Below are 215,434 nucleotides of genomic sequence, written 5' to 3'. Positions count from 1 at the left end.
TCCAATATAAGTTTTTCCACTTTATCAATATTTTCTTGTGAAGTATCTACTACAGGCCGGCCAGGTCTAGACCTGACCCTAGGGTCGTCTTCAACACTCTCCCTTCCACGTTTAAACTCGCTTGACCACTTTTGAATGGTAGATAAAGAAGGAGCAGACTCACGGTAAACACAATCCATTTCCTCTTTTATGGTTTTTTGATTTTTACCCTGTTTTGTCAAGAATTTTATCACGCATCGATGTTCTAATTTAGTTAACATTGTCAATTCCCACATGATGTTCATGTTTGTTCAGCAATTGCAGAAAAACAAAAGAACATCTCGGTTCGAATTATACTTTTTTTTAATGTCAATGAATAAACCTTAGCGGCCAGTAACGAAAGAAATTTTAGAAGAGGTTGTAAGATATCAATACCGAGAATATTTTGAACGCCCCTCGTATGTATAGCTAGGCTGGGTATAGTAGTTAGTTATCTTATCGTTATAGCAAGTTTTAAGAAATCTTATAACATAGGTAAGTAGTTTATATGTAGGTACCTACAAAGAGAATTAAATTACTACGTGGAACCTACATAATATAAGTACGTTACTTACATATTATATGTAGATTGGTTAGCTTAACATATTTGTAAGCGTGTATATTTCAATAGATTAACTTATTATGGTCTTATGGTACCTATATCTACGTAATACCAGGTAATACCTACTTTTATTTAATTAATATCACTTAAAAATTGTCTACTACGTGAACATGAAAAGGGTTCCATGTATAGTTTTACTTTTGTCATTCTACTCATATACCTAAGTATTTAATTAATGTAAGTTCGTCTTTTACCTGTCTAGGGACAAAGACCGGAGGGTAATTTCTCCCGTCGCGTCGTGGCGTTTTTAACAGACTTAAAAAAAGGAGGTTATCAATTCGAACGTATTTTTTTAAAATAACTATTATGTAGGTATGGATATCGACGGTGTAAATTTCAAATGTCGTAAGGGACATGTTGTCGTATGTCCCTTACGACATTTGAAATTTCCACCGTCGATATATGTAGTTCCGGGTAATTACAGCACAGCATAATATCTGTATCACTGTAGTCATTATACGTATTACAAATTAAAAATATCTTTTTCTACTCCAGCACTTAAATGTGTCAATTAAATGACTGACAGTGATATCTAAAGCAATGTCATTTGAATGATTTGTCTATAGGCTCATAAGATGACTGCTAGCAGTCATCTTATGAGTATAATACAACTGCTTTATTTTTTTTAAAGATACAAGTTCCGATCATCTTGATTGAAAGAGGTATGTTTTCATTTACAATAATAACTTTTTTTTTTTAAATAATAACTTTTTTTTTTTAAATAATAACTCAATTTTTTTTAAATAATAAATCTTTTTTTTTTAATAATAACTCTTTTTTTTTAATAATAATTTTTTTTTTTTTTTTTGCTGCAGCTGTCATAGAAAAAGTAATGTATGCAACAGCTCATAATTGGTTCTTAAAATTCTCGGGTCTTTTTTTACAAAACTCGACTACGTCTCGTTTTGTAACTTCGACCCTTGAATTTTAAGAACCCTTATTATATCACTGTTGCATAAACTACTATATTGATACGGTTTTAACACCCCCTGCACTGATTAAAATAACCGACTTGGTTTCACATTACATCACAAAACTTTTTTGTAGTAGAAGCGTTGCGAGACTTGCACCTTTTTACATGTAATGTTTTTGACGGGTAAACTATTCCTTAATTAACAAGTAATACCTGTCATTTACAATTTTGAGACTGATTGTCACGGCAGGTGTCCGCTAGTTTCTCCTATGTCCCATTATCCAGTCCATCCCATGACCTTAGTTCCAACAGTCTTTGCACCTGCGGGGACCATCTTCGGATGTATCACATTGTGCGTTCGGGGATGGTATCCGCCACGCGTATCCCTTGCTTTTAGATTAAAGTGACCTAAAGAGCCTCTGCGCTGTTGGCTTCGGCCCCACGCACACCTCCCAAAGGTCCGGGACCCCATGGTCCCGAGATATGGACAATACATACAAATAGATAATAAATAAATAACACTTCTAATTTCTAGATGGGGTCCAACTCGTTATTATTGTTGTCTTGCGACAATTTTGCCGCCAGCCAGGCACGGCCAACGGAGTTCAGAGATCGCGAGACGCATGCGCCATCTCAAAACGACCCGCAGTAAAACGACTGGTCACGTGACTCGTCGCAGCATTCGCTCGTCGCCCTTCGGCAGTCGTCGGCGGACCGGCCGGATGGATGAGTGTGTTCACGTCAGTCTCGTCGTTGCAATCACTTAAATGTCAAATTCAATGATTCCGAAAGTCAGTTTGACATGTGCACCGCGACATCGTAAACATTAATAATGTAGCGCGTTTAAAGTGTTTGTTAAATTAGATCGGCTAATATTTCGCGTTATCCAGTAAGAATTCCCGTATAAACAGACTCGTTTTCGTTTGTGATCGTGTTTTGCCAATCCGCACCTAATGTGCCGCGGTCCTGCGAACGTTTCAGCTTCGGTTCGATGGACTATGGCAGGATCTGATGGCGTGTTGTGGAGGGAGTACTTAAGATAGGATGTCAAAGTGATTCACGATGGACCGCGTGAGTGGAGTGTGTCGGTTCGGCGGAGTGGTGTCGGCGGTCAGCAGGAGGAGCGGGCGCAGCCGGCGGCGGCTGGCGAGCTCGGCCCCGGCGCCCGACTGCAGACCGGAGACCCCGCGCCGAGGGCTAGGCGCCGTACTCATCCTCACCTGCATCGTCGTCTACCACAACTGCCTCTACTGCGGTTTCGTGTTCGATGACATCAATGCTATAAAAGAAAATAGAGACTTGAGACCTCAGACACCAATTTCGAACATCTTCCTGAACGACTTTTGGGGAACACCAATACATAAGGTAAGCAGGTAGTTTGATATTTAATATTATTCGATTAATCTGTCATCAAATAATGCAAGGATTCCAAAAATCCCAAATAGATATCACATGATTAATAAAATAATAATAATTGTTATTAATCGCAATTACTACTCGTACCACCTGATGGATTGAATTTGGCATAGTTTAAATAGGTTATGTAGCATAATTTCGAAAATCAAAAATCCTAAGTACGAAATTCCTAAAGACAGAATATCGAAAAACAAATTGTCTAATGTAGGAAATTCCTAAAGATGCATGTCCTACGGTTAATCAACCTATAAGTCCCGTTGTACAATTTAATAATGTGTAAAAATCGTGAAAGTTTAAATCAGTGTTAATCAACCTATGTTTTAAATGTCTAAAGTACAATACTGCTAGTGCACGAAAATACTAACGACCTTTTTTCTTACGTCCAGTTGACCTGTTTAAAATGTACAAATTGCGAAATTTCTAACGACATGTCATGTGTCCTACGTTTAGCTGACCTAAGTTTAAAAAAAGTCACCCGTACGAAATTTTATTTAATACGACGACCTTTGGTCGTTCATGAAATGACAAAAATGACGTTTCTTCAAACAAAAACGTCACTTTTGACACTTGTATGGATGGGATATGTCAGTGTCAAACAAGTGACAAAAGTGACGTTTTTGTTTGAAGAAACGTCACTTTTGACACTTGTATGGGTGGGATGTCGGTTTCTAACAAGTAACAAAAGTGACGTTTTTGTTTGAATAAACGTCACTTTTGACACTTGTATGGATGGGATATGTCAGTGTCAAACATGTGACAAAAATGACGTTTCTAATTCAAAAATATTTATTTCTAGAAATACAGAAATTTCAATAAAAGACAGTGATCTCACACAGCAGAAGCAGCAGTGAGCAGTGCAGTGAGTGAGTGCGTTTCTTCAAACAAAAACGTCACTTTTGACAAGTGTCAAAAGTGACGTTTTTGTTACATACAAGTGTATGGATGGCATATGACAGTTATTAAATTATACAACGGGACTTAATCGCGTATCTAAGTTTTAAGATCATACATATCGCAGTCGGCATATGACAGTGTCAAACAAGTGACAAAAGTGACGTTTTTGTTTGAAGAAACGTCACTTTTGACACTTTAACTTTACATATCCGATCCATATCGTTTTTATATCTAATATTTGACGCATACGAAAATGTATACCAGTAGATAAATTGTATTTAAAAAAATAGGGTAAATAAATATTTGACGTATCTTAAAGTTCGAATAAGGCTGTAAATTAATAGGTTAGGTTCGTTAGGTAGCTTCAGATGCCCGAAGGGCAAAACGCCCAGAAAAAGCACCCCCGCATAGCGGGGCTCCGTTGACTCAGGGTAAGAAGAAAATGTTCTCGGAAATATTGATGTACTGTCATTAAGCTTTTTATACGTAGCTATTTTGAGCACTAGACATATTGACTTTCGAAGTATTGTCATTAGGCATCTTGTACAAAGGAATTTTGATTTTCGAAAATGGGATCGTTCGATTAAAAGTGTATTAGGAGTAGGAATTTCGGAGGAGAGGAGGAATTTCGTACATTAGACAATTTGATTTTCGATGTTCTGTCTTTAGGAATTTCTTACTTAGGATACAATTACGACGAACCTTTAAATACAATTACGTAGGCTGTCTTCAAAGTTCAGGTTCAGATCGGTAGACGAGCTTGGTTCCTAGTATTTTTTTTAGAAAATAACAATTTCGAGGGGACACTATGACCCATATAGGTACTTATGTACCTACCGACCTAACTAAAAAAAACACATTCACATTAATTATTCTAATACCTTTAAACGAGCAATTCTTGTTTATTTATATATTTATTTATTTTATATATATTTCGGGGATCTCGGAAACGGCTCTAACGATTTCGATGAAATTTGCTATATGGGGGTTTTCGGGGGCGAATAATCGATCTAGCTAGGTCTTATCTCTGGGAAAACGCGCATTTTCGAGTTATTATATGTTTTCCGAGCGAAGCTCGGTCACCCAGATATTCGAAATTGTGATTAAATTGATTATATTATCATATTTAACGTATGGCGTGCCTATATATGTTATTTGAATGTTGATGTATATTTTTTTACAATTAGCAAAAGCACATTAATATCTGGGAGACCGAGCTTTGCTCGGAAAACATAATATATAAAAACTCAAAAATGCGCGTGTTCCCAGAGATAAGACCTAGCTAGATCGATTTTTCGACCCCAAAAACCCCTATATAGTAAATTTCATCGAAATCGTTAGAGCCGTTTCCGAGATCCCCGAAATATACATATAAATAAATAAATATACAAGAATTGCTCGTTTAAAGGTATTAGATTAGATAGATAGATAGATACCATAGTCACGTCAAATTTCATGTTATTTCAGAATGTCGTTTTAAAACGAGAGCGTAACTTCGATAGTATGGCGATCGCTAGATTCGTGTGACTCTTAAGGCTTCGTCACACAGGCGCGTTTTCCAGGCGGGGCGTGAGCGGGGCGCGCCGCTTTTACATATATGTAAAACGCTCAAGCTCCGCCGTGAAAACGCGCCTGTGTGACGAAGCCTTCAACATGTGGCAATAAAACTTTGCTACTCCAGCACTTCTATCTAATATACATCATTTTAGGTGTTTGCAGTACGGCTACCATCAGTTTGGCACTGACATAAACGCCATCGAGAACGTAATTTACTTTCTATACATCTCTTTCGCTCTAATATGCGAGTACGAGCGAGATGTATAGAAAGTAAATTACGTTCTCGATGGCGTTTATGTCAGTGTCAAACTGATGATAGCCGTACTGTTGTTTTAGAAAAAGATCAACTCTACTTCGTCTGTAACTTCCTAACTTCGGCCCTTGAATTTTAAGAACTTTTATTATGTAGGTACCCGCTACATAAAATATTCGTATATGTGAAAGGTAATTGTATTAATTGTACGATACATGTTTCACAATATGACGTGATTCCCACGAGACAATTTGCTTAACTACCTTATAGGCACCTTGTAAGGTGAAATACCCATGTATTTCACCTTTTGTCGACTTAAAAATTTACTTACAGGAGGTGATTCTCAATTCGTCGTCGTTTTTATAAATATGTACCTAGGTTATGTTACAAGAAATCTTTTGTAGCTATAAAAATATCTAATACTTAGGTATACGTAGCTTGTAATTATACCTAAGTACGATATCGCCTTATAAATCGTTAATTCTAATAAAGACGAGGTGACAACTCAATGGATATTCGGTGGCTGACTCACTGTCGGATACTATAGCCTATTCCAGAGAGTTACCTGGATTAATTAGGAGTATGAATGGCAGGCGTTCGTGATGTCATCCTCGGGGCCGGGATTAAAGCGCATTCAGGACCCCCAAAGCACGTTGAATTGAGCCTCTACGGAGTCTACTGGCAAATTAACACTGCGGTCTTATCTACTTAGTGAATGGTATTAACTTAAGTGTTTAAACGCAACCTTTTTTTAAAATTTAATGGTAGAAAATGTGATTAGATGCTGGTATGTAATACGAGTATCAGAAAAATCAAGGGTATTTTTACTGTTCTAATTATTGCAACTTCATATATTTAGGTACGTAACGCACGAAAATAATATGCGTACGCTAACTCTATAGTCTCTTTTATACATTGCCTGTGAATTCTCATTTCAATGCCCATTTCAATATTAAATTAAACAACCACAGTATTAACGAATTTGATGTGACAACTACGTGTTAATAAAGAGTTACCAATAATCTTATTTGGTTTTAATCCATTTTACTATACATTGAATATAATGCCCCGAGACGCTTTTCGTGAAAATCACGTGTTTGTATACAAAATTGACTCTTCTTCCGACGCAAATAAAGGGGATGATTTATGTGCAGTCAGCATCAAAAGTAGCTATGCGGGCGAAATATTCAAAATGATCCGCCCACGCTCTTAACTTTTGTTTACATCGGAGATTATAAGCTAATAAATGCGTCATAATAATGCTAATATGCTAAAAACTTTCCAAAATTGATTTTCAATTACGACCTTGACTATGACTATTTTTTTTAAGCTTTGCACTTTTTTGTTAGTTTAAAACACGAACGCTTTGCCGGTTTACCTTCCGCTTATAAAATGGCCGTTGGCGCGTTTGCTCCTCGCATCCATCAATGTCATGGAACAAGTTTTTCACCACGTTCCAACTGAAGCTTCGGTATACAGTTTTTGTTGACTAACTTTTAGTACTTTCAGTACTGACAACGACCAGCGACAAGTTTTTTTATCGTGAAGCTAAGAGGCTGTTTTGTAGTGCAAGTTTCAAGCTCGATATAATATTATCAAGGAAGCAAGTTTGTTGGAAGTTTTTAAAGAACGGGTAATAATTGCATAAGTTGTAAGCAGTGTTGGCCGAAAGTTAATGCAAATTGAAAATGCTGGCCATTAACCATTATAAATTGAATCGTAAACTATAATCGTCCGATACGGTTTAAGGTTCAATTTATAATGGTTAATGGCCAACATTTTCAATTCGCATTAACTTTCGGCCAACACTGGTTGTAAGTTTCTATTTTGAACAAAAGACTAAATATAAATAAAATAACTGAAAGAGATTTATAATTTTGAATATTCTAAATGAAATAAATATTATTATCTAAATATTATGATATGATAGTCAAAGTTTAAGCTACGCTGTATACGTATACGAGTAAACCCATCGATGCATCATACTATTCATACTTAATAAATAATTCAGAAACAAAAACTAAACTTATTTTCCTACTCATTCCAGATGTTGAAACATAAATCCATTCCCAAAGTGGCTTCCCGCTGTCTGTCTGTCCCTAGGTATGCTTAGATCTTTAAAACTACGCAACGGATTTTGATGCGGTTTTTTTTTAAAGATAGAGTGATTCAAGATGAAGGTTTGCGAAGGCCGTGCGAAGCCGGGGCGGGTCGCTAGTTTGTTTATAATTACATGCCGCGTCTGAGTAGCACGCTCAATCAATGTTTGGTGTGAATGTCGAAGAATATATACCTACTTATTTCGACGGTTCTCCCATTTTCGCGTTCGTGTCAAACCACGTTAATTGCCGGATTCGCCTCTGACGTTTCCGGGACGACAGAGTTGAATAATTTGAACGTTGTAACCAAGACTGTTAATAATGGAACGAGTAAATAAGCACAAAGGGTTCGGGCGCTCGCGTGACCGGACTCTCACGTGAACTTCTAATTTCCACGACCTTTTCAAGAAATTCATTTGTACGCGAGTTATTTATGATCCTTCGTAGACGTTACACCCCTATAAAGCAGTTAAAATTGTTTATTAACGCAATGAAAATAACACATTCAACTACTAATTAAACTGACTTAAGGCTTCGTCACACAGGTGTAGGGTTTGTACGACGGATCTGAACTGTGAGCGGGGCGCGCCGCTTTTACATACAAAACGCTCACGCCCCGCTCGGAATACCCGCCTGTGTGACGGAACCTTAAAAGGTGGATGCGATAGCGATCGTCTTGTTTTGAATGTTGTTCAATTTTAGATAATTTTTACAGTGGCGGTGTCGTGTGCAAAACAGCAATTCACATAAGTATTTGAACTGATAAATATTATACCTAGTAGGTGAATTTGTTGTTTCTTTTAATCATTTGAAATTATTTACGACGTTTCGATTTGAACCAATGTACGAAACAGATTTGTAATTTGCCAATCGATTTTTGGTGAAGATTATCGTGAGGAAACCGGATACATACGGACCGTCACACAGGCGCGTTTTCCAGGCAGGGCGTGCGCGGGGCGCGCCGCTTTTACTTACGCCCCGCCCGGAAAACGCGCCTGTGTGACGGAACCTTAAAGTGAGGCGAGCGCACAACTTATTTTCAAAGAATCCCAGAAAAATCCATGGTAGGTATAATAATATACTCCGCCTGGCACTCTCTTGCGACCATGTGACTGACACAAGTCTACGTCATCATGCGACAGCGCTATATAAAGTATATAATAATATGCGATAGCACTATATAAAGTGGCAATGTTATTGTGACGTAGGCTTGTGTCACTCTGGGAAGAGAAGACCATGTTTTATTTTATTAGACTATGGTAAAATCGTTGCGCTCGTCATCGCTTTCAACTCGCTCCCAACCCCCAAATCGCTAGTGTGATAAGGCCTTAAGCCGCCCTACGTTTCTCAGAAGGAACTAGAACATTATAAAATATTCCTTAATAATCCTTGGGTAGCCGAAAAATCCTATAAAATCAGGGAACCCCATTTAAGTTGTATATCAAATCCATTTGTCGATTCGTCCGTCCCTTTCCACTTTTATTCCGAGGCCTTTACGATTTTCTTTATAAACAAATGCGGTGGAGCAGACTGCAACATCTGTTGGAAACCCATTGGTTTTACCACAGAGTTCGTAATAACAGAAGATTCACTTGTTTGTAAATGTATAATATTAGATCAAATAATATCGAATATCGAAGCCGCCGGGTTCGCTAGTTAAATATATATTGATTCTGCTGAATTAACCTTTTTTTTAATTAACAAAATATTTCAATGGCACTAAAGACATAATCCATACTAATATTATAAATGCGAAAGTGCGTCTGTCTGTCTGTCTGTCTGGTTGTCTATCTGTTACCTCTTCACGCTTAAACCGCTGAACCGATTTAGTTGGAATTTGGCATTGATATAGTTTGAGTCCCGGGGAAGGACATAGGATAGTTTTTATGTCGGAAATCATCCCTGAAGTGATGCACGCGTGATGCATGCGAGTGCAAAGGGCGGTGGTATTCAAAGAGTTAATGAATTGCCTAAAAATTTAATGATTGCTATTAGCATTATGCAGGCGCTATACTTGTACTTTAGCTGCTGTCACTAATTCCACGCAGACGAAGTCGCGAGCAGAAGCTAGTATTAAGATATTGGTAGGTAAGTTTGATGCGAAGAGTCTATTTGATGACCTGCCTGGCCTTTTAGTGATCTTGGTTCAAGCCCTGCCCTAGTAGCACGGTCGCATTTTTATCGTTTATCACCATGCCTGTCACGTTCTAACAAGTATGTAATTGCGAAAGTGACGGGTATAGTGATAGTCGATAAAAATGGAACCGTGCTGAGCCCGCTGGTATAAGGGCATTTCCTTGTGCCTTGAAAGCGGATATTTTTTCGTGAGTCATGGGAGTGTTATAAACTTTTATTTATTTATTATTTACAGTGTTCCCTCTGTGCCCATATGTCCGTGCCCCTATCGACCGCTCGCCGGAGTCTTGGGCCACCCTCGAGATCTCACGCCCGACGCCGATAGCGATCTGGGTCAAGGGAACCGAACTTCACCATAGGGCTCATAGATATATGGCGTTGCTGTAATTAATAAACGTCACGACCATACATAAAAGATAGGCAGAAATAGTTCGCTGAGATGCGCGACGCGACACACACATTCACAACTTGGCTCAAACCCGATAAGTAAGTATAGGTATGTGCGTGCGAAATCGGCGTGTCATGAAGTCACAGTTTCTTTCTCACGGCGTGGTCCTTATTACCAACTATATTTTACAACCGACTTCAAAAATTCCTAAAGGAAGACGTTCTCAGATTGTTTTATATGTTTGTTATTTCAAAACTTCGTGATTTTGTCAACCGATTTGGATTTTTTTTGGTTTAATACCAACTAGGTAGATTCTATAATTTTGCATGTAGATCTATTTCAGTGTTGACTTGGCAAGTCATTGTACATATTTATTAAAGAATAAAGATGTCAGCACAGTTGAGCAACTTTACGGTGCCTTTTTAGGGTTCCGTAGCCAAATGGCAAAAAACGGAACCCTTATGGATTCTTCATGTCTGTCTGTCTGTCTGTCTGTTCGTCTGTCCGTCTGTTCGTCTGTCCGTCTGTCTGTCCGTCCGTATGTCACAGCCACTTTATTCCGAAACTATAAGAACTATACTGTTGAAACTTGGTAAGTAGATGTATTCTGTGAACCGCATTAAGATTTTTACACAAAAATAGAAAAAAACGATACATTTTTGGGGTTCCCCATACTTAGAACTGAAACTCAAAAAATTTTTTTTCATCAAACCCATACGTGTGGGGTATCTATGGATAGGTCTTCAAAAATGATATTGAGGTTTCTAGTATCATTTTTTTCTAAACTGAATAGTTTGCGCGAGAGACACTTCCAAAGTGGTAAAATGTGTATCCCCCCCCCTGTAACTTCTAAAATAAGAGAATGATAAAACTTAAAAAAAAAAATGATGTACATTACCATGCAAACTTCCACCGAAAATTGGTTTGAACGAGATCTAGTAAGTAGTTTTTTTTAATACGTCATAAATCCCCTAAATACGGAACCCTTCATAGGCGAGTCCGACTCGCACTTGGCCGCTTTTTGCAAGTTAGCGCCATCGGGAATTTCATCGAGTAATTTGTAACCAACACTAGCTATCCTTATCTTTGATATCCCGGGATTCGGGATGAAGCAGGGCAGGACCAACAAACTGAGACATAAATCAACGTCAGCGCAAGTTTATCGCATTCGATACTGCCCCTGGACGCCGTGGATCCCGTGTGTCGTTAGTGTCGTTACAATTACTTGGATCGCCGGTACGACGAACGGTTAGCTCTAACCTGTAGCCGCCCATATGTCAAACCTTGCCAAGCAAAATGAAATTGTATTTTGTCAACACAAAGCTCAAATTAGAATGCAACAGGAGACCTTTTTATAGGTCTCTGGGCGGCTAGAGGTTATGGGACTGAATAACAGTCCGCCGGACGGTATCGGCCTATCAGTTAGAACAAAATGTTGACAGTTCCGAACAACTAACAGGCCGATACCGTCCGCGGACTGTTAATCATTGGGCCCCTTAAATAAGCTAATTTTATCTGTGCCATCAAGCGCAATGTAGGAACCCGTCAGTCAGTAATAAATACCCTTACCACGAGTCACTGACAGTGTCAACACTGACATATACGCTAACGTCTACGTAACGTACTTTCTATGAATCTCGCTTGTACTGACATATCAGTGGACATGGTTTATGTCGCGATTAGAGATGGATAGTGAGTAAACACTCAACAATTAGTAAAGTTTATATAGAACATCGATAGAATTTAAGTACCATTTATTTAAAGTAAATACCTTTTTATTTAAAACCAATTTCTTAACTATATATGCATTATCACAAGTTGCCTCTTACTGATAACTACCTTTTTTTCCAAAAATTAAGCGTCCTATATGAATTTTATTTTATAAATGTTGTTAATTTAATACACGTTAATAACACTCTTTAATAAAAAACAATTTCGTTCTTAAATCTCACTTATTAAATATTTTATAAGCAATTGTTTTACCCACCTAAATGAGTAAATACGGGTATTTATCGGATAAGTAAGTACTTTGAGTAAATATCGAGTAAATAATGAGTATTTACTCAATCTCACCCATCTCTAGTCGCGATCGACTGGTCTGGCCTACCCTGGCCTACTGGACGGCGTGGGTAGTGACCCTGCCTGTGAAGCCGCGGTCCTGGGTTCGAATCCCAGTAAGGGCATTTATTTGTGTGATGAGCACAGATATTTGTTCCTGAGTCTTGGGTGTTTTCTATGTATTTAAGTATTTGTATATTATATCTATCGTTGTCTGAGTACCCACAACACGAGCCTTCTTGAGCTTACCGTGGGGCATAGTCAATTTGTGTAAAGAATTGTCTATTAATATTTAATATTTATTATCTCTAGTCGCGATAACACTGAATCTGATGTAATTACATCAGATACAAAATGCTACTCGTCGTTACGGAAGGGAAGCACGCAAGTTCGCACGTGAAAGCTTGTTTCGTTCACAATGATTACTCTCGCATTGTTTAAACTCATGGCGCCATTGTGCCATGTTCAATCAAGTCGCAATGTTGGCTCTCGCAGTGCACACACGAAGGTACTTATTGTTTAAACCTCTCGGCAGTTTTATTGTTCGCGCTGTTTACTTAAACCCATCGATTATATACGGCTGCCCGGCAAATAAACACGGTACGTATAAACGTGTGGAATAAACTATTCATTGGGACAAATAGCTTTTGCAATATTGCGCTTTTGTGGGTTTTATTAAACTAGTGACGAGTTGCGAAATATTATAAATAAATATTAAGTATGTATATGTAGTTATTATCTGCAGTTTGCCTGTGGCTGATCCCACGAAGCTTACGTTGCGGATTATGTATGTAGACTTTTTGTATGTCAAAGGTATACAATATTTAACTTGTCACTTTTAAAGTCATAGATACCTACATACATAGTTGTTCGCGACTTCGTCTGCGTAGGTAAATCCTACACCCCTTTCAAGGATGAGTTCCTGAAAAACTATTTTGTCCCAAGACTCAAAAGATCTTCATATCACATTTAGTTAGCATTAAAGGTTCCGTCACACAGGCGCGTTTCCCAGGCGGAGCGTGAGCGGGGCGCGCCGCTTTTTCATATAAAACTCACGCCCCGCCTGGAAAACGCGCCTGGGTGACGGAACCTTAAGCAGACAGACAGACTTTGCTTTCGCATGTTTTTATGGCATTGGACATACTTATGATAAAACGCGTTAATTTTGAAATTAATAAGTTGTTTTAATTACCTATGAACATAGGTAAATAATGGAATCCGAAGGTGATCATTGTGAAACTACCTAAAATGCAACCCAAATGCTGTTTGGTTTAGTCGTCCCAAAAATGCCAATTTCAGAGAAAATATATTTAGTATGAAGCTTGGCTTCTAATTTGCAATTAAATAACGAATCAGAAAAAAATCTGAATATTATTTATTTCGGTCATCGCGTTTTACTAAAATGGGCATGTATAATAGCCTTATAATATGTAGGTATCTCCCGTTAATAACCGTAATTCGTGTATGACGAAAACTAATAATAAAAAAAATATATAATGATTACGATCCTATTCAGCGATTTACTCCTTACTTTTAAAATCCTTATTTCCTACTGGTGAAGATGTTATTATCATCGTTAAACCGGTTTCCTCTATAAACTTTATTTCTTGGGTTGAAATACTATTCCGCCGCGTTGCCAAGAGCTGTTCCATACCTGCGAAACTAGTATTATTTCTTAGCCTTATGGCAAGCTGTATCTCATGAACCGCGATAACTAAACAATTGAAATTTTCACAGATGTATTTCTGTTGCCGCTCTAACAACAAACACTAAAAACATAATAAAATAAATATTTAAGTGGGGCTCCTATACAACAAACGTAATTTTTTTTTAGTTTTTTGCGTAATGGTACTAACTCTTCGTGCGCGAGGCGCGAGTCCGACTCGCACTTGTTTAATTATTTTTCCAACAGTTTACACAGGTAGTCACATATTTTACCCTTTATAAATAACGGGACAAAGTTTAACGCCAATTAATTTTTCTTAAATCTTATGGTCCTTCAACAAGTAGATATAACAATGAATATTGGTAGGTACACTAGGGTACACAACACTAGATCTAAAAGTAATAAAAAGAAACATCTTACCGTAATTAATTACATATTTTGAAAAACAGAGTGAACGAAAGAGTTTTTAGCATTTTTCGCGAGCTGAATGAGTTTTCAGGTCGGAAACAAAAAAAAAGCTAATCATGAATGAACCGAAGCTAGAAATCAATTGGTGAGCGCTTAAGCTAATAGACCGCGAGCCACGAACCGGTTTCCATGACCAATCGCCTCCCAGGCGATAACTCCTATAGTGGTTAACGGCTACGTATGATGAATCCTCGTGGACGTCAGCTGCCGCTCCGCTGGTGGGTTGAGGAATGGCAGCAACCGAAACACGTAAAAAAAAAAAATATTTTCAGTCATCGCCTCCCGTTTGATACTTTGCCAGATGATAGTTTAGGTGCTATTGTTAATAAAAAAAATCGTCAGCCGGTTGTATCGCGGTGGAAACACCGTCAGCTGGTCACATGAACATGTAAAAAAAAAAATTTTTTTCAGTCATCGCCTCCCGCTTGATACTTTGTCAAATGATAGTTTAGGTGCTATTGTTAATAAAAAACATCGTCAGCCGGTTGTATCGCGGTGGAATCACCGTCAGCTGGTCACATGAACATGTAAAAAAAAATTTTTTTTTCAGTCATCGCCTCCCGCTTGATATTTTGTCAGATGATAGTTTAGGTGCTATTGTTAATAAAAAAAATCGTCAGCCGGTTGTATCGCGGTGGAATCACCGTCAGCTGGTCACATGAACATGTAAAAAAAATTTTTTTTTTTCAGTCATCGCCTCCCGCTTGATACTTTGTCAGATGATAGTTTAGGTGCTATTGTTAATAAAAATAATCGTCAGCCGGTTGTATCGCGGTGGAATCACCGTCAGCTGGTCACATGAACATGTAAAAAAAAATTTTTTTTTCAGTCATCGCCTCCCGCTTGATACTTTGTCAGATGATAGTTTAGGTGCTATTGTTAATAAAAAACATCGTCAGCCGGTTGTATCGCGGTGGAATCACCGTCAGCTGGTCATATGAACATATATTAGATTTTATTTATTTATTTGCTTGATATCTTCATGTGACCAGCTGACGGTGATTCCACCGCGATACAACCGGCTGACGATGTTTTTTATTAACAATAGCACCTAAACTATGATCTGACAAAGTATCAAGCGGGAGGCGATGACTGAAAAAATATTTTTTTTTTACATGTTCATGTGACCAGCTGACGGTGATTCCACCGCGATACAACCGGCTGACGATCTCTTTTATTAACAATAGCACCTAAACTATCATCCGACAAAGTATCAAGCGGGAGGCGATGACTGAAAAAATATATTTTTTTTACATGTTCATGTGACCAGCTGACGGTGATTCCACCGCGATACAACCGGCTGACGATTCTTTTTATTAATAATAGCACCTAAACTATCATCTGACAAAGTATCAAGCGGGAGGCGATGACTGAAAAAATATTTTTTTTTTACATGTTCATGTGACCAGCTGACGGTGATTCCACCGCGATACAACCGGCTGACGATTTGTTTTATTAACAATAGCACCTAAACTATCATCTGACAAAGTATCAAGCGGGAGGCGATGACTGAAAAAAAAATTTTTTTTTACATGTTCATGTGACCAGCTGACGGTGATTCCACCGCGATACAACCGGCTGACGATTCTTTTTATTAATAATAGCACCTAAACTATCATCTGGCAAAGTATCAAACGGGAGGCGATGACTGAAACCAATTAACTAAATTTTAGATTGTATTTATTTATTTGCTTTATAAATTCATGTGACCAGCTGACGGTGATTCCACCGCGATACAACCGGCTGACGATTTTTTTTATTAACAATATCACCTAAACTATCATCTGACAAAGTATCAAGCGGGAGGCGATGACTGAAAAAAAATTTTTTTTTTACATGTTCATGTGACCAGCTGACGGTGATTCCACCGCGATACAACCGGCTGACGATTTGTTTTATTAACAATAGCACCTAAACTATCATCTGACAAAATATCAAGCGGGAGGCGATGACTGAAAAAAAAATTTTTTTTTACATGTTCATGTGATCAGCTGACGGTGATTCCACCGCGATACAACCGGCTGACGAGTTTTTTTATTAACAATAGCACCTAAACTATCATCTGACAAAGTATCAAGCGGGAGGCGATGACTGAAAAAAAAAATTTTTTTTACATGTTCATGTGTACAGCTGACGGTGATTCCACCGCGATACAACCGGCTGACGATTGTTTTTATTAACAATAGCACCTAAACTTTCATCTGACTAAGTATCAAACGGGAGGCGATGACTGAAAAAAAATTTTTTTTTTACGTGTTTCGGTGGCTGCCATTCCTCAACCCACCAACGTAGCGGCAGCTGACGTCCACGAGGGTTCATCATATATGGCCGTTAACCAGTATACGAGTTTTCACCCGGGAGGCGATGACTGACGAAATTTGCGCCTGGCTCGTGGACCATAAATCGATGCAGCACTTAACCTGCACTTACAGGCTACTTAGTTAGTACAGAGAAGATGTGCTCGTTATTGTATAATATTGTTAGGTATAAGGGGAGAGAGCAGTGCCCGCGAGTTAGTGTAAGGCCTGAGTGGACGCTCGCAGCGGAGCGTTCGGCGGGGCGTGCAGCGTGGCGTCAGGCTCACAAGTAATTTGAGCAGCGTGTACTAAGGCCGCTCCTATACGCTTGCATTTGTTTAACATGCACGCAGCACGCCCGCTGCACTCCCAACTCGAGCGTCCACTCAGGCCTTACACCTAGGGAGATATGGCAAACACTGAATCGCCTGTTTGAACTATAATTGGGATAAATATATTAAATCCGTTCAGTCATAATAAACCTTGCTATCTACATGTTGTAGTTGACAGTCGAAAATTTCCTTGATAAAATGAGAGAGGCCGTCACCATTTTATAAAGGAAATTGACAGTAACAGCGTCCTCATTAGGGATTGCAGAACCGGTACTGTTTAAAAGAACCGGGATTTTCGGTACCGGGCAAAAATGGAACCGGGATTTCCCGGTATTTTCGGTACTTTCGGGACTGCCTTCAAAAATCAGTTTTCACATCAATTTTCAGTAAAAAAAAGCGTAAAACGACCACGAATCTTTCTTAAAACAATAAAAAAGTAGCACAGTGAAGGTACACACTTCTTTTGTACCATAATATGTGTCTTTAAGTCACACAATCATTAATATAATTTTTTTTTTTTTTACTAAACTATATTTTTACTATCTTTGTTGATTGGCAAAAACTGAATTGTGGCTCAGTAATATCATCATTTTTTTAAAATATGTAAGACGTTTTGTGAAAGAGTATAAAAAAATTGATAATTTTTGCATACGTTCAAAATGGGCTATGGACCTTCGAACATATAATAACAGAACTATCAATACGACAAATCAAGAAATTATTCAGCCAGAATTATTAATTCATTTAAAAACTTTAAAATATCATTATCATTATATGTGAGTTTCTTATACCGTGTTTGAATTTGAATTAAAAGTAGTATTTTATTAATTACAAAATTGTCTCTATTTTGCTTCTAGTTAGTATACAAATATGAAATAACTAATTCTTCGTATAAAATTATTTATCGTACAAACATTTACTTATGCCCTTAAAGTATCAAATTACGCAATTTTATATTGTCGGCATTGTCAAACCCATTGACTTTTTTTTAATTTATTTTAATGTAGTGATCGGCCGTAAAAGTATTACCATCAGCCTTAGATTGATAAAATATATTTATTTTCTTTATAAAACACGATATTTCATGCTAAGTAACAGAAAGCAGTCAAATATTGTACCGGAAATTTTAGTCCCGAAAATCCCGGGAGTACCGGGATTTTAATTTTGAAATCCCGGTTCTTTGTTTGGCTCTAAATCCCGGGAATTCCCGGTACTTTCGGTACCGGTATTTCCCGGGAGCAAACCCTAGTCCTCATGAAGGCCGCAGCAGTAATGGCGTTACACTAATGCAGCTCTAGTTGCCATCTGAACGTCACCTTTAAGGCTTCGTCAGGCGCGTTTTCCGGGCGGGGCGTGCCGCTTTTACGTATAAAACGCTCACGCTCCGCCCGGAAAACGCGCCTGTGTGACGGACCTTTATAGTGCTTATGTTTAATTACCTGCACATCCCCCTCGCTATTTTAACGTTATGCCATAAATCGGGGCATCCATGCGCTATTTGCCGCGAGTAGGATATTACAGGCATGCCAATATAGATGGGGTAAATCGTAGTTCTTGGCTCGGGCACAATAAAACAGGCAACCGAGCCAAGGCGCGGTGCCAAGCAAGTTCGCCCGAGCCCGGCGCCCATGTCTCGACTCGGAGTATTTAAACAGGCCCTGTTCGTGTATACCTATGCCTAGGCTCGAGCTTCGCTAGTTTTTGCTGGTCGTGTTGTTTTATCTTGCCAATATTATAACGCTTTATAGGTAGACAAAAGACGCGCCAGACGTGTTGGAAAAAGGAATCAGGCGTTACACCAGGTTGTGTATTTTTGATACATATAAGGTTGTGTGGAGTAAGAGAATGCAGCAAAATAAACACTTGTACGGTTTGGCCCCGACATTGCGCAACTGGCAATGGCGGCGGCGGCAACCATAGGTGGGAACGAAAGGTCCGTTCGCTGTCTCGCTCTTACCTATGGTTGCCGTCGCCGCCGTTGCCAGTCGCGCAATGTCGTGGCCGAGCCGGTAGGGATAATAAGATTAATAAACAGTTAGAGATACATATACACTTATTAAAACATTTATCACCGACTGTTCGTTTAGAGTCGTCGAACGAGCTCGAACGAGATGACTCAAAGTACTAAATAGACCTAGGTCAAAATTATCTTGCGAGATTTGAATAGGTACAAACGAAAAATACAGAAATTATTAAAATACACGATGCAAGATTACACATTAGTCATCTAGTCGCAAAATAGGACGTATGTTACCGTCGTGTGAATATTACAAGTGTCGCTTTGAACGAATTTACTTGAATTTCAAGAAGAAGATGCAGCTGTTTTAGATTTATTGCCGCAATACTATCACGTCTCGTGAGAAGAGACGATAAAACCTAATGCTATCTTAGTTCAGCGCTCCGTTTAAATGGAAAAACACGGGTGGCCCAACAAACGCTCTTACAATATTCTTAAATACCGAAAAAGTGACAATATCGAAAAGTGCTGACATACAATAAAATTAACTAAAATGTCATCATTAATGGAAGACTTTTTTCAATTGTGATATGTATGTTGTAGACCGGATTCATTTTTAACCTGAAGAGTAATCCTTTGTAAAGTCATGGACAAAAACACCTAATAGATATTAACTCAATACTTAAATATTGAATAAGGACTGTTAGCGCAGTCCCCATTGGCTGCGAAATCTACCTTCCATTCCAAGTCTAAGTTGGGCAGTTTCACGGTACCGCTCGTGATTACGGCGAACAATGCTGAAAGGGATTCAAAACTTCGAAGTGTTTATTTTACCTAATTTTGTTTTATTTATATTTTATAATCGATACGTTAAACAAAAGGCAGAAACAGGTACCGTGAACAAAATTTAAGCACTGTAACCAAAGTGGTATGAAGTTATTCTTGAGTTTATTTATCTATACTTATAATAGGCTCTTTAGTTAAACAAGCTGTTGTGCTAACAGCAGTACTTAGTAGTACATTACAAATAAAACCAATACTTTTTTACAAACATCCGTAGTATTAGATACTAAAGCAAATAATATTTAAAAATATCTTTTACAGTACATATGGTGCTACTTAAAGAATAAGTACTTTCCGTGCCTATGTCGAAAATTTAAAGGGCCATATGTACTGTAAAACGTTGTGCGACACACGTGCGAATAGGTAATTCGCAACTCGTGTCGATTTAAAACACTCCCTTCGGCCGTGATTTATTTTCGCCACTCGTTTCGAGTTTCCTCTTTTCCGCACTTGTATCGTAAATAACTATTTAACTTATTTTAAAATCAGCCTAATCTTATTCTTACTCTTCTTCGATCTCGATTTTGACTCTAGTACGCAACTCGGACGTCTACAATTTTTACATCCGTATACAAAGCAAATCAGCTTTTGCGCAACCACATGGTCAATCACAACCTTTTCTACAACTACAGTAGAGCCCGCTTAAGACGATTCTGAGGGGACCTAGCAAAAAAGCGTCTTAAACGGGAAATCGTATTAAACGTGAATAAAAAAACTATGACAACGGATGATAATGAGCGAATGAAATCGTTAAGTGGAGGCAGGTCTAAGTTAAATAATCTAGGAACACTAACGATAGGTTCAACTAGAAAGTCTTGGCTGGCTGGCTGCAAATTAAATCTGGGAGCGATAGCTTGCACTCCGTGCTCCATAACGGTCAAGCAGATGGCATCGCATTCTCAAGCCGATAAGGACCCGACAAAAGATATTATAGACAAAACAAAAAACCTAAGGTAGGTAATAAACACATTAAAAAATGTTGGCTAACGGCGTATTGCATAACAATACAACGGTTATGACAAAAACACAAACGTGCAGATGGTACGTAATGGGACGGATAAGTAATATATAATTTTAGATGGCGTATTAAGCGAGTCTCGAGTCGTATTAACCGTGAAAAAATTTATGTAAACAGGCCTAAAGTTGCAGGGACCGGCATAAAATGGCGTATTATGCGATAAATCGTATTAAGCGGGTTTTACTGTACACGTTATTTATTTTAATATAGTCTGGCGTCATATGGAGTGTCGATTAAACACTCTGATTCGTGGTTTTGTTGTGAGGCTTGTCTATAAATCACGTTGTTGGAAAGAGAGGCATCGAAGATTGAAATAAAATGAACCTTTTATTTGTTGTTTCAGGTAATTTTCACCCCGTCAACGCGAAGCGAAGCGGAGCTTTTTACAAAGATCAATTTAAAAAAAGGCGACGATTTCTCCCGTCCTGTTAGGGTCGGAGTGATTCTCTAGGCCCTGACGGAACGAAAAAATCACGTTATGTACCTTAATTCAGTTATCATCTACATTTCTACATAAAGTTACAAGGTATTCTTATCCCTGGTAATGGTATCAACGATTTGTTAGTTTACGTTGTTAAGTTCCAAATATTACTGACAGACTCCGTCAGACTTAAACTCGACTGCACCAAATTGTCGTTAAATGATCGTCAATCAGACATTTATTTATTTAATCGTTTGGCAAATCATGTCTTTCTAAGAAAAGGTAAACTCTTAAGAGTAAATCAAAATTTTCTAAAGGAGCATGGCACGAAGTCGTTTTCACTAAAACGATCCTCTGACTTGTAAAAACGTTCCTCTTCGCCAATTTTAATATGCTTTATAAAGCATTGCGAAACTACTATCAGCGCACTAGCTAACTCGAGAACAGCTAGACAAGTACTAATGACTAAACATTAATCTATGTTGCTAGTTTCTTTAAAGTAAACTGATACCGAGCCACACCTCCACAGAGACTCCCCGAAGGTTCAGAACAACATTTTCACTAACAAGAATTCCTATTTTGTCTAACTTTGTATCAAAATTCCTTTTGTGGCAAAGTTAAAGTGGGCGACATTGTGTCACTGTCTCAGAACTGAGTTACTACAATGAAAGGAACTTCAGTCCTTTTCAGTGGCACGTTCGAAAATTGCACATTTGGTGGCGACGGGCGTGGGTCGTCGGATCGAGCACTCGTCGCATCAGTCATTGTCAACAAAGTTTATCGCCTCGACTCACACCCGAACAGAATCGGCCAAATGTGTTTGTTGTGGTCTCAGAACGAACTAGCAACCCACGCTACATGTCGACTTTGAGAAATAGAAATGCGATTTCCGACTTATGCACTTCCTTCGGGCGCAGCCGTTACTATACATTTCCGAATGTTAGCGCGGGGCGCCGCGCCGAGTCTATTTGCAAGCCTATTTCCCTATTTCCTATGTTGAATTTTATTACCATATCAAAAAGTTGCTACATTCAGTAAGCTTTTTCGAAAAGAATATTAATTTCGCCAATAAGTCCAATAACCTTGCCCATGTCAACTTCAAGCGGATCCGTCATCTTTCGAGCCTCCATATAACGTTAACCTAAATATACCTACTAGAGACATTATGGCCTGTGTATACTAAATCTGGTATATTGTACAATAGGGTATCAGATATTAAGTGTCAATCAAAGCATACACAATATCAACTATTATTAAATGGATATTGAAGGACCATTATTAACAGATAGTGGGAAACCTGTTGTCAAAAAGAAACTCGCGTCTTAGGTGTAAGTATATTTTAGATGAGATGAAAGAGGTTGGAGATATTCTGAACAGTATCAAGACCCATGCGTGTGGTCATGATCAGATCTCTATTGACATGATTCGCCTTACACTGCCTTTCACGCTCTCAGTCCTTACAGCAATTATAAATAAATCCATCGAAACCAATACATTCCCGGCAGCGTGGAAACACGCACTGGTTAAACCAATACCAAAGAGCGGGAAAACTGAACAACTAAAGGACTTACGTCCTATAAGTCTTCTACCAGTTTTGTCCAAGGTGCTTGAGCGAGTCGTCGAAAAACAATTCAAAAGCTATCTAGAGCAAAACAACTTCCTTCCTACAACGCAGTCTGGCTTCCGCGCTGGACATGGGACTTCCACTGCGCTCTCACATGTCAGCGACGATATCATAACAGCATCCGATGAGGGGAAGAGTTCCGTATTGGTACTACTCGATTTTTCGAGAGCGTTCGATTGCCTTAACCCGGAGTTACTCCTTGCAAAGCTTTCTTATTATGGCGTATCAACTAATGCACAAAAATGGTTCAGCTCATTCCTCATAGGAAGAAGACAACAAGTGGTATCTGAAGATGAGAAAGGAAACCAAACGGCTTCGCAAATACTGAGTCTAAATAGAGGGGTCCCGCAGGGATCGATACTGAGCCCGCTTTTGTTCATTATATTTACGGCGGATATGATAAAAGTTTTAAAGTATACTAAAGTCCACCTATACGCAGATGATACTCAAGTCTATAAATCATTCCATGCCAAAAATGCTGTGCAGGCTTTAAGTGAAATCAACAATGATTTGAAAGCCGTGTCGGAATGGTCACAAAAAAATAATCTTGTTTTGAACTCAGCTAAAACAAAATACATGTTAATGGGCACCAAAAAACAGGTTGAATATGTTGCTAACCAAAGCTTGCACCTAAAAATAAATAATGACGTTATTGAGAGGGTAAACAAGGCTCGCAATTTAGGTTTGATCATGGACGAAGAACAGCGATACGTCGATCATATAAACATGAAGATAAAGAACGCGTTTTATAAACTAAAAATCCTGTACAATATAAGGAAATATTTGTCTTACAAAATAAGAATAATTCTCACTGAACTTTTGGTTTTATCCCAGTTTAACTACTGTGACACTGTATATGGACCAAGGTTGTACCAATACACCAAGAAAGCAATTCAAAGAGTTCAGAACGCATGTATTCGGTTCTGTGTTGACGTACCAAAAAGAGCTCATATCTCCCCAATATTGGCTGAAAGAAAAATCCTAAATATGGAATCTAGAAGGGAGCTTCACATGGCTTGCCTTACACATAAAGTAGCATACACTAAAATACCTATTTACCTTTTTCAAAAATTATCCTTTAATACTGAAACTCGTCGACCTAAAAGAAATACAATGAAGATGAAGTTAATAATCCCGAGATATAAATCTGCAGGATTTAAGGGAAGTTTCAGGTACGCCGCTTCAAAAATATGGAATAATTTACCACCTCCAATTAGGCAAAAAAGCTGCTTGCTCACCTTTAAAAAACAATGCAAAATATTACTATTTAACAAACAGGCTGAAGCGGCGAACCTAAGATAAATAAAATAAGTATCTGGCTAAATCACCTGGTTAAAGTACTATATTTTCCACTCTTTCGTTCACTTTAATTTAGTTTAAGACATGTTGATGTTAAAACGCGGTTTACATATAATTGATTTGTGGAGGTGCGAAGGGAATTTGGTTCTGGCTGAAAAACAGCGCTGAAGTGTCACTCATGTGGGTGGGCATTTTCAGCATCATGCTGACGCCAAAACCGTTTGCCACATCATTTAGAAATAATTATAACTTATACTTAATATTATTAGAATAGTTAGTTTAAGTTAGTTAGTTTATATTTTGTACTTTTTTTGTGGCAATAAAGCATTTTCATTTTCATTTTCATTCAGATGTTTTAACAGTTAGGTACTAAATACACTTGACAATAACAACTATTTATTCTTAATTAACATTAAGAATAAATAGTTGTTATTGTCAAGTGTATTAGTGTGTAGTTAGTGTGTGTGTATTCTTAATTAACATTAAGAATAAATAGTTGTTATTGTCAAGTGTATTTAGTACCTAACTGTTAAAACATCTAAAATATACTTACACCTAAGACGCGAGTTTCTTTTTGACAACAGGTTTCCCACTATCTGTTAATAATGGTCCTTCAATATCCATTTAATAATAGTTGATATTGTGTATGCTTTGATTGACACTTAATATCAGGGATGTTGCGAACATCCGCATCCGCATCCGCAACCGCGGAACATCCGCATTATTTTCAACATCCGCATCCGCATCCGCATCCGCATAAAATCGATGCGGAGCTTATGCGGATGCGGATGTCGAACAAGTCGGTACAGGAACGTCTTAGCGGCGGCGTAAGTGCTAGGTAATTTCGTCATTACCTCAGATCATAGAAGTAAGGAGATTTATAACGAAGCATAATTTCAACGAGACTCGGTGTCTCCAACTGTGCCCCACCACATCATTGAGGGCGTGGCCAGACAACCAACTCACGCGCTGTGATTGGCCGAACCGCGCGGGGTAAAGGACAAGAGCGGCGACGCTAGAGAGTAGGACAAGTCGATAAATTTACAACAGCTATCGATATTTTGTATTATGTTCTAAACATGACTTTATTGTTTTGGCATTAAACTATTTTTTCTACTCCAGCACTTAAATGTGTCAATTAAATGACTGACAGTGATATCTAAAGCAATGTCATTTGAATGCTTTGTCTATAGGCTCATAAGATGACTGCTAGCAGTCATCTTATGAGTATAATACAACTGCTTTATTTTTTTTAAAGATACAAGTTCCGATCATCTTGATTGAAAGAGGTATGTTTTCATTTACAATAATAACTCTTTTTTTTTTTTAATAATAACTCAATTTTTGTTAAATAATAACTCTTTTTTTTTAATAATAACTCTTTTTTTTTAAATAATAACTCAATTTTTTTTTAATAATTTTTTTTTTTTTTTTTTTTTTTTTTTTTTTTTTTTTTTTTTTTTTTTTTTTTTTGCTGCAGCTGTCATAGAAAAAGTAATGTATGCAACAGCTCATAATTGGTTCTTAAAATTCTCGGGTCTTTTTTTACAAAACTCGACTACGTCTCGTTTTGTAACTTCGACCCTTGAATTTTAAGAACCCTTATTATATCACTGTTGCATAAACTACTATTAAGTAATAATTGCCATTGACTTAATTTATACACCTTTAAACATTTGACCTTATTTGCGACCTAAGATTTTTAAGGTACGATTAAGGTAAGTACCTATAATATTATTCGGTCCATAAAGTTCTGTCACAAAGGTTTCTACTGATAGAATGTAATACAAAGCTTTTAATAAAAAAATTGCAATGATTCGAAAGCTTGTTATATGTTTATCAAAACGTACCTAACATAATTGGTATAAAATTTAGTAACGATTTTATTTACTGTTTGTTTATATTGTTTGGATTGTCGTTAGACGCGAACAGTCGCCTGGATTGTGAAAAATTAAACTCCACAAAAAGGAGTAAAAATCAGTGTTAAAGTAATAAAATAGTTACAATTGTATTTTTTAATGAACATAATTTATTATAGCATATTTCGTCACCCGAATCCGAATATTAGGTACATAGAGCTATGAAGAACTGAGAAAGAAAATATGTTAAATTATATTGTAAGTTAGGTATGCACCATTAAATAAGCTTTAAAATCATATACGAATAATAATAAACACTCTATACCTATATTTTTTATCGATAACGCTTAAACCTCAATTATGTACGAGCGCCACTCTAGTTCCTTGCGGAAAGAAGGGAACCGGTTAGCGGTCGTACCAAGAAACAATAATGCCGTTGTGGATATCGTTAGCGGCTTAATGCATTGTGCCGTTGCCTAGCACACTACAAATAGTTTTCCATGCTAAGCCGTCAATGTAGAATGCATATTCAAATTGCCACGCGTTTGTTTGGCAAAATGGTCCGACTCAGTAAAATCATATGTCACTGGATTTATTTGTTAAAATGTGTTGTTTTATTGACTAATACGTAAAAAAAATGTACTCACATGTGGTATGTAACTCCATGATCCCTAAGCACTCCTATTTCTACACGAAACAACGCTACAAACCGGCATTTTACGTAAATTGACGAGCACATTTTTCTACGACAGCTAAATTGCGACTGTCTTACGGCGGAAAGAAAAATGGTCAGCCTGACCATGTTGCGGCGACACGCGCCACGCCTCCGTCAGTTATCTAGTACCTTCTATGATCTGAGGTCATTACCTATAACGAAATCGTCTAGATCCAGAAAAGTCGGCGAAGTTACTGTTTATTAAATATAACGCACCTATATTCTTGCTCAAATACTAAACGTTTCGGTTTTTTTAATAAAAAATTACTAAAAATGTAATATTTGACGTTTTCTAAGTACCTAATCTTGACATCCGCATCCGCATCCGCATCCGCGGATGTGAGCCTTTAAATATCCGCATCCGCATCCGCATCCGCGGATGTCAAAAAATCTGCATCCGCAACATCCCTGCTTAATATCTGATACCCTATTGTACAATATACCAGATTTAGTATACACAGGCCATAATGTCTCTAGTAGGTATATTTAGGTTAACGTTATATGGAGGCTCGAAAGATGACGGATCCGCTTGAAGTTGACATGGGCAAGGTTATTGGACTTATTGGCGAAATTAATACTATAACTAGTATTGGTATAATGGTTTTGATCTATAGGTCTCTTTTGTTCGAACTTCCTTTGTCTTGATGAAACTCAACACTACTTAGTTATTTCCAATTACGCGCCGTAGAAATAATACCAATAGAAGCTGAAGCTCTGGCAATGGCCGTCCCAAAAAGTTTTGGGCACTTGAAATATTTACTGCCGGGCTTTAAACGACTCACTCAAACCGGTGCTAGCACTCAAGCGAGTTTAATTTATATCGATTTGACTTGTTCCAATATACAGGGTGACTTCAAATTGGTAATACAAAACACTTAACCTTAACATTAACCCCGTTGTTAAAATTAGCTGTATTTTACTATAGAAAATTTTCTAATAAATTAAATAATTAAGGTCCCGAAGTGTGGTTACCCGACATTAAATACCTAACTATCATACAATAGCATAATACTCGTTATTTTGACATACTTCGCGGATAAGAAACAATGCAAGCGAGTAGTTAGCTCAAGACGTGTGACTAAAACGCAATTAGAGATAGAGCTCTCGTTACAAAACCAAACGGTCTTGCCCCATCCTTAAATTAATGCGGGGGTTGCTAAGAGATTAAACGGAAGATAGTAATCTGCTCCTAAATGCGGCCACGAATCCGTGTCGTGCTCTAATCCCAGAGATGGAGTGCTTGGCTGCCAGCCTCCTGTGCACCTAGGAGTCTTTATTGATGGCGAATGACGTTAAAAGCCAGCCTAAACCAGAATTAGTGGAGAAATGGCAGGCAAATTTATCTGTTTGCAAAGCAATTTCGTCACGGGAACAAATGCAATAACAAATCGTGAGGCGATAACCATAACCCACACTAGCTATCACCACAAAATCAGAGCCATAGTGGATCGTAGTAGTACCAACACAAGGTTGATTTTTATTTACTTTTTTTGTATTTTTCTAGTTTTGGTTGTCATCTGAAGTAATTTAGATTCCATTCTGCCAATTTATCGATAGAAAAACTATCGAATTGTAATATAAGTCCAAAACCACATAATCCCGTATCAGTTGATGAATGCGATAGGATGGAATCCATATCCCTTCACAAGAGTATCAAATTACTGTGGTTCGAACAAAACCCGTGAAATTGCTCGCATTGGAACGTGTACATTAATCATATTCATTCCTGTGATCGTAGCTGGTTCGGCTTTTGGGTTTCCAATTCTTTCATAATTGCAATAGCAGCGACAAAGTAAAATTTATTGAAAATGAAAATGTTCATTACTTAATATGACGTATATTTTTGCAAGTATTCGTTTTTCCTCGTCCTAATAAAGGGGGACGCGCACCGCATTCGAACGACATTATTTGTCCCACTCCCTTCTATAACAAAATAGATTACGTGGAGGCCACTTACAAACTTGTTATTGGACCGGCTTTGCACCTTCAAATTTATGTTTGTTTGTTATTTAACACGTGATTTGGGATGCCATAAAATTGAGTGAGAATAGTCTTAAATTAATTAATTTTATCTCACTTAGTATTAACGGCTTTAAATCTGACATTTCTAGATTAAGAAATATACTTACTTACTTATAGTGAATTACAATGTCATAGTAATTACTGAAATCAAGTAAATTCGTTTCACGGGAAACGCCAATTAGCAAGGAGGCGGGTAAGTGGTAATTTCTTCAAACGCGAATTGCGTGAGGCCTAAGGACCATTTAGGTTAACGTCCAATGGAAACGTGTAATGGTGGTGGTTAATTTAACTGTCATAATTTAACATTCACACGTACGTACTAGATTTAACATTTATCAATAAAGCCTGTTGTTTTGTTACATATAAAAAAAAGCGAGAAATGTGTAGAATTCTTAACAATCAATATTTCAAAAAGGCCCTATACGAGTAGTTCGGAGGTCTGTTACGCACACTATTACAGTAGTGTTTAGATACCTATATAAATTTGGGCCTTTATTCGTATTCGTATTAGTAATTTGGACCATGATTGTATTTACTGTAAATATCAGACCCCGAAAACATTTCCATTCTAATGGAACAGATTAGAACCACTTACCTGGTAAATTGATACCAAAGCCCTTGTAAATTCCAGCTAAAAACGTTTTTGTGCAAGCAAACTTGATTACTGACACTGTATACGCAACATCGCAAGCGCACCGAACTCAATTACTCCGTAATAGCCGGGTAAGTTAATACCTCCGCAGCATGCAAATGGCATTAAATATCGGTAGGAACACCAATTAAAGTCGTAAACTTTAATTGATATTCATGGACTCGTAATGGGGGGGTGTAGATTGTAACGCTGGAAAACTTTGCGAGCGAACTCCGTGTCTAATTGTGCTTCAAACTAGTGGGTAAACTTCTTTTACGAACATAAAGTTCGCAGTTTGAGTTGGGTTTGGGTGAAAACAAGGGGTCAGCGCAACTTTTTCACCAAGTTTAGATTTTTTTTTGCCTAGCTCTCACATTTCAATAGCTATAAATTTTATATTAGTCGTCCATGCAGATGCAATGATGGCATATAGGCTCACCATCGGGCCGCCAGTTATCCAGTTAAGTACCTAGTGTACCTAGTGTGTAAAGTACCTACGCGAAAACTATCTGAAGATTTAGAAATGTAGTGGCCTGAGACGAACTACTGAAAGAGCGATATCCAATCACGCATAGTTCTTATCTTACTGACTTAGGGTTCACGCCTTCACGGTTACACTGGGCCATCCCAATTGGACGATCTGTTTCTGTTTTTTAAAGAACGAAGGGAGCTGGCAAAATTAATAAGCAAGACTCCATTAACTTGACTTTTTCCAAGACATTGAAATCTTCTGAATAGACTGAACCTTCCGCCGTACTGTTGTTGTTGAACGTTTGTAATTTTAGCTGTTTATCGGAACATAATGCTTAAAATAGACAGTGTGCAACTGAATGATGGACTTTTACGCAATGGAGAATTGTTCAGTCCGAGTAACTTTTTTATTTATTTACCATGTTTATAAGCGTTTGCGAGATATAGCGGTGAAGGAAGACATCGTGAGGAAATCGGACTAATCCCTATTGTTTTGATTTTTGTACATTAAAGTGTTTTACTAATACTTACTAAAATATTACTAATGTTCAATTCTAATAAAAGTACCTACCTAGATAAACTCTTTCCCTTTCGAATGCTAACGTTGCTAACACATGAACTTACAACAATAAAAAAAACGCCCACTTGCCTGACTGATGGCGAGAAAGTAATTAGCGATCGATTAATGACATAAATGTAGATCCCATGTAAACGAAAATGGTGATATACGGTTACGTGTAACCATTCAATAGTTGATCGCTGTTTTGTTTTTTATAAAAAATTGAAATGATTTTCGATGTGACTAGAATACATTTTATTAGTTGGTGGTGGACGAGTGGATCTGACGTCCTTTCAATCCGGAGGTTGCGGGTTCCAATCCTGGCTCGTTCGTGGGCGTTTTTTTTTTAAAGTTGTCCCCTAGACTTCTTTTTTCAAATTTGTGATTTTTATGTTATTTCTACTCAGAATCACGAGCTCTTTCTATCCTAATAGGAGAAAAAAAGTGTCCCAAAATTTCCATAAATTTTTCGGTCTTTCCATTCCGCGACCGCCATACAAAGTCTATGAAAAATGATGACGGAATGGAAATAAAAACCTTAGGACACTTTTTTTCTCTTATTAGGATAGAAAAAGCTCGTGATTCTGAGTAGAAATAACATAAAAAATCCCAAATTTGAAAAAAAGTGTAGGGGACAACTTAAAAAAAAACGCCCTCGTATTTAACTATAAACAGAATTCATCTATGTATATATGTATAAACGTGAAAGACCTAACTGACTGACTTAAATCAACGCACAGCTCAAACCGCTGGGACCAGAAAGTCCAAATTTGGCAAGTAGGTTCCTTATAAGGTCTAGAGGTCCACTAAGAAAGGATTTTTCAAAATTCATGAAAAACTAAAACTCTCCTGCGCGTGCGAAGCCGCGGGCAAAAGCTAGTTTTAGTATAAGGCGGCTAGTTATTGAAGGCTGGCCTTCTTGCATAAATATAACTTCCATGTAATTTTAAAAAATACGAAATGATACGTCCATCTGTAATTGTAGAGGGATATAATTCCGTACTTGGCCCAATTACGCCCTTGTGAATATTTTATACAAAGTAGTAACCCTGACCTGTATGTATTCTGTTTGTAACACTCTCCCACCTCTCTCCTCAACTAACCCTACTTTACCCTACCTAGCTAAACCTAGACTTGCCTAAAATACTAAAAATTCCAATAAGAAAATCTAAAATTCTAAAACCCTTTAAAATACCGCAATCCGTAAATACCTTTATTAATAAATATAAAAGTAATGTAAATGACCTAAAAAGCTAATTAAATAAGTTAATATCTTGAATTGGATCAGTAAATTGGCCAAATGATCGTCTAGTGTTTATGTAGAACCCTTCGTCGTAACCGCTAATAGTAACCGAAATCCTTTTCGCATATAAGGAAAGAGTTATGAGTCCTAAAAATGTCAAATAATTACTAAACCGTAAATTATGTCAGAATATATTATGTCCGAGTTGTAAGAAAGATTATTGCAAATTTAGTAATGTTAGACTTAGTTTAAGTCTGTAATATGATGTAACAAAAGTCAATAGTAAAATGTCATAATTAAGTATGTCCGAGAAATGTCATAATAAAATTGTCAGTAAAGTATGTCAAAGTAAGTAAAGTCTGTCAAATGTAATAGTCAGTTGGTCAATGTCAGAATGAATTCTAATAAATGTCACAATTACAAACATTTTTGTTTTTGGGGTATAGATGTCGCTCCGCCTCCGCGACACCCGTGATCATCATCCAGTTGCAGGTCAGAATCCCCGCCCCAGTTCGGAAGGAACTATTTTGTGGTCCAGAAGGGACATCTTTTATAATGACTGGCCTACTTCACCATTTGACCAAGTCATTATTTGTGACATTTTTCGTCAGCATTGAGAGGACATCAAAGGGACAATTTAACATAACAAAATACTGGTAGTAGAGCAGCTGTATTTGATCCACTCTAAATCCCCAGAATACTGTAATTTTGTAGTATAGGTATTTTAATATTCAATGAAATGATATTATCCAAACATTAGCTGTAGTCATTTTGAATCTCACTTTCGGACCAAAATAAACTACGGTCTTGCATCTGCCTCGACCTAGCCCGGACAAACCACTCACTGATATATTTCAATAATAATATGACCTTGTATTTTTAAGGCCAAGTGTGAAAATTACAGATCTGTAGAAAACAGAATGAAATCGTCATACAGACTGCCAAGGGACAGGCAAAATAAATATTTCTCTCATAGCAAATTGACTCTACAATACTACAGTATATTGTGGTTATTAACTTTAGTTTTTCCCACAATATATTTCTACCAGTAGCGTTGTAAAGGACCAAGATATATTTAAAGTCATAAGTAAATATGTCAAGTTTGTCAATAAGTCATAAATAAGTATATGTAATAAAATCCTAATAATCCCTAACCCCACACTACATCCTAGCTATAGCTATTTTGAAATTAACCCATAAACCCATAATTATAATCGTAATATACAATAAAAATAGCCATATCAAATGTATCTAATACCGAGTACCTAGCTATCTATTGTGAATATCTAATGGCTTTGTTAAATTAAAATTATAAACCTAGATTAATCCTACATTCCCTAAGCCAAACAAATATAAAACCTAGCCCTAACAGCTAAACTAACCAACTAATCTACCGATATATTTGCAAACTAGTATCCCGGGATACACATTTAATTTACTCGCGTAATTACTCGATGTGCAATGAGTAATCTCTAGTCTACAGCTAACTAAGACGAGTGAGGAAACTCGATTTAGTCTAGATCCTATTCCTCGTGTGCTGGCCAATATATCCACACAGGGGGTTGGGACAGCGGATATATAGCCGGAAAAGGGTAATATAAAAATGAATATATAAATATATAGATACGGGATATTTGGACTAGAACCTGGCTTTTTTAAGAAGTCTAGTTGACAACCCAAATCGTCCAGATTCCAGGGGTAAAACCTGTCTTAATAAACGCAGGAACTGCCAGGTCCCACCTGGTATTTATCAAAAATCCGCAATTAGTGAACTAGGGCTGTAGTTGACACCGTTTGGTTACCCGCCCTATTTCTCCAACCACCCAGCACTGTGCTGAATTGGAACTTGTTCTATCTACCCCATAATTTATATAAGAAAGCTATGAACTATATCACAAAACTACTTTAAATTAATATATAAAGTCCTCCAACCAAGATCATTTCAGTGTAAATATCACTAAAATAATCCTAGTCGAAACACTAAATAAATTAAACACAATTAAATCACAAATTAATAAATTGCACTGAAAACTAAACAAGACTTTAAAACCTTTAACACTATTGATTTGTAACCTAAACTTCACCAATATATTCACATACATTAGCGCTTGTCTGAGCACAAATCAATAAACAAATAAAATAATTTAAATTAACTATGAATGGCACTATGAACAACACAAACTTTATAATCTTATTAAGTCTATTGATCAATAGTTTAGACTTCACTTAGTACAAATTTAAAATACTAGCGCTTGTCTAATCCACAAACCAATAAACAATAAAACCCTCAAAAATTAACACAATTTAAATGAACTTCTCTAAAACTATCAAATAAAAACCCACAACAAGTTACGTTATATTATGCTCCAACCCAAACTCTACCAGCATCATAAGATTCTAGCAAAGTCCAGGCCAGGACACAACATAGGTAACCTAGATTAACCTAACCACCTACACTATTGAACCAGTTCCAACGGACTGCTGAAGGCCCAGAAGCTGCTTGTGCAATTCCTTATAAACATCCCTACCATGCCACGACGCTTCCCCGCTATTCCCAGTTCCTTTGCCCTCATTGGTATACCTCAAACCTATGCTGAACTTCATAATCGCATACAAATTTAACCCTATTTACTAATTAAAATAAGGTCCAACTTGACCTACTTAATGGGTGTGGTTTAAAATATTATTATGACGGCTGTGGGTTGACACCTCAGTTTGTTTTAGAGTTCCGTACTGAGTAAGGCAAAAACGGAAACCCCATAGGACCACCCGTGCGTCTGTCTATCCGTCTGTCACAATCTACCTTCTCCAAAACTACTGGATTATTTAAGTTCAAATTTGGCACACATATGTAAGTTTGTGACTCAAAGTCAAACATGTACTGTAAACAAATGAATTTTAAATATAGATGCCGTTTTTGGGGAGTAAATAAGAAAATTTCAAATTAAATATCTTCAAACTATATCGCATTGCATATCAAACAAAAGAGTTCATTGCAAGAATCTTAAATATATTTCTTTTTTTATAATTTTAGGATAAATAGCTTAGATATTTCACTCACGTTTAATATAAGAAATAGATTGCCAAAAACCGCGCAATGTACGGAACCCCGGAACGCAAGCCCGACCCGCATATGGCCGTTCTATTCTAATCGTCTTTGTTTTTCTATATGAGCCATTTATTGTAGAGCTCCGCCCTTTCTTAATTCTTTATAATATGGTTCAGTTTTGCATAGAATATTTTAACCAAAACAAACATATCTCATTCATTTTTATGATGACGTGCGAAGTGTTAGTCGAAATTTGAACCTAGTACTTGAGCTAAGAGAACCAATCTAAGTTTTGGGCAATGTTTTATAATGCAAAAGCTTTATGACATTGAAATAAAGTTCAAATTATTTTATAAACAAGTATCTTAATAAATTGGTTTACTATAAATCACCAGGCCCCTCAAAACTTTATCTAGAATTTCAGCCACTTCGGCTTATTTAGGATGTGAGACGTAAAATAGCTGTTCCAATTACCGTGAGAAACAAGAATTAAATTTAGCCGATTTAAAAATAGAATAATACTATGTTTACATATAATGATAACATGATAGATAGATTCTGGCATGTTACATGTTCAATAGTCAATAGCAAAAAAATTCGCTGTTGTTTACATTTTAGGTAATCAAGAACACCCGAGGCATAAACATATAAACAGAAAAGGAGGCCAATTCGAACTTACATTTTGGTATCGAAAATTTATCGAAGACAGCGGAGTCTTAGTAATAGGGTCCCGTTTTTATCCTTTGAGTACGGAACCCTAAAAATGACATCATTTTGACATCCAAAGGTAAGTTTAGAATTGGCTTCAATCACTTTCTATTAGGTTAAAGTTTAATTTCGCTTGGTAAGGAGGAAGGACAATTTTATTTGACGTATGCTGAAATTGCGCTAATTTAGTATGTAATAGGGAACTTTATCTATCCGCTAAAAATAACCTATCAAAACAAAATTTGATGATAACGTAATTAGACCAGAAAAATAAGGCACTATTGGTAAACAATGCGGGTTATTTTAATAACACTTTTAGCACAGGTACTAAGTACAGAAGACTCACTCTCTAACAAAACGCGTCTGTTACGATCAGCAGAGATATGGCCGCTAGGTGACGACAGCGCCACGCGCGGCTTGTGGCTTTCCCCTGAAATTGGGGCGGAACGGATGTACTTTTAGCTACCTGTAGCAAAGCGACGAAATCGCGGAGTGAGCCACGCCTGCTTTTAGGCCAATTTACATCTAAAAATACTGTTATTTGTGACTTTGTCGTTTAGCGTGCCGTCGGCGTTAAATATAAACCAAATGATAATATTATAGCTGGTCAACCAAATCTTGTCAGTAAAAAAAGGCGCGAAATTCAAATTTTCTATGGGACGATATCCCTTCGCGCCTACATTTTTCAAATTTGCCGCCTTTTTCTACTGTCAAGATCTGGCTGACCAAGTATAGCTAACGTGTGAACGAAGTAATTGGATACCAATTTAGAAATATTTTAGAACGGGAGCAGGTGGGCTGAAATGGAATCGCCATTAAAGATCGGCGATGGCACTCAGCCGCCTTATCGGAAATAGACTTAGCGGTGACTTTTCGAGCCTCAGACTACATGAATATTTATGGGCCGTCGTTCTTTTCCGCCTTGCAGACAAACTTGACTTACCCAAGTGATGGAGTTCTATTCGCCGCCTTTTTTATCCAATTAGCAGTTTTGAAGTAATAAATTACATCATTTGATACCTTTAGGGTGACTTGAGAAAGGCCTGATCATAAGTTGAGCAGCCCTGCGCAAGTTTTATATAATAATAAATTAGGCATAGGCAATTCAGTTTAATCAACACGCCATCGGACCTTAAAGCTGGTATTGTATATAGATACAGTGAATCTTGTTATTGAATAATTATTCTAAATACACAGTCAGCTGCAGAGACATCTTTTACCCAGTCCGTAACTAGTTTGTATTTACTACGACGACTAGTTATTTGGCCTGCAATAAATTTAGCGTGGCTACAAATTAAATACATGGGTACATTATTAGGTATCAGTGGCGGCGCGTCCATAAAAGCCGATTCCCACCGGCTTGCCTGTTTTTGGACGTCTGAGTTGTAAAGGAAATATGTAAGCCAAATTAGCCCCGGCTTGCCTATGGATATGTTTGACGCGCCGCCACTGTTAGGTATGTAGGTGTTTTTTACTTGCTTGAGGGAGTATTTATCTTGTCAAGGTTGCAGGCTTTCTATCAAGGTCACTTATTTATGTAAAATGTCATTAATTATTACGATCTCAGCGTCGATACAACTTTGCCGGTTATCACGAACAACTTTTAATTACCTCCTTATTCTTGTAACGCTTTATTGATAATTGACAACGTGGTAACTTTATTTTTTTAAGTTCAGTGTTCTGTTTTTGCTTCGCCTGTCTCAGAAATAAAGCTCACTCCAGCTATGAGTTAAGTATACGAAGCCTGAGCAAAGCCCTCTTCTCAACTGGCCTACTAACTAATACTTTCGCAAACGACTGTAGTACAATTTACACATAAAACTTGAACTCTATGACCAGTATCCAGTTTAACAAACGAAACTAAGGGCGTTATTCATAAACGTCTGCTAAGTTAATCAGCTGATGAACTACGTTCGTCCCTCTCTATGGCATAACGACGGATAGGGACAAACGACGATCATCAACTGATTAAGTTAGCAGCCGTTTATGAATAACGCCATAAGTATATAACAAAATGTAGTATGTGTTAGGTACCAGCGCGTAATTTAATTGCCCCCAAATAGATACTACGTGGGTAATTGGTTGCCCCGGAAAGCCACATTACTGTGACGTGTATGTCATACAAATTAGACAAGGAAAACGCAATAAAATATAGCATATTATGTATCTCATTATATGATAATCATCATTACCTATTTATTTTGCTCTTGTTTGGCGTAAATTCTTGACAAAGGCTATTGAGATCACTCGTGCGATTTGGCAGTGGCAAATTCCCATTAAGGTAATAAATTAATAATACTATTATTTTGGTATTAATTTTATTTTGTGCAATATGAAGTCTACTCGTTCCTATTGCATTAAGTTGTATAAGGTAACTTTGTCGAAGTTTATAATGAAGCGAAATATCATAGCCACTGTTCTCTGGCTGTAATGTGATACGAAGTAAAATACCATTTTGAGAGATTCCAAATGGAAAGAAGATATTATAACACTTACTTGTACAGAGTTATAAAATAGGTTCACCTTAGAACCTGCTAGGTATCTCGCGCATTGAAACTTGAGGAATACCTTTCGCTGCGAAAATTGTCCCAGACAGTTGGGAAAAGGAACTGCGGAGCGGACTTATGTGAACTATTTTGGGGAAAATTCGTTGCCTCTATTTCTGTCTTTTATTTCATATTTTCGGTACAAAACTTTTCTATTCTGTGTTTTTTGTAGTAAGATAATGTTAATGACACTACAGCACTTTTCTTACGCACTTAAATATTGTGGTAATTAAATTAGCTAAATTGACTCTCACTTATATCTTTTCTTAAATTAAGTGAAACTAATATCATCACCTCGTAAACCTTATTGCAAAGACATAAGGTCCACAGACGGTCAGTTAAACGTGTTTCATCTAGTGCCTAACTAATTTAGATCTCTAAGCTGGGATCAAAATAATTGAATTTCGCTTGGATATCCAGGAAGCTTCAAAAATGTCAAAATGTCACATTCCGCCGCAACACATATCATACCTTTTCCAGCCTACTGTTATTTCGGTCAATGTAAGCTTTATGACAACGGCCGTAGGAATATCTAAAAGTGGGAAGTGACACTCACATCTCACATCCGTGGCCATCAACTACTATACAGTATACAATCACGTGAAGGGCTGTCACCGGTGAGCTGGCTGGCTTAATATTAATCGGATGAGTCTGACTGATCACATATAGGTAGGTATATGCGAACTAACGCGGAAAAAAGGTTCGCAATAGTTATTATTGTTTAGTTTTTAATACGATTATCATCTCGTTCATTCTCAGCTTTTTAGGGTTCCGTACCCAAAGGGTAAAAACGGGACCCTATTACTAAGACTCCGCTGTCCGTCCGTCCGTCCGTCTGTCACCAGGCTGTATCTCACGAACCGTGATAGCAACAAATACTAAAAACAGAATAAAATAAAGATTTAAGTGGGGCTACCATACAACAAACGTGATTTTTGACCGAAGTTAAGCAACGTCGGGCGGGGTCAGTACTTGGATGGGTGACCGTTTTTTTGCTTGTTTTGCTCTATTTTTTGTTGGTGGTGCGGAACCCTCCGTGCGCGAGTCCGACTCGCACTTGGCCGGTTTCAATGTATATATTATGTCGTTTGGGGAAAAGTAAGAAAAAAAAAGAAAAAAAGAAATCTGTCAAGTCAATTCGGAAAAAACGTGCGGACAAGTTTTACGTTGTGGCAAACAGAAAATATCATTTTGAAGAATTGCGGAGTTCGTTGTTTAACTATTGTTGTCTTGAAGACGGATTGGGGGTTAGGGGTGAGGGTAGGGCTCATATTTATTTATTTTATATTTTTTGTTTTTACATCCCATCATAAGAAACGGATGTAAATTTGTTCGAGGCTGTTGAACCAGCGCAAAATTTAGGTAGGTCCAAATCCAAGCCGAAAGTGGCTGGAAGGCCTTTCTTTACGGGTATTGAGAAGATACAACTTGCCCGACTACGTATAGTTTGCTCCATCCAGAAAATCTTAATGTAAATGAAAAGATGGTTCTTAACATTTTAAGTCTACCTATAGTAATTTACCGCTTAGGCTAAGAAAAAGCATCGCTGTTTGGCGTAGGTTTACATTTCACCTTTAAGCTTTAAGCCGCATTTGTGTTTTTTATGGCCAAACCCATAGATCAGTATATTATATTGGAAAGCCAAGCCTTCGTATGCTCAATAGCGTTGTAAGTAAATTTCCATATAAAGTGATAATTGCTCTTGAGTATAATATACTTAACAGGATCTCAGGGTGCGCTCGTGTTTGCAGTGTCAATGTTTTGTCTGTCTTACCCTTAACCTCTTGGTAATAATTTAAATGTGTTTGAAGATGCTAATTTGATTCCGTATCTTTAGTTAACGTCTTTATAAGACTACGTGAAACGTTCCAGAAACTTCACTACCTAAGTATATCGTAACTATTTACACGACTGTTTGCCGCAAATTTGAAACTAATGTGTTAAATAGTTCGCTTCTGAGTATATGCTACTAGCTATGTATACAAGTAGGTATACCTCTTAATTACAGTCAAGAGCAAAGTTTTGCCAATGTAATCATTTCTACATTTCTAGGAATTATGTTATGTTACGCGGATATATCCCGTTATTTCCAGTGGGCAGATTCTGATTTCAACATTTGTTATGTGTTTGTTATTTGTTTGCGCATTTTACGCACGACTTTCATTGCATTTCGCGTGAATCAAACAGCGCGAGCGATTTTAAAATTCGTATTAAATCGTTACGATTGCTAAATCTGAATCGGCCTCCAGTACTTAGTATATTACAATATTTATTACGGGCCCTGTCACCCTGTCACTATCAGCACTATCTAAATGCATTACCAGAGCCCGTACCATAAGTTACTAACAGTGTCAAAACTGACATATACGCTATCGAAAACGTAATTTACTTTCTATACATCTCATCTCGTTCGCACTTCGCACTAATATGCGAGTACGAGCGAGATGCATAGAAAGTAAATTGTGTTTAAAGAACTTTATTTCTCAAAATAAATTATAAATGTCACTTCAATTACTAATTATTACTCTTTTGACAGTTTCGATGGATTGATTGTGCAACTGCAATTATATTCGTATTTATTTCTGGATAATTAACAATGTAGTACATCTCGCTCGCTTGCCAATGTACGCGAATTTAGAGCCGCCATAAAAGAAAAAATCACCAACTGTCACGATGACACTTCATATATATTTTGCGCGCGCCGTAACGCATCTGTCGCATAGTTATTAAAAATTAAGTTTTATCGAGTAATTACTAGTTTTTCCCATGCAGTTATACCTAAAAGGTCTATATACAGTGCAATGTGTACATGGAAAATGAAATTTGTAAATATCGCAACGTAAGTACCACGGACTGTGGTAAGTACATTGTACAGCCTTGTACATCTTTACGGACAGCATTTGTCAGCTAGTAAACAAAAGTAGTTTTCATTTTCTAAATTCTTGCAGCTAGAAGGTGCTAAGAGTGCTCCCGTGGGGAAACTTGGACTTCTGATACAAGTCATGTACTTAACCTCACTTTATTATAGAGTACCTATACAAAGTTTTTATACATTCTCGTGTGACGAGTTTGTCTATGTCCGTGGGACATTATTCGAGGTGTTGGCTTAAAGATATTTACATACTTAACCTCACTTTATTATAGAGTACCTATACAAAGTTTTTATACATTCTCGTGTGACGAGCTTGTCTAATTTCTTATAATGACATTAGCACTTGAAATTCAGTGCATGAATTTCGTCACACTCATGGATGTGATCCTGTATCATTTACAAGCATATTCTGATATAGATGATATTCTGTCATTAGCAAGCCCGCTAGCGGCATTAAACAAATTGTATGCTAATTAAGCATCTACTTACTGTTGTGTGTACAAATAATAACAATATTCTGGATGCTGTTGGAATAATGCCTCTGGATTAATGTATATGCTAAGCATTTATAATATATGCTGAACCCTTTTAAGGCTTAAGAATGGCCTACCATTTTTATTATTTCTTTGCTAATCAAAACTTCTGTAACCTGCACTAATACAATAAAATAAATAAGTGCCGTGGCAGTGTACAGCACACACATACTAGTGTACAAAAGAATGCTATTTAACAGCCTTTATAAGGACTAGATCCAAACCACTGCCTTATTGTGAAGGTCATATCCTGGGGTTAATGGCTTATACTTTTTTCACTCTTACAAGTTTACTATAGCTTGAGCGTGTTTCATAATAATATATCATATTGTGTGAATATGGATAACTTGTTCCCTTTTCAGGCAGTTTGGTAAATTGCCATACAAGTTTACTAAAAAATTCTAATATCATAACATCATAACATAACCCTTCAAGGGCTACTAATTTATTTTAGCCAAAATGTCACAATTATAGTGTGAACAAAATTATGAAATGTCCCCGGATAGCTCAGTCAGTTGAGCATGGGAATTTTAAGTTCTTGAAGCCCAATTGCCTTCGGTGAAAATGTTCAAAAGATATATAAAGATATTATATACTGAATTAAGTGAGTTTATTATTACTTTCAAATGTAAGATAATGAGAAGTATGTTGTATAAAATACAAGACTGTAGGTGAACAAGGATACAATACCGAAACTATACCTACATATGAAATCTTAATCAGTCAGCCATTGGATGGATATTTAATATCAATTAAATTATAGCCCAACGCTTCAAACTCATTTATTTATCAAACTTTCAGACCTTTATAAGCCAGTGGTAACATTTATTTATTTTTTGGAACCCTTTTACAAAATGATAGGGTTCAGTTTAGCACAAGTTCATGCCCATTAAATGGCAGACTTGAATACATTTGTGATAAGAAAGAGAAATGGTTAGGTTGGTATGTAATATAATATAAGTAGGTAGGTAGGTAGATAATTAGTTAGGTTTATAGGTAAGTATGTAATAGCTATATTACATTTCCCAACTTTTGAACAGTAGTGTAGTAACAAATCTCTATAGCAGAATCCTTGACTTTTTAAAACAGTAACGGGCTTAGCCAAATTAAGCCCAAAACATAAAATGAAGATAATATAATTACTTACGTATTTATTTATATTTGTGTTAGAATGTTTGATACCTCTTGGTACTGTAAATTTACTTTGAACGGTTGGGGGGGCTAATGATAATGGGTCAGGTCCATCGGAGACAATTATCAATAGTAGAGCTGAAATGAAAGAAGGATTGGATTCCGAAAGTAAAATTATGCTTTATGCCCATTTTATGCCATAATGAGCAATAGATATTTTTCTTTTATCTCTAATGATCTAATTAATCAATTATAAATGTATAAATAATCAGTAGTGAATTGAAACAATTTCAAAAGTATAATAAAATGTACAACAGATCATTTTGTTGCATTTATATGCTTTTCTTTATACTCTCTGTACGAATATGATCAGAAAGATCCAACAGAAAGTGGATAGATAGTTACACCTCTCAGCAGTCTTACTGTTCAAGCTGATCTATGAAGATATTTTTGGGCACTTAACAGAGCATTATAGACAAACTGTCGATCCATAATAACTCATGACTATGTTATATAAATAGTCATTTTCTGTTTTTCTTAGTACCTATTTAGAATTCTCGAGGTGTATGCATATGTACAACATACGAAGTACGAACATATGTCACTTACAAGTGATTTGCGGTTTTTATTATGGGATAATACACGAAACGTCACAGACCGATCCACATACATATGTGTGGTTTTATAATTCACACAGTCCCTAAATAAATGTTTTACATTATTTTACCTAATTACATGTTGTTTTGGTTTAAACTGCTTATTTTGTTAGATTCTGTAGTGGTGAGAAATACTAGAACAAATAATTGAAAGAATGTTACCCAACAGGATCATCTTTTTATATAAGTACCTCTAGATATTTATAATAAGTACTTAAATAAAATATTCCCTATGCCCATGTCCAGCAGTGGACGTCCTCTGGCTGATAGGATGATGATGATGAGGAAATAAATTATTAAAATATAATACAAAGTGAAACTTGTTGTAGCTAGGAAAGCAATTTATCGTATTTTAAGTGTAGGCTATATAATTGGTAATACCCCGTTTAGCATAATTAGCAAGTAAGCAAGTGAATACTTACTTAGCTTAGTTAAGTACTTAACAATATTTTAAATAAGGGTACTTAATCCCTTCTAACGTAAACTATCTGGTGTTAAGTCACCATGTAGTAACAAATTTACTATATTTAGTTTAAACAGCTCCAAACATGTCTCAAGATTCTCCAAACGGGGAAAGAAGAGTTTATTCGGATTAGAATATGGACATGCAATCAATTACGCTTAATTGCATGCATGAGAAGCAATGCGAGTATATTTAAGGGTGTATGACACGAATAATAAATCAACTTGAGAATTTGAAACTAAGATTACAGGGTTAGTTACTTCATGTTTCAACAAATAGCTAGTACATTTATTTTTATGTTTACTTAGAATAGCAAAACTCTTTAAAGACCTTAGCTAAGAAAAATTAATAGTGTCAAGATTTTACTTACTGGGTGATGCCCAGAACCTATGACTATTGACACAATTTTAATAAAATGAAATTATGTATTTATTGGAATAAACGAATACAATATAAGAGAAAAATATTGCATCATAATGTCTTAAAACCTTGTCTTACGTATCTTAGACAAGTAACAAGAAAGTACAAGGTATTTTAGTAGCCATTCACATGTCTTCTTTCTTTTATGGAGGCTTTATATTTATATATCATACATTACTTAGATGCTATTTAGTACTAAAAGAGGGGGTAATAATATTTCTATATTTTCTTTACATATGACAATTATCATGTCTCACATTGGATAAGGTAAAGATCATAAGGGCAGGTCTCACCAGTGAATTTAATGTTTTAATATAATGGAGGGATGCTTCAGATAACTAGTCTGCTACTTTTGTTAGATACTAATTTATTAGATATATTTACATGTTCAAAATTTTGTATACAGTAAATCTTTGATTCTCAAAGTATTTACCTATTAAAATAGCAGACTCTAATTTTATTGTTGATAATTCCCATGTCATAGGAAGGAGAATTTTTATTTTAACATTGATCTACTTTAAGATGTCTCATAGCAACTTATGTTTAGTTTACCTTTGATGATATATAGAGATAGGTATCCATTATAGATATATATGTATATTCTTACCAAAAAGACAAGTGCTTGTTTTTGGGTAGATTTTTGAGATATTTGGTTTTTACAAATTATTTAATTCTCTTCTCTAAACATCTACATTGTTAATTATCCAGAAATAAATACGAATATAATTATAGGATTAAACGAACTTACCTGAAGTGAAGTTCAATCCTGATTATATGAAGTATTTATTTCTGGATAAGGGATATCCCCACCCTCCTCGAGTAACCATGGATCCATGGTTACTTCCCAATTCGTGTATGAATACTCTAAACTATATGAAGTGTCATCGTGACAGTTGGTGATTTTTTCTTTTATGGCGGCTCTAAATTCGCGTACATTGGCAAGCGAGCGAGATGTACTACATTGTTAATTATCCAGAAATAAATACTTCATATAATCAGGATTGAACTTCACTTCAGGTAAGTTCGTTTAATCCTATAATAATGTTGTCCTCGTCAAAACTCGATGTGAGTCAATTACTGACAGCTGTAGTAATAATTGAAATAAAGCTGCCCATTGTGCCTTAAAAACACATAAGAACCTTAAAAGTCACATAATGTAAAGCGACTAATGAAAATTCCGCACCCAAATCCCTGTTTTTATATTCGTTCATCGGTAATTGTTTTAAATTTCCATTTGTACATTAAGAACTTATTAAGGTCCCGTTTTACGGCAAAAAGTGTTCAGCATCAGCATTTATTAAGGATGTAAATTTATTCGTACGAACAAAGAACTGCGGTCTAGGGGAACACAAAAACTCTATGAGGTTAATGGGAGAGAAACGTGTACTCGCTGGGTAATCAAGAATTTGTGAGACCCCGACTAATTTCCCAACATTTGTCAGAACCTTTTTGTACACTTAGGATAGTGTCGGTAGTTTTACAATCTCGGTGAGAATAGCGGGCTATTTGTAAACGAATCAGGAGGAACGGGAATCTAGTGCAATGTTTATGAACCCATTTATTACTTGTGTGAAACTCACAAATAATAGTAGAAGGAAATAATGTACCTAGTGATCGATATCTAAAAAACTTGATTAGCTACTAAGCAGGGGATCTTACAATAATTTCGCCTAAAAATTGCATGCAGGCACAATACAATACAAATCCTCTTTATTGCACAACCTCAGAACAAATGTACTATGGAAACACAAGTAATACATGAAGACAGAGGTAAACAACAGGCGGCCTTATCGCACCTGAGCACCTGAGTTTTTAATAAAATGACAGTTCGATTGCACACTCCGGTTTTTGAAAAAACATTGAAATAAAATGACCCGTCGAACTGAACAAATTGGGGCAAGTTAACTGTCATTTTAATGGGATATGAAAACAAGGATTACTACCCCCTGTACCGCCTAAATTAACAACACCAATAAAACAAATAAAAAAGAATTAAAAAATTAAAAATAAACAAAAATAAAACCAAAATAAAATAACTTAATATAATAATTTTTTTAAAAAAAGGGAACCGCCTTCAAAACACCAACCCACTGAAAAGTACAAAATAATTTTTATATGGCACCCCTTTACGTGTCCAGTCCCTATCCCGTCGTAAAGCAAATTTTTGCCAAAAAGTAATTAATATCTAATAATAAGAAAATTAATAATCATCCGGGTAATTACTTAGTTTTTGAAGTCGGTGCCAAACCAAAATTTTTGAGAACCGATATTTTAGACAACGAAAAATGCTGCACTTGCATTATAAAGACATACTTAGTTTACTCATCCAGCATCCTTGGTACAATGCCTCAAGGGCCTATTTTAGATTTAAGCTAGTTTTTAATTTCTTTTAGTAATACACTGTATATATCTTGTTTGTAAATAAATGATTATATATTAGTTTACTCATTAATTTAGTTTTTGTAGGTACTACGTACTCGTATTTTTTTTCTGATTGGTAGTAAAGAATGTTTTTGTTGGTTTGGCACCGCCTTCAAAAACTAAGTAATTACCCGGATGATTATCAATGTTCTTATTATTAGGTATTAATTACTTTTTGGCAAAAATTTGCTTTACGACGGGATATGGACTGGACACGTAAAGGGGTGCCATATAAAAATTATTTTGTACTTTTCAGTGGGTTGGTTTTTTGAAGGCGGTTCCCTTTTTTTAAAAAAGATATTATATTAAGTTATTTTATTTTGGTTTTATTTTTGTTTATTTTTAATTTTTTAATTCTTTTTTATTTATTTTATTTTATTTTTTACTTTTTAGTGATAGGTAGGTACTTCATTTATTTTAGGTTTTGGGCTAAAATACTAGTTTGTTAGGCTCTCCATTTAATATTGGGCTAGCCCAATATTATTAGGTAGTTACTAGTAACTACCTACTAATGTTGGTGATGGCCTAACTCGACGATAATCGCGACACAACATAATATGACGTTTTGGTGCTAAACGATTTGTATGTATATTCCTCCCACTCCCATTCCCAGTCCCAGTCCGAGTCCGCCTCCCACTCCCACTATTTTATCTAAATCGGTTTCAGCAACTTAAATTTGTTGGTAGGTATACGGATAGCATGGCCACCTACGGGGTCCAATTGGTTTTTCAAACCATCCATGTACTGTACACTAAAACCTTCTGCAGAATGTAACACTTTTCTGAAAACCGCATCAAAATCGGTTTAGCCAAACGCAAGATAATCACGAACAAACATACATACATACATACATACGGGTCAAACTGAGAACGTCCTTTTTTTAAAGGCAGTTAGAAAAAAGTTTATCGACCCACCTAGTGGAACTCTGCACTCTAAGTCGGTTAACCAAAACAAAGTGCCTATGATGCACCAAACCTGAGTTCCACTAGGTACAGCAAGGGTTCAGCGTCAGCTTTATCTTGGGTACTGCTCTCCCAAGTGCTCATCAAGATGTGACGGATGACCAAAATAGCGTGGGCCTATGTTGCACCAAACCTGAGTTCCACTAGGTACAGCAAGGGTTTAGCATCAGCTCTATCTTGGGTACTGCTCTCCCAAGTGCTCATCAAGATGTGACGGATGACCAAAATAGCGTGGGCCTATGTTGCACCAAACCTGAGTTCCACTAGGTACAGCCAGGGTTCAGCATCAGCTCTATTTCGGGTACTGCTCTCCCAAGTGCTCATCAAGATGTGACGGATGACCTAAATAGCGTGGGCCTATGTTGCACCAAACCTGAGTTCCACTGGGTACAGCCAGGGTTCAGCATCAGCTCTATCTTGGGTACTGCTCTCCCAAGTGCTCATCAAGATATGACGGATGACCAAAATCGCGTGGGCCTATGTTGCACCAAACCTGAGTTCCACTAGGTACAGCCAGGGTTCAGCATCAGCTCTATTTCGTGTACTGCTCTTCCAAGTGCTCATCAAGATGTGACGGATGACCTAAATAGCGTGGGCCTATGTTGCACCAAACCTGAGTTCCACTGGGTACAGCCAGGGTTCAGCAACAGCTCTATCTTGGGTACTGCTCTCCCAAGTGCTGATCAAGATGTGACGCAGGACCAAAATAGCGTGGGCCTATGTCCACCAAACCTGAGTTCCACTAGGTACAGCCAGGGTTCAGCATCAGCTCTATTTCGTGTACTGCTCTCCCAAGTGCTCATCAAGATGTGACGGATGACCAAAATAGCGTGGGCCTATGGTGCACCAAACCTGAGTTCCACTGGGTACAGCAAGGGTTCAGCATCAGCTCTGTCTTGGATACTGCTCTCCCAAATGCTCATCAAGATGTGACGGATGACCAAAATCGCGTGGACCTATGTTGCACCAAACCTGAGTTCCACTAGGTACAGCCAGGGTTCAGCATCAGCTCTATCTTGGGTACTGCTCTCCCAAGTGCTCATCAAGATGTGACGTATGACCAAAATCGCGTGGGCCTATGTTGCACCAAACCTGAGTTCCACTAGGTACAGCCAGGGTTCAGCATCAGCTCTATCTTGGGTACTGCTCTCCCAAGTGCTCATCAAGGCGTGTCGGATGACCAAAACAGCGTGAGCCTATGTTGCATCAAACCTGAGTTCCACTGGGTACAGCCAGGGTTCAGCATCAGCTCAGATCTATGTATACTAAAACCTTCTCCAGAATGTAAGAAACACTTTTCTGAAAACCGCATCAAAATCGGTTCAGCCAAACGCGAGATAATCGCGAACAAATATACATACATACATACATACATACATACATACGGGTCAAACTGAGAACCTCCTTTTTTTTTGAAGGCGGTTAAAAATGATTCAAACTGATAATTTGTTTGACAAAGGTTCATTAAGTATACCATTTAACACAACTGTTTGGGTGTGGTAACATTTTTAATTGAAGTAATTTTTTTTTAAAGGTGCTGGTTAGCGATGCCAAGCTAGTTTTTTCTGCAGCAATGAAAGATCTCATCAGCTCATCACCGTCGCTCATAAACATTATATTGCATTGTGTTTGTAAAGGTATCAATTGTTCCTCTCTTTGTCAAAAGTTTTCTTTTACATGCATAGATAATGATCCCCATTATGTCTTATGTCTAACAATGAAAGTCATGCAGCATAGAATCCGCGCCAACATCTTCATTACGTTTCATAAACAAAGCATAAGCATGCATAAGCGGAGGTATCTCGCTTCGCAAAGGAGCCCCTATGTCATGTTGGTGTTTCCATTCGTAATGTTTTGTCTTTTGTTTCTTGCGAGCAACATCCGCTGTCTAAAGCCCAGCGTTTGCGGCACATGCAAATATTTACCTAGCCGAGGTTTCGCTTTGACGTTCCCACATAATTTCCTGACTTCGCGACCCACGTTGTAAGTGTAAGTCAACGGATTTCGGCCACATCGAAATACTTAAAAATAAGTACGTGGTAGACATTTTTACGGAGTTTGATTTCATAACGTCTGTGCTTTTTATCTCCTCAGGAATAATGTACTCCTCTAGGAAGTTCCTCCACAAAATTTCTCATCAATATTCGACGTCCCCTCGCAGTAAATAGACGAGCATACTAAAACAAATGCCGAATATACCGAACCTCTCACAGAGATGAATTTCTGGGTCAGGCCCTTGCCCCAGTAAAGTGATCAAATATCTCGGAGCTAATACTTATACGCAGAACGTAGGCAAACTCCATATACATACAATACGGCGAAATATGATGGATAATATTTTGCATGATAAACTGCCCCATATGGAATAAGAATGAGGGATAAAATTAAAAATAATGCGGGACTTATTTTAGGATAAGGACCTCGTGTTAAATTACATAACAAATGAAAGGGCTCATTGTGAGAAACTCAATTATATATTACATAATATAATTTTAACTAAATCTCGAACACTCTAGTTAGACAAACTATAAAGATTTGATTTTTGTTTAAAAATGTCCTGGAATTCGACTCGATTCTGATTTCAATTTTTTCCTGAAACTGTTATGGATTTGATATGTCAGCTCAGCTGTCAACAATGTCACTTTTTAATTCAGATCAAAATCAGAATCGCGCTCCTGGATTCTCAATTTATTTCACAGCATGTAGCTTCCGCTCCGGTGCAAGAGACGAATGTATCTGCCCCTTGCAGCTGGTAGTGCACTCACGGCGGTGTGAAAAATCTATTTTCTAAACTAAATAAATACAGCGGCGAATCAGTAGCTACGGTTTTATAAATATTTTTGTTTTGATTCTTACATCGGTGTGTTAACAACCCTAAATTTGTCTCATTCAGTTTTTATTTGAAAAATGCATAGTTCGAATCGTTTTAAGTATGGAGCTCACAAGAACTCCGGCTTGCCAAAACTTTCTAGTTATTATGTTATCAGATGTCAAAGTTGACCCGGGTGTAGGTGAAGAAAATAGAAAAATAATTCAAAAAAAAAACAAAATGAGACAAAATGAGGGTTTTTACCACACTGTGCTACAGCCAAAGAATATGGCGTGTATTTCCAAGTTGACTAGTTACTCTAGTTGTCTGAAGATTTTTCTCAGCTCTTTTGAGAGAAATGACGAAGTCTGCGCGTGCCCTATCGACACCCAGTATTCCTTTTTGTCTCCCAATGATTGATGGGTATTGTCGCCGTCGTCGCCTGCTGTCGCCTCTCAGATGACAGTGTTGACGTGACGCGAGATTCTTTTCTTATCCACAGCTCTGTCTCTGTCGGGGCCTATAGATAATGCATTGGTTATTTTGTGATCAATTTTTCGTTGACATCCGCCGAATGGAAGATATTAAATATCGGGAAGAAAACCTAACACAAAATGGCTACAGCTTGTGTTATAGGTAACATTAATAAGGTTTTTTCGTGACAAGATTTTATAAAAAAGGAAATTTCTGTACACTAGTGAGTTCCTATACTTCCTATCCACACTTATGTTAAATGAACAGACATTTTTGGTATTTTTTTAAGAGATTACCACCTTAGGTTATAAATATTGTATTTGAATTAATTACAATAACCATTTACATAGCTCAACAATGGCATTTCATTTAACTTGATTTATTTGCTGCTGTCTGTTTAATTTATCTGATTCTGGAGGTTACTGCAGCCCTATTAGCTGTCGTATGCATCGATGTCTACCTACTCAACTTGTGATAATTGTATTGGAATCCTGGAATACCCCAGTATTCTAGAATGGAGCTGAGCCTCTATTCTGGAACGCTGGCTTATTGATTGGCTGTATGATGTTGTTTCGTGCATTTAATTTCCGTTTACTGGTATGAATTGTGTCAGAGCGTAGTATTAATATAAGATAGATATTAAAAGCAGGGGTCCTATATAACCACGATGAAGTACATATTTTGCGTCTTGAATACGCCAATATGTCTTTAATAATAAATAAATAATCAATCATTTATTCAGGCGAAATAAACCCTATTTGCACAGTTTCTTCTTCTGCCAAACTGCAGGACAGTTTGTTGGCAGACGGAACGACGAAATGAGGGTGATTGCGATTATTTACGAGTCTTTGTGTAGAAATACGTCAATTCACGTGCAAAACCAAGAGACCGTAACTTAAAATTGTTTTTGACGAATGAAAACTGTTTTACTTTTCTGTAACAATGGAGGTTTGGTGTGATGTTGTAGCTGGGCCGCGTCAAACGATGCTTTGTGTGGCGTGAAATGGCTGGCACGTTCCGAACGCGAGCCCGCACCACAATCACGCCAGCCTCGCTATTATTGAGTTAGATCCGTTCAAAGGAACAAACGTACTAACGTAATGATATTAAAGTAAGTATGTAAGTATTCAAAGTTTCCAAATTCAACATCTACATGGTCACCTTATGCCACGTTGGGAGATTATTCGTCGACCGCCATTTTGGTAACGTCGCCTCGTGATTCATTTCTTTATTTTTGCTTATTAATATCGTTTAAAGTATAATATTGATAGCGTATTATGCAATAAACTAATGTGGAAGTGTGCAGATAATGAAAAAATAATCATGAAACGCGTTTAACCACCATTCTGGCGTCAACGCCGGGTAGCCCACGCGGGTTCTTGTAAAGTCTAGCTATCGCCTTACAAGAACTGAGAACCCAACTACCGAACAACGTCGTGCTCTAGAGCATGTATTTTGGTATTTCTACCTCTAACCGTGGCTGGCTGTACCATAACAGAATTCATCCTTCTTTTTATAATTTGTTGTTATAGCTGCAATATTTTCCAGATTATAGAAAATGCTTGTGAATTGAAATTGAATTACTCTTCTAAAAAACATCAACATAATACATAGTTACATCATTATACCCAATCTGTTTATAGAACGTCATCAGCCGACTGCACCGAATGTCACTCTACTGCGGTTTGTATCAGAATGAATGGTATCACTAGTCGTGCCAAACACAATTAGCCGCATTCCGAAATTTCAACCCTAAAACGAGGACTCAAGAGTATAAATGCAATTGCCCAATTTGATAGCCGACCTTTCGAATCGTGTGATATTCATATTGAGTAACAGTTATAGCAAAGCATCACAGTTCAGCTCCCAACGAAAGCATTAATAGTGCAAACTCAGTACTGCTCATTTGAATAACTGTATCGTCGACAGGAAATATCTCTCTAAGCTTTTAAACCAAAGGAAAACAGACTCAGCTGGGTCTGCGATTCTCAATTCTATTTTATTTGCAACGCGGATTACGAGTAGAGTCAACAAATAGATCTATGTAAATGGCGTAGTAAAAATATGTGATAAATACTTCCATAGAAATGATGTAGACCTGGGGCTGTTGTCTAATGCCTGATTTTAATGTTTTTTTTACTCGAGACGGTCGGTGGCATGAACTGAAAACTGCTTACGGGCATATAAGTTTTTTTTAATAATGCTTTATCGCTAAATAAAAGCACCACTCGCTAAAGTACACCGTATGGCTAATGTTAGCGACTAATCATTCGCTAGGACCCAACTTGCAATGAATCCTGAAATGCGGTGCAACGAGCGAACTATGCGTTTTGGCTTACCTTCACCACCTATAACTACCACATTTCTACCAATTCTTTCATAATCATAATCATTTATTTGCACATACAAAAAGGGTTCTACATAGAGGTATTATAAAGTTACATGTCCCCAAGCCTTTTTAGCTGTTTTTGACAACAATAGGAACAATGGATGACAGAAATATAATGTTGTGGTACCATAATTCTGGAGACTGTGGAGACCGAAAATATTAGGAATTCTGTAGTAAACTATGCAAGAAAAGGTGTTAATGAATAATAGAGGCCTATTTAATAAAAGTATAGTCGGCGATAAAAGCTTCTGCAGTTAAACTAACTATTCTCGCAACATCTCCCTTACTGAGTAGGTTAGGTTCTAATAAAAAGTTCTTTTCAAATTACCTGTTCACCTGAGTTTAAACGACTCTGCGCTCGTGAGAGTAGATAATGTTACTCGATTGAAATTATAGACATAAATTGCTACTTGAAACTGCCGAACATTTGATAGTTCGCGTGATAAGCATTAATATGAAAATAATGTAATCATTATGCTGCTAGAGGTTGCAAGTCTTTAATAGGAAAACTTTTTGCGCAGTGGAGAATTTGTGCCTCCGCCCATCAAAGGAATCCGCCCTAGTTCGGTGCCTTGTAAAATAATATTAATATAACAAATGCATGCCTAGAAAACTACACAAAAATCTATAGGTACAGCCAATAAGAACCAACAGTAGGTATGTGGATTTCTTTGTTGTGGAAGGTCGTAAGTATTTTTCGAATTACATTACAGTTTTACGGCTTCGTCTGCATGGGTTAATGATGGTGACATAGGTGACGAATGTGAATTGATAAAAACTATCCTGTCCTTTCTCGTGCCTCAAACTATCTCCGTACCTTCATCTAAATCGGTTCAGCGGTAAGTATAAGCGTGAAGAGCTTACAGACAGAATTACTTATAGCCAATAACTACTAGCTACTAGCTAATAGTCTAGCCATAAATTAGGGCGTAAATAGGCTGGTAGGTACTTAATTTTGTTTATTTTAAGATTTTTAAGTGATTATGTGTGCGTCACGCAGTCAGTCCCACGCAGCCAAGCCTTCAATAGTGCTATAAATGCTTATTTATTACCAACCGCTTCAGTACCATTACAACAGTAGGTATACGGTACCACTTGTGGCCTTATAATTTCCCCCAAGATCCAAAAGGGACATTCAAAACATTTTAGGTGCGATCTAAAAAAAAATCTAATATCTAAATTAAATTCTTTACATAATATAAATTAAAGGGTTATGGAATTCCTATACTCCTAATGTAAAAATATTCAGGCCTATTTATTTAGCTTAACCTTTTCGAAAATTTCACCGCAAAATATTATAAATATCTTCAGTTTCCTTTCACAAAATATTACCCACAGAATCTGTCTCTGACTCGCTCGTAGCTTGTAAGGAATAAATTCTTGGTGAAAACATTTGCCTTTCATAATAAAAGATGCGACAAGGTCGAACTCGTTTGTCAAGTGGAAAAGTTTTATTTATTAACAGGTACAAAACATTCCTACCCTAGTCGTTATAAACTATAAATAGCTTAAAAGTGTTGAGAAATAAGTTAATTCATTAGGTATCAATTCATTGATTGTGTTTACAGGAAAAATACCAAAACTTAAAAATACACAGAATAAAGGAGGAATACGACCAATGTACATTTATACCTATTTATTGTGTAATTGTATTTATTTATTAAATTAATAAACAGAGATATGTGACGGGGCTACACAATTACTATATGCAGGGCCGGATTAACCCTAAGTCAGAGTAGGCAACTGCCTATGGGCCCCGCTTCGGCTAGGGGGCCCCGCCTCGGATAGGGGGCCCCGGCGGCCCCGCGCGTGCCAAAAACAATATTTGTTTCATATTGCCAAAATTCATAAATATTGTTATTATTGTACCTAAAAATTTATACCTACTTAAGGTCCAATATCAGTTTCTCAGATACACGATCATTATGTTATTATGTTATTTATAGATTTAAAGTCTGTAATATCGAGCTCGATTTTCAGGCTCCCGAGGGCCTAATACCTCGGATCATCTCCGAGTAACTCTTGCTTAAGACATATTATTGTCGAGTAACATTTGACGATTGGTTCGTGTCAGAGCGCTGTTTTCTTACAGTTAGACCTTCGGCGTCGCTTTTTAACAAATATAAACATTGATTTCAGAAGCTTGGCCTTTTGCCTCGCATGAAAGCTCACCTCGCTGGTTATAAGTACGCTTCGGGCTTGTTATGTAATGTGGAGATTGCTGAGCTCGACCTTCAGCCTCACACCTCCATTTTTGGTTTGTCTTCCAAATCTCCTCTTCTTCAGCTTAGCCTTTGGCCTCGCTGCGCCAAGCTCGGCCTGCGGTCTCGCTTTTTAATACAATGGACATTGGTTGGCGTCTGTGCTCTAGCTGAGCTTATCCTGAAGCACGGCTTCGACCTCGCATGAAAGCTCGGCTCACGGGGGAACTTCGGATTTTTAGGCCCGGCCCGGCCTTTTTAACACGCTTTCACAATTTTTTTACAAAAAAATTCGCGCTCGCTGCGCTCGCGTTTTTTTGCTGCTTTTCTGGTTGACCCTGTACCTACATGCTAACTTGACTAATAAATGAATAGGAATTTAAACCTATGGAATATCTTTATTATTACGTTAATTTTAATCATGTGGCTCGGCGTATGGTATTATGGTCGGACAATCGCTGTTTAGCCTCGCACAATATTTAACATTGAGAAAAAAAGGGCTCTCCCCACACTTGACGCAAAAAGGAATCGGCAAAAACTGATAGAAAAAAGTTTTATGTCCACGCATTAAGATCGAAAAAGCCATCGCTCGGCATGTTCGGATCGGCTCAACCGACACCTGAAGGTTGAAATTAAAACCACAAACTTACTTCCCTGAACTGAAAAATGAACATTATGTATGCAGAATTGACTGTAGGGCCTAAGGGGGCCCCGAGCATTGCACTGCCTAGGGGCCCCGACATGCTTAATCCAGCCCTGACTATATGTACTTCGAAATTTAACTTTCGTGAGACATATTTTAAAATATTATAAACCCCAATAGCCATGCAGTATCGACAAATAATTCACGTGAGTGTAGCCGTTGTTATTTAAACATCCCATAATTCGATCGTCGCAAAAGATTACTTAACATTAAAATACCTAAGTAAATATGTAGAAAATGTGACTGACTGCTTAAAACTTCAAATCTTGTAATTATATTTTCACATTGAAAACAAAAGCAACCGAAATGGTGTAATCAATTAATAATAAATAGATTGATTTGAACGTAATAAAAAAACAATGCGCTGAAACAGGGGCTAATCATCGACATTATGAAGAATCATGTGCAAAGATTCTTCCAACTAATGTCGTGTGTTAAGAATAGTGAATGAGCCTATGAGCACACTAACCCTAATGAAGGTAAAGGCTCTCTCGAAGGATTCCCTAATGGCGACGATGATGGTGGTATAAAATCTAATGGGGCCTAAAATACTTGCGCAGTTATTCATACTAATGTTTAGTCCGGAAACAGCAGCTTTCATAACCAAATGTTGAGATGTCACGATATTAATGCTGGTAATTTACATTAGGCTTGGCATAGCCTTAAGATTAAATTTAAAGTACTTAGCGCCACTTGCATCATTCTACTAACCCGGGGTTAACTCGTTAAAACGTTAACCCAGTGTCAAATTGTACTGGTAAGCATGGTAACTCCAGGTTTAACCGGTTAACCCCGGGTTAGTGAATGGTGCAAGTGGCCCTTAATAAATAAAAAAATTAAAAGACCAAGGCAGTTTAGTTTTATTTAGACATGAAATCGCAGGTTTACTTACGAGTAGATCAGGACTGACAAGTTACCTACATGGGGCCGATTGCCATCGGGCCCATGATGGACAAAATTAAACATTCTGCAAATACCTCAAAAAGCATCGATAACGACTGTTCACCATACAATTTAACTCAAAAGTTGTTTAATATTTGCGATGTTCCGGGAATTCATACACGGCCCGGGGATCATGGAAGCTCGTTCGTTTTAATTAATGTGACAACAGAAATGTATGTGATTTAGAAATTACAGTGAATAACAATTAACACAATTATAAACGTCGAATTATCTACATATATGCTTACCTACTTAATAATAAACTTTCCATCTACCTAGGTACACACTGTACCGTGAAACTAATCAAAACCGAAAATAAATGTGGCGCGTGCACCGCTAGTAAAAACGGCCCGCACAGAAAAGCGGGGTCTTCAAAAAAACTTTTTTTGGTAAAGTAAATATTTTATGAAATAATCGCATCGACAGAAAAAAAATGTGTCTTCCCTCTTAACTTTTGAACACCGGTCCAAAAAATCAAATAAAAATCATGAAAGTAGAGCTTTAAACACATTCAATAAAAACTAGAACAAACGTAATCAGTTAGGCCTTTTTTCAGTTATCGCAAAAGTCTTCCCTACTTATTTCATTTAAAAGCCTGGCAAGCCTTATTTAAGACCGATTTTTCCCAGGCAACCCTATACTATTGTATTCGCAATAAAATTGCCATTATTAGACACGGCCGCCATATAATAGTGACCAGCAGAAAAATTTAGGCAAACTAACTGATTCATATTGTGTAAGTATGTTGTAATTTAGTATTGCATCCTTTGGAACTTAGTAGTTCGAGTTGTCAAGTCAGAGAAATTTGAAGAATACCTAGCTATCACTCGTAGTGACACTCAGGTCTAACGCGCGCAACACATTTCCGTGGATATTAAATACATTTATAAGGTCAATGTGACTAATTCCGTCATAGAGGGTACACAATCTACTAGCGTTTTTCTCTAACGAATAATTGATAATTTCATTGCCAAAGCAGCGATTGTTTTTAGTTTCAGCAATCAAAAGTAGATGGTTCTTTTTCCTACGATTGAAAATCAAAGAAATATACGCTCGTAGACGGAATAGTCCCTATGACGCAATTAGCCACATTGACCTTACATTTCTGCTAAGTATTTAACCTTTTTTGTCAGCATGTTGGCACGGTTGGCATAAAGAAACGGGAGCGGTATGCTGTTTAAGCTTACGCTTTGATTACTCAGGGCTGCTGTAAATACCATGCAACCTTTCAGTGTCCCCTGTTAAGAAAATAGTGCTACATTTCCAGTCGGTAACTGTTTAAAAGAGTTTAATGAGAGACCAACGTTGTCTCCGGTGCACAAGCGCTTATCTAATTATCTAGCATAGCAGCTGGCTCTTTTCTAGCAGTTTGCAGAAAATTTAAACTTGAAATATAAGAAGCTTGCCCGCATGTTTATTTACCTTATTTATAACCTTTGTGTATAGTAACTGCCTGTGTTTCTGTGTTTTTATTAGATTTATAAACTTAAATTTTCAGTTCAGTCACTACATTAATTTACCATGTTTTGGTTAATTAATGTAGTGACTGAATTTAATTTTAATGGCACACGCTGCATTGGCTCGCATGGTAGAACTAATTGACTTAGTGCGGATTACGTTACAGCGTATCACTTTATAGCAAAATTGGCCCGTTTAGTCAATTATCGGATCGGGGTCCAATCTAACCTATATTACACGTATTTACGCCGTATATTTAATAAAATACTACATTAATCCAGTTTCGTGCTAGAAAACTGCAGTCATAAATCTTATTGCCTTAGAAAATCCACATGCTTAATATCCTTTGCCTCCAGGTGACGTGTGTAACCCAATAGAGAAGGTAGGTTTATCCAATAAAGGTGACATTCGAACGTCAACTACAGCTGCATTATTTTTGATGTCGCCGCGTATCTGTCAATTTCCTCGATAAAATGAGTGACGTTCGCCGCCGCATTACTGTCACGATAAGAACGCCCAATACTTCAATAATTTTATCAAGGAACAGTATAGCACAACGTCGTAAAAGCAATGGAGCTGCAATTGCCATCCGAACGTCACCTTTATTGGATAAAACGTGAGAAACCGCAATACAAGTGAGCACTGAGCATGGGACAAAACACTTTAATAGGTAACCCAACGATACGAAAATAGCCCATGCCTACAAACAAGTCAAAACGTGTAAACATTATTACGTCCTTTCCCTAATAACGTAATAACCTGGCAGCCACCAGGAAATCACTTCATCCTGGAAGTGGAGTCGACAAACAAACTCAGCCTCGCCGGATTCTCGACAAATGTCAATATCCCCCTTTTAAAACCAACCTCTTCGCCACGGAAATTGCACTTACAAATAAATACCACTGGCAACTTAAAAAGATGAACCAAGCCAAGCGTAGTTTGAATTTAATTCCATTAGCCATTGGCGATACCGCTTCTCAAACTACCTCTTTCATTTAACTTTACGATATAAAAACTGGCAAGAAATGCGACTTTACAAATTGTCCGAACTTTTCGTAATAATATTAAACCGTGGGGACTCTGTGAGCAATACGCCGACTAAAGTAAAGCTGCAGTAGATAGTTGCTAATGAACTTTTTCGTTAAAAGAAGAGCACAATGAAGTGGCACAGTCCGCAACTTACTTAAACTCGCACTTACAAGTTTTTTTGGCTCTACTAAAAGCGATCAAATGCAATTTTCAAGATATTATTTTATAAATGCTAAAACGTTGATAAACAAATCTAATCGTATGCCTACTAATTGTGATAATACCGCATGTCTTGCACTATTCTTGATCAACTAGCTAAACCATCTCCAACTCGCAAACAGATCGATAAAATCCTCGACGTCTGTAATTGAAGCGTGCATTGGTTAATTGACCCCCGGAGTAAGGGTAGACTGTTTGCACTGGCGCGCCTGCTAGGTTTGCCCACCTAATGGTAGCAAAGTTATTCAAGCTAAAAACATACTAGTTAATCAGTTAAGTATTAATATGTCTCCAGTTCCCGATTGGGAAGTTGGGATTTACATTGTTTAGTGAAATTATATCGCTGTTTTAATTATTGATTTTATTTTAGGAAAAATATGTTGTCTAATTTTCCCCTCACGAAAAACACAGTAATTATAAAAATAGTGTGAATATAGAATACAAAAGACATGATACACCGCAATGGAGCTCGGAATAAGTTCTCAGCTTACGCCTAAATTGCTGAAAGGCTTCGATTCAGAGGATGTAGGTAAGAAGATATTTTTTCCTCGCTGCGCTACATTAAGCGTTTTCTACCACTTTGAGATGTCACGCTTAATACACAAGTTATTTGTACATATATACATAATTATGTTATTGGTGACTATCGTTATTAATTAAATCAGCACTTTCCGTCTTAAATATAACATATTTATCACATTATCTGAGCCTACTTACACATTTACCAAATGTACATTTTTATATCGTAGCTTCGCAATATGTTTTACGTAAGCAATTTCATTAGACATCCAGACGCGTTAATATCGTCGCCATCCGACTTAATGTACACTCAGAGACGTGCCGTATATTCTCAAAGTGTTTCCGACTCCAGAACTATGTCACAATTTCGACAGGTGGGCGCAAAATTGCCGCAAACACATTAAAGTGACGGTACTCCCAACGGCGTTAATGTAGATAAAACATTAATATGTATGAGGCTAGCTTGTTTGCGGCGGAGCTTAGATTTCGCCCTCTCGATGAATACTTAAAGAACGTCGGGTCAGTGGTAGTTAAGCATTGCGTGACTCTAAGTGCGATGGTATCGACTACCTGCGCTTATCAGCCGAGTGGCTTTAAGACAGGAAATAAACCATTCTGGACGGTAGTAATTGTCGAAGACAGGGTGAACGAGCCGTGCGATTGTTGCCGGGCCACTGGATTTAATATTGAAGCCATGGCCTCGCTCTAAGATTTATATTTCAATGTTGTCTTTGACTATGCTCGCTACAACCTTCAGTATTAAAATACCTATAAATAAGGTATGCGGTTTTCTAATACTCTTTTATTATAAATATCATAATGGGGCTCTTTGGTTAATAAAATAAAATCATAACTAAGGTGTATTGAATTAAATTTGGGAAATGTTTTTCCTTCATGACTCATAAATATACAATACAATACAAATACTCTTTTTCTACTCCAGCACTTAAATGTGTCAATTAAATGACTGACAGTGATATCTAAAGCAATGTCATTTGAATGATTTGTCTATAGGCTCATAAGATGACTGCTAGCAGTCATCTTATGAGTATAATACAACTGCTTTATTTTTTTTAAAGATACAAGTTCCGATCATCTTGATTGAAAGAGGTATGTTTTCATTTACAATAATAACTCTTTTTTTTTTTAATAATAACTCAATTTTTTTTAAATAATAACTCTTTTTTAGGGTTCCGTAGCCAAATGGCAAAAAACGGAACCCTTATAGATTCGTCATGTCTGTCTGTCTGTCCGTCTGTCCGTCTGTCCGTCTGTCCGTCCGTATGTCACAGCCACTTTTCTCCGAAACTATAAGAACTATACTGTTGAAACTTGGTAAGTAGATGTATTCTGTGAACCGCATTAAGATTTTCACACAAAAATAGAAAAAAAACAATAAATTTTTGGGGTTCCCCATACTTCGAACTGAAACTCAAAAATTTTTTTTTCATCAAACCCATACGTGTGGGGTATCTATGGATAGGTCTTCAAAAATGATATTGAGGTTTCTAATATCATTTTTTTCTAAACTGAATAGTTTGCGCGAGAGACACTTCCAAAGTGGTAAAATGTGTGTCCCCCCCCCCTGTAACTTCTAAAATAAGAGAATGATAAAACTAAAAAAAATATATGATGTACATTACCATGTAAACTTCCACCGAAAATTGGTTTGAACGAGATCTATGTAGTAAGTAGTTTTTTTTTTATACGTCATAAATCGCCTAAATACGGAACCCTTCATGGGCGAGTCCGACTCGCACTTGGCCGCTTTTTTTTAATAATAACTCTTTTTTTTTAATAATAACAATTTTTTTTTTTTTTTTTTGCTGCAGCTGTCATAGAAAAAGTAATGTATGCAACAGCTCATAATTGGTTCTTAAAATTCTCGGGTCTTTTTTTACAAAACTCGACTACGTCTCGTTTTGTAACTTCGACCCTTGAATTTTAAGAACCCTTATTATATCACTGTTGCATAAACTACTATTATTGCACACCTCATTACAGAAAACAATACAACCATACCATTATTTTTAATAATTATTAAGTTTTAGATAGTAGGTACAAAATGTACTTAGGTACTCATGCACTCATTATTACAGTACGTACAACATGATTTTTAAAAGCACTCGAAGACTTTTTGTTACCAACGCAGCGTTCATGAATGTTAACCAAGGAGTCATAAAACGACTAATATCACACAATAGCAGCCTACATTATGCTTAATGAAACCATTAGTACATTAAGTACTATGTATTTGACGATTAAACCAATACAGTCGGTATAAGATTGAACGAAAATGTGCAGAAGCCTGGCAGACTGCATACTTTGCATAATTTTTCTACTTTCAATTGTTTACTCGCATCAGTCAGTGCCTTATCTCGCACTGCATTCTTCAGAAACGAACTCGTAGACCCGTTGGCATCTGCAATACCCGTAATACGAAATGAGCTTCACCTTCACCGTCCATCTTAACGCCAAATTGAATTCGAATGCTGAAGAGTCTCGTTTAAAACCCCGGTAAATAGCAACAACGTAAATTGGTTGGGGACGTGGAAAACATTTAGGAAGCTCAATCCACCCTTTTGCTTTTCTGCAAATTAAATGAGAATATACTTAGTTCCCGACACGGGCCGCATTTTAGTTTATCCTTTTGCGCTCAAAGTGTCTGGAAACAGCAATATCGCTGGCAGCCCTAATTAAAACCTGGAAAAAGTTAAAACTTGAAATTTATTCATGTGCAAGTTGCACACTTGAGCTAGGGTACCGTGTCAAGCACGTTTTATTGTATAACTGTGTAACGCCAATATATATTTTTTTCTACTCCAGCACTTAAATGTGTCAATTAAAAGACTGACAGTGATATCTAAAGCAATGTCATTTGAATGCTTTGTCTATAGGCTCATAAGATGACTGCTAGCAGTCATCTTATGAGTATAATACACCTGCTTTATTTTTTTAAAGATACAAGTTCCGATCATCTTGATTGAAAGAGGTATGTTTTCATTTACAATAATAACTCTTTTTTTTTTAAATAACTCAATTTTTTTTAAATAATAACTCCTTTTTTTTTAATAATAACTCTTTTTTTTTTTTTTTTTTTTTGCTGCAGCTGTCATAGAAAAAGTAATGTATGCAACAGCTCATAATTGGTTCTTAAAATTCTCGGGTCTTTTTTTACAAAACTCGACTACGTCTCGTTTTGTAACTTCGACCCTTGAATTTTAAGAACCCTTATTATATCACTGTTGCATAAACTACTATTACTTAACAGTTACTATACCTTAATGGCGTTATTCATAATCGTTTGCTAAGTTAATCAGCTGATGATCGTCGTTTGTCCCCTCTATGGCATATCGACAGATAGGGACAAACGATGATCATCAACTGATTAAGTTAGCAGCCGTTTATGAATAACACCGTTAGTCTCTGGTAATAAAAGTCAGGATAAGATAAGATATCTTTTTTGTATATATTTATCGTGTGTTTCTGTGTATTTGTGGCGGTGTAGTGCCCATTCGAACAAATAAATCCTACTAATATTATAAAGTTATACTTATATTATAAATGCGAAAGTAACTGCCTGTCTATCTGCATGTTAATACCGATTCGCGCTGAAGAGGAAAGGGGACAACCGCTTCTCCATACAAACGAAGCCCCCGTTTTCCTCTCTGGATATTGATATTATTTTTATGTATATACATATATATGTACTAACCATAGCTACGCCCCGTGACTCTCTCCTTTTTTTTATAAGAATTAGGAGCTAAAACCAAAATCCCTATACAAAGTTTCAAATGCTCCTAACTCTTATAATTAAGAAAAAAATCGAACAAAGTTTTTCCCCAGCAGATCTATGTAAATAATAGAATTTCAGTGCTATATCGTTAGCACAGTTGTAAATGCGCATATTGCGCGTAGAAGTAGAACAGATTAAATTGCCTTTATTTTATTAGGACACTTGACAAATGGGATCGCTATGGAAACGTTCGCTAAGTAAGTATAATTATGACTAATTAAACAAATTTTACTGATCTGATAAACACGAGAATACATTAATATTGATTACTCTGTAGGTACCTATGACAAAGGAAAGTATATTTGTTGCTAGGGAAGCGAAATATCTTTTAGGGTTTTAGGGTGATTACGTAAATAACACGCAAGTGTTTGTTGTGATGAGAGCATTTTATAGTAACAAGACCGTTATATTGATCGTAATCCGTTATGCCAAGCTAAGAAAGCCTATAAAAAATCACTTTAAATGCGCCCTCTATTTAATAAAAGACTAAAATAGAATATTAGATATGAAATGTATACAAGGTGAATCCTAAGTCGTGAACAGAAATATGTATTTCCCACTGTTTAACTTTAGCTTAAACATGTGGACGTGACAACATGCAAAAATATGTAAACGTCGTTTGTTCATTCGTTAATTTTTTTTTTTAATTTACTGAGTCTGATGGTCACCCTAATTGCTACGTTAAACTGTCATAGACCCATAGCATGTCACTAAGATTAATCATTTAACCTTAGTTTTGTATTTGCTGGTAAGAACGTTGAATAAAGATTAAATTGACAATGACACAATCAAAAGTCATAATAAGTCATAACATTACGCTTCGAATTTAAACTGAAAAAATAATAATTAATATCAATTCGCGTTTAAAATGTCGGCTGCATATCTAGGTTACACTTTTATTGAACGTTTCGATATGGTAAGACCACTCTCGAACGAATGTACAGAGCAAACACGAGAAGGATTTCGAGAACGTTACCCCCCGAATCACCATCACGAAACTCCAGCTCATTTTCAACGTGACGTCCGTAATTACTTGGATTATGAATACCCTGAACGCTGGATAGGGCGAAATGGACCCATACACCACCGCGTAGTCTTGACTTAACTTTTGACTTTTGTAAAGGCGACAAATTCGAACTAAGCAGAGTATAGGGTGACCATAAGGTTGGTGTTTTTGCTATTAAAAATTATTATCAATGAAGTGTAATTGTTTGCTTCTGGAGTTAATGCATTGAATTTGCCTTAAAATACTGTGATAGAATTTACTAAAATATCCCAGTTAAAACCAGTTTTCACCGAGGCCTTACGGAAAACTAGTTTTTACTAGTGAAAACCCGTTTTCACTGAAGCGATAAGGACAAAATTTTAACTAGGAATAACGCGCTTACACTAAAAACGGGGTTTTACGGTAACATATAGACTGCTAAAAATATAACACTTTTACGTTCGAGCCTACTTTTGCTTATGCAAATTTGAATGCGCAAAATCCTGCGTCTACGTGAAATTCAATGCATCCGCAAGACTTCAGCCGTCGGAAAACGGCGTTTCTGATTGAATAAACAGAATTGTTTCCGTACCAAATGATGCAGAGCTAACGTGTCTAACAATCGCAACGCCTAGATATTTTGTTTTGCTCAGCACTCGCAGACGTATCTCTGGGAGTGAGCAAACACTCTCAACTCCCGCTTGGCAACACATCCCAAGTTTTGGCGTAGACACTGGTTTTTACGAAAGCGTCTGACCTTCCAACCCAGTGGGGAAAATAGGCCTTACTGGGTTTAGTCCGGTTTCCTTACGATGTTTTTCCTATCGTACATAAGTTCCGAAAATCGCAGACGTGATTTGAACCCGCGGCCTCCGGATTGAATGACGTACGCTCTTACCGCTAGGCTCCCAACGCTTCAATAACAAATATTTGTGATAAACACACAAATAAATGCCCTTATCAGGATTCGAACCCAGGACCTATGGTTTTGTAGGCAGGGTTAATACCTACAAGACTATTTGTCGTCAAAGTTATTTATATTCACATACATATTTTAATGTACTATTAAAAAAAATACTACTCCATCTAGCGAATAAAAATCTATTTATAAATCATAATATAGACACCCTTTCGTACTACGTGTATTTAACCCCTCATTTTGCGTCGGAGGTTAAAAATAGCATCTTATATTACTGAATCGCGATTAGAAAGGGATTGAGATAGCTGTCAATCCATATTGATTTTGACGTAAGTGTATGGAAATCTGTTATTTCTAATCCCTTTCTGATCGCGGCATGATAATACACAGTCTGTAAGAATACAGTAACAAATTAAAGGGGTGCTTACAAAAATTTGAAGATGAAGTGGTATTAGAACCACCCCAATACATGGCTGTTCAGAATCCTTGGTACTTCATACCCTTTATCATAACCTTTAAGCTAACTCAACATGTCATGACTGTCATGAGCATGTCAATGTCATTTGTCTGTTCCTGCATTATAAATTATAACCTTAGTTTTATTTGTAGAGGCAATGTACTGTCGTTTTTGAAAAAATAAACTTCTACTAATACAGATTTCCTATCGTATTGTCAACAGCTTTGTAGAATGGAGCAATAAAACTATTGTATTTGCCAACTTACGATAATGGCCTACATTTTACTCGGAACAGCAACAGAAAAATACAAGTTACACAATATGGCACAATCCACCTCTACAATTTCGTTTTATATCTTGTAGCGAGCCGACATCGTTCAGAAACACTGCAGATGTGCTAGTCATTTCGTACAAATGCTGCACAATATCGTGTCTCCATTGACTGCAATTCAACTTCAAGCACATAAAGGGCATCGACGACAAAGCGCTCGTATTCCAACCCGGACCGAGTTCAAAATCATAAAAATTAAATTCTGTATCTTGGAGGAAGTTTCCCGTTTCGGAGATGACGCCACCCGCTTTGTGCCAACAGACAATACCCGCCAAATAGCGACTTCGCTCATATTTCATTCGAATAACAATGAACGGTCTTTCGCTTTATCCAATATTCAATACTTGTCCGGCGAAGCAAAATACATATTTTCAAAGCCGATATTAACAAAGTGAAAACCGAAAGTGATATGAATGGGCGATTACAATATACAGTGTACGTCCCGTCTGCTCTGTCAAATACATATTGTTGTAAACACAAACGAATATTTCTGTGAACACTCATTAATAACTTCTAATCTACAATATTTAAATAAAGAACTGCGTAAGGTAGAAACCCGGCTGCGGTGGCCGTACGTCGTTATTCGTTCGTCACTGGACAAGGGTCTGCTCGTCAGATTGCAAATTAAATTAGGACGTCCCAGCGATCCTGTTTACGCTCCCCTTTTAAATGTGCAAGTTTTAAAGGGATGCTTAATTCATGAACCTATTCTAAGTTAGACCATTCAATTTACATTTTCAAACTCATGCATGGCTCAAGAGCGATTTGCATTTCCTGTCTGCGTGTTGCATCGTCGCAAACTGCGAGGATGAACCTTTGTGCTGAATACAAACCAACGATTGTTGGGATTGAGATAAAAATATGGAGGTATTTATCAAGCTGAGCTCGATCCATTGCTGTTTACCAGCGGCGTCCATTGCCCCTCGTAAATCGTTTAAAGGTTGGGCGTTCTCCATCCTCAAGATGAATGCCCTTGTCGGGCTGATATATTTACTGTCCGCCACATGGTCTCCACTCCCACTCTCCTGAACATGTATCGCTAGGCCACGAATAGAAATAGACGCCATGAATAATAAACGCTAGACTGGTATCTTAATTTGCCGAACGAACGAACATTTTCTGATGATAGTAATATTTCAGAGGGCGCATGTTGATGTAATCTCTGATCGTGAATCGTGATGCATTTTTTTAGATTAACTAACTTTTAGGCACACGCTGGACACAAAAGATAACCAGACGTTAACAAGTAACTGTTTACAAACTTACCCAGCCTAGCGGGTAACATACGTAAAGTGCGGTATGGCATATTACCCATTTTTCATCTAAATCGTGTGACTTTTGCCCGTTCGCGCGCGTAATGTAGCGCACTTTATCGTCAGTAATCCTGCCGTAACGGCTCTTCTCCTCAGCTTTTGCAGAGACTGGAAGATGAATCAAGCAGCAGTTTTGTTAGCATGTTAAACGCAATAAAACCTCACGCATTCGCCATCAAGCGAGCTTTTTAAACCGAAATAATTTCATTCACACGAAGTATATTATTAGGAAGAAAAGGGACTTAGGTATACCTATATAGGTGTATTAGTTGTGAACATAATGTGCTTAGTTCACTATGTAAGTATGTAACATTTTTATGCTTAATCGTGTGTATGTTTCTTTACTCGATAAGCGAGCATAGTGAACGGTTCATTTGAAGAATCTCTTTGAAGTGTCAGCTCGGCTGCTGTAGACGTGACGGAGGCATAACGACAGAACCGAGCGGACGCCGCGCTCAATCCAAGAAGCCTTTATCGTTTTCATACAATACTCTTTAACTCGACGTACTTATTTAATTAAAAACTTGTGTTAGGTATTTACTTATCCTCACATTTAGATCCTACGTGCCTACGTTTCTAAACTTAATTACCTTACTTTAATAATGAATGAGAACTTGATTACCTGCAATGCAAATGAAAAAAGTTTGCTCAAATAAACTAAAGCAGCTTAAGACGAATCATTTACGTTTACTAAGGTAAACGTACTAGTGCTCGACATGCTAATTCCCAATAGATGGCACGCTAATTCCCAATAGATGGCACCCTGCTGTCACCTCTATTGACAATGACTTAAGTTTCAAGATGACGTGTACTGGGACCGCGTCGAGCACCAGTACGTTTACCTTACAGTTAAATAAATGTTTAAATGAAGCCGATAGATAAGTACCTAGAGCCTTTGACGCATTGCCAGCTAGAGGCCCGATTCGGATTTTGAACTAGACATCTATTAGACATCACCAAGATACGATAACGATAATTTTAAGATCTAGCCTGTCAAATTTGACATTTCCGCGATTCTGAAGATACTCTTGAACGATTTCCACAAGATATTATTACGATATTTTAACGTAAAAGTGTCATTTTTGCCCGAATTGAGCTGCAAAAGAGAACTAGTTGAAATGTAAACTACAACGTATCTAGTACATATCGTATCGTTCTCTAGTCTAGAACGGATCTTGTTTTCCGAATACCGCGGTAGGTCTCATTGAATAGATGCATAAATCAAGCCTTAGGTTGTATTTCAAGCTGTAATTTATTTGGTCGCGATTCTGACCTCATTAATGGTATTTTGGGAATATGCCAAATGAATCTACAGCATTATTTCATGCACATTACGTAGCTTTTGGACTGAAAATTATCATTATTTTAGCTGTTAATTTATTGTTTGATATCTTGTTTCATGTTAAGTTACCTCTTAACCGTTGATTTTACAAGTGATTCCACTGTTGTACCTAAGTGTAAATAGAGAAGTTAAGTATTTATCCGTAAACAATCAGTGTTTACATAACTTGAAGTTTTTTGAATTCAAGATGAGACAATCAATGGCTTTTGCATATTGTTAGAGTTTTTTTTTTTCAAGAAAATGCGATCAAATTCTTTGCAGGAATTCATATTTTGTTTAAAAAGTCTAAATAATAAATAAAATTGTCCGCCCCAACCTTCACTTGATCATGTTTTGTTCGTACACGGCAATTTCTTTTAATTAATATGTCAGTCGCAAAGACCGCTAGTCCTGGTCTTCCCACAATTTCCTTTGACCGGGCCTCTTGTGAGCGAAGCGTGCTCCTTTTGTTTAAAAAAAAGTATACGTTACTGCTACACTTAATGTTCTAAAAAGTCGTATGAGTATGTCGTATGGGTAAACCTCAATTTTATTATATACCTAAACCTTCCTCAAGAATCGCTCTAATGATAGGTGAAAACCGCATGGAAATCCGTTTAGTAGTTTTCAAGTTTAACGCGAACATACAAACAGACAGACGCGGCGGGGGACTTTGTTGTATGTACCTATAGATTTTTAGTGAAAATAATGAACATCGAATAAACAGGAAACCAATAATGAAGAAGTATATATTTCTATAGTACGATTTTCATTGCTATTGAGTGTATTTCCAATATTAGGGACAAATTTCACCCACGAATCTCACAGTTCATTTTTATTTTTCGGCCAAACCGTGACACCGACGTGTTCAAAATAGTAGCAGCTGCATATTGTTGCATTGGCAACGAAAAACATCCTAAACACACCGAACTCTGATTTTACTAAAAAAACTCAAACTTTTCGTATTTGCTTCTAAAACAGCATTGTCATTGCGTATTTTAAAGCGCAGGAACAACACAGCTTGTTCTGAGTAAAAACAAATGAAAACAACTTAGTTCGGAACTGCAGCGCGCTGACCTCTCCGGTTTTTATTTCAACTTTGCTATTTGTAGTTTGCTTTTCACCACGCAAGAAACAACATGCAGCACGCGACACATTTTCTAATTTATTGAGAGAAATACATATTAAGAAGTTGTTCTTACTTTACGTTAAATACCTACGAGCCATTTGGTGAATAACTAGTTGGCATTGTTAGAAATATTTTAGTGTAACAGCTCGTATTTATACTCACTAAATGTATACCCATATACACATACATTACACACATACACACACGCACGCACGCATGTGTATACATTACTTAACATTTATATCCTCATTTAATGTATAAAGTACTTGTAGCTTCTATTATTATAATCCTCTTACAACAACTTTCAAATCGGGTGAACTGGAGTTCTATCTAGTTATAGAAATCTTGAACAAACTACAAGGCTTAAATGTAAATTTGATATAAATAATTAACATATTACTAAGGTAGGTACTCTTATAATCTTTTTAAAACAATACCGGATTTATACAGCTTAAAACTTGACGTGTTTTGATTTTATTAATCATTTTTGATTAAGGTTACAGCTCGGACAAAGCCTTAGGTACAAAGCACAACCCTTGTCAGCCGTGCAGTGTCTCACACGTCAAATTTAATTATATCCCACTGCGATGTATGTAGGAATTTCAGGTTCAAGATTTTAAGACTAATACTAGATAAAATAAGAGACTTAGAGGCCAATTTAAACTCACATTATGATATCAAAATTTTGTAATTTCTCTTGGACTTGTTAGTAAGGAAAGTGCATAATAATATATTGCCGCGAGTAGTGACGAATAATAACATAATGACATCAAAATGTAACTTCGAATTGGCTTCTTAAGGATGACGTTACACCGGGCCGATCGGGCCGTGTCCGGGCCGGAGTTTCCGGCGCTTACTTTTCTATGACGTGATGCTTTCCATAGAAAACGAAGCGCCGGAAGCTCCGGTCCGGACACGGGCCGGTCTAACGTGAGTCATCCTTTACTCGGTCTATCCGAAATTGAACATTCATTCTTAACTTTAAATTAAATTATTAATCTGTAGGTATATATTTCATTTCATTACCGATCACAAATTTTGCCTAGTAGATACATACGAGACAACTACTCGTATATAGTACAGCAACTAGATCAAATGTGACGTTATCGCTTACGCCATTATTAACGATTTAAATACAATGCCGCGCGACGCTGTGCGGCATAAGCGCCATCGACAATAAGTTCCCTTTTCATAGATAATGCCCCAAATAAAGAATTACCTAGTTACGCACATCAAAGATCCAAGCTGACATAACGAAAGGCTTGGTATTGTTCCTCTCTTTCATTTTACGTTGTAAGTTTCTTTGCAAAAAAAACTTACATACGAAATGCTATGAATGACAAGCTAATGTAACAAAAATCGTATGAATAAGCTTCGCAATTTGGTACCATAGTTTCTGGATGAATGGTTTGCTTGTTTAGGATAAATTAGCCCACAGAGTCTGCTATTTATTTAGCGAGCACCGACGCAGGAAAATAAATAGTATCTACTTTGTAAATCAAGCCCCTTTTAACTTTTCTTGTATTATACAGGGTGAAACCTAAGTCGTAAACAGAAATGTTTGTTTCTATCACAATATTTTAAGGCAAATTCAATGCATTCACTCTAGAAGCAAACAATTAAACTTTATTGTTAATCATGTTCAAGTTCCCCCCTGTATATCTATAACCAGACATTTACTTTCTTCTGTTTTGGGACCGATTAATATGTCCGAGAATATTCACGTAGGTGGGTAATCGATATTTTTGAATCTTACATTCGTATTATCTATATTCAGTAGGTAACTGTTTCTTTACGGGCTTAATATTCTGTGTTTTTTATACTTAGATACGTAGAGCAACATCTGCGAACCGTCATTTCCTCTAGCTATCAACATTGAGGGAAGGAATTTAGTCGAATGACGTTATAATAAATTTCCTCTCTCATATGATCCATAAAGCTAAGGAATGACCCAGCCCGGACCTTCGAGATATACTCGTACCGTAATAAGGGTCTCCGCAAGCCGCAAATTAACTAACCTACTTTTTTACAAACTGACGGACGTACAGCTATATTTATGTAGTAATAATCTAATTATATTGCAGCCTAATGAACTGCTTCCTCTCCACCACACAATTGGGAAATATATTGTTGGGATATTTCTACAATATGTTTTGTTATTATACAAAAGTCTTAAAATCTTAAAGTTAAATTAAATAGGAACTGGCCAAAAAATGCATCAAATTAAGATTAATTAAATTAATTAATTAATTAATTAATAAATAGAATACCTCCGTTAAACGTATGTATGGTGTTATCGGGCGTCGGTAACATAGTGAGGTGAGTTTTCACTTTTATCGGCACTCCCGGAGTGCAACCGTTGTTGCTTGTTTATTATATTTAATTACATACATATACCTAAGTAACGAAGCACTAAATGACAGCAATTAATTCGATTTTGGGAGTTCACCTTTTGTAAACGGTTAGTTATTGCATTCAAATTAAACTTTTAGTTACATTATTAAACATGAAATTAAACCGTTATGAAACATTTTACCTACATAATAGTTCTCTTGGCAAACTTATGCGAGCAATAAAAGGAAGAGTTCCATATAATTGCAAGCGCCGACACTCCATCGCCGTAATCGTAACAATGAAACAGCGCTTTAATAGTTTTGCTCTTTTGTATCCCTTTCTTACCCTTTTCTAGCCTTTTCACTCGTTTCATCAAAATAACATTAAGACAGTTCATACACACTGCTTGAGAACATAATTAGGACAAACATTTGCCAAAATGTACCTGAATGTTCTACTTTCTAATGACAATGTGTATTAAATAAATTGCTTAGGGCATAATTAGCATAAAAATCCTTAAGTTCATTTAAGAAACAGGACGAATAAAATTTCTTCCGTTTTTTGCTTCAACTGCAGGAGAAATGAAAAATGCATAACTCCGTTGAATATTTTTCACTTTAATAGCCAAAACCAAAGCTTTTAAAACCAGCGCAAATGAAACGACAACTAAATAAACATTTGTTCGTTCGAATACATTTAAAAACAGTCCTGTTTGATGCAACTGTCCGCAGAAACGGTGATTGAATTAGATAGATATGTACGTGTACAGTCGTACAAACAAACTCGAGCGAGAAATAATACCGCGAAACGATACGCTGATGCACGTCGCACAACTCGCACAATGTTCGCTTTTAACCAAATTGGATTAGGTCGTCCAATAACTTTTTGGGTGTTTTCTAGTTTTGCAGTGATAACTGCAGCTGCATTACTGTTGCGACATTACTGTTGACGCGGACGATGTTACTGTCAATTACCCTGATAAAATGAGTGAAGGATTGGACGTTATAATTGCGGCAGTACGGGGGTCATACTGAAAGTTTCTGGATTCTGATATATGAGAAAACTTATTTTTTCTAAGTGGCCAGTCCAGGAATTTTCAGTATGACCTAAGTAATGCGGCTACGAATGTCACCTTTAAGGTGACGTTTATTTACTGTATTTACCTACACATTTTATTAAGTTGTAAAATGGATATAAGCTTCAAAAGTTGGAATCGTAACTTTGACACCGGTTGTATGAAAATTAATGTCCACCTTTTTTTTCCTATTTAATTAATTAGTTCGACGTGACTCTCAGTCAAACCCATGGAAAGCCAGCCAACTGAGCCAACTGATTACTAAATACAAATCTCTGAGGTACTTATAAAAATGAGAGGTAAATATCGTTATTATTTACTCGCCTCTGGTTATATATTATCCCAACACATACACTCTATTGACTACTACCATGCTTATAAAATAAAATAAAGAGTGCCAATATAACGCTAAAAATAATGTTACTTTGCAATTAAATTGAAAAGTATCAATATTATTCTTGCCTGCGTTGAAACGCGCTTAACTTTGCCAGCGCTCGCGTACCGAGCGCCAACGCCATCTATCGAGTGTTATTTCGCGAAATCGGTGAACGCTCTAAGGAATAAGGCCTCTTAAATTCCTAACCGCCGCCCGGCGTAGCGTAGATAGGATGGCATTTCGAGGAATGCCCGAGAGGGCGTTTGAGTATGCCTAGGTAGGTACCTACTTATTCTACTTATACTAAGCGCTAAAGACTCGTTGATCGATTTCATGATCTGGCTAGTGACCACCAGCCATATCGTGCAAACCTCAATGGGTGATATTCCTAGGCAGATCATGAAACGCCGGCATTTAATGAACTGACGACCGACCACCAGCCATATCGTGCAAACCTCAAAGGGTGATATTCCTAGGCATATCATGAAACGCCGGCATTTCATGATCTGCCTAACGCGACCATCAGCCATATCGTGCAAACCTCAATGGGTGATATTCCTAGGCAGATCATGAAACGCCGGCATTTCATGATCTGACTAGCGACCACCAGCCATATCGTGCAAACCTCAAAGGGTGATATTCCTAGGCAGATCATGAAATGCATGAGTGATATTCCTAGGCAGATCATGAAATGCCGGTATTTCATGTTCTGCCTAGCGACTACCAGCCATATCGTGCAAACCTCAAGGTGTAATTTTAGTAAGTACGCATGCTGCTCAAAAGGAACGTATACTTGTATTAAAATGTACGATCTGGCAACACTGGCGGACGCAGCGCCACATAGAATGCAGCGCCACCTGTGGCAAAAAAATGCAATTATTTTACGATGCGATCGATATGTAACTAGGAATTCGACGAATACATTGCTCCTATCGATCTGCCGCCTCTTTTATAAGACATATCGTGATATGCCTGAGTTAATTTTAGTTAGATCATGGAATGGCGGCGTTTCATGATATGCCTAGGAATATCTCATCAATTATTTTACGATGCGCCCGGTATGAAGCTAGGAATATCAACGAATACATTGGTCTGACCGATCTGCCGCCTCTTTTATAAGGCAGATCGTGATATACCTGGGTTAATCTTAGTCAGATCATGAAATGGCGGCGTTTCATGATATGCCTAGGAATATCTCGATACCTGCCAAATAAGCATAAGCAGGGATAAGCAGCTGATTTTGCTAGGTCCCTTGTAATTATTTTAATTTTAATAATATTTCATGTAATATTAAGCATTATAAGTGTGAATTAAATAGTTTTAACATTAAGTTATATGTATAAATAATAAGTGAAGTGCTTTAGTGACGTTTACAAGTGTCTTGTAATATCTCAGATTTGTAGCCGTTAGAGGTTATAAATTTGAAACCTGTGTTCGCCTTGGAATCCTTTCTGGTTTTTTTATCACTAGTATTTACCAAGTGTGTTTATAATAATCATTGTACAGGGTTAGAACACAGTGTAGACACAGTCAATCGTCACTATTTCATGTAAGTACGTACCTAAATATCGCTTGGCGTGAGTAAGCGATTCCTTGTTTATTTTGGGTTTAATACAAATTGCGAAACCATCTACAATGCTAACCCGCAGAGCAGCCGCAGCGGCTCGCCAGCAGGAGACTGATAAACTCCAACTTACCTTGCTGGAGTTGAAAATATCCAAGGAATCTTGTGCTCAATTGCTCAGTGAAAGGGAAGACAGTGAGAAGGAACTATTATTAGTAATTAATAGCAATGATAAGCTGAAAAAGGAACTATGTTCGTTAGAAACTGATTACAATAATGTAAATTCAGAGCGGGCCCGGCTTCAGGAGACGGTTGACAGGTTCACTGAGTGTAGTGCTGCGTATGAGCAGGCCCTGAAGGACATCAACTCATTGGAGAGAGCACTGCACGACGCCCACGAACAAATCTATGAGCTACAGGAGGCCCAAAACAATGCAGCAGCGGCACACACTCAGACCTTGTTCGAAGAACTGGTCCGGCCCGACTCTCAGTTGGTTGCCGCACCAATTGAAAACCCTGTGGCCACTACAGTTTTAGCCAATGATACTACCACACCAAGGTTAGTAAATTGCAGCGGAAACAAACTAAAGAAATATATTAAATTAAATAGACTCATGAAAAAAAAACAAAAGTTGTCAAAAATAAACAAATTGTGTTTAAAAAAACTGAGATTCTGTAAAATTAATGTTAATTTAGTGGATAAGTTAGATTTGTATTCTGCTCAGTTAGAAAATAGTCAATTACAATATGAAACCGACACACAGACTTTAAAATTAAAAATTCAGAGTTTGGAGGATTCAATACAATCCCTAGAAACAATAAATGACAGTTCGAAAAAGGTGATTAATGAATATTCTTTGGCCATGGATGACTTAATATCCCAGATTAAGCTTAATTCAGAGCGGTTTGAGTCACTGACCAATGCCCAGTCATGTGCTTGTAGACAAGTGACTGAACATTTGTCGACCAGTGTACTTGACCCAAGCCTGTGTGACGGTTTACCACACCAGCAATTAAATGATAATAGCTCCTTCCACACTACACAACAAAGCACACCTAAACCTAATGTTATTATGTATTGTGATGAAATTGGAAGCAATATGGGCTCATTTTTAAACTTTTACCTAAAGGGACTTAGTACAATCAGCAACTGTCTGCCTCATAGTAGTTTTGAAAATATCTTAAGACAAATTTTAAATGACAGTAATATTAATTCTAAGACAACACTGCTTATTCTTATGGGGAATAGGGGTAATGTGAACAAAAATAATTTAATTAAATACTTTGAACAGTTAAACTCACTGGCAGTGCATGAAATTATTTTTTTCACATTCCCCTATTGTGAGCAAATGTCAGAGGCAGAAAATACCACTAGACATAAGTTAAATATATCTCTATATAATCTTTGTACATATAGTAGTAAGTTTAGGATAATTGACACTAACAATTTTGTTAGTAAATACCATATGCCTATGGTGTTTTTGACTAAAGGCAAGTATTGCCTTTCAAATTATTACAAAAGACAAATAGCTTTATCGCTATCCTATTTACTTGACATTTCTGCCAAGAATTTGGCAGTCAATTCTGCTCCTATTGAGCAGCCCAGTATGAACATGGAATTGGTTCCAGTCATAACCAATGATTTAAACTAGCTGTTAAGACAAAAGATTCTGTCTCTGGCAATTTAGTTTTAAATAAATATAATGAAAAATACTGCAAACATGGAAAGTATATCCACCTGGTGCATCAAAATATTCAATGTATTAGAGGTAAAGATTTACAGATTGAACTTTTTTTGAATGATTTTAATATTGATATTTTATGTATTACTGAACATTGGTTAAATAATAATGAATTAATGCCTCAATTTAATAATCACCAGGCGGGAAGTTCGTTCACCAGACTTAGTTCCATACATGGTGGGTCATTAATTATATTAAATAGTCAGTTAAAATTTAAGGAACGTAAGGACATTGTATCCATGTCTGTTGAACGGACTATAGAACTAAGTGCAGTAGAATTGGAGCAATTTATTGTTGTCTGTGTGTATAGGCCGCCATTAAGTAATTTTGAACTATTTGAAAGCATAATGGAATCTGCCCTACTTAAAATATCATCTTCTAGTAAGAAATTGCTTATATGCGGCGACTTTAATGTAAATATTTTGGAAAATTCAACAATGTCTTGTAGATTATTGAATCTTTTCAAATCTTGTAATCTCAACCACATGTTTATGGAGCCCACTAGAGTGACTGCCTCTAGTGCAACCTGTATTGATAATATTTTCACTGATATTTTTCCTATTACTAAAAAAGTTATCAGCAATTTAGAATCAGACCACTTAGGTCAATTAATGGTATTTGAGGCATTAAGGAAAAATACTATGAGAAAACAAATAACTTTTGTACCAGTAACCTCGGACCGCGTGGAAAGAATGAAGCAAAGTTTAGTTCAGGCGCTACCCTTTTTGTCTTCCGATATGAGTCCTAATAGTATGTATAATTCATTCTTTCACACTTTTATGGAACATTATAATGCGATATTCACCTCAAAATCGGTCGTAGTTAATGGTGCATCAGTTTTTAGTGAGTGGGCTACTGCGGACTTACATCAACGAAGACGTGAACTGTATGCCTTGTATGAGGAACGGCGGTTTAATCAGAGTGATGAATTTAAAGAACATGTCAAGGAATATTCGAAGAAGTTTAAAGTAGATTGTCATATAGCTAAGCGAAATTATCTAAGTCAGAAAATAAAAAGTAGTTCCGACATTATTAAAGCAACCTGGAAAGTAATAAATGTGGAGACTGGTCGCTCGAAACACACAATTAAAGAACTTAAACTAAATATTGATAACAAAATTATAGATTCCAATTTAGAAGTAGCTACAGAATTTGAAAAATTTTTCACCGAGGTACCAGTATCCACAACTAAGGATTTAAATTCATCACCCTCATCTGCTGTTACATTATTAAAACATAACGCTCCAGAGTGTTGTGGAGACCTTCATTTTGAACATGTTTCTACCTCAGATGTAATAAAGGCGTTTAAATCAATTAATGTCAAAAAAACTAGTGACCTCTGGGGAGTCTCTGTCCATGCTGTCAAATCCTTAGTAGAAATTGTAGCGCCTGACTTGGTAGTTATATTTAACAACAGTGTTGATTGCGGCGAGTTTCCTGATTTAATGAAACATAGTAAAGTAACTCCTTTATTTAAATCTGGTAGCAGCTCTGACCCCACTAACTTTAGACCGATATCTGTGCTACCAACATTTAGCAAGATTTTTGAAAAATTAGTTCTTTCTCAATTAGTACGACATTTTAACGTTAATAATTTAATGCATAATAAGCAGTTTGGTTTTACGCGGGGTCGCTCAACAACCGATGCTGGTGTTGAGCTAATTAAGCATATTTTCGATGCCTGGGAGGAGTCACGAGATGCTTTAGGTATCTTCTGTGATTTGTCTAAGGCCTTCGACTGCGTTTGTCATGAAACATTAATCAGGAAACTTCATTATTATGGAGTTAGAGGATCGGCACTGAATTTACTTAAGTCCTACTTAAATGGTAGAATACAAAGGGTCGATGTGAGTGGACAGCGATCACCGGGGTCATTGGTCTCTATGGGTGTACCGCAGGGGTCAATATTGGGGCCTTTCCTGTTCCTTATCTACATAAATGACTTGCCATTCCTTGTAAAGACCCACCATGATATAGTGTTGTTTGCAGACGACACCTCACTTATTTTCAAAGTCAAACGACAGCAACAAGCTTACAATGATGTAAACGATGCTATTTCAAAAGTAGTAAATTGGTTCAATGTTAATAATTTATCGTTAAATGAGAAAAAGACTAAATGTATTAAGTTTGTCACTAGTAGTAACGTTAGGCATGTGCAAACAAGTGTCATTGTGAAGGATGAGGAATTGGAATTAGTTGATAGTACAGTTTTTCTTGGTATAACTTTAGATTCTAAACTCCAGTGGGGTCCCCATATTGCTACTCTTTCGAATAGACTGAGTTCTGCAGCTTTTGCAGTGAGCAAAATCCGTCAGTTAACTGATGTGAAAACAGCTCGATTAGTATATTTTAGTTACTTCCATAGCATTATGGCATATGGTATTTTACTATGGGGTGGTGCTTCAGAGATAAATACCATTTTTGTTCTGCAGAAGAGGGCTATTCGAGCAATATACAAAATGAACCATAGAGACTCACTTAGAGATAAATTTAAGGAAATTGACATAATGACAGTGCACTGTCAATACATTTATGAGAATATTCTGTATGTACATAAAAATATTGTAAATTTTAGAAAAAATTGTGAAATTCATAATATTAATACTAGAAATAAACATAAGCTCGCAGTGCCCTTCACTCGGCTCCATAAAATTAAAAAATCATTCATGGGTAATTGTGTGAGATTTTATAATAAACTTCCAAACCATATTACTGAATTATCTATTAATAAATTTAAGAATTATGTAAAGCGTAAACTTATATCTAAAAGCGTATTATACCACACAAGACTACATGAATGATAAAACAACGTGGGATTAATTGTTATTCGAAATGATTATTTATATATTAGGTATATTTGATTAATGATGAGGAAATTGATATTCCGAATATTCCGATGTTTGTACTTCTTTTGTGTTTTTTATTTATTTATTTATTTGACATTTAGATTTTATTCTAGAAACATTCTAGACTAGTATTTTTTATACAATTTTTTTTTCATGTTTGACGATCCTTTTGTGAAATTCTTAAATTTGTGTTAAATTTGATTTGTATAATAATCCAATATTATTATGGAATAATAACATCAATAAATTGCTCTGATAATTAGCTTAAGATAATTTATAAGTATGTTACGATTCATAAGTGCTTGTTGCTAGGCCTACATGAATAAAGATATTTTTTTGACTTTTGATATGCCCGATGTTACGATCTGCCGCCAACATAAATACGACTAAAATCTGCTTTCTCGTTAATTTTATTCCGTATTTTTCGTAATAAAAAATATCCAAAAGCAAAATTTGGTAGATATTTTAAGCTAGACAATTTAACACTTTCCCCTTTAGCCATAACAAATTGTGGCGGCGATTTCTTGCGGCCGGCAAGGGGTTCGGTCGCCAATTTATTTTTCGCTCTCGTTCCAATTATTTTCGGCACGTTCTAAAGCATAAATCTGCGCGATAGCCGAAATCTGCACGCGTCTGGACACAGATAACTTTATAATACCTACTACCTATAGCTTCCTAAGGCCCAAGGTCCTACCCATAGTACTTATTAACTTTCTTATTCAGACCCAGCTCCTACAACAATTGTGTAGTCATTGCGTACCACGGTCCTACCAGTAGGACTATTAAGTTCTAACCGGCATTTTGTTTTCAAATTTTGCGCTTATCGAAATGGGCGTGTACGAACTTCTAAAGGACTGTTTTGTTTTGTCTGTGAGCCCTTTAACAAGTTCGTAAAAAAAATCAAAGTGCTGTACAAGGTGCTGTATAAGTGCAATAACATTAAAAAAAGTCTTTTAAGTACTTGGGTCTGAATGAGTATAAAACAATAGTACTACTGGTAGTACTACGGGCCGTACTGACTACATACTCAATTTTTCGTTGGGCCTTAGGAGGATAGAAGACACGCCACTTTGAAAAAATAAATAAAATTCATTAGGGTATCGCCTTTTACGCGTATCGCGCGCAGCTTATCAGTAAAAACATGATTGGAAATTATATCGTTGGCAGTTTTGTTCTTTTTAAATGGCACAATGAGGCATGGCAAATGACCCTACCTAGTTCTTGTTCGACTTCTGATATTCAATATTATTGATCGATTCGATTAAGTGGTTCACAAAAATGTCCCACTACCACAAGTCACAACACGAAACAAGTAACACTAGACAAGTTTCAATAATATTATAAGTAGTATATTTTTTGATGAACCATATTAAACAACAATGCTAATGAGGTTTTGTTAATAGAGTTAAATGTTCGGTAGAAGTTTGTTAGAGTCTGTGCCTAATACATTCCACGACTCCTCTCTTTCCGAACAGACTATTATGCATAGGTAGTTTGTAATTCTAATAGTATTTTTTATGGACTTTGAAATATATATTTTTTATAGTTTGGACTTCAGTGCCTGACTAATGCGATTCTCTGCGAGATTTATGAGGGATTTATGTTTCTCCACAAAAAATTGACAGAAGCCAACCCAACAAATGGAGGTTCTCGAGACTCGCTTAGGGAAAGAGGCGGCGCCGGCGGTAGTGTGAGCCCATAATCCCTACTAAAATATGTAAATATTTCATTATTATTTTTTCTGAACTTTGATCTGATGTAGACACATTTGATGTAGAAGGATTTCAAAGAGAAAACACGGGCGGAATGTTTCGAATGCTAATACGATGATAGTTAACTAAGAAAGTATCCGTTATTCTTAGTTCTTAAGGGAAATTAACATAAAAATAGTAATAATATTATAATCACTACAAAAACAAGTCTTCTAAAACGAAAATGAAATAAACGCTAACATTTATGTAAAAATAATTTTTTTTTTAAATCGCAACGATCCCACAAGATCCCATGATCCAATTTTAGTGGTTACACTTTTATTATTAACCTGTCATTACCATAAAGTGGTGCTAACAAAAATTATCTCATCGCTTGTGTGTTCCAGATTCTAGCCGCCTGCTTACATTAACGTTAAAAGCCTACAAAGTCGTCCCAGATTCTAGGCTTGAAAGCACCACGAGCATTCCAAAGAGTTTCTTAAATTATCTCGACATACTTTCCGCGATGCCGAGGCAAATCTGCGGGGATATTTTTTAATAATCAAACAAAACCAAGCTAATTCGACACTGCGTTACTTGAACCCCATTCAGTCATCACAAACATCATCATATGAGTCATGACAGTAAAATAACGTATTGACATAAATAACTGTGCGTTTTTAATAATGAATTGTAAGTACATGACTTATTTTTGTTACAGGTAATGACGACGTACATTTGTAAGAAGATGGATGCTGCCACTGAGTATGTTTTGATAAGTCGATAAGTACTACAAGGAAAAACTTTTCGTTTACAGAACGACTTAAGGCCCAGTAGGTTCACTGAGCGTAAGCGTGAGCGAGATGAGGATGTGACTTTTCAAAAACTCCGCTCTCTGAACCTACGGCAATATTTTCTTGATCCAAGAATTCCTTTTTATCACGGCGAAATATCCTCAATATAATATATAACTAGTACAAAAAACAAAGTTTTCTCTCTCTTTAATATTGCAGTTATTTGTTATGCGAGTGCAGAATCTGTAACGAATTCCAAACAAGTGTAGAGATGGTAAAACGTGAGCAAACACAAGTTGGGGAATATATCTTTGAAACTTAGCTCTTTCACACCACTCATCTCCTATTCATAATTTCATCCTTGCTTAGTTTAAAATTTCCTTTAGCATTGAAAGGGCCAGTCAGTAAATAGTCAACCTCGATGAAAATGTCTGAGACTTAAATTATTTACACTGACTTTCGGGGAAATTCTATTCGTTAAACTTAACTACGGACTAATGGACTTTATGGAGCCCATTATTAATCTTACGACTTGGGTAGCTGCTAAAGGCAACCCTCCGCCATAGACTAGGAATCCTCTAGACGGAGTTTAGAGCAATTACTTCATGAAACCGATGCTGCCAAAAATACTGGGGGACGAGGTGAGCGAATCCCGTGCTGTGATTGGTCCGTTCAAAGGCACGGACCAATCACGGCACGGGATTCTGACACTTTGACTCGAAGATGGAGTAAAACTACCGTATATTTGTGGCAGAGGGGGTAGCGTTACTATGCTCAGTCTAGACGATGTCTTGTCTGTGCCCTCCACTGGCGTCTTTCTATCCTACTTCTCTACTACTTTCTTTCCGGCTTTGACTTATAACAGGTTTGGCCCTCCACGGAACCAAAGAGGTTAAGTGCAGAGGTGCCGTACGGGAATCGTAAGTATTAACTATCATTGTCGTAAAACATATTAGCGGGAGGCGGCGAAAAATCAAGAAATTAGGACAATCAAAAGATACGGCGCGCCGCGCGTAAGTTTGCGAATGTTGCGACGGAAGATTTGGCAATTTTTGGCAATTGCATGGTTTTTAATGTTTTACAATAACTCTGAAAGTATACTTCAGATTAAAATTTTGCTAGTCCCTTGGCTATATCACTAGCTATTTTATATTAAAATTATACTGCTATAATAGTATGCAGGGTAACGATATACAATTCAAAATAAAGAAAAATTAAAAATGTTTTCATGTCTTTTTTCTATAGAGCCAACTTTAACCTTTTACGGTTTTGCTTTGAGTCTGCCTTGCAAATATAGTCTACTTTCTGAGTGTTTTTTTTTCCTTTCATTTGACCTTAAATTATTGGTTAAAACGTTAAAAAAAATCAATAAAAAAACTGCAATTTTGCTCCACAGAGCAAGAAACTATTAGCAGGTTAATTGTTAAAATTCTAGTTTTTTTTTTAAACTCTTGAAACTTAATTAAACTTTTAACGTTATTGCGCCTATAATCAATTGTGTGCGACCCAAGATACTTTATGGTAAGATTACCTCACGCAATCCAGGCGAATTAGTCTATACTCCAACAATTTTGATTAACCAAAGCTTCTGGCAGTCCTATCGCATGTTTCCTCAAAAAACGTCTATAAAGTTAATTAGAATGTAATGACCCCATTCGGTATAAATCTTCTTTAGCAAACGCTTGGGCGAACAACGCCGACCATAGCTTCCAGGCTCTCGCCGTCCATGCCGTTAATACCCTTCACAGTTTTATTACGCAACTAATTACCTATTTATCCACGTTCCTGTGGAAATAAAGAGTTAATTTGAGGTTTGAGGATGTGATATATCTCTACATAAACCCACATATACAAACAAAAAACACAAAGCAAGGGGTCGAACTATTCGAAGGAAATAAGTATTTCCTTCTTCATTATTCTTCAAACATTTTAGTTCTTATAGTTACTTTCCATGAAGTTAAATCATCATTAGTCATATTTATCTTTAATTCTGGTGGCTACAGCCAACCTTCAAAATATATAACACTGATGCACATTATAGAAAAGGTTTGCGTTCCGTCAGTTCTTTCTTTTCTTTTCTACTTCAGTACGTCATCTCTGTCTCTCAGTGTCTTGTTTTCATATCAGTCGTTGGCTAACATGTTTTACGTCCACATACAAATTGCTTATTCGATAATAGCACTATGGAACCAATGATTTGTTAGCTGGACGTCCAATACGCAGTTCGTCCAAATCGCATTTTGTCCATTCGTCTACTACGCAGTTTGTCCATAAGTGATGCGTCCATTTCGTGATTCGTCAATACGCAGTTCCTCCATTTCGCGATTTGTCACTCTGCATTTCGTCCATTTCGCGATTCATCATTACGGAGTTCGTCCATTTCGTGATTCGTCTATTAAGAGGATATGGGAAATGAGAAAATGTCAATAATATCAGCTACGCCGATGATATGGTGCTACTGGGACCCGCTGGTGTTACTGTTGTTAGGGCCCGGCCACCGTGTAACGGCACGGTGCCGCTACACCGGCGGACGGCGCACCGCTCTGTAGTTATTGTTTTTGCTGTTGCATAGTTCTCACGTGCTAATTAATGCACAAAAATGGCTGACAATTTAGATGTCGACTTTTTAATTTCACTAGTGGAAGCTCGTCCCGTTCTCTGGGACAAGACTAAGGAAGACTACAGACTACACAACACACATTGAGCATGTGAAATTCCTCATTGACGTTCGTTACTTAATGTTGATTAACAAATATGCGACAGTTCCATCCTGAGGGTCTACCGCGAACACCGAAATTCGCAAATTGCGGGCATTTTTCTCTGTCACTTTAATTACGTCCAATTGGAGTTAAACAGAAAAATGCCCGCAATTTGCGGACTTCAGTGTTCGCGGTAGACTCTTTGGTTTGCGAGCGAGCTGACAACTTTGCGCAGGGAATGCATGGAAATGTCGCGTTCATGTAAAGTTGTGTGAACGAGGCATATATCTGTGACAGTGACAGGGAGAAGGTACCATTTGAGTAAAATTACCGTTTACCTAATTTCATTTGAATTAGAACAAATATACTATATTTAGTTATAGCGTAACAAACTATCCGCGGTATGTGTGGCGCCGACGCCGACCGCCGCTGCTGGCGGAGGCGCGCGCGCGCACCGGCCTGCTGCGCGAGGCGCCGTGGACGAGGGCCCTGCGCACGCTCAATCGTGTTGCTACCCGGATTGCTGTATTCCATTGTTCGGAGAATGACTTCAGTAAAATCACTTTGTTTGTATTATGTTATAATTCTTAGAAATAATTGTTGTGTTGTGTTGTTTTGTCCTATGTAAATATTTGCTACACTATCGCATTGGGCAACTGTCATGATAGCTGTACTGTTATTATAAATAAGTAACAAAAAAAAAATCCTCGGATAGTTCAGTCAAGAAATATCGAAATGCCGGCACGTGCCTCTCTCTACCCAGCCGTGTGTTCCAGTTGATTGGTAGAACTTCGCTAATCGCTTCGCTCGCTCGTTCGCCAATCAATGAATCTTTGTTTCCATTCCATTAACCCCTTGACCGCCAAATACGTCAACTGACGCGTGCGGCTACAGCCCAAAGCCCAATGTCCACCTTCGTGTCTTCCTACAAGGTTCACGAAAACGCGCCGCTCACGCACAGCTGTGTCGTACAACTCGTACAAAGGTGTACGTAACTCAGACAAACGGTTCGAATTTTCATAAATGACCCGTGGCTGCAGTAATGAGAGACGCATAATTATATTTTTCTTGACAAGACTTCTACATATACGAGTTGGACGGAATGCCTACTGGACAAAATGTGTGTTGGACTAAATCCATGTTGGACTGCATGCGGTTGGACGAAATACGTGTTGACGTAATACGCGTTGGACGAAACGCTGTTGGACGAAATGCATGTTGGACCAAATACGTGTTGGACGAAATGCGAATTGAAATATCATTTGGACGAACTGCGTATTGGACGTACAGCTAACAAACCGAACCAAGATTTATATCAAATCCACCTATCGTTAGTGTAGTCGAAACCTTCCAATTTCTGCCACCATTCCGATTTCGACATCTACGATTTCGGGATTCTGTCTAACATGCGAGATGAGTCGAGCATCAATATCGCCGCATCCTGTCATCCGTCACGCTAACAAGCGTGCTCACCCGGCTTGCCATTTATGATGCCCAAATGTGGCAACGAAGATGAGCAACAATTCCCAAAATGTCCTGTGACAGTGCCGAGCTCACGTGAACGACTGAACGTCGGTACAAGTTTTATGAGCCGGCCCGCTGCCCTGTCCCTACCTTGTTTCTATTTTTTTTTACAGCGCTCAGTGGAATGCGACGAAATCCCATTTTTGGCCAGCCATTTTCCGTTTGGATCCAGGCCGGGTTAGAGATATAAAGATTTTAAACGCGCGTTTCGCAGAATGCTGAAATTAAATTATTCAAATCATTGTAGGGATGCCAATTTGGGAGGGATGAATTAAACGTTAAAAATATCACATTATCAACTATATACAGTTCTTAAGGGGACGGTATATGACGTTTTCGATTTAGAGCTCACTTTGTGCAATCAATTTGTTCAAGAAATGTTTAATATCTGCATTAAATTATACGTAAATTTGTTCACGAAGAAGCCGTGTACCGGCTCTTCACGGCATAATATTTTTTATTTGCTGTAATTCTCTACAAATCGACACTAAAAGTATCCAAAAATCAAAATATGGAGTTCCGTTTGAGCAACACGCATTACAGTTTTGCCTTTAACAGTAATTGAGTTGTTGTGTGATTTTGAAAGCTAGATAACTAAACTAGCAAATTATTATCTACTTATATTTTTACTCACAAATACAACACAGAAATTCAATCCCAAATGTAAACTTTCGTACAATTTCCATACATTGACGACATCACTCAAAATTCTTCTTCGAGTCAGATGGCCGCTGGCCTTGGATCGAAGTAGACGTGTACGTCGTCGTAGCTCGTTTTTGACATTATTTAGACATTTCATCATATACGCATACGAAAATGTATACCAGTAGATAAATTGTATTTCAAAAAATAGGGTAAATAAATTTATTTAAAATTTGATTTGTTGTTATTTACAGGTCGTAACGATCGAAAACAGCAGTAAACTATCCTAAAACAATACGATTACAATTGAATTTAAGTAACTTGTTCCTTCAAAACCCGCTTAAAATGAAAAAAGTTTAAAGACTCGTTTTACTGATTGGGATTGATTTTCATTATGCTGGTATCAATTTTGCGTCATTAAAAAAAAGTATATGACTTCTGTACGTCAATGACATTTGATGTCAATTGTAATCTTGTATTTACGTTAGAGAATATTATATATTCATTTAAATATTACTTACCTATTAATACGAAGCGTAATTCGTTTAATACCTGAAAGTCTTAGTGTCTACATCTACTTTGTTGCCGTTCGTTCCGTCTATATGTGTGCGATTACGTGCTGTTCTCAATAATCAAGAAACAAGCCATAATCTTCAAGAATAAAATAACAGCAAGACCAGCATTTAGTACTAACTAGTTTTTGCGGATTTGGAGACAAGAGATGAAGCTTACAGGCTAATACCGCTGCGGTCTGGTTATTGTTATGTGTATATATCGAGTATTATATAAATTTACTATAAAATAACAATGTTTTATTTCAATGACATTATGTGCGTAGGTATGTATGTTTCGGTGATTATAAGAATTTTGTCCACACAATAATTGTGCAAAGCAGAGACTGCATCATGCTTTCTTTACGGTATAAGCGGTATGGTACCGTTATTATTTATCAATACCGGTTCGTTTTGAAGGTAAAACTATACCGGTTGAAATACAAAGTACGGTACCGGTATAAAATTACAGCAGGGACAACCATTTTTATAGGTGTACAGTCAGCTGCAGAGAAAAGGTACGACCAGATAGATAATTGTATGCAGGGGTGGTACCTTTTCTCTGCAGCTAGCTGTACCTAAACCATCATTGACCGAGCGTTGGCGAAGGTCTCCGTTTCAACTTGGGCAAAAATGCTTTCGTATGTCCGAATTCTTCTCCTTTGCATATCACATTTCTCAACTGATTCTCGTGAAAATTCGGTAGTCCGATATAATTATTCGGTTTCTTTTTTTTTTGAACAATTTAAAATAGGCAGAAATTGTCATAAAGGACTTACGCGCCAGTAGGGTCTGTGACACTTAAGACCACTGCGATTATTAGGTACTTACTGGCCCCTATTTCACCACGACCACGGTGACAGGTGCGACAGTTGTCGACATCACTGTTGCTGACGTCACAGGCCTCCATAGGCTACGGTAACCGCTTACCATCGGACGGGCGATGTGCTTGTTTGCCACCAACATTTTAATAAATAAATAAACTCCATTATATTGCCACTAAAAAATTCTTATTTTGCGAAGCTAATGACAATTGTCACAAGAAACACGGCAACTGTATCGAAATTGCGACACAGAACTCATTTCCTGTCAAGACTTACCGAAAATTCTTTGAAAAATCTTGTGACAATTGTCACAAGATTTTTTCGCGAGAGAAATGTCTGTTTTATCCGATATAATAAAGTTTTTTTTTAATAATAGGTACAATGACGGTGGCAAACACGAATACGGCCCGCCCGATGGTAAGCGGTAACTGTATTATTAAATTGTACAACGGGACTTAATCGCGTATCTAAGTTTTAAGATTTACCTCCGACGTTTCGAGGACGGCGTTGTCCCCGTGGTCTCGGAGAAGACTGGCTTAAGTTGACATCATCTTCTAACCGCGCGAGTTTTTCGAACTACCCGCACTTGGTCTTGTTTATCCGCTTGAACGTTTTGCGGTTCCGTTGTACAATTTAATAATGTGTAAAAATCGTGAAAGTTTAAATCAGTGTTAGCGGTAACTGTAGTCCATGGATGCCTATGGCGTCAATAACAGTGATGTTTTTGTCGTACCTGTCACCGTGGTGAAATAGGGGCCAGATTACGCCGCGCCGCGTGGAACGTGAGGTGCATTGGGGTAAATGCATACCATTCACTCAAGGAAAATAATCTCCCTTATAAGATCACTCGTGTGTCTGCCATTTTGTTAAAGCCAATTTTTACCGTAACTACTGGACTAGTTCAATTGAAATTTAGTACACATATGTCAAGTAAGGAAGTAGTAAGTCGGTGATCCGAAGATGAGTAACGTAAATAAATGAACTTTTAACTTTGCGGCGATTTTTGGTATCATGTGACATATCAGATATAATACATAATTATAAGTAGGTGAGCAAAAATGTACCATAACCTAACTCAGAATTGTATTACATAAATACATATACAAAAAATAGTTCAACGCCAAAAGATTAATGGAAGACCTATGTCCTATAATAGGTGAGTTGGTCTTAAACAAAAAATATGCAATAAAAATGTGTAACTGTAGAACCCATAGTGAATCCTACTCGTACATGATCGGTTTTTATATTATGTACCTATAAGATATTTTCTACTTTATACTTTATAAGTGTACCTACATAATATTTACTTATAAGCAGTTGTCACGTAAAATATTTGTAGATTTTTTTGGAAGTATGTGTCACATCATCATCATCTTCCTCGCGTTGTCCCGGCATTTTGACACGGCTCATGGGAGCCTGGGGTCCGCTTGGTAATTAATCCCATAAATTGGCGTGGGCACTAATTTTTATGAAAGCGACTGCCATCTGACCTTCCAACCCATAGGGGGTAAACTAGGCTCTTATTGGGATTAGTCCGGTTTTCTCACGATGTTTTCCTTCACCGAAAAGCGACTGGTAAATATCAAATGATATTTCGTACGTAAGTTCCGAAAAACTCATTGGTACGAGCCGGAATTGCAATTCGCACGCTATTACCGCTAGGCCTCCAGCGATTTTTTTGAAGTATGTATAGCACAAAAAAAAATTTAGAAATGTAACATTTAAGGTAGGTAATTAAAATACGGTATAAACATTATTGGAGAAGACTTGGAGGAAGTGTCATAGGGATCTACATTCAATGCGTGGAAAACAAGTTCTTTTGTCTAATTATAATCCATCGGCAATCACGCGAGCGCATAAAACGAAAATCATTTTTTTTTCACTCCCTAAAACTCCCTTAACCTAATAACAGTAAAACAAAAAATAAAATATAGAGGGTTACCAACCAGCTAAAGAATTATAAGTAGATATATGCACTTATCCCACCGCACCTCACGTTCTACTCTGCACGGGGTTCATTGCCGCTCCTACCGCCGTAAGTAACTATCAACACCTACATTATCAAGGCTACGATCGAAGATAATCGCTTCAGCACTGAAATAATACCGGTGGAATACCGGTATAATATTTTTTATTTTAATTGTATTAATTTAATAGTGAAACAAAAGGCGAATATACCACATAAAAGTAAATCGGTAAAGATATTAGGGGTACATTAGCCAACACTGTTTCCATATATTTTCAAATTTTATTTTGTCCGCCTTAATTAAATTTTGCACCCTGCCGGAACTTTATTTATTAAAATTCTCATTTAATTGATTTTGAGCCTTATGAAAAGTCGTATAGAGTAGTAAATAAAATTTTACATCTGACTTAATGACATCTGGTTTTATTCGGTTTAACTTTAGAAAACGCGTATCTCGACAAAGCCATAATGTAGAAAATTGTCAACAACCAAATGAATTATTAGAATTTAAATACGTTACGTGTGACATGAACAGACAAGGAAAGCAAGATTAAATGTATTGTTTCTCTTTCTTCTTTCAATGGAACGCTTTTCCTAAAAGGAGGCCACTAAACTCAAAACGCTATCTTAAAAAAAAACTTGATGGGTCAGTGACCTGTCCCAGTAAAGTGAGGTAGTGTGCGTGAAGTGCGCTTGTGTGTGAAATGGGGTAAATTGACAGAATCTGAAAATTTACCCACCTCTACCGTCACCTTAATATAAGACTTCACTTATTACACAATACGTGTTCCTTCAAGGGGGTACCTAATTTATAAATGTACAGTACGAATATTACATAAGTACATGTAGGTAATATTCCTAGGTACTTATGTATGTAATATTCGTTATTACATTAACTGCTTGAAGGAATACGTTGAACTAAAAGTCAGGCTGTATATGTATCTGGATTCCTGTTTTAAATAAGTAGGTAAGGTACCTAACCTATCTAAAAAAATTCAATAACCAGAAATATTTTTGGTTACGGGAAAATTTTACTTTTTGGCATCCGACGAAAAAACATATACGGAAGTGTATAGTAAAGTTCACGTACTTACTCGTACTTATTATGCATTCCACGATTGCCCGTCCCCTGATGTTTACCCACTCTGCTGTTGTCAGTTTCCTCAGAATTCAGATCAAAATGTTTACGAGCCGTGCACATAGGTACACGAGATAAGATTTCGGAGACCCCGAAGTGATTCACAGCGAGTTCTTCTATATTATTTTGTTTTTGTTCTTTGATGTCTCAAAGGTGCAAATTATAAACAATAAAACCCAACCTGATATGATATATGATATCAGGACGTGGAATAAATTCGATAAATAACGCGCAACAAAACGCACGTGTAAGAAAACACGTAGGACGAAATTAATTTATAGCCTTTCCAAGTTAATTTCACTGAAGCCGACCTCTTACCACCAGGGGTAAATTTGTTCAAAGTTTCATGCGATAATTTGATTTACTGCTAATAAAATGACCAAAATAATTTTATAGAAGTAATCGAAATTCTTAGCTTTGACCACGTTTTGGCCCAAATGGATAAAATGGGGTGAGTAGGGATTACGAGGGCAGTTGGGTTAATGGGACGAGAAGGGATGACAGAGGGTGAGTTGGTTTTTACAGGCTACTGTAATAAATTATATATTCTAATAACAAATCAAGCTATTATAAATATTATAATGTTCATAATCCCAAAGTGTTGATCCAACAATTTTCAAAACTCACCTTAGTAGTAAATCCCTCCTCGTCCCCAACCAACTACGGGGTGAGCTGGGGTTTCCTACTATTTCGTGTTTATCTTTAAAGTTATGAAATGGAACTACACAAAATCATAAAAAAAAAAAAAATACATACGACCGGAACATTTATTATGTAAGTATATAAATCAGTTTGACACATGTAAAAATAAAGTTTTATCTAGGTTTGAATGTCAGTTTTGTCCCTACTCACCCCATTTTAAGGTATGTGCATAGATGAAAACATTATTTTGGGAAACCTACATTAATTATTTTGTTTATCTCCGTCGCGTCGAACTACCTACGTCTAAAGAATTGTTCCACGGATTTTAACGGAATACAGAGGCTCATAAAAGCATGCGATGAGTATTAAAATCACTCAAATTTATAACTTTGCAGCATATTCTTCCATCATAAATGCTTAGTCCCCACCTGTTCCAATTTAACGCACAATAAGAGTGTTGGAATCCTCTGTTTTCAGATGAAAGATGCATGTGGAATGGCATTGTGCATTGAAAAGCATACCTCCCATTGTGACCGCAGTCATTGCCGGTCCTGCCGGCTAGCAGACTATTCCCGTTGCCTACTGAGTGGAAATGAGTCGAGCATTCGAGCGAACTGGTGCACAATCAGTGTAACAACGAGATCTGTAATGACTACGCATTACTCTTAGAGTGCACTCTATACTGGGTCGGTCGATCTATCGTTTCGTCTACTCTCTAAAATCTATTGCAATAACACCCCCACCGCTTTCATTGCGACCACAATGGGAAATCTTATCTACATCTGGCTTTATTCCACTAAGTTGATTTAATCAGACTGAAAAAAAAACAATAGAACTTTTGTCCAAGTTCACATAACCGGAATGTCATTGAGTTGATCCACTTTAGGTTTAATTTCAATATTTCAACTTGAATGCAGCTGTTATTAAAAGCTCATCTTGTATAAAGTGTACGATTTTTCTCCGTAGTGTAAAAATGCATTCAATATAAAATGAATTCATTAATGAAGGGCTTAACGCATACAGTACTTACTTTTTTTTGGTTTGTTGTTCATGTAACTCATCTTTAGGTTGGACAATTATGTTGCAGAAATAAACTAAGAATATTCAATTGCCGAGGCCTAATTCTGAAAATCGAGTTCCAAACCTAATTATGTAATTGAAAGCTTGTAACAAGCTTATGGTACCAAAACAAAATAAGACTTGACTGTAGAATATACATGGAGAACGACACGATTTACTGATTTATAAGGGTTGTCAGTGGAAATTTTATATTTTATAAATTGGCCATTTTTATTACTTTAAAATTTTCAAAGGACGATGATGTTCCAGGGTTTTTCGAAATTGGTTCAATAAACTGATTTGGGTTTTTTGCATTATGGTTTTTTTTTTCACTTCTTCAAATATTTTAGGTGCACATATGCTATCTATAGTAATTTTGGTATTTTTAAAAATAGCATTCTCGAAAAACACCATTTACTTCGCCGATGAAGACCATGATTATTTTACAAGGGGGCAGCGTAAGAAAGTCCCAAAGTCTTATCGCTCAGTGCTTAGCGAGCTGCGACCTGAACTCACGGCGCCTTAAGCTTCGAAAAAATATTATAATAAATATGTAGATTCAACCCACATTTTACTAATCCAATTAAAGGCGATGATACCGTTTTGAATTAATTTAGCTGTTATAGGAATATTTTTGTAAGAAAATCGGCAGGCTGTAAAAAATTAAGAGTAAAAACGAAGCAATTACCGATTGGTGGGCGAGAGTAAACTTTGTTTTACTGACACGGAATTAATATTCATTAAAAATCTTTCTCGGCATCATTCTGTTGAAACTTTGTAATCAGCCCATGTCAGAGGGCCGGGGAGCGCGGGGAGATTTGAGTCTGCAAATTTAAGAGTTTAATGACTTAGCAAATGGATTTAGCCTGCTGCTGTAATTTGAACAACCTGCAGGCCTGCCGCCGACTGCATAGCTCGCCATTTCTTGCGGATTATTTTTAGCCGTCGGCGCCGCTTTTGGGTATTTAAACTTTTTATGCTAAGTTTTATCAACGAGTAATTTTCGTAAACAGTACATGTACTTTCTAGCAGTATATTAAAGTACCTACGTGTTCATATCGGAATTCTTCGCTGAGCTTACATAATATATGCAATTACAATTAACAAATAGACAGTGCAAGGTATTGGCCCAACCAACAATTGACTCTATTCTTCGAGTTAGTATTTTAGGCCAAAGTTTGAACTCTATTGAATGTGCTATTTTGTGTAACAAATTAATAAAAAATAATAATTTTTCCTTAGCGAAAGGGAAATATACCTACAAGCATGACAAATATGTAAAAAGGTATCAAAGTAGTCCGAGTACCTACGTTGTACTACGTTAGGTACCTACTCTATTCAATGCATTGCGATTTAGTAGCAGTGCAGAAATTGGCACTATTTTATGCAAATTTTTTCTGCCAACGAAGATACCCATTTTTTAAATTTAATTAAGGTTTACCAACAATTATTTACACCAATGCTTAAGCAAATATAAAATTACATATACATGTATCCTTATTGAGTAGTGTAATAATCACTTAATGGACCCAATATAAGGCGTGTGCTATTATTTATCTACATTATTAGTCTTTAAATAAATCTACACTCAAACCATGGTAGTTTTAAGCAAAACAAAATATCAATATCAATCGGACATAAATAAACAAAGCTGGGTAAAAGAAAAAAAACGGCAAACAAAAAGGGAATCCAGAAATCGTTGCGAACGGAAGCACACGATCAAAGATAGTTATTATAATAGACAATCGCCCATAAGCCGCATCCCTACGGCCGTCGCCGACTGCCAGCTGAATAATCTTTTATATTGCAACCAGGTACTTGAAAATACTACATAGAAGGGTTGAAACATCAACGGTCGGAATCGCAAACAGTATATAAAGATCCGGCAATCTCACGGTTTTTGTGAATTAAGCTGTGGGTCGGACCCTTCGCGACGAATTTACCTACTTCCCCGTGGAGCGGACTGAGCCCATGCCCGTGACGGCCGTGACGATATTAAGTGATTTCAGCAAAACAAATTCACGGCTTTACTGAGATTTTAAGCGGCCCTGTGTCATTTTATGTTTCAATTTTAATTCGTTCTGTCAAGATTAGAAGTCGATACAACGAAGATAAATACGAAAGCAAAATAATTAACATCATAAAAAAAATCCTGACTGAAGCCTAATCTAGGTGCCGAATCTGCAAGTTAAAGTTTGCTGAGCAGGGGCCCTAGCCAAGATGGCAATCGTTGATAGAAAACGCTGTTGGCGTTGGCTATTAAAGGTTTTCATTGTTCTTGGGTACCTGCGTCAACCTGCTTAATATTGTTTACCATGCATGCGAAACTCCTTGTCTTTAAAAACAGTGCTTCTCCAACAACAGATTTCTATAGGTATCGAAATCCTCATAATGGAAGAAAGGCAACCATTAAGAGAATCATTATCAAGCCAAGCATAGTTTTTCATGCCGATAATGTTGAGAAAATTTACGGTGTATTAAAATCCAGAACAGTTAAATCACCGGTCAATTTTCCCTGGAACTGCTAATCTTAAAGCAAGCCAAATAGAAAAACGACAAGCTAACTTACAATTGAATAACTAATATACAAGGCTACGCATTGTCCGTCTGGAAGCAAGCCAACTATGCCAGCGTCCTGCAAAGAACTTCTGCGCGTCTCGTAATGAAAATTGCCGACTCTGGAATTAATTCCCCTCCCAAGTTTCGAGATGCAGCTATTTGTCGTGCTCTGAGGGACATCCTTTGGTTATAGAGATCGTTGCATGCACATATCTCTAGACAACTTCCTCGAAGTAGATAGTACTTATGGTTGATAATTCACGTGGGCAGATATAAGTATCTGGCTTTCCATCAGATCCTTTTGCACATGAAGCATAAGAACTCTTCTCTGATGGAAAGGCACATATAATGATCTTAATAATCTCATAATCTCGTATTATTTATAGTAATCTCAATATTTTAAGTTGAAAATGTATGATAAGTGACCTTTGGTGTCCAACATGTATACATATAATATAAAGAATCGGGGCCCACTTGTGCTCCCCCTGGCTCGTGTCGAACGATTTAGGTACCCGACAAGAACCCGCGTAATGTTGCGCCTGGGGCGAAACTGACAACTTCCTTCTCCCTCCGACGTCTCTTATCAGGTTGTCTCCTCAACTGCGCGCAGGAATAAATTGTTCCGAGAAATACATATCTTTAATGGATCCATTACACATTTGATTTGGGTAAGTTTTAGTTTGTACAATGTACCTATGTTCCAATTCCAAATAGTTATATAGGCGCGAGCGAGAATAGACTTGAAAAGTATTGTAACGGGCGAAAAAAAATCAAAACATTGCGGTCCATAATCAGACCGAAAGAAACTATGGAATAAGTTTTGGCAATACTCTTAAAGATACCAACAGTAAGGTCACATTGTCACTTACTCGTAACTTTTCTACGTGGGTGGGTAGGTAATCTACCTATAGACTTCGAAAGTGCCTTATGGCTTAGTTTTTTATGTTCCGTAAAGGTTCTCTTTATTCTTCAAAAGCTGATGAAAAAGTTGCATTTTGTTAAATTATGTAACAAAGTGAGTAGGAAATTTGATGGAAATTTATCTACAGTTGTTTCCTCATGTTGGCTGGTGGAATTAATTGATTTTTAATTGATGATTTTGAATGACAAATATTTACCTAATAACGTTCATTTGAATTTGAACAACAAATATTTTTTCTCGCGTTGGTGTGTGATCATTTTTGTTTTTCACTCGGTAGCAAAGTTTGTTTAACCCTCGTGCTTTGAATTGAAACCCTCGCAACGCTCAAGATTCCACTTTTCGAGCACGAGAAGTAAAACTACCTACACCTTTGGTCCGTTGTAAAACAAACTACAATTTCTTTCTTGATGTTTATATTAATGTAATTTGCCACAGGCCAGTACCAATACCAAAAGTAGAATATATTATTCTAAATAAAAACGAGTACGAACGTGAAAGTTTCCCATATCGGGGTAATTTCACGACGAGTGCTTAGCTCCAGTAATGTCCTGCCGGAGGCGACGCCTGACAACTTTATCGGAACACGAGTTTGTCTCTTGTACGATGCCCTGTTTAAACGTTCGAATAGCTGACTACATTTTTTTGCCTGTGATTTATTTGTTGAATAACAGTAAAAAGGAAACAATTATAAATTGTTTAGACGACAACGGTGTCACTCACTTGAATTTTTAGTCGCTATTGGCGACATGTTTCGGGCCCTTCGAAAGGGGGGTCCTTCTTCAGGCTCGAGTGCTCGCGGCGACTGCAACTCGTGCAGACTCGTGAAGTGAGTGAAACCGTTTGTCGTCTAAACAGTTTAAAATATGTCTCACGAAAGTTTAATATCGACAATTATAAATTGTTAAAAGTCGAACTAAATGAAACTGTACAGCGCCTTCTTTAGCCTGATCATAGGAGCGATCATTGTTAATAATTAAAAAGCGGCCAAGTGCGAGTCGGACTCGCCCATGAAGGGTTCCGTATTTAGGCGATTTATGACGTATAAAAAAAACTACTTACTAGATCTCGTTCAAACCAATTTTCGGTGGAAGTTTACATGGTAATGTACATCATATATTTTTTTTAGTTTTATCATTCTCTTATTTTAGAAGTTACAGGGGGGGGACACACATTTTACCACTTTGGAAGTGTCTCTCGCGCAAACTATTCAGTTTAGAAATAATGATATTAGGAACCTCAATATCATTTTTGAAGACCTATCCATAGATACCCCACACGTATGGGTTTGATGAAAAAAAAATTTTTGAGTTTCAGTTCGAAGTATGGGGAACCCCAAAATTTTTTTGTTTTTTTTCTATTTTTGTGTGAAAATCTTAATGCGGTTCACAGAATACATCTACTTACCAAGTTTCAACAGTATAGTTCTTATAGTTTCGGAGAAAAGTGGCTGTGACATACGGACGGACAGACAGACGGACAGACGGACAGACAGACAGACAGACAGACAGACAGACAGACAGACATGACGAATCTATAAGGGTTCCGTTTTTTGCCATTTGGCTACGGAACCCTAAAAAAAGTAGTTGGGAGTTTGTGGTTACTTTTTATAAAGTATTATTATTCAGAGCCTACTGTATCCCACATTTTATAAAAGTGCAAAAAAGTTTTTCATTATGTTGAATAAAAATCACATTATTCGTTACTACTCAAAAATCTTTCTAATTTAAGATTAGTAGTTAAGTTTACTAATTATTTATATATGTATTTATTTATGTGACATATATTTATGTAAGGTTATGAAAAAGCCGGTAATGAGATAGCCAGTTTTTTCATAGCCCCTTTACTCGGCTGTTTCTTAATCTCGTTTATTACTTAGTTTTAGATACTAAGGAGTTCAGTTATTAATGCCCGCAGGCCTGTTTTACCTCTTTTTACACGACTGCCCCAAAAAAAGAGTGTATTGTTTTCAGGGTTCATGTTTGTATGTGGGTATGTAAGTTTCTTTATTACACCGTAACAGCTAAGTGCCTGAACCGATTTAGGTGTTTGAGATGTCATTGGAATCCTTACGTCATCCCGAGTAACATAGGCTATGTGACGTCATCACAAAACCAATATGGCGGATTATGCACTGCAAATTGTGCAACCGAAACAAAAATAAAACTTATAAACCTATCGAGTTGGGTATTAAAATAAAGGATTTTGAAAGACGATTCTAAAACTGTACACAAAATATGGTTTAAACTATTCATTTGGTAGGACTAGATTTTACAAAATGTAAGTATAACGCAAAGATAAATGAATTGTCTAAATCTATTGAATGGGATATTAGAAGAAAGGATTTTTTAAGGCGATCATACGAATATATATAAGTTATATGTTTAATTGTATCGTTGGAGAGAAAATACGAAATGTTCTACATCGCGCTAATGACATTTCTCTTTGCAGCTATATACGACAACGTCATACGTGGCGCTTACGTTATTTTCAATTGCGAAAGTGTCAAATACGAAAGCAACGGTTTGAACACAGACATACAATTCGCGCTCGCGCTTGACAGACAGCTTAAGTGTGCGAAAGGGAAGCCATCACGTATATGAACATCCCATGAGTGCGAATAAGTCAGACTACCAATGAGAAAACGTAACCACTTTTGAGTTTGACGACGGCCGCGGACGGCCAAGAGCGTATCACGGTAATTTTCAAATTGAAAAATATACACGGATTAGGACGAAAAGTATTAAATAAAGTAATTCAGTGAAGATGGTGTCTTGTAGTGTGCCGGATTTCAGTGTAACAGTGCCAAATAATCCAAGCAAATACTCATTTCAGAGGATTTATGATATTCCGAGCGAAATTTTCATAACGATATTTTGTCAAATTAACAGCGTAAAAAGTGTAAGAAAACGGTTTATAAAGTTCATTATAAGTTTTTCTTCCTTTGTGTGCTAATATTTTATCATATTAGTCTATAATTTAAAATATTTTGTGTAAAAACATAACCTGTTACTTTACGCTAGGGCTTAACAAAATGTTCATATGACAGTATCGATAACTTGTCGGTATATTAATAGCTATATATAATTATTTCTTCACAAGACATCATTAAGATATTAGCTTTTATAACCGACTTCAAACAATAACGATTGTTATACCTTTTTGAAGGTGCTCATGTTTAGCGGTAAATTTAAACTTCACTTTCCAACACAGTAAGAGTTACATTAAGATAAGTCTGCAACGATTTTGATAGCACACGCAGTGCAAGTGTTATTTATACGTCATAATGTCGTAGCATTTTAACGTTTAAAATAACACATTTGAAGAAGTAGTCGATAAAGCAATCAAACATCGACAGATTATTAATATGTTGTAACATGACATCACTATTTTTGATCTCACATAGACAATTTACGCACACACTTGCATTTCATTTTTGGTCGCACTTTTGAAGATTGACAGTTGTTCTAGTCATATTAATTCTATGGGTTTGAACGATTGACTAGGTGAGCATTTCTCAAAAAAATTGTACATTTCGATCACATCTTAGATTTCTATAAAAATTGGTATGCTGGTATGGTAAAGTACATGAAGCTGAACAATTTCCACCATATTTCCCAAAATGTCCAAGAAAGTTTGTATGAAACATCCTTTTTTGTTACCAGATTTCCTTACACATTTGGTAACAAAAAGGAATGTTTCATACAAACTTTCTTGGACATTTTGGGAAATATGGTGGAAATTGTTCAGCTTCATGTACTTTACCAGCATACCAATTTTTATAGAATTAGAAGAATTAATCTAAGATGTGATCGAAATGTACAAATTATTTGAGAAAGGTGCACGCTTTCTGCAGCTTTTCCAAGTTTCTTAATTGCGAAGGCCGAAGGCCGACCTTCGCGTAGGGCCGAAGGCCCAGAGCGTAAGAAAGGTGCACGCTTTCTGTAGCTTCCCCAAGAATCTCAATTGCGAAGGCCGAAGGCCGAGCTTCGCGTAGGGCCGAAGGCCCGGAGCTTAAGAAAGGTGCACGCTTTCTGCAGCTCGAAGTATCTTAATTGCGAAGGCCGAAGGCCGAGCTTCGTGCAGAGCCGAAAGCCCGGAGCGTAAGGAAGGTGCACGCTTTCTGCAGCTTTTCCAAGTTTCTTAATTGCGAAGGCCGAAGGCCGACCTTCGCGTAGGGCCGAAGGCCCAGAGCGTAAGAAAGGTGCGCGCTTTCTGTAGCTTCCCCAAGATTCTTAATTGCAAAGGCCGAAGGCCGAGCTTCGCGTAGGGCCGAAGGCCCGGAACGTAAGATAGGTGCATGCTTTCTGCAGCTTCCCTAAGTATCTTAATTGCGAAGGCTGAAAGCCAACTAATGGGAAATAATTATGTAGTTGCAGAGATATTAAGCCATAGCACTTTTCAATACGTCTGGTTTTTGGGTCCGGCCTATTTAGGTTTTTAAGCACGTTTTATGCTAACATATCAAATATCAACATGATGAAAGCTCCTTGAAGCAACTTAAGTGCCTTAAATCATATAAAAAATGTGATTGGTTTGTATGGTCACTAAAATGTATAAAATAAAATAAATTAATTAAAAATTAAAAAACACGACTGCAGTTTAAAAGCGAACTGAAAAGCTAAAAATAATTTTTAGTTATGTTAGTTACTCAACTTAATGAATGTAAAATATAATATATAAGTGTTCTGTCAGGGTCGTAAACAGCAAACGGAAAAAGCTGAGGCTCATTTAGGATTGTGACTGTACCTGTATATTTTATTTCGATGCAGTCGGGGACCTGTGAATGGGAAAAATTCAATATATCAAGGTCCCCGACTGCATCGAAATAAAATATACAGGTACAGTCACGATCCTAAATGAGCCTAAGCTTTTCCGTTTGCTGTTTACGACCCTGACAGAACACTTATATATTATATTTTACATTCATTAAGTTGAGTAACTAACATAACTAAAAATTATTTTTAGCTTTTCAGTTCGCTTTTAAACTGCAGTCGTGTTTTTTAATTTTTAATTAATTTATTTTATTCTATCATTTAGTAAAATAGAATACTGCCTTCATGGACTAAATAATCTCAACGTAAGATTTAACAAACCCCGACGACGGTAGTTATTATCAGGGGTTAGGTGGGGTGATCCGTGTTCCGTGTATAATATTTTTAGTGCCCCGGGCAAGGATGGATTTAAACTTGTACCAATTTTAGAATATATATGTTAATAGATGTTTGCTTAGTACGTTGTATTTTTTGATTTCGTAAATTAAATAACATATTGGCAGAATTATAATAATTTGTAGAACCTTTTAATATATTTAAATATAAAGAGCTATTTACCTACCGATTATATTTGTTAATGTCATATGTTTTGTTATAAAAAACCTTAGTCATTACAGTCAGATAAATAATAAATTAAGATGGATAGCAAAGGCTTACGGCCTGATTTGAACTTTAGGATACGTCAAAAATTTGTGCCAAATGTGACGTTTTTGTTTGAATAAATGTTACTTTTAACACTGATATATCCGATACATGTCGTATCTTTAGCAAGTTATTGACGTAACTTAAAGTTCGAATCAGGACGTTAGTTTTCGGTTACGGAAATACTAGTATGGTTAACAAGGTTCGTACTTTCTAAAAATAATGTTACTTATATTAAAATATGCTTTACATATTTAATTACGTCTCAGAATCTGATTCATCTTACCAATAATAGAACAAAATTGGGTCAGCTATTTGTTACAAAAATCAATTCGAGACACGAAATGCGAATGAAGGAGCTATTGCGTAACTTAACAGGCCAATTTATTTGTACTGGCTCTCTGAGCCCTCCCTTCCCTTATTAAATACGAGCGTAAAAATAATAAACAAGGAAACCCAGCTAAGGTAACTGTGATAAAATAACACTGAAGCTATAAATATAAAAAGCTTAACGAAAGTTATAGTTGGTCAAACCAATTTGTCAGTAAATAAGAACAAAAAAATCTATACTCATCCTTTTCTTTTGGGTGCTAGTACTAGTGTAAGACAAAGATAGTATGATTCTCTCTGTCTATGTTTGAAATGAGACAGTCCTTTGACAAACTATATTTATATTAGTTTTCTAATTTTTGGTCCCGACTACGTCTGCATAGATTCCGGAGACGTATTCCCGTAGCAATTTGCAACCTATTTTTCATCCCCTTAGGAAATTATTTAAGCAACAAAGATCCTAAATGCTAATCTAAATTATAAACTGTGTGGCAAATTTAACAAAAATCCTGTGATGCGCTTTTGGGCCCGATTCGGATTTTGTAATACACATCTATTAGACATCGCCAAGTTACGATAACGATATCTTTAAGATCTAACCTGTCAAATTTGACATTACCGCGATTCTGCAGATACTCTTAAGAACGATTTCCACAAGATATTACTTAGAGCAGTGTTTTTCAAAGTGTGGGTCGCGACCCCCAGGGTCTAAACTATAACGTATATAGAATGGATCTAGTACGTGTCGTCTCTTGTGAATATCTTGAAGTTTAAATACGGCAGTTTGACTGTAGATATCGGTGTTATTAAAAACGTATAATTAAACTAGTAAGCCGCAATAACCCGGTTCGTACCTCCGTGCGCCGTGCATCCACAATTATTAACTTGCTATCTCCAGTATAAAACTGTAAGCCAGGGGTAAGCCTGCATTGTAATCCGCACAATAAATACGACAGAGCCCCGCCGCCGCCGGCAATACGGCAATAACTCAGAATGATCAGATATCATCTTCAGTCTGCAAATCCCCACAACTTAGTCACATATCTTCCACATGTGTTTATTAGTTTCGACTATACATTGTGTACATCCAATATAATTTATCCGTGTAATGATGAATTAAGAAGTTTTTTAAAGTACGAGTGCACTTTATTATGACCCCGTAACCATTTTTTGAAAATTTACCAAGCAGTAATGTACTGCAAACATTACGAGACTTAACATGACATGAGACATGACATTACGAGATTTTTTAATTTAATTTAATTTAATTGTAAAACCTCATTGCGGGCCGAACTATATTGTATAGGTAGTTAATATTTTCATTGTATTTCTAAGCAAAATTTATCTCAACACCTCAGCATTTCTCAAATAATTTGTACATTTCGATCACATCTTAGATTTCTATAAAAATTGGTATGCTGGTAAAGTACATGAAGCTGAACAATTTCCACCATATTTCCCAAAATGTCCAAGAAAGTTTCTATGAAACCTTCCTTTTTTGTTACCAAATGTGTAAGGAAATCTGGTAACAAAAAAGGATGTTTCATACAAACTTTCTTTTTGGGAAATATGGTGGAAATTGTTCAGCTTCATGTACTTTACCAGCATACCAATTTTTATAGAAATCTAAGATGTGATCGAAATGTACAATTTTTTTGAGAAATGCTCACCTATACTTGTTAGGTCCTATGCTTACCACCGTTTAAATATTCGATATTGAATTTACACACTGTATATGGAGCCTGCATTTTGTCAATATTTAATTTTACTCGGTTTGTAATCGCTACCCGGTACTAAATGCACAATAACGTTAATCACACGTTATGCATATCAATTATGTACGACATGTACGTATTTTATTTATCATTGTACTCATCAACAATATTTGTTGTAAATTTAGTTACTCCTTAATTTTATGTTAATTTGATGATATTTGTTAGTTTAATAAAGCCTCCTTTTTGAATGAATATGTATCTCTATCTTAGTACTGTTCTGAGAGAAGTATATGCAAAAAATTGCGGAGTGGTATACAATAACGATATCGTAACTAATTATAGTAATTTACAACAAAAATAGTATCTAAAGCGTTTTTGCATCCTTCCCATTCCATGTGATGGTTAATTAAAAAAGTTTGAAGTACTTTTCAAAACTTGTGTTTGCTAGGAAACAACAGTTGCCCACTTTTATACTGGACTGGAGCCTGTTGCATTCGTTTCAAGTCTTCGACTGACAAATAAAATTCCACTCTTTTATTTATTTACACCTCTTTGATGCAGCTCTCCTGTAGACGGGTTCATTTTTGTTATACGGAATTCAAGTGATTTTTGTGTACGGAAAAGTGCGGAAATGGTTTACGAATTTCATTGATATAGTATAAAGAACTGGATACCCAATCAGCCGCCAAAAATGGCCCCACAAAAGTAATGTCAAAACAGATCACGCATCACTTTTTCGTTTAGTCTTGTTTGAAACGCTCAAATGTGAAGTTGTCATCAATTACGAAATGTGCCGTTAAAATATGTAAAAATAACAATGATAAAACAAGGAAAAAGGATGGAATGTATTTCTTTCGGTTAGTTCTTCTCTACATAATTTATGTAATCTGGTGGTAATTTTATGGTTTTGAATAAATTAATTTGTTAGTACCAAAGAAGGGATGTCAAGGAACAAAAATCTAATGAGTCGATGTGAGGTCAATATTTTTTTTATATTTTTATATGGAATTCATAAGGAATAATATTATGTTTAAATTCAAGATTTCCAAGAAAACCTATGCGACGTGCAAAGTGGACTGCTATTTAATTATAGCAATAGATAGGGGTGATGCAGTTTTAAACAAGGCAAAACGGCACTGTTTCCGACATATACACCACCAATAAGGGCTTATATCGACTAACTGTAAATGCTAAACCTGTCTGAACACAGTGACAACCACAGGATTTTTTTTATAAAGTATAGGTAGACTTTATTAAAAAAATCCAGTCAGTACCTAAATGTCCCCGTGCACCCGTGCTATGAGTAAATGTAGATCTTAAATACACAGTTATTTAATAAGTAGAATTTATTTCAAGGAAATTAGTATTTAAAGACGTATACGTATTAAAAATTCAATTTGTTTGAATTTGAACCACGAATTAATTTTATTTGAGCTCTCGATTAAATTAAATTTGTTTTATTTATTACTTCAATTGGTTTTCCTGTACAGTAATACATATTAAAGTGTACCAAAGTGACTCCATTCGTTCATTATTCTCGTTTGACGTAAATACGTTACGTTTAGTGCCATCGGACTAAATTTTTTAACAGTGTTGGTACTTATGTTTGCAAATTTGACACTTAATGCTTAAGACATTAAGCTCTTTTCTGTACGAAACATTTATCTTGACTCAAAATTTACGTAAGCGTTTTTATCATCAATGCAAATGGTACGAAACGTCATTGGGATCCACATTTGTTGACGTTTTTGTTCTGCTTTGTGTGTCTATTTCTTTTATATTAAGTCACTGACGAATTTGCATCAAATACACCTATATTAACTAAACTTGTACTTGTATTAACATTGCTGCAGAAATATACAAATTGCTCCGCTTGTATAATGGATTTTGCTGAAAATTGTTTGGTGTGATGCTGGCTGCTAATCACTTCCTTGGCACCGCTCGCCATCGGCGTTCATCTCCAAACTCTGGAACCTAAATAGCCACGCGGGTTTTGTTTTACTGTTACCTGCCCAAATTTATATTTTAAAGCGCATACGTTCACATCTAAAGAAGGATCGCACAACCCGAAAGTCGGTACTTTTGCCGTGTTTGTGTGTGTTGTACCTGCAAGATTACTCGTACTTTAGGTGCTAAATATTAGGAGGGAAGTTCAGTATTAAAATGCTTTATCTCTATGTTGTAGTCAATCAATCTGTTATATTTAGCAATTTATCTCAACGTCAACATTTAACCCAGAAACTGTAGTCGATTATTTATTGCCTAAGTGTAAATCTTATGATTATAGGATTTAAAGCGTACCTTTAACATACAGTGACCACTGTAATACCTACTAAGCTCAAGTTTAGTTTCAAATGCAAATATAGAGATCACCATGAAATCGTGCCTCAGCTCAAATTATTATAATTGTTAGGCAACTCCTTGGGGAGGAGCGATACGATCAGCGATTGGCAACCCGTTTATTCGGCGAGCGTATACGGCACTATCTCCTTCGTTAATGGGCTATCTGGGGCCATTCTTACTTACTCTATCGTTTAGTTCTCGAACCGCAGCCATCAAACGTCGTATTCAAATTTACGGCTAAAGTAAAGGACAGGAATGTTAAGATTCTTTCTCTGCTTATGCGACTGAGGCTTTCAGTATTTGTGCATAGGTAGACAACAGTTAGCACATCTACGAAATATGTGTCAGCTCAGCACTTATAAATTGATAAATAAAAACCAGCTTAATATTTCATAGCTTCTACGTGTGAAGCACATATTATGTGTTGCCTGCCGTGACTTACGTTATTTAAAGTCGCGCTAGACGAATTAAGGCTATTCTTGTTAAATTTATGAATGTCAACGGCCGACTGTGTTGACTGGATCTGAAAGCATGGTGTCATAAAATTTTATTTTTTTCCATATTTCGTGATATACGTACGGACAAGGCGGAAAATTTGAACCTGACGGGTTCTCTAAAGTCAGCGTACAGTTGATAGTATTATATCGGTTTAATTTTTGTAATATTTTTTAAAACTACTTGAAAACACTTACGTTACACTTAAGTTAGTAAATTCTGTGCAACCACGCAGTATAGATTCTCAGCGTTATCTCAAAAAGTTAATCGGAATCTCGGACCTCGTATAGCGTCAGAATGGCCGGCCTTTTCATTTATATGCTAATATAGTAAGAAAGGCGCTCTTAACACTGCAAGCGCTGAAATTAAACGGTTCAACTTCAACTAGTCGAAGTTGCCTCAAAAGATTACCAACTTTCGACTCGCCGTACACTGGGAGAAAATTTCACGGTAAATATTCAACTCTTGCTTCACTTATTCAAACAGTTTCATGCTGCGAATGACTTGCAAATTGTTAAAAGACTATCGGACATCGCGTATAAACTTCCTATTGTTTAAGAGGAAGTTTGAATATTATAAGAGTTAGGAAGAACACTTAACTGCGGATAGATGAAAATAGTCTGCATACTACTATAATACACAAATGATTTTTTACACTACGACCTTTCAATGTGTACCTAGTTTCCTGGACATTTTCGGCGACCTATATTTTGATATTTGAGGATTTTGATGTAAAGGAATGAGGTTGAGGGCGCCGTTTTTCCTTTGGGTGGTATGCTGGTGTGAACCAAATATTTTAGAGGCTTTTCATTTTATCCAGTGGGCCTCTGATGGGTGAAAATCTTGAAATATTACCTACTCTTATCTTGAAATAGTTTGAATTATTTAGTTAATCCAATGTCTTAGAAAAATTATAGTATAATTATTACCGCTGATGTCGTCTTACTGACATACATCTGATGACGTGTCTAATCCTCTCTGTAAGCCTTTGAGTCGTCGTCTTATGCCTCGGACATGTCTGCCTAGATCCCCAACAGTGAGTTATGTACAAGTAATATTTGTTATTTACTTTGAATTCTCGTAAATAGTTTGGTTCAACTTATTATTAAGTAGTACTTATGTCAAATCTCAGTCTCACTTAATAACACTTTCCAGTTATACAAATTCTACACGTGTTATTTCCACTTGGCTTAATATCTCATATACTTAAATATAACTGTTTCTCCATGTTCTGCCGTTACCATGCCATATTACTCGATATTAAAGGCTTCAATTGGGATAACTTTAATATCTATAATTTAAGTATCTAATGTGTCTAAGTGTGTGTGTGTGTATTATGTTATGCTGTCAAATTATTTTTGCTGCAATCTATATTCTAGTTTAGTTCACTAATTGTAATAACTATATAATTAAATAGGTTGCCTGTGCATTTCAATGCCCTGTAATAATATTTCGTTTACTTATCATCGTTATGTTTTTATTTAAATCAAATAAATCTCATGTTTGTATTATAATTTGGTAGAAAATTAAGTAAGACGCCGCCGGCGCTCCCCTTTATTACGGATATAGATTATGTTTTAAGAGCCTGATGCTCGTGCTTGCGGCCAAGTTATTTAATGCTCCTAACATTAACACACATCGTGTTAAAGTAAGCGTTTTAATTGTTTTCCTTATTGCCGAAGCGAGTTTCATGCTTGTAATGAAAATTTTGAGATAATATAATACTTATTATATTATGTTCAATGAGTTCCGGTACATCCGGTTGGTGGTATTATCGTTCTTCTAATAAATCACCTAATGGAATTTGTATGCAACATTGCAGTCCCGAAATCCAGACTGCAATGTTTTTAACTTTTTAATTTTTTGACTGGCCATAAACTACGCACTTCGCGACCTACCTATTTTTTAACCGGCAACGTCGACTTTGCCGTCCATTTTTGAGAAAACACACTTACTGTTTGAGATTATTTTACATACCCACCATTACCCACCGTATAGGTTAAAAATTGTTAACTCGTTTTTTAATTTGTATAATCTAATAGTAAATATTTTAAATGATGTAACTGAAGCGTGATGAAATGTCGCCCGTGTAGAGTTCACGCACGTAGCTCACTGCTCGTTTTGTAGTTACCTATTGATCGTGTTTTAAACGGCGAATGCCGCTATTATTAAATGTCATTCAATCATCCATTCACGGCCCCCAGATAGGGTTTAACCAAAAATCATTTTATATTAATCAATTCGGATAATTGTGTGTCAAAGACGAAAGATGAAGGTCAAAAATATACAACGTTTTAATTATAATTAATAGTCTTGAGGCACATTATATACAAAAGTATAAGTTATACACTCAGCTTTCAATATCACATTTTTATGGTTCAAACGTGACACATGTTGCACTGAATCTACCTTATCAAATATTTATTTTAACCAATCATGTTCAGTTGAGTTCATAAATATATATATATTTCTTCTCTTTAATCCATTGCAATAAGTAGAAAAAATGTCTTCTATTTTTTTTAAAGGCGAAGCAAATCTTTTCTATGGTTTTACTTTTTTCTGTGAAAATTAGAACGTTGATTCTGTAACATATTTCTAATTCTTGCACCATTTTTGAGAAAAGCACTTTATATGACTCGGCTGGAAGGCTACTTGCTGGCTTCGGATTCAATTAAACGGACTCCCAAGGTCGTCCGTTTAAAACGAATCCTCAGCCAGCAAGTAGCTACTTCCGAGCCTCGACAATAATGTACTATTTTCAAAGTGTTCTTAATCTCATATTCAGTCTACGAGTATAACAATGTTTATGAGATGAACTCTCAAATATTGTTAATTCGTAACTATAATTGTTTATTGGGTATGTTATTTTCTAAAGAAAAACCTACTTGTATTCTACACATTTTGTGCGCAGGATGAGAAATCTTCATTCATATAAATATGTATACAACAGCAACACATTTTGTTGCTTGATTTTCTCATCTACCCAAATTTAAGCCATTTTTCGAATCATACTTATTTTTTTTTAACGCAGTTGTTCAAAAAGTGCTACTTTACGTAGCTGTTTAGCGTTTGCAAAGTTGTTATTATATAAATAAATATATCATTTCATTATTTCACTAAAAAACTTATTTATTTGGTTGAATGAAAAACTGTCATTGCCACGTTGGCTGTCGTTAACAGAAAAAATGAAAAAGTAAAGCCGGCGCCATACCGGCGCCCGCTGTTTTCACTTAAAATTTAGTTGTATCAAAATAATTAACTTAAACTGTAAAGGTGTTTTTGTATGAAATGAGTTAATATGATAAATTTTTGCAATGTAAATCAACGCTGAACGTAGTTTTTAGTGCTGTAGGTATACAATATCATTCCGTTCAAGCGAAAATTCTTAACTCTTCGACGGATCCAAGAAAACGAAATTTTAATTTGTACATAGATACCTTTTGACAATTCTGAAGAATATTCACCAATAAATTACCTCATACCTAATTCAATTATTTTCCAGCAACACGATTGACGATAACGATTGTCGTTATTTACCTATAAAACACCCACTCCACGCGTTCACTCGCTAGGTAGCACGCGTACATACTTCAAAGATATTCTCCTGGATGTCAATAAGGGAATAAAATTTCCGTAGCCAGTTACGGCGGCACGACTGACACATCATTACGTGACTGAACCTTTTCACCCTCTGAGATCACAATATATCGGGGCCACATAGGGGAGGTTGGCCTAAAGCGGGTAAGCTAACGGAGAACGCCTAAACTTTAGTTTTTCTTTGATTATACAACTGATTTTTATTTAAATCAACCGAAGAGTGATCGAACTTCATTTTGTACTTAATTATTATTTATAAAAGACTCCCTTCCATTTATTAAAAAATAAGCCAATAACCGTGTAGTACTGAATCAGGTTAGGGTTAATCCTCTGATTCCAAGATTTTCTAGTTTCTGTAGTAGTATGGGAACCGATATTTACTGTGTCGAATGTCTTGTACAGGTCTACCCTTGTCCAAGTATGTACTGACTAAGTATAGTTTGGTATAAAGGGGGGCCGCTTCCTCTCTAGTTTTTCTTTGTCGGAATCCAAACTGCCTTTCGACAACAAGCCTTCTGAATTTAGGGAGTTAATTTGTCTGTTAACTAGCTGGTACCACACCAGCTGGTAAAGGCTCTCTTGATTGTTCAAAAACTGACGAGAAAGTTGTATTTTATCCACATGTGGGGCAAAGTAATCAGATGCAAATTTTGAGTTCTTTGTGACATTTAATGACGTTCATTTGATATGGTTTGATTTTGTTTACAGTTAATATTTTCTTTGGATTGGTGTGGTGAAAAATGTTGTGTTTCACTCGGGGGCAAAATTTGTTTAACCCTCGTGCTTTGAAACCCTCGCAACGTTAAAGATTTCATTCTCGCTAAGCTCGTGGTTAAATTTTGGAATCATTCGGTTGCTCGAGTATTGCAATTATTCGACATTGAAAAATGCAATAACTAACTAATTATTACCAAACTAACAACTATACTAACATGTCATGATATTTTAATCTTGACATATTATTTCAATTGTATTTTTAATTTAATGAACGTATTGATTATTGTAATTTTAATTCTAGACATACATTTTTTATTATTCTCAATTATGTGATGATAATATTTTATTTTCTAATGTTGACATGTAATATTTTAAGAATATTATGAATAAATGAGTATGAGTATGAGTATCAATATTAGCACGAGCGGTGAAACAACAACTTTGCCCCCTTGTAAAACAAATAACTATTTCTACCTTTGATTAGCTCGACAAAAGTGATAATGGCCTTTAGTCATATATAGCATTATCATTGGCGCCAGATTTTTAAATTGGTACTAGTGGTACTACAGCTGCCGTTATAAATACTTATACTTTGACATTCGCACTTAATTTCGCAATAAAACAGCGCCTACCCGCTTTAGGCGGGGTTCCCGCATTAGGCTCCTCTCCCCTACGATTTGAAATTGTAAAACGTACTCGTATCTTTGACAAAGTATTCTTTGAAATGAGGCATACGAAAATACGTACCCAATGTGTTCATTCGAAAGTGTTCTGTTTGCATAGTATTGGCAGTCGTTTTCATTCTGTTGCCAAAATGACAAAATTATTACCTAGAACCTGTGCGGAAAGAGTAGAGTCGTGGAATGTATTGAGCCTCATACATTCCACGACTCTTCTCTTTCCGCACAGACTCTGCCGTGAAATGAATCGGCAAACATTTGTTTTTATTTTTCTCATATAAACAACGTGGTTTCATTAGAATACAAGCATAAAACTCCATTTCACCCCCTGGAGGGGAGAGGGGGGGAACTCACGGAATAAAATGTATCCTATGTTCCGTTCCAGGACAAAAACTTCATAAACATAAAGTAAACGTATACAAATCCTTTAAGAAAGTGTAGGACAGAAAAATATTCATACATGCTTATTTACCTACATCAGGTAAGTAGTAGTAAAATAAACTGAAAACAATAGTTCTTACATCTAGAGCTTTCTTACACTGATAGTACCTAATATCAAATCGGGGGATAATTCTAGAATCTCAATTTCGCTCTTACACATATTTTTACGGTGGCAACTGCAGCTGCATTACTGTTGCAGCCTGCTGCAGCGTTGATGTCGCCGTTGTATCTGTCAATTTCCTCGATAGGATGGGTGACCATTTTAACAGATACAGCTAGCACCCGCGTCAAGGACGCAGCAGTAACGCAACTACAGTTGCCATCCGAATGTCACCATAAGTGTCACGAAGATATTCCCCTTTACCGGTTATGTCCCGAGTAGGGCTTGCAAATATTCGAAACTTTCAGATATTCGAATATTCGACTTTTTCTGACTACGTATTCGAATATTCGAATAATTATTCGAATATTATAAAAAATAAGAAAAGGAACGAGAATTCGGTTTATTATCGTTTTATTCAAAAGCTTTTTTCACATATTGCTAGAACTAAGGATATTTGGCAGAAATCCACTTAATTGACTAGATTTTATCATCCCACTATTTATAAGATACCCACGTTTATAAAAACAAGTAAAACGCCAAAATTAGACGTATTTAATATTTCTAGATAAAACTTATTATCATACCCCGCAACGGAGCTAGCAAATCTGTAGCAGTTGTACGTCAGGGTTATCACTACTACGCATAAACTAAAGTACAAAAAAAATCTTTGTTTTTAAACAAACCAATATTTTCAAGCAATGAAAATTCCATGTTAATACTTGAAAGAAATGCGAAAAAAAACGTGATTTTATAATCAAAATAACGGATACATTGAAACGCATCTAATATTGACATTGACCTGTTAATTTATATTATTTGACAGTAAATTAAACCGGGTTATATCGGAAGAGGGTCAACAAGGTTCTCGATCAATTTTATTAATCTTACATACAATAAAGTTAAAGCAAAATGGTTCATCATAATCGCCAACCCTGGCACAAAACTGTCATATGCTACGGTTTTGCTAGCTCCGTTGCGGGGTATGCTTATTATAAATGCGTCGTTGCGTGAAATAATATAACTTTAACCATCCAAACACCTAGGTATTTAAGATATTTTTTTTAGTAGGTAATTATTTTCCGATTTAAATTAACTTGTAACCACTCAGAGGCCTGTAAATTTCATTGTATTTTGAATATTTATTGACTTTATTTGTTTTGGCAAGTTATTATTCCTAATGGTCGGCTAATTATATAATATTGGAATATTTAAGGGAAAAAGTTAGTTGAGTACTGGGTGGATTATTCGTCAGCTAAATAAAGGTGCATGGTTAGATTACCAAGTTGGGCAGGTTTGGTATGATAAAATTTGAGAATTGCGATAAGTGGCAAGGTTTAGACTTCAAAAATTCGCTTAACGTACGCTTGTACTGAATAAACAGAATGACCCTTTAACTTTTCGTTTTCTTTTAAATTGAGTTAGGTTTCACTGTATTTACGAAGTCTATCGAGAGGAATAATTACTTACTGCTGTGGCGCAACGACCCGAAGTGGATCTTGGCCTCCGACACCGAGATCGAGAGGAATACAGTAAAAATATTATTTCTTTCGTATTTGGGTACCTACCGTTCCTCATTCACTGTAAATACCCGGAAAACACACAGAAACTGTAACTACAGCGGATGACATAGATTTTTTATAGTAATAAAAAATATTCGAATATTCGAAACCTGAGCGGCCGAATATTCGAATATCAAAACAGGTCGAATATTCGACAAATTCGAATATTCGAATATTCGAATTGCAAGCCCTACCCGAACATGTCCCTTATTTTATATCATACCTAACTGAATCTAATTATAATTGTTACGAAATATTGACTTATGAATTACTTGAAAGGAAACTTGAGCTTTTAGGCAACCCATTTATCTGCGTGTGGGTCGTACACTTATATTCGCATTTACCTACAATGCAAAATACCAAACAAAAGGAATATTTTGAGTAATTTTTGTAGACTGGGGTATACGAGGGGCGTTCAAAATATTCTCGGTATTGATATCTTACGACCTCTTCTAAAATTTCTTTCGTTACTGGCCGCTAAGGTTTATTCATTGACATTAAAAAAAAGTATAATTCGAACCGAGATAGTCTTTTGTTTTTCTGCAATTGCTGAACAAACATGAACATCATGTGCGAATTGACAATGTTAACTAAATTAGAACATCGATGCGTGATAAAATTCTTGACAAAACACGGTAAAAATCAAAAAACCATAAAAGAGGAAATGGATTGTGTTTACCGTGAGTCTGCTCCTTCTTTATCTACCATTCAAAAGTGGTCAAGCGAGTTTAAACGCGGAAGGGAGAGTATTGAAGATGACCCTAGACCTGGCCGGCCTGTAGTAGCTACTTCACAAGAAAATATTGATAAAGTGGAAAAACTTATATTGGAAGATGGTCGAGTGAAGGTAAAATCTATAGCACAAGTAACCAATCTCTCTATTGGTACCGTACATGATATTATACATGACCATCTTAATATGTCAAAAGTAAGTGCAAGATGGGTTCCGCGAATGCTGACTCGGCTTAAAAAAGACATGCGTGTAGCTTGTTGTTCCGATTTTATTGACCTGTGCGGTGAAAATCCTGATGAGGTGCTGCAAAGAATAGTTACTGGAGATGAAACCTGGGTTCATCATTATGACCCAGAGAGTAAACAAGAGTCCATGCAGTGGCACATTAAGGGTTCAGCTCATCCCAAGAAGTTCAAGGTCATCCCTTCAGCTGGCAAGGTCATGGCTACGATATTTTGGGATTGTGAAGGAGTATTACTAATCGATTATAAAGAAAAAGGTGTAAATATCACAGGACAGTACTACGCTAACATTCTACGTCAATTAAAGGATGTAATTAAAGAAAAGAGGCGAGGAAAGTTAACCAAAGGTATTCTGCTTCTGCATGACAACGCCTCCGTCCATACTGCTCATATTGCCAAGGCAGCTATTGTTGAATGTGGGTTTAAAACTGTTACTCACCCACCGTATAGTCCGGACTTAGCCCCCAGCGACTTCTTTTTGCTCCCCAATCTTAAAAAGGATCTGCGTGGAAATAAATTTTCTGACGATGAAGCATTGAAGGGCAGTGGAGGAGCATTTTTACACGAAAGATAAAAAATATTTTTACGAGGGATTAAAAAAAATAATTGATCGATTTTTTAAGTGTATGAACATAGGGGGGGAGTATATTGAAAAATAAAAATATCAAACTTTTCGTACTTGTTTGTTTTCATTCTCATACCGAGAATATTTTGAACACCCCTCGTAGTATACCTACTAAATAGAATAGCATTATCAGAATGGCTAATAGATTAACCTGTGGGTTGATTTTATTTTTAAGAAATTCCGGAAAGGATGATGCTCTCAGGAAACGGAAACCTAGTTAGGGATTACAATTAGTTTGGCCCGAGGAATAGCTGCATAGAGACTAACTGGATATTTACTCTTGTGTGGTTAAATTAACTACCAGCTTAACTCAAAACGTACTTACAATTTGCATAAACAATTGAAAACCTAAAGTACAAAAGTCTTAGTGATTCCACTCTGGTTTCCGCCGCCAGTTCTCGTGAATTCCGTTTTATTAATCCCACCGTGCGTATAAGGAAATCATTTGTTTTTATTTTACCCAATTAAAGGGAGGGGGATCAAGCCAACGTGGGCGGCAAACAAATCCGAACGACGTCTCTATTACTTAACGCTTTCTCTCCTGCTTCAGCCACCCCAGTTATTGCTCGGCTACCTGAAAGTACCTTATATGTTACGTATAAGAGTTCACTTTACAACGAATACGGCTGCTGCGTCGAAGCAACTTGATATTATTAATCTCCGGAGTAAATACAAATAACAACAGTTTGTTGGTGTCATTTCGTACAGACAAATCCGGCGAATAAAATTGATCTTAATAAGGACAGCAGCCCCACAATACTAACGGGACGTTCTAATCGGATTGTGGTGCAATATTACGTCGTCGGCGGGCGGGTATTCCCAGTTTATATGTACGTATATTTTTAGAGGTCGTATTGTTGAATGCACGTTCGGAAAAGTTGGCTTCAGTCTTATCCGGAAGAAATCCTCTCAGTAAAATTAATTAAAGAGTTCTTGTAGCTCTGGATCATTGTACCCATATCTAATATAAAATCTACATATTATGTTTTTGGTATTTGGTTATTTGTTTTAATATTTCGATAAATTTTGACATATTCGTTTAAACATACATTTTACCACCGTGTGCTAATTATACCCGCTGTTTAACCAATAACCATTCTTCAGGTTCCATCGATTGTAGGCGATTATTTATTTTTTACTTTGTGAACTTGTTACCTACACTCAATTATGAATAACTGTCCATACGTATGAATCTCAACTGGTCTGACTAAGCGTTCTGTTCATTGTCCAAATATAATAATTGTACCTATATTATTTATTCTTTTAATTAAGAATATGATTCCAATAAGACGTTTAACTCAATAAATCGCTCACTGGTTTAAACAAATTAAGTAATTGGGAATGAAGTGGTCCGGAAATCATACTAAAGACGCGTTACTTACGCTTCCCGCGTTATGTTTGCTGGGCAAACTCCCCACATAGGTACCTAATCAAAAGCTTTTCTTTGATCCTTACCGATACTCTAACCGAGCCATAATAGAAGCAAAATTATTTTAACAAGCGTAATAGTAAATATACCTACTAAGAATAAATAACACGTATATTTACGAAGTAGTACAGTCACCTGCAATAATATGTTACTCTTCGAAGGCCGCAAAAATATGTGACACGCTATTATGCCTCTGTAAATATAAGATCGTGTCAAATATTTTTGCGGCCTTTGTTGTGTCATATATTGACGCAGGTGACTGTACAACAAGTACCAAGACATTCATCTTCCTCGCGTTGTCCCGGCATTTTGCCACGGCTCATGGCAGCCTGGGGTCCGCTTGGCAACTAATCCCAGTAATTGGCGTGGGCACTAGTTTTTACGAAAGCGACTGCCATCTGACCTTCCAACCCAGAGGGTAAACTAGACCCGTATTGGGTACCCGTCCGGTTTCCTCACGATGTTTTCCTTCACCGAAAAGCGACTGGTAAATATCAAATGATATTTCGTACATAAGTTCCGAAAAACTCATTGGTACGAGCCGGGGTTCGAACCCGCGACCTCCGGATTGCAAGTCGCACGCTCTTACCGCTAGGCCACCAGCGCTTCTACAACAAGTACGAAGACGTTTGAAAAATATTAATTTACGTGGAATTTTAAATTGCGTCTTTAATTCTACCAAATTATCTTGTCATACCTATTATCACCTTAAATACAAGAACTTTTTTGAAGTGAAAACTTCTTTAGCGGCGCTGTGCACTTTTGTGAGGTGGAGAAAAAATGTTAAACTCGCGACAGATCGCGTCACGTGACCGTCTTACGGTCACGTGACCTGATCGAAAAAAAAATTACAATGTCATTGAGTTTTTCTTTATTGATTTAAATGCCATCTAGTGAGTTTCCCTCTAACTATCAACGTTGTTTTTTTTTATTAACAACCTAACACTAAGCAGTTTTGATTAACGTATCTATCTAATCTAATACCTTTAAACGAGAAATTCTTGCATATTTATTTATTTATTTATTTATATGTATATATATTTCGGCGATCTCGGAAACGGCTCTAACGATTTCGATGAAATTTGGTATATGGGGGTTTTCGGGGGCAAGAAATCGATCTAGCTAGGTCTTATCTCTGGGAAAACGCTAATTTTTGAGTTTCTATATGTTTACCGAGCAAAGCTCGGTCTCCCAGATATTATAAATTAATACAGAAACTGTCGTTCCTTCCGCCAGCTGTCGTGGCCACTACAGGCCCGGCGGGCGGAGACGCCGCGCGCATAAACGGTCTTGTAATGATTTCCGCAGTGACGGCAGGATGCCTACACGACCTGCACGACTGCGATGATTTATTTACTCCCTGACGATGCGAGGATATTGAATTAAGTAACATGTCCGTCCTTTAATTTTGACATAATGATTTTCGTCACTCCTATCCTATCCTATTTCGCTGTTCACTGGTCAGTTCTCAGAATGTCTTCGGGCATAAAGTAAGTCTATATTGGTTTAAAGTGTTCATAGACGATACAATGGGTGATACAAGACTTTTTTTGGGTTGCTTGACAAGTTATTAGGTGTGCAACTCTTACTGGTTTTCCGTTTGGGTCTGTTAAATGAAAGATAATTATTATTTCCTAAAATACTAGATTCAAATTTATTATTGAATTAGATATTATAAAATATTTAATTAAATAGATAGCCTGGCGAAGGGTGCATCTCTAAGGTGAAAAATAAACTGAAAAATTATAAAGATCCTTCAATTATTACAATGAAGGATTCTCTTTAAAGAACTATCTTAAATTCATTTTTTAATGCATTTGTTACTTATAACTTAGGAATATCAGATTACTTATTAGTAAAATGGTAAATTGGTGTCACACAGCAAAATGTTCCGTATATTGTTGTTTCACTATCATCTAAATTTCCGCGCATGAATCAACAAAAATCATGCATTTCGCAACTGTAACTCACTAGACTGTGCCGAACAGAACATAAATACTTCAATTTGTTCACTCCAACTGATGTATGTGGCGATACTACAACTCCAAGCGGCTTAAACGGATCACAAAGTTATAACAATATTTATCACTCCTATATTGTAGTCAGTGATAAATGTTCGCCATTATGGGCCAGCTACCTGTCTGACATGGAATTTCATTTAAAGAAGCCCTATATTGCCGTTCCGCATGCTAATTTTGTATGTCTATGAATCATGTTTATGAGATAGGGACATTTTTGAGCGGGTGCAAGCATTGTTGGAAACTGTTAGAAAACTCGTTTTAGAAGCATTTTCCAGGTTAAGTACCGAGTGTGTAGAGTAGAAAATATCACGTAAAAGGTTTGAGAAAAGTTTTATGCTATCGATAAGTATGGCGTTGCTCATCGAACTACACAGAGATCTACCTATGCTCGGAGTTTCTCTTAGGGATCAAATCCCATACGAGGTTATTTAACAGAGAACCAAGGTTACCGACAGCGACATAGGCAATAAGGCAGACCACATATACTGCAGGACCAATTACCGATGATGGCATTGTCTCCGTGGTCTCGGAGAAGATTTGCTAAAGTTGACATCAACCTCTTAAAACTTAATAAAATTATAATAATTATACGCGATTAAATCCCGTTTTCCTAAATAATACTTAATGTGTTATAATCGTTGATGTATGTATAAAGTTTAATCAAGCTGCATAACAAGATATAAAACATATACATGATTTACGTATATTTACTACATATGTAAAACAGTCGTAATAGTGCCAGGACGGTGCTTACCCTGGCACTTTAGTTGAGTACTGATATGAATATTCGACAAACATTATATCGTTGATCGTCAAAGTCAATGTTGTCATAGCTCTGCATGTTAATGCTAGTTTATGATGTTTACCCGAGGAGATATATCCAAAACCCGAAGTCCATAAAAGTCGGTTACATTTATGAAATGAAGTCTATGTCATGACTGAATTTTCATTTATTTAATACTACTACTTCACAGAAAAGGTTTAAAAATCCCTGATCTTGTCGTATTTAGTTATCTGGAATGGAGTAGGTATAAATCATTGAACATCCCATGCTTTAGAACGGCCTTGGCCCGTCAAACTACACAATTGAATAAGTTTTCTCATGAAACTTAAAAGGTCGAGCGCTTTAGTGGCAATAGGAATAAAGTACTTATATGATAGAAAAAAACTGAGTAAAAAAAGCTAAGATTTTCTCACTCCACTTTCGATTCTAACCGTTTTTTTATTGTTTCAGGAGCAGTCACATAAATCATACCGTCCTCTGACGGTCCTGACGTTCCGATGGAACTACGCCGTGCACGGGCTGCACCCGGCGGGGTACCACCTCGTGAACCTGCTGCTCCATGCCCTGGTGTCACTCTTGTACTACAAGTAAGCTAAACTGAGACATTGGCTACAATTAAACTGCTTAGAAATCACCTTTACTCGAAGACAATGCATACATACTACTCGTAGTAAAAGTGTATAAAAGAAATCATGTCTCGAAACGCTCTTTTATCCAAGAGACAACGGATTAATATTGAATGTTTCATTTTTCAAAGGAATATCAGAAAGCTGGCTGTGCGATAGAGATTTCTCGTTTAAATGGTGATAGCGTTAAATCGTTCTAGGACTGACTCATTGTCAGCACCCACTGTGCACTGGCAAAGTAATGACAATGACATGTTTTTAAAACGCGTACCTAAGTATAATCGCCGTAATCGATTCTTCACTTAATCGCCTCATGTGAATCTTAAATTGAACGAACTACATATTTTGTTATTCAAGTTTTATTTATCGAAGCTGGGTGACCGAGCTTCGCTCGGAAAACATATAAAAACTCGAAAATGCGCGTTTTCTCAGAGATAAAACCTAGCTAGATCGATTTTTCGCCCCCGAAAACCCCCATATAGCAAATTTCATCGAAATCGTTAGAGCCGTTTCCGAGATCCCCGAAATATATATATATATATATATATATATATATATATATAAATAAATAAACAAGAATTGCTCGTTTAAAGGTATTAGTAATATTGGTACCTGGCTCAAAAAGAAGGTTTCCCTGTGTCTCAAAAGCCAGTTCCTTTCCTTCCCGATTACAAGCATAAGGTTACAATGTTAGACATTTTATAGTACTTACAATTTAAACACTATTTAAATTAAATTATAGAAAGAAAAAAAACATTTTATAATAAAGAGAATTGACGGTGCCATGCCGTGGTGGGAAAATGCCGCCCGCTTTTTTGGCACGTTTGTGCCGGATGCATATCGTCCCGAGTAGGGTTTGCAATCCGGATCCGGAATGTATGAAATTATCCGGATCCGCGGATCTTCCCATACATTTCGGATCCGTCGTGCAAACCCGTAGTCCCGAGGTTTAGTTGCGAGATACTTTTGGTTAGATACCTAATTACTTTGGTACGAGGGGTGTTCAAAATATTCTCGGTATGAGAATGAAAACAAACAAGTACGAAAAGTTTGATATTTTTATTTTTTAATATACTCCCCCCCTATGTTCATACACTTAAAAGATCGATCAATTATTTTTTTTAATCCCTCGTAAAAATATTTTTTATCTTTCGTGTAAAAATGCTCCTCCACTGCCGCCTTCAATGCTTCATCGTCAGAAAATTTATTTCCACGCAGATCCTTTTTAAGATTGGGGAGCAAAAAGAAGTCGCTGAGGGCTAAGTCCGGACTATACGGTGGGTGAGTAACAGTTTTAAACCCACATTCAACAATAGCTGCCTTGGCAATATGAGCAGTATGGACGGGGGCGTTGTCATGCAGAAGCAGAATACCTTTGGTTAACTTTCCTCGCCTCTTTTCTTTAATTACATCCTTTAATTGACGTAGAATGTTAGCGTAGTACTGTCCTGTGATATTTACACCTTTTTCTTTATAATCGATTAGTAATACTCCTTCACAATCCCAAAATATCGTGGCCATGACCTTGCCAGCTGAAGGGATGACCTTGAACTTCTTGGGATGAGCTGAACCCTTAATGTGCCACTGCATGGACTCTTGTTTACTCTCTGGGTCATAATGATGAACCCAGGTTTCATCTCCAGTAACTATTCTTTGCAGCACCTCATCAGGATTTTCACCGCACAGGTCAATAAAATCGGAACAACAAGCTACACGCATGTCTTTTTGAAGCCGAGTCAGCATTCGCGGAACCCATCTTGCACTTACTTTTGACATATTAAGATGGTCATGTATAATATCATGTACGGTACCAATAGAGAGATTGGTTACTTGTGCTATAAATTTTACCTTCACTCGACCATCTTCCAATATAAGTTTTTCCACTTTATCAATATTTTCTTGTGAAGTAGCTACTACAGGCCGGCCAGGTCTAGGGTCATCTTCAATACTCTCCCTTCCGCGTTTAAACTCGCTTGACCACTTTTGAATGGTAGATAAAGAAGGAGCAGACTCACGGTAAACACAATCCATTTCCTCTTTTATGGTTTTTTGATTTTTACCCTGTTTTGTCAAGAATTTTATCACGCATCGATGTTCTAATTTAGTTAACATTGTCAATTCGCACATGATGTTCATGTTTGTTCAGCAATTGCAGAAAAACAAAAGACCATCTCGGTTCGAATTATACTTTTTTTTAATGTCAATGAATAAACCTTAGCGGCCAGTAACGAAAGAAATTTTAGAAGAGGTCGTAAGATATCAATACCGAGAATATTTTGAACGCCCCTCGTACAGCTCGTGGCGTATTGTTACCTTATAGATATATTTTTGACGATGCCTGTATTACCTGAATAAGTAGGTATTTGTGAAATATTGGATGAAGTTTGTTACGGATGCTCGTTGTACACTGAATGAAGAAGTGAATATTAGATATTTTTACTATCAACGTTTAAAAAAAAAATTGATTTATGGAACAAATAAGAATGTATGTAATATTACTTAGTGAGTGGCCATGCCAATATGATGATATGGTTAAGCCAATAAATAAGCTTAACTATTTCAAATATAAGCGTGTGCACTGTAACATTGGCTGATGTTGCATTCATTTTCATCTACTGAGTAATGTGTCCGTTACCCCAAATGGCGCAAACCACTTACACCCCCGTAAATATCTAACTGCAGCGACTTAATATTCCTACATCTGACATAAAAGCTCGAGGGGGAGAAAAATAAGATAGGTTTAAAAACTGTTGAGTCGTTAAAGGGGACGTATACGTTTCTATCCCATTAAAACTGCAATGGTATACGGATCTCTTTGTGTCGTGCGGATGTCGACTAGGGGGTTCTTATCATTCGAATAAACAAGCCGAGACGCCCACGGCACTCCTAGTCATTAACTGGGACATTACATCGTCTATGACAAGATTACTACTAAGATGATACACCGTAATGAAAAGCGAAACGGCCCGGCCTAAGCCTCAGACCTGACAACGCTAAAAGGTAGCAGCAGGCAAATAAGATTAGGGGACAAGGGGAATCGTAATTGGATGAGAAAATTACATAACAATAGTCTCTAGAGACTCGTTTTAGTTTCACGAAGCACGGGAAACGTAATAACTAAATGAAAACGCTGAATTGTTTAAAACTCGTTTAATAACGGAATAATGGGATATCAGAGGTAGACAGTTTCGCAAAAAGGAGATGCTTTATATTTCCGAAGCCAAATTAAAGTCGCATCAAAAGCAGCACCATTAATTGGCAGGAATCGATAATCCTGTTGGGCCATTTCAATACGAGGACGCCATGACGCCGTTTGTGTCGCGTATTAATTTATTATTACTTATTTAGTTAACGGTTATTCTTGGGTAGAGCGCCTTACTAAAAAATGGCATTAATTATGGGAAGCCCAACCATAATACGGGAACTCATATTGATCTCCCGTAATCTTTGTAGTGGGATGCCTCATTCCAGGTCCGCCCTCACACAGTCGAGGGTATTATACTGGGCACTTTATATAAAATTTTCCATTATTAGGGCTACATCGGGTACAGTCAGCATACAGATTACATTATGAAACAACGCGCCAAAAGTTTCTGCCATCCTCGAATACTTTTCCAAATATAGATATTCAGATATATCTCGACAGTTCGCGATCAAAAGTACTTATATGCAAGAGTTTAATTTATATCTATTAACCAACTTTACATTGACAGTTCCACTAAACCCCTTCGGCCGCGTACGATACCGGAGATTCGTAACCAATTGCGATAGAAGAAAGAATCTACTTTTTACGATACTAGTTACTAAGCAATAAGTTTTTTTCCTTACACGTTACTAGTATCGAAGTAGGAATTTCTATGGAAATAATGAATTACGTAAGCGTACTTTACATTCTTAATACGGAACTAAAATAAACTTTCAAAATGATATCAGAACCTCTTTAAATATTGATAGCATTAAACCCTCTCTAGATTGTTGGCCGGTTATACTGTCAATGTCTTGTTTATTTCTTTATGCAAGTTATGGGTTAAAAACATATGTACTTAAACTAATTATAAGCTTATCACTAAAATTAATTACATAATATGAATAGTTGTGGGCGTAGATATTGACTATAGATAGCGGGCTGCTGTGGATAGAAATTTCGGTTCTGTTTGTGAAAATACGTCAAGTCAAGAGTGGGATTATGTAAAGGGGCCTACTGATTAACAGTTCGCCGGACGGTTATCGGCCTGTCAGTTAGAACAAAAAGTTAACAGTTCCGAACAACTGACAGGCCGATACCGTCCGGCGGACTGTTAATCAGTGGGCCCCTTTAAATAATGTTATTAATATAGTTAAGTGCGACATATAGAGGACTAGTGACTAGTGTCATTGTGTTAGTCTGGCTTAATTGATCTATGTCTCTTTTATCTCTTATAGTCAAGTTTTCAGAGGAGGGTAGATAATTTTGACGCTGACTGTACTTGTATACTATGCCCACACAACAACAACCACAACATTGTAGCTACATACAATGTCCCAAGGATTACTAAATAATATCCAAGGAAAATAAATGGCAAGAAAGGAGATAAAAATAGTATTGTACAACAAAAATGTCTAGATCTATTTTGCTATCCCTAAATCTTCAGCATACCAGTCCCTACTTTATCCTACTAAATACTACTAATATTATAAATACGAAAATAACTCTGCCAGTCAGTCTGTTACCTTTTGACGATTAAACCGCTGTAAACCGGTTTCGATGAAATTTGGTATGGAGATTTTTTGAGGCCCGGGGAAGGACATCATTATAGGATAGTTTTTATCAATCATCACTATCATACCACATTGAAGTATATTATAAATGCGGTTACTTCATGTTACCTCTTCAACCAATTAAGATAGTTTGAGACCCGGGAAAGGAAATAGGGGTAGTTTTTAGGGTTCCGTACCCAAAGGGTAACAACAAATACTAAAAACAGAATAAAATAAAGATTTAAGTGGGGTTCCCATACAACAAACGTGATTTTTGACCGAAGTTAAGCAACGTCGGGCGGGGTCAGTACTTGGATGGGTGACCGTTTTTTTGCTTGTTTTGCTCTATTTTTTGTTGATAGTGCGGAACCCTCCGTGCGCGAGTCCGACTCGCACTTGGCCGGTTTTTATACAGATTTATCAGTATAAAAAGACAAAGCCGATTAGATTTTTAATGTGCGCATAGCCCTTCGGTTACGAACTACGAAGTAGCGCTAAGCTTACATAAGCCATTAAATCCATACAACCTTACTTTGTATACCTATTAGTACTAAAACAATAACTACTGCCCAGTTACGAGTTTAAGTCCGGCTAGCGGCCGGCAAAGCCAGTTTTAATCAGGCCGCCGGCCGATCCCCTTAGTTACTGTTACTGCTAATTACCGCTAGTTGCTGTGTCTACCGCGACCTTAGCCCGGCTTATGCTCAATATCCAATTTGTCAGCATAATCCTATTAACGATTTTACCTCTCATTATCATCCGGGTCCGGCAATACTGCCCTTAGAGTTTGTCTGACCGCTTCGTTAGTGCAAAATAGTACCTACAACAATTGAAATGCGGATTTAGATGTAACCCATTTTAATTCAAATGTAAACGGGCATATTGCGTCGGTACGCCTATAACTAGGTGACTAGTTAGGTATGTATATGTATAATATTGTTTGCCATTTAATCGTTTTTATAAAACCGGGCAGCATTAGTGTAAGGCCTGAGTGGACGCTCATGTTGGGCGTGCAGCGGGGCGGGGCGTGCGGCGTGCATGTTAAACATATGCAAGCGTATAGGAGCGGCCTTAGTGCACGCTGCTCAAATCACTTGTGAGCACGACGCCACGCTGCACGCCCCGCCAAACGCCCAACTCGAGCGTCCAATCAGGCCTTACACTTACACTTAGACAGCCGCTTAAAGATAATTTAACACATTCAATGCTAGCGCTTGCTAGGCGCTACGAGCGTAGCCGATAACATGGGAAAAACCGTATGTAGCGAAAAGCGACTACGGATAGTGCACCCGCCTGGCGGGTTGCTGGCAGTGAATGCGTTAAATATCGTGTCAGTTGACGTTCGGGTGACAACTATAGCTGCATTACTGTTGCGACATTGCTGCTGCCTTGACGTGGGCGCTGTCACTGACAACTTCCTTCATGCAATGACGTTCGCCGCCACATTCCTGTCACGATAAACTAAATAAGTATCTCGCTTTGTTAAACTAAATATCTGGTCCATTTTTGTTTTCTGTCTGTTAAAGTCGCGGTAAAACCAAAATAAACCAAAAGGCCAGTTGCAACCGGCTTGTTAAACTTCGTCTGCATATTTTTTTGCATCTCTTTTCAGACATTTACCAGTTTTAAATGCCAGTATTTCACTTTTTTTACTGATAAACAACTTTAGGTGATTAGGTATATCAATTTAGTCTAATTTTTTCACACGTACTTAAATAATTTATCAATAACTAAACAGCTATGATTTTCCCACAGGGCTGTACGAGTATTAGAATTTATTTTTTAAGACACAAGATTCATCTTGTGGCATTTGTCTACAGTAGATTTGTGGAAATCAAGGTTAAATTCAACTCATCCCGGACCCGTTATAATTTTATTGTAAGTAACATTCCTATCCAGCATGACAATAAAAAAATTTAACAGCCTAATCAGAACTAGCCACAGCTATCCATATTGGTAAACATACTTCAACTAGTACCTGAGTGTAAACACACGCTTAGAATACATATGGTCCCGCGAGAGTACCAGGACTTTGCATTAGGGAAGGGTTATTCACATCCATTTAGCTCGCTTATGGATGATTCCTCTGACATAACACGTGGAGTCACAAAAGCTCTAAAAATATGAACATAAGCCATAAAAATTACATGGAATTCCAAAAAAAAACTATTTATATAAGTATGAGTAGTACAAAGCTTTGGGCCTATTGCTTCTGTTGATTTTCGCAATGTTTTCTTATGCTAAACACTATTTTTTTTGTAAGTAAATACTAATGAGAGCATTTCCGTCATAGTTTTTTATAAGTTCACTTTGGCTGGTCATAACTACGATGATATTTAATTTTTAATAAACCTGATGACTGTAATAGATTAAGCATTTATTTAACTATATAAAGGTACTCATATTAAATTGCTAGTACTGCTGGTTATTTAAATATGTTTTTTTTTATAAAGACATGTCAGCTGACGGATTTTACCAAGGATTTGGGGCATTTCCGTCAACCAACAATTTTTCTTGTATCCTGACGTATTACAAACATATACGTCAAGTGAACAAATACCACTATACTCTTAATCGAAACTAAACCTTAGCGAACTCAATTTAAGTTTCATTTTAGATTTTATTGCCAAATATATTTTTTGGGACAATTCCGTCCTATTTTTAAATTCAGGGGTAATGAACATTTTTAAAACCTTTAAATATAATATCTACTTTTTAATTTTAAATAATACAGCACAGATATAGGTTGATCTACGAAAGCTACCAAGAATTTATATGATAAATTTTACAATTCAGTAAGAATATCGCATCACCTCTCATGAGTATGAGTTACAATTAAGTGAGTCAAACTAAAAAAGGTTGGCAGTATATAAAATAGGGAAATTCCGGCACATGACGATTTTTCCCTTTTCGTAATTGACGGATTTGTCCACTCGCTAATTTTGTAAACACAATTTTTAACCACGCATAGTTTCTCACCAATAGATTAATTATAACGTAAAATGGATAAAGAGACCGATAAAATATGCATATCGAACAATATAATAAACATACTCATTAAGACCTAACTTACATCGTCTCATCCCAACTTCACAAAACAGAGCAGCATACTCTCTCGATATCGAGTTCGGAGCGCACCTGAACTTATAATAGCGTTTTTTTTTTTTTCACTTACTGGCGACTAAGCGCTATCTGTTTTTGACTACTGGTATTAAATATGCTCTCTGCTTTATCGATCGAGTCAGCAAGTGCATACTGTTGTTAGAATAGCCACAAATGTAGTTGGACGGATTTGCCCCGCTGACGGATTTGGCCACCCTGACCATATAAACAAGTACAATCAGCATCAAATACGAGTAGATAGTGACGGCTAAAGTGGCCAAATATATCGGAACACATCCACACATATGATATATTTGGTACATAAATCCCTATCTATTTAGCGTTAATAAATGTGTAAGCGAATTTAACACATTTTTTTATTTCAAGACAAAAAATATTGTACACAATTTGTAATGTGTGCCTTGAATTAAAAAGTTTTGCAGGTCAAACGGAAGGAAATTGGTTTACCTCCAACCGTTTGATTCAAATTCGATTTGCGCTTGTACACGTTTGGCCTCGCATCACTCCAAACTTACCTTGCCCTTGGCAAACTTATCCCATTATAAGTCAAATTCATTGCCTTGCAAGTACCAGATAGTTCGTTGCAAAACGCGTGCTACGAGTATCATTAAGTTTCCACCTCCCACATTATTTGGAAGTTGTGAGCAGGAAACTTCAAACTTATAATGGAATTACTTTTAAATTCATACCCACGAGAGCACGGGAGCTGCTCGCACGTCGCAAATAGCCTTATAAAATACTGTCAGTTTGAAACTAGCACAGTATTAATTAATATTTAGCAGGATGTACCTGCAATTTCATGAGCAAGTCCGAAATAACATTGAAAATCACGATTACATAATCACCAGAGATTAAAGGTATTTCCCATCGCATGTTATTTACATATATTTGTGTGTCTGTTGATTGTGTAAATTAACAACGTTGTATATCGCTATACAATATGTACGTCGCTTGAAAGACGAAATAATATAGTTATTTATGACTTTGGTAGTGACCCACAAATATGATAACTCTGTAACAATATATGAAAACTGGATACGAGTATTATGACACGCATTTCATTCACCCTTTACTGCTAAAATCGGTAAATCGTATAACGATACGAAGCGACTTTTAATTAACGAATGGCTTAATTATTTCGCATCGACAATGCCGCCATTATGAGTAAATTAATTACGAAACGTAATTAATTACTCGCATACGAAGATAAGACAAAGGGCCGTGGCAATTTGGGCGGTTTTATGACGTCGGTGAAAAACTGAGGCTCGCACATCTAACCCGTAAACCAGGGGTTTTAGACGTAGAGCTGCCTTAGAAGTTTCTATATAATTACTTTAGGTAACGTAAATAATATCTGCATTTGAAAATTAACTACTTGAGGTACGTAGGTTAGATTAGGATCGGTTAAGTTGCTCGTACCTATAGGTATAGTATATGCAACAATTGTATAAGAGAAGTCAAAAAAGGCTAGTGGCGTGCGTTTTAGCTTTAGTCGAGGGCGATTTTGATGCCTGAGAGTATTTATCAGTAAGTCAGTCTCGTATAATCGACGTGTTGTGCACCACACCTTCATAATCACTTACTTAAACTTCGCTATTGTCATCGCTTTTGGCCAAGACTACCAATAAAATAATAGCATGTCAAAACACCATTAGTTTCACATTAACATCGACACAGTATCGACACTTAGGTTTTTGTTATGCTCATTTAGGTACTCTCACAAAAATATAAATAATTTACTTCTAGACATTTATAAATCTGTTTTATTTAAGTATAATCGGCTTATTGTTTAGGTACGTTCATAAAATGTAATTATTCTAAACCACCACACGTTCAGTATAATTCTATTTCATAGCGGAAACCCGACCGAATGGCTGGAGCCGCGCCAAAGCTGTACTCGTCCTGAAAATGGACTAATGCAACCCAGATGATGTCAGATTTATACGCTTTGTTCCGCTGCTAAACAAAGCTGGCGAACACTGATTATTAATCCGACTTTTGCACTATTTAGGGTTCCGTAAACTCTGAAAGGGAAAGGAAACCTTGTGGGTGCAGCGCCTAACCCAGTGCTGCCAACTTGGCATAAAATATGCCAGATCTGGCATATTTTCACTCGCTTTGGCACCGCCATTTTCCATTTATCATCTGGCATATTTTTTAGCATATTTGGTCTAAGCCAAGTTTCACCAACTTGGCAGCCAAATATGCGCCATCGCCTTATGTGGTTCATATTTTCATATTAATTTTGACTTGTGGTGGTGAATGGGTGGATGGACGTCGACGGACTATAAAAAAAAATCAAATTTTCTATGATACAATTGCTCTTTGCGCCTACATTTTTTAAATTTACTCTATTAAACCTTAAATGTCAATGTGAAATGTTAGCTTAAAGTTTTCACTACTAATGCTTTGTAATTCTACGTAAAGTCTGAGCGGAAAGAGAAGAGTCATAGAATGTATTGGTCCCCTTACATTCCACGAATCTTCTCTTTCTGCACACTCTACGTTGTTTTACGATGAAACACTTTTAGGCTATGGGCCCGATTCGGATTTTGAACTAGATATCTAATATTTGACGTATCTTAAAGTTCGAATATGGGCCCGATTCGGATTTTGAACTAGACATCTATTAGATATCTATTAGACATCACCAATATACGACAACGATATTTTTAAGATCTAGCCTGTCAAATTTGACATTTCCGCGATTCTGGAACGAACGAAAAACGTCTCGTTATGTATTTTGAGGCCTCAACACGATTTTGAAACGATCTTAATACGATAATTTAACGTAAAAGTGACATTGGTTGCCCGAATTGAGCTGCCAAAGATATCTTGTTGAAATCTAAACTACCAGGTATCTTAGTACATATCGTATCGTTCTGTTCTCTAGAACGGATCTTGTTTTCCGAATACCGCGGTATTTGTAGCGAATTTAATGTGTTAAGGCGAGCCGTGCGCTCTGGGCGTGGCGACTTTCATTTGTCTTCTTTGACGCGTCTTCCTTTGTTATCTTATCATCGTAACAGTACATTATTTTCTTGGAATGTTCACGCGTTATTTCTTTGTAAAACTAGAAATGTCTAAAGTAGTTATTCTAGCACGACATTAGGTATATATATCAAAGCGGACGAGATGCTCTCGAACACAGTCACTGCCAGCGACTGGCGGTTTTCGCTACAAGGAGGAAAGAATATTGCTACGCTCGTAGCGCGTAGCTCGCGCTGGCAGTGTGTTAATATCTGAACTGAACACAACGTTGCCTATGGTAAAAGTATTAGGTAGAGAGCATGTCAATGATGTTACATAACTATTAGTTAGTTAACTACTAGTTATAATATATTTAAATTACTTGAGGACGCTACGACTTTTACCGATTTTTAAAGAAAAACTTAACACCACTCTCAGAGGTGTATTCTGATTGCAATGACAGGTTACAAATTTGATAGATAGAATACTCTTTATTGGCACACCTCGGTAAAAAGAAAAAAAAGAAAAGAACAATTGATTAAATGTAGAGGCAGACATCAGGCGGTCTTATCGCTAAAGAGCGATCTCTTCCAGACAACCTTTTGAACTGGGTTTTTTATGGATAATGATCTGTCAGTGTCAATACGCCTCTCGGCCTCCTGAATAGCGGTCTGTCCGGAAAGCGCGTGCTACGCGCTTTAATGCTACGACACGTAGCGCGTCGCCTGCTTTGTTTGTTGGGTCATTCGGCCCAATTCGAACAAAACTTTTATGAGATATCTTCAACCAATAACGTCACTTTTGATACTGACAGATCGGTATCGTACCGCAGTGATTTCTTAGAAGCATCGTTCGAATAATGCCTCTTGATCGTGAGCTCCAATCAGCGTTAGCGGCTCACGCTGTTTGTTGGTCACGAAATGCATTCAGGATTCGTCTCGATAGGCATAACGCTCAGATTATGACACGACTTATCAAAACCATATCAATAGTACATTACGATACAAGTGCGAAAAGTAAGAAATTTACATATACGAGGGGCGTTCAAAATATTCTCGGTATTGATATCTTACGACCTCTTCTAAAATTTCTTTCGTTACTGGCCGCTAAGGTTTATTCATTGACATTAAAAAAAAGTATAATTCGAACCGAGATGGTCTTTTGTTTTTCTGCAATTGCTGAACAAACATGAACATCATGTGCGAATTGACAATGTTAACTAAATTAGAACATCGATGCGTGATAAAATTCTTGACAAAACAGGGTAAAAATCAAAAAACCATAAAAGAGGAAATGGATTGTGTTTACCGTGAGTCTGCTCCTTCTTTATCTACCATTCAAAAGTGGTCAAGCGAGTTTAAACGCGGAAGGGAGAGTATTGAAGATGACCCTAGACCTGGCCGGCCTGTAGTAGCTACTTCACAAGAAAATATTGATAAAGTGGAAAAACTTATATTGGAAGATGGTCGAGTGAAGGTAAAATCTATAGCACAAGTAACCAATCTCTCTATTGGTACCGTACATGATATTATACATGACCATCTTAATATGTCAAAAGTAAGTGCAAGATGGGTTCCGCGAATGCTGACTCGGCTTCAAAAAGACATGCGTGTAGCTTGTTGTTCCGATTTTATTGACCTGTGCGGTGAAAATCCTGATGAGGTGCTGCAAAGAATAGTTACTGGAGATGAAACCTGGGTTCATCATTATGACCCAGAGAGTAAACAAGAGTCCATGCAGTGGCACATTAAGGGTTCAGCTCATCCCAAGAAGTTCAAGGTCATCCCTTCAGCTGGCAAGGTCATGGCCACGATATTTTGGGATTGTGAAGGAGTATTACTAATCGATTATAAAGAAAAAGGTGTAAATATCACAGGACAGTACTACGCTAACATTCTACGTCAATTAAAGGATGTAATTAAAGAAAAGAGGCGAGGAAAGTTAACCAAAGGTATTCTGCTTCTGCATGACAACGCCCCCGTCCATACTGCTCATATTGCCAAGGCAGCTATTGTTGAATGTGGGTTTAAAACTGTTACTCACCCACCGTATAGTCCGGACTTAGCCCTCAGCGACTTCTTTTTGCTCCCCAATCTTAAAAAGGATCTGCGTGGAAATAAATTTTCTGACGATGAAGCATTGAAGGCGGCAGTGGAGGAGCATTTTTACACATGTATGAACATAGGGGGGGAGTATATTGAAAAATAAAAATATCAAACTTTTCGTACTTGTTTGTTTTCATTCTCATACCGAGAATATTTTGAACACCCCTCGTACGCATGTGTATCGTACAACGTCTTACAGTACATGTGGCCCTTTAAATTTTCGACATATAAGCACGTATTCGTAACGTGCTAATTATACCGCAGTTACGCAAGTGCGGTAAAGTACCTAGCACCATATGTACTGTAAAAACAGTTTCTGTTTCTCTCCTCTAGGTAATTAACGCTCTTTTGCTTACGATTACGGCACCTGTTTACGAGCACAACACCCTTGTTATCAAAATCAAATCAAACTCAAATTGAATTTAATTAGTGATGACGAATTAATGGAATATTTATAGGTACGTGCCCTTTTTAATTATTATTAGAACAACAATGTATTGCGTAAACAAGCTCAACGACGACAAATAGGTACCATGCTGTTTTTGTCGAGAAATATTTACGTAAATAGTACATTTTCTATTCATTGCCTTCTTCTGCGTTCTCATCACCTTTGAGTTAAGAATGGGGCAAACAAATGACACAACAAAAACAATATTTGAATGGAAATTTTAATTAAAACCGGCTAAGGGCGAGTATCAAGAAAATTATTTGTAATTTAAAAGTAGAATCCAAAGCTATATAAGGGCTGATTTAGACGGCGCGCGAACTCGCATGCGATTTTAGTTACACTGACTTTTAGGACTGTTCGTTATGTCCAATTCAACCGACCGATCAAAACCCGCAATGTAATGAAACTCGCTTGCGAGTTCTCGCATCGTCTAAATGGGCCCTAATTTTACTGGACAAATAATTTGTTACTCTTAAATATAGATATACTACAAGTTATAGTAATTTGCAATAAACGCTTTGTAATGTTACGAACTGTCAAAAACAATGCAGATATTCGGTCCCGTTATTTATTGGTGTAGTCATAAAGGCTCTTCTTTAGAGCGGTAGAGTATTTGGAACGTCTCCTCTCTACTTGAGTATTGCCGGCCTCTCGGCTATAAGAAAACTTAAAGATTACACTGCATTGATCCGGTGTAATGGCGATATTAGGTCGTATATTTTTATAATATGTTACGGACTACGCATTAAATTAACTACGCATAAATGCGTCCCTAACACATTTAGTTCCGCGCAAGCGAGAACCAATATAATTATTATTGCCACAGAACAAGTAGAATGGCGATGCGAGCAGGGTACGTGTCGCCGCCGGTTATGAGCAAACGCTCGCATGCTAGTACTCGCCCGCGCTGACCGAAAAACGTAAACATGCCTTTTGCGCCACAATAACGTTCAGATTAAGAAGCCAGACATCAAATCTGTCTAAAGGAGGCGTATCCATTCACCAGGCACACAAGTTTTTACTACCGTTACGCGAGAAATGTGGAAATGTGGAGAGGAACGAGCGGCGACACCGGTTCCGATAATAACTGCGCGCGATAGGCGTTCTAACCTCTTTAATATGTTCTGTGATTATTGCCTATTCATTTTCAATATGATTAATAGCGGTGTGAGCTTTATCAACGTCAACTAGCGAATAGTAATGACGGCTTGGCGTCTTAACCCATTTTCACAAGAGTTAATTAGTGCGTAAACACAAATTACTAATCACATTTGCTACAGGATTGTCATACAACTACGAAGACATAGCTTAGTAGTAAATGGGTTTAATATTAAAATAGTGTTGCTAAACTCTAACACACGTTTCACCCTTTCTTGTCCCATAGGACGTAAGTGTTAACAATAATATTTACCTACATGCTTATTAGTACTACCAACCCTTCAGAGCTAATGATACCTATTGTTAGTCTCGAATTACCTCAGGACCCCTTGTGTGTACAGCTACAGCCCCACGCGCTACCTCGCATTACTCGAAGCAGCGAAGTATGAAGCTTTCATACTAAGGGCTCATTTAGACGATGCGAGAACTCGCATGCGAGTTTCATTACATTGCGGGTTTTGATCGGTCGGTTGAATTGGACGTAACCAACAGTCCGCAATGTAACTAAAATCGTATACGAGTTCGCGCGCCGTCTAAATCAGCCCTAATAAACAAATATACATAAGTCGTCATATGAAGGCGGCCCGGCGTAATGCTCGTTACACCCGCGAACTCGAAAACAAACTACCTATAAATGTTTTTTCGCGAACTTCTCAAGAGATTTCGCTAGTCTCGCAAAAAGTCGCTAACGAGTGCCTTAATTCCGGTCGAAGTCGACCGTCGGAGCACCTTGCGGAGTTAGTCTCAATTACCCGCGGCACGAGTGACTAACGCCGGGCGCCCGGACCCTGGATCCCTACGTTTTTTCTTTTTTACACTTCCTCAAGTGGCTAAAATGATATTAATATTTCTTTCCGCATTTTATCCACAAGAGTGGCAAAGTAATTTGTTCCAAATGTTGAGTGGTTTTCTCATATTGTTAGGTAGAATTGACTTTAAGGTGATAACGTGATGATTTTGAATGATAAATATTTAATAGCGTTCATTTCGGTTTGATGTATAATGTTTCACAGTTAGTATTTTCCTCGAATTGGTGTAGTGAATTTTTAGTGTTTCACGCGGTAGTTTATTTATTTACCCTCGTGCCTTGAAACAGTTGAAACCCTCGCAACACTCAAGTTTCTACTTTTCGAAACACTCGTTATGCTCGTGCTTCAATTTTGGAATTTTTCGCTTGCTCGGGTATCAATTATTAGCACGAAAGGTTAAACAATAACTCTGCCCCTTGTAAAACAAATAACTTTTAAAGACATACCGTGATATAGCGCGCACCGCGCTACTGTTGTGAACGGAACTGTCACTGGAAAGAATTATTCATACAAAGCCTTCAACGCTCATCACTATCACTACATAGTATAAAACAAAGTCGCTTCCCTGTCTGTCTGTCTGTATGCTTAGATCTTTAAAACTACGCAACGGATATTAATGCGGTTATTTTTAAAGTTTTTTTTTAATAGATAGAATGATTCAAGAGGAAGGTTTATGTATAATTTGTTAACCCGTGCGAAGCCGGGGCGGGTCGCTAGTAATACCTATATCCCAGGTTCACTAACAGTTTTCTACGGTAGTAAATAAAATAATAATACATGGCATTTATTTACATGGCACAATACATGGCATGGCCTAGATTTAAATACACCCTGTATCCTAAGTCCTACAACAAAATTCCGCGATCGCTCGCAACTTGAATCGTGTTATTTCCAGTTAGTTGATGTTATTTAAACAGAATACAGCAGCTTAGGTTAGATATTTATCGCAGAGTTTGGAATGGGGTCATCCCGCGCTCGCTAGCGCCTTGAGTCCCGATGCTGCTCTCAATTAGTTAGTGTTTCAGTTCGACCAGCCACGCCTCGCCGTGTCGCCACTCCGCAAACTTGCCCAATTATTGTTACGACGTCCGTAAACGCCCTCACATACTACGATCTCTCCTATAATTTTCGAACGTGAAACTTTTAATTGTTACTAACAAATGTGCGACTATAGAGTTCATGGTATATTATGTGTATTGTCTGTGTGTTTACGAATAAAAAACTTCTATTCTATGCTATTCTATATTATAACAAATATTTACACGTGTACCTATACACACACACACACCGGTGTACACGGTGTTTTTTTTGACTCCGTTAACTTCCTAGTAAGGCGCAGTGTTCTTAGGATCCTAACCTAACAGTAACAACAGTGTTCTTAGGAATACTCATACAATATTCGTTATGCAAGTTTTTTTTATTCTGAGTTTTGGGCAAAGATCTCCAAACAATTATTTTATTTATAATGTTATTATGTATTTGCTGCAAGTTATCCAATGTTCGGGTTCGGCCGAATTATTCGGTTAAAATACCGTCCCGTTACACGGTAAAAAGTAAAGCCCTCCAGAAGTTTTAAAGTACTGTCTTATGAGATTATTTTAAATAGATCCCATACAAAAGATAACTTTCACTTAACATGATTAGACAACATTTCAGTGAAAATGGAATTATGCAACAAAACTCAAAGTAGATTCCTAAAACAAATACATGTTGAAGTAATTATAACTTTGCTAAATATACAACGAAATTTGTTTAAGTACGAAGGAAGACGTATTCTTAGCGTTACAAACTTTGCCATTAAGATTTTATAAGTTGTGTACTGTACGGATATGATGGTCGTTCTTGTCTACGATGATAAAACGGTGTCCGTCACTTTCTGTCCCGCGGTGTTAAAAAGTGACAGTTATTTTATCACGTGGATAAAACCATCCATAATACACCGGCTGATCGAGCATCCTAAGTCGCTTAAGTTATTATTCAAAGAAACCGCCGGTTTTAGCCGCTATCGGTGCATCCATCTATATTGAAGCTGGACTTAGTTCAAAGTGCAGTTTAATCCTGCAGAGTGAGTTGGGTAACTACGCATATTAAACAAAAGATTTTATCTACGTAAATGTTGAATAGAAAAGTACGAGTTAAATAGTGCAATTTAGAAACTACCATGCTAACTCCGCGCGACATAAATTCATATATTAAAAACTATTCATTCGCAAAACAGTGTACACGGGCAACGTGAGTAAATGAAGTCGCGAACTTTCCACATTAGCGTCGACCTCGCCGCATCCTACCCACTTCAATGGCACACTTTTTACAATAGAAATGGTATGTGTAGTTGTACATATACATACAGAGATGTAATCTGTGCTGGCACAACCAGGAGTCTCTATACCGGCTGGTTGTATGTGTCGGAAGTTCGTGGGTTTGCTAAGTAATAAAAACGGTTGATATAAGTATAACATAACAATGCCATATGATATGAGACAGTGAACGAAAGTAACGGCTGAACATTCAGGATCATTAATTTTATCATTAGTTTCACTTAACGGCGCGTTTCACTTAATAAACTAGGGTATATTATATGCGCCTAATTTATAAAGTATCGGACATCATTTATAAAGTAGGCTAACTCAACTATTTACTACCATGCTTAGCAATTCATACTTACCTAATTGTATTTTTACGTGGTAATGATTAATATTGTGGTTAAAAATATTTCTGAAGGGCACATTCCAATTGTACTTCAATCAATGTAATCACGAGAAACTGATCTTTTAATATTCAAGTCTTCAAGCTTTTGAACTCTTAAATACACCTCGAGCTTTGAAAGCTTATTATTCGACATCTCGGATCCCGCTCCCTTTGTAGCCTTAAAATTAAATTTTAATTTTAAAACTTGAAGGTTTAGTTGACCGATAATAAAGCCGATGGAATCAGCAAACTTCGCAGCAAAACCTTCAAATGTTGCCTCCTCGAAACAGTACGCCAGCTCGATCATTTTGACTTTAAGCCAAACTGCTTAGTGTCGTTATTCAGCCAGTGACCCAGTTGTGTTGTTGCAGGGTGTGCGCAATGTTCCTGCCGGAGTTTGCAAGTTTCGTGGCAGCCATGCTGTTTGCCGTGCACCCGATACACACCGAGGCGGTAAGTACAGACACTAGACAGGGTTTGCAACTACTTAGTAAAAACTAACAGAATTTATGGAGCGTCGTTGCCAAATTTGCGAAGCGATGACGGCAGTGAATTGTTTTTGTGAAATAGGCTTTTTAGGGTTGCGTAGTGCGTACCCAAAGTGCTGCATCTCCTTCGTATATACCTATAGTATATACTTCAATATACGAGTATATTGATGAAGCGGAATGTAGGTCTCCCTAAAGTGGCTACTATACTACGGCAGACAGATAAACAAACAGACGCACGAGTGATCCTATAAAGTATAAGGGTTCCATTTTTCCTACTGAGGTAATAACCCTGAAAATGGAGAATTAAAAAGCACTAGTTCACGAAAAACTAATTTTGCGCACGCTAAACGCTACTTCATCATCTTCATCTTCCTCGCGTTTGTCCCGGCATTTTTTGCCACGGCTCATGAGAACCTGGGGTCCGCTTGGCAACTAATCCCAGGAATTGGCGTAGGCACTAGTTTTTACGAAAGCGACTGCCATCTGACCTTCCAACCCAGAGGGTAAACTAGGCCTTATTGGGATTAGTCCGGTTTCCTCGCGATGTTTTCCTTCACCGAAAAGCGACTGGTAAATATTAAATGATATTTCATACATAAGTTCCGAAAAACTCATTGGTACAAGCCGACGTTTGAACCCGCGACCTCCGGATTGCAAGTCGCACACTCTTACCGCTAGGCCACCAGCGTTAAAATTCTACTTAAAGCAACTTTTTCAACTTTAAACTGTATTAAAAAATACGGGGTTTAGTCGGCTGTAAATCGATTTTGCATAACTCGGTCTACTGCGTTTTGGAATGTTCAATACAGAGCGTAAAACAGCAGAACCAACATAACGTTCGTGTTGTAAACGTATTTCGCAGTTCGCTGTTTGCATTCAGCGACAATCGTCGAAAAATGACCTACTGGTCCAGGAATTTGATTTCTGTACCATTTTGTTAATTTGCACCTTGTCACAGTGTGTGGAAACATTGCTAACTAAAATTTCAAATTCCAGCACTAAGGGTTAGGTAGTTTTTGTTAGTGTTCCGTACCCAAAGCGTAAAAACGGAACCCTATTACTTAGAATGCACTATCCGTCTGTCTGTCACCAGGCTCTATCTCATGAACCGTGATAGGTAGGCAGTTGAAATGTACACAGATGATGTATTTCTGTTGCCGCTCTATATAACAACAAATACTAAAAACAGAATGTAAAAAATGTTTAAGTTGGGGCTCCTATACAACAAACGTGATTTTTTTGCCGTTTTTTGCGTAATGGTACGGAATCCTTCGTGCGCGAGTCCGACTCGCATTTGGACTGTTTTTGGGTAATAATTATTGAACGCGGTCTCTCTTCGCATCAAAGTACTTACTAGAGTTACTAGTAATCAATTATAAAGGTTACATACTCTGAAGTAAGTATTTTCCGACCATATATAGCCAGCTCCGAAACAATTAATTATAAATCGTAAATACTGTGTTGATGGTTATCATACTTTTATATTAATAGCAACATGTAATTTTATGCTTTGTATAAGGGCTAGGAACACGATATATCGCATGTACGGCGTAAGGGTAACATTCATTAAATAACAAATGTATGATTCCATATTGTGAGTAATCTGACACAGTAAAATTCTCCTTTATAATTCATAATGCTTTATAATTCAAGCAACCTTTATAATTTATAATCCTTTATAATTCAAGCATCAGCTTAATAGTTTAGTTGGAGCTGCAAGAATAATAAAAGTTGTTATAGATTAATACTTGTATTAATAAACCCGAAACTATAGCTTCCTACATAGGTATGAAAGTCGTGTTCCGTTTTCATAACTATCAAGCTTGTCAAGCGTGAAAAGGTCAGATATCGCCGTCCGGATAGTTTCACTCACCGGTGTCTGTTTTTACCTTAATTTGCTATTTTATAATTATTTACTTTAATACATTAAATCCTTATTTATTAATAATATTTGACTGGCAACTCGATATTGATGTAAATTTGTTTCACGCTTGCCCTGTCAGACCTGTTTTTTAGGGTAACAAATGGAACTCTATTACTAATCCTCCACTGGCCGTCTGTATATATCACAGGGCCCGATTCGGATTTTGTAATAGATATCTATTAGACATCGCCAAGATACGATAACGATATGATGGATCTAGTACGTGTCGTCTCTTGTGAATATCTTGAAGTTCGAATACGGCAGACAGTCACAGGGAAATATCTCAAGAACCGTAATAAATAGGACAGCTGAAATGTATATAGGTACAATATATGTGTTAAATAATAATAAAAAATAACAAATATTGCATAACAAATAATGAAAAGTAAGGGAATCTTTACTTTTCCATACAAGAATAGTTATTTTCGATACAAGTGCGAAAAAGAGGAAATTCGAAACGAGTGGCGATAAATTAAAACACGACCGAAGGGGGTGTTTTAAATCGACACTAGTTGCGAATTACCTATTCGCACGTGTATCGAACAACGTTTTTGTAGTACATATGGCACTTTAAAGTTTCGACATACGCACGAAAAGTGCTATTTTACGCACGAGTGCGGAAAAGTAGCCCCATATGTACTGTAAACGTATTTTGTTGTGTTATTTATAACTATATTTCACCTACAAATTCGGTATGATAATAAAGAAAAATATATTGCATGAAAGAAAACAAATCATAAAACTCTGGCCATGCGTGAGTTGGACTTTAAAAAAATGTGTGCTAGTACGGAACCCTTGGACCGCGAGTCGGACTCGCTATTGGTCGGTTTATTTTAATCATGAGTAAATCAAAAGAGCTTGCAATGATTTCGCGTCGAATCTGCCATTCGGTTAATACTGGTAGCGAAATTAAACGGTTTGTATCGGAAACATCGGCTGTTCGCCAATTCCCTCGTTACATTTTTAATCTCGGACGATTTTTTTCATACCACCGTTAACATCCTGACGGGCAATATTTCACATTTCATTACCTGCCCGACTATTATCCGACATTATTTTGGAATGATTCCAGTTTTTGCTCTGTCGATATATTTGAAATATCATTGCGCGTTTTTCTTGGATAATGGTTAACAATTTGTTGATTTATTAGCTGACTGTACGTTGACCTAGAGATAAATGCAGAGAACAACGAATTTACAAATTGTCAGTTAACAATGTGATGTGGACGATTGATGGATCCATGTCCCTGTCACGCGTTCAATCTGTTTTTTTACCATGCGATATCAGTCTAAGGCACCTTATTGTTCTGTGACAAAATGGCTTCCATTTTTATGATGACTTCACCAATGTCAAAAGTGTGCTCGTATAGTATGACGTTGTTCGGTAGTTGCTTTTAGATTTAGTAAAGTGATAAGTAGCTGGACTTCACAAATAGCCACGATGGATTGGAGGGTGCTGACTAAAGAAAGGACTGGTTAAACGCGTTTCAAAACAAACGTTCCATTACAAACTTAAATAAGTCGATATAGGTACCTATTGTGTCATCTTGACTACGGCCCCAGGTCGGACAATCTCAAACGCAAATAGTTGCAAGATATCAGACCTGCCATGTTGTAGCTAACCTGTCTAACCACTGCTCAGCGGCATTCGTGCAGCGCTTTCGGCTGACCGCTTTATTGATCAATTTCCGACGCTGTAAACCGTAACAAGTCAATTTGACCAATACTAGCTTGCTAACTATCCATTCCTATCCTATCCATATATTCCTATCCTACCAATTTATTGCGTCCAATCTCTTAAAGCTTATTGAAGAAGTCCCCATAAAAGTTTGCACCGTTTAATTGGCAAATTTCTTAGGTTCAGCTAACTCCATTTCTCACAGCATAATAACCGAGGGCGCTCAACGCGGCTTTTATTTTATATCGCGGCAGCAACTCAATGCACTTTATGACACGTGCTGGAGCTCCCGGCGTTGCATTTTTATGTCCACTCTACTATAAACTTGATGATCTTTCCACTTTACTGTTGTTTTTCCAATTAGAAACACTCTTGTTTATGGGCTGTATATTTTTTAAAGGACATTTTGTTTACATTGTAAAGCAGAGTTTTGTGAAGCCATGAAAAGCCTTTTATAACACGAAGTTTATTCAATTATGAATAAATACAACTTCGGTTTATGTTTGTGTTTTGTGGCTAACGAGCATAATTGCAATGCGACATTAAAGTTAGGTTTAAATATGTGACTTCCTTTGAAGTGATTTATTTAAACGTATTATAATTTTTATTACTTTCCTTCTGTATAACGTTTTTAAATTAAATTGATGGCATACCAAAATATTACAAATGATATTGGTACACGTTATTATGTATCGGTTTTTAGTTTTATAGAAATTGAGTACATTTACTGTACGAGAAACCTATTACGGACTGATTAAAGTGACAAGTACTTAAGTATAAATACAAGATATACAAATGTATCAAGCGGGATATTAAGAAGACATACGATAAACGAAATAATACATACCTACCTACCAATAGAACGTTACGATAAATTTTATTGTAGCCTAACAAAACTTTAAATTAGCAAACGCTCTATGAAATGAGGTAGGCAAACGCGAAAAGTGCCATAAACTCCACTGGCGGTCAAAACAACACCGTCAGCCGAAGTTACGCCGCTGCACAGCTTTCGAGCTCCCTAAGCCCTGATTAGGCTAACTTTACCGGAAATTCAACATGCATTTTACGATAACTTGCGAGCAATTAAGCTAGCCAACAAGTTTCCAACCATTAGGGCAAAATAGCGATGTTTTCGTATGCTGTAAATCACAGATTTAGTAGATACCAATATAAACCTTTCTCATCGTGCGAAACTTGCTAACAAAATAAATAGTTTATAGATTTTCTCTTCGCTTAAATGCTGGAACGCTCACTTTGTTATAGCGCAAGTAATTGATACTGTTCGATACCTCTGTTCCCACTATCTCAAATAGGATTATTTGAATGTAACGTAGCGTAGCGGAGAGAGCGGTCGTGTCGGTCTCAAGGGAACACTAATATCTGTATTTCTATTTTCCAATTTACTTCCCACAGAATGTTATCAAGCCATTTAGTTGTATTCAAATACGTAACTAAACCAAAAATTGCTTATTAGGTCAAAGGAAACTGTTGTAAATATGTTGTACTTGTATCGAATGCGTTTGGCGTTCAGCCATTTTATTGCAAATCTCGGAACAAATCTTTAGCAGACTGCAAAATGTCAACATTCCAAAGAGATAGAGATTTATTGGAAACGTTTTCAGAATGTATTCCATGAAGTTTATGAAAAGGAATGGAACTATATTTAATATCATTTCAGAACTTCAGTCCGGATAAATAGTCGGTAGCTTTAAATCTTGACAGTCAAGTCAGTTTAAAACATGGAGTACCATCTCTTATACCAAAGTAATAAAAAAACACATGTTACTGTAATAAAGTATCTACCATATTAATAAGTTTTGGACTTTGCCAATATAATCAATTTAAACGGACGGTATCTAGATAATATTCAGGCAATTCGTTTTTCTTAGGACACAAGTGGGTCGAACGTTCACGTCTTTTTTCCTAAATACATATAAAACGAAATCCCTTATCTTTAATATTCTCGAAGGCAGCCACAGAGGACGTTCAAACGCATAACATTAAGAGCTTTATAAGATGGATTCTCCTAATATTTGCTAGCTATTATAAAAACATTTTCTAATAAAGTCACAGTGGAAACTGTGGACTTTATCGAGCCCTGGCTTTCCTGCCACTAACTATGTTTGCTCTTTTTATAGACGCAGCGGTCACCCTTTCTTAGTTACTTTATGTGGCTGCCAATACCGAACGGTAACTTCATTGAAATTTTCTCGTAACCCCGTTCCGTTTCAACGTGAGTTTGCTTTTTATTACATTTTTTTTATTCGTAGTCCTGTTTTGTTTATATTTGAAAAGAATATTTCGCAATCGCAATTGAATTTTGTTTTAACTTAAACAATAAACTACATGAACCGGACCGTGAAGATATATCTTCAATAAAAACTGCTTGAAGTAAATAGGTAAATATCGGATAACGGACTCGAGTAAAACAAGCGGTTCAATGGAATAGCTTTTTGTAGAGCCAAAGGTTGAAATGAACGAATGTTTTCGTGGAACCGCACAAAAAAATTGAAGTGGGTATCACGGAACTGTATTTTAGTAGTACATTCTGCAAGCATTTTTACGAGATTTAACAGAAATCCGATGCTCGAAGCGATGAAGCTCGAAATACAGATCCTTGATTGATCCCGTTTGATTTTAAATGATTTTGTGTTCATCACGCAAATAAATGCCCTTATCGGGATTCGAACCCCGTCGGCTTTACAGGCAGGGGCACTACCCACTAGGCCAGACCGGTCGTCAATAAGTACATTTGTTATAACACTTTGTGTCTTTAACCGCCATGCCTATCGTATGCGACGTGTCATCGTGACCCTCGACGGCGCGTCAGTAGACGTCTTTGGCGGCCAAAGATTTAAACTAAGGATGTACCTAGGAAAGCCGACTATCCGGCCTCATTTGTAGTCGGTAACTAATCGGCAAAAATGGCCGATTAGTCGGCACTTTATAAGTGACAGAAAAACAGAGCAAAAAGAAATAAACAGCAAATATTTACCTACCATAAGCTTTTCACCTATTTTACCCAAATTCTTATTTAGGGTGCTTACGAAAACTTTTGTTCGAATTATTGACCGTGTGGTCGCTTTCTTATGTTCGATTGTCCAGTTGTCGTATGAAATATAGCCTTAGGGTTTATTTTTTTATTTTTAGCGTTTATATAAGAATAGCGCGACGAAAGGGGTATACGATTGTTTTTAAGTGCATCTGAACCGAACTTAGACGTAATTGACGTAACTAATGATCTGGGCGACTAGCCGACTATCCTAGGTATAGTTCGTAGATTTCAAACAGGCCCCGAACAGCTAATCCTTTGTCTATTGACTATTGTGTTAAGTAAAACCGCACGTGCTACCGCCGCTACCTGCGAAAAAAAGGGTCGTGCCAGTCTAATTCGCACCTGAGCGCGGGCTAATCCAACGCTCAACAAACCAGATCGATGCGATCTCCGATAACGCGCATTTGTTACGCATCTCGGTGACACATTTTAGACTGGTTCTGTAGCGTTTGACTCGCCGGCACTCACATGCTGACATGTTTATAGGTGACGGGCGTGGTGGGTCGAGCGGAGATGCTGTCCTCCGTGTTCTTCCTCGGAGCTCTGCTGTGCTACGCTCGGGCTGCAAGCAGGAGGAGATGTACAGGTAAGTTATCACCTTAAGGCACTATTGCCACAGACAAGACTATTGTCTGTAGGTAAAGTCCTAAATCCTACAGATTTTGAAGAAAAAATAGACGTGAAGTATAGTTATTGGTACAACGTTGCTGTGTAACCCCTCGTACTAATATCGACCCGAGCAAATGAATCTAAATTGATGCTATTAAATAATTATCATTCGAAATCATCACTTGAAAGTCCATCCTATTAGCTGTAAACGTGAGGAAACACCTCAAAATGTGCATAGTATTACTTTGAAATGTAAAGGATAAAATAGAACACTGCTATTTGTTTTAAAGAATAATGAAAGCCTTTCCGAGCCGGTGTGGTGAAAATAGATATTATTGCAACTACAATAATAACCACATATATAATAACTAAGTGCAGTCGACGTCAAAGATATGTTTACATTTTTCGCCTAAAAAAATAAGGCCTAAGCCTAAGCTTATAGGCTTTTTCGACTAAGGAATAAGTTGTAAAAGTGTAAACATATATTTGACGTCGACTGTACAAGCACCTATAATTCCAACCGCGTCAAGGCTACCCGCATTATACTAGTATATTTACCTTTTAACTAAACAAATACGAATCGGGTGACAAATGACCGTTGCCATGACAACTAATTCACCAGGGCCCTGTGTTTGCGCCATTACTCTGTTTGCCTTAGGCTAACTCGCTTACGAATCAATAAACATAACACAACATTGTCGAAAAAAAACGAATAGACACCGTTAGTACAGTCAAAGAATTTATGTACCTAAGCATTAGAAATAAGGTAAACAATCTTGACGGGTCTTTTTATTGAAAAACACGTTTTAAAAATAAATAATGGCAAATATGTAACAATTATGAATCTAATACGATCATTTCTATTATTCTGCTTTCATAAGTAATAGTTACTGATTTTTAAAAAGCGTTTTTCAATTAAAAGACATGTCTAGATCGCTTACCTTCTTTCTAATGCTAAAAAAACGAACTATAGAAATGAATAGAGTGCAACAATGTTATCCTTTTAGACTGGCGCTACGTGGCCGCGTGCGCAGTGTGCGTGGGCGTGGCCATGCTGTGCAAGGAGCAGGGCATCACCGCCACCGGCGTGTGCGTCGTGTACGAGCTCTTCGTGGCGCAGAAGGTGAGCCTATACCTACTTGTGGTACACTGGTACATTATTGATGTATTGTGCTCAACTCATTTAAAGTTGTACAACGATATGTGAGTTTTGGTAACAATGCAGCGGTGTGGACTTCATTTATCCCACCCTGTTATTATTTTATTTACAACACCACAATAATATTTATTTATTTACATAAGGAGATCCAACAGCTAACTAAATGACAATGGAATCTTAAATAGATATATAGAGCCAATTACAGGAACTCACAAATAGATATGTAATAAAAACATATACTTAAGTAACACGCATCACACACACACACACACACACACACACACACACACACACACATTGCAAACATGAAAGAGATAAGACTCAATCCAAAACTAAACAGAACTAACAACATTCACTTACATAAACCAAACCAAACCCACCAAACCAAACCAAATATTTAGTGATGTTATCTATAATATCCGCGTTTTCTTCCAGCGCCGTGGAACCAGCGGTGGCAATCGTTGGTCGTGGCTGGAGGCGTGGGGTAAAGGGTCGGGTTGGGGCTACGCGTGCGGCGAGGCCGCTCGGCGCGTCGTCACCCTGTGCTGCGCCAGCCTCGCCCTGCTGGCGGCCAGGCTGCACGTGATGGGCGCTCAGCTGCCAGTGTTCACGAGATTTGATAATCCAGCCGGAGCCACTATTGGGCCTGCTAAGTGAGTTGTTAGAGCAAGCGTACGGCCAGGCTTCACACAAGTCTGCGCCTGCTGAGTTGGTATCAATTTCAAAGGTCCTGGTGGAAGCGTGAGGCTAAGCAACGCGGTGCATCATCACCGTATATCGCGTCAGCCATAGCATGCTAGTTTGCTGTCATCCACATTCAACCCTGTTGGCAAGGTGAACAGGTACTCCATGTAAAAATGAACTGTCATAGGGACTGTCATTCGACGCGAGAGGTGTAGTCTGGAGAGATGGATATATTTTGCGCCATATCGACCAACAATTTTGCCAATGCGATATTTTTTTCCAGGCATTTGACTTTCGCTTACCTGCCCGCGCTGAACGCGTGGCTCCTCGCGCTGCCCGAGGCCCTGTGCTGCGACTGGACGATGGGCACAGTGGCGCTGCTGGAATCGTGGCAAGACCCCAGGAATCTGGCCACCGCGGCGCTGTTCATTGGCTTGTTGGTCGCCGCGATCCACGCGCTGCGTACACGGTGTACTGCTTTGTCTATGGTTAGTATCTATAGTAACATCAGACACGCGTTAAGAGAATTGATAGCTTTGTTCAAAAATGGAAAACCGTGTAGACAATGAAAAAGCTAAATAATTTTAATTTCAGGGCCTAGCGCTCCTGGTTCTGCCCTTCTTGCCAGCGTCCAATCTCTTCTTCCCGGTGGGATTTGTGGTGGCCGAGCGCATCCTCTACATGCCCTCGATGGGCTGGTGCATGCTGGTCGCCCACGGGTGGCGTCTGGCCGCCAAGAAACACGCCAAGACGGCCGTGGCTGCACTCATATTTATACTCTTCGCCTTTAGTATCAAGACTTACGTCAGGAACTGGGATTGGAAGACTGAATATTCTATTTTCGCTTCGGGTTTAAGGGTAAGTGTGAAGTGAACTAAAATAAAATACTAGTACATATTATCTAACAGGAACAGCGCAATTGCATCCGGTGCCATCGGATCGTAAGATGGCGGGTGAAATTAACCGAAATGTTTAATTTATATCTCGCTCGCAAGAGAATGTTATCGTGTTATTTTGCTTTTTTTTTCTTCTGCATTCTTCCTCTTCATTCCTGTACCATATAATATTAGTATAATATAATAAAATAACATGTAAGATCATATAAATACCGATCACTCAACACATAAGTTGGAACCGTAGAATTACAACGCATTTCCGTTTCCTATTTTATTTAGTTTCTTAATCTTATATTAATATAACTTTAAGTTTACACATGTGGTGTGTGCCTATAATTAGCTGTGCAATAAACTTAAGACACCTATCGAATGTATCTATACCTAACAATGTATCATTGTAACCGCTGTTGGCAGACCTATTAAATAAAATAAAAAATAAAATAAAGAGAAGAAGTGCAAACTTCCTGAAACTTTTATCAGGGCGACGGCTAAAACGTAACATACATCTGTATATACGTTAGAACCTGACTGACAACAAGATTAGGATGATGATTTTTGAATACTAAAGTAAGTACAAACATTCCAGGTGAATCGCAACAACGCCAAGCTGTATAACAACGTTGGGCACGCTTTAGAAGCGGACGCGCGATACACGGAGGCCCTGGAGTTCTTCAACACGGCCGTCAGCGTCCAGCCTGATGACGTCGGCGCCCACATCAACGTCGGCCGCACCTACAACCATCTCGGCAAATACCAAGAAGCCGAAGAAGCATATATGAAAGCCAAGTCTTTACTGCCTAAAGCTAAACCCGGCGAGTCGTACCAGGCCAGAATAGCCCCCAACCATCTGAGCGTGTTCCTGAACCTTGCCAGCTTGATATCCAGGAATGCCACGAGACTGGAGGAGGCAGATATGCTGTACAGACAGGCGATCAGCATGAGGGCGGACTACACTAGGGCGTATATCAATAGGGGCGACATTCTAATAAAATTGAATAGGACGAAAGAGGCGCAGGAGGTGTATGAAAAAGCGCTTCTGTATGACAGCGGCAATCCGGACATTTATTACAATGTAAGTTCGTCTGTTATGAAATTGTAAGGACATTTTATGGTAGGTAGTTATCAAAGGATGATGGGCAGATTTGTATTAACACTAGCCCTGGAACCAATTAGAATAAGCGACATACCTACCATCGGAAAGGTTATTTTTATAAACTGATTTTTTTGTCAAATTTCGGTTTAAAAAAATTGTATGACTCAAAAAAATCAAAAAAACTAAAATTACGTGACACAAAATCATGGACAATAGCAAAACCTTCATGATATGCGACACAGGAACTTAGTAGGTATCGAAGAAAACCTAAATATATTATAGTCACTTTTCAAGTCGCACTATGCGGTGATTACTTTTTTCACACAAAGATTTGGGACTACCTGCCATAGTAAAAGTTTTACAACTTAAAGTGTCATTCAATAGAACTTGCTAACTATGTAAACAAACCGCCATACTAAAATTGACACTGAATGTCAATTTACTAGTGACTTTTGTTTACATAGTTTGCAAGTTCTATTGCATGACATTTTAGAAAAACATATTTATCCGGTGACATATCGCTTGCCCTTATTGGCCAGAAGACCTAATTAGCCCACCCTCCTTCGCTTCACAAATAGTAGGGTAAAGGCACCAGTGATCATTTTAAAACCATTAGCCATAGCCATTAAACAGTCTTTTGTGTATATATTGGAATAAAATATCTTTTAAATTGCTTTATTGTTTGAAACTCAACGCATGTTTTTTAGACGGGGTTCACTTATTAACTCACATTTATAGATGGATCTAACGGGGCGTTAGACCCGTCTATAAATATGCGAGTTAATATATGTTCAAAACGCGAAGGTTTTAATAGTACATTACTGCAGACGCCGGGAAAGAAGGGCTTGCCGAGTGAGTAGGTATAGACGGCCGACCGTAGGGAGGCCGGATAGTGATACGAAGTCGGCAAGACCTTTTCACGGCTAGGCATGTATAGTGCTTTTCTCAAACATATGCAATGAAATAAAAAAAGTCACCACTCAAAAAAACAAATTATAAATATCAACCACCAATAGCTACACGACAAAAGTTTTTTAATTTTCCTTCCAATCCTGCCATGACTTTTTTTTTTACGGAAGGCAACCGGATTTCGCGTGTGTAGTGTTCGAATAGACCCTATTAGGGCCATTATATACAACCTGATAATAAGAATCTCAATTTCAATAAATAAAATAAATGCAGAGGATTTTAAATATTTTCTATGGTCTCTGGTGACTTACGTATAGACAAGATTTTAAATTTATTCATCAACACATTGAATCATACAGATTCATATTCTTAATATCAGTACGTTCGTGTATAACAGGCGTTAAAACGGATATTTTGGTCCGATAACCATTCATCCACTAAAAATATAAAAAAAAAATATAATTCGGCTGTTTAGCCTGTTCATGGACACAGACCTCATGTTTACATTAGAATTAAAAAAAAAAATTACTTCCCGGCCTAGGCCTTTAATTTCGTATGAAATTCCTTTACAGTTCTCTGGAGTTGCTCCGCCCTAAACGTCATACTTCGAAGCCTGATATAACGCCCGGAGCGACGACATTTCATTGCATGTTTGAGAAAATATTATATTGCAAACCGCTACGGGGTTCGCTTAGGTTGAGTTCAGGTTCCCCGCTAACAATAGGTAGTTTCAGTAGTTATCTGACCAACTTGACTTGATGAATAGGTACACAATACAATACAAAACCTCTTTACTGCACAACCTGAAAACAAATATACCTACAAAAGACTAATACATACATAATGTCAGAAACAAAAGGAGCATAAAGTGCTTCTTCCAGACAACCTTTAATAATGCTTTTGTTTTTGCGCCCGCTTTTTCACCGCTGTTTCTAGTTTAACACATTGATTGCCGTAGTCTAGCTCTGTTCGTAGTCGCTTTCCTCCACAAAGCGGGAAAACGCTAGAATCGGCTACATGTGTCATAGCACTACGAAAACGTTGGCAGTGAATGCGTTGACCTCTCGAGCACAGATTAATAAATAGTTACTACGTCCCAGTGTCTCGATTCCCAGTTCTCATCCATAGACAATGTCTAAGGGCCAGTTGCACCATCCACACTTGACAGACTGATCAACGTCAGCCGGCGCGCTGCGGCGATTTACTATGAATCTTTTCATACAATAAAATTTAGCGAGCTCTTTAACGATGGCAACAGTTTGATGCAACCGACCCTTAGTCCCGGGGGATTTTGACTTTTCATAAATCTTGTATGAACGTGTGCCATATCGCGTCAGTGGGACTTAGAGGTAACCTTTCTGGCTACGTGGTAACGCGTCCTCGGGACAGTGGCGTAGTGTGAACTAAGGGCCTACCGCGAACCACGTTCGACGTGTTGCCTCCCTGTCACACTTACGTACGAATTGACAAGTGCGACAGAGAGGCAACACGTCGAACGTGGTTCGCGGTAGGTCCTCAGATCTAGCCGTGGGGAAATCGCATCTGCGAGGCCCTTTTCTTTCACTGTGTTAGAAGGGGCTTCGCACGAGGCCCCTCTTGGGGCGCGAGGCCGTGGACGACGGCCCACTTCGCCCACGCCTACGTCGACTCCAGTCGAGATTTTTTTTTTTTTTTTACTTTATTAGGTACACTAAACAGACATCGTACAATATCATGGGTAATACAATTGTACATTACGGCTTAAATCTAGCACGAGATCCAAAACAAGTGTACACAGCATGTTTTACAATTTAGCGGAAATATTACAAACTAATTAACACCATATTATAGCTACAGTGAAAAATATCAGAGAAGAAAAAACTAAAAACTAACTAACTAAAAAAACTACTATTTATGTAAACCTGTAATGTTCCAGCTGGGCGTGGTGCTGCTAGAGCAAGGCAAGGCATCGCAAGCGCTGGCGTACCTGGACAAGGCGCTGGAGCTGGAGCCCGAGCACGAGCAGGCGCTGCTCAACTCCGCGATCCTGCTGCAGGAGCTCGGCGCCGCCGACCTGCGCCAGGTGGCGCGCCAGCGCCTGCTCAAACTGCTCGACAAGGATTGTGAGATACGATTTTTTTAATGGGCGCACTGAGGGCTGCTACTAGGTGCGGTGCTGCTACGCGAAAGTGGTCGTAGGCCTTCCCTACTTTGGAAAGTACTTACAGCATAGAGAAAAAAATACATAGATTGCTCACTACATACATCAGTTTTAGTACCAAAAAGACTTAGCATCTAGCATCGAGTAGCGGAACTATCAGTACTGCTACATCTATTGTCAAGTAGCAGTACTGATAGTTCCGCTACTCGATGCTATGGCTCCTCTACACGATGGGCCAGCGCCGGCCACTCCAAGGGACGCAGCCATGCGGCAGAATGAGATAGCAATATCACTTGCTCCCTCTAACGCATAAATGCGTCCCTTGAAGTGGCCGGCGCTGGCCCATCGTGTAGAGGAGCCACTAGATGTAGACACTGAAATTAATAGTCTAACATGGAGTGAGCACTCTTGTCTTACTATATTTCTCTATGTTTACAGTTAGCGACAGGACAGTGGACGTTTCTTGTTGCCACATATTTACAATGTACAGTCGCCATCAGATATATCGGAGCGGCTAAGGCGCTCACAAATATCTGAACACGCCTTTTGTTAGAGTTAGAGTGCGTGTTCAGATATTGTGAACACCTTGGCCGCCCCGATATATCTGATGGCGACTGTACATGATTGCCTAGAGTCAGACCAAGAAAAGTCTGCAGCGGATTTGATAGCCCACGCAGTGCAAGTGTTATTTACACGTCATGATTTCATAGAAGTTTGACGTTTATAATAACACTGGCACTGCGAGGGCTGTCAAATCCGCTGCAGACTTTTCTTGGTCTGACTCTATCAAATATCAAAAGTGCGACGAAAATCAGAAATAATATGTGATTGCGTAACAGTGTATTCAAAATACAACATCCACTGTATCTCCTAAATCCTAAATACAGATTTTCTTATTTTGTAGTCCGCAAAGACCGATCCAGGTTAAGGCACTAGAAAAGCCACAAATGAATTTTCTTTAGCTAGTCTATGTCACTTTTTCTTTCTTGTAAGTATAATATCGTTGACATATAGTTTGTCAAGCAGGATATGTCAGTAGCAATGTAAAGCAAACTAAAGTATGGTATCCCTAGGAAACGAGCCAAAAGCAGCAATGTACATCGAACAACGATGAAATATAAACAAAACCGTTCCACAGATATAGACTTAAATCACACGCGATTTTCAAACAATTCAAACGTAGTGTTGCTAACCCGTGATTTTTCTTGCCGCCTTTTTATACTGACTAGATTTGTTTGACCTAGTATACTTACTTATAATTTTGACTAGAATTTTGACTGGACACTGCAAGTTGAACAAACACATGTTCCGAATAGGGAAAAAACAAGATGCGACATGCAGGTTCTGTCAGGAGTCAGAGGAGACTGCTATGCACATTCTCTGTTCCTGCGGACCACTAATGTCCAAAAGAAGTACCTACCTAGGGCGACACATACTGGAACCCTATGAGGTACAGAGCATTACGGCCCAAAGAATCTGGAGCTTCCTGGATTCAACGGGCATCAGTAGTGAACTTTAAAGGGCTGTCACAATAGATCATAGCTTGGTCGAAGCGACACTCAAAGGCCCACAAAACCCCAATAATAATACTTATAATTTACTCCCACTTGTCCGCAGCAACGAACGAGCGCGTGCACTTCAACCTGGGCATGGTGTGCATGGACGAGGGCGACGCGGAGTGCGCGGAGCGGTGGTTCCGCGCGGCCGTGCACCTCAAGCCGGACTTCCGCTCCGCGCTATTCAACCTGGCGCTGCTGCTGGCCGATCGCCGCCGCCCGCTAGAGGCCGCGCCCTTCCTCAAGCAGCTAGTGCGCCACCACCCCGACCACGTCAAGGCGCTGGTGCTGCTCGGCGACATCTACATCAACTCCGTCAAGGATCTGGACGCCGCTGAGAGCGTACGTTTCACTTTTTAGGGCTCATTTAGACGGTGCGAGAACTCTCATTAGTGGCGTAGCGTGGGTCTCGGCCGCTCGGGGCGGATGAAAATTTTGCCGCCCCCTAGCTTACGTATTTCAATATAATAAGTGCGACTGAAATACTTATAATATTTATATGATATTATTGGTATTTATTCTGAAATTTTGCCGCCCCCTTAAAGTGCCGCCCGGGGCGGACCGCCCCCGCCCCCACTACGCTACGCTACTGACTCTCATGCGAGTTTCGTTACATTGCGTCATTTGATCGGTCGGCTGAATTGATGTAACCTCAATGGTCCGCAATGTAACTAAAATATACGAGTTCGCGCGCCGTCTAAATGAGCCCTCTGTCGGGCGGCGCTCGCTCGAGCCGTTTATGAAAGGGCTCGTACGACACCATCCATAGCACGGTCGCATTTTTATCGGTTGTCACCATGCCTGTCACGTTCTAACAAGTATGTAAGTGCGAAAGTGACGGGCATAGTGATAGTCGATAAAAATGGAACCATGCTGAGCCCGCTGGACGAGATGACAATTATTTGTCGACAAACGCCAATTTCAAAGTAAAAATGTATATACAATAAAGGGCACGTGGTTATTTTTCGTACTCGTCAATTTCAGAGAGCTTACCACGAATCACGTTCGACGTGTTGCCTCTGTCGCACTTGTAAATCTATCTAATCTAATACCTTTAAACGAGCTATTCTTGTATATTTATGTATATATATATATATATATTTCGGGGACCTCGGAAACGGCTGTAACGATTTCGATGAAATTTGGTATATGGGGGTTTTAGGGGACGAAAAATCGATCTAGCTAGGTCTCTGGGAAAACGCTAATTTTTGAGATTTTATATGTTTTCCGAGCAAAGCTCGGTCTCCCAGATATTTCGTACTTAAGTGTGACAGGGAGGCGACACGTCGAACGTGGTTCGCGGGAGGCCCTCGGATTCGGCAAACGGCTTAATAAATTGATAATAGGCTACATTCCTACTAGTCAAATCAGCTTCTTATTTAGAACTGTCAAAACGATTTTCTAATATGGAATTTATATGTAAACGAATGTAGTGACGTCACGGTAAACTCACCTACTTTTTACATTTCAATCCGATTTATTAAATACAAATTGTGTTTAAAAATAGCTGCTGTCTATGTTTTTCTAATAATTATCTGGTGCTTTATTTCGTGCACGGTTTGAAATAATCAATTTTAAGTACAGGAAACATCCCAATTGTCTCGCACAGTGCTACCGGCGCATCCTGGAGCTGGAGGCGGACAACGTGCAGGCGCTGCACAACCTGTGCGTGGTGGCGGTGGAGCGCGGCGCGCTGGCGGCGGCCGAGGAGTGCCTGGCGCGCGCGCTGTCGCTGGCGCCGCGCGAGCACTACATCCGGCGGCACCTCGCCGTCGTGCGCGCGCGCCGCGACCAGGCCGCGCACGCGCACCGCGCCCCCGCCGCCGCCGAGGTGCGCGCGCGCTGGAACTACATCCCGCAGCAGCCGCCCGACCCGCACGAGGCGGACCCCGAGTAGAGCCCCGCGCGGAGGCGTTCCGTTGACGATCAGGGTATTGAAAATTAAAAGTCGCTCCGCTCTTTCCGATCTGAATTTGAAATTTGCTAATGACATAGAGAAAAAAATACATAGAGTGCTCACTCCATACATCAGTTTTAGTACCAAAAAGACTATTAGCATCTAGCATCGAGTAGCGGAACTATCAGTACTGCTACTTGACCATGGTATAATAATATACTCCGCCTGGTACTCTCTTCCGAGATTCGCGAATGACCTAACTGTCACTTGCCTACGTCATCATGCTGTTTATAGGTTCTCAAACTTTAAAATGTGGGAGAATTTTAACCAACGGTGAAAATTATTTTCGGCATTAATTTTAAGTTATTCATGTAGAAACATAGTAAAATAAAACAAATATATACTGCCCTTTCCACTCCTACTCTTACAGTTCCGAATAGAACAGCCAACCATTTTCGTAACAAAACATTAATTACCAAGCTTATGACGTGAAAAGTTTGGAAAACACTGCGACTGCTGACACTGAGCGAGAAGGAAATAACAATTAACACGCGTTCGACAAGGATGACGGTCATGGATAAAATGGCGGATTGTCAAATGTGACAGCGCTATCCTGTGTTGCAAGTAGTGTAAACAGAATTACCCGAACGTCTGAAATTTCTTTCGTGAATCGGAAGATATTGCTAACGAATAATTAAAAATGACGTGTTATTGTAAAATTTAAGATAAAATACATATAAATGAAAATTATAAAATTATAAAGAAATATTTTAATTTATTAACCATAGATATAATGTACCCATGTAACATGTTATGTTGAAATAAAGTGGCAATGTTATTGTGACGTAGGCAAGTGACACTCTGGAAAGAGAAGACCATGTTTTATTAGACCATGTACTTGACAATAGATGTCGCCACCGACCGGAAAGTCTTATGCTGTTGAGATAAGACTTTCCGGTCAGTGCTACATCTATTGTCAAGTAGCAGTACTGATAGTTCCGCTACTCGATGCTAGATGTAGATACTGAAATTAATAGTCTGAACTGATGTATGGAGTGAGCACTCTATGTATTTTTTTCTCTATGCTAATGACGAGCCTTCGTCGCTCCCGATTCGTACCTGTAAAAATCTGTATTTCTCGGTATCGCTCTGTGAGGGGACGAGTCGATTAATAAACCGCTAATGTCCGCCCCTACGCCGGGGAGGATTCTCTGTGACTATATTGGGATTATTCCCACTAGTTACCACCAAGTTGTTACCAGTGGTAACTACTGGGAATTTTTTTCCCACCTGAAAAATTATTCCCAGTAGTTACCACTAACTCGTTAACACTGTTTTTATTAGTATTTAAGTCTAACAAAATGTTGGTGGTAACTACTGGGAATTATTTTTCCCAGTAGTTACCAGTGGTAAAAGGTGGGAAAAAAATTCCCAGTAGTTACCACTGGTAAGAACTTGGTGGTAACTAGTGGGAATAACCCCTATATTGTCGCAATGAATGCGAGATCGGTACCCAAAAAATTACAAGACAAGACTGACACTTCACTAAATAAATGTCTTCTAAATAAACGCCCCGTTTCAGAAACGAACATCTCTATGTGCAGACAAGCGGTCGTAATTTCTCTCGTCTCTGTTATACAGCTTCACTATTTGGAATGCTTTAAATTATTAAAATTATTATAATCATTAGGTACAGTATTTTGGCTGTATTTCGGTAATTCGTGATTTGTTGATCTCATAAAATATTAATTTGCATACGACGCCTTTATAATATTGTTAATAAGTACTTAAAGTTGGACAAGCTTCGTCATTAGCCCGGTATACGGTATCTGTGCGTAGATATGATTTATAATAACTGTTTATAGGGATAATAGATGGGATTTGTATCATTCCAATTATAATCTATTTAACTTTGTCTAGTCAAGATGCAATCGCATTTGATATAATTTTGGACTTATTTTTAATGCATTTACGAATAAGAAGTGATTTAAATCGATTCATTGTTGTAATATGTTGAACAACCTATGCTTGGAATAGACGTTGGGAGTAGCATTTAGATGAATGTGCCCCGCATAAAGCCACCCCATTTCAATAAGGCTATACAATAAACCTAGATATAAACAAGTTTCTGTCTCAATTCTTGTGAACATGTTTAATAATAACTGCATAATAAAACGGCAAAATGATCAGTGATAGGACTTCTTTTACACAGATGGAAGCAGCGAAAAGCGTTCAATGTATCAATTAAAAAGTATTTGCAATTTGATTCACTAATAGGTACGCGAAGGTTTCAACCAGAGACAGTGATGTTAAATAGCTATTTAATTTATAATTAGACATTGGTCTAATTTTTGGGCTTATAACCGGCGTGTGGGTAGCTTAGCCAGAGCTTACTTTGCGGCAGCTACGAGAAGATACGGAATTCAAGTCTCTAAGGTCTGGTCAAACATAGTGAGCACAAGGGTCGAATAGTTAACGATCGGTTTGGCGGCCAGAATAAGGTGCGGTACACGAGGTGGTAGAAATGGCAAGAAGAGTCCTAGTTAAGGTTAATTATTTTCGTAAAGGCAAATGTTACTGTGTAATGAGTAAATGAAGTGATCGACCGTTGTTAGATTTAGATGTGGAAAATGTAATGTTGTTCATGTTTTAAGATAAAAGTAACTTTTGTAAAAACTGAATTTTTTACAATGTCTTGAAACATTTCTGGTGGGAACTCTATAGGGTGTCAATGATTTGTAAGGACCCCAATATTATAAACTATTTGTCGTCAAAACGTTTATTTTTATAAAATAAAATGATGTTTCGAACAATTCTACAGCGTGTTTTATTTTCTATTTTATGTTGTTAATCCTAATATTAGTAGGTACAGTGGGTACCTACAAGGTACAATCGAGGACAGTTGAGCCACTTGCGACTATCCGTAACTTATCCGTCAAATACTAAACAACGGTTATAATCGTAAGAAGAAATTAGATAAGAGAGGAAGAAATTATATAGGATCATACTGCCTAATAAAGAACATTGGCAAGTAACTTAACAGTACACATTTGAGAAACGAAATGAAAGAACGTGTCGTGTAAAAGTTAAACTATATTGTTTTGTACATTGCACGATATTCAAAACAATATCGCCCACGGGTTTACACACAGGACTCTTACAAATAGTTATAGTCTCTGGAATTGCTTAAATAGTAAGGGAAGTAAGTGCAGTGAGTGCGCACTTTTGTCTCGGGCGCTGCCACTTGCCACGAATGTTCCTTGGATCGTACCAAACTGATCTAATGCCCTACCACGAGATTAAGGGTTCATTTAGACGGCGCGCGAACTCGTATACGATTTTATCTACATTGCGGACCATTGAGGTTACATCAATTAAGTCGACAGATCAAATGACGCAATGTAATTTCTGAATTAATGAATCCCTATGAGCCAAGGCACAATCGTGCTAAGCGGCGTCGCCTGAAACCATTGACGTATCTCAGGACTGGCCTTACGGGCAATAAAAATGGGGCCAGTACAGCGGTGTGACACCGCTACAACGCGATTGGTCGCAACTAGTTGCGTTAGACTGCACGATTGGCTCGAATTCGTGAGTGACACCACTGAACTAGTACCATTTTTAGTGCCCGTAAGATCCGTCCGATCCGTCGTATACGTCAATGCCTGAAACAAAATACTGTTCCATACATTTCTGCACTTCCCACTGTTACTCTCTCTGGAGTCCAATTCCATGTTCCATTTAGAAGTTAACTATTGGAGATTTCAAATTTATACGTAGGTAGTGAGATTGATACCTCACAATAGGAACATCTCAACGGAATCAGAAATATTCGAACAAGGTAGATTTTTAAAACAATACATGTTCATATTGGACCTTCGATCAACACGGGCTTCCGACAGGTCGGAAGGGATAGGCCCAAGCGATATCTTGACATTCAAATCATTCTGCCATTTTTCGCGGGGGGGAACGTGCACACAGTCGCACTTCTCACACACTTGCATACAAAATCCAATCTGTAATGACGACACAAATACAACCTACGAAGACAAATCTTGCACACCTCGATCTGTTTTTGTGTACGGACGAGTCAGAAGTGTCACAACACGCACACTAACACATTTTCGTCAAGAGATGAGAAGTCGGATTTGTTGCTCGACCGATCCGCAATTTGTACTGGGCGAGAAAAATCGATAAATCCAGCAATTACATGAGACTAAAATATAATAATTGTGTTTAAATATAATTAAACGTATGACATGTAAAAAAAATATTACGTGTGAAATGTAACACCTTCTTTTTGTGAATTTGATGTCCCCGACCTCTTTTTACAACAAAAAACCGAGCAATTAGGCATTTTCTCTGCTGCTGTGTTCACTCGCGCGTCTGGACTCGGTCTAGTTAAAAATCCGAGCGCAACTAGTTTTATTACCCGCGCTAGATCAGTTGGTCTTGTACCTAGGCAGAGGGGAAATAGTGCGAATGCCGCATCCCTTCCGTGTTGATCGAAGTATTGGACTTATCTGGCATACAAGCGAAAACAGGACGATCTAGCGTTACTCGAGACTTCAACAATATAAATTAAGTACTATCACGGTACACAGTCTCTATTTTCACAATTTTAATACTTGGAACATATTTGTGAACATAAAATAGTTTTCCGTTTCACTCTCCAGAATGTCAGGTTCTAGTAGAAATAATATATCTAAGGGTATAATAAAGGAATATAATTTAATTATTTACATTTTATTCTCACACATGTGCGCAGTCACCCGCGTCCCGATACTATAACGACTATCAACTTACAAAGGTAATTAATTCTTTTTTAATTAATTCAAACATTTGTTCCTGGCACTATACAATAAAGTACTGCCTCGACGCTCGCAAATATAAGGCCACACCTTCCATTTTGACCTTAAATTTAACGTTAACATAAAATCAACAATCAACTCTGAACTCATGAAAAACAATGGGAAGGGTTTACATCAAACTCCAAATAACTTATTGACACGAAAGGTTCTAATAACAACGCACTGGTATCGGTACTTAAAAAAAATAGTCTTCAATGCAATATGAAGGATTCAACGGCCGTGATTGGGTTTCATTCTTAAAATCAATCGGTATATTTACTTTTATAATCCCAAAATCTAACAAGAATAGAATCAAAACACCGAAATTAGGGTAACAAAGCAAACCCATGTTGCGGTAACATAAGCGACAGGACAAGTTATTCAGAATAAACTAGAGTAAACCAACGTTTGTTATCGTATCTATACATATATTTCCGCGTTACGCATGCTAAATCGTCGCTATACTTACTCAACCTCATATCTGCAACAATCATTTGATGGAAATGTCGCTTTTCTTTCATTCGAAATACGGGTGTGTTTGTCATCAAATGAGTGTTGCAGATACGAGGTTGAGTAAGTATAGCGGCGAAATCTAATACTGTGTATGAACTTAAAAGAACTTCCATTTTCGTTGTTATGTACTACTTCTATATAATTTACAAAAAATGCTTTTAGTTTACTATAGAAAACTCTAAATACGAAATAATCAAATACAGTATCTAATGGCACTAGGTGATAAATTAACTAAATACAAAATACCAACAACAAGGCAATTATTAAAAGTAATGACGACGAAAAACGATATGTCAACGATGAAATATATGTGGATACGCAGAACGATTAATATTATCATGGAGGCTAATTCAATTCAAACTTATTTGTACATAATCGCGTGCATTTCGCTCGCTTGAACAAGTTCGCGCGAAAAAAAAACTAAAGTCAATTTAGATATCAAAATGTTCGTTCGAATTGTCCTCCTGGCCTTTGGGAAACTGGTAGATTTGGACGCAGAGCATTTTGCTTCATTAAGACAATAAGGTTCTTTGTAATAACTGCTCTTAATATTAGATGACGCTGATAAAACCGTAGGTAATTTTTTTATTCACCCATATCCCATATGAGTAAACCAAACCTATTAGGACATGTTTTATAAGAGACAGTAATATCACGTAAACACAACGTATTATAACCATTTAATCACTATAAAAAAACGATTGAGATTTATGTAGATTTTTCCAACAGATCAAACAATTTCTTACGTGGGACTATTTTCCAAATAACCTTTAAAATTTACTTAATTGGTTTGTATTCTCTACACCACAATGAATTTCTCTAAAATGTGGTCATGATCATTAATAACGTTAGCATAAGTATCTTAAGTAATCTATTAATAGTATTATTGAAACAAAGGGTCAAAAATATGTGAACACGAAATTGAAGTGCGTATGGCAGTTAATAGTACATTACATACCTAGGGAGGTGAATTATGCGATCTGGGGCGGGTTATTCCCACTAGTTACCACCAAGTTGTTACCAGTGGTAACTACTGGGATTTTTTTTCCCACCTTTTACCACTGGTAACTACTGGGAAAAATAATTCCCAGTAGTTACCACCAACTTGGTTTAGTGGTAACTACTGGGAATTTTTATTCCCAGTAGTTACCACCAAAATTTTGTTAGAGTTAAATACTAATAAAAAAACAGTATAAATAGTATAGTATATATATATATATATATATATATATATATATATAACAAAAATTGTCAGTAGTTACCACCAAACAGAGTTGGTGGTAACTACTGGGAATTATTTTTCCCAGTAGTTACCAGTGGTAAAAGGTGGGAAAAAATTCCCAGTAGTTACCACTGGTAACAACTTGGTGGTAACTAGTGGGAATAACCCACTGGGGCTTTACGAATTACCGCCCGTGGTTTGTCTAAAGTTTTACGTCTTGCCTTGGCCAGGAAGTGATATTTTGTCCTCGCGTAGGTGACGTAAAATAATTTTGCCCCGTGGCAAGGTACCTACAAAGTGTAGACCTTGACTCTACCGGAATGTGAGAATTAAATATAAAATAAATCATTATAAGAAACTTAGAAATCAATGTTGATTTATGACCATGACCACGGTGACATGTGATTGTATAAAAATATTCGAGTAATGTATAAAAGTTTGAAGGCAAACGGGGTCAACCTTTGCAGTATAAAACCATAGATTCATATTAACTATACATCCAGGTAAGTAATAGGCTCATATGTCATCCACCGTCTCAATTCCGTGGACATATTTACTATACGTTAATTGGCTGTAGAGATTTTAATGGCAGTTTCGGTTATCTAGCCAAATACCAGACTAGGCAACCACATAACTGAGGTACAGAGTTGGTAATTGGTAAAATAATTATGGAGTGCTTTTCTGGTTGGCAGCTTAGTTTTGAGGCTAAATCTAGTTAAAGTAATGAATTTACTTAACATAATACAAACCAGCCGCACTCAGGCAAGTCTTCAACCAGTCATAGTTAAGCATAATAACTTCTTAGCAACCAACTTAGGTAAGTGGCTTATTTTTACATTTATAGACTATCCATGAAATTGATTCGAAAAAAAGCTAGAATAATTAACCTAAGAAAATTTCCAAGTAATATATAACACAATATGCTGCCATATCACATAGATTAATTTACCGTACTTCAAAATTCACACTGCATCAGACATCTTACAACAAGTCTCTTCTAATCGGGACAAAAATTGCGTACGTTAAGTTCTAAAGTAGGTACATTGCGTGGCCAAAGCTGGGCACAATCTCTTCTAATTCTTATTTGGCTGTGATCCGAAATCGATGTAAAATTTAAGAATCTAACCCCAGCACCTTAAGGAATATGAGTACCTATTTATATTTTATATCCAGGAGATTACGTAAGGCGCTAGACAGACTTGTAGGTTCAGTATCGATACGGCACACTGTATTTATTACTTTTATTAGTTTCGATTCCTTACTGCTAAGTCAGGAAAAGGCCTAACGTGGTGAAAGAAAAAGTTTTGAGTAGGTACAAGCACTACGTTTTGACATCTCACATTTTGCCAAACTTTACACCACAATGGCTATATCAATTTTTGCTCCGATGTCAATAAACATAACCAACCTGGATGCATAGTCATATAGTATTAGCCTAACGGTGAATTAATACTGGCACCCTGTAACCAGTACAGTACCACACAAGTATTCTGACAAAATCAAACAATAAGGCCCAGAGCGTTCACTCTAGTTGCCGCAACACAGAACTTTCACAACGACTTTCATTTGCCAGATGGGTAAAATTAGGGGTAAAGATGACATGTATCCAGCATTCAAACTATTAGACATGAGTACAGTAACAAAAGCAGATTAATTAGAAAACTAAGTACCTTAAAACTTCCTAAAAATAATACAGAATAACAACTATGGTCCAATTAGACAAATATTATGACTAAAACCTGTTTTATTCAGGTCATAAAAGTCACACCTAGTTGTTTATAGTAGAGTATATGATAACGATTACCCTAGCCATCAACGAAAGTAGTACTTCCATGTAACTGAAAGAAAATTTAGGACCAGAGTAAAAAAAAATATAGTAAACAATATAGATGAATAGACATGACATCTCGTGGAAATGATATGACTTGTAAAGTTCTGCGCAGCGAGCGCGCCGGGCCGACAGTACCATACGCAAAGGAACAGTTCTGTACGATACAACTAGACATGGGTAACTCCGGAGTGATAGATGAAAAAGATATATATCTTTCTCGTTTCATGAATCGCTCTTCTTGTCTTTACGAATCCGAATGTATCAGTATATCCGTACGTCTCACTCCCTCGGCGACGATTTATGAAAGCGATAAGCGAAGTCTCGGTCGCGCATCGACCGAAGTAACACGAACGAGCGACAGCGGTCGTTCGGACGGATTCGGACGCGTCATTATAATTAACTACTCTCTCATGACTCAAAGTCAGCAAGTGCCGATGTTGCGAGCGGGACGACTGTTACACACGGATATAAAGATATAAAAGAGTGATACATATTCCAATGATAAAAAGATATATATCAATCTTTTCCCTCTACTGACACATTTCGCCCATGTCTAGATACAACTAGTCACTACCACTTCACTTGTACTCCTCGTCGGCCTCGAAGTCGCCGACATCCTCGACCTCCTGCGGGGCCGCTTGGACTAGGCCTAGCGGCCCCTTTTTGTACGCCGTCATCTCCTGCGGACAATGAAAATAATCAAATGAAAACGTATATTCTATGCCTACCTCATTTTTAATGTATAATTTCTGGATCTATCTGGATCTATAAATTCTGCATCTCTCGATCTTACAAAACATGTAATTCTAGTGATACTGCATGATAAGAAATAGTATTAGTACTTAGAAATAGAATTATAATAATTATTGTTTTCAATTATCGTATTATAATAATGCATGTTTGTCGAAGCAAACATTAAATATTGTAAAATTTAAAATCTTTATCTACGCAATTTATAAATAATATAAAATTTTATGTACCTATGTAGTGAAATGTAAATTTCTTTTTGAGAAAATAAAAAAATCTTTAACCCGATATAGAATTGTCGACGCGCCTAATAGAGGCCTCGGACGACCAGAGGACTGGCCACTATTTCGCACAGCAAATTAGTATCGCTATACAGCGAGGAAACGCAGCCAGCCTTCTAGGCACCCTGCCCGTTGACGGCGATTTAGGGCAAATTTTTTACTTGTAGCATAGTAGTAGGTTTAGTAAGTGTTATTACTTATGTTGTTTTTTTTTTGTTTTGTGTGTTAATAAAAAAAATGAAAACAGTAGAAAGAGAAACCCGTATACGTTTTTTTTTAACAAACAGCCTCTCACCCTAAATGTACAACTACGGGGTGAAGGTACGTAAAAAAATACGAATGGTTAAGAACCACTGTTATATTGCAGCAAAAACAGCAAAAAACAAAAGGGTTCCGACTCAGCTACACGCTTCACTCTATTGAGCAAAGCACTGATATTCTGCCGGAACCCAGATCACGTTACAGTTGGGTAAATATTATGGTAAAAAGTACGGTACTGTAAAAAGTGTGTAGTTTAGTGGTGTTAAAATGTTCCGGAATAAAATACATAAATAAAACGAAAATAAGAAATACAAAGTGGCTCAAAATCTCCTATTATCTCGTGTCTATTTGCACGATAGGGCACCAATACTTTAGTGTTAAAATTTTATATTGGTACGGTATTTTTCTGTTTTTCCTTTACAGTGAGTGGATCACCTTACCCTGTCATATCTCGCCTTGTCCTGCTCGGAGAGCGCCTCGTACTTGGACTTGGCCTCGTACTTGGACTTGGCCTCCGGCTCGGCGGCGGCCCAGCGCCGGCCGAGCTCCTTGGCGATGTCGCCCATCGAGTACTCGGGGTTGTTCCTTTACAGTGAGTGGATCACCTTACCCTGTCATATCTCGCCTTGTCCTGCTCGGAGAGCGCCTCGTACTTGGACTTGGCCTCCGGCTCGGCGGCGGCCCAGCGCCGGCCGAGCTCCTTGGCGATGTCGCCCATCGAGTACTCGGGGTTGTTGGCCTTCACCTTCGAGCGCTCGTCGTTGCAGAACCAGAAGAACGCAGACCTGTTGGACGGACAACTTCAGTGATACCACAATAGGCTACATGACTAATTTTCATTTATGGTATCAATCTATCGGGTTTGTTTTTAGGATCAAATGTCTATATGGGACCCATTGCATTAAAGTAACACAAAAGTCAGAAATTGTAGTCAAAGGCCGACAGTCGCACTTCACTCGCGAAACGCCCTATACAAAACGAGAAGGGAACGTGACGTCAAGGTCTCTGGGAGCCCATCTTGTAGTATGGACAAAACAAGAAAATTGCGTTTTTGTCGGTGAAATATTGCGTTTATGTATATAGTTGCTATACAATATTTTTTTGGATGAAATGTAAGGAATCGAATGGTACCCTTACTTTTATCGTTTTTGGAAGTTAAAAAAAAACTTAAATTTTGAAACTTTCGGGTCCTCTATTTTTGTAATTTTTCAATATTTTATTTTAATATCCACATTATTGTGATAAATTGCTCGTTTGCTAGATTTTGTTATAAAATTCAACATGTGTCATGATCCCTATAACACTTTCATTTCGAATCTTAGTTTAGTAACTTTATTTTTGAGTTTAATTGCAGTGAGACGCCTCATTCGGTTCTCGTATGTTTCTTTTCTCTTAATGAATGTGTTAATTATAAAGGATTCTGACTCTTGGAGACCCTATACATCTCTAAGGATAATTTGATAAACTGTTATATTATAGTTCTGACACTTAGAGACATTTACACCTCTAAATAACTTTAGATTTTATTTTTTTCCATGTATCTGTTTTATTTATTTTTAATTTTATTATTACAGTTTTTTATGTAATTCGACATTAGGAGACCTTATACATCTCTAAGTAATTGTAATATGTTAGTTTGATTTGGTAGTTGCAGTTGTATTTTATAATTGTTGATGTATTTTTTTTTTGCTTGTATGTAAATTCAATGTTGACGTGTAAAAGTGTTCTTGTGGCTTATTTGCTGAATAAATGTTGAAGTTTGAAGGTATTTTAAAATATGAATATAAAAGTATAGTATTTACAAAGCAATACCATAAACGCATTATAAAAAACCTAACCTAGTCAACCGGCGGTCAGGGCCACAGAGATTAACCGACGTACTATAGCGCCGTGTCTAAGATTACCGATACCGCCTTCTGCATCTATTTGTTTATTTTTATAATTACTTGCAGTTATTTATTGTAAAGCGGCACGGTAGACCTCGTTGGAGACGGTGGGACAAGCTTAATGCCTTTCATAAAGACCGGTGGCACAGGGCGGACACGCCATACATCAAAAAAACGGCCAAGTGCGAGTCGGACTCGCCCATGAAGGGTTCCGTATTTAGGCGATTTATGACGTATTAAAAAAAAACTACTTGCTAGATCTCGTTCAAACCAATTTTCGGTGGAAGTTTACATGGTAATGTACATCATATATTTTTTTTAGTTTTATCATTCTCTTATTTTAGAAGTTAAGGGGGGGGGGGGGGGGGACACACATTTTACCACTTTGGAAGTGTCTCTCGCGCAAACTATTCAGTTTAGAAAAAAATGATATTAGGAACCTTAATATCATTTTTGAAGACCTATCCATAGATACCCCACACGTATGGGTTTGATGAAAAAAAAAATTTTGAGTTTCAGTTCGAAGTATGGGGAACCCCAAAAATTAATTGTTTTTTTTCTATTTTTGTGTGAAAATCTTAATGCGGTTCACAGAATACATCTACTTACCAAGTTTCAACAGTATAGTTCTTATAGTTTCGGAGAAAAGTGGCTGTGACATACGGACGGACAGACAGACGGACAGACAGACAGACATGACGAATCTATAAGGGTTCCGTTTTTTGCCATTTGGCTACGGAACCCTAAAAATGATTTGCGTTTATATGTGTGCGCGGCACGTCTGTACACGCGTCATTGAGTTTCTGACGGAATCCTGACGGAATCTCAGTAGAGCGACTTACGCACACATTCATGTCGCGGCCTGTCGCGGGCGAGGTAATCCGAGTCGGGGCGGGGCGGTGCGTGTCCGTTCTGTATGATAATACTATTACTTATTCTGTGCCGGTGGGAGACTTCACGGCATAGGGATACGTGGAAGAAAAAGGAACTTTGTCCAACAGTGTGTCTCGCAAAATAAATAAAATAATTTGTTGTTACAGCGGCAGCATTAAAATTCTTTCAGAAAATTATAACTTATACATACATTGTATATTTGTCAACAAGTTTTTGTCATCTGTGTTTGTCATAAATAAATGTATTTTCTTTCTTTCTTTCTTTCTAAAATGGTTCTTGAGATAGAGCTTGCTGACAGACCGACGGAGGGACAAATTAATCTGTCAGCTCCCACGGCTCATATATGAGCCAGAACGCTTATGGTGACGTCATATCGTGGGATTCGACAGGTTAAGCTTAGTAATAGGGTTCCTTTGGATACTGAACCCTAAAAATTTATGTTCCTCTAAAACAATTCTATTATCTCTAAATAAAACAACTCTTTTTACGTTTTGTTCATTTAAATACATCCCGACGTTTTGAACCCTTTACAGCATTCATGGTCAACAGGAGTCAGCAAAGATCTATTAAATATTACAATACCGATACTCATAAAATAGTTCTATATCATCAGCGAGTATGTAACTGACATATCTCAAACTAACTGTATACCTAAATACCTACGGCAAAATTTCCAGCCTCGTCAACAGTAATATTGTCTTATATAGTTTACAGTAAGGGCCACCCCACATCTAGCGTCTTTCGAGCGTCGGCGTCTCGTCGGCGTCTACAACTCTATGGCCCTGCTCGACGCAACGTCGACGCAACTGCGCAGCGACGTCAATTTCCATAGCGCTGACCGACGCCGACGCTCGAAAGACGCTAGATGTGGGGTGGCCCTAAAAAGTGACTGTCTATACTATAACAAGTGACGTGACCATAAACTCACAGCGATCGCTTCGGCGCGTTGGGGTCCTTGTACTGCTGGCGGCGACGGCCGCGGCCGATCTTCACGTCCTTTGGCGGCACGTAGCTCTGCATCTCTAGGTCGTACCGCCTCTTGTCCCCCTCTGCCATCTCGTGGAACCTCTGCTTCTCCTTTTCTGACATCGTCTGCCAAGGAAATTTTGTTTGTCTCTCTAAGTAAGTATACAGAGTTCCCGCAATGAGCCGTGTGGGGCACAGAACATACGCAATGCGACGAAATTAAAAACACGTACTAACATTCCTGAAGATATATCAAAAACAACTTACGTAATTTATTAGGGTTAATTGTTGCCCACCAAGCCTTGGTGGAGAACAACAATACGTCTACGGATTTGACGTGGCACTTGAGACTTTTTAGAAGTATGCAGAAATGAAAATTGAAGGGACAAAAAATAATAGCACTGTCTCTGCTACTCCCACTGAAAGTTCCAAAACACCATCTCGTTCGCTCATCTCTCCTCTCCCCTTGTCAGGCCCAATTACAGTATTGTTTACATATCTACCTGATATTACTGCGCTCATCAGGGTCTTGTGTCATTTGTGTACCTAACTATACTCTTAAGTACTTGGAAAACCTAATAAATAAATACAATACAATACAATACAGCTAAAATACTTACATTCCACCGCTCCGCACACTTCTTCGAGAAGGCAGCGAACACAACATTCTCATCGGGGTGTTTCTTCTTATGCTCCTCGCGACAGGTTTGCACGAAGAAGGCGTACGCGGTCATGCGACCGCGCGGCTTGTTGTATGCGCGTGCGCGCGGCATTTTCGCGACGGTCTTGTTCGCCGACTGCGCTATTAACGCCTGCTGTTGCTGCTGGGCTTGCTGCTGCAACTCCTGGCGAATAATACATTTATTTAAGTATAGAATAATGCGACTCCACAGTCAAACAAATGTAGTTTTGTGGAGCTTTGTCCTTAACAAAAAAGTTGTAACTTTTGTGTAATAAATAACTAAAATAAAATAATAAAAATTATAAAAAAGTATTTGTCAGAAAAATCATGTAGCTTCCAAGGGGCACTAATATTGACGCTTGTTGGTCTCATATCGTCTTTGATCAATTATATGTATATGTGATCAAAATAGTAATATGATTTTTCAAACCTCTATGTGAAAAAGAACAGCGCAAAAAAATTGCACTTACTTGTAATGTTGAAGATTGTTGTTGCAATGCAGCCTGTATTTGTTGTTGCTGTACAGCCTGCAAGTGGTCCTGCAGTGTTTGCTGCTGTTGCTGCAATGACTGGGCAACTTGTTGTTGCAATACAGCTTGCGCTTGTACAAGGGCCTGCGCTTGAGCTTGGCTCAATGTCTGCTGTAAAGTCTGTTGCAGCTGTTGCTGCTGCTGTTGTTGCTGCTGCTGCTGCTGTTGTTGTTGTTGCTGCTGCTGCTGTTGTTGTTGTTGCAGCATCTGCTGCAATGATTGTTGTTGATTTTGCTGCTGTTGCTGTTGCAAGGTTTGCTGCAAAGTCTGTGCTTGCTGCAACTCCTTCCTCAAGTTCAGTTGGATGAGCTGCTGTATCTGGCCCTGCTGTTGTTGTATGGCCTGATTCTGCTCCTGCGACTGCAAGGACTGATGGCTCTGAATACCATTTGCCTGCTGTGCGCCCTGCTCCGGATCTGGACTTGACTGGTTCTGGGACTGTAACAATGAAAAAAAACACATAATTCAATGTATTTTTTTTATTTGGAGAATTTAAAGAGGTTAATTGTGATAATACCTTTCGGGTAATACACTATATATACTTAAACAATCAATATACCTAAAGTCTATTTTTTTATTCCGTAGACTGAAATGACAGTTAATTGTATGAACATGAAATGTCATTTCATACTATTAACTGTCATTTCAGTCTACCGAATAAAAAAATAGACTTTAGAGGTCATTTTATTGTCTTAAAATACATTAAGAATATAGCAAAAATAATCCATAATTCCATTTGAAACTTTGAAGATTATTGTCAGTAAAAATAATTCAATCACATTATAATGTGAAACATAAATATTGTGATAGTCTGATGTATGTGTTTAATTTAAATGCTTATTTTAGGTAACTACTCGTACATCAAAACATTCAAAAGAGAGAGTGGACTGAGAAATTGAACTAACTTTGAATATAGAGGGTTTTTAAACTTTTTATTACTTCATGAGCATAGGTAATATAGTGCGTGGGCCCTGTACCATGAGCAAATGCTTAAAAGTCTTAAAACATATATTGTAGTCCTCAAATAATAAAACTTTTATCTAACATCTTTTAAAAATTACAAGTCTTTAGATTTCCTATTTTTCATTACTATTATAGCCTCTTTATTCCCATAACTTTTCAAATTATTTAGTTAGCAATTTTAATTTTAGATTTGGTTAAAAAATATATTTTTATGCTATTGTTGTTTTAGTTGAATTTCTCATTTCTTGGGGTTTAGGTAAAGGCCTCCTCCCATTTCTTCCATAAATATCTGTGTTTGGCGTTGTACATCCAGTTTTTTCCTGCAACCTCTACTATGTCATTGGTCCAACGCTTGACAGGTTTACCAGCTTTCCTCTTGGCTGGTAATGGTCCTTTCCATCTTGTTGTTAATGTTGTCCATCTGTTATCTGTATACCTTGAGATGTGTCCTGCCCATTGCCATTTGAGCTTTAAGGCTTGTGTGAGCACATTTTTTACGTTAGTGTTACTTCTTATAGTTTCTTTTTTTCATACAAATTAAATATTATTTTCAATGTATGCTAACTTCACTGTAAGTAATTGACATTGCTTGTCACTTTACAAAATTCGCAATACAAGTAGCAATACATTAAAAGTATATTGGATCTTGGATTAACTTTAAAGTGTACTAAAAACAAAATAAAATGTTGGTCAGTTTGAGGAGTACAATCTACAGTTTAATTTACTGCTCCTGTTACTGGGCCCACCCAGTATGATAAATGAAAACATTTTTACAAGCTTTTTATTAACTTGCAATGTATGTTTAACTTGTAACTATATTTGTATGGGTCAAATCTTGCAAGTTAAATTTGACCAACTACCCAACTTCCAAAGAAGCTGAAAGTTTGCATACATATGTAAGTCGGGTGACAATGCAATATATCATCTATCCACCATTGCCCTGTGAATAGATGAACTCTGTAATTAAACAACGAAACCTAATTGTGTTTGGGGATTTTAGAATTGTCTCGATGAGTATTCATTGTCTGTGGGAAGAAAAGTACAGTTAGCGGCAAAAGCTTGTACCCAGAAAGAATTTTTTTCAAAAAACAAATTAAAGCTGGCCACACACACTAGGTTTTGCGTGTCGGTTTTGCTTGTGCAAGCAAAACCAACAGGCACGACCGAGTTTCATAGGGCACACACACGTAACGACAAACCTGCACAAACTCTCAGTTCAAACCATCATGGCACCGGTAGCGGTCGTTGACGTCGACGCAATATCGCTATTAGGTTTATATTTCGTCAGCCATACACGCATACAAACCATGAATCCACTCCACACTTAAAAAATAATAAAACTGGCCAAGTGCGAGTGGGACTCACGCACGAAGGGTACCGTACCATTATCTATAAAAACGGAAAAAAAATCATGGGAGCCCCACTCCGACTCGCACTTGGCCGGTTTTTTAGTGTTTGTTGTACTAGAGGCAACAGAAATAGATCATCTGTGAACATTTCAACAGTCTAACTAGCATAGTTCATGAGATACAGCCTAGTGACAGACGGACGGATGGACAGTGGAGTCTTAGTAATAGGGTCCCGTTTTACCCTTTGGTTACGGAACCCTAAAAATCTACTAAAAATCCTCTACAATTGCATTTCGTTTGCGAGACGACTTTGTTGCACGGTGACTTGCGACCTATCCCCTCGGCAATCACTGGATAACTGAAGCCTATCAAGCCTGCCAGCCACACACGTTCAGTTATACCTGCGCAAGCGAAGTGCGCAAGCACAACCGACAGGCAAAAAATATAAATTTTGATATTTTCAATTTTGCTTGCGCAGGCAAGGAGTTTGCTTGCGCAGGCAAGGAGTCATGTCATACACACGTTCAGTTATGCCTGCACAAGTAAACTGTGCAGGCATAACCATCGGTTATAACCTAGTGTGTGTGGCCGGCTTAACACTGCGTTTGTTTATCATCCGTTCATTTGTTTAAGTATTTTAATACAGGTATTCTTTTGTTTCTACTTAGTGGCACAATTTATGACAAACATTTGTTAATTTTAACAATTCAGAGGCTAAAAAGCATTATTGATTGATAAATAATATTGGACCATCTTAAACAAATTGACACGGTATACATACAGTGGGACTACTGTAAGCTCAATAAGGCTTGTGTTGTGGGTACTAGACGTATAAATATGTTATGGCAAGTTATAAGACACCTGCTTTTTATTTCACATTATATGTAGGTGGAGCCCAACTCTACAATGAAGTTTTTTTTTCCATTTGCGATTTTCAAATCGCACGTAGCATCGAAAATCTATTGGTACATAGGTACGTCGGTTCTAACCTATCCAATGAAAATACCTACCTAATGTCCTACCGCCTAAGATGCCGAAAGTCCTATAATCCTCGCCTTTCGATACTTCTATAAATAGGTAATTACTACAAAGATATGATTACACATACAAAACACATTATTCACGATGTTATAGTAGAATTCTATTAGGTAAATTATGATAAGAACTAAAAATGTAGGCAACTGAAACTACTCAACTGTTCTTGGAGGATACCAACTAAAATTAGACAACTGTTAGATACATACCATTGTACTAATTATCAAATAAAGACACGTAGTGGATGAACTATATTCCATTTCGCACACCACCTTATACACCTTTGCCGTTACTTGGATCCTATCCTATTAAGAATGGAAGAATTGGAAGAGTTAAATAAAGTTGCGGGTACTTACTCAATTATTTTTCAAGTCCACGGTTCTGTTTTGGGTTTTGGAGGCCATATAAATCATATACAGGATAGGATACTAGGTTTTTTTTTGTAATGGCATTTATACTGGGTCAACCTAATCTTGTCAGTAAATAGGAACAAAAATCTATACTCATCCTTTTCTTTCGGGTGCTAGTAGTAGTGTAAGACAAAGATAGTATGATTATCTCTGTCTATGTTTGAAATGGAACAGTCCTTTGACACACTATACTAAAGTAGCCAGTGTCATGTCCATGTATTAAACCGAAATTTTAGAATTTAGAATGAGAGAATAATAGTTGCTGATTCCATAATTTGTATATATCAAAGTTTCAATTTATTAAGTTCACAGAAAGAAACTACTGCTAAAAATAGATAGAACTACTAGGTTTGATTGGCAAGCTGTCACGAGTGTCAGTCACATATACTATAGAAAAAAAATACATTATCAGTCGACATTTAAAATGAAAATTACCGTAAGTGCAAAATGTGTTTTGTGAGTGAATGGAATTAAATGAATGATGCAATAAATGAATATCCAGTGAATGAATGGTAAATAACACCTGTAAAACTGTAGCTTTATAAAAAATAGTGACTTAATGTACCTAATTAGAGTTTTTTTACAAAAATATTCATTTTAGATTAGGTACCTAGTAAATTCTTATTCAAATTGAAGCGAAGGAAGGTACGTGCGGCTTATGCGGTTTATTTCATCAAATTCTAAATTTCTCTACCGCATACCTACCTAATATGTATTTTTAATATAATAATCTTATTGAAAATAAAATAAAATTTACATCTGCGTCCGTTCGTAATGTTAAAAAGGGCAATGCCTTAATATAATGCACTTCCGTTAAACCAGTCCCTACGTGTGTGCCCAATGCCACTTGCAACAATAATCACAACAAAATACGGGTTTCAAGTGCCTTCGGGACCTTCCTGTTTTGCAATAGAAAAATATTGTAAATAATGAATTACATTACGAATACTACTTTAATTTTTTCTGAGACATGTATGCTTTAGTATGCTTTTTCGTCAAACGCTTTCGTTGTTTTGGTATTTGATGCAGAGACAAAAAATACTTATTTTATTTATATAAATATGTACATTCGATTATATTTACACACACTTACATAATATTAAATTGGTTTGTAGATTTTAGAAAATCAGTCAACACAACACAAACAATTCAACAAAATAAATGAAGATGATTTACCGCCGGAGAAGACGCCTGTTGGTGAGAATCAACTGATCCTGATGCATACCACCAAGACTGTTGTGGAGATTCTTCTCTGTTATTAGAGCCAGATACAAGGCGGTAATCGTAACTAGATGTAGAGTTATCAGCGCCATTATTTGAAAACCCTCCAGTCATTTTATACGTGTATAACTGATGCGTTGCAGCAGCTGTGCTTCGTGCAATTTCCTCATTTATTTGTTGTTGTTGCTGTTGCTGCTGCTGCTGTAGATCCCCTGCGCTTCCAGGCCACCACGAGGCCTCATCGCGCGCACCCCAAGCGCCCCCCGTCGCGCCCCGATCCCCCATTTTACAATTGCCGCTTTAGGCTGACCAGTTTCTTTATCCTTCCTTGCGGCTACAAAATGATTATTGTGTTCTTGAAATTGTACCAACCATGTCCCTTTCTTAATATATAAATCCTTGTACGTATACTTCACACAAATTCGTTACCAAAAGGGTCTTATGTTTTTAGTGAATTCACTCTCACTTTTAACAGAAAACCTTGATTAGCACAAAAACTCAATATTGCCATGAGTATCACATAAAATATAAGTCCATTTACAATGTTTAGCAGTTATATATAGCAAATTCTTGCGTGATCTTTAATCAAAAAGCTGCCGGCTTTAAGTTCTACATACAATCCACGCGCGTACGTTTTGTCTTCGTTCCTTCGTACTTTAAGTCAATACAGTTGGCAACGTCGCATAACGAGACGCTAAACAAGTGCACACTGGCGCCCCCAACGCGCAGCGGCTACACGGAAAACATTCGAATATACACGAAGAGAGACCGACTGCGCACGAAGTGGCAACGAAGCTCGTCCAGTAACCGGTCAATAAGACGATTAGCGCAGCTACGGCGATCCGCGTCGGTACTGAAGTCCTTTTGTTTTTATTTACGTCATTATAATTATATATTATTTTCGTAACTCCAGTCCAGTATAAGCTAAGACTTCATAAATTATACGAATGAAATGCATATTCAGGCTTGTAACTAGATTTTACGTATTCTGTGAACTTAAATAAAGGATATTATTATGAGTCACAAATGGAAAGGCTAATGTTGGATATAGTATCAACATTACATATGATATACATAACCAGTTAGGATAAGAATCCAATTAATGTTTTTAGTATTTATTTCTATAGTGTATTCATTCTTTCATTATGTCGTAATATTTTATCATTTCAAAAACTTGTTTATTATATCTGTATTTATATTGAAAAAACACACTCTATTATATTATAAGTAAGTAAGTCAAAGTCAAAAAAAGATTCTTTAACATAGCAATATGGCTTGAACTTTTGGAAGAGCTAAATCGAGGATGACTTCAACAATAGTTTGCGCTGCTGTCACATATTACTGTACTATTAAAAAAATATGAAGCTAAACTATACCAACTAAGGTGAGGCCCGTGGCAAATTCATCAAATGGGGACAACAGAGTCTTGTACTCACTCATTTGGTCAAATTGGAGCTCCTCTGGGGCCAGGGGCCTGTGGCATTTGAGTCAATAGACCCTTAGCCCTATCAATTAAGTTTTGCATATCTGTTCTTTTAAGTTGATTTCATATGGTCAATATTCTCTTTTATAATAGTTTTTTTTCTTTATATGTCATGACTCCGTTTCTCTTTGTTCATGTTCCTTTGAACCATTTGTTGAAATGAAATGCTGTTGACTGGTATACATATATACTTACTCGTATCTTGTTTAGATATCTAGTACTGATAAACTACATGGGTCTTGTATCTTCGGCTTTTTTCGATTACAAAGCCTTTCAGATTTTTATTGTTTCTACGAACAATGCGACTGCCAACAGATTAGACAAGAAGAGTATTTCGAACTAGTATTTTATAGTGGTAGCATTTCAAGAGATTTGTTGTGAAACTGCTCTAAAGCACTACTGTAAATCATCGTTTTTTTTTTGGTTTTTTATGTCTTACCACAATTCCATTTCTCATGCTCTGAAAGAGAATCATTGTTGTTCTAAAAAGTGCGCAGAAAATGATACGTTTCTGCACTAGTGCATTTTACTTTCCACGTACTATTTATTTCATTTTTTATACAATTCCCATCCTGATATGTCACTCCCCATTCCATAAATAACGATACTTTTACCTAAATGGTAAATTGAAAGTGCCCTCAAGAAATACTATACTTAGTCATGTTTAAAAAATGTATTTTGCTTTTCTCGTATTCGAAATGAAAAGTACAGTGTTTAACTCGGGTGAAAGGCATCATTTCATCCCTTGGTTAACAATCTACTATTTTTCAACATTATCTAAATACGTATCTTATTTTAAAAGTAACTATTTTGAAAATAGTTGCAAAACATGATAAACGTAGCAAGCAATGTTTGCTTTTTATTATTCCAAATACCAACGTCTAGTCAGTCTGTAATGAGCGTAATGTGGTGAGGTGGCTATGTAAGGTCGGTTTTGGATATCGAGATATTTTGTCATTTTTGACTTTAGAAATAAAATATAACTACGGTGAAAAAAAAAAAAAAACATACATTTTTTAAATTCTTTTTCACCGTTCAGGTACATACCTGCTTCAAGTATTTACAGTAAATAGATTAAAACCAATGCATTTTATCCAAACATAAAACAAATATTATTGTGCCATTCATTTGACGGCCTCCGTAGCCTAGTCGGTAGTGACCCTGCCTACGAAGCTGGAGGTCCCGGGTTCGAATCCCGGTAAGGGCATTTATTTGTGTGTTCATCACAAATATTTGTTCCTTAGTTATGGATGTTTTCTATGTATTTAAGTACTTATATGTATCTATATATTATATATATCGTCGTCTAGTACCCACAACACAAGCCTTATGAGCTTACCGTGGGACTAGGTCGATTTGTGTAAGATTGTCCCATAATATTTATTTATTTATTTTATTTATTTATTTATTTATTCATTTATTAACTACGATGATTTAGGCGGGGAGGGTCCTATTTTTTCTTACAAGGTGGTGTGACGGAGTCTTGATAGTTCTTAGGTATTTAGATCACATAAGTACCCAAAGTTAAGATTTTACTTTGGAAAAGCGCGAACTGATCACAATCTTAATATGTACGTACCTAATGATGAGTTATAATGAAAAACTTTAAAATAAAATCAAAGTTCACTATTACCAAAAATATATTAATTACTAGTACGAGTACCTACATATCATCGATTTTTTGAAACATAAAATAGAAATAAACCACGCGTGTATTCACTTTTCCGTTTAGATTCTTACGTAATAAATATTAAACAGGGGGGACGGACCAACTTATTCTAATTTTTTCTTACATAGGGGTGGGCGGTGGGAGGAAGTCAAAAACTGGCCAATATATAAAGGTATGTGAGCCTATGTCCAAATTCCTTAGCTTAACTAAAACTCAACTTTTTTACCATTACTAATTAATCATTTAAACGTTAATCATTTATGTAATTACAATTAGGTACCTATATGAAAAAAGATTTAATATCCAAAAGTTACCACTGGAAATAACTGGAACGAAATATTTTCAATTTATCGTGCACCGGTGACAACTGATAATGAAAAATGGCAATTAAAACATATGTATTCGTGAAAAACATACATATTCATGTGATTGGTACCACGCACATATAGTAGAAGAAAAACAAATAGGATGTATTTGAGTACAAATAGGTTTTTTTTAGTAGAACCCAGTGGCAAGTGTGGTTTTTTATACTATTGTTTGTATATCTATGCAATATATTACTTGCCCACACTATCACACACACACCTGACACACCACACCATCGTAATAAAAAGAGATGTCTAATTTAGATGCATTAATGTCGTCAAAGAGGTCATCACATGAAGCTCAAAAGTCTCACAACGACCTTTGCTGAAACTTACTGAGCAACCGGGTGGTGACGACGCAAAAATAAATTAGACAAGCACTAGAAAATCTCTACTATTTAGCAATAACATTATTTGAATGGCCACGTGATATGAGGCAACATCAGTTGCCATAACTGCATGCTTGCTTATCAAATAATAATCATATTTTAAATCAAAATGTGTACTTATATAGTAAAACAAACAACAATGCTAAAAACCATTATACGAGTGTTGGTGATTCAAGGTCATTGTGTATTTTGTTTATATCAGGCAATATCGTGCTGAGCTGAGCACTTGACTTCTTGTCTCTATGGTTAAAATAATGTAATAGTGTGTCTTTTTGTGATATGATATAAATGCTATAACACCGAAACCGAATTATAAATAGTAAAATATTTGCATACGTATTAGAATTTAATAAGATATTTGTAAACAAATATTTTGATTAATATATAATCGCCTGGGTCGCCACATAAACCCTTGCATGCACAATAATAGGTCATAATATATGTCAACACAACACATTGACGGATAACTACTTACCTACAGAGCTGTCATAGATATAGTGTCACTTTACTTCGGCAGCCATTTGCTTACAAAATTAGAATGTAGAACTATAAATATCGCTTATAATCCGACATTATTACATCGTGGACGTTACATACTACCACCGTGACCACCACTTTTTAAGGTTTGATGAAAATAACGATATTAAAATTAAAAAATAGAAAAACTCACCAAGTATGTGTATATTACGAACGAGCACACGATTTCAGCGCTTATTACGTAGGGAACTTCGCGTTTGTCGTAAGTGAATACATGAGCAGACAATGTCAGCGGCAATTCAGTCCAATTGGTCAAAATTAAATATCCCGCCACGCTGCAGCCAATCACGTAGGCGGCGTTGGCTTTATTTTTTGTTTATAGTTACATAAATATAGCTACGTCGACTGACATTGCATCTATGCACACATTCACGCACAATACGAACGATCTGTTTTCCAGCAAGCGCTCATTTCGTAAGCCGGGCAAGACAGAAAGAGTAATTTCATTTACGGCCTTGTTGTCCGTGTGCGCTACGTTGTTCATTGTGTTGACAGTTGAAAAACGATTGACGCGAACGAATGGCTAAAAGCTAAAGCGATCGGTGCGAAAGTCAGTGTAGTCGCAGTATAGTCGTAGTCGGTGGCAGATTTTCACTTTTCTTTAAATATTTAAAAACACTATTATATAAAAAAAAATACGGACATCATTTTATCAATTCGCATTGAGAGAGCCAAATAAAACTTGTGAGTCTTGTGATCATTTTGAAATATCCTCTGTATTTGTTGTGTACGGCAGTGATGGACCTTTCGATGATGTTGAGGAATTTCTGCCTCCGGATGGTGATTCTGGTGTAAAACCGTTTCTGCGGCGGTTCATTGTGATGAATCTGCTGTTATACATCGAAGAAATGATTTGTGTTGTTGCAAATCATAACCTCAATTGCGCGTCTTTGTGAATACGTCGATTCGTCGTCAATCCCCTGCGCGACGTCTATAACTGAAGGAAAGTTTATTCTTTATATATGATTCAACGCGAGTATCAAATGAACAACGGGTTTAGTACAGGAGAAGAAGATTCTCGAGGAAACTCCGACCAAATATGTTGCCTTGTGGATGATAGCGATCGGTGCAGGCGATCCGCTGGCAACGCGGCGTACAGCAAACGCATCCAGAAGACTGTCACCCAGCGGAGGCTCAAGCTGAACATTGACCCTCAGGTGACTACAGACACACTTTCATACATGAATATGCCATACTTAATAAATAAAATAAAAAAAGCCTTTTATTTCTGGGTAACATGCAAATGCATAATCTTTAACTTAATTTATCTATTATTACTCCAGAACCATCCTAAGAGGTATAGGCCTCTTCCAGATTCTTCAATTTTTTTTGGTCTTGGGCCTCCCAGATCCAGTTGGCCCCCGCTTTTTTTATTATATCATCAGACCAGCGTGCCAATGGCCTTCTTTTCTTCCTTTTTCCGTCTGGACCTTTCCAAGCTGTCACGTGAGGTTCATCTCTCATCCTGGAGTCTAGCCACATGGCCATACTTATGCTTACCTATTTATCATGACTTTTTTTGAAGCAGCATCTAATTTATTTTGTATTGAATCTCCACATCGTTTAAGTGAGCTGACAGCAAAGTTTTATTATCATGAGGATAACAGTTTATTAATACTAAATGTTATAAAAAAAATGATGTTGCTTCTCTATATAAAGTGAAAAAATAAAAGTCTTGTGTTTCAGGCAAGACATACATACATTTGTGACTATCACAAAAATATGATTCAATGTGCACGGACGAAGCAGAGGAGGCCTAAGGACTCCGAGGATGACAGTAACGAGGCAGAGATGGATTCACCAGAGGTCGACTGGTTCTCACTGCAAGTGAATACCCTAAGGCGTTACAAAAGGCATTACAAGGTGCCTACACGGCCCGGCTTCAACAAGGCTCAATTAGCAGATGTAAGTTTATCTTTCGCCCATAATTAGGCAGGCCAGCTATCTGGGAGTCTATACGTCAAGACTGCACTGCATGAAACTCTAATTATATTTTATGTGCCTCTTCTCCTTTGCTATATCATTTATCCTTGTATATCCAAAACATTTTATTGAATAACTTGTAAGGTTTAATTCAATGTAAAAATCAACCTTCCATATACCACTGTCAAATTTAGTATTTTATTAATGATCATGTTTACATTGATGTTAAGTACACAAACACAAGTGAACTGACCAAAATGAACCAATTATAAGCATACCAAAGTTTGAATAAAATGTGAAATTATAAAAAGTGTTTTTACATATATTTTACTACTGTTTTATAAAATGAAGTTCCAGTTTATTCCCTTAGATAGAATACTTAATTGTTGACTTGTGGGATACAATTAATTAAATCTCAAATTTAATTGACTCTTTCAACAAAAGCCAGCTATCTACCAAGGAACAAGTTTTATTTGATATACTGATACTGAAATGATTTCCATTTGTTCCAGGCTATACAGAAACACTTCAAGTCATTGCCAGTAAATGAGAAGGAGATTATGACATATTTTATTTATATGGTAAAGACAAACGGCAACAAGCTGGACCAGAAAAACGGAATCAACTCTGATTCTGTATAGACTGTGGTGTAACTTATTTTAGAAGACATAGACTTAATTAGATTATTATTTTAGGTACCTATTCTTTTCTTACTCTATTTCTCTTCTTAAATTATCAGTCGCAGATGGTTACTTGGAAGCTGTAATTAAATATGATAATTCCTCTATTATTGCAGGACAATTTGTATTAGAGTTTAACAATTTAACTCATATGCTGCACTACAATACTTGTCGTTTTAGATTGACTCATGGTTTTAACATGTCCAGCAGTAGACACAAATTAATATTGATAGGTTTAATTTTAAAATATTCTTCTCAAAGTTTCGTCTACCATTGGTAGACGACTTTAATATTATTATTATAATAACCTCCTAAGTCCCTGCATACAAATTTTTGTACATATTCCAAAAAATATTTTGAAGTTTCATTGAGTAACTAAGGGTTCCAAATTCAAAAACAAAACAAATGCTTCTGGGTCTCAGGAAAAATGTATTAAAACCATCAGTCAGTCATAAACTGTAAGTTTGTGTAGATTGTATAGGTTTAGCTGTTAGGCATTTTGATACAAGATCGTCTTTTGTAATATAGTCTTGGTAATTGGATATTATATTTGATTGCAGTGTTAACCTGTTTTCTTGTATCAAGACAGAATGTATTGGGAAATATTAAGAATGAAAATCAATGTGTGATGTTTACTAATCCTTCATTATATTATTGCGTGACATTTTAAATAATTTTATGAAATTATTTTCCATAAATGAACTCATATTACAGAATGTTTTAACCATCTTATGATGAACTTAACATCATTAAGTAATATTTATTTCCATATAGTATAATTAGCCAATATTTTTGTATTATACTATCCTTGCAGTGTCAAAGTGTTATGTATGATTGTTAATTTATGAGGGAAACGCAATGCTAATAATATAGTACTGTTAAGAGATAATAACAGTAAATTGTAAAATGGATTTTTATTACATTTTACGTAACATACATGACTATTACTCTACTACAGTACAATCTTCTTCTGATTCTGACGAGACCTCCACCCATCCTGAAGCACTCTTCTGAGACACAACTTCCGCAGTTTGAGGCACTGAAGAAACGACTGAAAAAATGTTGAAATAACAGTTATTGATAGTAGAACAAGTGTAAATTATAGTGCCCCTGAGTTTGACAGCCGAACTAGATGGCGCTATATGTGTTGTGGTAACTGATTTGTCAATGTTCAACCATTTGACAACCAAACACCTCCAAACCAAACCTCTGGAGTTGCAGGCGTCCATAGGCTACGGTGACTGCTTACCATCAGGCGGCCCGTATGCTTGTTTGCCACCGATATGGTATAAAAAAAACCAACCGCTTAAGACTGAGCAACCGTCCAGTGGCACCCTCATTAGGGGAATTGTGTTTTCTATACCAAAAGTTGGGGAATCAGTAGGACAACAATTTTAATATACTGATTTATACAGAAATTAATTGGTTTATTAGAAAAACAATTCCCCTAATGGTGGCGCCTCGACTTAGTCATAATATAGGATACAGTGAAATCGGCTTCAGCTGTTCAATTTGAAGTACGAATTTCTCTTACACTACACCTAGCTGTAAAGTTAAATATTACACCTGTAACTCTTGTCTATAGAATACAAGCCTATACGACTGAACTACTCATTATAAAATGTTCCTGTGCATTTTTGTGGGTATTTATACCAACATTTTCAAAATAGGGAAAATTACGCAAAACTCTGCGTAGGGGGTGCCACTACTACAATTACTCACAATCGGAGGGTCTACCGGAAACGAGAGAGTCGAAATTTAGATATCTAACCTCTCTACCACTCTTGCATATTCGAGCGATTAAGATAGCTGAATTTCGATTTTCTTTGTAAACAAACCGCCTTGATGTATCAGTGTCATTTTTTATTGTATGAAAATTTCTCAAAAAACACAAGGCACAGTATGTATAAATTACTCTATGGTTTACGATGGGTGCTAGTGCTGCACTCTGGCGGCAGAATATTGCAGTAATACGTATTGGTAATCTACTGAGTAAGTTAGTAGAATGTGTACAGTGATAATTTTGGCCACAGAACATATTAAGAGGTTAGAATGGCTATCGCACGCAGTTAATATCGGAACCGGTGTCGCCGCTCGTTCCTCTCCACATTTACTAACACTCGCGCAACGGTAGTAAAAACTTGTGTGCGTGGTGAATGGATACGCCTCCTTTAGACAGATTTGATGTCTGGCTTCTTAATCTGAAGGTTATTGGGGCGCAAAACGCATGTTTACGTTTTTCGGTCAGCGCGGGCGAGTACTAGCATGCGAGCGTTTGCTCATAACCGGCGGCGACACGTACCCTGCTCGCATCGCCATTCTACTTGTTCTGTGATTTTGGCTGATGGGATTGAATAACAACACGAAATAGTCGATCCAACCCACCATCATATTTGCCGAGTTCCACTTCCTCGACGCCATCGCTTTCCATTTCGTCCATGTCCTCGTCTCGCGGCGGGACGTCGTCCACATTGTAATGCTTGAGACGAATGCTCACATCGCGTCTGCTTAGAGACAGCACGTGCTCGTTCGTTATTATGTCTGAGAAGTTTATTTTCACTCGTTTTTGTCTGAAAGTAGAGAATTGAAAAAGTTTGAGGAAATGATGTGGGACACAAGAATCCCTAGTTTAGACGAGCCCTGCCCAGTACCAGCTGAATAGGTTTTATTGGATATGTATAAAAACATTTGAAGCGTCTATACCTAATGGATTTGTAATGTTAAGAACTATCACTGGTGTAGGTATCCCTGTTCGGCTATCACATGATTGCGATCTACTACGCGCCAATCATGTGCTAGGGGTGCAGGCTGGTATATCCTATAAACATACCGTGAACATACCCCATTATCAATGGAGCGATCCATTGAAAACAATCAGTGGCGACTACTGGCGAGCTGGCGACAATCCTGAGGGCTTAACACGAACATCAAAAATCTAAATTTCTCTAAAATTACTCTTATTTTGATTTTAGTGTCATACGTGACTTTATTACATCTAAAAACAAATTATAGCCGCTCAAGCAAAAGGCCAGTAGAAAAAGGCGCGAAATTTTAATTTTGGGTTGATAATCTTTTGAGCCTACATTTTTAAATTTACCGCTTTTTTTAATGACGGAAATGGCTTGACAGACTATATGAAGTCAAAGTCGTACCTCTTTGTGTCATCACTAACAATACAGGTCTTGATCATATCAACGACATCTTTACTCCTGGTGGCTGCGCTTAAGATGGCTTTGTGTACCAAGTTAGGGTTGTAGATAGCGGCGCCTGTCAGATCTAGTAAGCAGAGCTCCTTGTACTGGTTCATGCCGATAACTAGAAGACCACCGCCGGTGTTGATGCCCTCGTCTGTACTGCTCGTGCATACTGACTCCTCTATTACACTGGGGTCTGATATAAGTATGCTGAAAGAGGAAAATGGGTCTCAATGTTTCACCTATTATGTTAGATATTTTTTACAAATTTTGGGTCATTTTAAGAAGGCTTGCATCTCTTCTGTAGACAAAAACAAAGGACTAGCTAGACTATGAGCCGTCATTTTCTGATTGTATCCTTATCCACATAAAGGGGTATTCCTTTATGATGCTGACAACATTTTAAGTTTATGAAGTGACGGCAACGCTCATGTGACATGCGTTCAGGTTTTAGGGCACCCATAGAATAAAAGTGATCGCTTAATGCTTACTGTGGTTTGTGATTTAGTGGGGGTTGACTAGACTGTTTCTATTATAGAATCATCATAGTTGAATGTCAGGACTTAATTCGATAATCGACGGAATTTCCAACGATTATAGTAATATTATTGACATTAGTTTCTATTAAACTGATGAGCAAGTTCCTAAACCATACCTACTCCCAGCCCAATTTAACAAGTATATAAAGTCTGTTCGAGAAGTCGTGGAATGCATTGGGCCCCATACCTTCCCCAACACTTCTCTTTCCGCATAGACTCTTTATTGCAAGGGCAGGTCTTATTATAATTACTAATCAAGTAATTGAGGAAGCCCCTAATAGTTACCTACTTATTTGAAGGCCACTAATAAAGACTACTAACTTAATCCTATAACAGAAATCAATACTTACTCATTACTAAATATAGCGAATGTCAGGCATACTGGATAGTGATATAGCACAGTGGGAATGGGGTCCTTTTCTGACAAAGTGTGTATAGTGACAGCGTCGCCGTTGCGAGTGACGTCAGGTCTCTTGAAATGAGCGAGTGCTGTGAGTGCTGCGATACTGGCACATTCAATGAGGTTCCCAGCATGGTTTAGGACTTTTATGTCTATACGTAGTGACCACACCTGAAATGTTTAATTAATTATTTAATAATCAGGCAGGCAGTTATGACAACTGATATAGCCTGTATCCAGTAATCATAAAATAGGTATCATCTAATACTCATTTTAGATATAATATGCTTGTCTAATTTACTCTACTCGGTTACTCAGAAAGTGTTTGTATGGGTTACCATGAGACCTATGCCTTTTAAAGGAGAGTATTTAGATAAGTATAACTGCCAGTGGCTATGGCAGGAGAATGTAGGCAAACATAAATATGTTCAAAATAATAGGTCAGTATTTGTCATAGGCAGAAATATATGGAAGAAAGAGTTTGGCTTTGCCCACACTAGCACTAAAAACCTCAGTATTAGACTATTAAATTTTACCAGTTATTTTTTGAGTAAGTATCATATAAAGCAATGTGCACACTTAAGTTAGTTTGTCTCTTGGTCGAAATCTTTAACTGCCACTCTGCACAGCTGACTCCCCGATGCCAATTAGAGTAAGTTCTTTGGGTCTTTGATTGACAACACTCCAAATTGGAAGTGCCATGTAGACAACCTATGTTGTCAGTTGGGTGGTGCGTGGTTTGTGTTAAGGAAACTAAAGCCACTTATTTTGGCAGAAGTCTTAAAGCATAGTACTGTTCACATTTCCTCTTTTATGACTTACGCTCACTGTTCTGGGCTAATTCAATAAAAGCAGAAAGAGTTCTGATAATGCACAAACGTGGAACACATACACTTGGCGTCCATTGCAAAGAGCTTTTTAATTCTCAAGGTATTATGATGTAGTACTCGCAATACTTGTCTGATCTACTTATATATGTTAAATATAATTGGGTGGATCAACTATTTCTTGTTGTTATTCTGTCCGGTCAGCCAAGAGACAATAGTAGCATAGTTTGTTAGAAGACATTGTACACCAACTTCTTCTGACACGCTTGGTAGACGACCCTCACTGGAAAGGGTTTATAAGTATCACAAAAAAGCGTGTTTGCTGAATTTAAATGCCTAAAAATCAGGTTTTAGAGTGACCCAGGAGAACGTAACCATGGCAACGAGTGACAAGAAAAAGTTGATTCACCTAATTATGTATATCTCAATTTGCATAAGTTCACTTTCTGGGCAAGTACAGAACAGATATTAGACAATATCACATCATAACATCACTGAAACATACACAGCAAATATAGTAATGGTAAATTGTTGAATGCTAGGTACCTTTTCTTCTGCAACAATACAAAGTGTTTCCAAATCAATACATTTTGAGTCCTTATAGCATTTCTCAAGCAGTCTATTTAGATACACTGAGAGGTCTGTCTGGCGGTTAGCTTCAAACTGAGGGGCGGCCATGGGGCTCAGCTCTACATTTATGTACAAAATACCCTCATTTGGTCTTGTGGCCTTCGGCTGCACAACTTCACAAGAAACTTGCGCTAGAACTCTAAAAAAAAAGAAAACAACCAATGACTATAAAGTGATTAAAGTGATGAATGGTAAAAATAATACAGATGTTGCGTTTTTATGTCATTTACAATTTGCTCATGCTCATTGCTGCTATTAACTGGTGACACATCTCCACAGATCATGTTGAGGTATGATGAGTGCAGCACGTGTTTGTACTTATAGAAGGGCATGGCTTGTCTTTCATCTCAGATTCTACCACAACAGTTACAGGCAAAAGGTAAACACTGCGAACGCACAACGCAAACGCTGCTGGTATTTTGACAACCAACTGGAAAACCTCTTCGACACCGAATTCAGAAAGTGTCAGAAGCATGAGGAAGTAGTTTATACGATGCCTCTGCTGAGTGCCCAAAACGATAGGGTAGTCGCAGCAGCAAATTGTAAACGTCTATAGGGTGTATTTGTGGAACTTACTTTGTTTCGCCTAGAGATACAATACAACTACCGTATTGAGAACCAAATGCTATATCCACATTTCTACTTTCATTATAACTTCTTCCATCGAGACGCTGTAAAAAAAGTATATTAGTTTTAGAAGTTTATAATTGAAAAACTAGGAGCCAGTTGGTTTAGTTTTGTAGATGACTTACATGTCCTTCTGAAATAATTCTTTGCAAAAAGCTCTTTTCGCAGTTAGACAAAAAAGATTCCCTCATTATGAAAAGTGTTATACAGAAACTTATAAGTTTATTTTTGGTTTGTATAGTACTTAACGAAATATAACCTCTTCTCTAAGTTTGGTGGTATGTCAAATGTCAACTCGACACTCGACTTGACATCGTTTTTTTTAATTTCATTGCGCTTGTGGGGCATTCGCATTCAGCCAAATTTATTTTTAAATCCGTAACACACTACCGTACCGCACCAAGGTCACGGTGCGCGGCACCCCTAAGTGAGAGCGAGAAAGAGATATCTCTTATTAGTGAGAAAGATATATCTCTTTCTCGCTTTCACATCGCATCAAGGTCGCGGTGCGGTGCGGTAGTGTGTTACGGCACTAATAATATTCATGCCTGAAGTGTTGCCGTTGCCGTTGAGGCGCGAAATGTTAAACCTTGAATGAGTCGAATAACATCATTATGTTTGCCTAGAATGCCTATGTATATATATGTATGGTATATACTCTGGCAAACCCACTTTGTCAGTAGAAAAAGGCGCGAAATTCAAATTTTCTATGCGTTGTGTGATGTTTGAAAGGTGTATGCTTTCTATTTAGTTGGTCACATTGTCATCAAGTCTGTGCAAGAGTTATAGCTATAGCTGGTCAAACAAATCTGGTCAATAAAAAAAGGCGCGAAATTCAAATTTTCTATGGGACGATATCCCTTCGCGCCTACATTTTTCAAATTTGTCGCCTTTTTCTACTGTCAAGATGTGGTTGACCAAGTATATGTATCCTATAACTTTTTTTAAATATCGTATCCTGTATCGTTCACCACAAAATTTAAGTAAAACTAATCATGCTTATTTTATGTTGTTATACTTTTTGGTTTAATTATCTACAATCATGGATACCCTACAACATTTAATTAGCAGAGATAAAACCTTTTTAACCGTTATGCAGCACTTTGAATATGAAGAAAATAAAATGTCACACTTGAGTGAGATACGATTTTTCAAAGGTAACCAGACTCCGATGACATTCAATTTGGCACTTGTTATGGATATATCAAAGAGGGTGACCATAAATGTCGTAAATAAATTAAATTTTTTTTTAAACAGTATTAAAATAAATTAAAGTTAATCTCATAAATACTGGTACGAAACAGTTGTTTATAACTTACTGTATGCGTAGGCTTGATCCTGCTCACGTCTCCTGAATCACCCTGTTTATCTTATGGCAGCGCAATTCGCTCCCTGGGTTTAGTGGAAAAAACAGGGATGGGTGTCTATTTAAAAATGAAACGAAAACAAATGAATAAAGCAATTCGCATAAAATAAAATCATAATAATGTTAAGAAAATAGACATCGCAAACGACGTAACTTTATTATTACAACATTATACACAGCATAAAAGGAGCTGCTTTCATCCTTATTCAAAATTGAAGTAGATATACTTATACAAAGAAAATACGCGTAGTGTTTATACAACGTTCGCAACGTGCGATGAAAAAGGTTAATGTATGGAAGGATACTTTCGGCAAAGATTCATTGATTGTATAAAATGAGTATAAAGTTTAAGACAAATTAGTGTTTTGAATTATGCGGTGACTTTGGTTGTCTTGAGGTGGTATATTAAGAGGAACTTCACTATCACTACATAGTATAAAACAAAGTCGCTTCTCGCTGTCTGTCTGTATGTATGCTTAGATATTTAAAACTACGCAACGGATTTTGATGCGGTTTTTTTTAAATAGATACAGTGATTCAAGACGAAGGTTTATGTATAATTTTTAACCCGTGCGAAGCCGAGGCGGGTCGCTAGTACATAATAAAAGTAAATAACAACCCTAACTCTGTAACCTTAACCCTAGATAAAATCAAATTGTCCTAGGTTAACGAGACTACGCTTTGAAGTAGCTATAGTTATTAGTGTTATTAGCTATTTGCTTTACGGTTTTTGTTTACAGTTTATTACATAAATTGACAAGTCGTGCCGTCACTCCCATTAGTCCCATTATTAGAATATTGACGATGTAGGAACGTAATTATATCAACGTTGATGATTCCGCTCGTTTACATAAGGGCTACTATAGTGTGGACATTTAATTTTGGACATGTAGGTACCTAAATGAATGTATCGCTTGTGATTAGAACAGTACCGTCAAACGGGGTGAATAGGGACAAAACTTTAAATGTGATTTACCTGATAATTTCTTAGAAAATACCAAAAGATATATCAAAAACATCAAAATATCCAAACTTTCACATTTATAACCGTAGGATACCGTCCGTGGAGTAGGCCTAGAACCGTACATTAAAAAAAAATCACTACACTATTTATTAGGTACCTAAGGGGCCTAATTTAGGATTGTGTAAACAGGGTTTATACTGAATTAATAAAGAGCGTTTTGGAAATGTTTCTTAGAGCAGCTGCTGTGCAGATGGCTGTAAAATGTGTGCAAAATAGAGATGAAAATAATTGTATCTTGTTACAATACAATATGCCCTATCCTCTCTAAGCCCAACGTTCGAGCAATGGCGTGACAGCTGCCGTTATCGTGGTCAAAGCACGTTCCCACTAAGCCGCGCCATGCCGCCGTGAGCGCTCGTCCAGTGTCCTCGGGCGCTGGTCAACTGTCCATCACATTCGGCAGTTAAAAAAATCGTTGAATTACTTATAAAGCTTGTAATTTGAAGAAATATGTCGGGCTTGGAACTCATCATCTCCTCCATTTGCAATGCCACTTTTTGCGAAGTGGTTTATGATAATCCTATTACAGGTAATTTGAATTTGAACGTTGTATTTTGTTTCTGGCTAAAGTTATACTAGTCGCCGTAAAAAGTTTAAGAGTTTAAGTAGGGAGATCTAACACACAGCCGGCACCCCACAGCGATGCACGACTTTAATACCTTTTTTTTATCGATGTGGGAATGCTGTTACGCATCGTCCCCCTGGCCCCGACGTGGGCCCATAATGGGGGGTATGTGGGACTCTCACCTCCCAGCTCTTTTCAGTTATGAAAAAAGGGGAGGAGCCTACCCACTAAACCCACACCGGCGTTAATACCTACTATGTATATATCTATTGCTATCTAGCTCGCTAATCAGTAGGTACCTAAAGTAATGAGAATATACAATAATAATATTTTGGATAACTTTTATTTCACAGTAAAATCTCGATCAAAACTCACAAGCATCCTTAACATACAACTTGAATATAAAACTCATTACCATTAAAATAACTATTAAAGTTAAAAATACGACTTTAATACCTTTTTTTTATCGATGTGGGAATGCTGTTACGCATCGTCCCCCTGGCCCCGACGTGGGCCCATAATGGGGGGTATGTGGGACTCTCACCTCCCAGCTCTTTTCAGTTATGAAAAAAGGGGAGGAGCCTACCCACTAAACCCACACCGGCGTTAATACCTACTATGTATATATCTATTGCTATCTAGCTCGCTAATCAGTAGGTACCTAAAGTAATGAGAATATACAATAATAATATTTTGGATAACTTTTATTTCACAGTAAAATCTCGATCAAAACTCACAAGCATCCTTAACATACAACTTGAATATAAAACTCATTACCATTAAAATAACTATTAAAGTTAAAAATTTAAAATAGGTAGGTACCTATCAAATTTAGTGTATCGAGTTTAAAACTTTTATATATTTTAATCTTAAAGCAGGTAGATAGTTAACTATTTACGAGGGGCGTTCAAAATATTCTCGGTATTGATATCTTACAACTAGGGTTTGAGATCCGGATATCCGGATATCCGAAATATCCGGATATCCGTCAAATCTAAGATCCGGATCCAACGTCTCATAGGATCCGGATATTTCGGATCTCACGGATCCGTTAAATATTGCATTGGTCGCGTTATTGGTACGCGATAACGTCATAAAATAAATACAAATATTGCTTAAACTAAACAGTAGTAACAGTAACAGTATTAAAACGAGCTACCTGCATGCCTCCTGACTGGAATAAGGGTAAATATTTGTATGTTTTAAAGTAATTGTTATCAGGTTTTCGCTCAGTCGCCTTTGGGTCGTCTACCTGGAACATCATTAGTGCTTGTGCGTGTTGTTATTAGTGACTTTTTTGTGTTATCGTGTCGGTTCCCAGTCTTCTGTTAACATAAATAACATGTGCTTGATGTGCTGCTGAGTAACTAATATTGATATTTTTTTCTCGTTATTAAGAAGCTGTAGCCCAAATTTCTTAATTTCCCGAAACTTTTGTAGTAATTTTACATTATTTTGCAGTAATTAACTGGATTTATATCTTCTTTATAATGGAAGATTGTTGTAATGGGGACTGAATAAATGAGTTAGATACTTTTTCTAAGCCATTTTTCTCAGTCGAACGACTGAAGGTATAGCTATTTTACCAAGGTAAAGGAAGTACGTTTTTAATAGTATAAATTATATCACACCACACCGGTATAAAATAATAAAAGTACATATATGTAACTTTTTCTCCATTTTCTATTTTGTGAGCTTATAATGGCAAATTTAAGAAAAAACGCCGAAGTTAAAGCGGTGTTTTTAGGCACCTCTAGAATTAATTCTTCTGAGTAGATATATAGAAATAAATTTGCTTTAATTACTTCATTTTTGGCGTTTTCGGTTACAAATCGACTACGGCCTACTAAAAAAAATGCATAATATTATTAATAGGAATACCTAATTAAGACTACACTGAATATCTTATTATACATATTTATATCGTTTTGAGATAATAATAATAATTATTAATAATTGTAATTAACTAAAACATGAACATTTTACTGGCTGTTCCTTGTATGTAAGTTGTCAATTTCGTCACCTTTCTTGATACAGATCCGTATTATCCGAATTATCCGGATATCCGGATCCGTCAAATTTTAATATCCGAAATATCCGGATCCGAAAAATTGACGGATCTTGCAAACCCTACTTACAACCTCTTCTAAAATTTCTTTCGTTACTGGCCGCTAAGGTTTATTCATTGACATTAAAAAAAAGTATAATTCGAACCGAGATGTTCTTTTGTTTTTCTGCAATTGCTGAACAAACATGAACATCATGTGGGAATTGACAATGTTAACTAAATTAGAACATCGATGCGTGATAAAATTCTTGACAAAACAGGGTAAAAATCAAAAAACTATAAAAGAGGAAATGGATTGTGTTTACCGTGAGTCTGCTCCTTCTTTATCTACCATTCAAAAGTGGTCAAGCGAGTTTAAACGTGGAAGGGAGAGTGTTGAAGACGACCCTAGACCTGGCCGGCCTGTAGTAGCTACTTCACAAGAAAATATTGATAAAGTGGAAAAACTTATATTGGAAGATGGTCGAGTGAAGGTAAAATCTATAGCACAAGTAACCAATCTCTCTATTGGTACCGTACATGATATTATCCATGACCATCTTAATATGTCAAAAGTAAGTGCAAGATGGGTTCCGCGAATGCTGACTCGGCTTCAAAAAGACATGCGTGTAGCTTGTTGTTCCGATTTTATTGACCTGTGCGGTGAAAATCCTGATGAGGTGCTGCAAAGAATAGTTACTGGAGATGAAACCTGGGTTCATCATTATGACCCAGAGAGTAAACAAGAGTCCATGCAGTGGCACATTAAGGGTTCAGCTCATCCCAAGAAGTTCAAGGTCATCCCTTCAGCTGGCAAGGTCATGGCCACGATATTTTGGGATTGTGAAGGAGTATTACTGATCGATTATAAAGAAAAAGGTGTAAATATCACAGGAGAGTACTACGCTAACATTCTACGTCAATTAAAGGATGCAATCAAAGAAAAGAGGCGAGGAAAGTTAACCAAAGGTGTTATGCTTCTGCATGACAACGCCCCCGTCCATACTGCTCATATTGCCAAGGCAGCTATTGTTGAATGTGGGTTTAAAACTGTTACTCACCCACCGTATAGTCCGGACTTAGCCCCCAGCGACTTCTTTTTGTTCCCCAATCTTAAAAAGGATCTGCGTGGAAATAAATTTTCCGATGATGAAGCATTGAAGGCGGCAGTGGAGGAGCATTTTTACACCAAAGATAAAAAATATTTTTATGCAGGATTAAAAAAAATAATTGATCGATCTTTTAAGTGTATGAACATAGGGGGGGAGTATATTGAAAAATAAAAATATCAAACTTTTCGTACTTGTTTGTTTTCATTCTCATACCGAGAATATTTTGAACACCCCTCGTAAAAGTAAATCATAGTTACTTATTCCGCCTGTAACTTAACCTTTTTTTTTAATTTGATTAAACAGAAATGTAAAATCATAAATAAATGTACCGATGTACGAATATATAGAGTGGGTGCTAATAACCGGGAAAATTTTAACCACATATTCCTGACGTCTTGAAGTATTAAGGCTTAGCACGCACTGCGGTTTTTAAAAAGCGGTTCCGCTACCGCAAAAAATGTAACGTACCTACGGCATTCTTAAATCGCAAGTGCGTGCGCTTATAAAGAATGCCGTACGTTACATTTTTTGCGGTAGCGGAACCGCTTTTTAAAAACCGTAGTGCGTGCTAAGCCTAACGGATGACGATGACTACGATTCGCTAAATAGGTATACAAGCAGATCAGGCGATACGTTATGAAAGTATACCTATTCTCGTTCGTTTCAGGGGCACCCTGTATAATATATTGACATAATAGGTAGGTACACACGCGTTATGCAATTTATTTAAATTCATTTATGTTTTTTTAGAGATTCTACTGTCCGAGCATAAAAAGGAACTCCTACAAATCGCCGAAGACCTTAACGGCAAACAGTTGAAAATAGGCACTTACGATGTGAGTTTACCTACCTAATAAAAACTTTAATTTAATTCATTGGTTTTTAATTGTAGCTTTGTAGCTTTTAGGATACGATTGCTGTAGATTAGGTATTTAACAAACGGTAAATCTATATTTACCGTTCATTGTGATTTATTAAAAATAGTTTTACGGTAGTTCTAGGTTTATTTGTTACTCGCAGCCTGTGCTTGCAGCGCTTTTCAAATTCAAAATGATATCACATTGACATCAATTTTTAAGTTCAAATTGGCCTCCCCTACGTGTGATACGGTACGCCGTAGCACACGCAGGGTATAGGGCACACGCGTTACGCCGCGTAGCAGCAATACATACTCATTGTAGCAAAAAATCGTAGAGTCATGTTTTGTAATGTTGTCTTTGTCATTGTTGTCATAGTATTTGCGTTTGATACTAAATTTAACTACCTAACCCCTCGAGATGTTTCCAGAATTATCCTTTAAGCTGGGTACAAACTGAAGACAACGGAAAGCTGACTGGACGTGGCGTTGCTTTCATCGTTTTGGACATATTGCGCGAACGGTTCAACTTCACCTTTGATGTAGTCACGCCGCCCAAAAACTTTGAAATCGGCGTTGAAGGCAGAATGCAAGACTCATTAATCGGATTGGTCAATAGTAGTGTGAGTTTTCTTCGAAGTTCGAAGTAGCGATGTCGTAGTTACTCATTTCTTTTCTACAAAGAAAGAATTTGCATTTAAAAACTGCTATTTAGTGAATTGAAACAGCTGATGAAGATCATAATGGAAATCCTCAATGTCAAGTAACTTTTCGTTTCGCGGTTCATTTTCCCTGTAAAGGCTGCCAAACAATTTAGACAAATAAAAGCGGTTCAGGTAAAATGAACTGATTACGAAGATCATAAAATAAATGTATCGTACAAAACGTTTTACAGTAGGTTGTACATACGGCCCGATTCGAACTTTAAGATACGTCAAAAAGCGACGTTTCTTCAAACAAAAACGTTACTTTTGACACTGACACATCTAAACCATGTCGTTTCTATTGACGTATCTTGAAGTTCGAATCGGGCACGTAAAGGAAGTGCTAATTACCGCACCAGTGCGGTAAAGTAGCACCATATGTACTGTATATGTAGTGACGTATTTTAAGGTTCCGTCACACAGGCGCGTTTTCCGGGCGGGGCGTGAGGGTTTTATATGTAAAAGCGGCGCGCCCCGCTCACGCTCCCCCCGGAAAACGCGCCTGTGTGACGAAGCCTTTAAAGTTCGAATCGGGTAGATAGGCACGTATAGAAAGTGCTAATTACCGCACTAGTGCGGTAAAGTAGCACTATATGTACATATATAATGTACTGTAAAGATATACATACCTACTCCAGCTGTCTTTGATTGTCAGCTAATTATGATTGTTATAAGATGCACTAAAATTGCCTTCACATAACTGTTAATCTTAATATCTTATATACATATGTATATTGTTGTATACAGCAAGTGGACATGGCTGCCGCTTTCCTTCCTACAGTGTACAAATACCAGCAGTTCGTGGATTTCTCTACGATCCTCGACAACGGCGTGTGGATGATGATGCTCCAGAGGCCTAAAGAGTCCGCCGCGGGCTCTGGACTCCTGGCCCCCTTCGAAATACAAGTGTGGTACGAAAACGTGTACCTACGAGGTTAGAGTCTGTTCGGAAAGAGAAGAGTCGTGGAATGTATGGGGCCCAATACATTCCACGACTCTTCTCTTTCCGAACAGACTCTATCAGTTATCAAACTGATGCGGTGTAAAGAATGACTCACGCTAGACCGGTCCGGGCCTGGGCCAAGGCGTCCGACATGACATTTTCTATGACGGCTGATCGGTGATCACGTGGTGCTTTCCATAAAAAGCGCCGGAAGCTCCGGCTCGGCCCCGGCCTGGTCTAGCGTGAGCCATTCTTTAGCGAGACAGCGCTTATCTAATAGCGTTTAAATAGCGATGTCCCGCTCGCACACCGCGTGAGGATCCGCATCCAATGTGAAGAGTTTTTAAGTAGGTAACTAGTAGGTATGTTTAAGTTTTTTCCAGAACAGGGTAAAAATCAGATTTACAAACCGAATATCGAGGACATTGTGCAATAGGTAAGGGATGTATTTGTCAAAATTTTTAACGATATTTTTACTGGCTATTTTTACGATATTCATTATACTGGCAGAGAAATCAGCCTCAGTTGCGTCTGCCATTTTGTTTATGTACCTACCTATATTTTGGTTGTCGTATAGTTTCATATGCTAAAGCAGTCTTATCAAACTGTGGGTCGCGACCCCCTGGGCCTACGCCAATTTAAGCGTCTACCAGCTGTAAGGCAATACATAAGCGAAATATTTCGGTACATACTTAGGGGGTCGCTGCATGAAAAAGATTGATAAACACTGGTAAAGTGCTAAGCACTAGTATAAATATAAAGGTAAGATAAGACAAGATATCATTTATTGGTAGATAAGAAGCTTTATTGAAACTATTTCTCGTGCAGGTATCTGATCCTAGCGGCAGTGCTCTCTTACGGCCCTTGCATCACTCTTCTCACGTACTTGCGGTCTAAGGTCGTGAAAGACGGAGAGAGAAACATCTCGCTGTCTCCCAGCTTCTGGTTCGTGTACGGAGCCTTGCTGAAGCAGGGGACTACATTAGCACCAGAAGCAAGTGAGTTCGTCAAACCCCCTCCACACCCTTGCGCGAATCGCGTCGCGAAGCCGCGAACGCGAGTGTGGAGTCAAGTTCGCAGATCTCCGAAATCGACTCCACACTCGCGTTCGTGCACGAGTGTAGAGGGGGCTATATGGAATATGCACAGATGTACCTACACATCTGTAGGCCGAATAACCCGACAAAATTTTAACCGTAGACCGTAGATCCCGATACTAGGTTAGGGTAAAAAAAGGTAATAAAAGAGAAAAAATCTAATTAATTCTCAAGTTGCATCCGCTTATTCCGCTTGCTTAGGTAGGTACCTAAATTAAGTTACCTACTTGTTTCATTTTGTTTCTGTACCTTCTGTTCCGATTGGTATATGGTATATGGCTGCTTGCTTAAGAAGTAGTGATAAACTGGCTGACCACAACAAGTCATTAAATTTCGATTAAATGTTTCTACTCTAGCACGTGTAGTAGGTAGGGGAAACTGGGGAGGGTTGATCACCCCTTTTGTTTTTAGCATACATTTTCTTAACTATTTGTAGTATTGAAAAACTTTATACACCATACGACTCAGAATTTATCTCTTCATTAATAGTTTGAATTAGAACAGATTTGTGCAATAAATTAGATCATTATTTAATGAAAACCCATACTGTTGACTTTTACCATGTGTCCCCTATGTAAGGGAGACTTGTTTACCCCTGGTCGGGAGCCTTGATCCTAGGGGGATCAAGTGACCCTGGTTCTTGGGACACATGGTAAACATATTTTTACCATGTCTCCCCATACCAGATTCTCATTGATTATATAACTCGGACCGCTATTAGCAATGCATCCATAATTTGTAAAATACACAGCAAACATATATATATTGCATCTTCCATGTTTTGAAGTTAGTATTTCCGGTAATCAGATGTCTAAGCCGAAGGGATCAAGTCTTCCAGATTTGGGGACACTTGGTAAAAAGATTTTAAGTGGGAATGTCATATTTCGAGGGTAGTATCTACATTAATTTATTCACTTTATGTACAGAAAATTAATATATGAAGATATCAAACACATATTAATCCATAATCTTATACTTTTAAAACACAATGTAATCGTATTATCCATAAAACAACATAAAATAGGGAATCAATTTTTGTACCAAAAAAAAAACAAAAATCTAAGTTATTAACATACAATTTCTTGTAACAAACTCATTTTTTTAAAGTTCCTATGAAGGTATTTTTTGCGTCAGATACCTACAGCAATTTTAATTTTTTTACCCATCACTGGTCGTTATTGTTTACTATAATAAATAAGTTTAGAAATTTACTGCTCACGTTTCGATGACGGTGTTTGAGCTGCATAATCCTAAAATCCTTTCTATGGACCGTCGGTTCTATAGTACATAAGGTCGGAAAGCCATTGAAATAGCATTTCATCCATAAAAACAAATATCGCCGGTTGAAAACCAAATATCGTTATAAGTGTTTTTTGTCGACCGAGTAACATCCCCTGTGTGTAAAACGTTTAACTTGATAAAAAAGACCAAGTACGGGTAGTTCGTAAAATGTTGATGTCAACTTTAGTCAGTCTTTTCAAAGGCCACGGGGATAATTCCGTTTTCGGAGTCGGTTGTATAATTAAAAACTGAATTATACGCCATTAAATTCCGTTTTAATAAACAATAATCAGTCAAAAACCTTGAAAGTTAAAATCAGTGTTTCTCTGGTCGTACTTTCGCGGCATGATTTACTAAAGAAAAGAAAATATTTATGATAGCTCTATGAATCATTTTGTAAGTAAATTTATTACAATGTATACTTGATCGCTTTGGGGGTGACATGATCCCGGAATCATATCTCCCCTGAAGAAAAAGACAAAGTCTCCCCATACATAGTAAGATTATAAAACGTGCCGTACTGGAAACATGTGTTCGCGTATATCAATGTAATCCAAGTTAATCATCACTTCAATAAACAACAAATAAAATAAGCACACTCACTAACATCATTTCCATCTCATATTATAAAATAAATCCAGTTAAAGCTTACCGAAAATTGAATATAGTACGCAGAAAATCTTTCACCGTCCGCCATTTTTGAACCACTGACTTTTCCGATACAGTGCCATGACAGAACGTGAAGTTAGGAACGAATGAATGAGTGTTCCCAGCGCAAAAAATTGTATCTCGTTTGGTTTGATTAAAAATGAAGTTTACCAAGTGTCCCCTAGGGATCGACCCTCCCCACCCTCACCTATTATAGTATAGCATAATTAACTCTCTAAAGCTTAGCTCTTTTAAAGAGTTTATAAACTAAACTCGGTTATTATCCCTATAAAATAAACTATAAGTACCTAGTAGGTACCTTATTCGAAACTAAACTTCTTTTGATGAAACGATTAGTTAATATTACGACTTTCATTCTGACTTCGATTCTTAAACGTGCTTTTATAATCACTTTAATGGTATATTTACCTTTCGTGACATAGTTTATTTTAAAGCATCGACGAACGACGACACTGATGGTATCGATACTATCGATACGTCGCTAATGGACTTCCATATATCACGGTCACACATGACGTGACTCCGTGAACCAGGATTTATACTTAATGACGTAATTCAGATTAAATATGAGGGTAAATAATAGTCTTTACACATAATTTATCTTTACTTATATGTCTAGCTTTCTGTAAATATTACAGGTGTAAAGAATCTTTAATGTCAACTTGTCGCACGGTTGTTAAATTTAAATAATGATAAGTAGATACGTTCTAGTTTTACATATTGGAGTCGATGATTTATTAGATAAATGTAACTAATTCCACTACCTGTCATATAAATGGTTACATACCGCACACATCGACCGACTATGATCTACTCATGAATGAGCTCATGAGTTAAATACGAGTACGAGTAGACACATAGGTACCTATACTTTGTTTGACAGATACCACTCGGATCCTCTTCACAACATGGTGGTTGTTCATCATCCTACTGTCTGCGTTCTACACGGCCAACCTGACTGCTTTCCTCACGCTCTCCAAGTTCACCCTGGATGTCGAATACCCTGAGGACCTGTACAAGAAGAACTATCGCTGGGTCGCGCCAGAGGGCAGCACAGTGCAATACGTTATCAATGACGTAAGTAGCACCAAATATATTGGGTTGTTCATACCAATAGCACTCTTTATTTAACAATAAACTTCTGCCCGCCACTTCGTCTGCGTGGAATGATGGTCACACCTGCGCGGCGCCTGTTTCTTATTTTCTGTGGTGACTTCGAATTTACGAGCGTTGCCTTTTTTATTTCGGTATTTGAAAATTTAGTGGCTCTACTCTAGTGCTACTATCTGGCAAGTAAGGTTTTTGTTAGTGTAGTTACAACTTACGAGGTATAACCGCATTAACCGCGTTTAAGCATCCTAAAAAGTAACGCAGTAAGTGTATAGTCTGACCTTACGGCACTATTGTTTAGGATGCTAGTTAGATCGACTGAATTAAGTAAGATAATGTATCAAGGTCTTGCGTGAAGGTACTGTAACACAATTACTTACCCATTTATAATATTAAGTAGTAGGGATCAAACCCCGTTAGAGTTAGGTACCTACACAAATCTAAGTTGGCAGTGATTTTGATAACCCGGACTGTTCAAAAGTTATTTAAACGTCATAATTTCATAGAAATTTCATTTTACTTGGACGAAGTTGGTATCATACGGCGAAGTTTGGCTTCCCTACGATATATATAGGTACTTTTGCCAACCCCTGATTTTCAATGAATTGTAACATTGATAATGGGGTTTGGTAGGGATATATCTGCTAAGCTACAGATGTTTATTATTTTAGGCAGACGAAAACTTGAATTTTCTAAGCAAAATGGTAGCTAATGGGCGGGCCGAGTTTCGTTCAGTGAACGCCGATCGCCAGTTCTTACCCTACGTGACGGGGGGAGCGGTGCTTGTAAAGGAACAGACGGCCATAGACCACCTCATGTTTGAAGACTACCTGAAGAAGACCAAGGATAAGGTGCCGGAAGTGAAGAGGTAAGATAATCATAAATAACCTTTGTAAGGTGTCCATTGTATTTGTAATTAACTATTCGTATATTGCATCTCTTTTTTTCATAAGGCATCTCAGTTATCTAACACGTTTAAGTAATGTAGGTTAATGTAGGTTTCTGGACAGCGTAGGTACCTATTAGTAGACCGTCGTTCTCGCTGCCGGCTAGACGCATGTCTATAAACGCCATGACACGCCATAACAAAGATCTATTTATAATCAATAACTCTTTGACAATAGACAATAAATAGTAGGGGCCGATTTGACTCAAGAGAACACTCCTTTAGTACCTATTATGACTTAGGTACTACTTTGAAAATATTAAACGTTGTTAATCCATATTATTAAACACAATCTTGTTTTCAGATGCACGTATGTCGTCGCCCCAAATCCCTTTATGGAGAAATTACGGGGTTTCGCTTATCCAAAAAAAAGCAAATTAAAGTTATTATTTGATCCAGTGTAAGTGTTATTTAGGGGCCAGTTGCCATAACTAAGGCAAAAAATATACATAATATGTATCAAAAACTTATTGTTTTCGATTTCCCGGGTGTCGAGGTAAAACCGAGCTGGATTTTCATAATTTTACGCGATAAAACTGTTAGTTATTTGTATTATCGCTGATGAAATGACCCCTAACTCCTCGCTTCTCATCGACGCGATAATGCTTAGCAAAGAGAAAAAAATAATAATTTAAAACTTTGTTTTTGTTGATAAATTTATTACTGGAAGTAGGAAAGGAGGTTAATGTAACTTTGCTCTATCTTGTTTTTTCCTAGCCTGACGTATCTCCTACAATCGGGTATAGTAACGTATCTGGAAACGCGAGACCTGCCCAGCACCAAGATATGTCCGCTGGATCTGCAGTCCAAGGACCGCAAGCTGAGGAACAGCGATCTGTCGATGACGTACATGCTAATGGGGGTCGGCTTGGCGACTGCTATCGCTGTCTTTGGTGGAGAGGTATGCATTATTTTAATCTATATATATAAATGCAAGTGTCCTGACTGACTGACTGACTGACTGATTCATCAACGCAGAGCCGAAACTACAAAAGCTAGAAAGTTGAAATTTGCACACTAGGTTGCATTTATAAAGTGTACAAGAGATAAGAAGCGATTTTGAAAAATTCAACCCCTAAGGGGGTTAAAAAGGGGATGAAAGGTTGTATGGGGTGCAAGTTTTATTTTAAGCTAGGAATTTGAAACTTTGTAAAAATGTATTATATTAAAAAATAAGAAAACTAATTTCAGCGTTTTTGAAAATTCATCCCCCAAGGTGGTGAAAAAGGGGTTGAAAGTTTGTATGGAGATCAAATATTTTTGTGAGTGTGGGACTTGAAACTTTGTATATGGGGATATTATTATAAGACAGGAAAAGTAATTTCAGCGTTTTTGAAAATTCATCCCCTAACAGGGTTAAAAAGGGGTTGAAAGTTTGAATCCATTACAAATGCCTTGAAACTTCTTAGAAAGGCATAGTAGCCGATTACAAAATAAAGTAATTGCGACGTTTTTGGAAATTCAACCCCTAAGGGTATTAAAAAGGGGATGAAAGTTCGTTTTGGGGTGCAAATTTCATTTTAAGCTAGGAACTTGAAACTTTACAAATAGATATTAAATTTAAATACAAGAAAACTAATTTCAGCGTTTTTGAAATTTCATCCCCTAAGGTGGTGAAAAAAGGGTTGAAAGTTTGTATGGACATCAAACATTTTTTCGAGCGCGGGACTTGAATCTTTGTATTTGAGGATATTATTAAAAGACAGGAAAAGTAATTTCAGCGTTTTTTAAAATTCATCCCCTAACAGGGTTAAAAAGGGGTTGAAAGTTTGTATGTGGTTCAAATTTTATTTTAAGCTAGGTACTTGAAACTTCGGAAAAAGATATATTATTAAAATACAAGAAAACTAATTTCAGCGTTTTTGAAAATTCATCCTGTAAGGTGGTGAAAAAGGGGTTGAAAGTTTGTATGGATATCAAACATTTTTTCGAGCGCGGGACTTGAATCTTTGTATTTGGGGATATTATTAAATGACAGGAAAAGTAATTTCAGCGTTTTGTAAAATTCATCCCCTAACAGGGTTAAAAAGGGGTTGAAAGTTTGAATCCATTACAAATGCTTTGAAACTTCTTAGAAAGGCATAATAGCCGATCACAAAATAAAGTAATTGCGACGTTTTTTGGAAATTCTACCCCTAAGGGGGTTAAAAAGGGGATGAAAGTTCGTCTTGGGGTGCAAATTTCATTTTAAGCTAGGATAGGAACTTGAAACTTTGCAAATAGATATTAAATTTAAATACAAGAAAACTAATTTCAGCGTTTTTGAAAATTCATCCCCTAAGGTGGTGAAAAAAGGGTTGAAAGTTTGTATGGATATCAAACATTTTTTCGAGCGCGGGACTTGAATCTTTGTATTTGGGGATATTATTAGAAGACAATACAAGTAATTTCAGCGTTTTGTAAAATTCATCCCCTAACAGGTTTAAAAAGGGGTTGAAAGTTTGTACGGGGTTCAAATTTTATTTTAAGCTAGGAACTTGAAAATTCATAAAAAGGTATTATTTTAAAACGGAAAAAAAAATAATTTCAGCGTTTTTGAAAATTTATATCTCAAGGTGGTGGTTTGTATGGAGTTCAAACATTTTTGTGAGAACGGGGCTTGAATCTTTGTACAGAGGCATATTATTAGAACACAAGAAAAGCCATTTCAGCGTTTTTAAAAATTCATCCCCTAAAATGGTTAAAAAGTTCAAATTTTATTTACTTCAAACTTCGTAAATAGGTACTTAGGTAGTAGGTTTTATTGAATAGAGGACATGAAAATCTTCTAAGGGGGTTGAGAGGGATTATGTCGAGAACAATTTTATTTAGTTAGGGGCTAGAAACTTCGTAGGTTGTGAAAGACAAGTCTCATGTGTTGTATAATATTAATAATTAACAAATGATTAACCGTCCTACTGCAATATTTTGCTGCATGATGTTCTAAGCTAATGTAGAATAACCACCAATATACAAATCCACGCGTACGAAGTCGCGGGCAACAGCTAGTATATTATATAACTCACTCAGCGAGGAGCTTATTGGTCGGAACATCTGCACCTGCAGTCATCGGGTATAATTTTTAACAAGTTAGTTTTTAGGGTTCCGTAGCCAAATGGCAAAAAACGGAACCCTTATAGATTCGTCATGTCTGTCTGTCTGTCCGTCTGTCCGTGTATGTCACAGTCACTTTTCTCCGAAACTATAAGAACTATACTGTTGAAACTTGGTAAGTAGATGTATTCTGTGAACCGCATTAAGATTTTCACACAAAAATAGAAAAAAAACAATAAATTTTTGGGGTTCCCTATACTTAGAACTGAAACTCAAAAATTTTTTTTTCATCAAACCTATACGTGTGGGGTATCTATGGATAGGTCTTCAAAAATGATATTGAGGTTTCTAATATCATTTTTTTCTAAACTGAATAGTTTGCGCGAGAGACACTTCCAAAGTGGTAAAATGTGTGTCCCCCCCCCCCCTGTAACTTCTAAAATAACAGAATGATAAAACTAAAAAATATATATGATGTACATTACCGTGTAAACTTCCACCGAAAATTGGTTTGAACGAGATCTAGTAAGTAGTTTTTTTTAATACGTCATAAATCGCCTAAATACGGAACCCTTCATGGGCGAGTCCGACTCGCACTTGGCCGCTTTTTACTCTTACGTGCTCCTCTGGGTCAAAACAAAATATGCGTCTGTGGAAATCCATTTGTAAACCTGATATTGTGTCACTGAACCTCAGTTACGAAATACCTCGATACGATGCACTAATGTGATCTTATATACCTATGTAAATTCTGAAGAAACGATTTTAGTAGTTTGCTATTTATTTATAAGATTGCTGCGTCCTTGCAGGTCCATATTATCGTGATATGTTTGCAATAAATGTTTTTGCATTTTGAGTATAAAGCGTCCGCACCGTAGGTATAAGAGACAGATGTTGACTGAAAGTTGACCGCCATACCTAAACCTATACCTACCGTGAATCTTGGTTGCTCTTGTTTTACTAATATTATGTATTATGTACCCTTTTTCAGATGATAATCAGATATTACGTCCGTATCAAAATCAGAACAAATCGGAGTGAAAAAACTAAAACCGTAAAGAGTTCAAAACACAGACGTTTCAGGATCCAAGACGATAGCCACCCGCCACCTTACGATTCGCTATTTGGCCACAACTCGCGCTACAAGATGAATGGCCACTCCACAACCAAGATTGTGAATGGGAGAGAGTATTGGGTGGTCGGCACAGTGAGCGGAGACACCAGGCTGATACCGGTTAGGACCCCTTCCGCGTTTTTGTATCAGCGCGATAAGTAAATGGTAAATGAAAAGAGGTTAATAGCCGTGGACGACTATGGCTATGGTGCCAGGCTGGTCATGGTTGGCTGTGGCGCCCTAAAAAGATGGATACATTTGTTGTTAAAAATCATGGCGTTCTATTTCTTGCAACCGTTTGTTTACCTAATCCTGAAATGTTACTCATTGAATGACGTTGCTTATTGATTGACCTGTGACATGAAAATGTATCTATAAAGAAGCAATTTTTCTCCTGTCTTATCCTATCTGGAATTGAGTAGGTATACTGTGGTTGTATTCAAAAGGTTCCGATCCCTGACTTTAGTATTTATGGTAATAATTATGTGAAAAATATCTCTTGGTCAATTTCTTGCAAGTACCTAATGAGTGATATTAGACCCAACTCTAGTGCTTATTATCATTATAAGTAATTTGAATATGTAGTAATGAAATCTGTCTTTAGAAAATATAGTTAATGTTTGAGAGAGCGATTTATACATGATATTTGTGGAAAGTATGTACTTAAAGATACACATGGCACAGATTCACTGTTTTATAATAAGGAGCAGAACCTTAGAGTCAATAAAACATTCAATTAAATACATATTTTTATTAACTGTGAAAATTCCACATATTCCTCTAACATTCATATCATCATTAACATCAACATTTAGCTAACAGTCAAACTCATAATTTTTTTTTTTGTTAATTTAATAATAAAAAACCTTAGGAACCCGCTTGGCACAAGTAGGTATTTTTTTTATTGTATGTCAAAAAAACAATCCAGGTAATTTGAGTAATATTGCAATATAACATATATGTAGTAATAAAGCAGTGCATTATTAAACAAATCGTCGTTCGTCAATTCATATTCTAGAAATCGTTGAATTTGCCTATATTTATCATCACATTTGCGCCTAAAGTTGCTGTAAGTGATATTATGATAATAGTTGAGTTAATATTTAGTGAATTTATTTCAAGTCAAAAACATAATGTCTTTAAATATTGTGCGACTGCTACCCGACGGATAGAGATACTAGTATATACTACTGGTATAGATAGAGATACATATATAATAGCAGAATTCCTATCACAAAAGTCATGCAAAAAAAGTACGTAAGTATTTCGCTTCGCGCTTCGTTTCGCGCAAGTGTCATGAAAAATATGGTATGTAACTCAGAGGGTAAAATGTTGCCAACTTGTGTCATAAAATCCATTCTCTACCGCAACTCTCGTTTTCAATATAAAGAACTACTTACTACCCTTCACGTTGCACAAATGAAAACAAAATGTGCCAAGCAGATTTCAGTATCACTTTACGGCTCTGCCTGAATAACCTACATTTTGTACGTAAATAAATACTATATATAACTTATTGAGCAGTGACAGCCCGCGATGCAATTGTCTACAAAGTTGATTATATCTCGATTACAAACTTGATAAACTCTAAAACAATGAACCATCGCACCACGGTCACTGTAACACAAACGCCACACAACAAAGTAATTAGCTTTCAATTAAAGTTTTGTTTCATACAATAGGCTACATGACTAATTTTCATTTATGGTATCAATCGATCGGGTTTGTTTTTAGGATCAAATGTCTATATGGGACCTATTGCATTAAAGCAACACAAAAGTCAGAAATTACTTACTTATAGTCAAAGTCTGACACTTCACTCGCGAAACGCCCCTCACAAAAGGATAAGTGAACGTGACGTCAAGGTCACTGAGATCCCATCTTGTAGTATGGACAAAACAAGAAAATTGCGTTTTTGTCCGTGAAATATTGCGTTTATGTATATAGTTGCTATACAATATTTTTTTGGATAAAATGTAAGGAATCGAATGGTACCCTTACTTTTATCGTTTGTGGAAGTTAAAAAAAAAACTTAAATTTTGTAATTTTCAGGTCCTGTATTTTTGTAACATTTCGGTATTTTATTTTAATATCCAAATTATTGTGATAAATAGCTCACTTGCTATCTATTTTACTACATTTTGTTATAAAATTCAAAATGTGTCATCATCCCTATTGCGATTCTAAATAAGAGTAATGCCTGGGGTAAGAGCTAGCCTCGGAAAGACGTAAATACAACTTATAAAGCAACATAATGTTCTAGTTAGTGTGCTTGACTGCCCATACTATCCTTACGACCAGATCCGAGCACCTGGCAGCTGTTCATCGGTGGAGACTAAGATTGGCAGGCCAGCAAAGGCAGCAGTAGCAGTCTATGTATACTCATGGACAAAAGAGGAACGCAAAAAAGGTTTAATTACTGGATTATAGCACCTAAAGTAATTTCAAAATTAGTAATTAAACTTTTTTTTGCGTTCCTCTAAATATGTCCATGTGTATGTTTATAGGTAGGAATGTGACTAAGTTGTGTAGCGTATGCCACAGTGGCGCCGAAACTACAGAGTACATAGGTTACTGGATCCACTGAAAACAAATGGCTATCGCTTTGGTCATGAATAAAAAAAGGAGTTTACATAGCATGCAGCCGGGATAACGAACGGTTGAGGTTATGTCACTTTTGTTAACAGCAAAACTCGAAAAGGCGCGACACATGCTGTGTGGCGTCGCTAACCTGGTACCGTATATGCAATACGTAAGGCAATCATCAAAAATAGGTGACTGCGCACTAAAGAGCCTTTATTGCTGTACGTGTACATGTGAATTAGGGTAATTCCATTTCATTTTATTAAACTAAATCAATACATACTGTTTCAAGTTCTTTGGCAACAAAGTTTTATAAATTAATGTAGATAATAAAGGCCCCTTAAGTAGAAAGATTGCCTTATTGTTGTCTTATTTTTCATTAAAAATATTTATTAACAAATCCAAATAATTTTATTTAAAAAATAAAGAAACGTATGATTATTGATTAATACAATTCTAATCCAATGCTAATTACAAATTTAGAAAATTAAAATAAATGTAAAATATATTTATTTTGTATTGTTTTGCTTTAGGTAGGTACATTATTCTGTATTTATTAAGTTTAGGTAGGTAGGTACTATAACTGTTAAAATACTAGGTACCTACTCCTATAAATTGGCCTACAAAATATGCTAGTGAGCCACTGTTCATAAGCTTCGCATAAGATCATATTCGTCTAATATCTAATTTATTTGGATTCTCCTGTTCAATATAATAAAATAAATAAATGCTCCACTGGGCAAGCACGAGTCTGAGCAAAAAATGTTTTATTAACTATTAATTTAATGTATGTAAAAAAATATCGTTAGGTAAATATTCAATGGCAAGGCATCCTAAGGACTCAACTCTACAGATTTACCTTGTTCGAAGTAATGTAGCGTCTGATCCTTCAGTACTCAAATAATATTGTTTAGGGTCCTAGTATGGAGATAAGTAAACGTTTATCTATACATTTATGTATTTATATAGTTTTTCAAACTACAATGCGAGTTATGTAAAATAACAGAATATTCTGCCCAAAACCGCCAGTGGAAAAAAGCGGCCAATTTAAAAATTGGAATTTCGCGCCTTTTTCTACTGACAGATTTGTTTGACAGACTATATAATCCTTAACGTAAGGGATATTGTAAGTTAAAGAGCGTGTTGTGATTCTCTTACACAGATTTAATAATTGTAGTAAGGTATCATCGAGTACATTAATATAATCACAAACAATACTAATACAACTAAACTCATAGTTATTTGTAGACGTGTCATATCAAAAAAACTACTCAAACTCGTGCCATTTCCAGTCAAAGCTAATCTGTCTATTTTACAAAATAATACGAATTTCTTAAAAAACCTATTACAATTTTTATGAAGTGAGATTTTTATCGAAGTGTTATTCACATTTTTTTTAATACAGGTGTCTTTTCTATATATAAAAATAAAATAATTAAAAATATATAAAATAATTATTGCATCTTGTTCGCTACCCGCACATGTCTGACGCCGGTACCATTAAACTAATGCCTTGCCACAGCCGCACTGCCTACCTTAATCTATGAAATATGATCACATTTTTTAAGTATAAGAAACAGTTCTCATATTTTGGGTAGTTCTCTTCTATTACATAACATATAATAAATAAATAAGAAATTGACAAGATTCTATTTGGCCCTGAAATAGTGTCGCTACAATCAGCTTACTACAATATGGCAATAAAGTGCGTCATGTGTAGTCAAATAAAATGTCCGTAGTCCGTACCTCTCAGGACGACTAATTTCAAAAGATTTTTTATTGGAATGTTACGCAACGCAATCATTCGCCCTTTTATTTACTTATGTATATTGTATTAAAAATAATGTTTCTTACATCGTTGACAATTTTTTTGGATATTTTTGTGGTAAAATCGTTTAGGTATTATTGCGAAATATTTTCTTCTTGTTAGGAGTTTCAAAGCCTGTTGTTAAAATATGAGTAGCACTGAAAATATGCAACATGGCGAAGGCCAAATAAAGTCTTATCAGGGTATAATAATTGATTAATATATTAAACTGTTTCTAAAAATGCGCATATTGTTTAGGTATTATTTAAACAAAGACTATCTTAATTATGTCTAGATAGTATGTGTATTGTAAAATAGCGTTTAAAGACTTTAAAGTGAATAATTAAGAAGAGCTGAAATAGATTATAAGTCAGAAACAAGGATTATATGAGTTAAAGATTAAGAAAGTAAACTTAGGTATTAGATTACATACTAAACAGTATTTTTTATTCGTAGTAGAAAATACTATTTAGTAATAGTATATTTTGGTCATTTTCTATTTGAAAAAGTGTTCCTCGGTACTTAATAGTGTGCTTACGCCATTATTACTAAATTGATTAAATGTCAACACAAATAAGTTGTTAACGCGCATACCTTAGTAGTCTTATTATTTAAAATCTTTTATCCGAGACCGACGAAAATTAAATCAATATATGTATTTGATAAATACCAATGATCCATTATAGGAAACCAGCATGGAACGATCAAACACTAAATAATACTTGTTTATAACATTATATATAAGTTTTGGTGTATTATTAGTTGTACATCGATTTCCGTGTGTAACTTTTGGTCAAAGCCTATAGGACTAAGAACATTTGTAGGAATCATCAATATTGTTGTATCTATAACTATTTCGTTCTAAACACTCGAGCTGTTCTATTATGCATGTACTGATATTTAAGTTTATGAATACACAAAAAAAATGTTTACCCACTGTTCTCATGTAAGTATGTAACTTGTTATGTATTTTAATTTGAGAATATAATTATATCTTTAAACTTATAAGCTAACAACAGCGTGGAGTAAAGACCCATGTTTTCGTAGTGACTTACTAAACATGCAACGCTAGATTTCGATTGGTACTTAAAGCAATTAGTCATAGATAATAGATTTAAAGTTGTAGAATGTAGACCAAAAATTAATTATGAATAATTCCTTCAAATTTTTAAGGAATATGCATATGACATTGATTTTTATTTAGTCGATTTGTAGCTAAACAATTATTTGAAATTTGTCTTTTTAAGAATTGTAGGTACCCATGGCAAATGGGCACTTTGTGTAATTTATCACATATCAAAGCTTTCAATCCAAACATGTCAAATGGTTATTATGTTAGTAATGTAAGTAATCATTTATTGTCAGATTGTGCATGTTAGTTTACAGATATATATATAATATAGATGTGTTATTCATCACGACCTATAGTCATAGAGCGATAATTACTCGAACTCGCGTACAACCAAGAAAAGTGTAATGAATGACTTAGGCCGTTTGTAGACGTCCGGTTTTTCAGACGACCGTGTTACGCGACTACCTACCTACCGTCCAGTCTTGTATGTGGCTACCGACAGCTACACCCAAGAAAACAAGACATCGTCGCCGAACCCCGACAATTGTCTGGAGAAAATACCGGACGTGTACAACCGGCCTTAGGCACATTTGTTTATGCATAAATGGAATACATCATATATTATACATATATTTGTAGCCTCTAGTGAAAATAAAAAATAATCATTGGTATTGTTTACCAGAAGGCAGCAATAAATTAATTGAAAGCGGGATAAAACTATTATAAAAGATTAAAATATAATTTTATTTATTTATTGTTTATTCTATAGGCATTCGAGGTTTGAACACATTCGTCCTCAAACTCAGAGACAAAATAAACACAATAGTTCATAATACGTATAAATAAAATAAGTAAAAACAACAATACATTTCGACATAAAATAAAATAAATTGTAAAGAAGGTAGGTACATACATGGTACCATATATATATACATGCACACCTGACTAACATTGTAAATGCGAAATTATATAAAATTACGGCTGGCTTGTTTTATAGTGATGGGCTATTTTCATCTCCAGAGAGAGTTAAAGGAATTGAATCTTGGAGAGAGACCTCACACACGCACAACAGTCTATGATATTTTAAATTTAGAATTTTTATCTCCATACTGTACTGTTTTACCTGTGTGTTTGAGTGATTTCCTCCCTTTAAATATCAAGACCTACATGTATAATACCGATGCCATTATATGTACATCCATCTGCAAAAGTGCGTAGCCATTTTATGAATGAACTCAGTCCATTTTTTTGCAGCTCGCTGTACAGTCGCCATCAGATATATCGGAGCGGCCAAGGTGCTCACAAATATGTTAACACGCCTCTATTGTCAAGGCGTTAGAGTGCGTGTTAAATCATACCCTTGATGCAAAATGATAATCGTTACTAGCGTTTTAAATGTAGTAAGTAGTTAGAATAGTCAGATTATCTAAATATATATATATATATATACTTATAATCGGAAATAAACAGTAGATTTCCATTGAATCCCTTATTTCGTAAGATACGCCTGCACGACCGATTATGAAGATATAAAGACTCACTTCAGTTTTTCTTAAGTCCTCTACACTAGGGCCTAGCAACATTGCACGTACTTTCACATCGAAATAGCCGTAGTAGTCACGGCCATAAACACGTATACATTTTTTAACCGTATCCAAAAACTCTAATCTAAGTTTTGTGTATACAGGTTTATGACCGTCACTGTAATAATTATCGTAACTTCAACCACTAATAGAA

The 215,434-nt window shown here is 37.1% G+C and overlaps 5 protein-coding genes across 10 annotated transcripts; 3 read left to right on the top strand and 2 right to left on the bottom strand.

Moving 5' to 3' along the window:
- The first annotated feature begins 2,232 nt into the window (after positions 1-2,232).
- On the top strand, positions 2,233-158,651 carry LOC134662753 (protein O-mannosyl-transferase Tmtc3). The gene is made up of 14 exons (XM_063519040.1): positions 2,233-2,918; positions 121,161-121,297; positions 139,746-139,827; positions 147,008-147,107; positions 148,138-148,253; positions 148,725-148,942; positions 149,257-149,461; positions 149,568-149,831; positions 150,456-150,941; positions 153,787-153,973; positions 155,629-155,909; positions 157,177-157,341; positions 157,399-157,558; positions 158,558-158,651. Exons 1-13 carry the CDS (start codon positions 2,616-2,618, stop codon positions 157,462-157,464), a joined length of 2,610 nt encoding a protein of 869 aa, XP_063375110.1. The 5' UTR covers positions 2,233-2,615; the 3' UTR covers positions 157,465-157,558; positions 158,558-158,651.
- Positions 158,652-165,940: 7,289 nt separating this feature from the next.
- On the bottom strand, positions 165,941-177,798 carry LOC134662549 (high mobility group protein DSP1-like). 3 transcript variants are annotated; one of them, XM_063518812.1, is made up of 7 exons: positions 177,061-177,798; positions 172,068-172,565; positions 171,536-171,760; positions 170,878-171,041; positions 167,780-167,954; positions 166,458-166,560; positions 165,941-166,061 (listed from the first exon to the last, which is right to left on the bottom strand). In XM_063518812.1, the coding sequence occupies exons 1-6, from the start codon at positions 177,388-177,390 to the stop codon at positions 166,459-166,461; spliced, it is 1,494 nt and encodes a 497-aa protein (XP_063374882.1). In that variant the 5' UTR covers positions 177,391-177,798; the 3' UTR covers positions 165,941-166,061; position 166,458. The 3 variants fall into 3 exon arrangements, with proteins under 3 accessions (XP_063374882.1, XP_063374884.1, XP_063374883.1); XM_063518814.1 differs by lacking the exon at positions 177,061-177,798 and adding an exon at positions 175,684-175,772; XM_063518813.1 differs by having other exon boundaries at positions 165,942-166,051; positions 166,448-166,560.
- Positions 177,799-182,239: 4,441 nt separating this feature from the next.
- Positions 182,240-184,350, top strand: LOC134662548 (histone deacetylase complex subunit SAP30 homolog). 2 transcript variants are annotated; one of them, XM_063518811.1, is made up of 4 exons: positions 182,240-182,705; positions 183,235-183,453; positions 183,984-184,118; positions 184,332-184,350. In XM_063518811.1, the coding sequence occupies exons 1-3, from the start codon at positions 182,511-182,513 to the stop codon at positions 184,110-184,112; spliced, it is 543 nt and encodes a 180-aa protein (XP_063374881.1). In that variant the 5' UTR covers positions 182,240-182,510; the 3' UTR covers positions 184,113-184,118; positions 184,332-184,350. The 2 variants fall into 2 exon arrangements, with proteins under 2 accessions (XP_063374881.1, XP_063374880.1); XM_063518810.1 differs by lacking the exon at positions 184,332-184,350 and having other exon boundaries at positions 183,984-184,267.
- Positions 184,351-185,046: 696 nt separating this feature from the next.
- Positions 185,047-190,639, bottom strand: LOC134662547 (exosome complex component RRP45). Its single transcript, XM_063518809.1, has 7 exons — positions 190,494-190,639; positions 190,318-190,412; positions 189,658-189,880; positions 188,235-188,455; positions 187,304-187,555; positions 186,537-186,721; positions 185,047-185,202 (listed from the first exon to the last, which is right to left on the bottom strand). The coding sequence occupies exons 1-7, from the start codon at positions 190,557-190,559 to the stop codon at positions 185,096-185,098; spliced, it is 1,149 nt and encodes a 382-aa protein (XP_063374879.1). The 5' UTR covers positions 190,560-190,639; the 3' UTR covers positions 185,047-185,095.
- A 2,542-nt stretch (positions 190,640-193,181) lies between these two features.
- LOC134662765 (glutamate receptor ionotropic, delta-1) lies at positions 193,182-208,404 on the top strand. Of its 3 annotated transcripts, XM_063519053.1 has the most exons (10): positions 193,182-193,287; positions 197,233-197,318; positions 197,770-197,961; positions 198,790-198,953; positions 199,814-199,983; positions 202,916-203,109; positions 203,814-204,010; positions 204,393-204,488; positions 204,806-204,989; positions 208,113-208,404. In XM_063519053.1, exons 1-10 carry the CDS (start codon positions 193,209-193,211, stop codon positions 208,395-208,397), a joined length of 1,647 nt encoding a protein of 548 aa, XP_063375123.1. In that variant the 5' UTR covers positions 193,182-193,208; the 3' UTR covers positions 208,398-208,404. The 3 variants fall into 3 exon arrangements, with proteins under 3 accessions (XP_063375123.1, XP_063375124.1, XP_063375125.1); XM_063519054.1 differs by lacking the exon at positions 197,770-197,961; XM_063519055.1 differs by lacking the exon at positions 193,182-193,287 and having other exon boundaries at positions 197,246-197,318; positions 197,760-197,961.
- Positions 208,405-215,434: the final 7,030 nt, after the last annotated feature.

The sequence above is a fragment of the Cydia amplana genome, chromosome 3, assembly GCF_948474715.1.
Source record: "Cydia amplana chromosome 3, ilCydAmpl1.1, whole genome shotgun sequence".
Classification (NCBI taxonomy): Eukaryota; Metazoa; Arthropoda; class Insecta; order Lepidoptera; family Tortricidae; genus Cydia; species Cydia amplana.
The sequence above is the reverse complement of the archived record's forward strand: the minus strand, read 5'-3'. Positions and strand labels throughout refer to the sequence as shown.

What these genes read in the sequence shown, in the direction of transcription:
- LOC134662549 (XM_063518812.1), bottom strand. Translation starts at nt 177,390, where the DNA reads ATGGGGGATCGGGGCGCGACGGGGGGCGCTTGGGGTGCGCGCGATGAG. An exon ending in AACAATCTTCAACATTACAA is followed by an intron (nt 171,761 to 172,067) that starts GTAAGTGCAATT and finishes ATTATTCGCCAG; the next exon opens with GAGTTGCAGCAGCAAGCCCA. An exon ending in AACGCGCCGAAGCGATCGCT is followed by an intron (nt 167,955 to 170,877) that starts GTGAGTTTATGG and finishes TCCGTCCAACAG; the next exon opens with GTCTGCGTTCTTCTGGTTCT.
- LOC134662765 (XM_063519053.1), top strand. Translation starts at nt 193,209, where the DNA reads ATGTCGGGCTTGGAACTCATCATCTCCTCCATTTGCAATGCCACTTTT. An exon ending in TCGGATTGGTCAATAGTAGT is followed by an intron (nt 197,962 to 198,789) that starts GTGAGTTTTCTT and finishes TGTTGTATACAG; the next exon opens with CAAGTGGACATGGCTGCCGC. An exon ending in AAGGTGCCGGAAGTGAAGAG is followed by an intron (nt 204,011 to 204,392) that starts GTAAGATAATCA and finishes TCTTGTTTTCAG; the next exon opens with ATGCACGTATGTCGTCGCCC.
- LOC134662753 (XM_063519040.1), top strand. Translation starts at nt 2,616, where the DNA reads ATGGACCGCGTGAGTGGAGTGTGTCGGTTCGGCGGAGTGGTGTCGGCG. An exon ending in AAGCAGGAGGAGATGTACAG is followed by an intron (nt 147,108 to 148,137) that starts GTAAGTTATCAC and finishes TTATCCTTTTAG; the next exon opens with ACTGGCGCTACGTGGCCGCG. An exon ending in CAAACTGCTCGACAAGGATT is followed by an intron (nt 153,974 to 155,628) that starts GTGAGATACGAT and finishes ACTTGTCCGCAG; the next exon opens with CAACGAACGAGCGCGTGCAC.
- LOC134662547 (XM_063518809.1), bottom strand. Translation starts at nt 190,559, where the DNA reads ATGAGGGAATCTTTTTTGTCTAACTGCGAAAAGAGCTTTTTGCAAAGA. An exon ending in GTATCTCTAGGCGAAACAAA is followed by an intron (nt 189,881 to 190,317) that starts GTAAGTTCCACA and finishes CTTTTTTTTTAG; the next exon opens with AGTTCTAGCGCAAGTTTCTT. An exon ending in GTTAGTGATGACACAAAGAG is followed by an intron (nt 186,722 to 187,303) that starts GTACGACTTTGA and finishes CTCTACTTTCAG; the next exon opens with ACAAAAACGAGTGAAAATAA.
- LOC134662548 (XM_063518811.1), top strand. Translation starts at nt 182,511, where the DNA reads ATGATTCAACGCGAGTATCAAATGAACAACGGGTTTAGTACAGGAGAA. An exon ending in AGCTGAACATTGACCCTCAG is followed by an intron (nt 182,706 to 183,234) that starts GTGACTACAGAC and finishes CTTGTGTTTCAG; the next exon opens with GCAAGACATACATACATTTG. An exon ending in ACAAGGCTCAATTAGCAGAT is followed by an intron (nt 183,454 to 183,983) that starts GTAAGTTTATCT and finishes CATTTGTTCCAG; the next exon opens with GCTATACAGAAACACTTCAA.